At 36.3% G+C, this 288358-nt stretch overlaps 1 protein-coding gene, 1 non-coding gene and 2 pseudogenes across 3 annotated transcripts; 1 reads left to right on the top strand and 3 right to left on the bottom strand.

Moving 5' to 3' along the window:
- Nucleotides 1-39327: 39327 nt before the first annotated feature.
- Nucleotides 39328-39469, bottom strand: LOC122892769. The gene has a single exon (XR_006381459.1). It is a non-coding gene; the product is annotated as a U4 spliceosomal RNA (small nuclear RNA).
- Nucleotides 39470-105881: 66412 nt separating this feature from the next.
- On the top strand, nt 105882-106034 carry LOC122892724 (annotated as a pseudogene).
- Nucleotides 106035-137382: 31348 nt separating this feature from the next.
- Nucleotides 137383-214451, bottom strand: LOC122890876 (annotated as a pseudogene).
- Nucleotides 214452-221348: 6897 nt separating this feature from the next.
- Nucleotides 221349-266050, bottom strand: SLC6A15 (solute carrier family 6 member 15). Of its 2 annotated transcripts, XM_044227288.1 has the most exons (13): nt 265753-266050; nt 265084-265196; nt 246361-246833; nt 240938-241095; nt 240449-240575; nt 238924-239105; nt 237400-237510; nt 233499-233740; nt 233198-233390; nt 231801-231993; nt 228820-228979; nt 224497-224659; nt 221349-222715 (listed from the first exon to the last, which is right to left on the bottom strand). In XM_044227288.1, the coding sequence occupies exons 3-13, from the start codon at nt 246647-246649 to the stop codon at nt 222344-222346; spliced, it is 2190 nt and encodes a 729-aa protein (XP_044083223.1). In that variant the 5' UTR covers nt 246650-246833; nt 265084-265196; nt 265753-266050; the 3' UTR covers nt 221349-222343. The 2 variants fall into 2 exon arrangements, with proteins under 2 accessions (XP_044083223.1, XP_044083222.1); XM_044227287.1 differs by lacking the exon at nt 265084-265196.
- Nucleotides 266051-288358: the final 22308 nt, after the last annotated feature.

Here is a 288358-nt window from a genome sequence, read left to right as displayed (position 1 = left end):
TTTATAAGTTTTTTCAGCTCAATCATGTAAAGCATAATGAATAATGGAGTATTTCACAAACAGTTGTAAATGGTCAATTAAATGGTGCAAAAGTTGAACAAAACCAAAAGGAAATTACAGAAATTCATTTTGTTAATTAATTGAAGTGACTGATTTGACAATTAAATGATGCCAGCTAAAATAATCTACCCATTTCTGCTATTTTAGGGGTTTTTTGTTTGTTTTTTGGAAACAATGAACTTTTAAAAACTAATTTGTATAACTAAAAATATTATCTAAATGCATGGCAGGTAGAATTCGAAGATGACCCACAAGATCCACAGCCTGAGTACACATACCTCTTGCCAGTTACTCTGTCAAAAACTAAGATAAGTAGTCTGTGTAAATTAGGTCCCAAATTAGTTGACTGTAAAATAAGAAGATTATCCTGGGAGTCTGACTTAATCACCTAAAGTCAGATACAGAGGAAGTAAGAAATTAAAACTTGGAGGGATTCTCAGATGAGAAATTCTTTTTTGTCTTTGAAGATGGTGAGTTCATGGGTTAAGGAATGCAGATAGCAACTGAGAACTGAAATTGGCCCTTGGTGACAACTTTGAAAGAAGGACAGACTTAGTTCTACAACCGTAAACAACCAAGTTCTGCCAAAAACCTGAATGAAGTTGGAAGCAGATTCTTCCCCAGAACCTCTAGCCTAGAACTCAGTGCATCTGACAGTCTGATTTTAGCCTATGAGACCCCAAGTAGAGAACTTCGTCATGGCATGTATAGATTTCTGACCTATGTTGTCTTAATCTGTTAAACTTGAGGTGATTGTTATTCAGCAATGGAAAAGCTATACCAACGAACATTTTCAAAGTCTTAAATTTCTCATATTTGGGCATTTTTATTATTTAAAATTTTTAAGTTTGCTGATTTTCATTCACACCATGCCAGGTCAACAGAGGTTTAGAAAAATTGTCTGAACAAAGATCATACTAAATTTAAAATAGATGATCCTTAAGATTTCAGAGTTTCTCAGGCAGAGAAATGACAGACACATGTATGATTTCATAGCTCTTTATTAACTCCTCTATCTTTTCAATTTCACAGTAATGATAGTTAATAGGAAGTTTTCAAAATAAGTTCATAGGTAAAGTCAATCAAAATTCTTGCAACAAATATTTACCTTATTTTATGAGATTATGTTATGGTCAAGTGGTTTCATCCCTAAAAACACTATAACCTATCTGGAACATTTCTAATACTTTCAGTTTTGAATTTTTGCCCACAGAAGACTATGAGTCTCAGCTAGCTATCATGATATTTGTTTCAGACACAAAAAGAAAATAATTGTTGAGCCATTTTTACTGCCATGTGGACCTTATTCAATACTGCAGTATCATACTTTTGCTATAGATTCACAAATGTAACTTTTCCTGAAGGCAAACAAACATATTAGATAGGAGATTAAGGAACCACTGCAATGCCTTTTGAAAAATATTTGCCCCAAGTCATGTCTCCAGAGTTCCAAAAAATGTCTTGTCTATTACAGTCTATGGAATTAGAGAAACTGAATAACAGGAAAACAGTATGTGTCAGACATACTCTGTTAAATTTTCTGGAAATAATTTTTCTGCTATGTGCAGAGTATTTATCAGCATGATCTTTTTAATCTTTACAGCCAGACTGTAAAGTAAATCCCATTATTATCCCCATAGTACAGATGAGCAAACTGAAGTACAGTGGGGTTAAGCACCGTGTCTAAGACCACAAAGCCATCAAGAGGCTGAATCAGGACCTCAGTGAGGCATACTAGTCTCATCTGCTTAACCACTGCCCAATATTGCCTCCATACCTGAATATGAGCAACAAAATACTTCAAGTTAAATCTAGTTACTTCATAAATGCTTAACTTAAATAGTAAAAATATTTCAGAAAATTTTATATAGAACAAGATTAAATGTTCAATTTGATCTGGTGTCTATTTGACAATAAAAATACACTCCTTTAAATTACATGTGGCATAAGGACTGTCTTTAAAGGTTTTATTCATGTTTTTACTTATCTCTTACTTATTAGTAGCTGTATTTAACAATACATCAGAGGATGTATTGCAAATTGAAATTTGCAAACACGTGAGATTTGATGAGACTTGCTTACAATGTCAGTAAATGCAATACTTGCAGTGTACCATGATGCCCCATGAAGTGCTTCATGGAAAGCCTCTGTACTCTGTCACAGTTGGCTGCACTTATGCCTACAAATCATGTCCACTAGTTCATACTTGCTTACTGGGGGGTAAAAATTTGCTAATTGGGATGTCACACTCTTTGAATCTCAACTGGTTGTTTTCTGCTTGTTTTACTGGCTAATGGAGAGGATTATACTATGATTGTGGATTCATCTATTTTTCCTTCTAATTGTATTTATTTTGTTTGTTTGTTTCTCGGTGAAACTATGTAGTTGGTTGCTTGTAGATTTAGAATTCCTCGAGGATTATTTTATCATTATGAAACGTTCCTCTTTTCTTTTAAAAAAATATGTTAACTTACAGTCTACTTTGTCTGATAATCCAATAGCTATACCATGCTTCAGTGACTATATTGTTTTGGGTTTTTTTCCCCATCCTTGCACTGAACCTGTTGTTTGTTGATTTAAAAAGCTGCGTGTTAGAAATTCCATGTTTCTACTTTGCCTTGCATATGGTAGGAGCTCATAAATTATTTGTTGAATGAACAAGCGAATATATGTTTAGATGAATGAATGAATGAATGAATGGCTTTGAATCTAGGTTTTCTGACTTAGAGACTTTCTTTCAAATTACTTCCAAATGCATTGTCTTTACTTGGCTGCCATATAGTTTTACATATATTAACAACCACTTCCCTTCACTATATATTCCCCCAGGTATAATGATTTTATGAGGTACAGCTTATATGAAGTACCGATTGACATATAGTCCTGTCCCCAGAGCTTGCCGGAGAGTGCAAGTTATGGTGAACACAGTGAGCATGCTGTTGAGATCAAAGTTACTAAATTCTCCAAGGCCAAGTTTTTAGAAATCCTGCTGCTTGGTCTAATGTGCCTCTTCTGCCTCTGGATAGGATAAGGGATAAATGTTTTATAGATTTACCACAAAAAAAAAAAAAAAAATTTGAAGGAAATCAGAGTTGCTGTTCTTCAGTACTTAGTGGCTGAAGAAGCTTCACTGTTCTCCTTCCTCCTCCCCACCTACTGAAGGTAATAGCTGAGTTACAACCAAATATGAATACAAATTATGAAATCAGACTGAGATGGCATTAAGAAAGTCTATCATCTGGCAGGAAAAGGGAGAAACAACAGAGCAAAGTCAATAGCAGTTTCTGAAATACTAAATTTCACCATGTTTACAGTTGAACCCCCCAAGAGATTAATTTTATATATTTTATTTTTCTTATTAAGCTTTCTTGTTTGCATGAATTTTCCTGCATTATACTGAGCAACTGACCAATTCCATTGCCTTAAACTCGTCCCTCTTCTTTATTCAACCCAATTATCAGAATGGTTGAATAATTCTCCAAGCATAAATTTAACTATACTATAAGAATGTTGACGGGGGAAATAACGTATTAACCCCGTTGAAATTTTAGTGAAACTGCAAGTAGGTTCTCATGTGAAAAGATAAGGAGTCCTAGAAAACAATTCAAATCCTAAGTGTTGAGCTATAAGGATTTTTAAAATGTGTTAATTATTAAAAAATAATTAAATATGACTATTGATTATTTTCTAGCTCAGTTTTATCTTTCTATTTAAAAAAATATGTCTGTAGAGTTACATTTTTGTTTAACGAAACAAATCTTTATACTTATTGGTTTGTGTAGAGTTTGCACTGAATTAGCTAACCTTTTATTTTGCCTTACCCTCAAAAGTACTCAATCTAATTTTTATAAGAAGTCTTTGTCCTTAAAAAAAAAAAAGAAGAAGAAGAAGAAGTCTTTGTCTGAAAGTAATCATTTTCAACTAAATGCTTTGTGCCTTATATACCTTAGACGAAAGATACTAACATACAAAGGCTAGTACTGAAGAACAATGTCATTCTAACCTGTGTGATCCGCACCCCCAAGCAATTGTTAACAGATTAGGAATTTCAGACAAAAAGCCCAGATCAGTTTGTGTGATGGAATCCTATTGAGGAAAATTCATTAACACATCAATTTATAAACATAAACAGTGTATTTGAGATGTTTATGTCCTGTGAACATATTAAAAACTTAATTTAGCATCATATTAGAATGAAATAAATAGACTGACCCTATTCAGGAACGATTATGTTCACAAAATAGATTTCCATCCTCTGTATATTGGCAGCATGTCAGCTTTGAAACAAAACAACTAGAACATTACTGAAGTGTCTCCTACACGAAAGCATTTCACAAAAGCAAGAGGTTGCTCTAGCTGGTGGAATTAAATTATTAAATTTGTTGCTCTTAAATATGCTTTCTGTCCTAAGGTTACTGGGATTTGAGGAATTAGGAATGAGATGTGATGAAAAGCCAAAACCCTGATTCTAAGTTTACTCTTCAAAGAAGTAGAAACAAAAGCAGTAAACAAAGGTGATGGATACTAATTATAGGAAATTATAATTTACCGAAGTTAAATTTTTCTATTTCTCCAAGAGTAGTGTTTTCTTTACGCACCCTCAAGCAGCCAAACTGTCTAACTCTCAGGACTTTGGAAATTATTTTCTATGTGCAGTTTCCAATACATTACAGAATGATAGACAATTAAATGGCCTAATATCAAATCTGAAACATTACACCTTTAAAAGTAAAGCATCCCTTTGGGAGAAGACGGTGTTAGTCACGAGTTCAGGATTCTCCCAAATATTGGAAAACAAAAGCAAAGCAAAATTTCACAGCACAATGAGACAAATTATACCACCACCAATAACAAAAACACAAAAGCAATAACTAAAAACCTATATATGGCAAGAATTTATCCTTTCTAATATTACAGAAGAAATTGCACTGGTATAGCTGTGCACTGTGGTATAGCATTATAGTTATTCCAAGAGGAATATCCATATAGAATTGATTCCATGTATGATAACACATACACCTATCCACCCTAGCTTTGCCTTTCTAGAAAATGATGAGGGTGGGGATATAAGGAAAAAATTAAAAGACGCTTATCTTGGGAGATAGGAAAATGAAAATGAGGGAGCTAAGGACAAACTTCAGCAGCGTATCTTTGTCCATCTCCTTTACTGTCATGAATTTCCATCTTTCTGTCTTGGTTTCCATTTGACAAGTGCCTTCATTCTTTCCCCCAACCCCACTGGAGAGACCAATTCAAAAGTATACAGATTACATACCATCTGTTCCATTGTCAATTCAGTACTAACTATTGCTGATGGATAAATTTCACAGAAGTAGTTAATGTTTCTAAGATAAACCAATTAGGAAAAATAACAGACTTCAGAAAGAACAACTCAGGCAGCCATAAACAATTTATCTAGTTTTTTCAAAGCCACAGATTTCATACAAAACAATTCCCAATCAAGCTAATTTCATATTCCATATCAGGATATTTGATGACTTGAAGAGGGAATGCAAAGTCTTCTAATTAGCTATGAGTTCAAACTAGATAGGACATTGGACTTGTGATAGAACATAACAAAGCAATAAACAATGCAAGTAATGGGGCAATCTGTCACTCACTGGTAAGTTACTCACATTGAGATAAACCATATCATTCAGTAAGTAGAAGTTCTGTTCTTAAAGGATCTTCATTATTTTATTTTCCACAGAAGGTATGTATGCATCATAAAGAATTAGATTTACTTTGACAACTCACAATGACATTGTGAAAGTCAGAGTTCCCTCTGCCTGTTCACTATTGACCCAAATAAATGAAACCCAGCAAGTCATGTCCTCCTTTTCCAGCATATGAACAGATAAATAAACCTTTCACCCAATTGTTTATGTTCTACAAATGTGTGACAAGTCTTCCTCTCCCCCACTGTCATTCCTCATGAATTTGAGTCTCTTATTTATTTCAGGAAATGTCTTGAGCATCTAATTACACTTCAGTGTCATTAGTAGACAATCTCTCTACATTTGCTTGTATTATTGCTGACCCAGATTTATTCATTTACTTTCCAAGTAAATTTCAGTCAATGTACCTGACTCAGCTGGTTTCCTGACAGTGATGACCGCTCACATTTCACTTTGGATGTTGTATCTGCAGAGCAGTCCTTACCTGAATTAAGTAATCTAATAGCAGAAAACCTAATGTAAAAATATTAATATGAGCAGAAATTTTCCAGAGAAAGGATTTCTATAAGGAAGCTAAGGGTACAACAAAGCTAATACCTGTTGCAAAGGAAGTTGTATACAAATAGTGCATGTTACAGAGCCATTGTAGATGCTTCATAATTCCTGATTTTGAAGCGCATAATTAAAAATCATATCCACTTTGACCCATCAACCGTCTTTTATTATAAAATTAATTTATTTAACTTAGATTCTGATCTGACTTCTCATTCCTTGAAGAAATGGTTAAAGAAGCGACCTGCTCAATTTTTTTTCAGTCAAATACACTTAGAAAATAATACACTCACTTTATAAACTATATTCAGATGAGCTCTAACTTTATTAAAAAACAAACTTTTTGATCATTTCTGTAAGTAATCTTAATCAAATAATAGTGACCCCCAAAAAGCATAAATCTGCTTACATCAGAAAACAATGTTATATCTAGAATATTATTAGTGAAGTGTAATGGTGAAGGTACACATTGTGTGAAATTTTTCCATATCCAGAAATGAAAGTAAATGCAAACATTTTAAAATGTTTTATGAACGAATACTTTAGCATCAGAGGATATAAACTTTAAAAGTTATTGCTAAATATGTCACAGAATGCCTCAATGCAAAGTAGCTATTTTTGTAATGTTATGATAAAAATTTCACATTAATAACAACAAAAATAAGCAGTAACATTTATTGAATAGTTACAATTATCAGGCATTGTGTTCAGCTCACTTTACATGCATTATATTAATTGAATCTCATAATAACTCAATGGGACTGCTACTGATGCTCTCATCTTACAAATGAGAAAAATCATTCTTACTCATGGAAATGGTACACAGTATTTTGTTTAAGAAAATGTCAGGGGCACCTGGGTGGCTCAGTGGGTTAAACCTTTGCCTTCGGCTCAGGTCATGATCCCAGGGTCCTGGGATCGAGTCCCACATCGGGCTCTCTGCTCAGCGGGGAGCCTGCTTCCCCCTCTCTCTCTGCCTGCTTCTCTGCCTACTTGTGATCTCTGTCAAATAAATAAATAAAATCTTTTTAAAAAAAATAAAAAAGTTTCTAAGTCCATATTTAAAAATCTAATTTCTATTTTTGAGACCAATAAAATATACATCTATTGTGTAGCATGCTGTATACAGCTTGGGGTTTCAAAGGAAATAGTTTTTAATTACAGAATCCTAAAGCATTTAGGAATTCAAAGTTAATTTTTGTTGTATAAGTCACACCTCAAAGTTTTCCATATTTTCCAGAGGTGCTCCTTTTGTGTTCCAAGATGACTACTGATGCTTTTTCATTACCCACAAAAACTATTTTTTTAACTTTCTACAATTCTAAAACCTTCTGTAATCTGGAGCACGTAAGTTTTATATAGCCAGATATAGTAGAAAAATGGAATGCCTTGGATACACAAATATCTAGTTTATTTACATTTCTTGAGAACATTTATTCTATTTTTTAAACATGGTAACTGCAAAAATATGCAGGAAACATACATGTTCTAAGCCTCTGTAGAAGACAATAAAATGTAGATATATATATTTACTATAAAATAAGGTTTCAAAACAAGTTAATTTCTTTAGAAGGAGCATAGATTATTTTTCTTTTTAGTGAAGCAGTTTTGATCAGAGGCCAAAGGATCTTTTGTGTCTACAGTACAAGTATAAAAGGTAGATGCTTAGTGTTGAAGATGTACACTGTGATGGGCCACCCAGATGCCCTTAGGGAGTAAGGACTGGTGGCTTTAAGAACTTCCTCAGCTCAGGCGGCCTGGGTGCCTGGATAGCTCAGTCGCTAGGCTAAGCATCTGACCAGCTCAGGTCATCATCTCAGGGCCTTAGAATCAATCTCCTTGGGCTCCCTCCTCAGCAGGGAGTCCACTTGTCCTTCTTCCTCTTCCCTTGCAAGCCCCTCCACTCTGCTCCTGTGTTCTCTCTCAAATAAATAAATGAAATCTAGAAAGAAAGGAGAAAGGAAGAAAGAAAGAGAGAGAGAGAAAGAAGGAAGGAAGGAAGGAAGGAAGGAAGGACTGACTAACTTCTGGAATGCAACCATACATAAGGTCACACACCCCTACCAGTGCAAATGGCAAGCAATGCCTGTCCAGCGTGAGCTGTCCAAGCCAGGCCCCTCGACTCCACTGTGTAAAAAACTCTGAAGGACTTGCCCAGCTTTAGCTTCTTCTGAAACCTCCTCCAAGTTTATCTTCCTCCCTCTACCCACTGTTACTTTATCACTTCCTTTCACAAGGAAGAACTTGTTTGTAAACCTCTTGCATACTCATCTCTATCCCAGAACTGGCTTTCAGGTAACCCAGCCTGGAAAAATATTATTTGTTTTGTCTTTGGGTTTGCTTTGTTTTATTTGTTCCTCTGGAATCACTCCACCGAGAGAAGCATTCAGAGGACAGTAAAATAACAAACAGAAAGGAACAACGGAACTGATAACAAACTTCAGAATTAGGTGGTCAGCTTAGTACCTGTCTGATAGTGCAAGTCTCAAAAACAGTGCAGCTCTTTGAGGCTGGTTCTGAAGGAAGTAGATGTGATGATGCAGCCCGGAGATGGAGAGAGTTTTAAAGGCACATGTCCTGGCAAATGCTTGGTCAGTTTTGAAAATAGGTGTCTTTCTTGTTTGTTTTCCGGCTTGCTTGCTGTTTTTTCCTTCCTTCCTTCCTTCCTTCCTTCCTTCCTTCCTTCCTTCTTTCCTTCCTTTTTTCCTTCCTTCCTTTTTCCTTCCTTCCTTCCTTCCTTTCCTGACAATATTTGAATAATGAAAATAAGTATTGATAAATTTGGCATTTTCCAAAATGGAAATTGAAATATTCCTTACTGATATATGGAATTCTTTGGTTTAAAGGTGCTAGTGTATTTTTTTTTAAAATTTCTAATTCTGAAGACAAACTGCCAAAATCTTACAAACTATTTCAGTCACTGTAAATGGCACTAACCCCACATGACGTGAAAATAATCATTTGGGGTCTAAAAGGTGCGTATATACAATCATTGTGTCTCTGCCCCTTAAATTCAGAAGTTTAAAAAACTCTTTGAGAGTAATTTCTCGTGAATCTGAGGTGTCGGGGATTGTTTAGGTAAATGGATTTGAATTGAGAGCTTGTCTGTGCGAGATAGAAAGGGATTTAAGTATCTCCACCTAATTTAGCCCAGATTCAGGTGGCATGTTGGTAATTTAAGTAATAAATTTTTGTTGTAAATTAAGATCATAATCAGTCTCAAAAAAAAAAAAAAAGGCAATGAAAACCTGATTACTGTATTGAAAATGGCCAAACTCTCTCGCCTTATAGAATCAAAGTTTCTGAAGCATTGCTTAAGTAAAAGCACACATAAAATATATCACAAAGTAATTAAATTGAATTACTTTGGCTTCACTTTTTGCTAACAGAGCAAAATTTCTTACCCTGCCTTATCCTAATATGAATTGAAGGAAGAAAACACTTTATTACTATTCTCTACATTGTAAAATCAAAGATGGGTTGTTTTTAAAATCAAATCCATTTGAAATTCCTTATAGTTCTTATAACAGTTCCACAAAGGTCAGAGTTGATAAAAATTTCCTTAAGGAATGTACTCAAGCACTGGCTTTTTTGCTCTTATTTAATTCCAATGAATCTTTACCTTTTTTCATGCTCTGTTTCATCCAGCCATAAATCCTCTTCATGCAGGGTAATACACCAATAAATCAGTTTAAGGAGGTTGGCCCAATTTCCTGATGAGTCTTCAGGGTAAATTCTCTAGGTACTTATGAAATGGTATGTAATACTGAAGAATTATTGGAAAACAATTTTAAGGTAATCATACAGTTCATATGAGGGAAGAAAAACATTTTTTTAATAAATTTCGAGTGGAGAAATCTTTTAATTGGCTTCAGAAAAATATACTGCTTAATATTTTAGCTAATAAAATGTAACAATTGTAAACTTTTCTCAAAAATGGGTAAAACTAGTTAATAACAGACTGGTCTTTCTGAAAGTTTTTTGGTTTTTTTGTTTGTTTGTTTGGTTTGTTTGGTTTTTTTTAACCAAAGAGACATCATCTTCTCTTTTTTCAAAAATTCTATTTAGTGCCAAACATTTAGTGTAAGAAAAAAAAAAGGCCAGCCCTGGACATTATGACACAGGGAGGGTGAGCCCAAGAACCCAGAGGGTGTCAGCAAGACCAGCCAAGAGAGTGTCCTTGGTCTCACACAAGATAGACATCAAACTCGAGTCAAGAGAAAGAGAAAACAGAGTTCATTGAATAGCGTAAGTGACAGAGAGAGTAAAGCAGGTGGAATGTCTAGAAGACTCGGAAAGGAAAGGAGAGTGAGTCTCATCACGGTTTGGGGTTAAGGGTTTACAGTGGCAAGAGATCCAGGGTACGGTAGGATCAAAGGCAAGTGACAGGTGAATAATAGGTATTATTTCATGAATCATCAAAGGTAAGGGGTATTGATGCCAGTGTTGGTTGAGGTTTGTTCAAAGCTAACGTCCTGGAACGTGTTTGGATTCTGGTTCTTTGATGTTGTCGGGCGTTTGGAAGCCAAGGACAAAACTCAGAAGATGATTAACTTCCTTGCTCCCACCTTGGAGTAGAAGCATAGCTTTTTTGGTTTATCAGAATGCAAGGTGAAATATAGAACATGAGTAGATAGAGTCTACCAGGAAAACGACAGAGATGGAACCTGTCTAAGAGTGTAATCCCTTTGGTTTCCCTATCTGAATTGGACCTGGGACAAATATGACACTCGCAGCTAAGCCTCCATAGTTTTACACATTTATCTGATGCTTATTAAGATTAACCCATGTTGTGTTTCCATTGGCTATAATCTCAAAAAATATTTACTTTTAGACAGTCACTGAGCGACCCACAAAATATCTCTTACTGGGTGACTGCTCCTTCTTTACTTACTCGGTCTTCATCCTCACTCTAGTCGGTGTGCTCGATAGATAAGACTTATGGACTTCCCAATCACAAAATTGCCCCCACTTTCTAATAACACCCAACTGAGAGCACACCTCGACCACTGTTTTATTATTGCACCAATGACTCAAGCAGTACATGTTCTTTCTAACACCAGCCAGACGTGGGACTCGGACCTGAGCTGACGGCAGATGCTTAATTGATTGAGCCACCCACATGCCACAATCTTTTGTTTTTAAATATACTGTTTTATCAAATTTAGATAGAGTTACTTAGATACAGAGCAATCAAGTCATTTCATCATATATATATATATACAGACATATGTGTGTGTGTATATATATATGAATATATATGTGAATTCTCAATCCCTGCCTCTTTTGTTTCTACAGAATGCCTCCTGACCAAATTTTGTTGATTATACACTGAGATGCTTCAGCTATTCAAACTCTATACTTAAGATTCTTTGGCAAGAAGAGATAGCTAGTTATTGTATATGTTAAAGTGGTCTTAGAGTTTCCATCCAAAAAGCCCTGGACCACCTTTTAAGAGCAGATATCAGGGTACCCTGTTATTGACTTTATTGTCTCCCTGGCATATTTTGGAGTTCCATCACAACACTCACTCAATATAACACAACACAAATAAAACCCACCACTAGACTTCAAAAAGTTTAAGAAGCTTACAATTTCCACTTCTAATAGTCTTACATTAGAAAACAATCTGAAACTATCATACAATTTATGATGTACTATACAAAAATGGAGGGATTAAAAAGTCACTATAGGATAACAGTTAAGTAAAGACTACGTGTTAAGCAACTGTTAGGCGTGAAAAGTTACATATAAGATTTTCTACAATCATAAGTATATAAAGTAAAGAAAAAAGCATAGAAAAAATGGAAGAAAATGCAGAAACATTTGCAAGTGTTATATTTTTCTCATCAAGCAACGGTGTAACATTTTCTTAACAGTTTTCTATATTTTATAAAATATCTATAGCTCATACATTTTATTTACTATAATACAAGAAGAACCTAATTTTAAAACATAACAGTATAAAATGATTTTGTGTATTTAAATATGAATTAATTGGGGCGTCTGGGTAGCTCAGTGGGTTAAAGCCTCTGCCTTCGGCTCAGGTCATGATCCCAGGGTCCTGGGATCGAGCCCCACGTCAAGCTTTCTGCTCAGCGGGGAGCCTGCTTCCCCCCTCTCTCTGCCTGCGTCTCTGCCTACTTGTGATCTCTGTCTGTCAAATAATAAAAAACTTTTTAAAAAAAATAAATGAATATGAATTAATTGATAGTCTAAATTATTTTTTTTACTTTTTAAATAACTAGACAAAATAAAAGCATGGATATATAACCTAAAATATTTTTATTTCTTCATTTTTTTAAAAGATTGTATGTATGTATTTGTCAGAGAGAGAGAGGGCATAAGCAGGAGGAGTAGCAGGCAGAGGGAGAAGCAGACTCCCCACTGAGCAGGGAGCCTGACATGGGACTTGATCCCAAAACATTGGGATCATGACCTGAGCCAAAGGCAGACATTTAACCTGCTGAGCCACCCAGGCGTCCCTAACCTAAAATATTTTTAGTGCAATCCTAAATATGACCAATTCACAACCAAAGTATAATTCAACATCCAAGGTGAACCCTGTTAAACACATATATTCAATTAGGAATTACAATGTCTGGCTTCATTACTATTTCTATATAATCTAACTATATGTTAAATTTTGTAAATTATTTCCATTTTATTTATAAAGCATTGATATTGGAGCTAAAAAGGTTATATCTCACAGGGATCTTGTACAGAAGTAATAGAACCTCATTCTGCCTCAAGTGAGGAAAAAACTACTTCATTCAAAGGAATTTAGATATGAGAGAGAATCAGTAGGAAGCTTGTAGAAGAGGCTTGGGCAATAGCCAGCATCTATTTCGTTTAGGCAGCAGGGCATTCTGGCAGAAGCACAGGACAGAGGCAGTCCCGGGAGATGCCGGCCACTGACACTACTGGGTTTATTGTGAGGCCACAGTATAACTTTGATCACTCCTGACCTCTACCTTCCTGGCTTTCCCCTCAAAGGATCTGACAGAGACAAAAGGGAACCATGTTCCCTACCAAGGTGTGTGACATTTTATTTTTTGTATTATCAAAACAGCTACTGATCTTATGCCTTAGCTGAATGAACCAGCATCTTCATGGTCATTCGAAGTAAAAGGTTGGAATTCAGCCTTAATTATTTACTCTTTCATCCCACTTATTCACAGCATTGCCAGATCTTACCATTTTAATTGTCCTTCACCTTGGCATCCTATTTGTATTCTGAATATCTCTGTCTTAATATGCATCCTCTTTTTTTTTTAAGATTTTATTTATTTATTTGAGAGAGAGAGAGAGAGAGCACAAGCGGGGGCAAAGGCAGAAGGAGAGAGAAAAACAGAATAGGCTCCCCACTGAATGAGGAGCCCCATCCCAGTACCCTAGGATCATGACCTGAGCCGAAGGCTGATGCTTAACCACTAAGCTACCCAGGCACCAAATACCTGCTCTCTTTAAAATTTGCCAGGACTGTTGGAATAATAACCTTAGTTTCTTTATGAAGGAGGTATTAAAATTACATAACAACCTAAACCATTATTCAAATAACAATATAGTTTCTCTCTCTCTCTCTCTCTATATATATATATGAACTTTACCTATATGCATATATGAAAAAGCAATGGAAATAGAAGAAAAATACGGCAAAAACCAATGATTTATAGAATCAGTCTCAGAAATCGACAGATCAGATGAAAACAATGCATAATAATATTAAAAAGGTAAGTAATTGATTCGATAAAATGGATTTCATAAGTACTGTATTGTTTTTCTATTGCGGTTGTAACACACTGTGGCAAAGTTAGTGGCTTATTAAACAGCACAAATTTAGTATCTTCTAGTACTATCGATCAGAAGTTTGGCACAGTTCTCACCTAGCTAAAATCACACTGTGAGTGAGGCTACATTACCTTCTGGAGACTATAAAGAGAATCTGTTTTCTCGCCTTTTCTAATTTCCAGAGGCTGCTCATAATCCGTGGGTCATTGCTCCCTCCTGCCATCTTCATAGCCAGAAAAATCACATCTCTCAAATTTCAGTTGTCATATCTCTCCCTCTTTCTCTTTGACCACAGCCAAGAGAGTTTCTCTGCCTTTAAGGTCTCATATGTTTAGATTAGGCCCATCCACATAGTTTAGAATAATCTTCCCATTTCATGGTGTTTAGCCTTAATCACATTCCCTTTTCTATTGTAAAGTAACAGAGTGACAGATTATAGGGGTTAGGGTATGGACATCTTTTGAATGCCATTATTCTGCCTTGTACAGATATAGCTAAATTTTGAACAAGAGCAAGAATATACATTGTTTTCAAATCCATGTGGGAAGTCCATGAAAAATGACCATAAAGGCAATATTGACAAATATCAAGATGCAGAAATAATACAGACCATTTCATTAGAATAAAATTAGATACAATAACAAGAATAGCTAAAAATATTTATAGATCTGAAAATTCATAAATCCCATAATAAAACACTATCCAGAGGAATTAAAAAATATTTTGAAATGGAAATTACAACCAAATGATAAATGCATACCACTGAGAACACAGTGCCTCAAAAGCTTGGAGGTAGAGCTAAAGTGACACTCAAATGAACAGACATGCCTCATGTTCATGACCATCCAATAGGAAATTTTTAAATAAAAATAATTATCCTCCCCAAATCTAGAAAAAGGACAACTAAAAAATCACAAATAAAAATATATTAGTAAATGTACAACTTGAAGGGAAAACCAAAATAGAGCTAATCAAGACAATGATCCATAGAAAGATTTATGAAGTTGATAATGCTTTTATGTTCACAGTTGATCAAGATGGGGGGAGAGAGAAACAGAGGTAATCTGGCTTCTTGTTTCCTCCATGACTTAATTTCCCACTATGTCTCCCTCTAACTTAGTCCCCATTGCCACCCATAACACTATCCATTTGCCCCTGGAAAATTCCAGCTATGTTCTATCTTGAGACATTACATCTGCTTTTCCTTTGCTTAGAAATCTTTTTCATCACATATCCACATAAATGTCTTCAATATAGGTTTTTGTTACTTTTTTCCATGAAAATCTCTCTTGGTTACACTATTTAACATTTGAAACCAACCCTCCTTACACTCCCTATTTTTCCTCCTTTGTTTTATTTTTTCCTCCATAATTTTTACTGTCTTCACAGATACACTATCGTTTATTATTCACTGCCCTCCACTATTCTATAAAGTCAATGAAGCTAGTGATTTTATTTAGTTTCTTCATTGTACATACCCCAAGAATAGAAAAGTGATAATAAATACCTATAAATAGTTGTTTAATAAATATATGAATGAATAAAAGTAAAATGACTTTTAAAAATTAGTTATAAAACATGCAAAAGATAAAAAACTACCAAAAAATTACAACTTTGTAGAAATAGGAACTGAAATTTAGATGAAATTTGATTATCTTTGTGGAACTATAGGAATGGTATTTTCAGCAATTAGTACCTATAGACTATCATCACATAACATTACAGTGGATAGATTCAAAGAAAACAACTGATCTGAATATTTTAAGTAGAATACAAACTCATTCATGAAAAAAAAAATCACCTCTTTAACTGTATATTTTGGGAATGCGTGGGTGGCTCAGTGGGTTGAACATCCCTTGGCTTCAGCTCCGATCATGGTCTCAGGGCCATGGGATCAGGCCCCATACCAGGCTTTGCACTCTGTGTGAGTCTGCTTGTCTCTCTTTCTCCCTTTCTGCTCTTCCCTCCCTCCCCCATGCTCTCTCTCAAATAAATAAAATCTTTTTTAAATATTGCATTTTTTTAAATTGTTCTTTGCTTGAGGGTGTTGTTTGGAATTTAATTTGTGCCATAGGGACCTAAAAGGTACAAGTGAAGGAAAAATTGTTAAAAGGTGGTATAAAGGTGCCTGGATGACAGTCCTTGGTTTTTGCTCAGGTCATAATCTTGAAATCCTGGAAGGAGCCCTGCACACTCAGGGGAGTCTGCTTGAGGTTCTCTCTCTCCCTCTTCCTCTGCCCTGACCCTGCTTGTGGATATGTGTGCACATGCTCTCTCTCTAAAATAAATAATCTTTTTTTAAAAAGTCTGATGCCTTGACTTTCCTATACTACAAATAGTACAAGATAAGCATTACTTTTATGAGAATAAAGTATTTGTATAAGGCATCAAATCTGAATTTATAATGATTCAATCAATGAACTTACATATGGAGTCCCATTTTTTTTGGCGGGGGAGGTTTCTTCTTATACATGGACTTTTCTCTCTATATCCATTACATTTGTCACTCTATGGAGTAGTCACTGCTTTACTATGCGCCAGCCATCCCTTTTTTTCTAAAAGCATCCAGATTTTCCTTTAGGGAACTAGCCTTCTTCAGTTTTGTTTATCTTTGTGATTTTGGTAATATTTAACTCACACCAAGCTCCATTGTTTGGCCCTCAGTGGCATGATCCAATCAACATAATCTTGTCCTCTTGCTGAAGGTTTGGTTTAGGAATAGGTAATAGCTAAGAGCTAGCATTCTCTGGCCAAATTAAGGGGTTTAGGTGATGATGATCAAAGTTGTTACTCTCCCTCATCCTTATTGTGAACTGGAGAACGTGTAACCCTGGTTGGTAGTGTCAGCCATTCTCTGCCTGCGCTAAGAAAGCCTGGGGTATAAGCCAACCCAGGGAAGAGGGAATTGTTGAAGGAGTCACAGAAAAATGGAGCTGGAGTCCTGCTTGGGTCAGGTCTGTCCCAGACTTACCTCTGGGCTTTTCAGCTGTATAAACCAACTGATCTTTTCCATTTAAAAGCGTGATTGAGTTGTTCTTTATTTAGTAAGAGACAATTGTTGGTGCACAAGTGCGCATGTACATGTGTGTTTTATAGGTCAGATTTGGACTCTGGGAAAACAAAGCTTGTTCTCTATTTTGTTGTTTAACATTGAGAGATATTTTTGCCATACATAACTTTCTTCCTCCCCTCTAGTTCAGCCGAAAACTGCTATTCTTTACATAAAATTAAAATACTCAGCAGTTTCGCTTCTCCAACCTGTCATTTTGTTCTCTGACCATAAAATAAGTTAGATATGAATATGTAGACACTTATTCAGTGCATTATTACAGATTGAGATAATTTGGCTCTGTAATTACAATGTTTCTCTTTAGAAAAAAACGGAATCAGAGCACTAATACTGCAATTTGTACATTGATCCCTTTATATCATTCTGTCAGACTCCTGGCCTTCAAAGGTTTCCTGAGTCTATTATAAAATAGCATAATTCATCCATTTTGCTATCTGCACCATTTGCAAGAATTTTCTCATTAATTACTTTCAATTTCAACCATTATGCCCTAATCCGAAACCATGTCCTTTTCTTCAACACTTTGCCATGATGTTTTAAACTCTTTCTCAGGGAAAAAATAATAATCCCAGATCTTTGTGAAGACATGATGAACTATTTCCATGAAGGCTCATTTAGAAAAACAACAAAGTGCTCTTATTTGAAACAAGGGAATAATCAGTTCATATGAAAAAAGAAGTGACCTATGCCTACCCAAACTCAAATGAACCTTTCCTATGGTTCAAATTTTGGTTAGCTTATTTCTATTTGTTTTCTTTTTCATTTTCATGCTTCTATGCATTTCCAGCTGGACTGACTCTGGAAGGAGCAATATATTACAAGAAACTTTGTTCTCATATTTCCAATCTGATTTCAACCTCTATGAGAAAGGTTAGGATAATCACAAGAATGTTGAGTTTCTTATCTGGACCCCATCTTTAAACCTTGAAAGGCTTACCCATCACTAGTTCTTAATTTCCAGTGTTTCCTTCTGGGCTAGAATATTTGTTATGATTAATGTACCTCTGATCTTTCCCTCTGTCTCTGTCTCATTTTCTTTCTTCCTCTGTCTTCCAAAGATAAAATCTCTCCAGTTTTTCTCTCACATTGATTTGTTTATTTTCAGTTCTTTCATCTTTGAAAGGTTAACTTTGAAATCATGGCTAGAGAAACACTGGAAAGTCTACTAGGAAAATATATTAGAGATTTAGCTAATTTTCTGAAATTTCTCTTAAAAAAAGTACCAGTCCAACATTCAGTTATTTGTATAGATATCACAGTTAAGGTAGTATTGAACACCTATTTGTCACTATTGGGTAGTTAATAGTCATTGGCTTTATTGTACAGTAGGTATAATTAAAAAGTTTAAAACTAACTCTCATACAAATATTTTCTTACTTAAGAAATAACTAAAAACATTATTTTCAAAATATGGTATTTTATTAGAGCAAGAAATTGAAGCCATTATTGGCGTCATTTCAATTTCTCTGATCTGTGAACACAAAAATAAGAAAGAAGAAAGCCAGAGACATTCAAATGCTAGGAATTTAATTTACTATTTTACCGGACAATCTGAGATTTGGGGAAAAGGGCTACATGGGAAGGAGCAAAGAGGATATTAGATAAATAAAAGTAACTCCTAGTTACTCTCCATAATACTTTTACTCCCAATAGCCTTGTTTTCTAATGACAGTGATTATCAGCGTTTCATTGAATGAGTTCTAGTCTAGATCACTATTATTAGAGATATTTTAGAATGCATAACAAAACCTGGAAAACTATTATGTAGGCTTTTTATTTATCTAATCTCAATCTCAAAAGTAGTTCCTTTAAGGCACTATCGCAAGTGCAAGTTTGACAGCCTGGCCATAGAAGTGGTTCAGTTTATGGGGTAAGAATTAGAAATTCAAACAGATTCAAATCTCCAGCTCATCTTAGCCTTCTAGGTTTGGCAAATAAATCAACTCCTAAGCCTTTGTTTTCTGATCAGGGTAATGGGAAAAACAGTATCTACCTTATATAATTATTGTGAGAATTAAACTCTAATACAAGTAGAATTCTATTGAAAAGAATACCTAAAATAGGTATTATTCCTAAAATACTCAATAGGGGGCATCTGGCTAGTTCAGATGGTGGAGATGAGACTTGAACTTGGGGTTGTGAGTTCAAGCCCCACAGTGGGTATAGAGATTACTTTAAAAAAATTAAATCTTTAAAAACTAACAGTATTCAAAAAATATTAGCCAGTACTGGGAGTAGTATTATAAATTACCTGTTCATTTTCCTTTCCTTAAATTGAATATTAAGCTATTTCTGTGAAATTATTGATCTACAAAGTATATATTACCAAAAAAAAGTATTACAATCCTGAAGGTTATATTTATTAACTGTCATTGGCTTTCTAAGGAGAGGCATTTTATTTTATTTTTTTTCCTAATGAGAGGCATTTCAGAATGTTTTGTATTTAAATATGTATGTTCTCCTTCTCCCTACATATACACATTATTGCAGAGAAATATATATAATGAGAAATCATGAGAAAAACAATGAGACTCTAGTAGGTTGGACTTTGCAGTCAGAAACACCTGAATCCAGAATAGAACTTTTCTACTTTTAAACTGATGACTCGATGCAAATTCCAATTTCTTGTATCTCCAGTTTCCTCAACTGTAAAACAAAGATAATGATGCCTATGTCACTGAGCAGCTTTGAAAATTAAAGATGATGCTTAGCAGAACTCTTCAAAGAGAATAACAGTCACCGGGGCTAACAATAATAATTAGCATTACCACGTTATTAATAAGAACATGCTTTCTAAGTGTTTTTCAGTCAAAAGATTGATCCAGTAAGAAACTATAGCCCGCTGAAATTTGTGAAATTGACCTTTTAAAAATCTATAGGTCTCTATAGACTAAAGGATGCTGAGCTAACATTTTGTCATACCATCATATTGGAAAGCTTAAATGCACATTTTTCGTATGTATTAAATAATGGGAGAAACTAATTTTAAACACATGAACCACTTTGATGCAACGTCCCCCCCCATCCCCACCCAAACCAATTCCATGAGGACTTTTTAAACTCCCTTAAGGTTATTGTCAATATGATACTGTTTATTTCAACCTATGGAGCTGCTCTCCCTCCTTGTTCCTTCCCTGGCCACATTTAACCAGTTTTAACTGGTGTCAACTCTTTGTGACCTCTAGCGAGGCAAATGGCTGAAGCGTCTGGCAGGTTCATTTGCACAGTAATGAGTTCTGTCTACTAGTCTGCTAGAGACTGATGGGGAGAAGGAGATTACCTTCCACCACTGCCTATTAAATGTGATTGACATGCCTGTATGATATCTGTCTTCCTTAACAGCCCTCCCGTCCTCTAAAAACTGTTTGTGAGCAAAAAGAATAGTTACTTAAATGAGGTCTGAAGCATTGTTCTCCTGCCACTTGTTTTTGTTTCAATTGCTATGGTGTAAAATGAGAACATTTTTTTTTAATAAAGAAAAATCGTATGATATTGTGAATAACTGGTAAGAGAAGAAAACATTTCATTATTTTTTTTAATTGGGAAAAAATACTATAGCAAGTCTCCTACAGCACAAGGATTATAAAAAAAAGTAAAAAATATTTCCTCAACTCATTTTAAGCTTTTTTAATAGCATCTTTAATTGTGCCATTTCATTTGATATTTTCAAACACTGACATTTATTATAGCTTTTATATCTACATTTATTCTCTAATCTTCTGTTTTATTTTTTATTCAGTTCATATCCTGTTTTAATATAACTTTTGCTTTATGGTGTAATTGCTATAAACATCTTAAAAATGTCTCTTAATAGCTCAATAACACATAAAATTGCAACAACTCACATAATGACTCTAATTTTATACCTCAATAAGAATGCACTTAACAGAAAACATTCCAAAAACCTCAACATAAAAGGGATATTTTAATTCTTATAAAAATTATCTTTTCCTATTACACTTTACCTACAGCATTTTAGGCAATCAAATCATATACATTTTATTTTAAGGTCCTATTGCAAGAGTCATTTTTAAACAAAATGAAAGGCCAAATTCTATTTAATTGCAGGAAATCAGGGGCAAGTCATGTTGAAATTCTCTTCAATTGTGAAATGTGACAAGTATTTTCCATTGTTAGAGATTTAAATTTATTCCTGCTTATGTTTTATGATCTATATTTCATGTCAAATTTTAGCATGGTTTAATTTTTAAATATGCCTAATCACAACATTATTAATGCTAAGATCTGATGAATTAATAGCTTAAATACTTGCTCACCAACTTTGAACTACAAGCATTGGCTCTCTGTATAATCATGGTTCACTATAATGCAATCAGGATATAGCCATATGGTTATCATGAAGCTGTCTGTTGGTTCAAGTTGTGGATATAGCTCAGACTGAAGCTACTTGAGACCTGAAATCCATCTCACCATAACCTAGAAGTTCTGAATGTGTTGGTTTAAATTAAGTGCTTGACTAGAGCAATGTAGCCATGAAAGTGAGAATAGAGCAGAAATGTATTTACATTTGATCTACATTCACTTGCCTCAAAAAGGAGAGCAAGGGGCAGGCAGCTGCAGACGGAAAAAGCAAATACTGCTGTTTGGATTCACTAAACAACTGTGCCACATCAATAGTTTATAATATACTATTCTACAGTTTTGCTGTTGCAGAACTGTAAGCAGTAAAGTATAGTAGATGTCTTCTTCCATCAACTCTAGCAAAATATTTGTTCTTTATATTCTCTATATAAAACATAAAATCCTGCTTCTACCTTGATGATTGCCTTACTCTAAAGTATGGAGGAAGAACTATTGGGACCCTTCTGGTATTAGTATTATAATTTAATTTAACTCAGGGCACAGCAGGAAATTGATTAATAGCTACAAAATGCACACGTGACTTAAAAGCATGAAAAGCAATTACTTCACCAATTACAGAAAGTCCAAAACAATTGTGATTGACAGAGCACAAGAAATACATTAGAATTGAAAATGTTGATCTTGAAAAAAAAAGGAAACCCTATAATCTCTTGATTTTATTTATAAAAACACACATAAAAAGAGCCACATATACTTTTTTCTTTCTGTATAATAACCTATTAAAATGAAATAATAAAATCAAGATTCATAAGTATTTATAATTATTTAATTAATTTATTTATTTAAGGGAGAGTGAGAAACAGTATGAGAGGGGAGAGGGTCAGAGAGAGAAAGCAGGCTTTCCACTAAGCCAGGAACCTGATGCAGGACTCGATTTCAGGACTCTGGGATCATGACCTGAGCCAAAGGCAGTCACTTAATCAATTAAGCTACCCAGGTGCCCCAGAATTTATAATTCTGAAATAATTTTAGATTTGTGATGTTTTAGTCACACCAGAATGACCATATTAAGGTTGAAACACATCAATATTTTTAAAGTATTCTAAGTGTTCTAATAAGAAGCATTCAATGTACAACAGAGCAAACAATTACATGCTTTAAAAAAGCTAGAATTTTTCTTTAATACCAGAAATAAGGAAAAGAGAATTCACTTCTAGTTTTATATGTTCCAAAAGTTTCGGGTATTATTTAATTTGAAAAGTGGAAAAGCAACTATAGAATTTTATAGTAGAACATACAATATTATATAAATTTCATATTATTGAAATTATATATGTATATTCTATATTATATTGTAATAATATATTTTTATTCCAGATAGCTAATAGTAAAAACTAGATAGTCTTAAAGCTTACAAAGTTGTTTACTTACTTTTTCCAAATATCCATTATTTTGACACACTCATTTATTTAATAGCTCAAAAGGCCGTACATAAAACCAATTTTTTTCACTTCTTTATTTACTCAGTACATTTTTTGAGGGCCATATGTTTATCACTGAGCATTACATATAGTCACACTGAGTGTTCAGCAAATATATTTAGAAAGATTGAATACTGAACACCAGCATTGTCTTGAAGATGGTGTTAATCATTGGGCCTCAGTTATTTCTGATCTGCATGGTAATTTATTTGATATATAGATATTTGTCAAGAAATATAGTTAAATATTTCAGATATTTTGTCTTCCAATACAGACTTCACTTTTTGAAATGCAGATTAAATGGCATTTAAAATAAGCTTTTTTCAGTCTATATTGGCATTTAAAATAATAAGCTCTTTTCAGTCTATATTAAAACTTTCAGAATCTTTGAGTAACATACTATCCCTTATTCTGAGGCCTTACTCAGAAAAAAATCTAAAAATTAAGAAAAGAAATAAACTTCAGATTTCTCTGTAAATTTATCCATGTAGAAAAACTCTAGGTTTATTAATTTCTGAGATTTCTTGTCCCTGTGACAATGACTTCTGCACTTGATCTTAGCCAAAACGCCAGCGACAATGACTTCTGATCATGCATTAGCTTTCTTATGAGTTGAATATATTATATTCAATAATATGAAGAATAATAGTTGCATGTATACAAGATTTGAAAAAAAGTAAATGACTTCCTAACCACCTAGCCACTTAGACATATTTTTTTTAGCATGTACCCACTAATACTGTACTTAGTTTGCCCTCCAAAAAGTCCATGAATTGTTCTATAGAATGTTGATCTCATTAATCAAACACCCTTTAAACACCCTTTCAGAATCCATAGATAACATATTACCTAGGATACAAACAACAACAACAACAAAAAACAACTTTGTTTAAGGATAATATACTTAGTCATGTGAACTGGCTGATATAAATTAGTTATTGTAGATAATCACTAATTGTTAAGAAAAGAGATAAAGCAGATTTTAAAAAGAGCTTGATGAAACTGAAGAAATCTTTGAATATTAACCAAAACTGCTAAAATTAATGCCAAAATATTTAAAAAATAAAAACAGTGATTACCTGTGTCTTGTAAAAAAAAAAAAATTAATGCCAGATAGCTATAGGAATTCTTCAACTTTGAATGAATCAGAACAATAGTGGTAATGTTTGAAATTGTTTTCAAACTCTGACTTTCTAATAATCTTATTTAAGAGTTTCTGTAAGAATTTGTCATAAATCTCTAATATTATCTGACCAAAAAGTGAATGCCAGAATCAAAGTCAACCAGAGTAATAATTAAAATACACAATATTCATTCAAAAACGAGACAGATGCAGCATACGGATAACTAATGTTAAAATAAAAGGTTTCTTTCCAACCAGAAATAGGCTAAAACCAGTAGTCAATTCTTAAAATAGACTTTTATAAAGACAATCTTGATTCATAGATTATATCCACTTTTCCCTTTAGAAAAAAATTAAATATATACGTATGAAATCAGCATTTATATTTCATGTTTAATGTAAAATTTACCTAGCTTATCCTAAAGCCATTTATAACAAATTGCCTATACTTTATTCACTGTCTCCCTTAATGAAAAATTCATTTCCCTTTTTCTGATCTCTGGAAGTAACTTGAATGTTTAGGATTCACTTTGGCCTCTTATTATTCATTCAAATTCTGCTTCTTTTCTGGGGGTAAAAGATATATATTTATGAATCACTCAGTATGTCAACCACATGTGGATTCTACAATGCTATGAGCATATGTTATTTGTATCCTGCTTTCTGATTTTCTGATTGACAGCAGGAGTTTAAGGGTGACTAGGCTTATTTCCTGTGGTTTAAGATTGATAGAAGTTTAGCAAAGCATATTCACTGATATATAATATTGCTTCCCTGATGACAGTGGGAATGAAAATTGGCACACGAACTCTTTGAACTTCAGAAGGAGGAAAAAACTTTAGCAGATTGTGTGCTTATGCAAATAGTGACATAAATTAACTTTGAAAATGTTGAGAATACAACAGGAAGAAAGAAATTTGAAAGTGAGCCAATCATAATGTCAGGAAATTACAGAATCTTTTCAACTACTTTTCATTTACTGAATTGTAAATATGAGCAATATTCTTTTTTATAAGTTAAATCTTATAAGTTTTGTTAATTTGCATTCAGAAAAAGGAATCCAGTTATATGATGAAAATTAAATAAAATTCTATTGGAACTTCTTGAAAGAAATATATCACAATTTGGGTTCTTTGGTGGAAAGTTTGACACAGACAGAACAAAGAAAACTACTAAGAATATGTCATCACTGCTGAAACTGATATTGTCACAGAACTTTAAGAAGAGAATAGAATTCAAGTTTTGATTTATATTTAAAAGCAGTTAATATGGCTTTGAATTACTTGGCAAAATTGATCAATATAAGTTAATGACAACAAATGTTTTTCTATAGCTTTTTTGTTAGTCAAGATTTCACAATCGGAAGATGAAGTTCCTATTTTTTCAGTCTAGCTAATGTCTTTTTCAGTTCTCAAACTGACCATACTTCTCAAGTGCACTTAATCTTCCTGATGCCTGGAATTCTGCAAGTATTTCGGCCAGAATTTCTACTAATACTTTGTTTCTTGGTTTAGATATGACTTCCCCTGGGAAGAGATCCTCAGATACAGGTTAGACAGACCTCTCAAACGTTCCACAGACCCTTCCTTTTCTCTCTCTTGGATCTTATCATACACACGGTATTTGCCTGTTCACTTCTCTTTATTCTTTATAAAATGTCCATGAGGACAGGAAACACATCTACTAACATAATTTTGGTATCAGGTGTGTCATCAATAAATAGTGCATGAAATTTATGAGTTAAATATCATATCCTTAGATAGAGAATATGAACTTGTCTGTCTCCACATGCAATTATCTTTTTATGGACAAGAATAGTGTCTTATTAAACTTTTTATTTTCAATGCCTAATACAAAGCCAAGAATATAATATATATTCAATAAATATTTTATTAAGTAAATGCATATTCAAATAGATTTTGGAGAGACACAACTGAATGAAGCTAAAATCCTTACATTACACAACTGAAATTCTTACATTTACGAACACAAAGCTTGCTTTCATTAAAAAAGAATCCCTCCCTTTTTCAGAAAAAAGCATTTGTTCCTGATAAGAAAGAGCAGTCTCTTACTAAGCATTCTTTGTACTTACAATAAGCCCTTACATAGGCTAATGTAAGCCCTCCTTTTTGCTTCTTATCCTAGATAAAACCATTAGTGCATCCCTCCTTTTCCATTCAAATAAACAAAGTGGTTTTTGCTTAAAAAAAAGAAAGTCAAAGTACTGTGTATTTCCAAGATGAAAAGAGGCACGTGCTTAGAGTACAACATCCAAAAATAAAATGATTGTGTTAGTGGCTTTTCACAATGGATACAAAACATGGGTGGCATTCTCTGCACACTCATCTGTCAAGATGAGTTTCTCACATTAGGTTGTAGCAAGGTTGTTATTCCATGGTGACAAAAACATGAGCTGAAAAGTCAGAAAAACCTAGGTTTGTTTGAATTCTGTTTCTACAGTATATGGTGTGAAGCTTTGGGGAAATTATTTAAACATTTTAAATATCAATTTCTTCAATTTTTGGTGGAGAAAATAATATCTAATTCATAGGGCTTGTAAGGAGAAAGTGTGCAATCCTGTAAAGGTCTTCTCTTTAGCTGAAAGAATGTTCTAAGGAAAGCTCTATAATTTGTTTCCTGAAAGAGCTGAAGTTCTACAATATCAAAATATATATAAAAAATATAGAGTTTTTCCAAGACGCTCTGATTTCCTGAGCATTTCATGGCCTCCAGTAACACAGTCCATGATGCTTGGCAGTGATCACTGAAAACTGGATCATTCCTTTCCTAATCCAGGTCACTTTCACGGGTACCTCTACCAAAAGGGAGTCCACATTCAAATCCTCAGGAGTTCTTAGGTGTTCCTAAGATTCTAGTTCAAAATTCAAACCACAGTCAGGGGCTGGAAAAATCATCGCATTTCTCTCCAGTTAAGACAATTTATCTGATTTTTCCCTTATCTTGTTTTGTGGTAGTAATTAGATTCCACTCTAGATTCTTTAAAGTTCTTAGTCCCTTGAATCTCAACATATATTTTTCTCTCACAGAGCCCTAACTCCATAATTACAATCTTGGCTTTCAGGATTATTGCTTAGATTATGGGTTTTAGGAGAAGTTTGATTTGAAATACAAAACTGTGCAATGATGTCTTTGTTCTTGGATGTAATCCCCTCTCCCAAGGCAAATGGACCACTCTCACAGCGGCCTATTATTGCCAAAAAGTCAGAGGTTACCAGAAATCCCTAGAAGTTGAATTGCTAATGAATATCTAAAAACATTTCCTGCCAAGGGGCGCCTGGGTGGCTCAGTGGGATAAGCCTCTACCTTGGGCTCAGATCATGGTCTCACGGTTCTGGGATGGAGCCCCACATCAGGCTCTCTGCTCAGTGGGGACCCTGCTTCCCCCTCTCTCTCTGCCTGTCTCTCTGCCTACTTGTGATCTCTCTCTCTCTCTGTGTCAAATAAATAAATAAATAAATAAAACCTGGGAAAAAAAAAAAAAGAATTACCTGCCAAAAATACTAGCGGTATTCCAAATCAGGGTTATATTTGAAAGCCTCTATTAAATTTGACTACAAATATTGCCATATTCCATCATCTTCCAAAACTCCTTATTTCCCCTTAGATCACAGAATAGTTTTCTGTGAATAATAAAATTCATATTAAACATTTCACATCTATAAATTAGCAGATAGTAATTCTTAATAAATTGTAGCTAATATTTTAACTCAGTTATGGCCTTTTTTAGGAAAAAAAAGGCAGTATTTCCCCTCTTTCTATTTTACTGGCACCATCTGAATCACATATAAGTTTGTAAAAAGCCCTACTTTGAATTAAGCTTGGTCACAAGAATGTTTACCAATGATCACATGACCTTTCCTAAAGTCAGGCTATGTGTTCTAAGATGAGTTATTCCTTTTACAGCTGATACTATTTTCTACAGTTTCTTTGTATAAAATGAGTAAAGTATTAGTGAATTTATTTTGAGTGGATCTCTATGTCTTTCAACTATAAACTTTATGTCTTTAAGCTTTTATTTGCTTACTTCTAAATTTTTCTACCCGTGGACAGAAAGTTTACCTAAGAAGCTTCCTACATCATTTAAACTATTAGTTTGAATTCATTTATGGTCAGTTGCTAAAACACCATCTGGCAACCATTTCTTTGCCTGTTTGTTTGTTTTAATTATTATGTTTAATAAGGGAAGAGAAGCAAAATGTAATGTCCTCAAGTATGCCTTTTTGGCATAAGGATTACCTTGAGCTGATTATTTTTAAGGAAAAAGAGACACAGGAGAAGCTCTAAAAATTGCATAAAAATTACTCTTTTGTAGTAGATATTTATAAGAGAAATCTTCATTTTTAAGGGATTCTCCCTTTCTGTAGCAAGAAGAAAAGGATGGTTAAATCTCTAGAAATTTATCAGAATTTATGAATTTATGACTTAGAATTTATGACTTAAAATTGTGCAACAACCATATATTTGTTTACTGTGCTTTGATAATAACTTCCCATAACTGGCTCTCCTTAGCCCCAACATCTTCTTTTGTCTTCAGCAGGAGATAATATTTAAGGTGATAGCTTGAGCCATTTTGGGTGTTACTGAGTTTTCCTGCGTATCTCCCATTCATGCAGGAGGGATATGTGTTATTAAACTTCTGTATGTGTGTTGGTGGTGGGTTTTTTTTTCTGTTAATCTGTCTTTTATTACATGGTGGTCTCAGCCAAGAACCTTAAAGGGTAGAGCGAAAATTATTTTTTGTACCTTACATAAGTTTACAGTAAACCACACATTTTTGATAAAATATTAAATACTTGTGACTAATTAGAACTACAAGTACTTGAAATAATAGTTAATACAAGCTAATAATTATCCTAATCTCCATAAAGATGGAACTTCTAGTACTATAGAAGGGTATTGGGAGTAGGGAGAGAGATAGTTGACAAAACATTTTGCTATTCTTTGTTTTGATGCATGCAAACCAGGTGGAGGACCCAGAGTGGGTCTGGCAGGACCAGCCAAGAGGGTCCTGGGCTTCATGCAGGATGGAAATCAAATGCAAGCTAAGAGGAAATGAAAGCAGAATTTACTGAAGACATAGAGTATAGATACAGACAGAACGTCTGGGAGACTTGGAAAGGAACGGAGAATGAGTCTTGTCTTTACTTGGCTTGGGGTCTGGGTTTTTGTTGAGGATTGTGGTCTGGTGGGCATGCCTTCTCAGTATTGCAGAACTGGTTAAAACGAAGAGGAGTGTTTAGATTTCCTCCATTAGTCACGTATGATCTAGAGCCAGGTGTCTTGGTGAGTCAGTGGGCTCACTGACTTACATGATAACCCTGCCTGATCGCTCCTTAGATGTTACCTATTGTGTTGGAAGACTCCAAAGAAATAAATCATTAACTCTGACCATTACAAGAACATACATCATGGGACCCCAAGGCTATAAGGTAGGGTTGGAGGTCCTAACAAGAACAGAAGCAGCAGAAAAAGCAGTCTTTTATAGGGTCCCTTAAGTTCCCCTGTCTCAGTTTTACAGGTGAACTGAAGGAATATGTTGGACTGTTTCCAAGTGTGCAAACCTGGTTTTAGGCATTATGTAATGACCCTCACTGCTTCCTATACCTATAAGTAATAATATCAAAGTTCTGTAGGTATAGATCACAAATGGCTAAGACAACCTTGTGCTCTTTCCCTTTGTTAAAGCAATTTTTATTACTGCAACTTTTTTTTTCTTTTTCACCATTGTTATGTCTAGGCCACATCTCAAACTATTTTTCATTTCAAAGGAAGGTTAGAAAAGCCTTGACTGGTGGTAGGTAGCTAGGAATTCAGAGGAATCTGAAATAAGAGTCCATGTGCACTTCTGACATGGCTCAGCTAGGTAGTAAAACAGTTGTAAGATTTATAGGGATCTCAGCACAGAAGACAGTACACAGAGCTTGACTAAGCTCAACAAGCTACTCAAGTATACAGAAAAACCTTTGCTTTTTGCTTCTCTTTCTCTGCCAGAGCACATCCAAAGTAGGTAACTAATTGCCCCAGGCATTGTTGGAGCAAAAGACCTCACATCGTTATTGATCCTGTACTTTTGTCTTTTCCCCTGAGTTCAACCTTCCTTCAGGGTGTTTGTGGGTGTTTAGAATTAAAGACTAAAAGGAAGTTTGAAACACTGACTGTAAGGCTCTTTGGTGCAGCTGTATTAGTTCTAAGAAACTGAGTTTAAACTGGAAAAACTATGCCAGCCATATTTCCTAAACACTGTATAGAGAAGCAATAAATAGAAACCATCTGCATTTCCAGTTTATCTAATTTTTAAAGTATTTAATAACCCAGGTTATTTGATAATATATGTGATAAGACTTATGGCATTCATGGATTAAAACAAATGCACCTTAGCAGGTAGCATTACATAAACATGTGGTTGCAGGTAGAGAGTAGAAGTGGTCACCTAGAGGAAAAGTAGAGATCTGTCGACAAAAAAACAACAACACAAATTTCCACTATATTCTTTCCACAACAAAATTTTGTAGTCTGTTAAGCCCCAAAAACAATATCAAATCCTATAGAAAAAAATTATTCTGTATGTATATACACATGTATATATAAGTACATGCAAATGTATATTTAATGGTGCTCTTATTTCCCTTAGAATAAATAAAAGTATCATGGGGTAAAATTCCATAAGGAAGAACACCGACCCAATGTTTCTGTATCCTAAAATACTTAAATAAAACAATTAATGTAACTACACAAAAATGCATATTTAGGAATTTATAATTTGTTTCCACAGATGTAACTCACCTATATTTCTATATCTAACGTGTCCCTAGGCAGGAAGTTAGTTTCTCAGGGTTGCCCCCGCCATCTTCAAGAGGAGGAAATCTTTTGCAAAAGCAAGATTAGCTGATTTGAACTAAATAATTAACTAGTGGGTTTTTTTTTTATTATATTACTATTTTTCTTAATGCATCGGGTGGTTTCTATACCTCTACGACTTTACTTTTGGTTGAACAGATTAATAAAATTAATGTAACATTATACCTTCAAAAACTTAACAGTAATATGCAAAAACTTATTTCATGAAGTTGCATTTGTAATGCTTTTAGAATATAGCAAATACCATACAAAGAAGGGATTTCACAAACAAACCACAAAACAAGAAATATTTGCATTGACTACCTTTTGGCATAAAAGGACTTGGACAGTGGGTACAAATAGTGAAAGCTAATTTATTTGAGTTGTACTCTGGGAACTAATGAAGAGATCCTCTTTTTCCTTCAGGTAGCTGAATCAGAGCATAGGTAAATCCAAAAGTTGTTCTTGGCCATTATTTTGCTATCCAGGGCAACAAGTAGGAAAAGATGGTTGACAATTAGAGAAAATATTAAAGCAGATACACAGGGGGAAGTAAAAGAAAATGATCGAAGTGGGGGGGGTGGAAAAGGAAAACTCAAGAGGGAGAAAGGGGAGGAGGAGGAAGGGAGAAACAAAGAGAGAGAACTTTCTTGGTTTTCCTAGTATTCTGTTCACTCATTTCTGTTTCTGGCATGCATCTTCAACCTTGAATGTCCTGAGATATCATAGTGATGCTATCCTATCAGGCTGGGCCATAGGCTCCAGAGGGGTACCATAGGCCTAGTCAAGAGGGTCCTTGGCTTCATTTTCATCCTGAAGGAAGGAAATCAAATGCGAGCCAGCAGAAGGTAAAAACAGAGTTTATTGAAGTTGAGAGAGCGCTTGCTTTGGCAGCACTTATACTAAAATCCTGAAGTTGAGAGAGAGAGAAATATGGATTCAGTATTTGAGAGACTCAGAAAGGAAAAGAGCACGAGTCTTCTCTTAGCTTGGGGACTAGGGCATGTATCCTCTTAGGCATCCAGGAACTGGTCTGAAACAGGACAGAGTTCAGGTCTCCTTCATAAGTCATTCTTTTCCTGAAGTCAGGGGTCTTGGAGTCAAAGTGTTTGGAGTCATTGGTCTTAGAGAACAGTTATGAGGATCCTGCAGGGTCTCTCCTTAGATGTTATCTATTGTGCTGGAAGCCTCCCATCATTATCTCTTTGTCCTATATAAGGAGGACATAGGATATTTGCATTACAAGGCATCTGTAGAGCAGGGTGGGAGTGTAGGTCCTAGGAAGAAGAGAACCTGGGAAATGAACAAAAGGAAAAAAAAAAAAAAAAAAAAGGTTTTCTGTGGGGTCCCTTCAGTTTCCCTATCTCAGTAGCACCTGTCCAATGAACATTCTTTCTTAATTAATTAATTAATTAATTTTACTCTAACCAAAAAATGAAAAAATCCAACTCCTCATAGAAAATTTCAAGTCTAGAACCAGACTAAGTGAATGGTTGATTGGATAAAGTAGCATCTATTTCGGACCAGAAATCTGAAGCAAAATCATAGCCATAGCTAATTTTTCATGGGGATTTCTTATCTTTTCTTTTGTAAGGCTCTTTCTGCTCTAAAATCTAGTGCTTTTTTTCAACAAAAAAAATGTGAACCTTGTGTTTTAATCTGAATCCATCTCTTACATGTTCTAGTCAATGTTCTTTTGACAGTAAGGAACATAACTGGCTCAGGCCAGCTCATATAAAACTAGAAGGAATCATGAAAGGAAATAATCCATAGCTAGGTCTTCAGAATCTAGAATAAGGAACCAGGAAGCTACCAGTTTTAAAGAAGCTACTCGCTGTATTTCTTTACTTTTGAAGTTCCTGTGGTCAAGAATTCTCTATGCAAATTTACTAAATTTCTCTCTTTGAAAACTGTCATTCTTCAGTGAATCTAGATTTCTGCATATAATATAACGCGCTTGAACATGATTTGACCCATGCGCTAACTCTGATCCATCTTCTGTGTCAGCCTTCCACTGTAAATTTACTGACTTATCTTGTTGTCTTTTAGGGATAAAGAGAAGATAAGATAATGTATTTCGTTGCTAGCTGGCTAATTGCTGGTAGATTGGAACTGGCTGTTTCACACCATCGTTGCCAGGAGGTCATAGGATTAAGAATGGGGGCCCTTGACTTATCTGATAAAGGATTGTTACCAAAACATACAAAGAACTCTTAAAACTCAACAATAAGAAAACAAACATCCTTATTAAAAAAAAAAAAAAAAAAAATGAGCCAAACACCTTCACAGACACCACACCAAAGAAGACATACAGATGGCAAATAAGCATATGAAAAAATGCTCCACCTCATATATCATCAAGGAAATGTATGTTAAAACAACAAAATACCACCACATATCTATTAAAATTGCCAAAATCCAAAACTCTGACAATACCAAATGCTGTGAAGATATGGAGCAACAGGAACGCTCATACATTGCTGGCAGGAATGCAAAACAATATAATCACATTGGAAGACAGTTTGACGGTTTCTCATAAAGTTAAACGTACTCTTACTACATGACCCTGCAGTTGTGTTCCCTGCGTTTACCCCCCAAAATTGAAAGCTCATGTCTAAAAAAAAAGACCTGCACATGAATGCTTATAGAAGTTTGACCTACAATTTCTAAAACTTGGAAGCAACCAAGATGTCCTTCAGTAGGTGAAGGGATAAATAAACTGACATGCAGATGATGGAATATTACTCAGTGTTGAAAAGAAATGACTGTCAAGCCATGAAAAGACATGAAGAAAGTCTAAATGCGTATTACTAGGTGAAATAAGTCAATCTAAATAAGTTACATGCTGTACAATTATAACTAACATTCTGGAAAAGGCAAAACTATAGAGAGGCTAAAAAGATCAGTGGTTGCTAGAGTTTGGGGGTAGCGTGAAGGAGGAATAGGCAGAGCACAAAGGATTTTTAGGGCAGCTAAACTCCTCTATATGATGCTATAATGATGGATAGATGTCATTATACATTTGTCTGAACCCATAGAATATACAGCATCAAGAATGATCCCTAATGTAAACTATGGACTTTCAATGATTATGATGTGTTAGAGTAGGTTCAATTGTATCCAACGTTCCACTCTGGCAAGGGGTGTTGATAATGGGGAAGGCTGTGTATATGTTGGGGCAAGGAATATGTAGGAGAACTCTGTGCTTCACTCTCAATTTTGCCATGAACCTAAAACTGCTTATCAAAAATAAAGGGTGGAGGGTGCCTGGGTGGCTCAGTGGGTTAAAGCCTTTGCCTTTGCCTCAGGTCATAATCCCAGGGTCCTGGGATGGAGCCCCACATCAGGCTTTCTGCTCAGCAGGGAGCCTGATGCTCCCCTTTCTCTCTGCCTGTCTCTCTGCCTACTTGTGATCTCTGTCTGTCAAATAAATAAGTAAAATCTTTCAAAAAAAAAAAGATATATATGTATATCTTTTATTTATTTATTTTTTTAAGTGTCCCCTTTCAGGCCTTATGGTCAGGGCAATTTCTCACAATAGTCCACTGACAGGCAAGTTTGAAGCAAGAGATTTTAAGAAACAAGACAGGAAAACATTCATTTAAAAAATGCTTTTATAAATTAAATTGATTTTTGAATGAATGGGGAATTCACATTATTTTTGAATTCACATTCATTACCTTTGACCAAGGCAGGAGACTTTTATTTTAATTAATTAAATTAATTGATTGATAGCAGTTAATGAAATGATCTAATAGATTTTCCCAGTTTCAAATTGATTTTTAACTAACATACATACAAATATTAAAACAATCTTAAAGTATCAAAGATATACTAGAATTGTAAGTTAAGTGAGAAGAGCATTTGTCAAAATGATTCTTATTAGCCTTTATTGTTTATAAGCACTGTTATGTCTTTCCACTCTTTTTGGTCAGAGGAAAGAATATCCACCTTGTAAATCCCATTTCAAACACCATCTCCTTCACCCTCTAGGAGGCTCTCTTGGTTCACCAGTTTGAAGTATTTCCCCTAAAACTACTGCAGCAATAATTTTCAGTATTAGTTGTCTTTATGATACAATACCATTTATTGGGAGCTATATATTTGAACTATTACATTCTCTCCTAGCATACATATTCCATATTGGCAAAGATCATTTTATACTTCTCTATATTCCTCAAATGCATGCAACCAAAATTCATTCAAAGTAATGTTATAAATTTTGAACAGCCAAAAGGAAAAAAATCCCAGCAACTGTTTCTCTAAATCTAGTCAAATCTGCCTCAACCCATGCGTCAACCCAGATGCCTCTTAACAGATAGTTATAAAAACAATGACCAAAAAAAAAGGAAAGAAAGAAAGAGAGGAAGAAAGAAAGAAAGAAAGAAAGAGAAAAGGCAAGGCAAAAACAAACAAAAAACCCACAACTCTGTCGTTGACTCCCCCTTTCTTTACCAATTCCCTGAGAAGGTCTTGAACCTCCTTGCCATGTTAGTACAGATGGAACTAGGTCCCCTAATTTGATCAATGAATTATGTAAGTATATATGGTCCTCAGATGGTGGATATCTTCATTGTTTTCAGTGTCCATTTGGGAATCCTTGCCATGAGATGAAGCCTGTGTTATACAGCCAGACTTCCCAAGTTCACCATGGTCCATGGACCTGCTCCTTTCTGTGGTTTCACTAGCATTCTACAATGGCAGTGTTCTGCTGGTCTCAAGTCTTGCTATAAGGCATAAACCATCATCTCCTTAGCATTGGGAACAATTTCATTTTCCACAACCCCTACCAGAATTGGTAGCTTCCATTTCTCCCCTACATGTCCTTTCCTCCATATCTTCTCTCTTTGGTGATGGAAGTTTGAATCTCATCATTTCCTTTCAAAGAAACCTCAGAAATCCAATGTTGGTCTCTTTTCTTCCCATTGTTTGACAGCAGGTTAAAAGTGCTGAAATTCAAGTTGGTTTTTTTTGGTCTTTTATCTTACTTGGTCCCTTTATTACATAACATAGTGTACACGGTTCAATACTATCAATTTTTTTAATGATTTTATTTATTTATTTGAGAGAGAGAGAGAGAGACAATGAGTGAGAGAGAACATGGGAGGGGGCATTAAGGGGCAGAGGGAGAGGAAGAAGCAAACGCCCTGCTAAGCAGGGAGCCTGATGTGGGGCTGGATCCCAGAATCCTGGAATCATGACCTGAGCCAAAGGCAGACACTTAACCAACTGAACGACCCAGGTGCCCCTAGCAACACTTTTTTAAATAGGATATTTGACTTGTTAATATTTTCATTTGTAGAAATGTAAATAGAGAGATAGTCTTGGAACTTAGAAATTTTGCCAAGTCTCTACCTGAAACTACTATCTTACTGACTTACAGCAGACAGTATTATTAGTATACATTGCCCATTATTGGACATGAGCAAAGTTAAAAGAAATCTAATAAATTATCTTACTTCCCTTCTTGTTAAATTCCAAATTGGCCAATTTCCATATGAATAACATTTGCTCTAGATGAAAGGAAGTACTGTTCATTATTTATAATAAGTGTCTGACATCATGGATCAAATAATTAAATCATAGAATTGGCAGTGCTGACCTGACATTCAGGAATAATACAGAACATAGAAACTGATATTTAAAAATAATAGCCCTTTCCTGAGTTACTTGCATGGAAAATTCTCACTAAAATGAATTATGAAATAGAACAGAGTTATTTTTAAAGCTTAAAAATGTGTGCTGGGAATGATAAAAACAATATTTAGGGCACTCAAGCATCAACTTGAAATAAAATGGAAAATATTGATGAAAAAAATTAAATCATACATGCTTACAAAATCAATAAACTACAAATATCACTATTATAAGATGTCATGTGAAGATAAGCAAAATATCTGTAAGCTTTCATTCTCTGGAAACCACTAAATTAGTGAGAATAATGTAAAAAAAGAAAAAGCCATTCCTAAACTCCAGTTGTTACTGCCACAGATGAATTATGTTCGTTTTAAGAGTCCTCTAAAATGGGTAGACCAAACATTACATTTTAAGCTTGACAATTTACAGACTTTCACAAACCTGATTAAAGTCTGCCTAGATCAATTCCAAACAATGTGCAGGAAGTTATGTAAAATAAGATACTTGGCAAAAAGATGTTATACTGAGTGTCCCAACTTTTATAAAGACATTAAGCCATCAAGCTTTAAAATCAGTCAAAATTAGATGTTTTTTAACAGGAATAACGTGACATTCTTAAAGAAAATTAAAACAATGTATGCTTTTAAGTTTATAGTCCCTGGCAAGTATCCTCAGTCCTCTTCTCTACAGCTCCTGCCTATTCTCAGCCCATTCTATAAATATTTTTCCAATTTATTATATCAACTTACATATTCTTTATAGAGCCTATATTTCTTTATCTGTGCTACATATTAGCTTCCAAATTGTGTATAAACTTATTTCTGGGAAGAACTAATTCCAATAATGTTGGTTTTATAATTCTGATTTTGATTTTAAACTCACTACACCTAAAATATTTATTTTAGACTCACTATATCTAAAAGCCAGAATTTTTTTTTTAAGATTTTTATTTATGTATTTGACAGACAGAGATCACAAGTAGGCAGAGAGGCAGACAGAGAGAGAGGAAGGGAAGCAGGTTCCCAGCTGAGCAGGGAGCCCGACGAGGGGCTCGATCCCAGGACTCCAGGATCATGACCTGAGCCTAAGGCAGAGGCTTTAACCCACTGAGCCACCCAGGCATCCCACCAGAATGTTTACATTATGTTTATTTTATTTTAATCTACATGTTTGATGTAATACAGAAATTTTGGTAGACTAGCTTCTAAGATAGCACCAAAAGATTCCAAAGTCCTGTGTTCATGGCCTTTGTAGTCTCTTCTCCGGAGTAATTTGTTCTTATCAAGAGAATATGGGGGACACCTGGATGGCTCAGTTGGTTAAGCAGCTGCCTTCGGCTCAGGTCATGATCCCAGCGTCTTGGGATCGAGTCCCACATCGGGCTTCTTGCTCGGCGGGGAGCCTGCTTCTCCCTCTGTCTCTGCCTGCCATTCTGTCTGCCTGTGCTCGCTCTCTCTCCCTCTCTCTCTCTCTGACAAATAAATAAATAAAATCTTTAAAAAAAAAAAAAGAGAGAATATGGGAACACCAAGAGGGTGTCCTTCCATGATAAGTCTACAAGAGATTACAACCTTGTCACACTAGCAGAGCCTCTCTCTAATTGGCTTTGATGAAGCAAAATACCACGTGGAAAGTCCTCTGCTACAAGAAACTAAAGGAACACCACAGTCAATTCCAGGGAAGGAACTGAAGGCCTCAGTTTTGCAGACCAGGAAGAACTAAATGAATCCTGCTAACAACCACTGATGAATTTGGAAATAGATCTTTCTGCACTCAAGCCTTCACATAATTCCCCAACTCTGGTTGATATCTTGTTTCCAGCCTGTGAGAGACTCTCAACTAGAGGACTCAAAAAAACCATGCCTTGACTCTTGTCCAACAGGAACTATGAAGAAATATATATTCATAGTTTGAAATCACTGAATTCATAGTAATTTGTTAGGCCATAATGGATAACAAATCCATAAATAATACAGCAATGAAAATAAATCAAAAAAGCAAAATTTAAAATGTCATAAATTGCCAATATGAAGAGTTTCTCTGTCTCCAAAGGTATATTTATATCTTGTGAAATATTCTCTGTATTATTTGGGTGTGGACCTAGCATTAATAATAACAAAATACCACCATCTGCTCAATTGCTTACATCATGATTCTTTTATTTCTGGCCCCTACCATCTATTTAATCACTAAGCCCTCAAAAAAACACACACAAAAAAACAAAACAAAACAAAACAAAAACCCACTAAAAACAAAACAAAACAAAACAAAAAACTCTCTTATTTCACTTCTCTCCTTCTCTACTGCTTTTACCATTACCTGGTGTATGATCCCTGTGTTCAGGTTATAGGTCTCCATTCTCCCTCTGATCCATTTTATTGAAGTAATCAAGAGCGAATTTTTAAAATTCATGTCTGATCATATCCTTACCCTTTTTATGGCTTTTGTAGAATAAAGTCACAAATCTTTAATGGAATGCACCTGTGTAAATATAACGTGGCACCTGCTGACCTCTCTAGGTTTCATATGATGGATTGCCCTCTATACTTTAGATAGACTGACATTTTGTTTTCACTTCTTCAAATGGGCCATACTTTGTTCTTCTCATGCTTCTTCCTCTGCCTGGGGTACTCTTTTCTTCTATATCCACTCCCTTCTCAATCTTTAATTAGCTTAATCTTTTAGAACACTAATATCTCAGCTTACAACTGCTTCTTGAAGGGAATTTTTTCCCAACACCTGGTTTACCTTCAGTTCCTGTTGCATACTTCAATTTTACCCTATATTTCTTCATAGCAGTTATATGAGGTTACTAGTTTAATTATCTCTGTTTCCAATTAGCAATAATCGCGCCTCGGATAAACCTCATTGGCTACGATACTGTTTCCAACTAGATTTTAGGTGTTTTTGTTTTTGTTTTGTTTTTTTTTTAGATTTATTTATTTATTTATTTTTCAGACAGAGATCACAAGTAGGCAGAGAGGCAGGCAGAGAGAGAGGAGGAAGCAGGCTCCTTGCTGAGTGGAGAGCCCTATGTGGGGCTCAATCCCAGGACCATGACCTGAGACCATGACCTGAGCCCAAGGCAGAGGCTTAACCCACCGAGCCACACAGGCACCCAGATTTTAGGCTTTCGAGGGCACCAAGAAAGTCTCTTACTTATTTTATAAAATATGCAGGCTGCCGCAGAGATCATTTCATCAGTGGTTCTCAATTATGTCTGGGCGGGGAGGGGGTGGTAATTTTTCCCTTCCAGGGCACTCCTGGCAATGTTTGGAGATATTTGAATTTGTCACAAATGAGTAGGAGATGGGGAAAAAAGGAAGATACTGTTAATATCTAGTGGATTGAGATAAGGATACTGCTTTGTATCTTACAATTCACTGCACAGCACCCACGAGGAAAATGTTAATAGCGCTGAAACTGAGGAACTGCTTTATGAATTAATATTTACAGAATGAATAAGTTAAATAACTATTGAATAAGCTAATTTTGTATTATGAAACCATACAATCTTCAAGAATATGGATAAACAAAAGCTTTTGTTTCTATTAGTTTATTGTTTTCCTTTATAATTCTTTAAAATAAAGAGATTCATTTAGTCACTCAATTATTAAGTGTTTACTGACTTTAGACATTGAGCTTGGTGGTTGTGGGGGAGATTCTACAGTAAACCAGCATCCTGCCTCAAGGATTTGTATATCAAAGGAAGAAAAAGATAACAAACTGATAAATAAGTAGATTGTGATAAGTGCTAGCAAATAAACAGAATGGCATGATAGAAACTGGCATAAGAGATCAATGTTGGCAGCACTTTAATAAGGATATACAAGGGGCCAGTTGTATAAAGAACTATGGGGAGACTATTCCAGGTGTAGAAATAGTGGATGCAAACTCCACTAGACAGGAAAGACCTTGGTATATTCAGGAAACTTAAAGGATTCCAGTAGAGTTGGATCATTTTGAAATTATTTCAAAAGGCAAAGGAATTTATTGAATGGTTTGCAGTAGAAAAAATAACATGATTTGACTTATATTTTTAAAATACTATCGCTGCTGTGTAGAAAATGCATGGAAAAAGAAAGACATAGCTAGTAAAGTAAGACACTGCCTTGCAGCAGACCAGTGAAAAATAATAGTGATGTGCACATGAAAAGAAATGGATAGATATGAAGTCTATCTTGTAGAAACAGTTTACATGACTTGTTGAGAAATTGGATGTTGGTGATGAAAGATGTATAAAATGCAATGCTAAAAAATTCTTAAAAATACAATAGAATTTAATGTTTGAGTAAATGAAGTAAAGGTGATACCATTTATTGGTGAGTTTGTGAAAACTAAAGAAAAACATGTGACAGGAAAAATTTAGTTCTTTCTCAGATATGATATATTTGAAATACCCAGGAGTAATTTAATTGGAGATGTTATAGTCCAGGATCAGTTGATTATGGACCAGAGGACATATATATTCCACTGCTTGTTTTTATAAGTAAAGTATTAGAACAAAGGCCCTCCTATTCATTTACATATGGCCTCTGGCTTCTTATACTCTACAACAGCCGAATTACATAGGGGAGCATATAATCTGCAAAGCCTAAAAGATTTTCTGCCTGGCCCTTTACTGAAAAAGCTTACTGACCCTTTTATAGATAAACACTTTTTTCAGAGATATATTCCCAAGTACCAAAAAACGTGTCTGGGATCCTTATAGGAACATAATAAATATGTATTGTAAGAATAAATGTCAAGTGAGCACTCAGGCTTATAAACTTGGAGGTCAGAGAGCAAGTCTTACACTGAGATACACACTTTGAGAGAATCAGCATGGTCATCATTTGAAATCAGAAGATTAAATAAAAATGCCCCAAAGCATGATGTTAGTGAAAAAAAAAGAGAGGAAAGAATAGATGTAAAAGAAGAAAAGTAAAAAGGAGGTGAGGAAAAAGTGGATACAACTGAATCCCAGAAGCATGTTAAAATGTAGAGATGGGGGCACCTTGGTGGCTCAGTGGGTTAAGCCTCTGCTTTCAGCTCAGGTCATGATCTCAGGGTCCTAGGGTAGAGTCCCACATCGGGCTCTCTGCTCAGCGGGGAGCCTGCTCCCCACCCCCACTTCCGCCTGCCTCTCGGCCTACTTCGGATCTCTTTCTTTGTCAAATAAATAAATAATGCAGAGATGGGATAACAAAGTACTGTAACAGGGGGAAGCCTGTAAGGTAAGAGGAAGAAAAACATGTGCATAGTACTTTATGCTGAAATAGGAGGAAATGAGGAAACAGAGGAGAAGGATTTCAATTTGGAAAATGGTGCTTCTAAGAAAAAGTGGAAATGATGAAGCAAGACTGGAGAGTTCTGAAAAGAGAAGCGATTAGTAACAGCACAGACAAAACGTCCACTCTTTGCTAAGACACAGCAGAAGGGAGGCATTTGGGAGTTGATGGAAGGACAAAGTAAAGTTTTGTTTTAGGTGATTGGTCTTCAAAGTAGGAGATCCCGGAAGGCTTTAGTGACAGGAATTTTAGAAAGGGAAAAAAATATATAATGTTGTTACTTCGTGAGGGAATAATTGAAAAGCTTCGAGGACCCAGAGGCATTTGGGGGGTTTGTTTGATAGGAGGAGGAACATTTATTCCATTACGATAGAGGTTAAAATGGAGCAAACTGAAGCAGATAAAAGAAAATGTGAAGATAGGATGATTGGGATATACTAATTTCAATAGCACTTAACAGAAGCACATTTAATTCAATATGTTCATTTAAAAGAATGGAATTTATTATTTCACATAAGCTGAAAGTCCAGGAGATGAACCAGTTCAAAGAGTCTTTGAGTTAGTTATTCACAGACAGCATTCTACCTGGTTGGTCTGACATGGTCCTATCTCTACGTACAGTCTCGTGGCATTAAATCAGTTGGAGCAGCTTCACATCTTTTATCTTTGTGCCGCCTAATCTGAAATAAATTGCAAACTTCTTTTTCCCCGAAGCATCAAAAAGAAAGATCTTCCACTTCACTGTCTTTGGTTGATTACATACTGTTTGTTAGATCATCTGTATTTAAAGATAGAGTATAAACTGTTTTGTTTAAGCCCGTTATGCTCTTCCCTTCTATTGAGGTCCATTCTGCCCATTCACATTGCTGAGTCTTAAGATGACTGTTAGGAACTCCAGTGGAACTTAGGAGTACAAAAACCGAGAGAAAGGTGAATGATTGCTGAGGAGTAAAAGCCATATAAGGTGAACTTTTGTATGTATGAGTGATGTGAACAATGAAACAATAATTCTCACTTTGTGTGCCCATTCTTTTATTATACAAATCCTCGTTTTTAACCTGTCCAAAACTGGAGTGATTTCAAATCTCAGAGACCAGGTAAACTGAAAGATATGTACACATTTTGACATTGTGGAAGCACTTTGAGAAGAGAACAACAAAATCTATTCTAGTGTTTATGTGTTTCAGTACTTCTGTAGGGAAATTGTTTACTCTTATGCCATTATTTCTGTATCATTATATAATTTATTGTCTTATAACAATGCCATCTGAGCTCTCTTTAATCTATGAGCCTGGTGCTAAAAATGACCTTAATACCCAATAACGTTAGAGAGAAAATCAGATGCCATAAAAGCTAATGAAGAGGACAGGTGACATCATTATATAGATGATTATTTCAGGAAGCACACACTGCAGAATGTAAGAGAAGATGCTGCACAAATAAAAATCAGCATCAAATGGGAAAATGTGTTAACGCTTTTAGCTTTATTTATTCCAAGCACGAACACATGCACAGACGTGTATATGTTCATTCTTTGCTTTCGAATGACAACTTTAATCTGGAATATAAAACATGGATATAAGATGACTACATGGTATATCTACTACAAAAGCAAAAAGAATTTCCCTTTAAAAGAATTAGTTTCTTAAAGAAGAATGAAATATGGTCATGAAGAATGAGGACTAGAAACAATTATAAGAGAGTTTCCCTCAAAAGGAAGTCATTCAACACGACTGAATATTTTATATTGCTAAAATATAAATCACAGGTCAAAAAACCAATTGAGGGAGTTGCAAGAAGTCGCATCTCTTTATTTTCTCTTATTCAATTTAATTTCTGGCTAAAACTCCCTAGTCCAAGCTGGTGAGAAAGTTAAAGGTAGTTTCCTGGTATTTCTTTCTTTCAGTAAAGAAAGAGCTTCAAATGCAAGGGGGAAAGTTATTATCTATTAACGAAACACACTGTGAGAATGTAATACAGTTTTAAAACATTTTTGACTACTGAGCTGAGGTGTGTGGTGATTAGTCTAAAGTGATAAGAGTCAGCCCAGGTGGGTGGCTTCACCAAAAACTTTCAGCTGCTTGAGAGCAGATGCAAAAGTAGTGGATAGTTGGATGAAGGCAGGAAAAGTGTTACCAAATGAGTGCAAAGGAAGGAGTATGCCTCGAGGAAGCTGAGGATATTCACAAGGATGTAGTTAGACGCCACCATTATCAGGTATTTATTGTGGGTAATAGTGATGTTAAGACAAGGAAATTGTTTGTATGATAAGCAGTTAAACTTCTTTAAGCGCTAAACTTCTTTAGTGGCCTAATGTGTTGGGAGGAGAATGGGATCCAGTCTCCAACAGAATTGAATATTTAAACTTAAAGATATTAGCCTAAAAGCTTTCAAAGTCCATTTGCATATCTGCTAGCATATAAGTAGATAGCTTAAAGAAGGTGGGTTTAGACCAGGAATTGAATCTTGTTCTTATTTTAGAATTTAGTGGCTGTTTTTATCATGTGTTATATGTATATACATGTGCACATATATATAATATATATTATCTATAAGAGGTAAAATAGAGACTGCAATTAGAGATATATTTGCCACATATCCAAAACATATCCAGGTAACTTTGGCAATGATTATGATTTCAAATAAGAAAGTATATCATCTTTGGGAAATTATCTTCATATCACAACTATATGATTCTTCCTCAAATCTCTTGCTTACAGGTCAGTAAAGTCCACATTACAGTTTCATCTGTTTTGTGCAGCTAATGCAGGTAGACACACACAAGGCACACAACCCCCTCAAAGAAAGGACTGATTTAAAAAAAAAAAAATCCTATTGGAGTAGTTTGTTTCCAGTTCCAAATAAATCTTCTATAAAATGTGCTAGAGGGAACACAAAGATAAACTGCTTTTACTCCTGTCATTTCATTTAGCACTAAAGAAATATTGAATGCTGAAGGAACTCTCAGAATATGTTGATGGATGAGGCAAATATTGAGTGTCCAAATTCTGAAGTCAATATTTACCTTGAGCAACAATATATCTTAATACTTCCTCAAGCAAGAAACCAATATAACTTATCTGTGGCATCATATGTCAATGTATGTATGTCATAGGTTTGAGAACATTAACAAATTTTGGAAATTATTCTGCCAGTTTTTATCTGGAAATTTCCCTATTTATTCTCTTTCTTTAGACATATGTTATGAGCTTTATAGTCTTTTAATCTCCTACTAAATTGTGAAAATGAAGTTCCTACAATAATACTTCAAGGTTTTAAGCATTGCAGTGCTTTTCATATATAAAGTGAGTCAATATTAATGCATATTCACAGATGCAAATAAAACTTAGGATAGACACCTTAGAAAAATGTCAAGGTGTTCCATAGTTAATATGTATTAGTTTCCTAGGGCTATTGTAACAAATTACCAGACATTTGTTGGTTTAAAACAACAGAAATTTATCCTATCACAGTTCTGGAGGTTAGAAATCTGAAATCAAGGGTTCCACAAGGTTGGTTCCTTCTGGAGGTTCTGAGGGATAATCTATTCCACAGCTCTGTCCTAGCTTCTGGTTGCCTGAAATTCTTGGTGTTCCTTGGCTTTTAGATAGATCACTGTAATCTCTCCTTCTGCGTCTCATGGTATGCTTTCCGCATGGATCAATTGCTGTGTCTCCTCTCTTTCTAAAAACACATCGGTCAAACTGGATATAAAGGGCCCCCTTAATCTAGTATAACTCATTTTAACTTGATTATACTACAGATAATTTATTTTCAGGTAAGATCATAATCAAAAATTACAGATAGGCGTGAATTTTGGGGGGATACTATTCAACTCAACACAATATACAGTTAAGCTCATGAAATGTATGGTCTACAGATACTCATTATAGAGCTAGGCTTATTTACCTGTCCATATTAGAGATATAGAATTAGTGTAGGCACTTATGTTTTTAGAAATATGATAGACTAAATAGCTGAAGAAATCCATTCAAAACTGGAAAATTTTAAATGCTAATTATAATATTTATTAAAGCATGTTAAATTTATAACTGAGTTAGCAATAAAAGGAAGGAAATTCTCAGAGAAGCAAACTACAAGAAAATATGACCCTGGAGAGGTAATCAAGGTCTAAAGCGAACAGTTATCCTTAAGACACCTGCCATTCTTTGTCTACAGCTTTCTATTTTAAAAGGCTACATAAGTATGGGATGGAAAGTAATGTCTATGGCCTGTGTGAAAAGGAAAGTTGGATGGATGCCTTTACATAATTCCATGACCCAAAAGTAGATGTTATGGGTGAGTGTCTCAGTCTTGCTTCTGGATAAATGGAGGGACAAAAAAAATCTCCCCCTAAGATTTTCTAATCACAAACCAGAATTGAATTTAAAATAGTTCCAGATTGGTAGTGTCCCAGATGCCTGGCAGAAGGAAATATAACTCCTTTCTGGAAGAAATCACCTTCAGCCTGGAGCTCAATGGCTTACCATAGGTAAAGTCCCATGGAAATTGAGTCCACAGTTAAAGTCATAAAGTAAATAATGAAACAAGTCAGCATGAAAGTAAGAAATAATGACAAACAGAAACAGAGCCACAAAGATTACTGATTTTAGCATTATATAAGATAGAATATGAAGTAAGAATTATTGACCAGGTTTAAAATTTAAAAGAAGATATTTAAAATCTGACAAAGAAACAAGAGACTACTAAAAAAAACCACTAGATCTTCTAGAAATGGAAAAGGAGTAATAACAATTAAAATAAAGGATCACTTTGTGGACTAAATAGTGCATTGGAAACACCGAAATGAGAACATGTGAACTAGAAAATGCATCTGAAGATTTTTCCCATAGTGCAGAAAAAGATAACAAAGACTAAATATTAGAAAAATAAAATTGAGAAAAAGAAAATAGAGTATGAGAGAGAAATGAAATTCAAAGAGCTATTGGATGAGATGTCCAGAACCGATCAAATATGCAAAAAAATCAGATTTAGGGGTGGGAGCAAAGACATCTTACTACAATGAATAAAAATAAATTTGAACTAAGACACATTAGAATGAAACGTCATGTGATGCAAATAAAGAGAATATCTTAAGAGAAGCCAGGATCAAAAGGACAAACTAACCACCCCCAAGTTAAACACACAAAAAATTAAATTGGCAATGGCATTTTCAGCTGCCACAATAGAAATCAGAATTATATTCTGGAGAAACTGATAAAAAAAAATTGGTGATCTAAAATCATATACCTAGAGAAACTATTATGCAATGAGAATCTATTAAAAACATTTTTAGGAAAAGCAAAAACTGAGATGGTACAACTAATAGAACCTCACTAAAGGACGTTTTTTTTAAGATTATGCAGCAGGAATTACTAAAATGAACCCAGAAGATAAGTCTGAAATACAAAGCCTATGGTGAGTAAAGAAAATTCCAAATCCAAAAAGAGAAATCTAAAAGCTTTAACTGTACAAAATAATAGTAATGATATTTGTTTTGTGAGATTATAAAGCAATATATAATTAAAATATTGCACAACCTTATCACTTATATGGTTTCTAACTGGAATTAATATCTTCAAGTTTTCTTACATTGTTTAGGTAGAAGATATGAATGTATCTCCTAGTCGACAGAAAGGAGTACAGTATATGGGGCAGGGGGGTGTTGGTTACAGTACAGAGAATGAAAAAGTAGGACAAAGAGAAAACTCAAAATAAAATGGTAGAAATCAGTCCTATTTTAATAACTGCAACTGAACTCATGTGAGTTTTCTCCTTGGAGAGTCAAGATAGAAACTACATCAGGTGAAGTTGTCACACAAAGAAAACGTCATTTGCAGCAAATAAGACTATGAGAAGTAACTTCCAAAGCCAAGACTCCCTGAGCAAGGATAAATGGGTTTCTTTTATTTAGGATTAAGATTGAATATTTAGAAAGGAAAGCCCTGTTATCATACGTAGAGGCCGGCATAAGGTCGCACATGTGCCTTAAGGAAACCTGTCCATGCATACACTGCATGTTATGTAAATGAGGCTCCCCCTTGGGTGGAGATTTTAGTATTATAATGAGGTTAAAGTAACTGTCAGCCACTCCATTGTCCATCTGTGCAGGTGTGTGTTGGTGGTTAAGCTCAAACTGGTCTGGGTATTCTGGGACTCCAGAGCTCTTCCTCCAGGCAGTCATTATTGCTGAAGAGGTAGTTTTGGTCTCAGTCACAGGATGCTATGCCTGTGAGGTCTTTCATCTGAGTTAAGAGATAAACTGCAAAGAAGAGCTTAAGGAAAAGTGTGGGACAAAGGCTGTTGGGTAGAGTCAGAAGAGCAGTAAGGGTTGGGTCTTGGGTCTAGCTGATGAAATAACCACATATAAAAAACCCAAAAAAACAAAAAACAAAAATAAACCTACCTCAGCTATGTAGTGTTTATAAAGAGATACCAAACCTAAGAACAAATTTTAGAAGTAAAATCCTGGGAAAATATGCAGATGTATACAAATCAAAGGAAAGCTAGAGTAGCCACAGTATTATACCACCAAAAGATTTTTAGGCAGCAAGCATTACCAGCGAAACAGTGCTCTACATTATTTAAAAATAAGGTAAATAATTTAGAAATCAATCACAAAAACAAAACTGGACTAAGCCAGAGAGCTCAACTAGTGTTGTATAAACTTAGACATTCCAAATTTCTTTGAAGATGGATAGTTTTGTGACTTAGTTATCAGAAATAGCAGGTGGTTCTTCAGGTACCTGGTCGGCAAAGTGTTGCTAAGCACTGAAGTTGTCTTGAGATGCAACTTGTAGTTGAGTCATGGGTCCCAGACATTTTGGGATAGAGAAAAATGGACATAAAATGAGAATATTATTGACAGTGGGGGAAAGGGGGAGATTTACTAAAAGCTCTGGATTCCATTGCAAACAAAGTAAACAAAGAAAATAGAGTACTTACATTCAAGAACAAAGTAAACTATCTAACCAAAGGTGCTATGTGCTAGAATATTGGTTTAGGAATTGAAAAAGTAAGCTACATCATCATACAAGATGGTGGAGTGAATCGCTTTCTCCCCTGAACCCTGAAACTTACCACATTTGATCACAAGTAAGAATTATAACAAAAATTTTAAGGGATACTCCTTTTTGAATTTTGATTAAAAATCTCATTAGAAAGGATATCTTATAAATTAGTTTAAAAACTGGTTCATTTCTAGTAGATAGAATCTTTGTGACAAGTTTTTGTGATTATGGTTATTTATTTTATTTATTGTTAAATGTTGTGCTTTGTAAAATAGTTCAATGATTTTTGCAACTTAAGCTCTGATGGAAATCATGGGAAAGTTCTTTACATTTACATAACGATTATGCCATCCATTCTCATTACCTTACACTATTAGCATTCAGGATTTTCTAAGCTTAAATTGCTCAGAGAAATAATGTTGGTTTGCCTCAGAGTGGTGTCCTACTGTTTAAATAAAATGGATAGTGAATAACAGCATTCAAATCTATGAGAATGAATATACAAAGATGAAGTTAAAATTTTCCAAGTATGAACCCATGATTGGATCTTTTTTATTTTATTTATTTATTTATTTTTAGGTAATTTGATGTGTATTTCTCATTTTAGAGGAAATATCAGAGCTGCTTTAAAAAATGCGTGTTCTCGAGTCAGGATTACACAGAAACAGAAATGTCAGTGTTTTCCTCTCTTTGACTAGTAACCATGTAAATGTAATTAAAAGACATAGTGGGCTATTTCCTGTTCTTATAAGCAAAACTCATTCTTGGATCCTTTATAATGGTACTAATTTGCATCACATTATTTAACCAATCGGCTTTTTTTTTTTTTTTCTAAATAAGAAAATGGTGCTGGATAGAAAATTTTATATTTTTATTGTATAACTTTCACTAAAATGCCTTAGGTAGATTATCATTGTGAATGGTAAAACTAATCTTGAGAAATGTCTTTGAATTTTTGTTGCACATTTTTGTCTACAGAGATTTTTCCATTGGTTTCTTCAAGGAGTACACATCTGGTATGCCCTCACATATCTGGAGCACTGCTATTTCTCAAATTGAGTACATGTGTATCATGTCTACATATACTCATCTTGATAGTTATAAATCAAAGGAAGCGTTTCAAGAAATCATCTGATCCATCTTCACATCTTTAGGCATAATTGCCTTGGAAAGAAGCCAGGAAAAGAATGATCTGACTTACCATTAACAACATCAAAGAAAATGATTCCACACCCAAGTATGGTCATGTCCTCTCTAGCATTCCAAGCCGTAAAAGAGTACGTTTCTGTCCATTTTAACTCAAATACTTTTTTGCCATTTAAAAAACCCATTAATATTTGTTTCCTATGCTTGTGATCACTTACTGCACCTGTGTAGAAATTAGTACAATAATTTTTGCCTGCACTTTCTTCCCTAAGCCCTGCTTCTTTTCACTGATCTTTGGAAAACCAGTAAAACACTGTTCAAGATCTCATACATTTTTGTTGTACTACAGAGACACTAACATGTTTAAAATATGTACGAAAAAAATAGTGAGGACTGAGTGAAGCAGGACTCTGGGTGGGAGAATTTTGAACATTAGCAAGCAAGTCTAGGAGAAAAGGAAGATCGCAGTAGTCATTTTCTTTAGACTTCTTACCCAACACTGACACAATGTCACTTATTATTGTGACTTTACTAGAGCTCAACAGTGAGTGTATGAAATTATTTTACTTTCTTAAGCACTGAGAATGAGATCATACTTCTTTCAAGAAATAGTTATTGAGATAGATACATAGGTTGGTATGGTTGTTGAGCTATCAGAAGTCCTCTATATTGCCCACCACTCATCATTTATACAGAGAAAAATTTTGTAATAAAAATAATAGCATAAACAGTGAACTATGACAATGATTCATAAGTTCAAATAATCAGTGATAAAATGTAAATTATAATTGTTTTGGGTTTCTAATTTAATTTTTCAAAAACAAGTGGCTTTCTCTCAAACAAAACTTTGTTGTATATTTTCCCTTACCTGTACAAGCCACACATAAACCCTTCCTCTCTGGTTTATATTCCTCAATTTTCTCTATATTGATATATACTTACTAATCTTAGGACTGATCCATTGGATAGAATACACTAAAACATAAATTTATTCACTGTGTGGAAAGCACTGTTAGGAACCATTTGAATTCAAAATGAATATGCAAATACAGTATTTAAGAATGTATTCTCTGGTAGAAGAAATGTTTTTAAAGCTACCCATAAATGTTTTACCTCTTTCATTTATAAAAATACAGTGTCAGGACTCCAAACTGAATTGATCCAAGAAGGGGAATTTATTGGCTCAAATAACTGATATATCCAGTTGCTGCATAACACAATTGCAAGGGTCATCATTCACAAAAAACACAAATGTAAGGTGTTCTGCAATACATAATTTTTTTTTTAAGTTTTATTTATTTTTTAGTAATCTCAAGTACTACCGTGGGGCTGGAACTTGTGACACCTAGATCAAGAGTCTTATGCTCTTTGAAATGAGCCAACCAGGCACCCCAGCAATATAAAATTCCTAAATCTAGAGTCTCAAAAATTTTTTATTAGAATTTGGACTTTCTTCATCTTTCATTTTTCTCAATTCCATTTTAATCTGTGTTGACTTGATTCTCAGGCTTGGTCCTGTTCAAGACATTAGTTCTGTCACTAGAGTGACTCCCATAGAATAAAACACATCATTCTTTACAGTGAAAGAGAAGTTCAGGTATTGATACTTGATTGCTCTGCCCTGTTCACTTGGATCATGAGACAATTCACTATGGGCATGAGAATAGGGTCAATCTTACATGAAATCATGGTTTTGGTGTTTATCAAATTTAAATGAGGCTTCCATTAATAGAGGCATATTGAATGGATGCTGAACAGGCAATGTATATCAACTCAAGTAAAATAAAAATATGATAAAGAAAAAATTGTGTAAGTGTCATGAAGGGTGTTTGAAGACACTTCAGAAGGGTAGGTCTGCAGGTGGGGAAAATCAGAGTGAGTGTAAGTAGATAGTACTTAATATGACATGAATGATGCCTAGGATATTGAAATTGAGAAACTTTAAAAAAAAAGTGGTATTTCCAAATGAGCAAAATAAAAACACGAGAAAAGACATTGAGATGAGAAATAATGAATAAACACAGAAAACTGCCTGTCATATAACTATTAAAACTGTAATGAAACATAAGAACAAGAAAAATTGATTGGAAACAGGTAATGAATGGCTTTGAATGCCAGGATAAAACCTGGGGACTATAAACAGTGACTATTTAGTGATGGCTTTTGAGCAAGAGAGTCATATGTTCACATTTGAGATTTGAAAAGTTTATATTGCAGCTATGCATAAAAGGCATTGCACCAGGAAAAAGCTATTTAGAATGCTATGGCTGTAGCCCAGGTGAAATATGTGGCCCTCCTCCTGGTATGAAGACTGAAATTTGCATGTCTCTTTCATGTAGCTTTCTCTTGACCTCTGTACCTTCTCTTTATGACCTGGCATATGTGTATAAAAGATTGGACCACCTAATGAATAACCCAGAGAACTTTCCAAAGCCTCGTCTTCTTTGACTTTTTTTGTTATTAGTCACTGCGAACCAGTAATTCTTTTAAAAATTATTTTTCTCTAGGCCCTCATGTTACTACCCTACAGTAGAAAGATTGATCTGTATCTGCATCCTTCACTTCTATAAACACTGAGTCTTTGAATATCTCTCTCTCTCTGTCCCTTCCACTGTGTCCCAGTCCCCTTCTTTCTCTATTCTCCCCCCTGATCTCTCACTCAGATGATCTACTCTCAAGCTGCTTCTTCTACCATGTGGCTGGCTTTCTCCTCAGTTGAGGTCACTGGCCCCAGCCTTACTCTTCAGCTGCAGACCCACATTTGTAATAATCCACCTGACATTTCAGCAAAAATACTGTACCTTCTAAAGCTTAACTTGTACAAAACCCACATCTATCATCATTTTTTTATCATCACCTTTCTCCAATTTTCCCATTATTTTTCAATATTTTTATCATTCCAATAGGCCTAAGTCAAATACTTCTTTATCCTTGAAGACCTTTATGACATACCGGACTATGTAGGTGATTTCCTTTTCTAAGCTGTTTTTGTAGCTGCTGTATGCTTATCATGTTATATGCAGTAATAAATTCATTAATTTTTGTTAGTGTGACAAATAATTATTAAGCCTTATGTGTTCAGATTCTATCTACTAATTGAAAAATACAACACTGAACAAACCACCAAATATTATTTCCTGCTTTCATGGAACATTTATGTCCAAGTATAATGTCCTTGTGTGTAGACTAGAGTACAGGAATTGCCATATAGAGTTTTTGCAATAAATATTTGTTGGGTAAGTTAATTGATAAATGGATGAATCATCACAACTTTATCTTTTTCAATGTTGAAATATTTGGGGTATCAGTGCAAAAACATTCACAGTGTAAGATCCTAGAGACAGCGTTATGTCATATACTTTTTTATATAACCCATAATTTCCCACTCATCATATTTTATGTTTTTCCCTTTTGATCTTGTAACCATTTGAAATGTCTAAGGCTGACAATGTATATGTAACAGAATACATTGCAAATACATGAGTCATTCTTTGGTTTTCACATTTTCAAAATATAAATGATAGTATCGTTTATAAAATGATACTATCTAAAATAAGATCAAATAAATAAATAAAATGATACTATCTAAACTAAGATCATTTCATGAAAAACTGTAGGTGAATTTCTTATTATGTGAGTTCTCCTAGTCATTTTGGAAACATGAAAAAGGTCCATGAAGAGTGGGAATTTACATATCATTTACATGTTGTATCAAATATACATGAGTTAATGCCATGGAATTAAATTTATTTTCTAATCAGAAATGTCAAAACTTTTATCATGTACCAGGGCTCTCTGATAATATAGCTCAATAAAAATTGTTAAACCAAAAATTTGCACAGTTACTTGGTATAGGGAAGAGTTTCATAGGATAAGAGAATTATGAAAATACCTTTTTTTAACTGATTGAAAACTGATTAATTGCACAGCTCTTTTTTCTGCATAATTTTTTTCTAGAGTAGTTGCTATAAAACATTAAGTATATGGCATACTGTTATTGTTGATGTTTGAATACAAACACAAATAACAAAGTATTATTTTATTTGTTTCCTTTCATGCAAAACTACAGATTCTATAGAGCTACTCAATTAGCTTTAGTGACTGCCAATAACAAGATTACCTTTACCTTAGTCAGGGTAGTCAGGGTTTCTCAACCTAGATGCTCTTGATATTTTATGCCACATAATTTTTTGTTGTGGGGGCTGTCTTGTACATTATATACATAGACGTATGTCATCTACTTACTAGATGCAAATGATACCTCCAGAGGTGACAACTGATGTAGGAAAGACATTAGGGTTTGAAGCCAACAGCCAAGAAAGAATTCTTGAGATCTTTGGTGCGAAAGATCATTTTAGGGCAGCCGGGTGCTCAGTTGGTTAAGCATCTGCCTTCGGCTCAGATCATGATCCCAGAGTCCTGGGATCTAGTCCTGCATCGGGCTCCCTGCTCAGTGGGGAACTTGCTTCTCCCTCTCTCTTTCTGTCTCTCATGAATAAATAAATAAAATCTTAAAAAAAAAAAAAAAAGATGGTTTTATTAAAGCACTAGAACAGGACCCATGGGCAGAAAGAGCTGCACCAGGGTCATGAGGTTGCATACTTTCAAGTTGGGAAAGGGTTAGGGATAGTGTGAGTCGCTAAGGAATTTTGGAAGCAAGGTTTCCAGGACCTTGGGGCTAGCTATTGTTGGGAAGAGGTCATTTCTTACCATCTCGTTAAACATGAGTCATGAGACCCTTCAGACGTATATCGGTGGGCCGTATGCTTGGGGGATGATTGCCAACATGGATGTTTGGGGTAGAGATAAAGGAAGTTTCCAAAAGAATTTTTATATGTTAAAGTAGGCGTACAGGATCCTTAGCAGGGTAGTTGCGGGGACGTCAGTCAGGATTGCCTTTTCCCCTCAGCAAAGTGTCAACATTAAGGCAGTTGAGTCCCTCAAAGAATATCACTCTGCCTGTTTCAAGGACTCATCAGCAGGCTGTAGGTAGTAAGGAAATTTGATAAGTGTTCTTCTGCCTTTGCTTCCCACATCAACAATTATGAAATGTCTTTGGGATAAAGAAGTAAGGGGTGTGGAAACCCTTCTGCTTGGGAAACAATGGCCTTAGTGATGTTGAATTATCCCAAATCTGTTGGAACTGAAGAGTCACTTTTGAACATTTCCCTGAAACTGAAAAATGTATTTCAAATTGACTATTTTATCTGATTTGTGTGATGATCACACAATAAAAAAAATGCAATCTTCTCCTTTCATTCTCAGTAAAGATAAATCCTTCCTTGTTTTCCTTCTCTGGAGATATAAATTGTAGAAGACTGTCAGTCCCTGGCTCTCTTCAGTGGAACCTGAATGTAATTTCATACTTCTGATCAAATCCTTCTAATGAGCCCTGCCATATGAAAAATAAAATCCACCATATGTAATGTGAAAAATAAAAATACATTATGAAAAAAATCTGTTTTAATTTTTCCAAAATCATAATAAATTCCACAGCCAAAGAATTGTAACTATAACATGCTTATTCTTAACAAGTTAAGTTATACGAATGTTGTTTTGACTTTCTCTGAGATGACTAAAAGGATTTCTGAGAAAATTAAATTGATATAAGCATATTGTTACATAAAAATATCAAGTATAATCCAGGCATTTTTGAGCTTTCACTTAAATGAAGAAGCAAAAATATTTCCTATTAAGTTACTACTGTCTTGAGGGAGAAAAAACCCCACGGAATAAATGGAAACGTGGAGACTTATATTTATCTTGCAAATGCAGCTTCAAAGGTAACAATTTGGAATTTTTTCAATCACTTTTCTATGTCCACTTGCTTGTTTTCTCATTGTGGATTTAAAGAGCTTTCAAATAACAATTCCCTGAGCAGAGCAATTTTGCATGTGCAGTTATGTCTCCTGTAATGGAGAAAACAGAGCTAACAGATGATGTTCATATCATTTAAAGCCATTTTCTTTCACCTGAATAAAAAGAAATAAGGGAGGGGGGAATCTCATCTGTGAGGCAGAAAAAAAAAAAGAAATACAAAAAGTACAATGTGTTGAACAACTGTGATTATGACATATTGATCATTATATTTTCTACATTGAGGAACAAATGTAAAATAAATGGAATTCCAGGCAAGCCTGAATCATGACCAGTGGGGCACTTTTCCACTGTGTGTCTCCAAAGATTTCATTAAATGCTATTATATTGTTTGCATCTGGTTTGGACTCTGTAAGACAAGCAAGAGTTGGAAGTAGGGATGATGGCATATGTGTATTGTCCCCTAGAAGCTATAATTTCCTAAACTTACTAAAGTGTCTTCATTTAATCCAACAGGAACCATGTTCTCAAGGGCCATTTTAAACAGATGTTCAAACAGCTTTGGAATAATTTCCCAGTGAATCAATTTAGATTTTTGATACAACATTTTTTTCTTATTATTAATAATTGCCCTTGTTTCACACTCTGTTGGTTGGATTTTTAGAAATATTTAATTTTGACTAACCAGCAAGGCGGTTACAAATATACATATACAAGAGTATCTAAAATGTAGATAAATACAATATTGATTAAAAATAGCTGTCTCTATTTGTGATCTTATTCATATCCAGGGAATTCATTTAGCAGTCAAAACAACTTTGCTTGAATCTTTAAAGCATCTCTCCTTTCAGAAGAACAGTTACAGAATCTATTTTCCTTTCTGTCATTTAATGACCAAGAACAATGGCAGTAAGCTACTGTAAGGCAAAACATGCTTAAAAATATTTAAGAAATTGGGTGCCTGGGTAGCTCAGTCAGTTAACTGTCTGCCTTCGGTTCAGATCAGGTTGTAATCTCAGGGTCCTGGGATTCTGGGATCAAGCCCCATGTCTGACCCCATGCTCAGCAGAGGGTCTGTTTCTCCTCCATCTGCTCCCTTCCCTGCTTTGTGCAGGAGCTCTTTCTTTCTCTCTCAAATAAATAAATAAATGCATAAAATTTTTAAAAAGAGATCAATTTAACACCCTGCACTGTTACATAATTTCATACTCTGTTGAAGTTGAAGACAACAAAATAGTTCATTTTAACAGAAGTTTTAAAAATTCCATTATTATATATTTAGAATTTTAAAATGTCTTCCCATGTAATCTACCTTTTGTTAATTCATTATCTGTCTCCCCTACCTGAAATGTACATTTCATGAGATTCCAGAATTTCGTCTATGTTCATTGTTTGCATATGTTCATGTTCCTACCTAGGCCTTATAGGACATGCCTGTAATATATTTGACACACAAGTATTGGTTGAATGACTGAGTGTGTGAGTGAATAAAGTCTATTCAAATATGATTCCGGGGGAAAAAAAGATAGTTTTCTCTCACTTCTTTTCATTTTACAATAGAATGACTTAACAGTTCTATACATTACTCAGTGCTCAACAAGTTAAGTATATTCTTGATCCCCTTTATTCATTTCACCCATCCTCCCAACCCACCTCCCCCAGCAACTGCCAGTTTGTTCTCCGTATTTTGTTCTCTATTTTTCTCACTTGTCTCTTTTTTCTCTGTTTGTCCATTCGTTTGGTTTCTTAAATTCCATATATGAGTGAAATCATGTGGTATTTGTTTTAATCTGACTGACTTATTTAACTTAACATTATGCCTTCTAGGTCTACACATATCATTGCAAATGGCAGGATCTCATTCTGTTTTATGGCTGAATAATATTCCATTGTGTGTGTGTGTGTGTGTGTGTGTGTGTGTGTCTGTGTGTCTGTGTATTCTACACCTTTATCCATTTATCTATTGATGGACACGTGGGTTACTTCCATATCTTGGCTATTGTAAATCATTTGGCAATAAACACAGGGGTGTGTATTTCAAATTAGTGTTTTCATTTTCTTTGGATAAATACCCAGTAGTGGAATTACTGCATCATATAGTAATTTTATTCTTAACTTTTTGCTGGACCTCCATACTGTTTTGCACAGTGGCTGCACCAATTTGCATTCCCACTAACAATACATAAGCATTCTTTTTTTCTCATATCCTCACCAACACTTGTTATTTCTTCTCTTTTTCTTCCAGCTATTCCAACAGATAAAGGTGATATTTCATTGTGGTTTTGATTCACATTTTTCTAATGATTAATGATGTTGATCATTTTTCATGTGCCTGTTGGTCATCTCTATGCCTTCTTTAGAAAAATGTCCATTCATGTCCTCTGCCCATTTTTTTTTTATTTGTATTATTTGTTTGGAGAGGTTGAATTGTATAAGTTCTTTATATATTTTGAATATTAACCCCTTAACAGATATGCCATTGGCAAATATCTTCTCCCATTTAGTAGGTTGCCTTTGTGTGTTGGTGATGGTTTCCTTCACTGTACAAAAGCTTTCTATTTTGGTATAGTCCCAATAGTTTAATTTTGCTTTTGTTTCCCTCGCCTGAGCAGACATCTAGAAAAATGTTACTAAGGCCAATGTCAAAGAAATTACCACCTATTATTTTCTTCTAGGAGTTTCATGGATTCAGGTCACATTTAACTATTTAGTTAGTCCTCGTTTTTAAAAATTTAAATGCCAAGGTCTAACACAAAAACAATTTTGCTTATAAATCTAAACACTTAATAAATATAAGTTTTTATATCAGATTGTCCTGGGTATAAATTTTAGTTGTTGCCACAGACTTTCAATAACTTTAAGCAAGCAATTTAACTTCTCTGAGTTTTTATTTCCTGGTATATATAATATGGCATCTGCAAAAATACCTGGCAAAAAGTAGATGCTCAAATAAAAATTATTTTCATTCACTACCAGAAATATTGGTAAATCACTTAAAAGGGAACAAAATTACTAGTAAATGCCAAATGGAAACAGAATATTACTTTATGGGATGTCTTTTTAGTACTTAACACCACTGAAGTAGCTGAGAAGTTATGTATTTGCATACCCTGAGCAGAAAAAATAATCTATCATTCTCTTAAATCTACCTATTCCACATCATGTATGGCCTTGCAAATATAGGCCTGCTGTGTAGATGATACAGTTTCACTTTGGATTTTGTGCCTTGCATAATTATAGCAACAGTATCATTATACCTACTGTCAGAGTATATTAATCCTTTCTCTTTTTTTTTTTAAGATTTTATTTATTTATTTGACAGACAGAGATCACCAGTAGGCAGAGAGGCAGGCAGAGAGAGAGAGGGAAGCAGGCTCCCTGCTGAGCAGAGAGCCCGACGCGGGGCTCCATCCCAGGACGCTGGGCTCATGACCTGAGTTGAAGGCAGCAGCTTTAACCCACTGAGCCACCCAGGCGCCCTATTAATCCTTTCTTTTTTTTTTTTTTTTTTTTTTCATAGGACAACTTTTATTTTTAATTTGTTCCCACTATTAATCCTTTCTTATATGGGAGTAGGAAGAGTACTTTTGAACAGCTTTTCTTAAGGTGATATAAAATAAAGATCTATAATCATGTGATATACTTTCTACTTTCTCTTTTCCATTAGTGAAGCTATAAATTAAATTTGAGACAGGTAGGTAGAAAAGAAATTATACAGACAGAGGAATACAACTATGGTTATTTTTTTTAATGCCAAGATACAAGTACCGAAAGTGACAAGATAGTCATCCAGATAGATTTATCTAATCACTCACAAGTGATTATTTCTGATTAAGTTCAGTGTTCAGAAGCAGTTGCTTTGTAGGAATAAAGTCAGTGAAGTGAGTCAAACTGGGATCTAATCTAGACTTTACTACGTAATAGTTAGACAACATCAAACAAATTATTTAACCTCAAACTTCCCAAACTCATTATATTAACTTGCCATTGTCCTTTCAGCTTAATATATTTTGACTAATTAAATTTCTTTGAGATATTATATGTAAAGATTCAGTATCCAGTGATATTTGATATTTAATAAATTATAGTTACTATTATTGCCTACCCAAACCCATTCTTTCACATCTAGCATATAATAGAATTCTACAGCTCAAGCCAAGAATAACAAGGACATTTTAGCTAAGGACATTTTAGCATCTTGGAGGCAATTGCCAGTGACTCACTCTGTATCCAAGCTCCTTCTTAGTTTATTCTTTCATCAAATTTCTGGCCCTTCGATTATATTCTTTTTTGTTGTTGTTGTTGCCATATTGCCTATTTCACTCACCTCTGATTATTCTCTTACTGGCTTGATTCCTAACACTCACAAAAATTTATGGCTTAGAAATTCCTTTTTAAAATTCTGGTTAAAGATACCTTTTTCTTAACTCTCAGTATCAAATCTCTGCTTACCTAAAACCTTTTCAGTGTCAAAGGTTTTGCAAAACCCATCACAATGACTTACATTGGGTAAGAAATCTAATTCTGTTTTAGTTAGAATAGACACTCCCAAATGTATAATGGCTATAAACAATAGAAATTTATTTTTTATTAATTATAACATCTTTTTTTCTGATAATGATTTTAAAAAGTTTCCCCTCCCTGTAGTAATTCGGGAATGCAGTTTCTCTCCATCTTGTGGCTCCAACATTCTTTATATTTTATTGTCATTTGCATCAAGCCCTTCAAAAGTAAAGAGAATGGTGGGTTAGAAAGAACACACATCACTTCATCTTCATTTCCCTTCACTAGAATTCAATCATGTAGACCTCCTTACTGCAGGGGACACTGGGAAACATACTCTAGCTGTGTACCCATAAAGTAAAGGAGAACATGGATTTTAGTAAACAGAAACAATCTTTTTATTTTTTTTAATGATTTTATTTATTTATTTGACAGACAGAGATCACAAGTAGGCAGAGAGATGGGCAGCGAGAGAGGGGGAAGCAGGCTCCCCGCTGACCAGAGAACCCGATGCGGGGCTCGATCCCAGGACCCTGGGACCATGACCTGAGCTAAAAGCAGAGGCTTTAACCCACTGAGCCACCCAGGTGCCCCAACAGAAACAATCTTTACTACAATCATTAAATCTAGATTTCGATGGTCTATTTATCTCATCTATCAGTTTCCTTCTGCTCTAGACTTAGTATACTTTCTGCCTTAAGTATTTTTATGGCATTGAACTTGGAGCTTCCTCTTGCCTGAAATAGTCTACCTTTAGATTATTCATTCCTTTATATTTCTGATCCTTTAGTTCTCATTTCCAGGAAGCCATTTTTTTAAAAAAATTTCCATCCTAAATTCCAACCTACAGACATTTTTTTTCATATCACCTTGTTTAACTGCCCTGAGAACACTTAACCTTTCTTCAAGGACTTCTGAGGATGACTATGTGAAGCTGGGCCAAATTTCATAGGTTAAGGGCACAGTCCTTCACATAACTGCCATCACTTCAAACATCAGCCTCAAACTTGGGGGTTCCTAGGCCACCTGCAATTTCTGTCAAACTATCTACCAGTTTGGGAGTTCTCATTACACCTCAGTTTTGATAATTTACTAGGAAATAATAATTTATAGTTATATAAATATATAGTTAATATATAGTTAATATATGGATATAGTATAATATTATATATTATATATAATTAATATATAGTTAATATATAGTTAATATATTAATATATAGTTAATTTATAGATATTATAATATAGATAATTTATAGGACTCAGAAAAATGCTATACTTACAATTACAGTTTTATTATAGCAAAAAGCATACAAATAAATATCAGCCAGAAGAAGAGATACATGGGATGAGGTCTAGGAGGGTCCCAGATGTCCAGCCACTTGTTCCCTCACTCATGAAATCAGGATGAGTCACACTTCCCAACCCCTCTCATTAATGTGTATTACCAACTGCGGAAAGCACACCAAAGCTTTACTGGACAGTTTTTATTGGGGTTTTACTACATTTATAGGCAATTCATTGAGTCATTGGCCCCGTGGTTAAACTCAATCTCTAGCCTCTTAGAGTTTGACAGCTATTATTTGGCTCAAAACCCAATACTCTAATCACATGGCTAGTCTTTTTGGCATGGCAGCCCTTATTCTGAGTCTTCTCCTTAGTGTAGATTATCCATAAATCATTTTATTAGGATAAATTATCAGGATCCACCATGAATAAAAAAGACACTCCCATCACTTAGGAAATTCCAAGGATTTAGAGACTACCTCCTAGGCACTGAGGCAAAGGCCAGGCAAATTTTTTGTTATATAACACTTTCTCTGAAACGATTTTCTACATTTATTTTTCAGTCTCTACTCTTCCTAAATATAAGTTCCATGAGGCCAAAAATATTGTTTGCCTTATTGGTAAGTATAGAAAAGTGACTTGTAAATAGGTAAGTATTTATGAAATGAAAAACCGAACTGTCAATTCTGGCCTGGGCAGTTTAATAGAAAATTGTTGGCAACCAGTTAGTTCCTGAGGCAACTTTAAGCTATGATATATGGGTCTCCAAGTAATAGCTTAATAGAAGTTTTATTTATGTAGAGATATATGTTTTTACTCTTTGTTTTTTGGTATTAGCACTACTTATGCACTTCTATGTGCTTCATTTTAAAATTTGAATGCAGTGGTAATAACACTACCTCTTTGTGAGGGTCAAATGAGATGTCTGAAAAGTTGTTTGAAGGGTACCTAATATATTAAAATCTTTAGTAACCATCATTTATTATCGAGGATACCGTGATTTGATGTAGAAAGGTATTGTCATTGAAATGGGAGAGTCACTGAAGTGAATCAAGCATCATTATTAACCTTACAGAGCTTAGTACAGACCAGGCAAACTATTCATTAAATAATTTTTCTTTTCAAGAAGCAGCAGCCCTTGATTGACGTTATTTAACTTAATTTGAAATTCACTATATTAGATGTGCTGTGGGATGATCAGATAGACTATCTCTTAAAACTATACAAAATGTCTAGAAAAAGAATAAAGATTCATGTCAAAAAGATTATACCAGAATGTCCTTGAAGACAGAGAATGTATATTAAGATTTGTCTCTTTCCCAATGTCTTAACTGTCATCTTAAAGTAAGATCTAACTAAATGAAATAAATTTAGCAGATTAGATAAATTTACTTAATTTATTATAAATTTACTTTACTTATTAAGTAAATTTATATATATAATACTCTGTGTATGCATAAAGCATGTGTACTACATTTATTAGGTTATATACACTTATGAAATTATGCTATGAAAAGGTTCCCAGAGAAAAAGTTATCAGGGAATTCAGTGCTGGACATTTCCATTTAAATATTCAACTATTTGGGTGCTATGGGTGGCTCAGTCACTTAAGTTCTTGATTTCAGTTCAGGTCATGATCTAAGGGTCGTGAGATTGAGCCGTGCACTAGGCTCATGCTCAGAGGGGAATCTGCTTGAGATTCTCTCTCCCTCTCCCTCTACCACTCCCCCTGCTCATCTGTGTGTGCAACCATGCTCTCTCTTTCTTAACTAAATAAATAAGTCTCTTAAAAATAAATATTCAACTGTTGATTATGACTATATTAAAATTTAATGTATAAAATCAAAAGATGTGCTAATAAAAATGGTTTTTATTTTAGTAGTTTGAAATATATATATATTTTTAAAGATTTTATTTATTTATTTGACAGAGATCACAAGTAGGCAGAGAAGCAGGGACAGAGAGAGGAGGAAGCATGTTCCCTGTTGAGCAAAGAGCCCAATGCGGGGCTCAATCCCAGGACCCCAGGATCATGACCTGAGTGAAAGGCAGAGGCTTTAACCCACTGAGCCACCCAGGCGCCCCTGAAAAAGATATTTTTAAGTATAAAGCTATTACTTCTATAATTATAAAGATTAAAAAGTTAAAAACAATAGCGTATAGTTTTTAATAGCAGATGAAATTAAGTTAGAAATTTAATTTTATTTCTCATAAAATTAAAAATGTTTGACCACATTTAGGAAAATCATACGTTTTCCTTCCTATACCAAGAATTTTATGTTGGATTTCCTTTCAAAACCAAGAGGCATTTTGGATCCTCTAAAGGGCTTCTGAAGACTTCTTAATTCATGCAATTGATTATTTATGCCTCGTAAGTGCCAAGCCGTCTCCTAGATTCTAAGATATAATATCAATAATACAGAAAGAAATTCCAGTCCTCATGGAACTTTCATTCAGATCATGATACTGACTACTTTGGGGGAAGAAAAAGGTCTAAAATTTAACAAAACAAACAGAAAGCTAGATATCAATTTCACTTTATCATTCTATACTTAATATTCCTTCAGTATTTGGGCACATATTTATTTGGTGCCTCCTAAGTGTGAGCTATGTGCTTGATCCTGAGGATAAAGTATTGAATAAGAAATAGGTGGTTGGTGTCATAATGAAGCAAATAAAACACAAAACAGAATTTCAAGGATAACAGAATTTTTAAATGACTCTACAAATAATGGCTTGATTAAAATTTCTATGATGGTGATAAATACATTTTTATACTTTCTTAAATTTGTAAGGGCCTACCTAAAGGAAGACCTTCCTTCATTTAAAGAACTGAGTTTCTAAAAAAATTGCATTATTTACTCTAGTTAAAGACAGAAGCAAGGATAAAACACCTCTCCTGAGACCACAGCCAAAATTCTCTCTACCTTAGCACCTTCCTTTCAGTTCCTCATGAAAATAAGTTCCACAGTATATTTGGAAAGATTCACACCCTGAAATCTGAATGTCTGAAAAATGTTAACCAGATTATTTAGCCTACTTTTCATACTGACTTTTCCTTCCTTTTTTTTTTTTTTTCTTTTGCAAGTACATATTCTTTGGGACAAGAATGGAAGAAAAAGTAGCTCATGCCTTCCTTGCTCACTGAGGCTCGAATTTTAAGATTCCAGAAAGACAGCAGAACCAAAGCATTCTGGGCACCATTGTCAGCATCCATCTTCAGCTGAGTGGATTAGAACTCTAAATAAACCGGTAAGAAAATGTCGTCTCAGCCTCCCAATCACACCCTTTACATTTTCAGTAATCAGAGTGACAATTGGGGCTTTCTTGTTTTTGTCTTTTTGTTTTTTTTTAAAGATTTTATTTATTTGACAGACAGAGATCACAAGTAGGCAGAGAGGCAGGCTTGGGGGCGGGGGGGAGAAGGCTCCCTGCCAAGAAGAAAGCCCAATGCGGGGCTCCATCCCAGGACCCTGGGACCATGACCTGAGCCAAAGGCAGAGGCTTTAACCCATTGAGCCACCCAGGTGCCCCAAGGGGCTTTCTTGTTTTTTACTTCAAGTAATATTGCCAGATAAAATAGAGGAAGTACAGTTAAGTTTGAATTTCAGATAAAAATAGGGGCGCCTGGGTGGCTCAGTGGGTTAAGCCGCTGCCTTCGGCTCAGGTCATGATCTCAGGGTCCTGGGATCGAGCCCCACATCGGGCTCTCTGCTCAGTGGGGAGCCTGCTTCCTCCTCTCTCTGCCTCTCTGCCTACTTGTGATCTCTGTCTGTCAAATAAATAAATAAAATCTTTTAAAAAAAAAGAATATTTGAATTTCAGATAAAAATAATGTTTCACAGAAGTATGTCCTATGATATTTTTATTTGTTAAAATTGTCAACCCTACTTTGCAAAGAAAAAAATTGCAGTTGCTTTAGTCAGTGAAAGATATGGTTGAAAGAAAAATGTAAAACAGACAAAGAATTCTATAGCATTTTTCTGACACACTTGTACTGAGATATTTTTAAAGGTGCAATAAAAGTATTAAAGTATGCGAATAGTTAGTTGTTGTATGTCTGACTGAGGATTCCAGTACCAAAACATTCATTAAAGAGTGACTCGGCTTCAGTGAGATGTGCTACCCTTGAAGATTTCTTCCAATTTCCTTCAATGAGGTGTTGCTCTGCCTAGTATTGATTTTGTATCAGTATTTTAGGGTGAATCAAGAGGAGTTGTTCTTAGTTTTCTACACATTTGGCATTTATATTTCTATACTGACTGGGTCTGACAAACAAAAAAATAAATTCCCATCCTTACTGTCACTTTCTCCTCAGCCGAATTGTAATGGGATAGAATAGTGAATAGTTTTACAATGAATATTTTGTACAAAACCTTTGCTAAACCTTCTTGTTCTATAACCAATTTTGTCTATCGATGGCATAGTGACTTTTTTTAAGATTTTATTTATTTATTTATTTATTTGAGAGAGAGAGAGAGAGAAGGGGAGAGAGAGAGCACAAGCAAAGAGAGGTGTGGAGGGAGAGGGAGAAGCAGACTCCCAGCTGAGCAGGGAGCCTGACTTGATCCCAGGACCCTGGAATCATGACCTAACCCGAAGTCAGATGTTTAACCACTTAACTGACTGATCCACCACGTGCCCCAGCATAGTGATGATTTTATTACCACAGAGGAATATGCCCTATGGTATATTCATCCTACTAATTCAAAAATTAAAAGTAGGGCATGTCTGGGTGGCTCAGTAGGTTAAGCAACTGCCTTCTGCTCAGGTCATGATCCCAGGGCCTTAAGATTAACTCCTGCATAGGGCTCTTTGCTGAGAGGAAGGCCTGTTTCTCCCTTCCTCTGCCTGCCACTCCTGCTGTTTACACTCTCTCTCTCTAACAAATAAATAAATAAAATCTTAAAAATAAAAACCTAAAAGGAGAAAAGATGTAAAAATACAAACTAGAAATCATACATTCAGATGCATATGTTATCCAAAAGCATATACCTGAAGAGACCAAAAGAACAGTGATCTTGTTAATCAAAGCCTTATTGATTTTCACAGTAAATGAACCTATATTTTCAGTTATAAATAAATACTGATAGAAGGAGCTGCTTTTTTAATGACCATTTCCTGTAACATAATTCCAATTAATACCTAGTTTTCTCAAATTAAAATGCTCTAATTTTATTTACAAACTATAATAGTGAATGTTTTCCTGTGCTTTCTTTAAAAAATCAAAATTAAGCTACAATTCCACTAGAAAGTATAATTTTCAAGTTGTATCTTTATTTTAAAAAAACCCACATTGTTATAAAACTGAAAAGAATGCTTCTATGCTCAAAAAAGTAATGTATAAAACGTTACAAAACTAGAAGAATATAAATTTTTAGGAATCTCCTTTTAAATATCTTGACCATAGCTGCTATATATTGATACCTATCTTCATGAAGAAAAGAGCTGATTATAGAGGAGAATCCCATACACCTAACTTGACATCAAACAAAAAGATCAGAAATGGAAGGCACATAGAAGAATCATGAGAGAGATTGACTAAGTAATCAAAGATCAAGACTCTTGCCATTTTAAACAGTGGTTTTCAGTCTAAGAAAAAGGAAAACTGCAGACAGTAGGAATTATAATCTTAAATTCACTCATTGGCTGAATTAGATTAAGAATGTAGCATTTACACAATTGAAAATTTTCCAATTTCACTCTATATCAGTGGTGAAAATCTTGACACCTCTCTCTGAAGAGTATTCTAACTCATTATAAATTGTTGGCTGAACAGGTGTAAGTTGCCTGTCAAAGCATCTTAAGCAGTGCTTCTATCTTGGCTTAGATATCTCTAAAGGGAATAAATCTTTCAAGTTTATACCAGTATAACTCTTGAGCTGTTCTGTCTGGGAGAAAAGGAATACCTTGTAAAGTGAGTAAATAAAATACATCTAGAAGATGTAGGTCAAAAACAAATTTTATTTGTCTATCTAGTTGATAGGCATATAATTTATACAAAATTCAATATAGAATTTACAGAAGTATTTTACCTTTCAGAAGTATTCAACTGAATGAAGAGCCAATGGGCAGTCAGAGAGGAAGCAGAGATGAAACAAGGTATTATTTATTGAAATTGTGCTCCATTTGATTGGAGAGAGATCAGATATTGTTTCTTACAGAGAATAATGTGCATGACAAGGAAATGGTAAGTTTTGGCATATAGTAATAGAAATAGCCCTGAAATGAATGGATATTTTAATTTCATTTTGACAAAATTTTCTGAATTGGTTAGATATTAAACACTGTATTCAGAACCACAACAACTAAAAACAGGATAATTCATGGAAACTATTCATAGAAAAATTTTAGTAGTACATATATAAAATAATGTGCAGTTTCTATAATGCACTAGAAAACCTGCTCTAGGGCATTCACAGAAAAACATTCATCTGGGCAACCATTTCTTTCTCCACAGTGCCTAGTATGTTTCTGTTTCCTGGAATGTTTCCTGAAACATAATATGTTTCCTGGAAAATTCAATAAATAATTGCCTAATGAATGCATAAATGAGTTGTGAAATATCAGAACAGAGAGTAATTAATTCTGCATGGGGAAGCCTGGAAAGGTTTCAAAGAGAAGCTAACATTTGAATTGGGTCTTGAAAGATAAATGAAATATTAACAAGCAGTTAGAAAGCAGAGCATCCAAGCCAGAAGCAACAATATGCAGAATCAGTACAGTTTCCTGTTATATTCAGAAAAAGTATTTAGTCTGGTTTTCTTAAGCTGTAGGTTGTAAATAGAATTTAAGAGGTCCATGGTTGAAAATGGTGTGAAAATGTAATATTCTATGTTTTCTATGTAATTTTTCTATGTTGAAACTAGAGCAAAGTATAGAAATAGAGAAAGGAGTTATGTGTAATTATAATCATGGTAGGACATGATGGTGGCTTGATCTCATTTTATATGATTTACAGAGGTAGAATCAGTGGGATTTGTAGAAAAATTGAACATGAAGAATGAGAAAAATTGGAACTTCAAGAGATGCATTTGATACAGTACATCAAATATGATCTAAGCAAATGGAAAGATAGAGTTGACAAACACTCAGGAATGAGCATCTTTGCGAGGGAAAGAGCAGAAGTTCAGTATCATATACATTAACATTGGGGATATCTAGGAGTATATTCAAGCAAACAATGTTAAATAGGCAGTTGGAATATTAAATATGGAGTTTAGGAGAGTGGACAAAGCTGTAAATGTGAATTTGAAGCAGTAAGTCCTTGGGTGGCATTTAAATATACATCCTGGGTAAGGTCAAAACAGATTGCAGATAAAAAAGAAAAGTACAAGGATTGAACAAAATGATATTGCAGTATTTAGAATCTGGGAAATGAGGGAGAAAATTGCAAAGAAAAAATAACTAGTAAAGTAGGAGCATCAAGTGAGATTGATACTCTGTATTCAAATGATAGAAGAATTCCAAGTAGTTGTGTGGTTAGCAATGGCAGAGTCCGCTTAGTGGTCAAACAAGATGTGAGATAAGAGTTGACCCTTGGTTTTCCACAATGTAGAGATCACTTGTCACCTTGGTCAGAGTGCTTTCAGTGGAATGATGGTGACAAAAAAAAATATATTGAAGTGGGTAATATGAATGGGAGAAGATGAAATCGAGCCATTGAAACTCTCTAGAGAAGTTTAGAGAATTGTGATGTTAGATAAAGGGAGTGTGGAGTTGGGGAAGAAGTATTTTAAGAAGAGAGCTAATACATTTGTGTTCTGATGGAAGAGATAGCAGAGAGGGAAAATTGACGACACCAAAGAGAAAGTGAAGAAAATCAGAAGTGATACTCTCAAGGAGATGACAGGAGATAAGATGGAGGAGTCAGCCTGAGTGCAAGAATGGTTCATCCATTGTAAATAAAGGGAAGGAAAAATGTGTAGGTACAGACTCGGGTAGAATGATCTATTTAATGCTAGGAATTTTAGAAATTCTCTTCTAATTGCATCTATTTATCTCAGTTATTGAGAAGCAAAATTATCAGCTAAGAGTGTGGAAAGAGTTGTGGACTAGTCATGAAAAAAGTAAGAGTAAATTGACTAGAGAAATATGATAAAATTGCCTGGGAGTGCTAAGGGCCCACTGGAGATTCCCAGTCATGAATTTAAAGTGAGATCAGCTAGCATGGTTTTCTGTTTTTCTGTAGATATAGTGAGCTGCTGTCATGGAGTTGAGTAGGTGGCCAAATGAATTAAAGAAATATTGCAGTTGTTATAACAGTTGCTGAGGTTGCTACAGTACTCTAGTAACCAAACATATATAAAAGAACTTTGAAAGCTATAAAGTACCATGGAGGTATAGTTTATCATTGAAGCCCAATACTCTAAGTTCCCATGTAGTCTAAGTTTTGTTTTATGAATGAAAGTCAGACTGCCAATTATTGGTGCCAGTCCTTAAAGTAGTTCAAAGATGCCTAGTAGCCTCACAAGTCTTGAAGCCTGTACCTGACAGATCATAAAGTAAATTAAATTTCACTTTGCAGCATAAAAAGAATTAAAAGGACCTGGCCAAGAACATACATATATAACTGAGCCAAGGACTGTAGCATTTTCTTTTTTCAGGATGCTTGCAAACTCCCTTGAAGCCAGTATTATTGTGAGATTCTAATAGACAAATTTTGCTTTAGGATTTAAAACGTCCATGCTTTCTCTTATATGTCACGTTAATAAGTTTCCTTCCATGAAAAAAAAGGATGCTTTTGCCAGTTATTTCCCTGAAGATTCCTCTGTGAAACAAGTGTTCCACTCCAAGAAATTCTTTTCATATTGCAAGATTAGATCAATTTCATTCATTACCATCACCCTTGGCAATCCCTGTAGGACGTTTTCGGAATAATTGAGTAATTCAACAAATTCAACAATGGCTTCAGCTTTCCCATAACTGAAGAATGGTTCTTTAGAATCTCCATTTTCCATTCAAAGTTTTGGAAAAGGAATTGCAATTTTAAAGGCAAGAAAAAATATACATTAGACCAAATGGATTTCCAATATTTGACTTGAAAATAAGGTCTTTCCAAGCAAGGTAACATTTTCTCATTCCTTTTCAATCAATTTAATTTTGAACTTCCTACACTTCCTCTTAGTTTCATATGTAACTTTATATTCAGACACACATTCTTTCTCAGATAATTATGTTCATTTATTTTATGATATATTAAAATTGGTATTTAGTTGCTAAAATATTTTTATAATATTTGATTATTAAATTGTTACTATTGGGATTGATAAAAATATCAATATGATGAAAATGGTCATGATCAAGAAAAGTCTTAAAATTGCTTTAACTAAAATGCACCATTATTTACCAATGTAACTATTGTATAGTTCACTCAAACATAAATTTCTAAGATCCTTATAGCAGGAACAGAACAATTAGTCAAACATGTCATGATTCCAAACTTATCATTGTAAGTTATAATAAATACCTGAGAAAATAATTTATTTTAGCTCAAATTTCAATAATTATGGATGTAATTCTGATTATTTAAGTGTGTATAATTAGATTTTTGATGGAAATATTGTATTGTAATTTTATAATCCACCAGGGAAAAATATGATAAAACTGCATTCAAATGGGACCTGGGTGGCTCAGTGGGTTAAGCCGCTGCCTTCGGCTCGGGTCATGATCTCGGGATCCTGGGATCGAGTCCCACATCGGGCTCTCTGCTCGGCGGGGAGCCTGCTTCCTCCTCTCTCTCTTCTCTGCCTTCTCTCTTCTCTGCCTACTTGTGATCTCTCTCTGTCAAATAAATAAATAAAAAAAAATTAAATGGAAATAAGGATTTTTCTTTATATCAAATATATATTAAATATATTTGATATAAAAAATCTTAGGGGCACCTGGTTGCTGCAGTCAGTTGAGTGCTGACTTTTGGTTTCAACTCAGGTCCTGATCTCAAGGTCATGGGATGGAGGTGCTTTAGCCTCTGGGCTCATGATGGAATCTGGTTGAGATTCTCTCTCCCTCTCTCTCTACCCCTTCCACTCATGTGCTCTCTCTCTCAAATAAATAAACAGACCTTTGAAAAATATCTTAAATTGTTAAGGAGTAAGAGCATAGCATCATAATAGTATATTGAAAATGCTACAAGGGGTTACAAACCTAGAAAGAGCTCATACAGTTCTCCCCCCTTTATATGGAAATGACAGAATTCTAGTCCAGAAAAGTTTCCTACCTAAGTTACAAAACTCTACCAAGTCCTTCAAATCTATACTCTCCATATTTAATAAGTAATCATACATTTTAAAAATTAAAACAATAGAAAATATAGGCATATTGACGGTTGAGGCAAGATGACAGGTACAAATCTTCTGAGGATGGAAGAGAATCAGAGGGATATATATTGGACAATACTCACATTGGCAAAAGCATCTTTCCTAAATATCATGGAGGCAGGGAGGGGGAATAAGGACATTCTCAAATGAAGGGGAAAAAAAAAAAGATCTGTTGTTTAGCAAACCTACCCTTAAAAAATGGCTAATGGGGATTCTCAAACTAGAAAGGAAACAAGAGCAAGGAAAGACCTGGGACATCAAAAAGGGAAGAAAGGAATTGGAATTTTTAAAAAGTAAAAAGAAAAAAATACTTCTCATGAGTCTCTTAAATTATATTTGATGATTGAAGCAGTTACTATATCAACTCATGCAGTGCTAAAGATATGCAGAAGAAATTCTTAAGACAAGTATATCCCCAAGATGGGGAAGGTACTGGGACCTAAATGGAAGTAAGTTTTCTACATTTCACTTCAAGGCCATATTAAACATCAGTATCAGTCAACTCTGATAAGTTATGTATGTAACCATTATAGAAAGCACTAAGAAAACTGTGCAAAGTGATATACTTGAACACACTACAAATAAAAGAAAATCTGAGAAGGTAAGAAAAGATCTGAGGATGCTGTTATGAATATCATAAAAAATATACAGCCCTAGAAAACATGGTTAATACAGATCTTCCTGATAGACACTGTGAAGAAGACATTTCTGTGTCCTGGGTAAAATATATCCCTTTGAAACAAGCTAGACATATTACACTGCTCACTCCAAATGGAACTTGCTGGTTTTGTAGCCATGAAATATTTCTCAGATTATTATGCATAAGATTTGTTTTGACACCTTACAAGTAATTTCAGGACCCACAAGAGTTCATGAGAAATGGGAGGAAAAAATGCTAAAAAATGCTAGTTAGAGTATAGACTGGCCCCCAAACCTTATTTTCTCTATACTAGAGGCGAGGAAGTAATTTTATGAGTTAATGAATATGTTCTTGTGAGGAGTAAATGACACGCAACTGTATTTTGGACCACACCTTTTTCAGAAGTTCAGTATTCTCTAGATAAATACAAGCTTACATCAATTTTTTTTTTCAAGTTCAGTAGCCTCCTTCTTTTCTAAATGAGTGTTGGGGTGCCTGGGTGGCTCAGTGGGTTAAAGCATCAGCCTTCAGCTCAAGTCATGATCCCAGGGTCCTTGGGATCAAGCCCCACATTGGGCTCTCTGCTCAGCAGGGAGCCTGCTTCCCTTTCTTGCTCTGCCTGCCTCTTTGACTACTTGTGATCTCTGTCTGTCAAATTAAAAAAAAAAAAAAAAAATGAATGTTGTCTGATATCTCCCATATTTAGGAAACTAAATATATCACCACTGATAAAGCATGAGATTAGCAAACTTTTTATATAAATGATCAGTTAAGAAATAATTTAGACTTTGTGGGCTACCTGGTCTCTGGAAAATACTTAATTCTGCTGTGTAATATGAAAGCAGTCATGGGTAGTATGTAAACCAATGGGCATAGTGAGATTTCAAGAAAACTTTATTTACAAGAACAGGAGGTGGGACAAATTGCCTCACAAGTCATAGGTTACCAACTCTGAGAAGGGTTAAAATTGAAACTTAAAATGGAAACTTTGACAACAGGATCTAGAAACTTTATCAGAAGTGTTCTGCCTATTCTATTGTTTTGATTAATAACCATTGCTTGGAAAAATGAAAAATTTTATTAAGCATGCATAAAGTGATGCCAGTATCTCAGTCAGTCTTTCCTATGAAGTGAATGCCTTTGTTTCCGTTATGCCTAATTTAAAATCTTCTCTTATAGTGAGAGCTATGAAATATTTATTATTGATTTAATAAATACAATCTAGTGACAAAAGAATGTATGCATTGTTCATACTCCTAATAAATCATTTTAGTCTCACTTGTTTAATGTTTTTTAAGGGAAAACAATGTATTATAAACTCTAAATAAGTCCTATCTTTATAAAAAATGAAAGTAAAACAGAGAGAGATTAGGCAATTTACATATTAAACTGGTAAGTTTGTGTCACAGATAAGAAATAGCACCGAGAATCATGAGAGACTATGGACTCTGAAAAACAATCTGAGGGGTTTGAAGTGGCTGGGGGGTGGGAGGTTGGGGTACCAGGTGGTGGGTGCAGATTGCATGGAGCACTGGGTGTGGTGAAAAAATAATGAATACTGTATGCTGAAAATAAATAAATTAAAAAAAAAAAAAAGAAATAGCACCAAGGTCTGGCCAAAAGACCTATCTTATTTTGTTATTTTGAAGTTCAAAAAAAGTATATTCATGTCCAGTAATTTTCAACTGAGTTACAAAAGCAATTCCAAGAAGAAAAGGCAACCTTTTCAATAAAAGTTACTAGAGCAATTGGATATCCAAAGGCAAACAAAACAAAACAAAATAAAAAACCACCTCAGTCTAAACTTTATATTTCATATAAAAATTAATTCAAACTGGATCACTGACTAAAGTGTAAGCCCACAAAACTTTTAAGGGTAAAAGGAAAACAAAAAACAAAAAACAGAAGAAAATCTTTCTCATCTAGGACTTGGGCAGAACATTCTTATTCTTGACCAAAAGGAAAATCCATAAAAGAGAAAATTGAAAACTGGACTTTATGAAAATTTACAGCTTTTGTTTCATGAAATGCCTTGTGAAAAGGATGAGAAAACAAGCAACATACAGTGAGAAAATATTTGCAAACCACATTCCCAATAAAGGACTAATATCTAGAAAATATAGAAGAACCCTCAGAGGTCAACAGCAAAAAAAGCAAAAAATTCAACTGGAAAATGAGCAAAAGACAGAGATATTTCAACAAACACTATACACAGCGAGCAAGTAAGCACATAAAAAGTGTTCCACATTGTTAGGCACTAAGGAAATGCAAATTAAAAAAAGACTATATCACTACATATGTTGGAATGGTTAAAATTTGAAGAAAAATTATAATGATGACACAAAATGCTAGTGAGACCATAGACTGTGAAAGGGTAAATGTTTTTCACTCTGGCCAACAGCCTTAAAGTTTCTTGTAAAACTAAACATATAATTACTATTAAGACCCGCAGTTATTGTCTTAGACATTCATTCCAGAGAAACGAAAACTTATATTCACAAAACACTTCTGTTCATCTGTACACGAGTCTTCAGAGCAGCTTTCTTTTAATGGCCACAAACTGGAAACAACCCAGATGTTCTCCAACTGGTGAATGTTTAAGCAAACTGTGGTACATTCTTAGCATTTAAGCGCTAAAAAGGAAGGAACTATGGTACATGCTACAATTTAGATGAATTCCAGGGAATTCTGCCTCCTGAAGAAAGCTAATACCAAAAGGTTACATACTATATGATTCCATTTATATAACGTTCTTGAAATTAAAAAATTGTAGAAATGAAGAACAGATTATTAGGTGTCAATAGGATTATGGTAGGAGTTTGAGGGGTGAGAGGCTGGATAGGAAGCAGGACAACATGAGGTACCCATGATGTAATGGAATTATTCTATATCTTGAATGTGGTAGTGGATACACCAATAGATTCATTAAAAAATTTGTGTACTCCAAAATACACACACACACACACACACACACACACATACACAGATCAGTATATGAAAACCTAGGAAAATTGAAATAAGATAGTCGCTGTACCAGTATCAACTTCTTGGTTGGGATATTATATTGTGGTTTTGAGAGATGGTATAATGTAAAACTGGATCAAGAGTACATAGGATCTGTATATATTATTTCTGACAAGTGCATGTGAATCTATAATTATCCAAAAGAAAATTAAGAGTAAAATATGTGAGTTTTGTGTATTATGTATATATATTATATTTTATTTATTTCAAAATTAATTTTCCCACTTAAAGGTCTCTGAAATGAAGATTTCTTTTTAAAACAATGACTGTATGTTTTTATTCGGTGCTGTTTTTTCTTTTTTAATTGCACATAAAGATGCAATCACTATTTATGGTGTCTTAGATTCAATAAAATACACAAATATTCTTTTAGAATATAATCTTAAAATCATATCTATTCAGCACTAAGTAGAAAAATGCCATCAATCACTCCTTCCTCACCAGGGACATGTATTTGTCCATACACATATTTTCAGATTCTCAATTAAAATTTTGAATTAATAATATATTTCTGAAAGATATTCACATCCGATCTACTGAATTTAAAGTAGACCTAGACAATTGGTAACGTGAGTTTACTCAATGCATTTCAATAAGTTCTACATTTTCACATAACCTCAGGGAAAACCAAAGGAGCACTTGATTAATAAAAACCCCCTTCTCCCATGTCAGGTAGCCTTTCCAGCTCTGAAACTGACAAGAAATAATGATTTGAGCATAAGGACTCCTGAGGATTTTATCTATGAAGGCTGTGCCTCAGTTTTTAAAAGGTCAGGAAAGGACATCATTGTGTTCAGCCTGGTATTCCCAATCTCCATCACAATGCCTTTTGAAAGAATGAATAAATAAATGTCTCAATACAGTTGGAATATTGAATATAAATCTCCAAATTATAATACTCATTTCAGAGCATTCACTCCCAAAGCTTTTCTGTGTATTTTGTTTCAAGAAATATTCCACAAAAAGGACCAAGTATTGTATAAAGATTTTCTAAGGGATAGTAGATTTTATTATACCTTAATCTTTTACCACTGTTTTTGGTAACAGAGTTGTTCAGAAGCAATTACAATTCTCTATAAATTCCAGAGTGGAGAATCTAATCATCTGGAGATAATCTTTTTGGAAAAATCTTTTGTATTGGTCTGAAAAAATGGGCAATTTTTCTGTGAACTAAGGTTTGACTAGGCTAGAGACAAACCCCAGGGTAAATTAAAGCTGTAATTCTTTTCTCTACAAATTCAATCACATCATCCACTCATTGTTTCCCCTGGTTTGGATTTTGCTACACACATTATTTAGAAAGAAACTATATTAGTAAGTTTTTATAAAACCTTACTTTAATTTTATAAAAACTTACTTTAACTCAGACTGAGGCCATATTTTCTAGCAAATGATCTTTGTATTGAAGGGGGCATTTGGGGTTCCTGGGTGGCTCAGTTGGTTAAGCATCTGCCTTTGGCTGGGGTCATGATCTCAGGGTCCTGGGATTGAACCCCGCATTGTGTTCCCTACTCAGCAGGGAGTCTGTTTCTCTCTCTCTCCACTCATGTTCTCTCTCCTTCTCTGTCTCTCTCAAATAAATAAATAAAATCTACAAGGAAGAAAGAAAGAGAGAGAGAGAGAGAGAGAGAGAGAGAGAAAGTAATAGAGAAAAAGGAAGGAAAAAAGAGAGAGAGGAAGGGGCATGTATTATTTCCTTGTTCTATCATGGCATATAACATTTAATCTAATTTTAATATTAATCTCTGACATTTATGAATTCAATAAACTGATTTTTTGTATTCTCATTTTTACATTTTAAAAATGAGGTGCATGCTAAGGATTTTTTGAGAAAATGTGCAAGAAATAACATACTTTAGATATAATATATTCTAAAGAGTGTTAAATAGGGATAATTAAGATGTAGTTACAAATGCTTGTTCTTTCTTCAGAATACAGACCATGTGTAACACTTATCATTGTGTGAGTTCCAAAATTCTTATTCTAACCACCACGATCTATTACCCATTATTCTGATCTCTCTCATTCTCCCACTCCCTCTTTATTATACTTAAAATATTTGTTCTCTTATTTTTCCTTATTTTACTTCTGAACTTTCTTCTGAACTTTTTTTTTTTTTTTTTGGTCTTATTTAATGTGGAGCCAACCACTGATCATGTCAACCATGACTTTTCAGTGCCCTAAATGTTTCTATCTATTATAACCAATTTGGAACGAAATCCCTTTTCCCCACTATAGTCTGAGACTAATTTTTTTTTTTTTTTTTTTTTTTTTTAGTTTATTTGACAGACAGAGATCACAAGTAGGCAGAGAGGCAGGCAGAGAGAGAGAGAAGAGGAAGCAGGCTCCCTGCTGAGCAGAGAGGCAGATGCGGGACTCGATCCCAGGACCCTGAGATCATGACCCGAGCCGAAGGCAGCGGCCTAACCCACTGAGCCACCCAGGCGCCCTGAGACTAATTTTATAGCTACAAAAACAGAGCTTTGTCTTAAATGATAAGGTCTTACAGAAAGAATATAGACTTTCCCATTGTCTACAAACCTATAGGAAAAGAAGTCGGAAGATTCTTCGCAAAGGGGTAAGGAAGAATTATTGCTTTCATAAATAGCAGAATAAATTGACAGTAATAGTCGAAAAGGATAGTTCCTGTAGATTGTGGGAGGTCTCTAGAGGACTTAGGTCTCCTAATCCATTAAAAGGAAATGAGATAGATTTTTATTATTGTATTCAATATAGTCAAAAGGTACTTTTCAAATGAATTGTGGGTGTGTATATTTGTACAAAACATGAAAAAAAAATCTCAAAGTTGTACCACCAAAGGTGCCAATAGCATAGGTGAAGATGTAAAAAAAAAAAAAAAAAAAATTTTAGAATTCCAAATATTGACAAAGATGCACAATGAAAATGCTACTCAACTTTCAGGAATAGTGTATTTCTCAATGTTCTTTTCAGAGATGGCCAAAGAGAGTCCTTGCTATGGTCTGAATACTTTTGTCCCCTTAAAATTTATACGTTGGAATTCTAAATCCCTATGAGACGATTTTAGGAGTTAAGGCCTTTAGAAGATGCTTAAGTTGTGAGGGCCTAGCCCTCCTACATGGGATTAGTGTTCTTATTTAAAAAAAAAAAAAAAGAAAGAAAGGATTCAGAGAGGTCCCTGGCCTTTGTATCATGTGACAATTTAGCAGAAAAGCTCTGGCTATGAGGAGGAACAAAGCCTTCACCAAAAGCAACGATTCTGTCACCTTGATCTTCAACTTCTCAGCCCCCAGAACTATGAGCAATAAATTTCCATCATTTATAAGCTACCTAGTTTGAGGTAATTTACTATAGCAGACGGAAAGAAACAAGACAATCCTTACAGATGGAGAATCCTAAAACCATGGAGGAATGACTCCCAAGGAATAGAATTGAGGTCTAATTTGTGAACATTCCCTTATCATCACGTAAGGAGCTCTCACAATACTTGACCAGAGAATTTCAGAATTACTATCAATAAGCAACTGCTTTGTGCCTCCCATGCTTCGCCTTAATACACTAGACACTGGAGTATGCATTGCAGTTACTGTGTAACTTTTTCCCACTATGTATTATGTAAGAGGGAGAAAGATAATTTTTAATTTATTTTTTTAAATTTAATTGAGTGATGCCTGATGGAAGAGAAGCCACATCTAATTTGATATAAAGAGTATCATGAGATCCAAGGTTTGGAGCCTAATGCCATGATTGGATAAGACTCAGGGGTGTTTTCCTTAGGAAAAAGTGAATTCTGCATGCAGAAAGTAAGTAAATATTTGTGTAGAACAGAGGGGATTACCATGGTTTCTATTATTATTTCTAGCTGTTTGTTCTCTCTTCCTGTAAGAGGATTAGATATCCTTGCCAATTGCTATGCGTCCAGCAGTAACTTTTTTGTGGCAAGAGTATACTTTCCCAGCCCATAGATATTGGGTTTAGCCATCTGACTTCCTTTGTCTGTGGCATACAAAATAACTTTTTGTGTGCCAAATCCAAGCCTATCATTACAAACATCTCATTTGAGACAAATTCAAACTACCCATTAAAATTAAATTACTTCAGTCTGCTTTTTATTTAAAGTCTTCAAGCTTCAATTTAAAGGACATTATGGAGAAAAATTCATTTTACATGTAGTAATTTCTTGGGGGATTTTGAAGTCTCTTTTGATAATAGCCCTAATAGATCATAACAAACTTACTATCTTTTTTCCCCGTTAAAATTTATTTCATGTGCTCAGTCCTAGGCTTTTGATAGTATCTAAAGAAAGCAAAATATGCCTAATTAACTCCATTGCAAAGTATGGTCATCTAATCTTAATTTGACAGAAAATATTGCTTAGCAATATTTTTTAATTTCTTATTCATTTGGCATTACAGTGTTTACCAAATTTTATACTGCAGAATATTATTACCATGTGATAGTCCAGGAATGAAGAAATGCATGGTCTAATCAATTAGACAACTGTTATATAATATATTTATCTTTATTGAAATATAGAATGCATAATGATATATTTCAAACACAGAGAGAAGTCTAGAGAACAGAATGATGAACAACCATACACAGCTATAGAACTCTATCATATCCAAGTGTTTTGCCACACTTCATTTCATTTTATAGCTGAAACAATGTAGATATAACCAAAAGCTCTCTGCATAACCCTCTAAATAGGAGGGAATATTAATATCTCTATTTTACTGATTGAAATAAATTGAGGGGTAATCTTCTCCAAACTAGAAGGGAAATTACCTGATGCCTAAACTGGTTCTGGCTCATAATCCAGCTCCTTCTTAAAAATAAATCATAAGCATAATGCAGGTTTATTAACAAAGAAAGAAGGGGAGAAAAGAGAAAGAAACAAAAAAATGAAGGAAGAAAATTAAATATGCATATGCTATAATATCTCTTATCTGCTAAGATTTTGAAATTAAATATCAAATCTGAATTTTGTATAGGTGATAGTCTGTAAATATGGAACAATCTGTGTATAAACCTACATAAAACTACCTCTTGAGAGATAATCGTATATTTTAATCCAGTTATTTGTCTATTTTTCCCCCTTCACTTTACACTTCCTTTGACAAGACACCATCTCTTTATCAAGGGACTTGGCGCACATATTATATGGTCATTAAATGCTCAATGAATGTAACTGAATTTACAATAAATAAAATAGCATATAAAAGGCAGCATAAAATTAAAACATTCTTAAAAATATAAAGTCCTTAAAATATTGTGGACACAAAATTATTTTTTAAAAAAATCCTAAAATGAACATTTCATTTTGTAGAAGAAGCAAACAGACACACTGAAACTTCACCTATTTGTTTTTTACTCTATTTTCTATTTTTAGTGAGAAGAAAAGCTTCATATCACATACCTTTTTACACATAACGATGTCAAACCCTACCAAAAGAAGGCCTTGTGCAGTGATTATTCTCAAAATACTCTTTTACTATATTCATTGTCAGCATCAACACCTCCAGGGGCACCTGGGTGGCTCAGTTTGTTAAGCATCTGCCTTTGGCTCAGGTCATGATCTCAGGGTCCTGGGTTTGAGCCCCTTGTCAGGCTCTCTGCTCAAAAGGAATCTGCTTCTCTCTCTCCCTCTATGTGCTCACTCTCTCTCTCTCTCTCCCCCCCACCCTTCCTCTCTCTCAGATAAATAAGTATATATATATATAAATAAAATCTAAAAACAAAAACAATTATGACCCACAAAAAAGAAACATCAACAACTGCATTCTGATTTATCTGTACTTGACTATTTCACACTGGCAGCTAGTTTAGAAGCATAAAACTATTTTGAAGTAAAACATCTAAACCCTCAATTTTTTTCATTGATCAGGGAATTAAGAAAACAACTGAAATAAAAAGAAAAAAATCATTCCATGTCATAGGGTGATAGAATTATATATGTATAAAAAGGCTGTTTCTAGTTGTTTTAATGACAATATAGTTTGTTAAAGATTATAGAATTTGAGGGGTGCCAGGGTGGCTCAGTGGGTTAAGCCTCTGGCTTCAGCTCAGGTCATGGTCTCAGGGTCCTGGGATTGAGCCCCCTCATGGGGCTCTCTGCTCAGCAAGGAGCCTGCTTCCCCCCCAACCCCTGCACCTCACCCCCTGCCTCTCTGCCTACTTGTGAACTCTGTCAAATAAATAAATAAAATCTTTTTTAAAAATTATAGAATTTGAAAAATTACTTAAAGTAAGAAGGATTATGATGTCCCCCCAGGCAGGTAAAAGGATGGGAAAATTTGTCCATTCTCTGCTCCAGTAGCACCCTCTGGAAGTCTTAAAAACAAAATCTATGTTTCTGTTTCCTAGTCTTACAGTAAACATGTGTGTATTTGAAAATAAAATTATAACTAAACAATAGCTAAGTCTCTTGATCCTTACATTAGAATGATATTTAAGATTTTTAAAAATAAACTTATCTGGTTTTCTCCTCTATCTTAAATTTTTGTATCACATTTTTTAAGAACTGTAACTTGATATTTTCCTAATGATTAAGTTAGTCATAATAATACCTTATACCTTAAGCAAAAAGTATAAAGTTTTGAATTCAGTTGTAATTTTGTAACATTGTATTGTAGGGGATTAGGGTCCCTGGCTGGGACTAAAATTTAAACTGACAAAGACAAATTAGGAGGAGATCATACAAATTTATTTAATATAAGTTTTACATGAAATGGCGACACTAACAGGAGAAAAACATAATTTTATTTATTTATTTAGTGTAGTCTGTGAACCTTGGTGGGTCCTAAAATGCTTTTCAGAGGTCATCAAGGCCAGGATTATTAAGATTTTTTTTTTTTTTGCCTTTGCCTTTTCCTGCTTTACCCCTAGTGGATGGATAAAATTGCTGTTGCCCAAGCATGAAACACAGCAATGGCACCAAACTGTAATAGTCATTCTAATTTTTGCTCTGCACCATGCACATAGTAAATATATGATTAACTTAAAAAACCACTGATGAAGCCATAAAAAGTAGTAATTTATATTAAACATTAACCTATCTTCTAGAATTGTGATTATTCAACTGCTAGCCATCTGTATTGCCACTGCCAGAGGAGCCCTCCTAAAGACTGATCACATCACTTTTGAAAGTCACCAAAGGTCAGTGATTCTCTGCCTCACGGCTTAGCTACATCATCTTCCTGCCTTATATTTTTACCTATGCCAGTAATGTCATTTCCCTACAGTTCTGCCTTTCAAATACTTTTCATGCTGCAAGATCCAGTGCAAACACTTTTTCAAAACTTCTTGGATCATCTGCACCCTTCCACAGGAAGTCAACTTTCTCTGCCCTTACATTCACTAGAAAGTTCTTTAAATTGTTCTCATGCTTGCAGTATTTTTTTTTAAAGATTTTATTTATTTATTTGACAGAGAGAGATTACAAGTAGGCAGAGAGGCAGGCAGAGAGAGAGGAGGAAGCAGGCTCCCCGCTGAGCAGAGAGCCCGATGCGGGACTCGATCCCAGGACCCCGAGATCACGACCCGAGCGGAAGGCAGCGGCTTAACCCACTGAGCCACCCAGGCAGTATTATACATATTAGCATGCCTATTGTTGTCTTTCTACTCCTATTATTTTTGAGATTCTTGAAAGCAGAGCCATGCCTTTCATAGGACCTTATTGATGTTTTTAATCCATTCATTCTTTTATTTATTTATTTATTTAGCTAAGATTAGTGATGACTTACCATGTGCTGGGGCATAAACGATTGTTTAGATACAGAACTCTGCATCATGCCTGTTAGTATTAGTTACAGAAAAGATTTGGTCTTGTTTTATATAAAATTCTTCCCAAATAACAGCATTAAATCTCTACTCTGTCTATAGCCATTCAGCTAATTAATTCCCAATGCTTTGTAGGTTACATTTACATAGAATGACTCATTTCATGAAACATAAACTATATCAAATTTGTTTTTATAAGAATTTATAGAATAATAAAGGTTCATAGAGTAATAAATCAGTTAAGATACAGTCTAAATGCATTTTACACAAAGTATAAGTATATCCTTGTGCCATAGCCATAGTTCTCAAGATGTTACTCTAGACAATTTTAATGAAATGTGTTTAAACCTCTCTGAGTTAATATGATCAGTATAATTATTTTAGAAGGTTGTGTCCTACTTTCTCTTTCATAACATCTTATATAGCTGTAATTTCACTTTGTTGTATGGTTGATTAATATTTGATCATTCCACTGGACTCTGAACTTATAAGGGCAAGGACATCAATATTCCTCACTGTTGCATTCTCGAAACCTAGCACTGTACCTGAAATATAGTTGACTTACATATTTTTCAATAAATAAGTGCAAAGAAATAAATGCTCCAAGGTACCGATAATCTCTGCTTCCGGTATGATTTCCATAATCTTAACTGTGAACCATTTCTATGTATGGCAGTGTTCTGTTTCCAATGTAACCAAACTTTTGTTATTATAATAGCAGAGAATAGGAAGTACTATATTTAGGATAGCTGTGTCTATAAAAACAATAGCTCTAGACAATATGCAAAATATTAGATACATAAGCCAGAGCTGTTTGTTAAGCACCATAACACGATTAATAATATTATGTATTTGGCAATAATACTTGTGTTCAGAATATGAGGTAATAGTCAAAATGTCTGTGGGTTGGCCTTTCAGAGAACGTTAAATATTTACTTTGGTTACATTGTTATTTGGCTTGTCCTTCTCAGCAAGGAAGAAGGCTATGGCAATAGCTCCGACTCTGGACCGTCAGCCTGCAGTTCACCTCTATCCTCTCTACTTGTCATATCATTCTTATTTGTCCTGCCACCAAAATTCTGCCTCTAAAGCCTAAATTTCATCATATAACCCTGCTACCTGGAACACTTTCATGATTACGAAACTCAGTGGTTCTCAAGTGGGAAGCAGTTTCTCCCTTCCAAGGAACATTGGGCAGTGACTGGAGATATTTGGGGTTGCCAAGCTGGGGAAGCAGGGAGTGTTCCTTGACTCTAATGGGTAAAGGCCAAGGAGGCTGCAGAACATTTGACAATGCATGAGAGAGCCCTCGAGGGTATAGAATAATCAGGACGAAAAAGTCAGTGGTGCTGAGGCTGGGAAACTCTGACCAAAGGATAAAGTTGAAATCTGTACACAACCCAAATGAACTCTTACTGCTCCTTCTACCTCTTTCACATAGGATTCCAACTTGTAGCTTAAGGGACACATCTGGCAAACACATGTGTTTCGGTTGATTGTCTGCCCCTTTTGGATGCTTCAGATGCTTTCCAGTTTGCCACATCCTCCACCACTTGTTATCATCTCCATCCAGCTGTCTTCACTTATTCATGTCTCCCACCTTCCCTAAAGCATCCAGTCTTGGCAAACCCCACTCCACATCCACACAAGAACCATGCTAATCTGCCTGTGTTCCTCAATATACCCTTTCATGTGTCCATACCTTTGCATAAGCTACAAGGTCTAACTGGCATTTCCTACAACTGTGCTTCTCAAGTCCCATTTGCCTGATGAATTAATCCATGTTTTTCTAGGTTCATTCAGAGTTTGCACAGAGTAACATGTTGGTATTTATGCCTTTTTTTCCCTTTGAGGTTCTTCAAAACTAGGACCATGCAGTAATCAATATGCATTCTTCACAGCACCTAAGAGAGTGCCTAGGCATACATACAATAAATGTTGATTGAACTCCTGTTATTAAATCAACTTCTAGTGTGCTTTTAACTTTGTAGATCACAACTGCTATATATCTAATCATTTTGGAATCCAAATAAAGAATGTTTTACAGTAATATTTGTCCTCAAAGTTACAGGCAGCAAAATTAACGTTTTATTTTGAAAATATAGGCATTAGACTATTAAAAAAGAAAATATTATGACAAAAGTCTAAGGAACAGTTAACATATTTAACAGGGAAAAATAATTTTCAAAGTTAACAAATACGTAGTAATTTGGAATTGGGGATAATTATAGGTCTCTCTTTGTATGTATTGGTATATTTTAAGTTCTCTAAAGCACCCACATGCTGCTTTTAAAATTAGAAAATAAGATAATAAGGAAGAGCATATTTATATTCACATTTTAAAGAACAATGATTTCTTTAGATTAAGATTGAGTTTCTATATATATTTTTTTAAGATTTATTTATTTGACAGAGAGAGAGATCACAAGTAAGCAGAGAGGCAGGCAGAGAGATGAAGGGAAGCAGGCTCCCCACCGAGCAGAGAGCCCATGTGGGGCTCAATCCCAGGACCCTGACACCATGACCCAAGCCGAAGGCAGAGGCTTTAACCCACTGAGCCACCCAGGCACCCCAAGTTTCTACATTTTGACATCAAAATAGGGAATCACTGATTTGGTACCCATCCTTGCTGTGAAAAACAAAAAAAAGAAAAACAAAAAAAAGAAAAAACCCTCATGGTTAGTACAACCATTATGAAAACAGCATGGAGTACCCTCAAAAAATTTAGAAGAACTACCTATGATCCAGCAGTCTTACTTCTGGGTATATATCCGAAGGAAGTGAAATCAGAATCTCAAAGAGATATCTGCATTCCCGTGTTTATTTCAGCATTATTTGCAATACCCAAGGTATGTAAACAAACTAAATGTCCATGGATAGACTGATAAAGAATATATGATGTGATATTTCAAATAAATACAAATAATGCCTAGTATGTAGGTTGTAAATTAAGGCACTTCAATATTAGACAACTGTCCATAGTGTATAACAAATAGTAAAATTCACTGGCAGACACACACATGCATACACACACACACATAGATTTTACTGAAATAGACTTAAATAAAGTATAAATAATATGAAACCACAGCTAATTTAATTTTATGCATACCTTAAAAATAACAAATTAAATTTCATTAATAGAAATGTAAATAATTAAAACTCTACTAAGGAAATAATGGCTAGTATTTATTGAGAACACAGCTAGTATTTTTTTTTTTTTCTAAATAGGCTCCAGGTCCAGGATGGACCCCAACATGGGGCTCAAATTCATGACCCTCAGATCACGACCTGAGCTGAAATCAAGAGTCAGACTCTCAACCAACTGAGCCACAGAGGCACCCCAATAATGGCTAGTGTTTACTTGGAAATTCTCTTGGCTCATTATAGGTACTGAATCAATGTTAGTAATGAACGAATTAATTGTAATGAATGAATAAATTCATCGGTAAATGAATGAATGGGCACTAAGCACTCTTGAAAGTACTTTACAAGACGTATCTTATTAATTCCTCTCAATAACTCTATGAAGTGTTATTTCACAAATGCATTTTCTGAGGCTGAGATATTAAGAATTACAATGTGATGGCATCAGCCTTGTAATCTGGATATCCTTGTTTATTTTCTTCTTTTTCACTCATATGCATATGCATTTTCAGCACATGAATTGGATATAGGTGTCCAGGGAATGTAGACACATGGCTGGGGGCTTGCACACACCAAGCCACACACCAATGGAATAGCATTTATTGGAGAAAGCTCAGGAAAAAAAGCAAAATCATGTGTTCAGGTCCCTAGTAAGCACTGTGGTCCAGCAAAATCAGAAGTCAGATTCTGGGAGAGAGACCTCAAATTTGGGCTATGTGATTTCTAAGCCAGATGTTGGAAAAGAAACAGTTTTGTTTTTTGTTTGTTTGTTTGTTTTGTTTTTTTTTTTCTGGGGTATGGGATGAAAAGGGAGTGCTGTTATCTATGTCCTGTAGTAATCCAAAATTGATTACTTTAAGCATCGGGCCACTGCTGCTCTCCATGGAGCTTGGGAAGAGCTCAATTCTTTCCTGGGAGGCCAGTCTGTAAGAGATTTGCCCTGGAAAAATTAACCCTTAACTTTTAAAGTTAAATCTTAATAACAATTCCTATTATTTGTTGAGCACTTCCTTCACCAACACTAAATGCCTACAACAATTGTCTGAGCCAGCCTCTAAACTCTATAATGATTCCAAGGCATTCCATATATAAAAATAAACCTGGTGTAGAAACTCTAAAGCAAAAGTCTTGTTTTCCTATCAATAAATAAAATCCACAGAACTGAGCAAGATTGGCGATAAAGATACAGCTTCTCTTTGACTGCTTCCTTAGTCTGAGTAGGAGCAGGTTACTCACAAAAATAGCCATCTGGCTAACAACTTTGTGTTTAAGAAGACAATAAATAATCTTCCACTGAAAAGCTTAACATAATTATTACATTAGATTCAAATTCAGGTTTAAAAATCAAAAGGTTTTACCCACATGTGAAACCTTCATTAAAAAACAAACCCAAAGAGTAATTTAAATGGGATTTGCAAATCTCCAGGTTATACGTTTCTCCTGAAATCCAATTAAGTCAAATAAATACCAAATCCTGAGGAAATGTTAAGAATTTAGACCATTCTCTTTAGTTGAATAATACCAAATTTATTAAAGAAGTTTTCCACTTTGGGGGAGCCTAGTGGCTCAATGGGTTGAGCCTCTGCCTTCGGCTCAAGTCATGATCCCAGGGTCCTGGGATAGAGCCCCATGTCAGGCTCTCTGCTTGGCAGGGATCCTGCTTTCCCCTCTCTCTCTGCCTGCTTCTCTGCCTACTTGTGATGTCTCTCTGTGTCAAATAAATAAATAAAATCTTAAAAAAAAAGCGGGGGGGGGGAGTTTTGTACTTTTTTTTTTTTTTAACCAAGTATTTCTTAAAGGAATTTGGAAACCTGTATTTCCTCATAGATATTTAGCATAGACTATTTTATAAATCTAAATACTAGCAAAGGTAGTCATTGCTGCATATGGTAAATACTGACTTTTTGAAATAAATTAGTTGCAATACTTTAAAAAGTGAATTCAATAGATCCTAAATACCATGGGTATTTTATTCCAATGATTACACATTTTTAAAATGCATGAAAAAGCTATTTCTAACATTTTTAACTTTTGCATCATTTTCTCTTGAACTCATATTTCCAGTATACTTCTCCAATAGAATATTATCCTAAAATGTGTTTTGATGCCTGAAAATATTTTATTGATTATCTGTCATTCTTCTCTGATGCAAAATTATAAGTCAACATTTGACATTTTTCAGTGATGGAGAAATGCTCAGGTTTTCTTCTGATTTAAGTTATTATTACAAAACTCACCCATACACTATTGATTGAAACAGTTTCGTAAATGCAACACACATGTTTGAGAATTTTAAAATTCCCTTTAAATGTGATGATAGTAGTTGTTATGTATATTTGGATGACTGTAACTTATTTACTAGATTGAGACTGGGTCCAACATTAGTTCTATTTCTATTTTTTAAAATAGATGTCCACACTGATGACCACCATCTCATGGGTCATCTGTTCCTCAGTATATTTCATCTGTGTGGAAAATACTTTAATTCACAGATACTTGCTTATCCATACAGAGCTAATGACATCAGGGCAAAAGCAGCTGTTGTCACCAGCAAATCTCTGTGATTCTGCTCTGTCTGGAACACCGACCTCTTCAGTCCCAGTTCTTCTGTACCTTTGTGATATTTTTAACAGATCATTCGATAAGTTAGTTTTCTCTAGTTATTGTCCTTAGGGGCATTTAAGAGAATTATTCAGCTCTACTGTTTGTTTTTAATCTGTCTGGTGACAAAGTAAAGAAATTTTGGTGCCCTCATGCAACTGAATACTGAGCAGTGATTTAAAAGAATGAAGCAGGTTTACAAGCCCCCCAAGAGAAACATCACCAAGTTATATTGTTAAGAAACTAGCCTTACTTTATTGTACACCTTTTGAAAAATACATTCATACATTAAAAATACAGTTTTTTAATTTTTTTAAAGATTTTATTTATTTGAGAGAAAGAGAGCAAGTGTGATCTGGGTGAGGGAGGGGCAGAGGGAGAAGCAGGCTCTCCACTGAGCTGGGAGCCCTATGCAGGGCTCGATCGTGGAACTCCGGGATCACGACCTGAGCTGAAGGCAGACGCTCAACTGACTGAACCACCCAAGCCCAGGTGGCCATCTGCCACATTCTTTTTGCGGGAGACATGGAACCAAGATTGAAAGGGTTGTTTCAAGTTTTTTAAATTAAAAATATCCTGCCAGTGGAATTCTTTCAGTGACATTACAAATTCAAGAATTGAGCTTTTTGTTTCAGAATTGAAAATGAAGGAAACACATATTTACCTTCTAAAATTCTGTCCGTATGGAAAGTGCATTAATAGGCAAGCTTTGATGAGAAAATACCGTACTGAAAAACCTGGACGTTACAAGATTTATCTTCCAGTCTGTTTCCGTTAGCTGAGTGATATCGGAAAGTCTCTGACTTCTCAATGTCTCAAGTTTCTATTTGTAAGATGACGACACTGAATAATATAATTCATTTCTAGAATTCTAGTACCCATTGACAGAAGTGTTATCCTATATGCAACAACTTGACAAATGAAATAAATGGGTAAGTCTTGTACAATCAATAGATCCTCCGGTGAGGAATATATTTATACGTATATTTAGTTGTACATTATATGTTTGTTATATATAGTTTAATTTAGTTAATAATTGCCAAAAAGGGTTTTTTAAAAGATTTTATTTATTTATTTTAGAAAGAGAATGAGAGAGCATGTGAGCAGGGTGAGGAGCAGAGGGTTTGGAAGGTGAAGGAGGGGGAAAGAATCTCAAGCAGAATCCACGAGCAGGGCGCCCAGTGTGGAGCTCCATCTCACAACCGTCAGATCATGACCTGAGCTGAAACCAGGAGCTGGACGCTCCAATTGAGCCGCACAGGTACCCCATAATTGGAAATAAAGTATAAAGATGAAGCAAATAGCCTTAGGTTAACTTGTTTTTATGTGTGTGTGGATGCGTGTGTTTCATGTAGGTACAAAGTATATTTCTAAGTTACTACGTTTATTTGATGAATACAAAAGAGCAGTTTGGTTCTCAATAGCCTTTCCTTTTTGGGGGGATATTCTATTACTAAAGCTTTTTGGTAGTTCTCTCATAACCTTGGCTATACAGATCATTTACATTTTAAACGGCATTTATTAGAACACTTTTTTTTTTTTAAGTCTTAGGATTTAAACTTGCAAAAGCAATCTTCCAACTGTAGAGTTTCAATTATCCAAAACTGATACAAATATTCCCCTTATGAAGTGTCAAATTTAAATTGACATATGAGCCAGTTTATTATTAAAAACATAAAAGCTAAATAATAATGTCTAAATCTTATAGCTATTTAATTGAAATAATTTCAAATGTAATAATTACTTTTGTGTTCTAAAATGCCTCTAAGAAAACTGGTAGCCTTATTTAGACTGGATTCAATATGTATTAAAAATACACATGGCAACTAGAGGGTATTATGCTTAGCGAAATAAGTCAATTGGAGAAAGACAACTATAATATGATCTCCCTGATATGAAGAAGTGGAGGTGCAACGTGAGGGGCTTGGGGAGTAGGAAAAGAATAAATGAAACCAGATGGGATCAGGAGGAAGATAAACCGTAAGAGACTCTTAATGTCACAAAACAAACTGAGGGGGGTTGGGGGGAGGGGGCACAGGAGAGGGTGGTGGGGTTATGGACATTGGGGAGGGTATATGCTATGGTGAGTGCTGTGAAGTGTGTAAACCTGGCAATTCACAGACCTGTACCCCTGGGGCTAATAATACATTATATGTTTATTAAAAAAAATTTTTTAAAATACACATGGCTATTATATTGAACACTATAATAGTTTAAGTAACAGCCACAATATTTTATAATTCAGTTACGAAGACACTATAGCAGACACCGTGGATGCCCTGCCCAGATCCCCTGACTCTCTCTAACTGATTCTGTGGGGCCGTCCCCCAGCTTCTGTCGATTATTCATATTCGCAACTCTCTTTGGAGGATTTCTTTTGTCTGCTGGGGCAGCTTTGCCTACCAACATATGCAAACAAATGGGACTGTTTGGAAGTTTCACCAAGCACTCCTTGCCTTCCAGTTATGGTACTCTGAGCCGATATTGACTAGTGTAGAAGCGTGCAAGTTCAAGTCCTGTGCTTTAAGACATGACGAACTCTGAGACATCACTTACACTCCCGAGATGCCCTGTAGGATCAGGCCCAGGATGAGGCTTTCCCTGAAAGCACGCCATGTTTTTAAAACTTATTTTCTTTCTCTGTCCTGCTTCTCCCACTCTTTCACTGGGTTATACTATAAGCATCCCTTTAAATAAATCCCTTGTACCAAAACCTTATCTATGTCTACATCTGAGGAATTAACATTAGAAAGGCAACTTGTAGTGAAGCAGCAATTTAGCAGATGCTAAAGAAAAAAGATAAGGCATTTTCACCCTCGTCTTCATCCTAACCCCTGCGTCCAAAGAAGTTATCACTTTTTGAAGGACTGAGCAACAGGACAATTCTCTTGCCCTGTAGCTCTGCTACTGAAGGCCTACCAAAGGCAAAATGATTGTCCTCATCCAGAGCAAACAGAAACTCTGTCCAAGGTGCATTCATTCTTTCTCAGCATGAACATGGGGCATGCAGAGATCCATGCAGATAATGTTGCTCTTATTGGAATTTTTCCAATAAATGAAAACAGCATCTGACTGTTCCTACATACCAAATGAATAATGGCTTCATGTATGCTTTAAGGTTTATTCTAATTAAGTACTTTAAAAGATATTTGTAACCACCATTTCAAACCTAGTAGTGAAATATTCTTATATTGAAACAAGTTAGTTTTTGTTTTCAGAATTTAAATGCCACAGCAGATGGTAGTATATTTGAAGCATTTCCAAATAATTTCACCTAAATGTAATTACATTATAGTCCTATTACAAAAAAAAAGAAGGGGGCATAGAGGCCATGTTTAAATTAAAGAATTACATTCACACCAAATTGTCAGATGTAATGCGACAACTAGAACAGATGGCAAAGGTGATATCATACTTTGAAATCAAAATAAGTTATTTTTTAAGTATAGATGAATATACTTGAAACCTGAAAAATTGCAATTAAAATAATAAATTTTGACCTTATTTGTTATTGCTCTGTAATTACAAAAATCTTTTTACTAAAACAAAAAAGTCTTTTTCTTTTTTAAGATTTACTTATTTATTTGAGAGAGAGAGATAGAGCATGGGGAGGAGGGGTTGACAGAGGGAAAAAATCTTTCAAGCAGACTCCCCACTGAGCAAGAAGCCAGATGCAGGGCTGGATCCCAGGAAGCATAAGACGAATGACCTGAGCTGAAACCAAGAGTCGGATGCCTGCCCGACTGAGCCACCCCGGTGCTCCCAAAAAGGCTTTATTTTTTTTTTTAAGGTTTTATTTATTTATTTATTTGACAGACAAAGATCACAGGTAGGCAGAGAAGCAGGCAGAGAGAGGAGGAAGCAGGCTCCCCGCTGAGAAGAGAGCCCAATGCGAGCTCCATCCCAGGACTCTGGGACCAAGACCTGAGTCGAAGGCAGAGGCTTTAACCCACTGAGTCACCCAGGTGCCCCAAGGCTTTATTTAAATGCAACATACACTTATACTCTCAGTTCCCTTCCAGATGGATTAAGGTTGTTAATTTACCTACTTCACTTTAAAAAGAGTCCTGGGGCGCCTGGGTGGCTCAGTGGGTTAAGCCGCTGCCTTCGGCTCAGGTCATGATCCCGGGGTCCTGGGATCGAGTCCCACATGGGGCTCTCTGCTCAGCGGGGGCCCTGCTTCCCTCTCTCTCTCTGCCTGCCTCTCTGTCTACTTGTGATCTCTGTCTGTCAAATAAACAAAATCTTTTTAAAAAAAAATAGTCCTCAAATTAATTAGGTCGTATTTCCATATGTATTTCCATTAGAAAGACACCCATGGAGCAGTTTCATCTTTTCATTTCATAAAATTACTATTTCTAGCAATGGGATTGTTGGTTTTACACCTGTTTTCATTGCCTGGCCCGGATAAATATGGTCTTACAGAGGACAAAAAGTGTCAGATGCTCTACATCAGGGCTTCTCAAACTTGAGCATGCACAAGATTCACGTGGTTGTTAAAACTGAAGTTCTTCTCTGACATCCCAGAGATTCTGATTCAGTAGATCAGGGTTTGGATCAGAGAATCCGTTTTTTAAACAATATAACAGTGTTCATGCTGTCCTTATCAGGGACCACATTTTTAACAGCACCCTCTAAGTAAAATTATTATTTTGTTTTCTAGTAAAAGATTAAATTGATAGTGGGCATCTGATCAAATGTATTTTTTTGATCTTTCTCTCTATATATAATAATACAGAATGCAAGATTTTTGGGTTTTTTTATTTGCTTTGACTTCTGAAATTACATTTTTAGATTATTTTGCAATAAATAAATAAATATATTTTGCAATAAAAAATAAATATAAATTTGGGATTAATCAAAAAGGCAGAAGACAGGTTTCATAAAAACATGTATCTTGAAGAAAATATCCAGCTGTTTACATGCTATTTGGAGCATCATGTCTGGGAAATTAGATAAATCTCCTCAAAGGAAGCAACTTTTGAAAAGTAGTGTCAACTGCTTTCTGCCTCTGAACTATCACTCATGCTCTCACTTGCCAACACCTATCTTTCAAAGGATGCTTGACGGGTCCTTGATTGCTTAATAGCTTTCTGTCATTTTACATCACGTTGGGAAAAAGAAGTAAAAAATAAGAAGCACCATAGCGTTTCCATCTTGAAAAAAAAAAGTTACTCCATGTGCCTTTGAGTTAACTAAGCCTGGGATTGAATTCTGGTGCAGCTCCGGGACTTGATCACAAGGTCTTCAACCTCCAGGAATCTTGATCTACAACCTTCAAACCTCAGAGGACCTTTATAACATATTTTATCAAAGAGCTAAGTGGGCTCAATTTGAATATTTTATCACAAACATTTTAGAAGTTTCAGCAAGCCTTTTGTTGTGGTTGTTAAATATTTTGGATTAACTTTCATATTCCTCAGTGGGCCAGTTACTGGGCTGAAATCCTGGACACGCCCCCTCTGTAACTATCTGTTTTATAAGCTCTTGTACAAGACACTTCTCTCAGCCTCTCTCTCTTCTCCTCTGAAATATAAAATAGACCAGATGATCTATATCCACCTTCTCTTTCAGCTCAAAAGTCTTACCATTCCAGCAAACAGTTCCTTATACTACATTTCTTAAGCAATTTTCTTTTGGAGGTGGTGAATATACATACTGCTTATCCCTGAGAAAGAAGAAAGGCAGAGGACAAATTAAGTTTGCACATATTTTCATGAAGAAAACTAAATGACAATTATTTAAGGATTTTAACTACTTCCCCAGACCAATTTCTTAATCCCAGATGTAATCGTTAGGTTCTCTATAAACCTGTATTCCTTAATTACATCTACCCTTTGAGAAATCATACTGCCATACACTGCAATTTAATTAACACTGGAGAGTGATGTTACTTGATAGGCTTAAAATATTATCAAACTCCAGATTTCTTTAATAAGCATAGCTTTCCGAATTCCTAAATGCATTTTTAGAGAGGTATCATAAATATATATTATGTAAATTAAACGCTGCTTTATAGCCTATACATATACAAAGATAAAGTTTGAAACAAGATCTAAAAGAACTAGTCTCAATTTATACCACTCCTAATTTTAATAACAGTTTGTCAAAAACTTGGCTCTTATTATGCTTCCGTAGAAAATCTTTAACTTTCAAAGGAGCTGGACCCTTACCACCCAGGGCCCCAGGCCAGCCATTTACAGCTTTGGTCTCTGCTGTTCTGCCTCCAAGCTTGTCACTTCATCAGAGCTAAAGCATCTCTTTAAAAATCTGGAGAACAGCTTTCTGGGCAGAGCTGGAATAGAACTCTTCAGCCTCCTCAGGATTTCCCTCTGGATCCTCAAAGAAGGACTTCCACATGGCGGCCTTTTGCTTCGGAGAGGATTATCAAATCAGTCAAGGCCTCACTTGTCTTGGAGGTTCCCCATCTCTCCACAGTCTGTTCTCACTCACTAGAGCTGCAAGTGCTCTCTGGCTAACTTCTCCTTCCCTTGAGATCCGAACTCACCCTTCTCACAGCTGGTAGCTTTTAGCAGCTTCACAGTCTCACCCAGTCCAAGACAAGTGGAGATATTTGAAAGGACCACCTTTATCTTATGAATATCATAAAATATTTTTAAACCAATGTACTTAAACTATTATTCCTACGAACCAGCAGTGCTTTAATAATCCAAACTTCTAATTTTAAGAACCAATAAAAAAAAAGTATGGAATTTTCAGATGGAAAAAAAGCCAGGAAGAAAAGAAAATAGCATAGATTATGGATTCAAGACTTTATTATGCAGAATCACTTTGTTGAAATTTAATAAAAATTTTAGCACAACCATAAAGTTGATAAACTTCAAAACTAGTTATGTAGGCAGCATGATTGAGATAAAGCAGTGTAAATGAAAAATATACTTATTTAGCTTATATAAGCTAATATGTGCTAACATATAAGCTTAATATGTGCTAACAGTCTGAAGAAAATATATATATCAATAAATTGTATTCTGTAGGCTTCAGAGAGCTTTGTCTAATTTTGAACCTCCTCTCAAAAGAAAGTATTTTGAAAAGACATCCAGAGTAATTAAAAAAAAAAAAAAGTAATGTAGCATAATAAATATGGTTGAAGGAACTCAGTGCTAACAAGACCATATGGCCAGTAGTGGGTTGGAGATATAAATACATGATTGTTGCATAAAGGATGGGGGTATGTTGGGGAGCCAGGGTGGTCCAGTTGGTTAAGTAGCCAACTCTCGATTTCAGCTCAGGTCATATTCTCAGGGTCCTGGCTCTGAGCCCCTTGGGGGGCTCTGGGCTCAGCAGAGAGTCTGATTGAGGATTTTCCCTGTCCCTTTTCCTCTGACCTCCTCCTCACTCTGTCACTCACTCTCTCTCTCTTCATAAAAAAGAGAGAGAGAGAGAAATTTACAAATTTACAAATTTACAAATTTACAAATAGATTATTCTGTGCTGTTTCTGAAACACAGGGTAAATATAACTGAAACAATTTGAGCTCCAATAAAAATCAACTTCCAAGAAATTATCAAAGGTAGCAGAGAAGTAAACTTCCCCACCGAATGCAGAACTGGTCACTAAAAGAAGATAGTAGTAATCATGTAACTAATTTTTACAGTGACATCTACCTTAGATTTAAATTGGAAAATAGAACCTCTATTCGGGCCGAAAAACATCTGTGATTCTTTACTTTGAATGTGAATTTCTTTTTTTTATTATTATTATGTTATGTTAGTCACCATATAGTATATCATTAGTTTTTGATGCAGTTTCCATGATTCATTGTTTTGAATGTGAGTTTCTTAGGGACAGGGTCTTGCTTTCTTTCATACTTCTCAAATTGGAAGGCTGTCTTAAAAATGGTGTCATGAATCACACACTGTTTCTTTTATCCTAATACAAATGTATAATTACCTAATGAGAATAATAAGCATTATAACGGAGGAGGGTGAAAAGGACTAGGACTGAAAATAGAGAAAATAAATGATTTTTTAAAAATGGGTTGTTTCTTCCTCCTCCCAAACTATATTTTAGAGGGTCTTTATTTAAGCCTTATGGATCATAATTTCTTTAACAACTGATAACTAGAATCATCATTATTTTTTATTGCAATCTGAGAAGTATCATAAAAAATTCTTCTGCCAACATAGCTTTCTACTTTGCTTTTTCCAACAGTCCAGATTTCCAGTGAAGGGATGTTTTCTTACAAATTTCATGGATTAGGAAATGTATGGAACAAATAGTATACATAAGACCCCTTCAGATTCATAAATGGAAGTTTTTATTTTCTTATTTATAGAGCATTTTAAATGTGAAGAAATTCTGAGGGAAACCTAGAAAAAAAATTTAAAAATATTATTACTTAAAAGTAAGCTTCGGATTACATTTTAAAGTCAGCTTCCAACACTACGCTTTTGCTAGATTTCCACCTCAAAACTCTTTTTGTTTGGATGATCTTTATGTAGTGTTTCATATTTCTGCCTTCAAGAAAATGATCTTTGATGGATATTGACATATAACCTCTATGCAATACTATTAGAATTGTGCTTAAAGAAAAAGAAGAAAACAACTCTAGCAGGTTAATGTACTAGCATTTTAATGTTAGAGAGGCTCAAATTTCAAACTGTTGAATGATTTGATGCTAGGAGGTCATTTATCCACTTCACAAAGATAGTATAAAATTGGTAGCTTCATAGTAAGAGAACAAGACTACTGAATATGAAGGAGACATACATATTCTTCATAATAAATCCTTTTTATGGGTCTTTTCAAATGGTGCTGTACTGTCATTTATATAAGGGTGAATTTTCTGAAATTCTTCAAACCATTTTGACAAGGATATAATTTCAAGTTTTCCTGAAGATGTTCCTATGTATTTTGAAAGCTTATTTTAAAAATTTACATAATTGGGATAAATAATTTTCCCTCCATGTTTCTAATAGTTACATTTAAACATAGTGTATATTACTCTTTTCCAACATTGCAACCTTGATGCAAGCTAAGTTCTTTCCCTGGAGAGCTTCCAACACTTTTTATTTTTATGAATTATGGCATTCTGATATATTCTGATTACTTCAGGTTGAATAATTTTGCTATAAGTTCCATTAGTATTAAATAGGGAAATATAAGATGGAACAAAAAGAAACTGTGGAAGATATCCTACAGAGAAGAATAAATTAAAGTGAATATTAGATTTTCTAAATGTTAAATTTTAGCTTGAGATGATAATCATACAACTTTTTTTCTGTGAATCTTGAATTCCCAAAGTAAATTTTAAGCCCTAAATACATCGCTTGGCAGAAGACAACAAACTTTAGGAGTTAAATGTGCCAAGTATGTGCAAGGAAGTCTGCAGAGACTGACAGCAATGAAAGGAATCTTAGAGTTAAGTTTCAGAGCATAAAGCATTTTTTTTAGCTAAAAAATTAAGACACAAGAGAAGATGGAGGGTATTTTCCCTACTACAATGAGAAATATGCTGAAGAAAAGTGATAAAGAGTTGATTATGTGTCAAAGTGGCAGAAGTCACTATCAAAAGATATGAGGACTCCAAAAATGTGGACACAAAAATATTTGGTGATTCTCCCAGTTGGAGAATTAGACATCCAAAGCTATTAAATTCAAGCATGGCCATATAACTAGCTTTGGCAAGGAAATGTGAGTCAAGGTGACCTGTTCCACATCCAGTCTGAAGGTTTAAATGTGGTTTACCACATTTGCTTTCCAGTGCCTGCCATTCTGGAATCATATGCTACAATAGAGACTTCATCACCTTGCATCTTTAGATCACTATAACAAGCATAATTTTCTTGCTTTCCCACAACACACATGTGGCATGTATAAGAAATTAACTTTGTTGTTTTAAGTAATGAAAGTTTCTGTTTGTTTTTATTGTCCATAACTTATGCCATTCTGACTAATACATTAGGGCCACGTGGCCCATGAGTCCATCACCAGAAATGACAGGAGAGAAAGATGCTCCCCCTAGTGGCCTAGAGGATTCTCAGATAGTCTATCAATTTCATACACATTTATAGATAGATAGATAGATAGATAGATAGATGATAGATAGACTGGATTTCTATAATTCCAGGGTGGATATCTATCATGCAATATCATTCAGGAGGGTCGCAGGCACACATCACTTACATGCAGATGTAACAGATTCCATGGGGGGAAAACTTACAAGCAGAAAAGGAGTAGAATACACATAGGCCAAAGTTCCACATAAAACGTTAGGGTCTTGAGGGAGCCCAAAAATCATACCTTGCTTCTCTACCTACATACTAGTAGCATTGACTAAAGGAAATATTAGGAAGTGGAGGCTTAAGCTCATTAGAAATCCTTAGTGTATTAGGACAGTCGAACAGTATAACCATTTCCCTAATCACCAATCTTGGCCTTAGCACAAATGAAGAGACATTTCCTGTGATATACTCTTATTCGTCTGAATGAGGATAAAGGGAGTTTGAGAGATAACAAATTCCCTTCATACAGTGACTTTCAATTTTTCCATACTCGATCAAGAAAGTTCAACCCTGGGATTCTTGAGTGACTCAGTTGATTAAGTGGTTAAGCAGCTGCTTTTAGCTCAGGTCATAGCCTGGGACCCTGGGTTGGAGGCGGCTGTTGGGCTCCCTGCTCCAAAGGGATTCTGCTTGTTCCTCACCCTCTGCTCCTCCCCCTCTATTTGTGTGTTCTTTCTCAAACAAATAAACACAATCTTAAAAAAAGAAAGAAAGAAATAGAAATTAATTTCAACCCTGGTGTTAATTTACTCATTTTTCTTCTGTGAAGAAGAATAAGAAGTCATCTCACCATCTTTATTTTTCTCATTTTGTCCTGTACACCTACTAATTTTATTCATTTTTAAAAAGAAGAGTAAAAAGTAAGAAAAGAAGGCAAGAGTATTTAGGGAAACCTCTCTATATAGAAGTTAGTAGTGAGGGAAAAGTCATTTCTCCCTAAGATCATTTTGCTGTCTTAATCATTTGAGCTTAACCATGAAGTCAATGGTATACCAGAAGTATGGTCCAACATTCTAGAAGGATATCAGTGATTTCTCAGAACACTGATCCAGCCTTCTGGAAGCAATTCCCAAATGTTAGCCACTGTGGGTGGCATACATTTAGGTCTCAAAAATTTCTGAGATGAATAAAAATAGCGAATGGAAAACGATCATCCCAAGGCCACTTTTTACTCAAGACTAAAAATAAATTCCCTATTGCATTTCCCTTCCGAAATATGGCTGGTTATTTTGCCCACTATAGCCAATGAGACTATGAAATCAGAGTGACAACATTAAGATAAAACTCATGAAGACATCCCCATGGTAAAATACTGATGCTTTGCCTTACCAAATTCACAAGGAGAAATTAAATATCAAAAATAGCATTGATTGTAATTTTAAAGTGAAAAGGAATTAAAGTCAAATATTAAATTATTTTACCCTATGAATTTAGAGAGCTTGACGGCCAAATTCTACCCACCCCTATTTTGTATTTTGCTTAGTCTCAGCTATAGTGTTTCTCAAAACCAAATAGAGTTGTGGTTTTTCCCAGAAGCTGCAGTCTGTGTTCTCTCCCTTCAATTGTTTGTGGTTCTTTGACGTGAGTTTAGTGCCAAGTCTTTCATGGGCCAAACATTTGAAGACTCTAAAAACATTAATCAGTCTCAAAAGATTATCACTGCACTGCTCAACATCCACCAAATTTAGAAAATAATCCAATGTGTACCTCCTACAAGAAATCACCCCAGAAAACAAAATATTATTCCTAGAATACTATTAGGGTTGCCACAGACTCATTGCTATGTTGGTGACAGACGGTAGGCAGAGATAGAAGGCTGTCTTTAGCCTCAGCAGGATCTCAGTTCATCTACAGTTGACTGGAATCCACCAATTTGAAGCCATCAATTGAAAGAAATGTCCCAGAACTAGTTCATTTTTTTACTCTGCCTGTATCATACTTTTGAAGAGGAACAACAGTCTTACCTTCCTTCAGAAAAAGACATTTAAATCCCCTCTGCTTTTACAACTAATTGAGACCTTTGGGGGCATGGGAACCCAGTTGTTCTAATTTGAGGTGCTGTTCTCCAGGCTGTATTCAGATTTTAATTTGTTTCCCCTTTTAGCTCTCTGTTTTTGGCATTTCAGTGTTGAATTAAAGGTGAATTCTTTTTGTGTGCTTGTGTCTATTAAATAACTTGTAACTAATAGAACTGCTTGGTAGGGAAGAGACTACATCATCCTCATTTTTTTTTTCTTAAATCTGAAAAATCACCTTCAGCTTCTTAAATGAAGCCACTGTTAAAAGTTGTGAATCTGATCCGCTAGAGGAGCAGTTCAGGTCAATGCCTCAGCCAGGTAGTCCTCATGTTATCTTTTCCTCAGTGTTTTAATGTTTCCATCTCTGAGGGGGTTTCCTCTACAGTAGAGGGAGAAAACTCGAGTGTGTGACTTCCTGTTACTATTCCTATCCTTGCTTCAGGAAGGCACAGCCAAGTTTGTACAGTTAAACCCATGTAATACTGCCTCTTTCTTTACCTAATGTATCCAGGTAAGGTTTCCTGGACCAGGGAGCCTCTTTTTGGTTTTTGTTCCAGATGTTTTTATCAACATTTTCCAGCAGAATCCTGTCTTTTCGATTCCCAACAGTGAGAGATTTGAAATTATCAGTTCTGGGACTGCCAAAAATCATCAACCGTTGTAACCTCAGGAGATATTCTCCCATCGTTCATTGTTTTCAACCACAACTTGGACTCCTGCAATCATTGTCTTCCCTGATTGTCTTTGTGTCATTATTCCTGTACCTTTCCTTGGAGTCTAAATTCCACATACTTTTAAAGTATATTTTCTCAAGACCCAAACATTACCTGGGTCCTTTGCTACACTAGGACTTTTTGAATCTCAAAAATATTTCTTTGATTTTATTTTACTGACATTCATGGTCTTTTCTCAAATATGTTTAGATTCTTATTTCATATAGGTGCCTCAGTCATGCAAAGATGTGTCCCAATTTCTCTGACTATGGATGTTAATACCACTTAAAAGTCAGTTTCTGTATGTTTTTTGGGTTCTTCTGCTTTGTTTACTGATGTGTCAAGTGTCTAGAACAATTCATGGTACATGGTTGTTGCTCAATGAATATTCACTAAATAAATTACTGTGATTATTTTTCAGCATTATTTCAAGATTGGTCTGTCCATAGTTTTAGTCTAGAAGGAGTCAAACTAAATGCAACCAATCTACTGCCATTCTTCTAGGCCTGGAATTAGTATCTTCCACTGACATCACGGAAACACAAGATACAATGCAGCAAGAAATTGTCTGCCTCCTTAGGGCTTTAAAATTGTGACTGTAAAAAGTTTCTCTTTTCCCTAAAATCTTTACTTTAGCCAAGCCTACACTCTTGATGCCTGTTAAAGCTCTAAGTATTGTTTAAGGCTGGAGGTGGGGGGGGGGGGGCTTTAATAGATTTGGATATTCATCTTTATTTAAAAAATTTAAAAAGCACATACCTCATCTATGAGTATAGTGACCCAACCAGTCTTTCTTCAGAAAGTGGCATTTAAGACCGCTTTTTAATTCAAACTATGAAAACAACAATTGACCATTCTAATTTGAGGTGTTGTCTTTCCTTTATATACAAATGTTAATTTTTATTTCTATTTTGAGCTCCTTGCTTTAGCTATCCAGAGCCAGTACAACTGAAATCCAAATAAAGCATCACCAAAATTTAGAGCCATTGGCAAATCAGAATCCATGAACTCTCTATGTCAATTTTGCCCATAAACTTATTCCCCTTTGTTTATTCCCAATGGTTGTCCCCTTGCAACCACAAAACACACTTAATAATTATGTATTACCTTAACCAAACAGAGGTTAAACATTGTTTAACTACTCTGAGAAGAGGAGGATAGAGGGTGCAAATAAGAAGCCAGTAATGCTTAGGGAAAGTTCTTAATGGAAAACAGGTCTAGGCAAGTGAACCCATATAGGATAATCCTCTTTGATATGTGAGTATCTTGTCTGAGCTCCAAAATCCATCATTTGCCTACTTGTCTCCATTTTTTTAAGATAAGGAACCTGAGCTTTAAAACAAAATGCTTGCAAAATCATACAGCTTGTCATTGGCCATAATTTCCAAATATGTCTCTTATTCTCTTCATTATTGAAAAACTATCTGTCTCTGTAAGTATATGCAAGACATTAACATCCCCAAAAATAATTCCTCAAAGCTTTTTTTAAGATTTTATTTATTTGACAGAGACCACAAGTAGAGAGAGGCAGGCAGAGAGAGAGGTGGGGGAAGTAGGCTCCCTGCTGAGCAGAGAACCCAATGCAGGGCTTGATCCCAGGACCCTGAGATCATGACCTGAGCCAAAAGCATAGGCTTAACCCACTGAGCCACCGAGGCACCCCAGTCCTCAAAGCTTTTGAAATTCTTTTTATATCATCTCACCAGTCTAAAATATTCCAGTAGGTACTTTGCCTACTGCAAAGCAAGACTAGTACCTCAAGAAAGAAGAGCGAGTGTGTTCCTTATCCTGTTCTTTAAGTGCTGTTTCCAAATAAACTTAGATTTGTGTTAAAGATGTGGTTTTTATTTTGTGCTATAATATTAAACTATGAACTGCTCTGAACTATCATATGTAAAGGAAGGAAAGAAAAGGTGGAAAAGAAACTAGAAATATCTAGAAGAAAAAAATCTGTGGCATTAAAATACCAGGAAATAAAAAATTGAAAAAAAAAATAGAATAAGTCATAGGTTTGGAGAAGATCCCTGAGATACCAGGATTTGTTCCCTTTGTGCTCACTCTTTCCCCATTTTAATTCTTTCTCCTTTATCGTTATATTCCTTCTTTGCCCTGCCATGGCAAGCCCCATAGTACAGAAGATAAGTGTCAGAAACACAGAAAAGTCCTGGAAGACATAGAAAAGTCCTAGAAGAGTTTTAAAGGTATTCTTTTTAGACAAAATGATGGATGTAGTTATAGATATTAGGTAGGATTTTTAAATATTATACAAGCTTTAGCAAAAATACCAGAGCTCACATATGAAAGTGAGTGTTATTTACTTAAAACCTTTGATGACTATGCAAAGACTACTCCTAGAAAATGCAAACCATTAGAATTGTCTTCAGAGCATGAGACTTAATGTTTAGAATGTACTTCTTTGTGACTCTCACGGCACAATTTGTTTTCAGGTAATCATTTGGGCTCCCACATACCCTACGAGAAGGAAACCGATGTTTCCTTCTTCTTTCTAACTGTCAAAGAACCTATGGGATAGTGTCTAAAAATAATTTTGTTCTGACTTCCAGACCCAAGACAAAGACTGTTAGTTTGGTATGATTCTCCTTTGATTTGTTTCCTCCACACTCAAGTGAAACAGGCAGTTAGTACTACAGGTCCCTATATAGGTCATGCAGTTCTTTGACAGGAAATCACCTTATTCCTCAGTCTCAACTCAGCCAAGGATGCTTTTTCATGCTAGTGTTCCCATGTTTTCAGTTCTTATTACTGACTCCTTTCAAGTCCATACACCTCAAAAAATCCAGAATCACTATGATCACTTCTTTTGGAGGTCCCACATGACGCCTGCCAGCTTTTAAGAAAAATATAGGAAAAAAAAAAATAGTGCTACTCTCACACTGACAGCTTTTAAGAAAAATATAGTGCTACACTTACCTCGACCTATTCATGCACCTACCGAGGCCTACAATAAGGAGGTAAATAAGAAATAAATAAAATTAAAACAACTTATTAGCTAAGCTTCTGCAATATGTGAATAGATCTCTTCTTTGCAGCCTAGTAATGGAAATGATAAACATACACCCACTTCAGTGAGAAATTTGTTTGAGGAAAGTAGAATGATGGATGGCAAATGTCAAGGTTAAAAGTTAGGAAGGACTTCAGCAACGTGGGAATCAGCTATACAAGGAAATTCAGTAAAGACTCAGAGTAGAAGCCAAAGAACCATAAAGCCGTTAATGGAAATGATGGAAGAAAAGAATGTCACTAATGACAGAGATTCCTTCCCATGCCCATCTGAGGGAGCTAACTTCTAGAATTCCTTTTTTTTTTTTTTTTCTTTTTGGTAAGTTAAAGAAAAACAAAACTAGGAATTTACTCCCAGATGAGGCTTCTTGTTACATTTGAAACTGGCTTTAATTTTTGGTAATACCAAAACTCACAACTGAGTATATTAAATGAGAGTGTTATGCATTTCTGTAATACTGATCTGGGCCTAAAATGAGCTGTATCTCTATTCTGAAAATGGGTGGTTGTACAATTGAATGTATTTCCTACCACTGAACTGTACAGTTAACAATTGTTATGACAGTAACCTTTATGTAAATGATCTGTAACTCAAAATGAAAATGATCAGTAACCTTTACGTTATGTGCCTTTACCACAATAAAAATAAAAATGATCTGTAACTCAAAATAAAAATGATCTGTAACTCAAAATAAAAATGATCTGTAACTCAAAATGAAAATGATCTGTAACTCAAAAACTAGGTGGCTAACAAACTGGTTCTGATGGTATTTTTGTGTCTATAGTCCTGGTACATTTGCTTTTATAAAGATTTTTACTTTATCGTTGTGGCTCATAAAAACAGATGATTATATCAAAAAATAGAACGCTTAACACTCCAAGAGCTAGAAAAACTCATTCAATGGGTAAATTTGGGGGAAAATCTTTTAAATAATAAAAAGATGTTGAGGAACATTCTTGAAAAGTTGAAGCATGCCTTCCACATAAATTTTAAATATCTGTCAAGCTTTGCGCAGTGGCAGTATCGTAGCCAATGAGGTTTATCTGAGGCGCGATTATTGCTAATTGAAATATCTGTCAAAAACTCTACTTAGTTTTAAAATTCAGATTGTAACCAGTAAGATGATAAGACTAATTAAAAGGGGAGCACCTGGGTGGCTCAGTGGTTAGGCGTCTGCCTTCGGCTCGTGTCAGGATCTCAGGGTCCTGGGATCCAGTCCCACATCGGGCTCCCTGCTCGGCAGAGAGCCTGCTATTCTCTTTGCCTTTCTCTCAGCTTGTGCTCTCTCAGATAAATAAATAAAAATCTTTAAAAATAAAAAAAAAAGACTAATTAAAGGAGAATTTGAGAACCAAGGATTTATATAGTTAGTTAACAGAATGCTAAATTAAAATTGCTACCTGACACAAAACTAGCTTATGTCCTCTGACTGAAAACTGGTTATTTTTTCTACCAAACCAAAATAAAAAATTCACCTGTTACAGTTAACAGTCTCTAAGACTCAAATAAGATATTAAATAATAAGTCAAACATAAGTACCTTTTCTTCTATAATTAAAAAATTGGGGGTGAAACTGTTAAAAACGACTTGAAAATATATGCAAGATTTGGAAGGAGTAAAGACCATCCACCTGTTATGTTTCAAATTTAGGTAATTTTTCTTAACAAAGAAAAAGCAAAACACAGAGTGCTATAGAGAAGTAACATTAGGTTAATAGCTTAATTTGAGATTTTCTCCTTAAAACTGAACTGAGCTGCTTAAAGAGAACAAGGATATTTATTATAGGTAAGGGCCTATCCTACCATTGTTGCTGAATGAAAGCACAGGTTTAAAGACATAAACTGAAATGCAAGTAGTATTCAATTTAGAATAGCGCATATTCTGTTCAAGCCCTGGAAATAAAAGTAGGTTAAAATTAGAAGAATATGGATAACTTTACTTTTTAAAAATTGGTTGTTTCTCAGAAAATCTTTCTTCTTGAATTGTGAAACCTTCCCTTAGAGTTTTGCCCTGTACGGAAAATCATTCAGTATCAACGTGGCATGTCAGGATATAAGATTCAGCATGCAAAGAGCAAAAATCCATGACTCTAATTTGGTAGTTCCATGTCAGGAAATAGTTTTTCCTTCCTATATTCTTGTTCTCTTCCCACTGAAGACCCATTTTAAATAATTACAATTCCAGTCTCAGCATGAGAGGAGGACCAGCTAGCCAGTCATGAACATATACGTGGGCATGCGAGGCAGCCATTCCTTCAAGCATACCATCCCTTATTTAAAAGAGTACTGTGGGGCGCCTGGTTGGCTCAGTGGGTTAAGCCGCTGCCTTCAGCTCAGGTCATGATCTCGGGGTCCTGGGATCGAGTCCCACATCAGGCTCTCTGCTCATCAGGGAGCCTGCTTCCTCCTCTCTCTCTGCCTGCCTCTCTGCCTACTTGTAATCTCTGTCTGTCAAATAAATAAATAAAAAATCTTTAAAAAAAAATAAATAAAAGAGTACTGTGGGGGCGCCTGGTGGCTCAGTGGGTTAAGCTGCCTTCGGCTCAGGTCATGATCTCAGGGTCCTGGGATCGAGTCCCACATCGGGCTCTCTGCTCAGCAGGGAGCCTGCTTCCCTCTCTCTCTCTGCCTGCCTCTCTGCCTACTTGTGATCTCTCTCTGTCAAATAAATAAATAAATAAAATCTTTAAAAAAAAATAAAATAAAATAAAAAATGAAAGAGTACTGTGGCTTCCTCAATGGGTTTTAGAAAATATTTTCAATACTTTTGCCCTAGGGCAAAGCATCCCTTTATCCACAGGATCCTCCGAATATTTACTTGCCCACAGAAATGTCAGTGCATTTAAAAATTTTAAAAAGATCATGGGACGCCTGGGTGGCTCAGTTGGTTAAGTGACTGCCTTCGGCTCAGGTCATGATTCCGGCATCCTGGGATCGAGTCCCACATCGGGCTCCTTGCTCGGCAGGGAGCCTGCTTCTCCCTCTGACTCTGTCTGCCTGTGCTCTCTCTCTCTGACAAATAAATTTAAAAAAAAATTTTTTTAAATAAATATTTTTAAAAGATCAGTGCATTTATTTAATAAATACAAGTTTTCTCAGCAACATTTGATTTGTAATAAAAATATTGCTAGACTCTTAGCTATCGATATAGAAAATGCATGGTACAAATTTCACCTCATATCTCGTCAATTATTATGAAGAATCATACAAAGTATTTGAACTAAAATTTTAACTGTCTATAATAGTTTACTCATATTGTCCCCTAATCTAACAATTCATGTAATTAAATAATAAATACAAAATAAGTACTATCATACATTATCATATCCTACCTTCTCCACTTACTAACTATACTGTTTCACCTTAAGCAAATTATTTATCCTCCTTAGGCTTCCCTTCCCTCATCTGTGCAGTGACATGATAGTAATAGTACTTCCTAACGGCTTTGCTATGAATTTAAAAGAGCTAATAATAAATATGAACCACTTAGAAAACAGCCCAGTATGCTATAAAAATACTGGGTGCTTACATTACAATTGTAATTATTATTAATAGTAGTAGTATAGTGAGATTTAACTTAATAGTCCACTTTTCTTGATGGGTTTACAGAAATCCAAAGCCAATGACAATACAGAGTCAGAAGTGATTTTGATTGATTTATTTAAATTAGATTATACATTTCCAGAAGAGATGTGTATGTGTATGTGCATAAACCAAAGCACATATTATATATTCTAAATTTTATCACAAATTATATATTCTAAACTTGCTTTACTTTTTTTGTTTTTCAATTATTAGCTGAGAACACTTTATTTCAGATCTCAACTAGTATACTACTCCAAAGTATACACCCTATGTACTTAAACCACTAAGTTGGGTGCTCTGGAATTCTGTGAGGCCTGTATCTGCCCTAGAACATTTTGTCATTCATTCAAATAAGAACGGACATATGCAAATTAAAGTATGCACTCTCTAACTTAAATTGTTAGTATATTTAACACGTCTTGCTAGAAATATTTTGTTACAGAGTATGTTTATATAAAACCACCCAACTGGCATTTGTTTTATTTTACTTCTAACTATAAATATTACCATTATATTTTAATAAGAATAATTGTCACAATTGATTTCGTGTCTCTCTTGCAAAAAAAAAAAAAAAAAACTCCCGAATCCTACATACTTTCTAATATCATACCCATTTTACAAATGAGAAAAGGGTGATTTAGAGAGGTGTAAGACTTGCCAAAATCTACATGAAAATAAAAGATAGCGCAAAGAATTCAAGTCATGTCAGAATGTATCCAAAGCCTAAAGGTTGTCTACACTATATAACACAATCTCAACTATAAAAATTATTTTAATGCTTTGGAAGGAAATGTGCTAAAATTTCAAAAGTTTGTACCTGAAATTGCAACGATCCTTTTCTGTTGTTTTTTTTTTTTTAATTTTCACATTTTCACAAAGTATAACAAGTAATTGTTACTTATATGATCAGAATAAAAGTTAAATGTTATGCCCCCCTCAAAAAAAAAGGACTCATCTGGGACAGGAGGAGATATTTATTCTATGAAAGAAAAAAATTGACAAAGCATAGTTAAGTCTACTGTATAGTGATATATGGTTTATTTTCAAAATTTTTTCTTAAGATGTATGAAGTTCCTGTATGAGAATGTAATATTTAAAATATTTTTATTGCAAATTTATTTTCAGGCATTACATTTCAGGCATTACATTTTACTCAATTTAAAAAAAATGAGTACAGTATGAAGTTATAAAAGTCTATGTTATTTATTAGTTAAGTTATTTCTTTTAATATTATAGTTCAGAGAGTCTCAGAGACTATGAATATTTTTTTATCATATGTAACATCAAAGCTACCCAGCATCTGGAAAAACCTTGCCTATAAAATAATGTATACAACCACATGGTAAATACATCTGCCACTAAGGTTTTTTTTTTCCTTTAATGCTGAATCACAGCTGGAAACAACTTTAAAAACATTACCACTAATATTAAACTTCCTTATTAAACATTTTGGATATATCGGTCTATATGCTAAAAATAGAGTAGGTTGTTATGATGATAAAAAAAAAAATCAAGACAAAGACCTAATAACAAATATCCAGATATCTTTGGGTCAACTAAGTTTAATTTTTATGTTTGATTTATCCAATGATATACCTTCACTGTGGTTCTCCAATAGAAAATAAATAATTATGCATGGACTTAATACAGTTCTAGAATTTTAGTTGGCCACATCGAAACTTTGAATCTGTATAATATATAAATGAATGTTTCTGGAAAATATCACAATATGTGGTTGAAAGACTGAAAAAATTCAGTCTATCCCCATGTTGTATCTACATTGTATTTCTCCCTAGTGTTCCATTGCTGCTCTAACAAATTGTCACATATTTGATGATTTAAAATTACAGAAACTTATTATCTCACAGTTCTGCAGATAGGAAGTCCAACACAGGTCTCACTGGACTAAAATCAAGGTGTTGACAGAACTGCATTCCATTCTATAGTCACTAGGGGAGACTCTGTTTCCTTGCATTTTCCAGCTTCCAAAGGCTGACCACATTTCCTGGCTAGGAGCCCCTTCCTCCATCTTGAAAGCCAGCAACACTGCCTCTCCAGCAACATTCTTCCATACATACATCACCATCTGATCCTCCTGTGTTGTGTGTCCCTCTTCCTCTTATAAGAACCCTTGAGATTACACTTAGGAGACCACCAGGATAACCCAGCCTAGTCTCTTTATTTTAAGATCAACGGATTCACAGCCTAAATTCTACCTGCCGTCTTCATTTCCCTTTGCAACATAACCTAATGTAGTCAGGGGTTCCAAGAATTAGGACATGACTATTTCCCTGATGATGAACCCTCCCCCCGATTGTTTTTCCTGCATTCCTTTTAAAATCATTGGCTAAACTGTTTTAGGGACATAGTTAAATCCTCAAAGAAACGTTTGTGAAGAAGGTACTATTCACTGGCTTGCCAAATGAAGATCCCAAAACCCCATTTTCCTCACAGGTTCCATTGTGGAGACTGACACTGTTTACAATTTGCCATCCTAGCCAGAATCCTGATGAAGAATAGTTATTTGACATAGTTTTGGCTAATGAATCTGCTGTGGCTTCTGTAAAATAGTTTCCCTTTGCTCTTAAAAGTTAGGTCAGACCTAACTACTCTCATGTATCTTTTCTTATTTTTTTTTTAAGATTTTATGTATTTATTTGACAGATCACAAGCAGGCAGAGAGTCAGGCAGAGAGAAAGGGGGAAGCAGGCTCCCTGCTGAGCAGAGAGCCCGATGTGGGGCTCGATCCCAGGACCCTGAGATCATGACCTGAGCCGAAAGCAGCGACTTAAACCACTGAGCCACCCAGGCGCTCCTCTTTTCTTATTTTTGTTTTGGTTGCAGATACAGTTCCTGAAGATGACATACTCATGTGGCATGCATGAGGAAAAGGCTGGGAACATCACAGATACAGCAACCTCGAAATGTCTGACCCACCAAATCAATGCCTGATGCTACTTACCCCAAGACTTTGTCTCATGTGAGAAAAATCAACAGTTATTTGTTTATGGGACTGTTAGTAGTCTATTCTGTTACTTGCCACCAAACTTGAGTATTCTGCAATTAGTAGGCAAAGTTACTCATATTTAATTTATCTTGAATCTAGAAGCATTCAAGACTTTCTCTGGAAAAACCATCCAAGTGTTCTTAATTACTGCTGATTGTTCTTACTTTTTACAAGAAAACCATTTTTGGGGACCAAGTCCTAGTCCTAGTGTCTATAGAAGATCATGAATATAAACAAAGAACAACAAAAGCACATAATTAATTTTCTTTTAGATATTCATGTCAGTTATCAACTTAAGGACTCTCATCTTGAAATTTACCTTCTTTGCCTACTCTGTAAAACTGCATATGGCACTCTAAATATATTTTTCCTTTGCCCGCTGGCCATGAGCTATGTCAATAGCTGGTGCTGGTCAAGCTTTGCAGAAGGGGCTTTTCCTTCCTGTTTCAGGTGTGCTCACTTGGCAGGCTTATGCAGCATATTTGGCTTCTCCAGCACTGAGGAGTTGTGGCATGGATGGCTTCTCAGCTTCCCCAGTGCCCAATTCCTATCAAGCATGGCATCCAGCAGGACTTAACAGCCAGCAGCTTTCCCAAGAACCTCCTCAGGTGGTTCTAAGCCAGGTTTCCATGAAACACCTTTTTTTCCCCCACCTTGAGAGAGAGAGAAAGAGAGAGGGAAAGAGAACATGCACACAGAAGAGCGAGAGAAATGGGGAGGGGCCAAGGAAGAAGGGAGAGAGACTCTTCAGCAGGCTCTATGTCCAGCATAGAGCGAGAGGTGAGGCTCATTCTCACAACCCTGAGATCATGACCTGAGCTGAAATCAAGAGTCAGAACCTTAATCCACTGAGCCACCCAGACATCCCTTTGAGACACCTTTCTTTTTTTTTTTTTTTTTTGGATTTTTATTTACTTATTTGACAGAGAGAGAGAGGGAGATCACAAGTAGGCAAAGAGAGAGGGAAAGCAGGCTCCCTGCTGAGCAAAGAGCCTGATGTGGGACTCGATCCCAGGACCCTGAGATCATGACCTGAGCTGAAGGCAGCGACTTAACCCACTGAGCCACCCAGGTGCCCCGAGACATCTTTCTTTAAACAGCTTTCTTCCTTGGGGCACCTGGGTGGCTCAGTGGGTTAAATAGCTTTCTTCCACACCCTATGGCATTAATTTCTACCAAATTCCAGAGGAAAGATTTCTGGCAAGTTCCACCAGTGCCTCATCGCAGAGACCTCTCTGCTATTCAGCGAGTAGTCATTTACTCTCCAACAGGTTCTAGCTTTCAGTCCTGGCAGAGGGGAGGATAGGGGCTCTCCCATGGCGTAGAGGTCGTGGCTGACTCCTGTATCAGCTATGGGAATATTCTTTACAATTCTCTTTACATTTTTACCAGCCTATCTGTCATTAATCTAATCCCCACCATTGTTAAATACTCTTTATATTAATTTTTTTCATTTACATACTGTATGATTCTCTCTTCTGATCAGACCCTGACTCCATTTGCCTCTATTCACATTTTTGAAGTACTGTTTATGAAGTTACAGTGATTTTTAAGAAGTAATTATAGAATTTGCCTTAAAGCAGCTTCTCTCAAAAATGTTTCTCAGAATTTGTCACATGATGTGCTCCAAGAAAAATGAGTTCTGTGGGCCAAGAGCTTAAAGAATTCTCTTTCAATTAGAGATTCATAGTGTATATGAGCATCTCAAATTCTCCCAGAGGTTCTGCAGTAAATATAATCTAGTTAATCTTGTTTAAGCTAGCATTTCCTAAACCTCTCTGGCCTTGAAAATAGTTGGTTAAACAAAAACAACCATACTAACTTGTGAAACATCAGACTTGGAAACAAATCTTAGAAAATGTTTTCCCAAAGATATAAGCATAATACCCTACTCTGTCAACAACAAAAAAGGTTTGAAGAGCATGAAAAATGTATCCTCATGACATCATGTGCCCTTTTTAAGACCCTTTTTTTTTTTTTTTTTTTTGCAGATGCCATGAAAAAAATTGACTGGAAGAAAGTTTTCCCACTTTCTCATAAATGCACTGCTCTTCACGTTGAATATAATCTGATGCAATTTAAAAGTGTATCTTTAAACTGTGAATAGTGGGGGGTAAAAAAGAGAGCTTTGAGTTCATGTTATCTCATACTAATGCTCACCATGTGTGATACTGGTCACTCTATTTATTATGACTTGTTCTTGATCAAAAATAAATTCCTAACTGAAGTCTGGTTAACCTCTCCCTCATCCAAAGAGGATTTAAATAGAAAAGTTGCTCTGTAACACTCCATATCTGTGGCTAGCCACTGCTGAGTGAGCTTGGCTGAAAAAATCGATGCTAACTGCTATAATAAGGGAAAGTGACACTGTGTAATGACGATGTGATCATTATTTGTTTAGACTAAAACTGCAAAGACTGCTATTCCTTTCCAAATCATAACCAAATATCTAGTCTCACTTTCCATTATATATCCATATGATGATAGATTAGATTAAAGAACTAAAATTGATTCTTCAGAAAACAAATATTTTTACAGTTTTACTGATTAAAAAGATGCAGCCAAACTGTTTCAAGTTTTTCCCTTCTGAGTGCTCAAGATGTTTCTATCAAAGAATCTGATATCACATTGATTATTGTGTTCTTTGGCATATGATAGTAATTACTATAAGACTTCTATTGGAATATTTACATGGTATCTTGAAATGGTGACACTTCTTACAAAGTTCATGAGAGCGGCATTAAGCCTTACATTTCTTTAGGAGCTCTGTGTACATAAGTAGATTCATACATATAGTGAGTCTCTGACAAATGATGAAGTCAGAAGTGACCACATGTAATAAAGTGCCTAAGACCTACAATCAAATGTTCAAAATAGCATTAATGAATACTCTTTACGACAGTTCTGTCTGAATTATTCCACACTCATAGTTTGCCAGCATTCCTACTTCTTAACTGCACTTCAGGCAGTAGTTCAGACACTACTGTGTGGTAGAAGTTCTTAGTGCTTCACCTAGATCCCCTTTACCAGCTCACTATCAGTCATCCTCTAGCTGTTATGAATCCTGAAGCCAAGGGCTTATAATTGTGACCTTCTCAAAAGAATTGTCCTTGGCTGAAAGGAACCAACTCGCTTGGAGACACCTGAGTAGTTAAACAAACCCCTTGCCATTTACTGCCTAATAAAAAGATTTTAAAAATCCTGTCTCTTAACCTCAAGGAGATACAACTCCATAGTGTAATTTACTTTCAGAAATATCGCCCATTCCCTCTGTGTATCACACCAAGGTTGGTTTACATCCTTGCTCAGATTGTTCCCCTCCCCTCCCCTGCTTCCCTTACTCCCTTGTAGGATTTTCCTGAATGGCACTCACTCAATAAATCACAAACACCTGAATTTCTGTCTCACTCTCTGCTTCTAGGGAAGTGACCTAAGGAGTGATCCCTAGGAAGCCAACTCTAGGATGGGATTCTGGAGCTGAACATCCGGTGATCAGCTGGTAGGAGGACCCCATCTCAAACAGAAGGTGGAAAATTGATAGTCACCGGTATTCTGTAAAACTGCAGTTGTGAAGACATTCACCTCCAGTGAATGTGGCTAAATTACAGTTGGAAAGGGTGCAGTGGCATCTGACAGTTGGTATAACATCTCTTGCCTTTGAGAAGTACAACTATTAGAGTAGTGATATCAATTGAGAAGTTAAGTATAGGGGAGCAACACTGATACTGTGAAAACAGAAAATAGCAGACACTTGTTGGTCAAATATTAATTCCAATAATTCAAATAAAAATTTGGGTAAGAAGATATTTAAACACCATAAAAAATGGGAGGGCTGATCATGTTGAGAAACGGGCATAGAGGTTTATTTAAGAATAGCAAAATTTGGAAGAAGGTTGATTACTCATCTTGGCAAATATTCTTCATGAAATTTGGATTCCAGTTATAAAAGGATTGGGATCCTAAGACTTGGGGGCGGTAACATAAGGTAGATTAATGAAAAAAACCTCAAGGGCCCAGATTCTCCTGAAATTTCTAGGCTGAGAAAAGTAGCACGAAGCTCATGCTAAAGGATAACATACCCCTCCTTGCTTTAGGACTATGTGGAATCCTCAAATGAGGCAGATGTCTTCAAAAGCCTATTTGCCTTCTTTAGGATCTGTTCCCATGATCCTTCCTGCTTAACAAATCAAATCACAACATAACTAACTGAGGAATAGGGGAGTCCTGCCAAAGGAGAAATGTTATTTTTCAAGGAACTGCCATATTGCCTAGAATGTAGCAGCAAGGACTAGGAGAATGACTAAAACCAGATCTGAGGGAACTGAATTAAGGGGGTCAGAATATTTTCACAGAATAAAGTGAAGAAGAAAGAGTATGCTATATGAGGAAACTCTCTTTTGAGAGAGTTTACACCCTGGCTTAGGTGTCTGCCACCAATTCTAATATGTTGTTGCTGAGATAGCTTTTGGACACTTGGAAAAAGATTGTCTATGTTAAATGAAGAAGACGCTAGAACTTCCAGGGCAGATCATGGAGAAAAGTAGTCATGTCTGAAGTGAGCATGCTAGAATGGATATATTATGAAAGCCAACAAATTCTACCAGTTGTCTATTCCTCAAGAAGACTGATATATCACTGAGGGACAAAAAGGAATGTACTGTGAGCAGGCAGCAGCATGGGTAAAATGTTCAGTTACCATTTTCCTTTTTGTAGACTGAAATAGTTGTTAGGCTGTTACAGGACTGAAATCCTTAGTAACAATGGAGATGATTAAATCTCTGAATAGCAGAGACCACATGCAAGCACATTGAGTATAATTACTATAATGGGACAGCAAAATTGAAATGGTAGCCTGTGACGTGTGACTAAGCATGACTATACATGGGCATACATATGGAGAAGACTAAAAGAACATGGTGGTTTAGAGCCTGGAGACATATGCGGAAGACAAGGAAAAAATATGTATATACACACACACATATGCATAATATTTAGCATCTACAGTATATATTAGTATTAACATAATAATATGTTATTTCCAAAAAATGTCAAGAGAGTTATCAGTTATATTGGTTTTAAAAACAACAGATACAACAATAAAATTAAGTCTAGATAAATTAAAATTAAATAAATAAAAATTAAAATAATAAATAATAAATAAAAAATAAATAAATTTTAATAAATTAAAATTAAATAAATTAAAATTAAGTCTAGATTAGATTATCACAGTCCAGTAGAACTTTATACAAGGATAGAAATCTTTTATATCTCTATTGTCCAACACAGTATCCCCTAACTACATGTGTCACTTACAAGCAGCCACTGGAACTGAGGAACTAAATTTTCAATTTTATGTAATTCAATCAACAGAACTATAAACTTAAAGGTCATGTGACTAGTTCCAATGATAAAACACAGATTTTTACATGCCTAACACAAGAAGAAAGAGATAAAAGTTTTAAAAGTTTTTATGAATAAAAAAATCTATAAACGAAGTCAATGTAAAAATAATAGATTTGGAAAAAAAAACTTTTGATGAAGCATAAAGATAGTGGGTAATATCTAAAATATACAAGGAGATTTTACAAATTGGCCAGAAGGAAATAAACAACCATGGAGAAGAGAAGGGACAGGAAGGGAAGGGAAGGGAGAGAAAGAGGGAGAGAGAAAAAGAAGAAAGAAAGAAAGAAAGAAAGAAAGAAAGAAAGAAAGAAAGGATGGATTCACAAAGAGTAAATACATAAAAGCCAACTGTGTTTATCAGAAGTCTAAGATGGCCCCCTGATTTCCTCATATCCATCGGTCTCTTTGGGTTGAAGTGAATCCTGTGACTTTTTTTTTAACAAATAGAATATGGTAAAGTTAAAAGAAAGGTTTTTAAATCGTTGACTGTGAGTTAATGGAAAAAAAAAAAATTATCCTCACAGGAACTGACCAAATCACATAAGCTTAAGAGAGTCTAGACCTTCTCTGAAGTTAGAGACTAACTCTCTCCATTGCTGGTTTTGAAGAAAAGAGCTGACACAAATTATACAGCCATAAGGAAATGAATTCTGCCAATAACAAGGATGCTTGAAAACAGCTCCTTCCTTAGTCAAGCCCCCAGATGAGATTGCAACCCAGCCAAAACTTTGATTTCAGCCTTCTGAGACCCAAAGCAGAGAATCTCTCAAAGCCATGCCTGAACTTCTGACCTGCATGATATATAAGATGGCTGTTGTTTTCAGCTGTGAACTTTGCAGTAATTTGCTGTGGTAATTTGTTATGCTGCAATAGAAAACAAAAAGATGCTCAAAATAAGGAAGGAGGAGAATGAAAGTTAAGGAAACAATACATTCTTTCTATTGTGATGGTTTTAAAACAACTGTGAACAACTTTGAATTTCCTCCCGACCGAAGGTGGAGTCTAGTTCTTCATGAATATAAACCGGCCTTAGTGACTGACTTCTAATGATTATAATGAGGTAGAAGTGATGCTAAATGAGTCTCCTGGAGGCTGAGGTTTCTCTCCTGGAATGTTTGCCCTTGGAATGGAGCCACCACACTCTGAGGAAGCCAAACGGCCCTTGAAAAAGCCACACGTATGTGTTCTGGCCACTGCCCCAGCTCACATCTCAGCCAACAACCACCATCAACTTGCCAGATTGTGACTGAGGGAAGCTTTGGATGATTTCAGTCCACAGCCTTTGAGCAAGCCCAACTGAAGTGGAATGTGGCAGAGATGAGCAACCCCTGTCAAGTCCTAACCACATTGCTTTCTCCTCAGCGAGCACTCTCATTATTTTAAGCTGCTGACCTTTAGGGGGTAGTTGGTTACATAGCAAAAGATAATGGAACATATGTGTACTCATCTGACAGGCAAAAGTTTCAAAGAACAGAAACACCTACGGCTGGCTGGGATGTTGTGAAAAAACGAACTGTGAGCAACTAGCACAAATGTTCAAAAGAGGATTCTGGGAGCCCATTCTGATGTACAGTGAAACAGGGCCGGCCCTCAGCCCTGCTTCTCATGGTGCTTCTAGCTACCTTCAAACACTGGCAAAAGAAACCTCGGATGGCTTCAAGTTCTCCAGGTTCTGGGCAGCTGGTTTTCCCAAGCAAGTGTAAACATCTCACACTGAAAACCTACCTGGAAAGAACCACTGTTTTTACTAATCCACCCCAAGATTGCAACAGTGAATTGGATCCCTCTCTTGGAACATTTAGACCCTAGAAGCATGTTCAGCAAGTTGTTCTAGCGCTGGTAGGAATCTCCCTGGGAAATAATGAGGATCCAAGATCTGCGGACATCCCCTCCGGTTGAACTCTGGTTTAAACGTTTTCTTAAGTGTTCTTGTGTGATATTACAGAAAATGTCCTCACATCTAGAGCAAGACTGGGACCAAACATAAAGGGACCCACCTTGTGTGATTGGTAGTGACAAGAAGAGAGCTCCCCAGCACAGTATTTATGCAAACATTGCTGGTGATCGCTCAAAACAGCCTGTTCAATAGTAAATAGACAAACATGAACAAAATGAAGGAAAAAAGCAAACAAAACAAAAAAAAAAAAAAAAGAAAGGGATTAAAATAATTTGAATATCTATTGACAAGGGAATAATTGAATATATTATTGTATTTAATATCATATCATATCGATAACATGGAAAATAGGAACTCCCATGTATAGGCATGTGTATAAATTAATTATATATGTGTATACACACACACACACACACATGATTTTGATGAAAGTGAGAAATATGAAGGAATTTATACTGAGTTATTCATATGGAGAGGATTGGTGTGAAGAACAGAAAAATAAAAGTTGATTATTTCTTAAAAAATAAAAATAAAATGAATTAGAGTCACTGTGTACCAAACTAAGTAGGTATCACGTATATTAGAAAGCCAGACTTTATTACTTCAAAGTCACCTTATGGGATATTTCAACCTTTCCTTCGCTACTTCATTATGATAAAAATAATCATGGTTTACTCACTCCATCTTTTTTATTTTTGACAAATTTTTATTTCCATTTTTGGTACTCAAACCAATCCATAGAATAAAAGACCGAGTTATGGTATATTTCCCGTGAAGTGCAGGATCCGTATTATTCTGTAATTGATGCTACTTCAGAAAAGTGATGTCCTGATCGAATGATTGTCTGACTATTTCCAAGTTGCAAGACCCTGGGGAAATTGCTGGAAAGACAGAGGAATTTGTTTTATCGGAATCTTTGCAACTTTTTTCACATCCTAAGTGCATTTGAATAAGGAAATCCAGTAATTGGCCAGTGAGAAAACAGAACAAATGTTGGAATAGCTGTGGGTTGAGAGTGGGGCCCTAGCTCAGCTCAGCGGCTGGTTTCCCAACTCTGTTCTACCTTTTACGAGCTATGTAAATTTAGACCATTCTTTGTAAAATACAGATAATAATGGTCTCTATTTCATAATATTGTAATGAGGATTAAAGGCATTAATACCTTTAATGTTCTTAGAAATAAAACTGGTATGCAGTTAGGAGCTCAAAAGGTGTCAACTGATATTATTATAATTATTATTCTTATCAACCTGAGCAGTCAGGTTCCAGAAGCAATAAATAATTAGTTACTGTTATATTCTAAATGGCTAAGGTGCTTTATTTCACCAATAATGACATGTTAGCTTCAGATGTCCACCTACATCCCCTGGACCTTCCTACTTCCAAGTACCCCAGCACTCTCCTCATAGTTTATTCCGTGGCAGATGCGAAACACTAGACAACTAACAACTTCCCACCCCACCCCCACACACCAAATAGCTGCTCTCAACAAAAGAATGAACAGAAGTTCGTGTCTAAATACCGTGGATCCCTGGCCCCTCAGGGACATAACTTTGAGATGTGTGTTTTGCAGCTTTACTAGAGCTTCTCTGCTGAGATTAAGGTACAGTCAAGAGTGGTCCGTTGGGTTTTGTCCCTTCAACTGTGTCATGGTCCCACCGCCCTACCTGGAGGACTTTAGTCCTTATTTCAGGGTTGGCTTCTGGAGGAGCCTGTAGTTCAGAAACAGTTCAGAAAGAGTTTAGTAACATATGCTGGACTTCTGAAATATTGAAGAATATATTCAGAAATCCCTCAATTGATATATAACATCACCTTTGTCTTATGAAGTGCTATAAAATAGAGCTGAAAAAATTAAATGAATAATGGTTAAGTACACAGACTCCAGAGTCAGACTGTTGCAACTCTCCCTCTACCTTGGCAATGCCACTAAACTCTCTTTACCTAAATGTCCTCGTGTGTAAAATGAATATTGCAATCTTACCCACCACATGGAGCTATTATGGAGAGGAATTTACATAATATTCAGAGCATTTAGAACATGATCACTGTTGTTATTAATAAAACTGAATTGAAATGTGGAAGCTAGATTGCCACATTATAAAGTAAATTCCTGACCTAATTCTCTTTCTGCTTCCACCTCTCAATCTAATGCGTCCAACGCCATCCTGCTCCCTGGAACAGAGCTGACCTCTCTCCTGACCTCCCTGTCCCGCAGCCCCATGCCCCCACTATTCTGGCCTGCCCCAGCCCCTCACAACTAAAAGCAATTCAGCCTCTTCTCTTGACCCAGAATCCCCTTCATAATCATTCTCCCAGTCAGCAAACCCCACACTAACATGTGGCTCAAAATTGGGCTTGGGTAAGTTTCCAAGTTGCTGCTCATCTGAGTTGCTGCTCATCAGAGATTCTGTGTGCAAAATAATGAATGCTTAAATCCCAAATACTGAGGATCTGTTGTATGTCTTCACGGTCATTAAGTTTCTAATCAAATTATTCTATCCTATATGGAATTTTCTGGTTGTTTGAACTTGAGAAGGCATCTAATGTTAGTAATGGCAGGCTTTCCCTTAAAATTAGGGTGAATGACTAAGTCACATTTGCCTGTCCTACAGGAGCTATCTTCTGCAGATGCTTCTGGGGAGGCTGGGGAGCCTCTGGACTGACTCTTTCTGCTATGGTCTTTGCAGTCCTTGTATTTAGGTTTCAGTTCCAACCCAGATCTCCTCAGAGCCTTCTGTTGATACCTGACTTCCCTCTATCCTAGGTCAGATATGATCTTTCATCATCGTACATTCTTCCAAATTCCTGTCCTCTGTCCTGAATTCTTGCTACCTCTCCAAAGGTCTAGACTTTTGAAATTTAATTGCCTTTTTCTTGCTTTCCTATAGTAGTGGCCTTCATCTTAAGGAACAGATACCAAATGCCTGGCTATTGCCCGATTTTTGGGAGAAACGTCTTGGGTCACAGGAAGTGGAGTGGGGTGGATGCTGTCCATTTGTAACTGAAAAGATATATCCCATCAAAGTTATTTAAGGACTGTATGCAGAGAAATTGTGTGACAGTTGGTGTTGTTAAATATTATAAACTGCTCAGGGTTAGAAGTCACCTCTCAATCATCTTTGGATAGTAATCCCTAGCAAATTGCCTGGTACATTAAAAGAGCTCCATATATGTTGTCTCTTTGTTGGTGGCTGAACACATTTATGAGATGCCAAAATGGGAAGACACAGAGAGATGCACGCTAGGTGGGTGATATTTGAAATTTGATCATGGATCTAGGATGGACCACATCCATTTTTATTCAGAGGAAATTCCATTTTGGCTGGATAACATGAATAGGAAACAAAAAGCAACTATTTAGACCATAGTAGAGTAGAGAGCTGTTTTACCCAAAAGGGAAAGATAATGACCTTTCCTATGCCAATACACACATACCTAGAAAAAAAATCCCAGTGAGAATAAACTTTGATTTAAAAGGAGGGAAAAATAAGGCACTAGTTGAAATACGTTATAATAAGGCAGTTTGTTAAGAGCTTAATTATCCACACCCCCAGAGGAAGGTATGATGTTATAGCAGAGGAAGAAATCATAAAACTTAGCAGCAGGGGTTCATCTTCTCAGGTATTAAATAGGTAATTAATCTTAACTGCAAGAGGCAATTAAACCTCACTCAGTAAGGTGAGGATTTTTAGGTTCACAGTCAGAAGAAAACGTCAAGCCAAAGCGAAAATGAAATAAGCAGGAGAGCAAAATAAATGACACATATGAGTACTTTTCTTTTGAAAAATGCATTAATCCTCATATTGTTTCTGCATTAATCTGTATTGTTTTGGAGAATGCTTGTATTTGAAATAAAATTTTATTTTATTTTTTTACTTAAAAATGGTCTCTGGATTTTCCCTTATTTTGCGGATTTCTGTATTTCTGCAGTTATTACAGGCATATAACATAGATGCCAAAAGTGTGCATTTGAACATTCTTCATGTTATAGAAATGTAACTTCATAACAAATCTACAGAAAGCCAGGCTAGGGGAAGAAGCAGGAGTAGTAGGATCCCTTATAAGTACCTAAGAAAAAGGACATAGGTCTTAAAAGAAGGTTTTTATTAAGATAAAAAATAATTAATTTTCATCCTACATATAATATTAAATAAATAAAATTTGAAAAAAAAATATTTTACCTGATTTTAAAAGTTTAGGAGTAAGAAAAGATAATATATACTATATTAGTTTTTAGGTTTCTCTTAAAAATAATGCAGCCCTATTTAAACTTATTTAAATCACAGACTGGGTGGTATAAACAGTAGAAATTTGTTTTCCCACAGTTCTAGAGGGTGGAAGTCCAAGATCAAGTGTCAGCAGGTTTCATTTCTCCCAAAGCCTCTTCTTGCCTGGCAGATGGCCATTCTCTTGCTGTTGTGCTCACGGCCTTTACTCGGTGCACACACACCCTTGGTGCTTCTCTGTAAATCCTTATCCTCACTTTTTAAAAAAGGTAGAGTTAGATTAGATCAGGACCCATCCTAAAGGCTTCATTTTAACTTAATCACCTCTTGCATGGCCCTGTCTCCAAAGAAGTAATACTGACAGAGTTTTAATGCATCACTTTTTGCAGAACGTAATTCAGCCCATAATATAAACACACCACCAAAAAAAGAAGAACAAAAAGCATAAATCTTTGAGTTGAAGAAAGCTGTATCAACATTTCAGTTCTACTTTCTTCTTCCTGGATTTTTTTTTTTTCTTTTCAGCGTAACAGTATGGATTTTTTTTTTTAAGATTTTATTTATTTATTTGACAGACAGAGATTACAAGTAGACAGAGAGGCAGGCAGAGGGAGACTGGGAACCAGGCTCCCTTGCAGAGCAGAGAGCCCGATGTGGGGCTCGATCCCAGAACCCTGGGATCATGACCTGAGCCAAAGGCAGAGGCTTTAACCCACTGAGCCACCCAGGCACCCCTTGTTTCCTGATTTGAAGCTAACTATTTAAATGCCCTGAGGCTTAGGTTCTTATTTTTATGTGATTGGATACAAGCTATGAATACAGAAATTCTCTCCAGCGTCCACCTGCCTCGCAATAGCATCCTGTACTGGGCAAATTTCAGGTCTCTTCCTACTGCGATACATGTACTAACCTATTGACCCAGGTGAGACTGTCTTTGCCAGACCAGCTTTCTTATCTATAAATAAGAACTTGATAATACTTACTTTATAGGTTTGTTATGAAAATAAATAACAATGCAGGAAAAGCCCATACAACGATGCCTGGCAAAGAGAAAGAACTGCATATAAAAGACAGGAATTACTATCACGGCGATTAAATACTAGAGATCAAATAAAGTAAGTACCTGTGCGAGAGCTTGGCGCATAGTACACTTACATGTCAAAAGTTACTTTTCTTACTATGTTTAGTCCAAATGGCAGATACTGTTAGCTTTCTCTAAAGCTGTTCTTTCCATCTTCCTTACTTGTAGAACTAGCTGCTTTTTAGCTGGATGTGTAGCTGTCTTGAATGAAGACTACATTTTCCTACTGGAAGGAAAGCAGGCTAAGTTCTGAACAATGCAACGCGGAAGTAGTGGGTGTCATATCCAGGACCTGGGCTCCTGAGAATTCATCTTTAATATGGATGAGTGAGAATAGAGCTATATCTTTTAAAAAACACTGGTAAACAGTTGAATGTACACGTCTAGAACGCCAGGTTTTCAGGGTAAGACCTATGAATTTAAGAATCATTTGCTTAGGGGCGCCTGGGTGGCTCAGTCAGTTAAGCATCTGCTTTCTGTTCAGGTCATGATCCCAACACACTGGGATTGAGCCAGCAACCCCCCAAGCCACCACCCACCCACCCACCCCAGGCTTCCTGCTCAGCAGGGACTCTGCTTCTTTCTCTCCCTCTGCTTCTCCCCCTGCCTGTGTTCTCTTTCTCTCTCTCTGTCTCTGTGTCAAATAAAGAAAATCTTAAAACAAAAAAAGAATCATTTGCTTAAAGAGAAGAGCTAAACCTTACAACTGATTAGAACCACCTAGAAAGAAACTGTCAGAGAAGTGGCCCACAGACCAAGCCTGGGGCGTGAGAGTTAGGGAAAAGGGGAAGCTTTATCAAAAGTAGGCTCAAATGGAGCAGAAGTCAGACTGTTATCTTAAAAACCCAAGGGATGAGACTTCAAAGAAGGCAGGAGTGGAGAAGTAATAGGTTACTCAGTGAGGACAAAGGAAAGACCAGTAGATTTGCAGCATCAAGGTTAGTGACCTGGATGGGGACAATGTCAGTGGTACGGTATGGACAGAAGTCCAATTTAAAATGCTGAAGAGAGTCTAAGAGGATTAAAAATAAAGAAAGACCACAGGCCACATATCTCAGTTTTTAAGGTTGGTGTTTTTGTTTTATTTTCTTTAGGTTTTGTTTTGTTTTCTTTTCTTTTCTTTTCTTTTCTTTTCTTTTCTTTTCTTTTCTTTTCTTTTCTTTCCCCCACTCCTAACAGAGAGAAGTAAAGATATGCAAAAGCAGGAGGAAGAAAGAAGGGGAATCAAAGGAAAGGGATTTTATTTTGTTTTGTTTTGTTCCATGACAAATAAAAGATGTATTGACACTTTAAAACACCCCATGCAGGGACTTTCTTGTAGGCTTTTTCTCATATCTCTCTGTCTGGAATAAATAATTGCACTCACACTTTGCTCAGGACTTCTCCTTTTGGCTACTAAATCTTACACAAAAGATCTCAGCTCCTACTGCCTTCAACGTCCGGCATTGGCATTCTATAGTTACTAGCCTGTAAGTTCCACTCACTGCCAACCCTGTGAGGGCACGGTGTGGGACCATCTTATTTTATTCTGAGCTTCACTGTCTAGCAGGTGTCTATGGTGTGTAAGGAGGCAATACAGTGGGAATAGCAATCACTTCTTGTAAAAGACCCTGTGAGAGCTGGTAAGCTAAATCATGAGAAGCATGTGGAACATTGGAGGGGTTCCGTTTATCTGCACTCATCGCCCTTTGTGCTAAATTGAAGTCTACCATGGGCAGTTTTTGTTTTGTTTTTTTCTTAATCATCAGGGCATCATGGTTTTTTGTCTTTTTTGGGTTTTTTTTTTTTTTTGGACAGGATTATATTATTGTTTTTTTTGTGAATGAGAGCTCTACCCCCGACCTAGAATTTATGTGTCACCATTATGTGTCACCAAACCTAGAATTTACCTTTAATTCATGGTCTCAGTTTAAGCATTTCATTTTTCGAGCGGGGAGACATCTTTTCCCTTCTTCCTTTCTAGGTTCCTTGGACTAATCTAATAATGACATTGACATAAGACAAATTAACAGGAGAAAAACAGATCTTAATTTTGTAATATGGAAAACCCCAAAATATGAACCTCCTGGCAGTTGAGATTTCTGTGCCATCATGAGCTAAGAAGAACTGGGGTAGGGGTCGGGGGATTAAAAGGGCAAGGAGATAATTCACAGGAAGATGGGAAGAGCGAATGTTTGGTAAACAAATGTTTTGTCAGGTTGTGCAGAGACAATGGGACACAGAGAGGAATCTGAACAAACAGGCATTACCAAGCTCTTTCCAGCCTACCAGCATACCACACTCAGCTCATAGTTTTTGTAGTTACCTTTCTTCCTGGACTAGGGTAGAAGCAAAAACCTCCACCTGAGTTCCTTTGGCCCTGGGCTGTCTTCAGCTCAAAGCAACGTTCACATCAACGTGGCACACTCTGCAGCAGCCTGCTTCAAACCCCACCAATCTAATTGCACTTACCTCTGACATGCTCAGTGGATGAGAGCCATTTACCTTTCTGATATTTACTTTGGTAATTCATTAGCGTCACTCTTGCAATTTTGGTGTTTTTTATCTTTCTGCTGAGTTTGACCAAAATTCATGAAAAATTATTTTTAAAAAAACTATCTCTGTGCAATATGTCTGGCCAAGGCAAAAAAAAAAAAAAAAAAAACCACCTGAAATTTAGCTGTTGTTTCTATCATTAAGTATCTATATACCTTTATGGAAGGCAGAATACCAACCCTGTCACAGGCACTTGCCAGTAGCAGGTTGAAATAAATTTTGGTCTCTAATGTTCAGATTTTATGTGAAAGACTGGCTTCTCACTATTTTCTCTGATCTTACACCTTGACCAACGGAATATTTCTATCCACTTCTCTAGTTTCCTTGTCCCCTACATCAACACCTGAGTTATGTATCATACCATGTAGTCTTCTGTTAAAGTATATTAGTTAGAAATAGACAATTCAGCTATAACATTTATTTTTTGTTAGCATAAAAAATGGGAAGGCAAAAGAATAAACATTAATTAATAAGCAGTATATGTCATGGCATACTTCTCAAGTTAGGTAGACTACCTTAATACTGCATTATAACATATTTTAGTAAAAAAATATCCCTTTAGTTTCTAGCAGAAGGAAATATTGACAAATCTCTTAATATAACCATGCCTGAAATTTACCTGGTCTTTTTTTTTTTTCTAAACAGACTATAAATCTTCAAAGCAATTCAGTCCTTTAGAAATTGATAAACATTTCCTTTCTATCAGAAAGTTAGATGCCATCACTTGTAAAATGGGTATATATCTGTTGTTCAATTATTATGACATCCATCAGTCACCAATAAATTGAGTGCTCTGGGGTGAATATTTCTTTTTTCAGTGCAGTATTATTTAATTGATATGTTTCTTTTCAGTTTCCAGTGTGAAATGCAGCATCTAGGGACCGAATCACACCATGCTAGAACAGTAGTCTAACAGGAAGTCTCTTAATTTCACCTGCCAAAGGAAACACCAGAATTTTCACTGAAACTTTCAGTGGGGACTCAACAGTCTAAATATCAGAGTACACTCACTCCTGGGGTTTTCAGAATTTTATGTTTTAAAAAAAGATATATTTAGTTGATAATTGTTGAACTCATATTATAGAATGAGAACTACCTATACGTTATTAAACAGTGAAGCATAATCACCAGGGAAATCCGTAAGAAAAACTCTCACTATCACTTTACATTCTCTTTCTCATTAAAAAAAAAAAAAGAAAGAAAGAAAGAAAGAAAGAAAAGTGAAACATCGCCTGGGGAGAAAGAACTCTTTTCTTCCAGAAAGGCAGGATTTTATTGTAGAAAAAGAAAAACATGAGGGTTTATTTCAAAAGAGGGTATATTTAAGAAATATAAATTATTTCATATTGAAGTAATTGCTTAACCATTCTCTCATTTCCTCATCAACCCAAAAGTAGTGTATATATATATTTTTTCTAATTTTTCAAAGTCTGTTATAAAACATCAGTGAGATAATATATAAATGGCTTTGCATCAACCAGTCATGTAGTTGTCCATTAAAAAAAGTACTTTCCGGGGCGCCTGGGTGGCTCAGTGGGTTAAGCCGCTGCCTTCGGCTCAGGTCATGATCTCAGGGTCCTGGGATCGAGTCCCGCATTGGGCTCTCTGCTCGGCAGGGAGCCTGCTTCCTCCTCTCTCTCTCTGCCTGCCTCTCTGCCTACTTGTAATCTTTCTCTGTCAAATAAATAAATAAATAATCTTTAAAAAAAAAAAAAGTACTTTCCATTGCAGCTCTGGGTCCTTCTTTTCTTCCTCACCCAATTTGTACAGATTCTTTTCTGTGTTTCATTTTTGTCCACTGTTAAACTGAGCTATAATATCACCTTTTTTCAGTAGTTTTAATTTCAAGGAACAGAGACATTCTTATGCCTTCAACGTAAAATATATACACATATGTATACGTATATATTACATACATGTATTTATTGTTGTTTCATTTGTTTGTTTCGAAGAAATATGTTCAAGTAAGACAAAAGACGGGTACCTCATTGGAGTGAGAAAAATCTATCCTACCAGACATCATGGAAGAAATAGCAACAAGTATATTCTGGTTTCAGGAGACTGGAGTGTAGTCAGGAAATGGCTCACTCAGGACTGACATGGTTCTGGGGGTTCTGGGGACTGGGTTCTATCTTTGGCCCTCAGCAGACACTGTTTGTTAATCTGTACACTAGTTTCTCACCATATTGTTGACTTAGATTCAACCAATTCCTGTTTCTATTTCGCCTATCGCTGCAAATCAACCATATCCCCTCTATGATAATAGTCTTTCAAAAGTCACTCACACCTTCTGCTTACTCACGGCTGTTTCTGCCTCTTGGTATCTGCAGATTAGCATTGCTGTTTATGCTTCTACCTCAATTACTAACTAATTGAGTCTCTCTGCATCTCAAATACAAATTACTGAGTTAGATCCAGTTAATCACAATTAGCGTTATTGAAAATGTCATCTTATTTTATGATTATCCGTGGGACACCCACCACCTAGACTATAAATAGAGTGCTTTGGAGTCAAATATCTCGTTTTATGCAATGAGCTCCTTCCATGAATGTGGGCCATGTGACAAAAGTCATGACCAAATATGTTTAAAACCAGACCACTTCCTTCCACAGAGGCTGTGAATTTGGTAGTTTCTCTCAGAATCTATAGCTATTCTGAAGTTTAGTTTAGTCATTTGAAATACAGAAAAATTTCAGTGTATATATTTATATTTCCTTAAAGTTCCATTTAACTATTTATTAAAAATATTATAAATAATCTGAAAGATACCACTTGCTAGCTACTTAATATGAAGTATGACATATTTCCGTTGACATGTGCCCACAGGTCTTTCCAAACTATGTCTAGGGTAAAATTTATCATATAACTTTAGAAGCTATTTGTTTTTGTGTCTCATGTGACCTCATTAGTCTCTAAGTACTTCTTTTTTTTTTTTTTTTTTAATTTATTTGAGAGAGAGAGACAGTGAGACAGAGCATGAGCGAGGAGAAGGTCAGAGAGCGAAGCAGACTCCCCATGGAGCTGGGAGCCTGATGTGGGACTCGATCCCGGGACTCCAGGATCACGCCCTGAGCCGAAGGCAGTCGTCCAACCAACTGCGCCACCCAGGCGTCCCGTCTCTAAGTACTTCTAAGTAAGGGCTATTTCTTACTCATCCAAATGTCCTTAAGAAAATTCAATAAGTGTTCTCTGTTTTCTGTTTCTTAATATGTGTCTATGATTCACTCTTCTCTGCCACACAAACTTATGATAAAATTTAAGTTCTATATTTTTTGTTAGAAGTGTAACATCTGTATTGACTGTAAACTTTGTGTTAGTCTCCTACAAGCAAGTATCAACTCCACAGAGCTGAGTTGTAATCCCTAATATCCCTGTTTCCGATACTTAGAACAAGGCTTGACATATATTAGGTCTCCATTAAGTATCATTGGAATAAAGGGAGATACATACACACATCACCTCTTTAGGGCAAGTAAACATCTTCTCAGTCTCTAATTGCTCATAATATGAGTTTCCAGTCATTGTATATCCATCATCTTAAAGATTAAACCTGCATATCGCGAGACATTAATGAGTCTAGCTAAGCAAGTACATAATAATTCGATCAGCTTTATAAATTTGTTAATCATGTAACATATGTATGCAAAACTTTTAAGTACTAACCACTCTGCTTCTTTAGAAGCTACGATATCTAATTATTTGTTAATTCTTCTGATGTTCTTTACCTGGTGGTACTTTTTTGGAGAAGTTCAATACAGACCATAATATTTGACCCTAACTATAGCAGAAATAGAGTCTTATGGAACATCAGCAAAAATATACCTAGTCGTATATATACCAACACCTCTAATGCAAAACAAAGCAAACATAAAAGAGGGAACTGAAATGTATTTCAGAAAGAAAAAGAGGTAAAAACTTTGACTATTGCACATTACCGTATGTCACTCAATGGTAAAATGTCTATGTTTCCAAATTTCTTAAAACCGTATACCAACCATATATTTTATCTTAAGTGCAGCAGCAAACCTTTCCATCTGGGTACCTCCTCTAGGGTAAGAGCATAGAAAAATGACTGCAAAGATAGATTCTGGAGGCAGGGGGCTTTGTAGGAGGCCCAAATCCAACTCTTTCAAGCTGAGTGATTAATCGTCCTGATCCCCAAAATGGACTCACCTCTTTCCCTACATCCTGCTTCAGAGTTGTAATAGAAATCATAAAGTTAAAACTACCTACCATACCTCACCTTTGGGGGTCCCATAAGTATTTCATTTCTCCTTCTAAACACCCTACATTTTAAGTACTACTGAACAAAAGCAATTACTTGAATGTTTTTTAGGCCAAAGATCAGGCAGAGGAAAAAAAATCAAGCAGAAACCCCTATCTTTATAGGATACTGATTAATTAACAGGTTGGCATCTGTATTTTTGTTTTAAGGCAACAAGTCATAAGTTCAGAATAACATGAGACAGATATCATTCAGAAATTTTTGTTTGGTTGTTTTTAATGTTCCTTTATTCTCTATTCAGGATACAGAATAGCAGATGATCAGATATAACTTATGGACATTGTTTTCTCAACTAATGATAGACCTTTCATATTTCTGAGAAGTGAGGCCACCCACTATTTTATGATGGTAGACAGAAAGAGGCTTACCCAGAGAGAACTCCATAGTCATAAAGTAGTCATTGTGTTTTACCTTGAGAAGGTGGCATTCCTCCCCTCTTATATACCTAAGATGACTAAGGATATAATAATATTAAATTATACCAGTTTCTTTCATAGAGATATGAAAACTAACCAAAATATAATATTTCTCATGAATACAGCACAAGATACAAGTACGATGTTATATATCACGTTTTCTGATTCTTCCACTTGGAAATTTTATAAATTGTTGGTTGGGAGTGGTCTCAACCTATCTGGTTGCAATTTATTTATTTCCTGTATTCCTATAAGAAGGAAGCATTGCACTACTACAAGTGACCAAGGTCTTGACCAGCAAGAATGTCTGGGCTCCTCAAATCAAAGTTTTGATTGTTACTTTGTGATGTTGCACAGGCTACTGGCTCTTCCTGATCCCATTCTTCATCTGGTTAATTCTACATCTCTTTCTTGATATTTAGCAGCATGAACTGCACTTTATAAGCCCTTGAGGAAAGACATAAATCTCAGTAAGGGCTTGTCACATGCTAGATACCCAAATATTTGACTGAGTGAATAAATCGATGGTATTTTACTTTATCATTTGGCAGACACATGACAAAATAGAATGTGATCAGTGATGAAGAGAAGGGATTGAACCAATGATAGCACTGTGTAGAAAATTATATTTAGGGGCACCTGGGTGGCTCAGTGGGTTAAGCCTCTGCCTTTGGCTCAGGTCATAGTATCAGGGTCCTGGAATCCAGCCCCGCATCGGACTCTCTGCTCAGCGGGGAGCCTGCTTCCCCGCCCCCTCTGCCTGCCTCTCTGCCTACTTATGATATCTCTCTCTCTCTCTGTGTCAAATAAATAAATATAATCTTTTAAAAAAGAAAATAATATCTAGTGACAAAATTCGCTACTTGAATGAAAATAGATATGGATTACCCCTTCTTTCAGCAGCCATGGCGACTCTAATTTTCCTGGAGGAGAAAACAACTTGGGGTGAAGGTAATAGGATAAGCTAAAGAAGGTTCTCTTTCCTGTGGCTCATTGAGCCCATTACAAATAAAGTGTTAAGCTGAGATGTACAGAGATTATAGTCCCTTTCTTCCCAAGTAATCGGTTGATTTTCTCCATAAAAGAGGGACATGATTCCTTAGAATGATACTGAAAGTTTTACTCCCACAGGCCCAAAGATTCAGGCCTTATATTATTTTTATAGACAGGCATCTTCTAAAGGAAAATCTTAGAAAAATAAATCGAATATAAATGTACAGGTTTCTCCCACTATCCAAAACTGACCTTTCCTAAGAAACTTTTCATAAGCTGAAATTTCATAAGCAAAGTAAAGAGAAGTGATTGCTATTAATTAATATGGAAAATTTTTTAGCATTCCCAGACTCCGAAAGTAACCTCTCCTGTGCTTTTCTGATACCTGAGGACACAGTTTCCTAATGAATGTATTAAATGAATTGAGACAAAGCACCCATGCTCATACACATTCTTCAGAGTTGTTGGGCCCTGATGCTGAGTTGGTGAATGGGGTGCTCCTTCCCGGGGAAGGAGCTTGGCGGGGCCAGTCCTGTCGCTCCCTCTAACACGTCACTACAAAACGAACTCGGACACCATTCTCACCGTTTTGTTTTGTTTTGCTTCTTTGTAAAAGCTGAAATCCTCTTTGAATTTCTTTCAGTTAGTGAAAACAGGTACCCATGTAAGTCTTTAGTGAAATCAAAGTGGAGTAAGGTGAATCTTCAAAAACCCAGGGGATATCTGTACACTTTTCAGGATCTTTTACTACAGCCTTTTAATGGAAAAACCAAGTTGGAAAGAAACCTTCCCCTTCTTCTTTTTCTGCTTTGCTGTCATAGCTGAAAGTATCAATGGTAAGATCAAAGTATCAAAAGTTTGATTGAATTTCTCCAAAGGCAATAGTACAGTAGAGGTAAAGGAATTCCTGGTTATTATACTAATCACTTAGCATATTTATTGCATGAACAAATAAATGAATTAATATAGCTTTATACTTCTGTAGTACATAGCTTGGGGATTTTAATTGTAAATACAAATTAGCACTATGATCTAAAAATACAAAAGTATATCAACAGTTAAACTTTGGAAAAATATTCTTTTTGATGTCAGGCTTTCTTACCAAGATACCACATCCTTTACATTTCAAATGATGTTACATCAAACAAAATACTGTATTTGCTGCCCTTTTAGTTTCTTAGAATCACAAGTTTGGCTTAAATTTTCGTTAAGTCTTTTTTGTTTCCAAGCTCTTCCTTTTTGCTGAAATATTAATTTTGGATCTATTAGGTTTCTATTGTGCAAAGACAGAATATGGTACACTTTCTTTGATCTCCCTTGCAAAAATGTCACTGAGGCTAAATTCTCTAAATATCATTGGATTTAGTAAATGAACAAGACAAATTAAAGATTCATAATGACAACTCTTAAAAGTTTTCCAAATTTCTCTGTATAGAAATATCCCTGATAAAAAATTAAGAAGTAATGATAGAATTGGAATGTCACCAGTTTACAACCTCTAATTAAATAGTGGATATAGGAAATTAATATATTAATGCCTGCTAATATAAAAAAGGGATGTCATCAGCAGAATCTTTGTCTCCTGACAGAAAAACACAGTATCGCTTATGAACTACTCTTTTATTTTTTTTATTTTTTATTTATTTATTTATTTTTTTTTTAAAGATTTTATTTATTTATTTGACAGAGAGAGCTCACAGTAGACAGAGAGGCAGGCAGAGAGAGAGAGGGAAGTAGGCTCCCTGCTGAGCAGAGAGCCCGATGCGGGACTCGATCCCATGACCCTGAGATCATGACCTGAGCCGAAGGCAGCGGCTTAACCCACTGAGCCACCCAGGCGCCCCATGAACTACTCTTGACAAAAATATCAAAGCTATGGTGAACCATGAGAGACTATGGACTCTGAAAAACAATCTGAGGGGTTTGAAGTGGCGGGGGTGGGTGGGAGGTTGGGATGCCAGGTGGTGGGTATTATAGAGGGCACAGCTTGCATGGAGCACTGGGTGTGGTGAAAAAATAATGAATACTGTTTTTCTGAAAATAAATAAATTGGAAAAAAATCAAAGCTATATCTCATGAAGTCCCTGTATCTAACCTTCAATTAATAGGAAATGGAACAGAATATACATTGGACAACACCACATATATACAATTAGCAAAATCTAGCATGTGGCAAATTCAAAGGAAAAGTAACCCTGTATCTTCAAAAAATAGTAAAAGAAAAAAATACAGAAAAAAGGAGGATGTGAGAGTTGGGACATAAAACCAATTTTACACTATTAAAAGGTCAAATTATGAAACTGTTGGGAAAATGTGAACATTAACTGGTTATTCAATAATTTTGAGAATTTATTATCATTTTTGTGGCATAATAATGGTGTTACAGCAAATTTTTTAAAGCCATTACATTTTAGAAGTCACTGAAATATTTATGAATTAAAATATATTATGATTGAAATTTGATTCATAAGGATCCAGGAGGAGGAAGGAATGGAAAGTTTGTGGTGATATGGAGAAAACAGGATTGGTCACTGATAGATAATTATCAAAGCTGAATGATAGGTACAGGGAGACCATTCAACTCTCTATAGTTGATCATTCAACTATCTAAAGATCTTCAACTCTCTATATTTTATGTATGTTTGATATTTCCCATAGCAAAAATGTTATTTAAAGACTTTTTAAATTAAAACTCTGGCCACCTCACAATAGGAAATGTCTTGTCACCTCGCTTTGTGAATGGGCTTCAACTATTTGTCCTCTTGCTCTCAGCCGTCTTGCCTTGGTGCTCTCCCTCTCCCTTCCTTCCAGGTCTGTCCCATTGACCAGTTCTGCTACGTGTGCACACACTTCATTCTCTCCCTCACTTAGAGAAGAAATCTGGCTCTCCATCTCCCATAACTAAGTGTAGTCCTGCCTTTGCAGGTCTAAAGACTCACTGATGTGTTCTATGAAACCACAGGCCATCTACAACAGGGGCCAGCCCTTACCATTCCACTGTCTAAGACATTAAAATGTCAGACCTATCCCTTCTGACATTTAGGCTCCATGATAGGAAGAGAGCAGTGAACATATTTTTTATTTATTTCCCTGATCTGAATTATGCAGCCACTACATACCTCTGTTGCCTCTTTAAAAGGCAGAAATGGCTAAGATCAAGTTCAGTTTTACATGACCTTTTTTTTTCATGACAATTACTTTTTATGTGAGATGTATGTATTATGAAAGACATAATATTTTGGGATAAGATTGGAGGCAAGAAAATTCTCTCAGCATTTAGATTGAAACAATTACTATGTAAAGTGCATGCTTTTGAATGTATCAGCAACTTTTCTAGTGAGGCAATTTTGCATTTTAATTATATACTTTTATCTTAATTGAAAGAAGAGGTAAGTGTATCATTCATAAAAAAAAGTCCCTTTAAGTCATTAATGGAAATTTTCTCTAAATTAAAACTGCATATTTTAATTCTATTCCTGACTAAAGTTCATATATCATCCACTTATTGCCTGACAGAAAATCATTCTCCTCTTTCTTGACTGGTTGGCAGACCATTAGAATTTTATGTTTACTGAGAGTCCAGGATAAAAAGGTAGTGAAAGTTAGTGAATTTCAGTGATTTAGTGAGTTTCTTTGGAGTTTTTCTAATATAAGATCAATGCAATTTCATCTATAGGATGTTCTTCAAGAGAAAACTACATAATATTGTCAGAATCCAATGTGGTTAGTTAGGTCAAAATGTGTTTTTGCTCTCAGTCACTGCAGACCATCTTCCCCTAAACTCCATCCCACCAATTATATCAGCTCCCCTACATTTAACAGTGGGAGGGTCTGGAAAGCATTCTGTTTCAAAAGATGAGAAAGTATTAAACATAAATACTAATTTCCCATGGGGAAAGAGCCCTAACTATATGCCACGCATATTTTTTCTGTCAAGTCTGAAAGCTTGCTTTAGTAGGACCAACTCCTCCATAAGTAAAAAGTAGTTATTGATTAAAGGGCTATAACATAGCCTCTTTATGGACTCCCCGCACATAAACATGGTTCTAAATATTTCCGGTCATTAAGTGATTACCCCATTCACTGTACTTCCCATAATCCTCTGTTTTCTCAAACATATTTCCAATATCATCTTGGTTTCTCCTGCTTACAATTATTTCTCCCACTTTTTGACAAAAGAAACAGTGAGACTCTTTTTAGGGTGGTGGTTGATAGCAGTTGCATTGGTGTCCTAATGGCTTCAATTTAAGTCATATCTCTGAGATTTACTGAGTCTGTGGTCTTGAACATGTAACTTACCTTTAGTAAATCTGAATCCCCTCATCACCAAAAATGGATATATTTCTTATAGAGTTATTTAAATGAGATAATGTTCATAGGATATGAATCAGAATGTCATATATTATGAGCAATTGAACTTGGCAGCTGATTGTTATCAAGAGAATTTAAACAGCATAGTTTGCTAAAGGTCCACAATTAATCAGTGGCATCTAAACCCAGGGCTGTAGACCTGGGCAGCACATTGAAGCCTCCTCCTTCAAGAACAGCCCAAGTTAACCCCTGTTAGTAAACTGGCTGCCAGTCCAAATCACACAGCAGATTACTTATTCCACTCATTCATAGTCACTAAGCAACTATTTGGTGACCAGGAATATTTAAATCTGGATCTTCTGACCCCTGGACCACTACCCAGGCTCTTTCTTGATCAAATAAATGGCCTTAACCACTAGCTTCTCCTGCAAAGCCTTGAAAAGAGCAATGCTGAAGTCTACACATTAAAATAGAATATTTGAAACAAAACAAACAAAAAAAAAAGAGCAATAACTCTAGCTTTCTCTGTTCTCAGGAGAAAATATTTAGTGCCCAGGTGTTTCTGTTAATTCGTGTTGTAAGCTTATCAGGGAAGACCATCTCTTCAACAAGAAGACCTATAACTTAGGGAAAGATATTAATTCAGGGATATATATTAGGGAGTATGATTTTTAGCCCTATATTGAACACTTTCTTCCAATCAGGCCCCTTTGTTTTATCATGTATTTTATAAAAAAAAAAAAAAAAAAAAGCTCTGGCTTATTTTATTAAGGAAAAAATATGTATGATTTACTTCTCACATGCTTCTAATGGTATCAGAATCACCTGGACCAATGATAGCCAGTGTGCATACTCTGTACTATTTCCCACAGTCTATGCCCAATTCAGTATTACCACCACTGTAGTATGGGCACCAATTTTGTCCAACATGCTGTAATATTGTATTTCAGATTTCCACAGGGCTGCGCAGTTGTTGGCAAGGATGACCAGTTTCATTTTGCCGTGTCTGATCACTTTCAGAGTATTCTTGTACCCCAGCAGATTCATTGCACCTTTCATAAGAGTTGGAGCCTAGAGTGGATCAACTCCAGTGACTCTTTTGTCTTCTTTGCACCACCAATTTCCTGCCTTAGGTACCGGATGACCCCATCCAAGAACAGCTACCAAAATGGTGAGGTGAGAAAAAGGTCCTTTGTTTTATTCCTTACTTGTTGAATTACAAATACTAACATACACCAATAGACAACACATGTGGAGAGTAAACTGGATATACAATATGGCTGTATTTTTCAAACCAGTGTACAGCTCTCTTGTTTTCTTCCTTCTGCTGTGGCAATTGGTAAGGCCCAGATAATGGGGGTTGCTTCCCCTTGTGTCCCAGAGGGAATATATCATGGATGATGATCCCATGGTGGTTGTCTCATGCATGGGTGGCCAGCTGGCATATGTGGTCAACTATCTATCTATCTATCTATCTATAATATTTAGAATAAGGAGAGGATGTTAGATTTTATGTTATATATTAGTATATTAAGAGAATTTTATTAGAAAAAAAGTCAGATAATTTTACACATTTGTTTAACATTCTCTACACGCTTTTACTTAGAATTTAGAACAAAGTTAAAACTTCTTAAAACAATGTGTGTTCACTATTTTGAAGTTTTTAAAAATGTTTTTCGCCAAGTGTTTTCAGTTTTTCCTCTTCCTGCCACATAATGGATTTGCATTTCCCTGACCTCTTTGTAAGATATACCCACCTATGTGACTTGCTTTTGCAAATGAAATGTAAGCAGAAATAAATGCCTCACTTTGGAAGAAAACTTCTAGTCGTGTTTGGTTCACTATATTCCTTTCCTATTGTACGGTAACTGTCATAAAGCATGAAAAGAAAAGAAACTTCTCTCAGCCTGAGTCCTTAAGTGACTATAATGACAGAGACCCCTTTAGCCTACATTGAGCAAGAAATTAAATAAATAAATAAATAAATAAATAAAATAAAGTTGTATGCATGTGTTTGTGTGTGCATGTGTGTGTGTTTGTGTATGTGTGTGTATGTAGCTACCAATATTTGGGGGTTCCTTTCCTACAGCTTAACCTAACTCATTTTGATTAGTCTAGAAATTAGTATTAAGAAGTTCAGTGCTACAGAACAAAAGCTTAGAATCCAAATAGAGTTAGTAGTCACTTGGTCACAGGAAACTTATCAAAGACTGGGAAGATAGTGTTCTATGTCCTTTAGAGGCAAAGCATTTGGTAAACTCTGATACCTGAGGGAGCTTAGAAGCAGATATTATGTTTCACCTCTAAGGGAAGAGATTGGAAAATAGAAAGCTTTTACTATATTGGTTTCTTCCCCCCCCCCCAAAAAAAAAGAGATGAGCACAAAGAAAATGGCTAGTTTTAGGAGAATTGAAAGAATCTATGAATTGAGGGAATATAGGATTTGAAGAAGAAACCTCTCTCCTGTTGATAAGAATAAACAATGTATATGCATGAAAAAACAAAACTACTGCCAAAGGCAGAGAAAGAGAGGAAAGCTAGAGAAAGACAGACCAAGAAAGTGGTGATGTTGGAGTAAATTTGTTTTAAAATAAATAAGCTATATTCAGTGGGAACCTGAGATCAAATTGTTTAATATTGCAGAAACTTGTTCTTATTTTATACCAAATCTCTATATCCTCTTCTCTCTTTAACCTCACATCATTTGGGAGGGAAAAATCAATGATGTAGTTGCTGCTTTCTGAAATTATATGTCTTCGACACATGCATTCTTTGGGTCATTGCTTTTCTTCACTAATGGAAAATATAATGAAAACTGCATAATGGAAAGAACAATTCCAATGAGAGCAGGTTAAAGTGGTGCAGAATTTTAAACTCAAAATGTGAGCTATGGAGTCAGTATCTAGTATAAGCTGTCATCTCTGTAAAAATAAACATTTCTTCATATGAATACCATTGGCTTTAATTGTTTTTTGGAGTTTAGAATCTTCTTTCTTAATATCAAAAGATTTATTTTACTCTTCAGGGAAGAGAGCATCCCTAATGACTCTAAAACTAGAGCACAGAAATTAAAAAGACCTGATGTCGACAAGCTCCAGTCCTAAAATGTGCACCCATGAGGAATTACCAATTAAGCATTGTTTATATGCATTAATTCCTGAAGGAAACTGAGAAATTAGTAAGCATATTAGTCAAAGTTTTAGTTAGACTATATGTACATGGAAATGGCATAAATATTAAACATAACATTATTTAAAAGTAACTCTTCATGGCATGTTTAAGAACATAAATACAGGAAGTGTGCGATGTCCCTGTTTCTTCCAAATGAAGAAAATCACTAGTACTTCCAGTTCCACTCGGGAATTTCTTCTGTAACTCCTCACTCACCCCATAAAACAACAACAAATGTAACAAAACAAAACAAAACAAAAACCTTGAGTAATTCATTAATCACATTAACACATATAAAACAGTGTTACTGAGGTAAATTCAGAGGCAGCTTAGCCAGACAACATAGTACTCAGAAAATAGACACAAAAAGTTGAAGGGTCTTGAGTCCAGAGAGAGAAGTCTTCCCAAAGCAGTAAGAAGCTTGAGGAGGCATTTTTCAATTATAGCTATGAAGCCTGAGAATGTCCTACAAATTTTAAATGCGTTCTGGAAGTAGAGATACAGATTCCCAACACATTTAAAATTAGGGAAAACTATTCTAAGATATTGGAGAGGTTAACAACGTGTGTTAAGTTATATATTGCTGCACAAAAAAAATTACCCTAAATCCAGCAGTAAAGCAACATTTATTATTGCATTTCTGTGGGTCAGGGTTTGAGATGTGGCTTAACTGCATAGTTCAGACTCAGGGTCTCCTATGAGACTGCAGTCAAGGTTAGGACTGTGTAGAGACCAAGTGCAGGCTGCGGCAAGATGTGCCACTTCAGCATGCAGGTTATTTCTAGCTGAAATCAATCAAGGCCCAGCTGACTCAGGAAGAAACTTTGACTTCCCTTTTATTGCCTAAAAGGATCTAGAGAGAGGACCAGCTCCAGGAAAAGGGCTATCTCTATAGATAGATAGATTTCCATCCTTTCTGTGTGGCCCAGCAAACATTTGTTTACCAAACATTTACTTTGTCATCTTTCTATAAATTGCTTCCCCTTCTTTAAAATCCCAGACTTCTATCTTCTTCTCATTAGTTCAGGATGACATATATGCCTCATTTTGCCCAACTCTTGGGAAGTTCATGTCTATGAGGATTCCCCATACCTACATAAGTGAATTCATTTTCTCTTGGTAATCTGTTTCATGTCAATTTAATTCTTAGACTAGCTAGAAGAATCTTACAGGGTGAAGAAAAAATTTTCCTCTCCAACAACTGTTATCACCACAAGACTTGAATGGAGCTAAAAAAAAAAATCTGTCTTGAAGATGACTCACTCACAGGACTTTTGGCTTAAAGCCTCAGTTCTTTGATGGTTGTGAGAAAAAGGCCACAGCTGCTCAACATATAGAGTTCATAAGGCTGTTTGAATGTTTATATGACATGGCATCTGGCATGTGACAGAAGCTACACCATCTTGTATAGACCAGTCTCTGAAATCACATATAATGACTTCTGTTGTTGTTTTTTGTTTTGTTTTGTTTTTGGTTTTGGCCAAACAGACCAATCCTAATACAATGTTACAATGTAAGAAGGAACTACACTAAGACATGAATAGCCCGAGACACAGATCGTTGGAGTTATCTTGAAATCTAGTTATCGCATGGAGAGCTGATAATTCACTTTCACCTCCCTAAGGGAAACCTGAGGTGGCGTTGTCATAAACCAGAGCCCTTTTTAAATGTGGTAATGATACTTTACTACCTGGGAGATATGTGGGTGCGTTCTCATCTAAGAGTACTTTAGCCGGCTGTGTCTGTCTAGATCGATTGTTGAAAATAAGTCTGAAAAAAGGGGGGAGGGTGCCTGGATGCTCAGTCAGTTAATGTTGCTACTCTTCATTTAGGCTCAGGTCATGATCTCAGGTTGTGATATCGAGTCCCATATCAGGCTCAGTGCTGGGCTTGGAGTCTGCTTAAGAATCTTTCTCTCTCCCGCTCCCTCTGCCCTTACTCATCCCCTACCCTCTCTTAAAGGAAAGAAAACAAAACAAAACAATTCTGGAATTTATCAATTGCTATGTATCTGGCTAGAAAATTGAAGGTAACACACAGGTTTCCCTAGTTCTTCATGACTCATTAAACATAAAAACTCAAAAGCTCCAAACGTAAACATCCTCTTCTGAATTTAGATATACTATAGGGTTTGATAACATTCATCTATTACTCTGAAATTAAACCATGACCTACTGTGGTAAAAGACATTATTAAAAAGTTACATCTGGGGCGCCTGGGTAGCTCAGTCGTTAAGTGTCTGCCTTTGGCTCAGGTCATGATCCCAGGGTCCTGGGATGGAGCCCCATATCAGGCTCTCTGCTCAGCGGGAAGCCTACTTCTCCCTCTGTCTCTCTGCTTGTGTTCCCTTTCTCACTGTGTCTCTCTCTGTCAAATAAATAAATAAAATCTTAAAAAAAAAAAAAGTTATGTTAATGAGTTTGGAGATCCCTCCAGAAAGAATGCTGAAGATTTGCTCAGTTTCTGTTTGTATCATTTGATATATATTACAGGTTGCATTGTGTCCACCAGAAAGATATGTTGGAATCCTAACATGCAGTAATACAGAATGTGAACATATTTGGAAATAGAAACATCACAAAAGTAAATACTTAAGATGACATCACACTGGAAGAGGATGGGCCCCTAATACAATGACAGGTGTCTATAAGGTGATGATGTAAGGATCCAGGGGAAGAATGCCATGTGATGATGGAAGCAGTGATTGACATTATTCAGCTGCAAGCCGAGGGACATCGAACATCACTGACAACACCAGAAGCTACGAGAAAGGTGTGGAACAAATCCTTCCCTAGAGCCTTTTGGGGGAGCATGGCCCTGTAGGTAGTGATTTCAAACATCTAGCCTCCAGCACTGTGAGAGACTAAATTTCTGTTGTTTTAAGCAACCCCGGTTGTGGTGATTTATTAAGGTAGCCTTAGGAAACTTAGCAATAAGCACTAGTCAATTTTGGTGTGAGAGATCTATTATGTGTGTATCTGCTTTGACAATTCAACATTCTGTGTAATGCAGATTAGTGGCAGTAATGGGATTGTCATTCAGACTACAAATTATAGTGGCTAAAGGATTGTGGGGTAAGGAAAAATGAGGGGGAAGAAAAGCCTGACAAGAATTTGATAATAGGATGTCTCCACATATCTTTTGTATGACGAGATGAATGCCTTGCAGGAGATTACACCAGAGAGTGTTACTAATGAAATACAGAACACATACACTGACACCCAAGGGAGCTGGCTAAGAAGATAGACAGAGAAGACCAAAACAGAGGGAAAGTCAACTAAAAATTCTACTTCTTAGTGTCACAGCAACACTGATAAAAATTAAACCTCTAAAGGAGGAAACTAGGATAGGAAAGTTATTTTCTCCACTCAAATATATTGTTAAGAAGGAATTAAAAATTAATATCAAAACCTTGCATTTGTCATTGGCTCAATCTTGTATATATGCTCATTAACTGAATAACTGCTTTCCAGTTTCTAATAGGACTTCAGTCATCGTCAAATATTTATTTGTGGTTTTTATAAAATACAAGAGTAAAGAATCCCTCAGAGTATTAGTATGGATAGATAAGTGGAAAATCTACATCCTAAATGGCCATTTCTTTTTACTCTGTCCCTTTGGGTGGGGGATGCTTGCTGTTTTAAAGGTTTATGATTTTAAAAAGTAAAAGCTAAATAGATACAGGGTGAGCTATTACTAATGTGACCATTCATTAACCAAATCCTATAACTGTAAGCAGATTATGATGCAAAGTAAAGAAGATTCAATGAAATGAAACATCAGAAGAATTAACAGATCACATTAAAGAGAAACAGTTTTATGTTAGAAGAATTTCCTGCTGTTATGTTTTACTTTTACTAATTAACAGATCCTTTAGGTCCCAATAATATTATAAGTTGCATGAGATGGATGGGATGGTTCTTTTTAAGATTTTAATAGTAAAAGGAATATTATTTGATCATCCTGTCAGAGACAGTTATGAAATTAGACTTGGAATATGTTACACAGTATTCTTTGTATTGGACAATTACTAAATAACTGAGTTTATGCACAATGGATATCACACTTATACTAAATATAAAGAGAAATGTAACATTAGATGAATTATGAACAATGTATCTTATCACTGCATGCCCAGTGCCCTCCATAAGACTTCATTTATAGATTTTGTTAACAATAATGATGATGATCTTTTATGAAGGGAAAAAGGAAATGTGTCTATTAGCCAGTCAGGTGAGTAAGGCTTTTGTAAACAAATGGAGTACAAAATTAATGCCTTAATCCTATCATTTTTAATCTCCAGAATAAGAACTTTTCAAATAACTCATCTTTCAAAAGATAAAAGGAGTTAATTCAAGATTCTATTCAAAGATGAAGTTTGTCAATGGGTTATTTTTTTTTTCATTTAACAAGGATTCCATTTAATCAACAAAGCATTTGTGAATAATGCTTGAAAATCAATGTATTTAATTCCCAGCAATTCCTTAAATACTTTAGTGTATAAATTTTTAAAAAGAAAGAAATTTAAGCAATGGAATATTCTGACAGAAAATATTTTATACTTGCCTTTGGGATAAGATTTTTAAGATTATGTTTATTTATTTGAGAGAGAGAGCATTAGAGAGAGAGCATGAGCAGGGTGAGGGGCTGATGGAAAAGCAGGTCCCCTGCTTTATAGGGAGCCTAGATGTGGGGCTCAATCCTGGGATCTCAGGACCCCAGTATCATGACCTGAGCTGAAGGCAGACACTTAACAGACTGAGCTACCCAGGTACCCTGTGATAAGTAATTTTTTTAAAAAAAGATTTTATTAATTTATTGACAGAGAGAGAGAGCAGCAGCAGAGGGAGAGGGAGAAGTAGAGGGAGAGGGAGAAGCAGACTCCCTGCTGAGCAGAGAGCCAAAGTGGGGCTCCAGGACCTGGGATCATGACCTGAGCCCAAGGCAGGTCAGCCACCCAGGCACCCTGGGATAAGTAATTTTTAATGACTGTTGATTCAGGAGGCTCTCAGACTAATTCTCAGCATCTATAATGCATTATTATAATATATATATATCATTATAAAATGGAGTAAAAATATTTTATATTTTAAGTATAAGACTCAATCACTGTACTATAAAAAGATCTGGTAAAAATATATCTTTATATGAGAAGGAAAAGTAGAGCTACAAATAATAAGAGAAAATTCTTGATTTAAAGATACCCAGCAAAATTAGAATAGTTACTAAGAAACAATTCCATTTAATTATAATACTTCATGATTAAGGTGCCATTGTTCACTCAATAAATCCATACTCTGGCCTCCGTCAATTCTGTCTTCATTATAGTCAACATAAGTAACATTTTTATGTCAGTCTTGCAACTATTTTTTTTTCTGTCCATAACTTTAAAATTCAAAATCACTAGCTTTTATTTCCAAAGTATTTCTCACATCTGTGCAGTTAAGATTTCCTAACGAAATAACAAAAGTCAAAATAGTTTTGACTTACATGAGCACCAACTCTATCTCAATAAAAGCAGCAATTCCCAGGAGAACTGGGTTGACCATAGGCTTTTGAGCTGACTTAGCTGCATTGCTAAAAGACCTGGCTTTGCAACAGGATTAAGGGATTCAGTACTGAAGAGTCAGTTCCCACAGCTCTTTCAGCATTACCACTAGCAAATGTTACCCAAATCAGAAAGCTATACAGAGAGCCATGAGAGCCATAAGCCCATCAAAATCGTGAATACATTTATCTTCTGCAGGACTTTATTCTTGAATGCAAGAGTTGAAATGTAAATTTTAGTGTGAATAGATATATTTATATGTGTATAAATATACATGCTTTCCTAAATTCATTGTTTTGTTCAGTTTACCGTTGTAATCATCATAATTGTTGCAAAGCTGGTGTGTAATTTACCAAAAATGCCAAAAGAACTTCCTGAAGATAAGTCTCATTGGAATTCCGGCAGAATGTATAAAGCATCTTTTAGGGAGTTTAACATCCCTAATATACTTTGGAAAGGCGCCCCTCATTAAGCCTGGAATTGAATAACTGTGTCAGGGTCTGGATATACACTCTGCTGATACGTGGAGGTAAAAGGATGGTCCTAACCCCTAAGTCTAGTGCCTAACTGTACAAGTATAAGCCACCATTTACAATATTAAGTGATAAATCTTATGTGGTGGAGGAGAATATGGACAAGATACACTGGCAACATTGACAATTTAGTAGAATAGAAAATGTACAGGAGGTAATATCTGAGCTCACTTTTGATAAATGAATGGAAATTTGCTAAAATAATGAGAAAGACATCCCTAGCAGGAAGAACTGTAGGAGCAGTGATAAAAAGACGGGGGTTGGGGCACCTGGGTGGCTCAGTGGGTTAAGCCTCTGCCTTCGGCTCAGGTCATGATCTCAGGCAGGGAACCTGCTTCCCTTCCTCTCTCTCTCTGCCTGCCTCTCTGCCTACTTGTAATCTCTGTCTGTCAAATAAGTAAATAAAATCCAAAAAAAAAAAAAAAAAAAGACCAGAGTCTGTATAGCATGTTTAAGGGGCAAAAACAACTTAGCATTTCTTTTTTCCTTTTTTTTTTTTTAAAGATTTTATTTATTTATTTGACAGATCACAGGTAGGCAGAGAGGCAGGCAGGAAGAGAGAGGAAGAAGCAGGCTCTCCGCAGAGCAGAGTCCGATGCAGGGCTCGATCCCAGGACCCTGGGATCATGACCCGAGTCGAAGGCAGAGGCCTTAACCCACTGAGCCACCCAGGCGCCCCCAACTTAGTATTTCTGAAGTGTAAACAGAAAACTTGTAAAATCAAGATATAAAACAGGATAAGAAAGGAGGTCCTTAATTTTAAATGGCCTTGGATGCTGTACCAAGGAATTTCAATTTGATTTTGTAGATAACGGGGAGTCATTGAGGAATTTTGAAGAGGACGGCACTAGAGGTAGAAGAAACATCCATTCCAAGTTAACGAAAGTCCAGGAAAGAGGAGCTTAAGGCAGACAAGCTAGGTATCAGAAGAGGTTGAAGAAAATAAAGATGTCATTTATGATTTAAACATTTGCATGAAAAGAATTGCAAGGACAGAAGAGTTTGTGATGATTTCAAGCTTCTAGCTTATAACATAAGGTGAATTGTGTGCTGCTGATTCACACTGAAAATGATAGATTTGAAGAAAGGTAGTGTGTTTAGTTCTGGATATGTTACATCTGAGGTAACTGATGGACCTATGAAATCAGAAATTTAGATATATAGGGTTGGTTCTGGGGACAGAAGATGGAGATACTGATTGGAGATAAAGAAGCTAGTTTTTGGTATATATATAGTAATTAACATCACAAGGTTAAACTCCTAATAATTTGATTCATCAGCAAATGTTCTTATATATCACAAAACTATTAACATTATACATTATAATGTAAATATATATACATATATTATGTATAACAAATGTGAAAATAAAAACTAAACCATCACCAATATGCAATCTCTATTCATTTATTATGCATCTAATCCATAAAATCTCATACTGTACATTTCTTACAAATGTAAAGTCAGAAATATTTAATACATTACTTAAGCACTTTCCAGATTTACAATAATTCATATAGTCACATATACATAGAACATACCTGTCTAACTATACTCAAGGAAATATGACTCTTTCCAGAAGCCATGAAGGGACAGTTATTAGTCCGAACATTGGCCAGGAATCTATTTCAATGTTTCTAACTAATGGCATGATGATCTTATAGTAATGTAGTCACACGGATATTGAAAAGGGAGCTCAGACTAAAAGCATTTCTGTAGTTAAGAAAGGACTTTAGGGGGGACAAGATGGCGGGGTACTAGGAAGAGGCGTCTTTTCAGCTGGTACCCCAAAGTGAGCTGATTACCTACCAAAGAACTCTGATCACCCATGAAATCAGCCTGAGATCAGAATTATACACGTCTGGATCTCTACAGGGGCAGAAGACGCCAGTGAGCAGGTAAAGCGGAATGGGAACAGCGGACTGATATCGGAAGATAAACAAAAGGGGGAGGGAGCCACCAGAGGCGACCGGTGCGAAAGTAATACCCCGATACGAGCGAGAGTGCCCTGCGTCTGGGGACCAGCATTAACTCGGAGACTGGTTGAAAGCACTCCAAAAGAGCAAAGGATCGCGGGGGCAAATTGTGGGAATCGGGGCGGCTAGGGACAGGGGCTTGAGTCCCCAGTCCCAGACGGCCTCCCCGGCGCGGAGGCAGAGAGAGTGCGGCGGAGAAACCGGCTCCTGGTCCCTAAGCCGCCAGCGCGCCCCAGAGCGCGGGGGTTCCGGCTCCTGTGAGGGGATGGGAGCCGGTCTGCAGAACGCGCGCTAGCCCTACCACAAAGCTTGAGATGCGCGTGCACGTCGCTCCAGCTCTCCTGGGTTTCTAAGGCCCTGGGGCGCTTCTTGACCCGGGCCATTGTTTCAAAGTCTAAGCCGCGCGCGCACGAAACTCTTCCCCGGACAGAGGCGCGCAAAAGCCCAGCCTGCGGCTTACGGACCAGCGCCCCGTTCTCAGTGCCCCAGACGCGCGCCCGACCCACAGCCGCCTCTGAAAAGAGGTGCGCGCAAGCCGGGCACTCCCAGCCCCGGCCGGTGGCAAAATCTCAGTGTGCGATCGCTGCTTGGAACCTCTCTGGTGGTCAGGAGCTCCCAGACAGCCGCCACTGCCTTGGCTTTGGGGACGAGCAAAAGATCCTGCGCCCCCAGGGTCTTTAACTTGGAACCTGCGCTGCCAGCGTCCAAGGGGGAATTTATTCAGCTTCTGCACCCAGACAGAGGCTTCTGAGACGGAGATCAGGAAGTGTTCCAGGGTGCACCTTGACTGCACCAGAGTTGATACATCCAGCTACATCTGTTCAGTCTTCTCCCACCAAAATGACTAGGAGGAGGAATGCCCAACAGAAGAAAAATACAGAGGATGGACCTTCCGCAACAGAGCTAACGGCTATCAACATAGACAATATGTCGGAAAGAGAATTCAGGCTAACAATTATCCAGGCAATAGCTAGGTTGGAGAAAGCCATGGATGACCAAACAGAATTGATTAGAGCCGAACTGAAAGCGACCAGACAGGATGTTCACAATGTTAGGGAGGAGCTTAAAGCTACCAGGGAGGAGGTCCACAATGCTCTCAATGAGTTCCAATCCAATCTAAACTCTCTCAAAGCTAGGGTAACTGAGACAGAAGATAGAATTAGTGATCTGGAAGACAAACAGATAGAGAGAAAGGATCAGGAGGAAGCCTGGAACAAACAGCTTAGATCCCACGAAAGCAGAATTAGGGAAATAAGTGATGCCATGAAGCGTTCCAACGTCAGAATTATTGGAATTCCTGAAGGGGAGGAGAAAGAAAGAAGTCTAGAAGATGTCGTGGAACAAGTCCTTCATGAAAACTTTCCGAATCTCGCGAATGAAACCAGCGTCCATGTACTAGAGGCTGAACGGTCTCCACCCAAGATTATACACTCCAAAAAAACATCACGACACCTGATAGTCAAATTGAGGAATTATAATTGTAGGTATAATCTCTTGAAAGCTGCCAGGGCAAAGAGGCTCCTTACTTACAGAGGGAAGCCCATCAGAATAACGTCAGACCTGTCCACAGAGACCTGGCAAGCCAGAAGAGGCTGGCAAGATATATTCAGGGCACTAAATGAGAAGAACATGCAGCCAAGAATACTTTATCCAGCAAGACTGACATTCAAAATGGATGGAGAGATAAAGAGTTTCCAAGACCGGCAAGACTTAAAAGACTATGCAACCACCAAGCCGATACTGCAGGAAATATTAAGGGGGGTGCTATAAAAGAGGAAAAATCCCAAGAATAGCATTGAACAGAAATATAGAGACAGTCTACAGAAAGAAAGACTTCAAAGGTAACTCGATGTCAATAAAAACGTATCTATCAATAATCACTCTCAATGTGAATGGCCTAAATGCACCCATAAAACGGCACAGGGTTGCAGATTGGATAAAACGACAGGACCCATCCATATGCTGTCTACAAGAGACCCATTTTGAACCTAAAGATACACGCAGACTGAAAGTGAAGGGGTGGAGAAGCATCTTTCATGCCAATGGGACTCAAAAGAAGGCTGGGGTAGCGATTCTCATATCAGATAAATTAGACTTCAAACTAAAGACTGTAGTCAGAGATACAGAAGGACACTACATAATCCTTAAAGGGACTATCCACCAAGATGATCTAACAATTGTAAATATCTATGCTCCCAGTATGGGAGCAGCCAATTACTTAAGAAAACTGTTAATCAAGATAAAGAGTCATATTGATATGAATACACTAATCGTAGGTGATCTTAACACGCCTCTTTCAGAATTAGACAGATCATCGAAGCAGAAAATCAATAAAGAAACAAGAGCATTGAACGACACATTGGACCAGATGGACCTCATAGATATATACAGAACATTCCACCCTAAAACAGCAGAATACTCATTCTTCTCAAGTGCACACGGAACCTTCTCCAGAATAGACCACATACTGGGTCACAAATCAGGACTCAGCCGATACCAAAAGACTGAGATTATTCCCTGCATATTCTCAGATCACAATGCTTTGAAACTGGAGCTCAATCACAAGGAAAAGTTCCGAAGGAACTCAAACACCTGGAAGCTAAAGACCACCTTGCTTAAGAATGCTTGGATCAACCAGGAGATCAAAGAAGAACTGAAACAATTCATGGAAACCAATGAGAATGAAGACACTTCGGTCCAAAACCTATGGGATACAGCAAAGGCGGTCCTAAGGGGAAAATATATAGCCATCCAAGCCTTGCTCAAAAAAATTGAAAAATCCAGAACACACCAGCTGTCTCTACACCTTAAAGAACTGGAGGATCAACAACAAATCAAACCAACTCCACACATAAGAAGGGAAATCATCAAGATTAGAGCTGAGATCAATGAGGGAGAAACCAGAGATACAGTAGAACGTAACAATGAAACTAGAAGCTGGTTTTTTGAAAGAATCAATAAGATCGATAAGCCACTGGCTACACTAATCCAAAAGAAAAGAGAGAAATCCCAAATTCATAAAATTATGAATGAAAAGGGAGAGATCACAACTAACACCAAGGAAGTAGAAACAATCATCAGAAGTTACTACGAACAGTTATATGCCAATAAGCTTAGCAACCTAGATGAAATGGATGCATTCCTGGAAAAATATAAACTACCAAAATTGAACCAGGAAGAAATCGACAACCTGAATAGACCAATATCTAATAACGAGATTGAAGCAGTGATCAAAAATCTCCCAAAAAACAAGAGCCCAGGACCTGACGGATTCCCTGGGGAATTCTACCAAACCTTCCAAGAAGAAATAACCCCTATTCTCCTGAAGCTGTTTCAAAAAATTGAAGCAGAAGGAAAACTTCCAGACTCTTTCTATGAAGCCAGCATTACCCTGATCCCCAAACCAGGCAAGGACCATACCAAAAAGGAGAATTTCAGACCAATATCACTGATGAATATGGATGCTAAGATTCTCAACAAGATCCTAGCCAACAGGATCCAACAACACATTAAAAAGATTATCCACCATGATCAGGTGGGATTCATCCCTGGGCTACAAGGATGGTTCAACATTCGTAAATCAATCAATGTGATACAACAAATTAATAGGAGAAGAGAGAAGAACCACATGGTCCTCTCAATTGATGCAGAAAAAGCATTTGACAAAATCCAACATCCGTTCCTGATTAAAACGCTTCAAAGTATAGGGATAGAGGGAACATTCCTGAACCTCATCAAATCTATCTATGAAAGACCCACAGCAAATATCATCCTCAATGGGAAAAAGCTTGCAGCCTTCCCGTTGAGATCAGGAACAAGACAAGGATGCCCACTTTCACCACTCTTGTTCAACATAGTATTAGAAGTCCTAGCAACAGCAATCAGACAACAGAGAGAAATAAAAGGTATCCAAATTGGTAATGAAGAAGTCAAACTCTCTCTCTTCGCAGATGACATGATTCTTTATATGGAAAACCCAAAAGACTCCACCCCCAAACTACTAGAACTCATACAGCAATTCAGCAGCGTGGCAGGATACAAAGTCAATGTGCAGAAATCAGTGGCTTTCTTATACACTAACAATGAAAATACAGAAAGGGAAATTAGAGAATCGATTCCATTTACTATAGCACCAAGAACCATAAGATACCTGGGAATAAACCTAACTAAAGAGGTAAAGGATCTATACTTGAGGAACTATAGAACACTCATGAAAGAAATTGAAGAAGACACAAAAAGATGGAAGACCATTCCATGCTCTTGGATCGGAAGAATAAACATCGTTAAAATGTCTATACTGCCTAGAGCAATCTATACTTTTAATGCCATTCCGATCAAAATTCCACCGGCATTCTTCAAAGAGCTGGAGCAAATAATCCTAAAATTTGTATGGAATCAGAAGAGACCCCGAATCGCTAAGGAAACGTTGAAAAACAAAAATAAAGCTGGCGGCATCACCTTACCTGATTTCAAGCTTTATTACAAAGCTGTGATCACCAAGACAGCATGGTACTGGCATAAAAACAGACACATAGACCAGTGGAACAGAGTAGAGAGCCCTGATATGGACCCTCAACTCTATGGTCAATTAATCTTCGACAAAACAGGAAAAAATATACAGTGGAAAAAAGACAGTCTCTTCAATAAATGGTGCTGGGAAAACTGGACAGCTATATGTAGAAGAATGAAACTCGACCATTCTCTTACACCGTACACAAAGATCAACTCAAAATGGATAAAAGACCTCAATGTGAGACAGGAATCTATCAGAATCTTAGAGGAGAATATAGGCAGTAATCTCTTCGATATCGGCCACAGCAACTTCTTTCAAGATACGTCTCCAAAGGCAAAGGAAACAAAAGCGAAAATAAACTTCTGGGACTTCATCAAAATCAAAAGCTTCTGCACAGCAAAGGAAACAGTCAAAAAAACAAAGAGGCAACCCACGGAATGGGAGAAGATATTTGCAAATGACAGTACAGACAAAAGGTTGATATCCAGGATCTATAATGAACTCCTCAAACTCAACCCACACGAAACAGACAAACACATCAAAAAATGGGCAGAAGATATGAACAGACACTTCTCCAATCAAGAAATACAAATGGCTATCAGACACATGAAAAAATGCTCATCATCATTAGCCCTCAGGGAGATTCAAATTAAAACCACATTGAGATATCACCTTACACCAGTTAGAATGGCCAAAATTAACAAAACAGGAAACAACATGTGTTGGAGAGGATGTGGAGAAAGGGGAACCCTCTTACACTGTTGGTGGGAATGCAAGTTGGTGCAGCCTCTTTGGAGAACAGTGTGGAGATTCCTCAAGAAATTAAAAATAGAGCTTCCCTACGACCCTGCAATTGCACTCCTGGGTATTTACCCCAAAGATACAGATGTCGTGAAAAGAAGGGCCATCTGTACCCCAATGTTTATAGCAGCAATGGCCACAGTCGCCAAACTATGGAAAGAACCAAGATGCCCTTCAACGGATGAATGGATAAGGAAGATGTGGTCCATATACACTATGGAGTATTATGCCTCCATCAGAAAGGACGAATATCCAACTTTTGTAGCAACATGGACGGGACTGGAAGAGATTATGCTGAGTGAAATCAGTCAAGCAGAGAGAGTCAATTATCATATGGTTTCACTCATTTGTGGAGCATAACCAATAGCATGGAGGACAAGGGGCGTTAGAGAGGAGTAGGGAATTTGGGTAAATTGGAAGGGGAGGTGAACCATGAGAGACTATGGACTCTGAAAAACAGTCTGAGGGGTTTGAAGTGGCGGGGGGGTGGGAGGTTGGGGTACCAGGTGGTGGGTATTATAGAGGGCACAGCTTGCATGGAGCACTGGGTGTGGTGAAAAAATAATGAATACTGTTTTTCTGAAAATAAATAAATTGGGAAAAAAAAAAAAAAGAAAGGACTTTAAAGTCAAATGAATAGAAGTCAATAAGTAAGTTTTATTTAGTACCTGCGAGTCATCATTCTAAGCACTTTACATGTGTTGACTCATTTAACCCTCACTACAACTTTATGAGGTAAATACCATCATGCCTTCGTTTTATATATGAGAAAACTGAAGTAAAAGCAAGGAATCAAATTTAGAGCAGAATTTATACACTAGTAAACACCTAAACAGTGGCAGTCTGAGTTCAGATCCACATATAATCCTCTATGGTAGATCTGTGCCATTACTGAATTTGATATACTCCACTGTGTTCCGTGAAGTAGTATCATACATATTTGTGGTAACAGCTTTATCACAAATGAAAAAAATTAATTCAATGATGAATCCAAATTGATAAACCCACACAGAAATGTTCCAGAAGTCAATATTTTTTATTCTGTTATGTGAAAGTAAACTTGATAAAGATAGGCAGCGATTCATGCCTTCTATGTGACAGCTGTATCCACCATGCCTAAAATTAAATCACTTAGTAAGTGCTTGAAAGTATTTTTAAATTAACACATAATTAAACAAATTAATGAAGCATTAATGATCCAAAATATGGAAGTGCAGTCTCCTTTAATCAAATAACTCATATTGGCAAATACAAAATTTCCCCTGTAATAGTTTACTTATGTAGAAAATGTGTTGGGCGCCTGGGTGGCTCAGTGGGTTAAAGCCTCTGCTTTCGGCTCAGGTCATGATCCCAGGGTCCTGGGATAGAGGCCCGCATCGGGCTCTCTGCTCTGCGGGGAGCCTGCTTCCTCCTCTCTCTCTGCCTGCCTCTCTGCCTACTTGTGATCTCTCTCTGTCAAATAAATAAATAAAAATCTTTAAAAAAAAAAAAAAAGAAAAAAGAAAATTTGTTAACATTAACAAGTGGCTAGAGAAAAAAATAATGCGATTTATTTTTTAAGTGCCTAGATACTAAAGACACCAATTCATCATTTCAATATCTGGACCTGACTTCCAACTACTCTTTAAAAAATAACATTTTTTGATTTATTATAAAGATACTGTTTTCTGAAGAAAATATATATAATAAAAGAAGGTAGAAATACAAAATTGAAGAAGAGCTTCCAATGCATTGTCCAGGCGTAATCACTCTTAAACATTCAATATCTGTACATCCAGCATCCATTGTATGAATGTAATTAAATTTCAATAAATAGGGGTGCCTGGGTGACTCAGTCATTAAGTGTCTGTCTTCGGCTCAGGTCATGATCCTGGGGTCCTGGGATTGAGCCCCACATGGGGCTCCCTGCTCAGCGGGAAGCCTGCTTCTCCCTCTCCCACTCTCCCTGCTTGTCTTCCGTCTTTTGCTGTGTCTGTCTCTGTCAAATAAATAAATAACATCTTTAAAATTTTTTTTCAATAAATACATTGGGCTTATAGCATTGTATTGCTTTACTGTAGTCTTTCTTCTCATAATAGTGTACCATTAGAATTTCCACATGCCATTAAATATTACTTGAAAACTGGGTTTTGAGATATATAACATTCCATTCTAAGAATATATGACAATAAATCTGACTTTTGTAATTCCTACTATTTCTTTTATTGATTTTTGTAAATAACAATGTATATATATTCTTATTTGTAAATATGTGAGCATGTATCTAATTATATTTAAGAATCAATTTCTACATTTGGAATCTATTATTATTATTAAACTGAATGACTACCAACTCACTAATCATTAAATGTAGATTTCAAAGTCATAGAGAACTGTCTATTTAACTTTCCTTTAATCAGTAAAACAATCCCGGTATATTGGCAAAACTTAGAGGTATAGGCATTAATACTTAATAAAAACTAAATAAATGGGATTTAATGGTTATGATCAAATGTTATTGTTTTGTGAAGAGTAACAAACCTCTGTTCAGAGGTTTTATTCTCTTCATAACTATCTGTCCACGTTTATTGTAATTATTTATTGTTAAACTATTTTAGACCTGACTTTTGACCCAAAATCAAATTTTACAACTCTAAAATCTTGCAAAATCAAGAGTTCTTAAATTCCAAATCTATGAAAAGCCTGATAGCTTCCCAGATAGATGGCAAAGATGACAATTTTAAAGAGAACCTTCAAGAATAAACCCATTTTTAAATTCTTGTTGTAACATTCAACCAGATAGTAATATCTTAAAGTTCTTTTTAAAAAAGTTCTTTAAACTTAAAAGTAGTGCTTTTAGTCACATTTTTTTTACCCTAGAAATTATTATAAAATGAAGCAAGATTTCATCTCAGGAAATACTGTATTCACTAAAGGTACATTAGCTTTTATATATTATATATATATGACCACAAAATGGTCATCTTTTGCATGGCAAGAAAATTAAAGTTTGCACTGTAACCCTCAACTGATAGCTAAAGTATTATTTTCTATTCCATTTGCTTGGTTTCTTATCTCTTCAGTTGTGTGAAGCATTTTGAGAATGTCTTATATGTATAATTTAATATTGACCCATAAGTCATCTATTGAACACTTTAACCAGATATGTCCATGACTTAGTGTGAATGATTAATCCTCATGTATGTCTGGCATAAAATGGCCTTTTAAAATTTTTTGTATTAAACCTTTGAGAATTGAAGGCATTTGTAACAAAAAAAAAGGGGAGACATAAATACTTGAAGAAAATGTGTATAATAAACCTGATGAAGTTCAGTTAAATTATTTTTACTAATTAAATTAATTTTAATTAAATTAATTTTTAATTTAATTTATTTAATCATTTAAAAGCAAGTGGAAACACCAAAAAATCACCACTTTATATTGTCTGGTAAACTATCTTTTCAATGTTATAATAGTTCTTTGAATTCTATAGAAGTTTCCAAAGTTTGCTCTATAGACTATTAGAGCAGAAAAGTAACCTTTTACTATTTTAAAGCGAAACAAAACAAAAACAAGGAAGGATTGTTGAAGTTCTCTAGCCAACAATTTTGAGGAAAGTTGACTAAGAAGAATTATGTTTGAGACAGGGAAACTGAAAGAGTCTATAAAAATCTCTCTTGCTCCTTTCCTGCTTCTATTCTTTTTTTTTTTTTTTTAAGATTTTATTTATTTATTTGGCAGAGACACAGCGAGAGAGGGAACACAGCCAAGGGAGTAAGAGAGGGAGAAGCAGGCCTCCCGTGAAGCAGGGAGCCCGATGTGGGGCTTGATCCCATGACCACGGGGTCATGACCTGAGCCAAAGGCAGACGCTTAATGACTGAGCCACCCAGAGACCTCACTTGCTTCCATTCTTGCTAGGACCTACACCCCAACCCCACTCTACACATGCATCAGAATGCAAATAGCATATGTCCTCCTTGGAAAGGACAATGAGTTAATGGTCTCTCCAGAAAAGATAGTATGTAAGGAAGGACCAGGTGAAACTAACACATGTGTATTCTATACTGGGACTAGACATCTCAATGCCAAGGCCCCCTGGCTCCAATTACACCTGAGCCCTCATCTTTGTTCTTACCAGTTCCTGGATGTCTGAGGGATCATGCATAGGAGACCACCATCCTCAACAAAAACTCGCAGATTTTCTCCTTTCCTTTCTGTGTCTGCAGGACATTCTGTCTGTTCTCTACTCTCTCTAGATCTCCAATAAACTGCTTTCACTTCCTGCTGGTTTGTGTTTGATCTCCACTCTATGCACAGCTAGGGACCCTCTTAGCTGATTCTGCAGGACCCCATCTGGATCCTCAGACCTAGCCTGCTGGCATCATGATCTTTTAACTGTTGTTTTCAGTCTCTAATTTCTTTTCTTATAGTTAGTATTATGTTTATGGCTGTCGTAAATTCTTAGGATATTTATAACAATTATTTATCGATGTCAGCAAACCAACCCAAAACTTTGAATCTATGGATTTTTGAACAGTTCTGCTCATCTGGATCAGGCTCTACTGATCTCTGGGCTCACCATGCTTCCCATCAGCAGCATGTTGTCGAGAGACTAGATAGTCTAGTATTCTCAGCTGCGACTTAACTCTGCTTCCTGTCTTTCATCCTCCAGCAAGCAGGCCTGAGCTTGCTGTGCTAACAGAGGTAGATTCCGAAAAAGAGAAAGAAAGAAGACTAAGCCTTTATGGCCTACACGTAAAAATGACAAATAATCACTTCCACCATATTCTATTGGCCAAAGTAAATCACAAGTGCAGCAAAGATTCAAGAGATAGAGGAATAGATTCCACTTCTCAATAAAAACATTTCTTGATAAAAGTTATATCACAAAGGATGTATATACAGAGAATGGATTATGGGAAAAAATACTATAACCAATTTACTATAGAATTTGACTGGAAACCCTTTTTTTCATGTCTTCCAAGATCAAAGTTGCAACTCACATTTTAGAAATGCTAATGTATAATGATTTTATACATTCGATTTATCCAATAAATATGAATTGAGCACTGTTTGAGTCAAGTTAACAGCTAAACTTTTGGTACATTAGGTGAATTGATGTGTTCTTTATCTTCAAGATGTGGGTCTTTCTAAATTAACAGGTAATGGGACACCTGGGTGGCTCAGTGGGTTAAGTCTCTGCCTTCTGCTCAGGTCATGATCTCAGGGTCCTGGGATGGAGCCCTGCATCAGGCTCTCTGCTCAGCAGGGAGCCTACTTCCCCTCTCTCTCTCTGCCTGCTGTTCTCTCTACTTGTGATCTCTCTGTCAAATAAATAAAATCTTTTTTAAAAATGAATTAATTAACAGGTGAAATTACAGTTCAATGCAGCTTTAGGTGATTGCTCAGGTAGGTACAGTGAACTGTTACATTGGTGATTTCCAATAAACCTCACTTAATGTTGTTTATACTCTTGTTTCTCATCGGTGGTGATTCTAAGGTTGGTCGTGTGGTTTGCATAACAATGGGACATTTATAAGGTGATGCAAGCAGAGGCTTGGTAAGTGCTTGTACAGGATTTGTCCTCTTGAAATTTACCTTTTGGATATCTGAGACCACTATCTATGAGAAAAATCAAGCTAGCCACAGGGAAGAGCCAATAAAGAGGAACCAGGGAATCAAATGGACTACCAGACTTCAGAACCCAGAAGCCAGTTTTCTTTTGAAAGTCAATCCTTTTAATCAGCTCCAGTCATTCAAGCCCTAATGGGTTAGATAGTCTAGTATTCTCAGCTGCATCATAAAGCAGATACTGTATCTCCTGTTCCTTCCCTCAAATTCTGATTCACAGAATCATTATCTTTACTTAAATTATTTCTTGCTTTGATATACTAAGCTTTGGGTTGGTATGGTATATGACAATAGATAACTTTAAGAGAAATGGATGCCAGAAGTGTGGTGCTATTATAACAAAAACCTAAAACATGGGGCGCTTGGGTGGCTCAGTGGGTTAAAGCCTCTGCCTTCAGCTCAGGTCATGATCCCAGGGTTTTGGGATCAAGCCCCGCATCGGGCTCTCTACTCAGCAGGCAACCTGCTTCTCTCTCTCTCTCTCTGCCTGCCTCTTTGCCTACTTGTGATCATTGTCTGTCAAATAAATAAATAAAATCTTTAAAAAAAACAAACAACAACAACAAAAAAAAACCCAAAACATGGATTGGCCTTGGGTCTGGGAAGCAGGCAGACTTTTATATGTATATCATTTCAAATGCAAAACAAAGACAGATTCGAAGCAATGGAAAAAACCCAGAGAGAACCACCCCATTGAGTAGAACCAGTCTCTAGTCAAGGACAATTTTCTACCTCGTAAATAATATCCATCTGACAATATGGAACAAGATGAATTCGGAAATATTGTGGACCGGTGACTACTATGTTTTTCATGTTCCCTCACTTTTTTTTTTTTAACTAGGAACGTCTTCTACCATTTTCTTATTACTATTTCAGCATTAAATATGGGGTCTGGGGGGCACCTCGGTGGCTCAGTGGGTTAAGCCTCTGCCTTCGGCTCAGGTCATGATCTCAGGGTCCTGGGATCGAGCCCCACATTGGTCTCTCTGCTCAGTAGGGAGTCTGCTTCCCCCTCTCTCTCTGCCTGCCTATCTGCCCACTTGTGATCTCTGTCTGTCAAATAAATAAATATAATCTTAAAAAAAAGAATATGGGGTGTGTGGAGGCAGAAAACTTCCTTTTTTTAGGCTTTTTAAAAAATTTTAGATAGCTTCCCTGCTCAGTCACAGTTGTCTGGATTGAGAAGAGTCACACGTGAGCAGCTGCCCCCAGGAACAACATCTGAGGATCTTCATTTTTACCTGAACCTAATTCAGATGATGGGAGCCTAAGCCTGATAACCATAAGCAAGTATGATATTCATACCACATGAAAATATGATGTCAAGGGTCTTGGGATGGGAGAATGTATTTTGCATATGGAAGGGCTGTGTATTATTAGACTTCGAAGGATGGACTGAGGTGCATGGTTAAATCGGTTGCTGCCACAAACCCATGCCCTCCAGTTTTCACACCCTTATAAAGTCTCTTCCCATTGACTCTGGAGTCAACTATGTAATTTTCTTTGGCCAGTGGGACATTAGAGAGTATGACACCAGCAGAAACTTGATAAGCACATATATACTGGGTTTAGTCCTCATGTAATGCCCTCTCCTGAGACTGTAAGACCGACCACCCTTCTACAAGAAGGTACAAGCTAGCTAGCTACATATAGGAGAGCTGAAGAACCCAGGTATTTTACTAAAACTAAATCCTTAAATATCTGGGCTCAACTAAGCTATAGCAGCCAGCCTCTACCTATTCAAGGCAGCCCACCTGAGATCTCCAATATCATGGAGTAGATTAGTTACTCCGGTCCTTCCCTGCCCACATTTCTGACTATAAAATTTTGGATCAAGTAAAGTGGTTGCTATTTTAAGTCACCACAGTTTGGGACTGTTTATAAATAACCTAAATAAATAAATAAATAACAGAAAGAGAAATAAATAACCAAAACAACAGTATAATGCAGGCTGGTGAAGGACTGGAAATCACTGAGAAATCTGGGAAATCATCAAGTATCTGCAGAGGCAAAAGCAACAACAAGTAATGAAGAGTAAAATCCAACTGATGCAGATCTGGAATATGGGTGAGGTTCAGGGGGGTGTGGTCCGGAGCTGAGGACCAAGAAAGAATTCTTGAGATGTCTTTGGTGCTGTATTAAAGCATGGGGACAGGACCTGTGGGAAGAAAGAGCTGCTTCCCCAGGGTTGTGAGGGGTGGCTGATAACATTCTATAGCGTTGAGGGAAGTAAGGAAAAGGGAGGTTTCAAAAGGACTTTCATACATTAAAGAGACGCACAGGATGCCAGAGGCCTTGCCTTTATTTTTCCCTCTAGCAAGGAATTAACAAGAAAATTGTCGGGGGAGCTTCCTGGAGGAACATTACATTCTAACCCATTCCAGTATCTGTCCACGGGCTACAGGTTATAAGGACATTTAATTGCATCTACATTTCCTTCTGGGAGCTAGGCCATTAATAGAAATGCTTCATTCTTGTAGCTTGCTAAAACATTTATAAACTGAGGGAGACTCAAGTCTTGCAGAATTGTGATCTCAACAAGTTAACTATTTGTTTTTCCTTTAGGGCAGCCTGGAGTGCCTGAGGAATGTCACATATATTCCATGCAGGGGAGGGTTTGTGGGGTGTCAGCTCCTGCTTTGTCCTCAGCTTGCCTTCTGTTCCCTCATCACTATGACCTTAGGCTGCACCAGAGAGGACTGAGAGAGAGAGAGAGAGAGCGCACAAGAGAAATACTAGTCTATTCTTTTTATCGGTAATTGGATAACTGAAACATAGCTCCATGACTTTGAGGTTAAACTCTCAAAGCACACATAGCCTACCAAGTCCTTTCACATTATACTGTAAAATCCAATTACATTCCTTCTTATTTAGTATAGTCTTTATAAAATCCAGACAGCCATATTATAAACAACTTATATAAGCATATATATATATATATATATGCAAGTTATATAAGCATATATATATACCCACATATTTATTTATGAGGTTAAAGTAATTTAACTCAAAGGAGTAGACACAAAGAGGGATTATACAAGAAAGAGAATTTTTCTGAAGAACTCATACTATTAAGAGTACCTGTAATATATAAGGCACTGTTTTATATTTGGTTATTCTAAATTGCTTCTAACCCCATCCTGATCTGAGACCATTTTAATATGAAATGTTACATATCAAACAAAATGGAAATTTTTAAAAGTTCCAATGAGTGCTAAGTAGTTTTCTTTTTTTTTTTGAGTGCTAAATAGTTTTCTATAATTTTATATGTCTTAAAAAACAATTTAATGTTAAATTTTAATTATTTATCTTTATAAATGATTAATAAGCTATATCTACTTGTTAAATGATACACCTGTAATAAGTGGGAGGAAAAATGCTAAACACATTGTCACTGAATACAAATTAGACATACCCATATATAAAAATATTAACAGGAAGTTCATCAGTTTTATCACATTTCCATGATCCATATTTATTAAAGAGAGGTTTTTTAGATTTGTTTGTTTGTTTGTTTGTTTGAAAGACTAGTATGACCTACTAGTTCAGAACAAGAATTCTGGAGTTCAATCAATTAAGGTTCAAATTCTGGGTCTATCACTTCATCGTATGACCTGTGTCTGATTCCAGAATGTCAAAATGGAGACAATATTAGCAGCTTCTTCAGAGCTTGGTAGGAGAATTATAGGAGGTAATACACTTAAGGCCGCCAGAGCTCTATCAGAAACAATCTCATATGCACTACCTAGGCATAAGCTATTGTTGTTTTTAGCAGACCGGTTGCTAAATTTCTTGTCAGTTTAGCTAAATTATCCATCCAGTGCTCTGTATTCCTTTTGAAATTATTAATAATTTCTTTAAAAGGAGAAGAAAACTTACACTTTTTGACCACCAGGCAATCTTTCAACAGCTTTACTTTTAGAAGTAATGTATTGACTGATTTAATCATTACGACCACCTCTATGAGGCAGAAACCATTATCATCCTCACTTCAGAGATACAAGAATGGAGCTTCAACTGGGTTGAACAATCTGCCCACAATATACCCCTAGTAAATGGTTTAAACAGGATTCAAGGCAGGTATGGGAGCTCTAGAATTTTCAGTCTTAATTCCTGTATTATGTGGCCTCTAGACTGTTCTGGATGATATGACTTCCATGTTTTTTTCCATGTTTTTTTGGTTTTTTTGTTTTTGTTTTTTTTCTGTCTGAATTACACCCTCTGAAAAGTATTGCCTCTGACAGTCTATTCCTTCCACATCTTTATCTTTGCAGAGGAGAGAGAAAGCAACCGAGCATGAAAGAATCGAAGGAAATGTTCAGATGGGCAAGAGAGGCAGGAGAAAGAAACAGAGGGATGTATAAATCACAGCAGTGGGCACTTAGGCTGTTTTAAGAACTGCCCATATGGGAGCAGGCAAGGGAACTGAGAAGTCTGCCTCTGTGCAGTTTGCAGTGATTCCAGAGGAATCACACAAAGGAATGATGACAAAAATAAAGAATCGATACATGTTAAATGAGTAATAAGTAGATAAACCAGATGAAAGGAATCAGAATATGCCACCCCAAAATACGCCGCTTTGGTATATTGATCCTTTTGAGCTGAAGGCAACTGAGAAACAGCAGCTCCAGGAAAACCTCTCTGTCATCGCCCTATCTGCCTAAAGGCAGGTCATATATCTCCTGTTAGAAAGGTGCCCTCCCTGGACCAAGAGAAGCAAGCACTCAATCACCAAAGACAAAGAGTAGATGCCAAGATGAGTCTGCAGAAACAGACCTTACTAAAATAACCTGTATCTGCCATTATTAGTTCCCGTCATATGTCTCCTAGTCACTTTCCCACAATGTGCTGGCCTCAGAAGCCCAAACTTCCTTTCCTTTGCCTAGCCCCTTCTCTATAAAGGTAGGGCTTTCTGTGAAAATGATGTATAAGTCTTAAGTCTGCCCACTTCTCTGGATTTTTTTACTTCTTTTCTACGAAGTCCCTGTGAAGATAAAACAAAAAATCATTCTAAAATTGTGCGCTTTTTTTTCCCCCTCTTGTTAACTTGATTTTGTCAATTTAATTTGCAGGTCCCAGAGAGTCAATTTCAAAAGGTGGAGGAAGTGGGTTTTGGGGGTTTTTTGTTTGTTTATTTTTGTTTTTTCCTCTACTACAGGGTAATAACACAGAGAGGTCAGGGACATGTTATTTTGGAGACTCTCTGAGTAGACACAGAGGGTTGGGTTACAGGTAGGGGGAGAAGCACTTCAGCCATGGCCTGAAGTGAAAGAAATGTTGTGATCTATTCAAGACCTAAAAACAAAGAGACGAGTGTGGACAGAGCACAGTGAGCAAGGTGCAGAGATGAAGGATGTGAGGTTCTAGAAGGAGACAAAGCGGGTTCATGGAGGAATTTGTATACCAGGCTAAAAAACTTAGAGTTTATTCTAATTGTAATAGAAAGCCACTGAACATATTCAAACAGGGGTTGACTCTACTTGATTTATGTATTTAAAAGAATGCTTTGCAGCGCCCCTGGGTGGCTCAGTTGGTTAAGCACCTGCCTTTGGCTCAGGTCATGATCCCAGGGTCTTGGGATTGAGCCCTGCATCGGGCTCTCTGCTCAGCAGAGAGCCTGCTTCTTCCTCTCCCTCTGCCTGTTCTTGTGCTTGCTTTCTTTCTTGCTCACTCTTTCTCTCAAATAGATAAATAGAATCTTTAAAAAAATAATAAAAGAATATTTGTGTCACTCATTTGTGGAAGTCACTGTGAATATCTATCTCTGACAGAAATGCAGGCCAGTATGTACAATCGTGTTTGTTAACTATTTTGTTGGGTGGGAGAAAGGAGCCTCTCACTTGAGCAGACCTAAGTGCCCACCAACATAATTTGGAACACATCTTGCACATAGAATCAGACCTTCAATTTCCCATTCAAATTTAATGTCAATGAACCTTGAATATATTTTCTTCTTGTACTGTTTTTTTTAAGATTTTATTTATTTATTTATTTGACAGAGAGAGACACAGCGAGAGAGGAAACACAAGCAGGGGGAGTGGGAGAGGGAGAAGCAGGGCTCCCGGCTGAGGGGCTTCATTCTAGGACCCAAGGATTATGACCCGAGCCCAAGGCAGATGTCTAATGACTGAGCTACCAGGTACCCTTTCTTGTACTGTTTTTGTTTGTTTGTTTGTTTGTTTGTTTAAAACCCCAAACATGATTTAGCCTTAACGATTTCAAAATGTAATAAATATAGTAAGGGTGCAAACTATCCTTGAGGTATTTTTTTACTAGAAAACAGCAAGTATTTATATCATAATACAGTAGCTTTTTATTAAAGATTTGATTCTTTAGGTTAAATTCATAACAGATTAAAGTAATGAGAATAAAGATAAAATTTTTAAACTCCTAAGAATTTTACTGAATCTCTACAGCTCTAAGTATATTTTAGATTGGGGGGTGTTGTTTTGTTTTGCTTTGCTTGTGTTTTTTGTTTGGTTTGGTTTTGAGGTTTTTGGTTAGTCAGCACACAGTGGGGGCACAAAATGAATATTTCAGAATTAAACCAGAGTTGTTTTCAGTTAATTTTCTTGTAAAATCTTGCCTGAGGGGGTAGTTAGAAGTGTGCCATAGTGTTTGATTTTAATGCTAAAGAGAAGTGAAATAATCTGCCCATGGTCATCAATTGTCACTACAAGAACTGAGAAAAAAATTCCAGCTTCATCTTTCACTACATCAATGATATATGTCATTTGTTCGTGAAGCTGTGAAAAGTGTAATAAACCTTTCTGATAGGTATCTGAATTTCTCATTTTTTTTAAGCATCGGGACATAGTTGACATTCAATAGTATGTAAGTTTTAGGTGTACAGCCTAATGATTCGGAATCTGTATATAAATTGCAAAATGATCACCACGATGAGTTTAGTTAATAACCATCGCCATACATAATCACAGAATTGAGTTTTTCACTTTTTACGTGACTATTCCTATGCAGATTTGGCATATGCTACCTGACGGGAGGACAAAAGACAAGCTGAGGGCGAAACAGCCGCTGACAGACACCACGCAATGACCCTCCCCCACCCTCCCATTCCCACCCACTACCTCCCACCCCCAGTTTAAGGGGGGGGATACATATCATAAGTCGGGATAAAAACAAAGTCTGGGGAAAGACAAATGATCAACTGATAAAGACCACAGTCATGAAACTCCACTATAGTTTGTAACTGTCTTAATGATTTCCAAGAAAAACGTAATCTTAGTCTTAGTCAGACTTCCAGGAACCCATAGACTCAATTTCCTGGAGCTCTAATGCCACCTTCCCCTCCAGAGGATAGAAAACCCTACATAATCAGTCACCCCTCACACTCTCAATGAAGCTCTTTCCGCCCAGGGGTTTCTCCCCATGCTGCGATAAATATACCTTTTTGCATTGAAAAATGTCTCAAGAATTCTTTCTCAACGGTTAGGCTCAATGTTCCCAAATCACCACCTAATGTACTGTACTGGAAAGATCACAAGAAGTTGCGACAAGTAATCAGAAGAATTTGGTTATAGCCTCAGCTACCTTTACTAGCTTTCCCACTTAGTGTTGCGACAGAACCTATGTCAATATTTAGTGACTTAAAACAACAGCTGTCATTGGGGCGCCTGGGTGGCTCAGTGGTTTAAAGCCTCTGCTTTTGGCTAAGGTCATAATCTCAGGGTCCTAGAATCAAGCCCCGCATAGGGTTCTCTGCTCAGCAGGGAGCCTGCTTCCCCCTCTCTCTGCCTGCCTCTCTGCTTACTTGTGATCTCTCTCTCTCTCTCTGTCAAATAAATAAATAAATAAAATTTAAAAAAAGAAAAACAAAAACAGCCATCATTGATCACTATTGCTCCCAGTTCTCATGGTGGATTGGGCTCTCATTTGGGATTTCTCATACGTTCACTGTCAGGTGGTAGATGAGGATGAAGTAGTCTCAAGCGTGTCTTCCTTCATGCATCTGTTGATTGATGCTAGCTATTGGTTGTAACACCTGCAGGAGACATTTTAATAAGGCTTAAGCTTCCTCACATCATGATAGGTGAATTCCAAGGATCAGACAGAAAGGTGATTACCTTTTAAAACCTAACCTCAGAAGCCGTATAGCTTCAATTCCACTATAGCCAAGTGTCTGCCCAGAGTCAAGAGGAGTGAATATAGACACTTGAAGTTCTCAATGTCATTGTGTAAGGAGAGGATGTGGAATGGAACGCCTCGTTACAGTCATCTTAGAAAACACAATCCACCATACTGGCTATGTTATCTTGATCAAGTTTCTGAATCCCTTGGTGCTTTCATTCTCCCACCTGTAAAATGGAAATGTTAACTGCCTGATTAATTTCACACTGGAGTTACAAAAACAACTATTTAGATTTATAAGAGAAAAGGTAATAAATATTCCTTTTTTTTTTTAAAGATTTCATTTATTTATTTGACAGAGAGAGAGAGAGAGCATAAGCATAAGCAGGGGGAGCAGCAGGCAGAGGGAGAGGGACTGGCAGACTTCCCACTGAACAGAGAGCCTGACCTGAGACTTGATCCGAGGACCCTGGGATGATGACCTGAGCGGAGGGCAGATGCTTAACAAAGCCACTCAGATGCCCCAAGAGTAATAAATTTTCAAACATAGTATAAATGAAAGTTGTTATTAGGATATAAATGTTTTCTAAATGATGTGACAAGGGAGAAAGAGAAATGGATTGAGAGCATAGATTCCAACTACTTGTCTGGAGTTATTACTTTCTACTTTGGCAATGAATTGTCCATATGGGACATACAATGAAATTATCCCAATATTAAAACTGAAAGAATCAAGCCCTATCAAGTTGATTCTGCAAAATACTTTAAATGTGCATATTTGAAAACAAACTGTCAGAAGAATGAAAATGTTTTATTTATGCTAAGAAAATGACTCCGTATACGATGCAACTGTCAAAATATGGAGAGCTTTCAATTTTAATTTTTCTAATGAAATACTTGGTGCTTTGACATATGCCTTTTTATGCTTCAGTTATTTTCATAGTAGAATTAAAATACTAATACTTTGTTACAGATATTATGTTAAATAATCAATTAGATTACATTTAGAATGACATCAACAGCAATGGTAAATACATTCTGTCATAGAGATACAGCTGGAGTTTGATTCTGAGGTAGGCCTGACAGTGCCACGTGGAAGCATGAAATAGTGATCAGATTTCCCCCCAGAGTATCTTATTCCTTTGAGCATATCAGGAGTCTTAGATTTGTCTTTTTCTTGGTCTATGAGTTCTGATGATAGCCCTATTTAATTCTGGCTTTCACTAAAGATGATTTCTAGTGATTCATATTCTAGAAAAATGTGACAAATGCTATTTAACTGAGAAACTCAGAGAGTAGGATCCTGGATCAGTATGGGTGCCTGCTTAAAATAAACAGGAGACTATATTTTCTTACTGCATTGCCATTAGCTTAGTGAAAAATGATAGGAAGAAAAGCATTAATAATGTTCAAAATAAAATTCAATTATGCTTTAAAAATAATTTTGGCTGAGCTATAAAGCAAATTTTTTTTAAAAAAATTGTGTCTAAATAAGTAAGTGCAAATCATTCTAAAATAAGGACATGGGTTGACTATATATCCCATTTCTTTTTTAGCTGGAATTTATACAAGCAAGACTAACTTTAAAGATTTTAGAGACTAAATGTGGTGGAGTGAATTGTGATTAAAGGCAGCAACTTTCAGTGTCAACTCAAAATATCACCTCGCACCAACAATGATTCATTTAAGAAATATTTGCTGGGCAACATGGTTTCCATGTGTGTGACATTTTTCTTGGATCTAAGAAAACAAAAAATAGAAATGACACAAGCACAGTTCTCAAAGACTTTATGCTCTAGTGTGGAAAGCAAACATTCAAACAAAGCAACCTGATTAATGTCTATAAAGAAAGAGCATGTAATGTGGTTCAATTGTATAATTATATATTAGATGTTTGTCTTTTTTTTTTTTTTTTAGATTTTATTTATTTATTTGACAGAGAGATCACAAGCAGCAGAGAGACAGGCAGAGAGAGAGAGAGGGAAGCAGGCTTCCCGCGGAGCAGAGAGCCGGATGCGGGACTCGATCCCAGGACCCCAGGATCATGACCTGAGCTGAAGGCAGCAGCTTAACCCACTGAGCCACCCAGGCACCCTAGATGTTTGTCTTACAATGGCAGAGACTTATTTTCTGTTTATCAAACCAGTTTTGTACTCCTGTTGGGCTCACAGCTACCCCTCATTTCCCTGACCCATTTGCAGGGGAATGTGGTCACGTGCCTGAGATTAAGCCAGCGGAATAATAGCGAAACTGATTCATGACACTTTCAGAACTAGACCATGAAACTTCCTGTGGGCATCCTTTGTGGTCTTTCCTCATGCACCATTTTGATACAGAAAAACAATGAAAGTTTCAAAGATATGCATAGATAATACAAAGTCCCTTTAAGGTTTCCTTCTGCATGACAAACTTTGGAGAGTTTGTTTCCTGACTATAACCCCTTGAATTCCCTTTCCTTGGAACATTTGCTTTAGAATATTTGTAATTATAAATCCTTCTTCTATCTCTTTCAGATATAAATCCATTCCAACTCAAGAATGTGTTTGTCAGGAACCTGTGAGCCATCCCTTTGAAATGTAATAATCGAGAAAGATGGGGACTCTACATCCCATTCTCTGTAGGAGACTAAAAGCCTAATTTTTTTTTTTAAATTTTAGAGAGAGAGCATGTGCACTTGTGGGGGGGGCAGTGGAAGGGAGAGAGAGAGAGAGTCTTAAGCAGGCTCCATGCCAAACACAGAGCCCAAGGCAGGGCTCCATCTCATGACCCTGAGATTATGACCTGAGCCAAAATCAAGAGACAGATGCTTAACCTACTGAACCATCTAGAGTCCCAGAAGCCTAACTTTTATAAGCACCAATTAGCAAACAAAGATGGCCTAACAGCATTGATCACATAGACTAATTTCCTCCAATACTCCTCCACTAGCTCACTGTTGTACTTTAAAACTTTCTGGTCCTTTTTTCTTTTTATTTAAGGAGGTCAGGTGAGTCTTGTAATAGTCTTGACACCTATTTCATACTCTTAAATAGGCATCCTTGCCAATTTAACTTTTCTGATGCAATCTTTTTTTTTTTTTTTTTTGACATAGGAAACTTGGGTCTCTATATTACCTCATGGATTCTAGACACAATCTATACAGTAACACCTGTTTGGGACTTGCCATAAATGAAAAATCAATTATCTTGTATGTTATAAAATTTGTGATGTGTTGCTTGGAACAATGAGCTTCCCCTTAATATAGTCTCCAAATTATGCAAGCTCCTGGGAAGAGCAATTATTTTGAGGAGTGAAAAACAGATCATTTAGGATAAGGTAAATTATGAAATCCTTATGCAGTACCCAGATGGAGATCCAAATTTCAGACAAATTAAAAAGATAAAGGATGCGTCCTGCCAAGAGTTGAGGTGTTTGAAATTTGTTGACTGTGAAACTAGGATGATGGAGCACACACCCAATTATAAAAGAGGTAATCAGTTGCAAATGAATTAGTGATAGAGCAAAGGCAAAACCTTTGAACTTTAGAACATGGAAGAGGACTGATGACTAGAAGTGCTTGGCAGGGTCCACGGAAATTTATTTTAGATATGAATAAATCACCCACTCCACAGGCTGGGGAGCAATGACACCTACTTGAAGTTTAGCCCCTGTCATGACTGGTAGAGTGAGGACAACAGTCTTCAGATGCTTCCCATTTCACTGCCTGAAATTATTCTTAATGAAGTTATACTTTGAATTAGCCCAAGTTGTAAATAAATATGATATTGATAGAAGAACTCACTAGATTACCTGTTTGAGTCCTGAAATCATCAGCAAGACAGTTTTGAGGGGATAAGACAAAAAAATGGTAATTTTTTAATTGACCAGGAATTTAAGGGCAATTGGCATTGAAGCATCAACTTATTTAAGTCACAAAAAGTTCACCAGTGATCAATACAAAATTTATTTTCCATACTTGAAATCGTAGTAGCAATTGGTATCTGGTAATTACCAAACAATGAGCTCTCTATAAATTTTATCTGCTTTCTTTCACTAGATCCATTATAGTCTTCTAATTAAAGATACTTTTCCCTTTTTCCATTATTAGAAAAGCAATTAACATCTTGAGATTGAGAATTGTATGTTAACTGTAAGATTCTCAAATGTTACATCTTATGATAATAGAACATTTATTGGCTCCTACAGAGTCACATACAACTTGTTTGAAGCTTCTTGCTGGAAAAATGGTTGAGACTGTTTTGAAGCCCCAGTCACCACAGCACCTTGTCAATAGACAACTTAAAACAAAACAAAACAAACTGTTCATTGTTTTTCATTCAGCTGAAAAGTTGAAAAGCAGAGCAAAATACAAAGCATATGAACTGCAAAACTATCATTTCTTTTGACACTATAGTGCAATGCATTGTAAAGCAGTGTTAATTTTAGACTAGGTTACGGTATAATGAGCTCTGGCAATATTACATGTCATTCTATTAAGAAACACTTCACTTACACAGTAGCTAATTTATTTTTAAATACAGCTGTGCTAAGGTATCAAATAAAACTTAATAGGCAACAAGATGTTTAGAGCTTAAAGACAAGCAGACTGGCTTCAAATTATTTACTGCCACTTACTAGCTAGCATATGACTTTGGTCAGGCTATTAAACTCCTCAAGCCTCAGTTTTTTCCATTTTTAAAATTAGTATATAATAATACCTATCACATTTTTGTACGGGCTTTATTAAATAATGTATGTAAAGTGCTAGTAAAGTGCATATTACCTTTCAATAAATAATTACAGCTTTTATTGGAACATGGATGTAACAAGGTAGAGGTGAGGCATAGGGGCACAATTAAAGTATTATGGACAGCATTTTATACATCACACAAAATTGTTTCCTTTCTCCTAAAAAATATGGCCTAATTTATAACAGTTTTCTATTAACTGACTCATGACCAGAAAATTTTGTTATTAATTTTGAAGATCTGCTCAGATTGCCTCTTTGAGTAACACTCTCTTCTGCATGCTGTGTTTTCTGACACATTTTCCCCTAATTCACAGATAGCAAGCCTCCCCTTCATTGTACTTTCTTAATGTGTAGCTAATGAATTCTAAGAAAAGAAGTATTTTCAGCAATATAATATTAAGGTGATATTTTTCATCAAAGAAACAGTGTTATTTTGACAGCAGTTCCCCTGGTATCTGATCGTTTATCATCCCTAGTGACACTAGAAATGCAATGTCATCAGCAGCCACAAGTTAATTGGAAAGATTAGTAGAGCACTAGTTGGACAAATAGATTGACTTCAGAAAGATACAGCTGAGTCCTTATTTGATTTTGCACTTTCTCCATGAATTGTAGCCTTATTGGTTCAAGAAGCTATATTGATTAAATAAAAATAAACACAATTTCTCCTACTTCCATATTAGCAGTCAAAGAAAATTCTATTTGAAACATGCAAGAATCTTGAGTTTATCCAGATGCAAAGTATTAATGAAGTTTTAGGGGTAAGGTGTCAATAATAAATGTGGGGAAATGGAGTGAGGATGGGAGGGTATTGAGTCTGATCAATCACCAAGTGCTAGAAGTAAAAGAAAAGTCTTAATAAAGCAATGATCTTCTGTTGCTCAGCCTTTTTGATTTCTAAAACTAGCTATAGAGAATAAAATGAGAAAGTCCAGGACTGAGGTTTAGAGTTTGTGCCATAACAAATGAGGCAAAGAACAGGGTAAAAGAGTGTTAGAGGCTAAATGTGTCCCCCACCTTCATATGTTGAAGTCCTAACCCCTAGTACCCCAAACTCAATAATATTCAGAGATAAAGTCTTTATAGAATGAATTAAGTTAGAATGAGGTCTTTAGGGAAGGTCCTAATCCAGCATGACTGTTATTTTTCTAAGAAGAAATTTGGACACAGACATGCACACCCAAAGAGGAAAGACCATATGAAGACAAAGAGAGAAGACGGCCATCTTTTGCAAGTTAAGGAGAAAGGCTTCAAAAGAAATCAACCTTGCAGACACAGAAATCTTGACAGACTTCTAACCTCCAGATCTATGAGAAAATAAATGTTTTGTTTTTTAAGCTTTATTTACTGAAGTAATCTCCACACCCCACTTGGGGCTCAAACTCATGACTTTGAGATCAAGCCTCGTGCGCTCTTCTGACTAAGCCAGCCAGGCGCCCCAAGAAAATAAATGTTTAATTCACTCAAACTGAGGTACTTTGCTATGGCAGCCTTATTAAACTAATATGGAGAGATAAAGAAGGAGCAGGAGAGAGAAGAAATGGATGTCTCACTTCCTCCAAGGTTATCCTGTGCCACTGTTACCTCCTTCTTGACAAGAGGACCCTTATCTGGTCTCCAAGAGGGTCTTCAAAAGGGTATTTGTGGCATAAATTGTTCCTGATCTTTTGAGGGTCCTTATTTGAAATTCTTTCTGTGTTATTTTGGAACCAATCATTAACTATTCTTGTTTCTTGGGGAATTTTTCTATAATATTCCTCATCCTAAGGTAGAAATATTTAACTATTGAGTGTTGGAACAAGAACTCATGGGGGTTACTCACATTTTTATTTTTTAAAAAGATTTATTTGTTTATTTGAGAGTGAGAGTGTGTGGGGGGGGTGGGGAGGGGGGAGACCAGAGGGAGAGAGAAAATAGCAGACTCCCTGCTGAGCAGGGAGCTCAAGAGGGGACTTGATCTCACAACACTGAGATCATGACCTGAGCCTAAATCTAGAATTGGACCCTTAACCAACTGAACCACCCAGGCACCCCTAGCTTGACCTTATTAAATCAATATATAGGTTAACCTTTTCAGATATAATAAAATTTCACATCAAAAGTAATTATTCAATTATATATGTCAGAAAAATTTCCTATTTAAATTAGTTGGTTGGCACCCCAGTAAAATGAATGAAGGTATCTTACTAAAACAGCAGTGTCTTCTGTTCTTCCATTTCTTGTTTTGTTGCTGTATCACCTTTACTGCCTTCCATCAAAGTAGATAACCAAAGTTTAAAAGTCTAGAGATTTTTGATGCATAGAAATTCTCAGAAGTAAAGTGATATCACAGATACTTTTTATCTTTTGAATGAAAAACTTTCGTTGCGTTTCTGAAAATCTGAGGGCTGAAACTGGCCAATGGGAGTGTTGACATAGTTAAAAATACGAAGTCCACAACAACTTCACCATTCCCTAATATATTCAGTCTGATTCCAGGAGATAAGCCAGCTCAAAATTTCTGGGCCCTAAGCCAATAAAAAAGATGATGTTAGATGATAGTGCAGGGGTTGGAAGAAAAAGTGTCTTTAAGAATCAAGGAGGCAGAGAAAATGGATTATGGAATGGAAGAGAAGATTTTAAGTCACAGGTAATGGTTATCCAAGGACTGCTCCAAGCTGGACCAGGGGAGGTGACTTAATCTTTACAGAATAGTTTATGACATACCTAGGGAGGTGCTATTTCTGTTATAGAAAGACAGATCCAAATCTTGAACAAAAAGATAATCTATCCACTTACATGATGGAAAAGTTTAGGTATCACTTGATCAGTAGATGAAATAATATCCCTGGATTCAGTTACCTATTCTCTTTCAGTTCTGTGCACCATAACTTCAGTACTGTTCTCCAGCAAGCCCTCCCCTCTTGGTTTTAAAGCTTAATTAGCTTCAAATTGCACAGGCTCTGAACTTCATATTTTAAAGGAAAGAGTGAGAGTCTCTTAAATAATAAGGCTTTTCATGAATTTTATTAACATTGAATGTGTCCCATGTTCATCTATGAACCAATCACTGTAAACCAAAGAAATGTGCTCTGCTGATTGGCCAGACTACAGTAATAGGTATATTTATGGGTCTGGAGGATAAACTCAGCTTCACCAAAACACATAGAGTAAGATTGAAAGAAGCAATAGTTTTTAAAGCAAAAATAGTTTCCAGAAAGAATAAATAGATTCTGGGTGCAAAGATTTCTATATCCCATATCTAGCATGAAAACATAGCACGGCTGGACATCAAAAGAACACTGCAGACTTAGACAAAAAAAGATGCTAATGGCAAATAGTCAACAGGAGCTTACAAGTCATTATCTCATTTTTGGAGGTAGTGTCTAGATCTCCTGATTTCTGAGTATAAGTCGAAGAAGTTACCCTTAAAATGACTGGGATGAAATTCCCATCCAGCATAGGAGAAGTACAACTCTGAGATAAATCTAAATTGATTTAATGGTATATACAAAGTAATATTTCTTTCACACTTCACTTGTGGAATAAGATTAATGTCCTTTCATGACTATCTCAGACTTGCTTAGTAAATGCTATCCCAGGGTAATTTCTGAACTTGTGAGTTTAAATGCTATCACTGGAATCATGGAAAGTCACTGCAGAAATGCCAAAATTTGATGACTATATATGGCCTAGGATATATTTCATTGTGACATATTCATAAATTAATGAATATCAAAGCTATAGCCATCTAATAATATAGCCATTTACTGAAACCTAGCTTACAAACTGTACTCTTGCCTCTACAGACTCATCACATTTGTTTGAGAGCTATTTAGAGAGGATGGAGGGGGATGTTTTACTTAAAGACACAGCCTTTTTAAAGGAAAAAAATGAAAGAAGAAAACAAAATCTTGGATCATATATCACATGTCCTCTTGGTACCTCTCTGAGTTAACTTCTTTTTCTGGAAATATTAAAAATATACATCTGTACTTCAGAGAAAAGAAACTCTTTTGTTACTAGCATTAAGGTTGTGTTTTAATGTAAAAACAATGAAAAACTATAAATATGGTCCCAACCATAAATATATATGGAACATTTTAGGTCCTAAAACATACATTTTTGCCTACACATTCCAGCAGAATAAATAATGAAACCAGATGACCTCCGGTGGTGACAGATGGGCTCCGCTTTTGACAACATGATTTTTACATTTGCTCTAAGCTAGAACGTCTTTAAACTTGATGAGGAATCAAATGAGAATTTTATTGCACAATATGATATAAGACTCAGTCATAGAAATTGAGCATAAACCTAGAGCATTAATTTGCAATAACTTGAGCTACATATAATTATACAAACAATTGTTCTAAGTCAGTAAAGCAGAAGCAATTTTACAAAATAGTAGTTCAGTTTCTTAGGACGGTACAGAACTGATGGTTAGTTTGTTCCTCTAGTTCACAAGAATTTTTGAAAATTAATTTTCTTTCTTTTGGTAATTTGGTTAACTTAGTGGTATATTTCTCCAGGAGATATCATCCATGCCAGAAGTTAATACCTTCGAAAGTCTAAGAAAGTATCTTCATCTGATTTGCTCTATGTCTGCAGTTTAGAAATCAACTGCTCCCTACAGAAGGTTTATTTCATTAATCACTAAGTTTTATAGCTTTCTTTTTCCCTGCTGGTACCTAAGGCATTTATTTATTTTTTTCTTTTTATTTATAATGTTCTGAGTCAATAAATGAGGAAAAGTCTAAAGAAATGAAAAGTTAGAGATTTTACATGTAGTTTTCATTACCCTTCAATATACTGAGATAGACTGCCAAACATTTATGTATTTATTCCATGGCAAGATACCCAATTTTCCTTTTTTTCCCCAAGTTATTATAGTTAGCTAGAAATTTTTTCATTTTAGTTTTAAATTGAATCATTGGAGGGCAAGTGTGTGTGTGTGTGTGTGTGTGTGTGTGTGCGTGTGCGTGTGTGATGGAATGATTTTCTACTACAATTTCCCTATGGGAACACTCTGCTATCAGACAAGTGCTTAGCTGCTTTCTATCAGATCATCTGTACCCAGTTATGGAATGCATAACCTACTTTGAATCCTGGTTGATTTTTTTTATTAGGTTGGGATGTAGAGATGAATGAATATCTTGAGTGCATTAAAAAAAGTATGGATAAATCAAGTAATTAGAAGGCTTCTTTTCTGTCTCACTTGAATATATTTACATATACAACAAATTTTTGTTTGATTAATTGAAAATTTTAAGCTAATTCAACAAATCGACTTTCTTAATTCTTCTTTATCTCTTAGTCTTTACCTGTGCAGGGGAAGCTGTATCTAGTGGTGAATGAGAATACAGGTTCTTTAGGCAGGTCGCCTGGGTCTTAATGCTTATTTTGTACTGCATAGTTGTGTAAATCAGAGCTGGCATGACACAAATGACAAAACCCAACCTAGTATTGTACAGAGAAAGAACATTCATTGACTTCTATAACTGAAAGAGGCAGAGTGTATCCAGGGACACGAAGTCACCAGAACTCTGTCATGCTCCATGCCCCAGCTTTTCATCCTTCTATACAGCTTTTATTTTCAGACAGTTCCACTCCTCATGCTATCAAAGATGGCCACTGGTCTCTTCAAGCCTGCACTATTCCTATAACTCAGGGAAAAACATTTCTTGTGAATGACTCTGAATGGCTTGGAACTTTCTATATATTCCTCTTTGAAGTGAATCACCATAGTTGGATGACAAGAAAGGTGTGTAACATACATCCAGATACCAGAATGACAACTCCAGCTGGTTAAGGGGGCAGTTCCCAAAAGGGAAATATCATAGACAATTAAAAAGGCATAGCTAACTTTGCATAATAACCTTGAGCAAGTTAGTTAACCACCATGAGAGTGACTCCCTCTTCTGCATATGTATAGAGACTGTTACTTCTATCATAGTAAAGAGAAAGGAAGAGATTATTCATGGAACTGGGAGATTTCTCTTTTTTTAATTCTGGGAAAGAAAAGCAAAAAGGATCTTATTAACAATTTAATAGAGTGAATGAAGGCACAAAGAAAGTACAGAGTCTTTAGAAAAAAACAAGAGTGAATCGGTCACCCTGAAAGAACTCTGAGCTTGCAATCATTGGAGAAGTAAAAAAAGAAATAAAAAAAATTAAGAGGGTGGGCGCCTGGGTGGCTCAGTGGGTTAAGCCCCTGCCTTCGGCTCAGGTCATGATCTCAGAGTCCTGGGATCGAGTCCCGCATCGGGCTCTCTGCTCAGCAGGGAGCCTGCTTCCCTCTCTCTCTCTCTCTGCCTGCCTCTCTGTCTACTTGTGATTTCTCTCTGTCAAATAAATAAATAAAATCTTTAAAAAAAAAAAATTAAGAGGGTGAATAAAGAGCATGTGTAAAAGGCAAGTGGTGTTTCTACTTCTTCCTCTTCCCTAGTCCATCTATTCTACCACCTTGTTTCCTAAGTAGCTAAGTTTTTGCTCTCAGTCAAAAAGAACAAAGTATTCTCTGGAAGAAGGGGACAAACCACTGGGGAAAAATCAGATCAGGGTTTTATTCATGGTCAGGGCAAAGCCTTTCCAATCTGGTTTGGGTCTGTGGTTCACTGAAGACCAGCTCTGCATTGCATAACCTAGAGTGAAGCCCAGAAGTAGATCAGCACATGATATTCAGCTATTTTCCCAGGCAGTTCCAATCTTCTGGAGGAAAGAACTCCAGAGAAAATTAGAGTACCATATACATACCCACAAAGGAAACCTATGCCAGTCACCAAGAATAATTAGCTTAAGATCTTTTAAAACATGATGAAAGTATTAAAAATCACTAGACATATGAAGAAAATCAGAATTATGAGAAGACCAAAATAATATAGCAATTCACACTACACAATACAGACAATTCAGGGAACAAAACAACTTTTTTAAAAAAAAATCAAGCATTCTCAGGGATACTCAGGCCAGAATATTTTGTTCTCATAAAACAGCAACAGGATATTACTTTAAAGCAACAATTTGGGAATAATAAATTCTAACAAGAAAGAATGGATACAATAGGGAAAACTATCAAAAATAATTGAAGAAAATATCCCAGACTTAAGAATATTGCAAGTTTAAAGAGTTTAACGGTCCATACAGTGCCAAGAAGGGTGAATGTTTAAAAGATACATCATAGTGAAATTTCAGTATATAAAGAAAACATAGAGAATCCTATAAGCTATCAAAAAGAGAAAAAAGAAAATGCTGACTATAAAGGAATGATGGTTCCAATACCAGATGGTTGAGGACATCAGAACAAAGGGAAAATGAGTTTTGAACCAGATAGTCTATTCAGTGTAACTATCAAGTTAGGACATGAAAATAAATTTTTTTCCTGACAAATAATGTACTTAATCTCATTTTCAGATAAAATAATGCACCAAAACAAGAAATTAAACATCAGTGGTTATCTACCCCCCAACCAAAAAATAAACAAAATCCATTTAAGGAAAAAACATTAAAATTCCAAGATGACAGTTTTGTAGTCCAAATTAGACCAGATATTGGGTGGGATCACAGAATAGCATCTTCATAAAAATAATGGAATAGGTCAAGCCATCAATAGTGTCAAAAGATATTGTTTTTGAAATATAAATTTCACTACCATATAAATTAAAATATGTTAAATATTTCCTTTTTTCATTAGCTAATGAAGTAAGTAAGATGTTATACCCAGTTCAAAGAATACATAATATTAAAAAAAAGAATACATAATATATAGGCAACCAAGAATGCTAAGTAAATTTTTCAGAATGCAGAACTTCAATATCCATAGGGCAATAGTCGATTTCATCCAGCTGACAGAATCCATTTGTATTCTTATGGACAAAAATGATTTACTTTTTAATCAATTTTCTATAACTTGAAGCAGTAAAAGTCATCAAAGACAACGGAAGTCATAGTTAACCCAGCAAGGTGCTTAGGCAGAAATCCAAGCCTGTCTCTGTTATAAAATTGTTATAAATTGTTATAAAAGCATCTTGCCCCATCAATGTGCCCAGCACAATGGGATGCTCTGCCTGGCCTGGTCTTATCTGCATGTCGATTCTGGACCTAGAATTTAAGACAAAGCAAATAAATCATCACAAACTGATCTTGGACGTAGGTTTATTACCTACAGAAAACTTGGGATGCTAGAGTGAAAACATAATAGTCAGTAAAAAGGAGATGTCCAACAGGCAGATAGATACAGTTTTTCTTCTGTCTGTAGGAATGACAACTCTATGCTTGTATGTATGCCTGTGTCCTGGGAAACACAGAGGGCTGACAATAATCAAATGATACTTTTATATACAGAAGAATATGGGATTTTTGCTCTCAGAAACACTGCATTATTGTAATTTCAATGTATAAATGGCAAAGTGAGTAACTCTCAAAGACTTCACTGATTACTTGCAGGAAATTATTGCTTATACCTAAAAATAAAGGGCAATGGGATAATGTATCATTTGAATGTAGGAACTAAATAAGAAAACAGTTTCTCTTTCTCTCTCTCTCTCTCTTTCATTCTCTCTCTCTCTCTCTTTTTTTTTTTTTAGTTAGTCTTCATGCCTAACACCTCACAACCCTAAGATCAAGACCTGAACTGAGATCAAGAGTCAGATGTTTAACTGACTGAGCCACCCAGGGGTCCTGAGAATAGTCTTAATTCCATCAGCTCCTCACCATGATGCTGATACTCCAACTCCATAGTTAGCAACATTTGTCCTATAATAATAATATACTTACCATGACATAGGACATATTGCAAAAAGGCTAATCTAACTTCCCTTCCTGGTACACTACTTCCCACAACTCTCAGGCTCTCACATATGAAAGATTTCATCACCTTTAAAAAATTCTGTTCCTGGGACACCTGGATGGCTCAGTCAGTTAAGCATCTGCCTTCAGCTCAGGTCATGACCCCAGAGTCCCGGGGTTGAATCCTACATCAGGCTCCTTGCTCACTGGGCAGTCTGCTTCTCCCTCTGCCTGCTGCTCCCCCTACATGTGTGCACTCTCTATGACAAATAAATCAAATCTTTAAACAAAATAAAAATAAAAATAAGAACTCTGTTCTTCGTGCCTTTATGTTCTTATGCTTTCATTTGTTTACACAGCTCTTTCCTGTCTTCCAGCCTTCTTTTTTTTTTTTCTAATCAGGCAAATTGATAATCACCCTTCTTAACTAAGTATATGCTACTTCTTCTTGGGAATTTTCCCAGATAAGACTAGGTAAGTTTAGATTCCTACAGAGTGGATTCACAAGGCACAATTAGTATTAACTGTATTATTTTATTTTATATATTGTATATTGTATTGTATTGTATTATTGATTGTACCTGGTATAGTTCCTCCCCTAAATTTGCACTTTTCAATGGCAGGGATTGTGTTTTATTCATAGCATGATATATAGAACATAGTAGTAACTCATAAATACCGTATTTCATTAACTCTAAAATGTCATCTGACATTAGATGTACCATTATATTACATATCACTAAGAAAGAAAATAATAACCCTAGCAATTAGAATTCTTATTTTATACTTCTTTATAGTCTTTATCACATATTCCTGAAACATCTTTGAATCAAGTCTGACTTTTCAGAATCATTTCTCAACTTAGATAGATTGGTATCTATTTTTTCCATACAATATCAGCCTCTATGCCATGACCAACATCCATGATGCACCATTTTTTTAAAGGGTTCACAACAACTATTCAGAATTTTCTTTCAAACTGTGGACATGCATTCTGCATGTTTTTCTACTGGGGTTTCTTAATCTTAATAGATCAAGGACTTTCATGCCACCTTCAAACAGTATTTAAATGTTTTTTTTTTAAGGTTTTATCTATTTATTTGACAGAGTGATAGACGCAGCAAGAGAGGGAACACAAGCAGGAGGGAACACAATAGCACATTCATTAGGCTTAAGTATGTTCAAAATGATTAAGTAAAATAAAACTTACATTCTAGATTCATTTCTTTTTTCTGACATATTACAATAAAAACTATTTAACCTACAGAAAAGTTGAAAGATGTTGAAAAACAGAAAAGTGAAAGATGGGTATAAGTATACCCATATACCTAGTACCAGGTAATATTTTATTATACTTCCTTCATCACATACCCGCCCAATTCATCTCTCTATCTGTCAGCCTATGTTATTTTTGATGGACTACAAAGTTAGTAACAGACATCAGTACACTTTCTTTTAAGACTTCAGGGTGAATGTAATTACCTAGACTTTGAGCTTTGTTTCTTTCGAGATAAAATTTATAAGCAATGAAATACATAAATATTTAGTGTACCATTCAATGAGTTCTCACAAATGCGTATACTTGTATGATTCAATCAAGATATGAAATATTACCGCACCCCAGAAAGTCCTCTCATGTCTCTGCACAGTAAATCAATACTGCACCAACTCTCCAGAGACAAACAGTATTTTGAATTTTTTTTTTAATTTACTTATTCTAGTCTCTCTTATAAGTGTAATCATGCAGGGGCACCTGGGCGGCACAGTCAGTTAAGTGTCGGACTTGGTTTAGGCTCAGTTCATGATCTCAAGGTCGTGGGACCCAGCCCTGTGTCAGGCTCCCTGCTCAGGGGGGTGTCTCCTTGGGATTCTGTCCCTGTCCCTCTGCTCTTCCCTCTACTCATGTATGCACGCTCTCTTTCTCTCTCTCTCAAATAAATAAATAATCTAAGGCAAATAAGTAAATAAATGTAATCATGTAGCATTTATTCTTCTGTGCAACTTCTCTTTCAATGTTTTTGAGATTCATCCATGTTATTACACGTACCGATAGTTTATTCTTTTTATTGCTGAGTAACATACAATTTATAAATAAATCACAATTTGTTTATTTATTCTCTTACTAATAGATAGCTGAAATATTTCCAGAAAATTTAGGCCGTTATAAATATAAAGGGTTTACATATTCTTATAGGTGCTCTATTGTTGCTGTAGTCAGTAAATGATGCTTTTAATTCTGTAGGACAGATATCTGGGATTGGAATTTCTGGGTAAATATATGTTTGGTTTTACAATAAACACATATTTTCCAAAATAATTATAACATTTTAAACTCCCACCACCAATACAAGAGTTCCAGTTTCTCCACAATCTTGCCAATAGTCAGTGTTGCAGTCTTTCTCATTTTAGCCATTCAGGTCATATGCAGACGTTTCTCACGGTAGTGTTAGTCTGATTTTTCATGAAGACTAAGTATATTGCACACTTTTGCATATGCTTATTGCTCATTCTTACATGTTTTATTTTTGAAGCCTCTATTAAAATGTTTTGCTAATTTATATTGTTGTTCATCTTTTTATTTTTGAGCAGTTGAAGACCTCCAGGTTCCTGGGAGGCTCAGTCAGTGAAGCCTCTGCCTTCGGCTTAGGTCATGATCTCAGCGTCCTGGGATAGAGCCCCCAGTCAAGCTCCCTGCTCAGCAGGGACTCAGCTTCTCTCTTTCCCTCTGCCTGCGGCTCCCCCTGCTTATGCTCCCTCTTTCTGTGTCAAGTAAATAAATAAAATCTTTTTAAAAAATTCATATTTTCTGGATACCAGTCCTTTGTCAGGTATAAATTTGCAAATATTTCAATTTTTTTTTCATACATATGGCTTACATATTTCTTTAATGATATATTTTTAATAAACAGAAGTTTTATTTGATGAGGTCTAATTTGTCATCTTACTCTTTTATGGTAATTGTTTTTTAATATCCTGACAAAGCTAGCCTACAAGTCTCCCTCCCCATGTTTCTGTGATTCATTATATGGTAAGTATTTTCAGACTATCTTGGACATTACAAATGATACATTGTAGAAGTTTTACCTTCTATATTCCTCCAAAAAAATTTTTTTTTAAGATTTTATTTATTTATTTGACAGAGAGAGACACAGTGAGAAAGAGAACACAAGCAAGGGGAGTAGGAGAGGGAGAAGCAGGCCTCCTGCCCACCAGGGAGCCCAATGCAGGGCTCCATCCCAGGACTCTGGGACCATGACCCAAGTGGAAAGCAGATGCCTAAGGATTCCAGGTGCCCCTCCTCCAAAGTGTTTAATGTTTTGTTTTGTTTTGTTGTTTTTGGTTTTTGGTTTTTGGTTTTGGTTTTGGTTTTGGTTTTGGTTTTGGTTTTTAGCCAGGGACTTGACTCAACTTGACCATTAAAATTGAAAATTCTTGTTTCCCTTTTAGCAGAAGATAGATTAAATCTTGGATCAATTCATTCGGCCTTTCCTGGGCTGCTTGGAGTCTTTCCCACGCAGACATGCCTGGGGGTCAGTGGACATATTGGCAGTGTTTGTACCCAGAACTTCGGTTCCTCTCTCCGACTTTCCTTTTACCTAAGATTTCACCTCTAGCTTTCAAGTAAGTTTGGCCCAAACCCTGTCCCTTTCTTCAACACAGCAAGACAGAGGGTTTTCCATTAAAGTTTTAACGGACCGCATGTGTAGTCTGCGACCCACCCTTCAGGTAAAAGCTATAAAAATAAAAAATTCAGCTAGCGTCATTCTCTTTTTCCAAGTATCATGTGTTTTTCAGATTCTACCTACTTTGGTTCACTCTCCCCCTGCAGGTTGTTATTTTATATATTTTTTACCAGGGTTTGTTGTTATTATCTATGGTATTCCAACAGAAGCTGTGCAATCATAGCTGAACTGGAACTCATACATTCGTTTCTTACATACACTTCTATGTAATTAACTTCTTTCACCAATAAAATACATTGTGATACACCCTGATTTTTCAATAGGATTGGTAATAATTTTCCTGTTTTCATAAATCTAATAGAAAAGATGAGGTTAACAGAATATGAACCAGTAGTGGAAAGATTGAAGTATTTTTAGAAAGAAAAGATGTTGTGTTGTTTTGTTTCGTTTGATAAGTTTTTGCCAAATGTGTGAAAAATCCAAAAAACAAGACATTCTTTGTCCTTTTCTTTCTTGGAACTGTACATATTTCCCATGCCTAATAGGTTTTATGTACTTTAAAAATTTCTGTTATCTGAGAGATAACCACTTTGTTTAAGGCCAATGCCTTAAGAAAAAGATACCAAATGTGTCAAAAAATTATGACTGAAAAACGTTTTTGCTTCTCGAATACTTCTAAATACAAAATGGTTCCTTTAAGTCCTTTCATATGTAAATCTGTAACTTTCTATAAACTTAACAGGGGAACAGTAGAATATTATTACAATAAAATAAATATTACAAAAGCCAACGAATCTGCCATAATAAGTTATTTTTTATTTAAGTATAGCTGACATACAATATGATATTAGTTTCAGGTGTACAACATAGAGATCTGATATGTATACACATTACGAAAGTATTGATCTGTTCTCTTAGCAATTTTGAAGTCTTTCATACAGAGTAGTTCCCGTAATCACTATCCTGTCCATTACACCTCAGAACTTCCTCATCTCTTTGCAAGTGTGTGCTCTTTAACATCTTTCAATTCCCCCACCGTTATTGCTTTTATATACCTAATGCCAAAACATCTGAACAAGAGTGAACCTATCAAATGTATACATGTGTATAAATTTTACCAAAAATTAACCAAATAAGAAGTATCTAAATGTTTTAACATATTATGTAAAAGTTGTTTTGGATTAGTCTTTACAGCAATTCCACCAAGCAGTCAATTTTTTCGAGTACCCAGCTATGCAGGCAAGAATTTATACAGAGAAGGGTTACTAAAAGTTTTTAAAAGTAAAGAATGATAGACACGGAGATACGGAAAAAGAGAGCACAACCATAAGAAAGAAAACCACAAGTGCCCTTTTTTTTTTTTTTTTTTTTTTTTTAAGATTAAGACTGGCATTTGGAAAGAATTAGAAAACAGGAAAGAATGTTATGAGATTAAAAAGTTTAAAAGGTAAAAAATAATGAAATGCAAATAAATGAAAACCAAATAAGAACCAGCTTTGCCACAATGAAATCAAATACAATTTATGAGGGGAAAAGAACATTACAGAACTCACTTATAAAGAAGTAAAGGCCCATCACAGGGCACTCGAATGTAATGTCCAGTTGATACAAGTGCTTCGTTAAACAGATAGCTAACTGCAGTTAAAATTGGAAAAAATAATTAGGACTAAATTGGTTAGAATATAATTTTAAAAGATATGCACCAAATGAAAACAGAGGTAAATGGTCTATAACAAGATGAAATAAATGGTGCTTGAAATACAACCCTTCCAAAAAATACAGCTTGGAAGTTGACAGTGTAAAGATTTGCTCTCACTAGAGAGAGGAAAGAATACCATTTGACATTCATTGCTTTCCAAACTTCAATTTTATTATAACATATTTACTTCCCTGGCCTCATATATGTAACTTAAATAAAAACCAGACTCTTGTTTGTTCCTTTCTTCTATAAGAACTTGTTGTTTAGATAGATTTGGAATGAAGTTATGATAGAATGTAATTTTTTTAAGCCTATGATGTTAAAGAAGTCTTCATTCCGAATCCTAAGAGAATTGAAGAATGGAATTTTCTATCTTAAATGTATAAAAATGAATAACCCTAATCAAATAACAAAAACATAAAAAATAATTTTAAAAAAGTGTTCCATTTTGAAAGACCTATAGAGAGATTTGGTTCACACACACACACACACACACACACACATACAATCTTGGCATTTACATGCTCCTAAAATTTCCAACCAACTACTGTCTACATTTGATTTATGGACCTGCCCTAGATTCCATTACCTAAGGTAGTTAAACTAGGTAATAAATGATTTTAGCTTCATTCTTCAGTATTTTTAGATAAGGACAATAGAGCAAAGAAAAATGATAGGGTAAAAACTTTCAAAAACAAAAATGAAGGTAACTGTATTTTTTCTAAATATTTGTTCTCTCTTTTATAGTAACTGGAATGTTATCACTGTTATTGCAAATCAGAAAAAGTCTCTGTGCTGTAAACTAGACTAATAGATATATGGCATGGGCAGTGTATCTATGTAATATACTGTGCTGCTAAAGATGGCAAGTTCTGAGGCCAGACATCCTGAGTTCAAATTCTGTCTCCAAATGCTTCTGCAAATCATTTAACTTCCTTATGTCACAGCTTTTTATCTATGCGGTGGGGATAATGTTATCTCAGAGGTTTATCGTGAAGTTCATGTGTGTGAAGTGCTTATTACAGCAGTGCTTCCTGTATTATTACTGCTACAATTATTTGTATATAACACACAAACAAGTGGAATTGAAATCTAAAATTGTGAATATTATAAATTATTGAGTATTTACTTATCAACCTTTTCTGGTCTTATCAGTATGTGATCTTTGAAACCAAGACAGAGAAGGATAAGGCATGTGGAGAAATGCCAGAATCAAGGGGGGTTTTGTTTTATTTTGTTTTGTTTTCAAAATACACCTGCCTAGAAGTCATATAAAACCTGCTTGATTAAAATTTCAGGACAGAGGGGAAGTTGAGAGGAGAGGTAAGTTCTGTGTGTCACCTTTTCATTCCCAGCCTTTGAGATCCATTTTTCTAGAATATAGATTCCAGAATGACTCACCACAGAGACTGTCTGATACTAATCATTGCAACCTTCCTTTCCTATTTCTTAACAGGTAGTCCAGAAGAACAAGATTTTGCAACTTTCCTGTTACTCTCTCCTCTAGAGAGGCAAGTAGAAGAGGAATTTAATAGCTCATGCCCTTCTCTGTGTCTTTTGTTTCATCAGAGTTTCATTTACATTATAATATTTCAGAACCCTGTGACTCTTCATCATTGACAAAAACAGTAAGCATTTTTCCTTTACATTCCATTCTAGATCAAAGTAGACACTTGAGTTGCTAGCTTTATATATATGTGCAGTCCATTGAGCAAACAACTCTTGGCTTCAGCTCAGCTCTTGATCTCAGGCTCCTGGGATCAGCCTGAGTCAAGCCCTGCATCAGTCTCCATGCTTAGCATGAAATTTGTTTGAGATCCTCTCTCCTTCTGCCGCTCCCACTCATGCTCTTCCTCACTTTAAAATAAATACATATATCTTTTTTAAAAAATCAAAAAAGATTAGTCAGTACTTAATGATTATTGGTATGATATTTTGTGCTTGCTCTAAGAAAAAGAAAACAAAAGTTTTTAGCAGCAAAAAAGTTGAAAACTTGAAAATCTGTGACTAAAGATATGATTAAGAGTGGGTACATAACCATGTCATGGCAAATAGTAAGATTTCATTTTTGACGGCTGAATAATAATCCATATGTGTGTGTGTGTGTGTGTGTGTGTGTGTGTGTGTATCTTCTTTATACATTCATCTGTCATTGGACATCTGGGCTCTTTCCATAATTTGGCTATTGTGGACAATACTGTTATAAACTTTGGGCTGCAGATGTCCCTTCAGGTCGCCAGTTTGTTTCTTTGGGGTAAATACCTAGTAGTGCAATTGCTGGGTTGCAGTGAAGCTTTATTTTTAATTTTTTGAGGAGCCTCCATACTGTTTCCCACAGTGGCTGTACCAGCTAGCATTCCCACCAGCAGTAAGAGGGTTCCACATCGTCACCAACATTTGTTGTTCCCTGACTTATTAATTTTAGCCATTCTGGCTGGTGTGAGGAGGTATCTCATTGTGGTTTTGACGTGAATGGAACTAGAAGGTATTATGCTAAGCAAAATAAGTCAGAGAAAGCCAATGATCATATGATTTCACTCATATGTGGAATTTAAGAAAAAAAATAGAGGATCACAAGGGAAGAGAGGGAAAAATAAAATAAGATAAAAACAGAGGAAGACAAACCATAAGAGACTCTTAACTATAGGAAACAAACTGAAGGCTGCTAGAAGGGAGGTGGGTGGGGGATGGGGTAATTGGGTGAGGGACATTAAGGAGGGCATGTGATGTAATGAGCACTGGGCATTAGATAAGACTGATGAATCACTGAACTCTACCTCTGAAACTAATAGTATACTATATGTTGATTAATTGCATTTAAATAAAATAAAATTTAAAAAAGAGTGGGTACATATGCTCTCTTCTTAAAAATGCTATTAATAATATTCAAACATGGTTTTCTGTTCTAAAAATAATTCACAATAAATTTGGGTCATCCTTCTTATAAGTAACTTGTGCAACTGTCAGTGTACATTGAGTATTATAGCAGGTCATCTTTTCTATGTATTTAGAAGCCTCGTTAAATGGAATCTTTAACCTTGATCAGGGATTCAGAAATTCTATTTAATATCTACTCCATGCACTAATAGATATTACTAAGTAAAAATCCTGTGTGTTTAGATGCAAGTTATGATTTTCCCAACCTGTAGCAAGTGTATTATTGCCTGGAACTAACCATAACTAAAGTAGTGTTAGCCTCCCCTAATGTATGTAATGGCTGCCAAAATGTTAATTCCATTTGGTTATCTGTCTATTTGGGGTCTTATTTATGTGATTATGTATGGGTCCTTCATCAAAATAATTTGTGAGCCTATTATGTACTTGGCAAAACTAAGAAGAACAAAGTACAGTTCCTGTCCTCTGACTCACTGAGGAGAAAGCCTGAAAATCACTGGGAAGAATGTCTAAGCTCTATATTATTAAAAATAATAGAAGGCAACTTTCAAAATAGGCTTGCTTGAGGGTAGGGTTTAATTAGGAACTAAGACCTAAATGTGGAGAGGCTTCTTTGAGCCAACATTGTGAGATAATCTTCTCCCCTGGGTTCTAGGGGACTTTAGAAGCAACAGTCATGGGAATCTCAACAGAGTGAAGAAGGAGAGAAGTAAATGTTTCTTTTGAATAGATTGAAGAGGCACTTGGAAAGAATTTGGGTGTTAGTAAAGGAAATTTACTGAGGAAAATCCATAGATTTCATTTAACCAGTCATTTAACAAATGGTTTTGAGTGCTTGTAAAGTTTGTGAAACTACACTAACCCTTAGGAAATGGAACAAGAGTCTGTGTTCCAAGAATTTATAGTTTAGAAGAGGAGTCAGACAAAGTGTATTTATACATTGTGATAAGTTCTGTGATAGAAAGGGAAAATAAAGAAAACTAGTAGTTCTTCAGTCTCTACCTTGTTTTTGTTGTTATTTGTGCTCAGATACAATAGTAAGTGAAGCAGGTTGGCTCCCTGCCTTCCCAGCTGAGGAAGAGACACCAATCAAACACACAAGTATGCAAACTGACACAGGCCACCAAGGAAAAGTACCGTGGCTCATGTGAGAGTCTGTAAGGGGTTAATTGAACAAGGTTGGGCATTTAGGGAAGATATTCCTGAATAAATGATTACTGAGCTGGAAAGCAAACCATCATCAAGAATTAACTAGTAAAGAGAGATGGCAAGTGGGGGTAGGAGAAGCAGGACCAGCCCAAGAAAACTCTTTTAGCTCCAAGGAAGATAAGCTCCAATGGTCTGATCTAACACCTGCTAGAGCCTGAGTTCTAATCCACCATGATGGACCCGAAATTTATGGTCATTCTCCTTCATCTTGAAAATGAAATGTTGAAAGAGACTATAGAAAACCAACAGTGATTTATCTGGGGAGAAACCATTCCTTGCGGATTTCTATATGGAAACTTGTTTTTTTTTCCCCCCTGAGCCTATAAACCTGGTGCCAAAAATAAAAGGAAAAGCATGGAGCCTGACAGATTTTAGGAGACCAGGTGGTCAAAAAGTAAAGTGTATTACATGGCAGATGTAGAGTGAAGAGGGAGGCAATTACAGTCAAGCAAAAGCAATGCAATGTTCACAGTGAAGAGGCCAAGCACCCACAAAGCAGCAGCAGTAACACAAGACTCAGGGATGGGCGGGGAGGGATTTCGGGAATTGATTTAGCAGGCCCTTGGACTGCGGCAACCTGATGCTAAAGAAATTGTGTTGAAATATGAAAACACGGCAATATATAAGCTCCAGCATTAACTGGATTAATGTTTTTATTAAGCAGTTTACAAATATTGGTTGAGTTCCACTCTCTTCCAGGCACTATTCTAGATATTAGGGATACAACAGTGAACAAAAATATAGTCTTCCTTCTATTGGAGAAGATTTATAAAAGCAAATAAATCATAGGTATGACAGATGAAGGGTAAGTGCTCTAGAGAAAAGTGGGGGCCACAAAATTCTGGGAGTGAGCAGTTAAGCATGCTCTATTGACACTGTGGCATTTAAACAGGGGCCCCAAAGAGGGGTGTGAGAAGGGGCAAGGGTTCTTAGAGAAGTATGTTCCAAGCAGAGGAAAGAAACATTCAACATCCTGACTCCTGAGCTTTTGTCTTGAGTCTGGAGACTATGTAGATGAGTAACACGAAAGAATAATCATAATGATGATTCAGTTAGTACTGACTAAGTGCTAGGCACTGTTCTTAGAGAGAATTACAGAAATACACTCAAGTAACTCACTGCATCTTCACCCCAACCCTATAAGGTGTGTCGCGTCTGCACTGAGCAGGGAGCCTGACATGGAGCTTGACCCCAGGACCCTGAGATCATGACCTGAGTCCAAGGCAGACCCTTAACCAACTGAGCCACCCAGGTGCCCCATCATCATCTCTATTTCTTAGAGGAGAAAAGGAAGAAAAGAGAAGTTTAGCAACTTGTCCAAAGTCCCACAGTCACTGTGGGGGTATTTCTTGGATTTAAATCCAAATGTTTTGAATTCGTGTTAGTCTCCAGTCTTTCTCACATCACATCTCATCTGACCTGGGCCCTAACCACAGGTTCTAATTCGGTCTTCTCTGCCTTCCTTTTCCAGTTTTAAGGGCCTTTGTGATTAACCTGGGCCCACCTGGAAAACTCAGGATAATCTCCCTATTTTAAAGCCCGTTGATTAGCACCCTGAATTCCATCTGCAAACTTATTTCCCCTTCGCCATGTAACATCTTCACAAGTTCTGGGGTTTAGGACATCAACATTTTTGCAGGGGGCATATTTCTGCCTCCCACAGGCTCCAAATCTGTACTTTCACCACTAATGACTCAACCCTTATAAATGCGGCCAGAACATAGATGGTTTCTGTTTGGGTCAGCCAGACTGTCTCATAGCCTCTACATAGTCCAGACCAGGATGATTGAAGCCAGACGAACTTGGGTTTCAGAAATATGTTTTGAGTCTAGTCATAAATTCAATAGGTACTGAGTTGAAATATAGTGGCCAGGATGCTACTCATTCCCTTGGTCTGGAATTTGAATCATATGCAATTATTTAAAACACAGCTTTTTTACTTCTGTATTTCCAAAATATGCAAATATTCTTAATTTTTTAAAAATCTGATAGTGGGTTCATTTTCTACTTCTTTCGTCTTACAGGCTTTGGTGTAACTTGTTTCTAGCAGCCTTTTCTCAATCTTTTTCTGTGCATTCATTTATTTCTTTTCTACATGAGAAACTCCAAATATTATTCCTGTCTGTGTTCTTCAAGAAATATAACAGTAAAAAAAATTGAGTGTTTATCTACCAAGATAATTTCCCCCCAAAATTGGGACCATTTACCTCTTCCTAAATATGTCCTATACTTTGTCTTATGTGTGACATTTCCTCACAGTTCTCTCATTTTCTCCAAAGCTCTGCTGGTTAATTCTACTCCCCTGTCAAAGCCTGCTTCTCCTTCTCTTACCAGCTTTTTTTTTCTTCTTTATGAAGCCACATGTTGTATTTTGTCATAATTTATTGCTACCTGTATACATTTTTATGTATTCTTTACCAGATTTTATATGTAGCAGGATGTGGATTTTGAAATAATTTCAATTAAAAATAAATGTAACTTTTAAAAATATTTTTGTTGACTCTGTATTATAGTTTTCAAGTTTTTCAGATATGTAAAAATTTCTTGTTATAACTTTCTAATACCCCATTACTTTCCTGAAATTAAATTCATAGATAAATAACCACTTACCTATAAAAATAATATAATGTGTGTATTTTGGCATTTGCAAAATAAAAATAAAATAATTTAAAATAAAAGTTTATACCAAAACACTGCTTTCTTTCCTTATGTTAATGCTACACAGGATGGCAGTCTACATTAAATGATATGTATATGAAATGGTAAAAGAGTTGAGTCTATATGTAGAATAACAGTGGACTCATAACCACAGATGTTGACCTATACTGTATATATTATCTTAAATATTATTATTTGACTCATTATTATTTATTTTATGGCCCACAGTAAGAAATACTCTCGATAAACTCCAAAACAGAATAGTATGTGCTTTTTCCTTGATTTTTACAATAGTTCCATTTCCACAAAATTCAGTGTAAGTTAAAATAACGAAAAAAAAATCTTTTGTGTTTATATGTAACGTATAGGGGCGGTTCTAGTCTCGAGTAATTATAAATGAGTTTTTCATCTGCAAAATTGACTATGTACTTGTTTAGAAGTCATAAGGACATAGTGAAATTATGTTTTGCATGAAACTCTCCCCACCATTCCAGGACTTCTAGCTCTCTGATGGAAGGCCCTGAATGCTAACAGAGAAAATTAATAGGGACAACCAGAAACGCAATAGCCCTAATTCCTGTTTGGTTCTCAGAAGCTAATCTGATTTTCCGAAGACCTTATATTAAGATTAATTTTACTCTGGGAGAAACACCCCAACAACACCATCACCATTCAGAATGTATGTATGTATGTATGTATTTGACAGGGGGGTGTGGAGAGAAGCAGGGGGAGTGGGAAAGGGAAAAGCAGGCTTCCGGCTGAGCAGGGAGTCCAATGCAGGGCTCTGTGTGGGGCTCAATCCCAGGATCCTGGCATGATGACCTGAACCAAAGGCAGATGCTTAATGACTGAGCCACCCAAGCGCCCCTGCAAGTATTTCTTAGTAACCAGAAAGTGCTTGAAGACTGGCCCCTTCCTTCTCTAGGAGCTAATTACTTAGACAATTGTTTAATGGACCAGTAAGGTCTGTTTCCAAAGTATTCTTATGGAGGAGTAAAAAGAATGTGGGACAGAACCCAAGCTCAGTGTTCCAAATTACGATTCAGTACAGAAGGGAAAGACATGGAATCTCACTGCTGGGGATGTGCTGACTGAATGAAACATTCATTCATTTGTTCACTTAAAATTTAGAGGTTAAGGTTTTTCTGTCCAAAGGACCCGAGATATAAGACACCTGATTTTCTTCAGCCAGGCTGACCACCAAAGCTCAACTACTCTTCTAAACCACTATCTCACTTGCCAACTGCCCCAGTGAAGCAGGTGTGCCTGGAGATTTTACTGTGATGTCTGTCTGGCTACCCCTGAGTACCGATTTCCTTAATATATCAGAACGCATGTCTGCCTAAAAAGGGCTCCTTGATATCTAGCCATTTGATTCCAGTGGGGATGGGGGGGCAATTCCCATATCTGCCTCTGGGAGGAGAGTGAAAAGCTGAATACATTGAGCCCCTGGATGTGGGATATAACTAAGTCCTCTCTTCATAAGGATTATGAATTCTTTGAAAACCAGATGATAATTTATCCTTGTAATCCCACTGCTACCACCACAACCGCCACAAAATCCTAACACACTCTGGCCAAGAGTAGATGCCAAATACATTTGTTTTTGAAACTGATTCTATCCTTTTCTCTTGCTCTCTCTCTTTTCATCATTTATTCTCCTTTGCAAAGAAATGATGCTATAGAGTGTGACTTTATAGCATTGTTTCTCCCTAAAATTCTGGGTTTTTTCTCCAACCAAACTGTTGATAGCTTTTAAACTCATGTGCATGCATCAAACCAGCTAATAACAATTCGTGTATATGTCCAAGTGTTACATTTTGAGCACAAATAGATACCTTAATAAATATTTCTTGAACTGAATTTTAATTCATTACAATCATTGCCTCCATGGTTTTTTCTTCCTTCTGCATTTTTTTTCATATTTTGCATAACTAGACTGTTGAAAATTTGTCCCTAAGTGCCTTGCACAACACTGTATACATTGCAGGATTCAGTACTAACTCTTGAGTGAAATAACAGATGAATGACTGAATAAAGTAACTTCTACATGTTAAGCAAGAGACTTAGCAAGAGACCCAAAATGACCTACATTTGTCTCTTGTCTTGTCAACTTTGAAATGACTGCTTTGATTTAATCATTACTATAATTTTAGAACATAATACGATCAGGTTTTGAAGTTGAAATTGGAGCCTCTTTTTCTTTCGTATACCTAACTTGTTTTTGTAGCTGAATCAACAGAAACAAGTGCACATCTATCTTTGGATCTTCTGAGCATGGTCCCCTGTGCCACAGACTATGGAAATCAATCAACACAACCAGATGACCTAGGTCAGGAAACAGCACACCGACACCAGCTTCAAGTCTGTTTAGCAAATCTTTGCATCAATGATCATCCGGCCATGGCAGTGTGGGCAATCTCGTCAGCTCTCGCCAGTTGCTGAAATGCTATATAAAGGAAAATATAAACCTCGTTGGATCAAAAGTAAGCAACTGTGAAATAGTGAGCTCTTGATAGACCGCAAGTATATTTAAGTACAAAAACAGCATCCCACTATGTGATTACTTGAGCCAGCTGTGTGAATTTGCCTTGAGCTGAGCTAGAATTCCACAGTGCTAATTTCTCATAAGCAGAGCTCTAGGTACACATCTTTTGGAGTGAGGAAAAAGAAAGAAAGAAAAAGAAGGAAAGAAAGGAAGGAAGGAAGGAAGGGAAACTTGGAGGCAGGAGAGGAGGAATCTCAAAACCTGGGTGTTTTTTAACAAGCAAACCAGTTGGACACAATCATACTCTAAATATACTTGGTGAAAAGATCATCATATAAATGTAGGGAATAAATGTCTAACTGATTTGTTTGCCCTTGCTCACTTGGTTAAAAGAACACTCAATCAGCCATAAACACTGGACAATGTTTTTTCTATCCAGAGAAATGTAAAATGGAAATTATTTGTTACAGTATAGCAATGCAGAAAAGCTAAAATATCTTTAAACTCCCCCCACCTCTATTTTTTTTAAGGGTCAGAAAATATTTATTACCCATCTAGTCTGTACTAGGAATGTTATGTTTGTTTAGTATGTACCTCTGAAAAACTACCACTATCCTTAAAGAATTTATATTCTGATAATAAACTCAAAAACAAAGAAAAATTATGTATGTGTATGTGTGGGAGCAGGGAAAAAGAGAGATTGATGAAGAGAGAGGGAGGGAATAAGGGATATAAAATAAAGAAATGTAATAGGCTATTATAATAAAGAGTGGTGAGGACAGAAGTTTGGAGTGAGTGCTTCTTTTATTGGAACAGTTACAGACCTCTCTGAAGTGATACCTGAATTTATATGCATTCATTCATTTATAAAACCCATGCCATGGGATAGGAATTTTTCCAACAGCTTGGCAATGTTTATGATTTCTGCCATTACTATCTTCTACTGATGGTGGAGAAGAAGGGTGAGAACCAAAAAATGACCAGTAAACATAATAAATAAGTAATATGATAGAATGTGATGTATGCTATAGAGAAGTAATATAAATAAGGGGCATCAGAAGAGCTGGTAGAAAGTTGTCATTTGGATAGGAAGGTCAGGAAGCCTTATAGAGGGGACAATCTTTGACCAAGCACTTGAAAAAGAGAAAAGATCTGCTGTGGGATATTTGGAAGAAGAATATTCCAGGTTGAGGAAACAGTGCAAAATTTGGGGGGTGGTTTGTTGAGGGAGGGGAAAGGCAAGAAATAGCAAGGAAGCCAGGATGACCAGAGCAGATTTGGAGAAGATCAGAGAATTAGGGGATGATTCCTTCTGAATAAGGAGGCTGTAACTATGTACCAAATTGATTTTGCCTCAAAAGTGGTTTTCTGGGAGGAAAGAAGCTCTGAAAGCAAGAGGTGCGCCTGCTCAGAGTGAAATTCGCTTTCTTTCTCTTGACTTCTTAAAAACTTTCATTCCAGATCCCCATCTAGACACCTCCCAAAACACACCTATATCTATGCGCACTCTTGGCAGAGAAAACCATTCATATAAGTTGGTGGTTTACCTCCCTAGCTGAGACTCACAATCTTACTAACTGCCCACATGTCGAAGACTCACTTGGGTGACACGGGATTCACATCCGGGGTAGGGCCCTGGCCTCTCTAGGCTGAAAACCTCCCCAAAGCACCTTCAACAGGCAGTCAGGTATAGGATCAACTGCTTTAAATCCTGGCTACTCAGACTATAGTTTAAGCAATAAGAGCATTATCTGGGAACCTGTTAGACGAGCAGAATCTCTGACTTCATCAGATAACTATGGAATCAAAAGCTCTATTTTAACGAGTTCCTCAGATGATTTGTATGCACATTCAAATTCAAGATATATTTCTCCAAATCATTCCCTCAATTCTTGATTTTTTTTTTTTAACTTAGTCTGAGAAGATTTGCCGAAGTACTTTGGACCTGTTTCTTAGATGGAAGCAAATGTTAACCAATAGAATAAAAGTATCTCCCCAACAGAAACTCTTCATGGAACTTCTTATGTAAATCTGTTCTGGTTCTCATAGTATTTTCATAATCTGGAAACAATTTGTTAAATAGTTTATGTGAAAAAAAAATAGTTATGTGGCCAGAAATCTATCACACTAATTCTATGTAATTTGATATCATGATTATATAATTATTTGTTAATTCACTGGAGAAACATTTTTAAAAAGTTTCTCTGAAACATTCTTGAATTTTATTTTTTTTCTTCTAGCTTGGAAATATGAGTGGGCTCTTTTGCATGTTTGAAATTAGAAAATGATCAAATTCATATAGGAAAAAATTTAGGGAATATATTTCTTAGGGTCTGGCAAACAATGTAACTTCTTTTCAATTTGTCCTTTTTCTCTCTTCATATTTAATCAGTAGACATGAGTAGTAAACTTACACGTTCAGAATCTTTATCCACATAGGTTTTAAGAATAAATAACAGCCTATAATTGAAATAAAATATTTTAAATTAAATAAATTGAAGGAAAAGTACTTAGGATTTCTTCATTATAAACATATGTATATATGCGTATTATTCTTACATATATCGTTCATATATATATATACCATGTTAAATGCAGTGATATGTTCAACAAAAATAATAAACTTCAAAACAGTATATAATTATACCCACTAATTTCCACAGCTGTCAGAGTGATAGCTCACAAACCTCAAAACCATGACCAAGGAACAAAAATATATATAAATCAGAAAATATCTTTCTCTTAGGGTCATGGCAAAAGGGACTTATAATCCTGATTGAAACATCACATCTGGAAGTAAAAATATTACAGAAGTAGCAACCTGTGGTTGACGATGAATTGAAGCCATTCCCAATGACTCACATTTGTTTCTGCATGGTCAGCCAGTTGAAAAGCTGATTAGTCTATTTAATATTCAATTTTGAAGCTGAAGGTGTTTCTTCATCATTAGGAGTCCATGGTTTATGACAGGGGAGAAATTTCAGTTGAAAAAGGACAAGGCTGGATTGTTAAATGATACTTCGCCCAATTCTATATGGTACACTAAAAGCTATCGCATGTTGGTAGGGTCACCTCTAATGATGAAAGATTGTTAATTGAACCACAAATCAGTCAAATAAGTAACTGATTCAGGAGAGCAAAAAGTACATAAATTGTTTTGCGAGAAACTCAGAATGCTGTTACAAGTTTTTAAAACTGGCCTGCATCTTCTAAAGGCAAACTTGATTTAAAACATTGTGAGGTAAAATATACCGCATGTAGAAAGTGTTCCTTAAAAATGAGTAAATTTTTCTGTCTTTTTAGAGAAGTTTTATATGCAATATTTCATTTTAGCCACACTATAATTCTGTGAATTTAGGACAAAACCTTAGTTAGGAGTGCCTCAGGGGGGAAAAAAAATCCTCTTTAACAATTTATTAACCCATCTTCTATCTGAATGTGCACATCCTGAATTAATTCTTGTCCAGTCGCTTCCACATCTTCCAAAGATCCAGTGGTATAAGGGAATGGAAAAATAAAAAGATGCATGCTATCTGTAATTTGATCTATTGGCATAGATTCAAAAGGAAATGCCACTAATTCTTCCATGTTTAAGGCTACAGAAATTGTTTATTATACTTAAATTAAACTGTCCTTATTTTAACTAAAACCACCAGAAAGGCTAATATACAGTCATAATAGCAGAAATAAGAATAAAATGAGAGGTTTTCACATGATATTAAAGTAGTTTGAATAATTCAGGCAATTTTTTTTAAAACTGAATTACCTTGGTAGAACAAAAGCATGGGTTGTATCTCTTTTCTTGAGTTGCAAAGAAATTAAAAGATAAGGAACTAACTAATCAATGACTATCTATTTTTAGCAATCCTAAACTATCAAAATTTCTTCAAAATAAAGTCATTGCAAGACCAGAAATACAAATTTGATTGAGTCACAATCAAGAGGGTGTCATCTTGGGGAAAAAGATTCTGGAAGAAAGTTCAAATATATTGAAGACAATTTTTAAAGGAAAACAACTTTTTAGTGACACCCACATCTTTTGCCCTATTTTAGTAGTTCTTGAGCTTGGGTTGGCTGCACACTGGAGTTGCACATGTTATTTAATAAAAATGTAGAATTCAAAAGTTAATCCCTGGAGATTCTGATTCAGTGGAGTTCCTAGAATTGGAAAAATGTTTTAAAACTCCTCAACAGACTCAGATGGGACTGGTCTACATATAAAGATATAGGATCTATGCCAAAATATGAAAATCGACAGAATCATGTAAAAGAGAAAGGAAACTACCACCACCACCACCACCACCAACAACAACAACAACAACAACAACAAACAGGTAATATATAACCACTGCCTAAAAATCTATCAGTATTGTATCTGAGTGCAGTTCCTACTTGAAAACTTAGATAAATTACACTTTTTCTTCCTATAAGCTATTTAACCTGCTTTAGGCCATTTATTATCTCAGAGATCAACCATATTAACCACTAAGTGCAACTGGGCACTCGCGCCAGTGTCCTGTGGTAGAAGGAATGATTTCAGGCAAGAAGAGAACCTCAAGTAAATATCTCTGCAATTATTATTTTCCACACTCCATTATGCCATATTTATTTTTACTAGTTTTTCCTATGAGATTGCTTCATCTATGATTATTTCAAGATTCTACTTAGGTAAGAAAGAAATACAGTGTTTGGTATAGAGATTTTAGGGCTGTTTATAAAAAGCTTATTAAAATTTTTTCTAGATTATTTTCTGGTTGCTGGAATTATGGGTGATAGACTCTTCTGTATTTTCCAAATTTCTATATAATGTATTTGATTTACTTCCATAATTAGAAAAAAATTATGCATTAAATGGGAATTGTGAATGGTATGAACAATGTTATAATCATCAAAAATATCAATACCAGTAGATTAACTCAGGTGACAAGATAAATTAGTGATTCAATAGTTTGTGCATTTTTATTCTTGATAACTCCCCTTTATCACGTCATAATTTTGGGCTCCTTTGCCTCAGAAGCAAAGCAAAAATTGCTTGCAGCCTGCCTACTCTACTTTTCTCTCATGCAAAAATTTTAGTTTATTGAGACTTTAAAGACCTAAGACTGGGGGAGCCTGGGTGGCTCAATCTGTTTGTTAAGCATCCCTCTGACTCTTGGTTTTGGCTCAAGTCTGGATCTCAGGTTGGGGAAGGCAGGGAGGGAGCCCTGAGCCTGTGGGGAGCTCAGAGTCGGCTTTTCCTCTAGGTTCCCCTCTGCCCTTCCCCCTGCTTTATAAGTAAGTAAATAAATGAATAAAAATTCAAAAAAAATATTTTAAAGACTAATGATTTGAGGGAGAACAGAAGAAAATGGGTCTTTGTGGGGGGAGAGAATGAGCCAAAGACTGTATGGAAGCAAGATCCTTTGTAACTTCCCGTGTTTCACAGTATGCTGGAGCTAAGAACTGGAGGGAAAGTGAAATAATTAGCACATCTGAGTTAGCGATACACGATATACACTGACTACACTGTTTTCTTCTCTCAATTACTGAAGTTTATTTTATGTGTTTCCCATATTTTATATTATAAAGTTTATTTTATATGTTTCCCATATTTTATATGAATCCCTGTCCTGAAGGATGAAAGGTTACTCCAAATTTTGCTGTGAAATAGAGAGAAGGGGAGTCAACACTCAGAGAGGAAGACCCTTTGCTCTTTGATCCTGCTTTTTATTGGTCCTTTAAGATAATTACACCTCTTGAGCACTGTTTCTCAAGCACGTGACCTGACGTGTGACAGGGGTCTTATTGGAACGAGGAGATCTGTTTACCGGAAAGATAGGATATGCTAATCAGCGTGTTCGGTGAGTTCTGCGATACATAGCCTAAGTGACAATGCAGAAGTCTCTTAGGTCACAGGGTGGCGTTTTGGGCTAGGAACGCTTCAGGGAAGGGAACTCCAAGGGCATTCCAAGGGCAGAGTGGTCACACAGGCCTCACGTCGGCATTCCAAAGGCCTAGCACCTCTCAGAAACCTTCCCTGCCCTCAGTGGCCTCCTTGTTACATTTGAGCAAGTCGGGTATTACGGCTGATGTCATGCTCCACATTAACCCCAACATGTTGATACTCTGTGACAAAATATTTCTCACAGTGAATGAAGATCATTTGTGTCCAGATCCCTGAAGATAGTGGTTAAAAATTATGCTGATCACTGAGTACCTCTCAGACTTCTTGACAGAATTTCTGAGAACCAGAAGCTATAATTTAAAAACAGGCTTCCTAAATAGTTTTAATCACAGTTATTTGAAAACTATTATTATAAAGGCAAAACTAATATGTATTAAAGACTTCAATGTTTATAAATTAACATCATATCATCACACATATAATTTTAATACTGAGAGCAAATCTTTCATACTTCTGTCAGTCTAAGAGGAAGTCTTTTCTGGCCCACAGTAAGATGGGAAAATAGGGATAATGCAATGACCGTGAGTGTAACTGAGCGCACACCCTCTCCTTTTCCTTATTCTTGACTCACTGGGGGACTAATTACTATGGACAGGAGGATAATAAATCCTTATGCTACTCCCATTCATATACATCAATTTGCTTCTGTCTAAACTATGGTAAATGTCTTTTTTCTTCCTAAAAGAGTTTTTGTAGAAGAAGGTATCCACAAGGGACAGAGGCTTCAACATTGTACAGCAATAAGCACTATTTCTCATTGGCCCATTGCCCTCTGTAGTTGGGAGAAGGGTCATAGGTGTGAGAGATAACATGTTAGCATCTGCGTGATAGGTGAAATACCCTGGAAAGAATATCATGTATTTAATATGAATCTGGATCATAATGATCCTGAACTTACCCTCAGGTATGGGTTTATGATCACGTAAACATTTTACATGAATTACCCACTAACAACCACACATCAGACTACGGTAATGGAGGGGAAGAACTGATTTTAGAATGAGATTTGATTCTGCAATTATGGATGGAGTTTTCTACCATGGATGTCTCTCAGGAGATGGAGAAACAGGCAGGCTTTGAAATAGTGGGGCATGACTAGGTTCTGAAAGTCAGTCTACAAGGGACTAGATTCGTCTGCAAATCACTTGGTTAAATAGTTTATAATAGCATGGTGGATTTCCTACCCCTCATCATAAAAGAAAAACACTTTTTCCTATCCTCACAGAGTTTAGCAGGGATAGGACTTTTGATTGTTGACAATTTACCTTAATATCTGCATAAACTTTTGCAGAGGAAGGTACATTAACCATAATACAAGCAACATGTATTGATTCCTTGCTATTTTATGTTGTTTTTAGAGAATAGAAAGGGGCCACCTGTTCATTAACCCTATCTGAAATGAGGTGATAGCTTTTTATCATGACCTATTGTTTTTGCCTAAGAGGAAGTATAAAAGTGGCCAAAATCTATCTCTACTTTGTAACCAACTGTCACTTGGTTGTAAGCAAAAACCATTATGGGAAGCCTTGAACTGCTCAGAGTTTTAGAAAACGAGGAGGAAGAGAAGGAGTCATTTTCATTAAGACTAAAGGCCAAAATATATGGGAATGGAACTTGAATGTGTTTAATAAACTGTGTGTTTGTGTGTGTCTGTATAGTGTGGGGGAGGGGAGCAGGGGGGTGGTGATGAGAGGGGAGGGTAAATAATAAAGAAGCACAGCGGATTGGTCTCTGCCTCTGTCTAAAGTTTCACTTAGAAATAAAATTAAAATTATATGATGTCTGAAATTGGCTTTAAAATACTCCCAAAAAAGGATCCCTGGGTAGCTCAGTCAGCTAATCATCCAACTGGAGATTTCAGCTCAGATTGTGATCTGAGAGTCCTGGAATCAGCCCTGCATTGGGTTGCATGCTCAGCAGGGAGTCTGCTCAAGATTCTCTCTTTCTGCCCCTCCTCTCCCTGCTCTCTCTTTTTGCAAACTAATTAATTAATTAATTAAGTACTTTGGGGGGAAATAGTTGTAGAATAGAATAAACAAAATAAGCCAATCCTTTAAAAATTTTTAATTTGTGTGGAAGAAATTCATGCACACATTATTTTATTTTATTCTATTTTATTTTATTCTATTATATTCCTTGCATATATTTGAAAATTATATAATTAAAATTTCATTGTGTTTTATCTTAGGAAATGACACCATCTTTGATATTAGCCAGCTCTAAAACAATGATCTTATTAAAGTACTTTTTTTCCACATTGCAGTATAGAAGAAGCCATATTTACTGTGCAGTTTCGTATTTTTTCTTCTATGCTTAAATTGTCTATGTATCTCCAGGTTTTCAGTAATGTCTTACAAATATATAGCCTTTAATGGGGAGCACAAAGATACAGCACAATAAAGGTTGACCTTTTGCATATCAGTACATCTTTTTTTTTCCAATTTATTTATTTTCAGAAAAACATTATTCATTATTTTTTCACCACACCCAGTACATCTTATAGGCAATTGTAGCATCATTCTAGGGAGGCAATGATCCAGAAATTTTCAACCATAATCAGCAAAGAAGTTGCAGTAAGTGGGAGATGTTAGAAGTGGGAGAATTGAGAAGGAACACTAAAGAAACCTGCCTTAAACTAATCTAGCTAGCCAAACATACAACTCCTTTTGTTCCTGAATATAGTTGAGGAAAATAATCCTTGAGAAGTGTCCGTGGTATGTCTGCCTGTGTCTATGTTGAGTGGTAAGGTACTGTCCTTTCTGTGAAGGACTGACTTTGATTTTGATAGTATTTTTTCCCACCATTTCTATTAAAATGTTTTTCTTTGTGAAGTGATGGGGCTAACATATGGTAGCATGACAATTTTTTTTAATGTTGATTTTATATTGGCCTTCATAATAACTTTAGAATTATTCTCCAAAATTAAAATCTAGGAAGAGAAGATCTAGGAAGAATCTAGTAAGAGATTTGGAGGTCTCAAAAGATTTATTTTTAAAAAGACATTCAAAAGGACACATGCACCCCAATGTTTAGTGCTTTCAACCAGTCTCCAAGTTAATGCTGGTCCCCAGATGCAGGGCACTCTCAGATTGGGGTATTACTTTCCAACCGGTCGCCTCTGGTGGCTCCCTCCCCCTTTTGTTTATCTTCTGATATCAGTCCACTGTTCCCACTCTGCTTTACCTGCCCACTGGCGTCTTCTGCCCCTGTAGAGATCCAGACGTGTATAATTCTGATCTCAGGCTGATTTCATGGGTGATCGGAGTTCTTTGGTAGGTAATCAGCTCACTTTAGGGTACAGGTTGAAAAGGCGCCTCCTCCTACTTCCCCGCCATCTTGCCCCCCCCCGCACCCCAATGTTTATAGTAGCACTGTCAACAATAGCCAAATTATAGAAAGAGCCCAGACGTCCACTAACTGATGAATGGATAAAGAAGATGTGTCATATACATATGTGTGTGGGGTGTGTGTGTGTGTGTGTGTGTGTGTAGTGGCATATTATTTGGTGACCCAAAATAACAAAATCTTACCATTTGCAACAACATGGATAGAAATAGAGTATATAATGCTAAGCAAAATAAGTCAGTCAGAGAAAGACAAATATCATATGGCTTCACTCATATATGGAATTTAAGAAATAAATACACATGAACATAGGGCAATGGAAAGTAAAGTAAAATAAGATAAAAACATAGAGGGAGACAGACCATAAGAGACTCTTAACTATAGAGAACAAACAGGTTTGCCGGAGAAGGGGTGGGTGGGGAGTTGGGGTAATTTGGTGTTGGATATTAAGGAAGGCACTTATTGGGATAAACACTAGGTATTACATGTAAGTGATGAGTTACTAAATTCTACTCCTGAAACAAATTCTACCCTGTATGTTAACTAACTTGAAGTTAAAAAATAATCTAAAAATAAATAAAAATTTTAAAAGGTAGCACAAAGATAGTACACAGAGAAAAGAGCTACCATTAGTAGGTAGGGGGGAGGGGAAGAGGTTGAAAGGATTAGAACGCAGAAGCTTGGAGAAGAATTTCTGTAGAGCTTTTAGGAGGGTCTCAGCAGTTCTAAGACTCATGCCTTGGAATAGAAGATACTGCCTATCGAATGCTTGGTACCTCAGGATCTCAGAGCCAGGGTTTTTGCAAAGAGGGAGCCCAGATTTCTAAGGGAAGAGTTCTACTCAGCTGGAACTTGTACTTCTGAGGGGACATAATGAGACTGTTTGGGGAAATGTGTTTAAAAAAAAAAAAAAAAAAAGGAAAGAAAGAAAAGAAAAGGCTAGAAACTTGAATTAAGTGCTGCTCCCAAACTGAGAAGCTATTGCTGGGGAAACACTATCAGGAGCAACCTGCCATCACAGAACATGGGATGGAAGGATGGGTTTGAAGATGAGAGAAAATAGATTAATTACCAGCATGGTGAATCCCTTCAGCTACACACCACCTCTATTCACTCTTACCATATGCTAGAAAACAATATAACAAAAATAACAATGTTATGCTTTCACCTAAAAGTATTCAATTATCTTTTATACAATAAAGATCTTTTCATCTACTCCCTAAAAAGGGTGACACAAAATCCTATTGGTCATAGATTCCACCGCTAGATATCGTAATTACTCCCCATATTCTGTTCCTACCTCTATATTGCATAATCTAAGACCATATCATAAAGTTAACCATGCACAATGATCCTTAATAAAATAAGAAAGGTAAGAATAATAATGGGAGACAAAGTAATTAGTATACACAAACAGAGTATGCCAAGGAAAACAGGTATAGCTGCTGCAGTATTTTGCTTCATAATAGGTCCTGAAATAATGAGCTGTACAGGTACTGCCTTATAGCATTTGCTGATTACTGTGGTGTAAATATTTCCAAAGGCTGATTTCAAGCTTCCAATGATGTGTCACTGAAGACAGAATGAGAAATGACACACACCATCAGTTCTTGGGGGTCCATATCCACCTGCTCCTGTGCACTCCAGCTTTCATAGTCCTGGAAGTTGATACCTGGCCATGTTGCACTCCTCATGCCATTCAAGCAAGAGGCAAAGGGAGTAGTATACTGGTCACATGATGGATTGGAAATAAACAGGATAAACTGTGGTTGCTGTTACATAGTGGAGGAAAGAAAACTTTCTCTGGAATCTCTGGCCTTCTCGAGGGTTACTTTTCATTGCTTCCATTCCAATCAGTAAAGATAATTACAAAACAAACAAATAAACAATCAAGCAAGCGAAAAACCAAACCAAACCAAACAACAGACAGATGAGGCAGGTCCACTCATGATTCAGATCCTTCAGAAAACAAACATTAAGGTCACTATCACAGAGAGAACTTCAACCAGTTGAGATCCCGACATTAAGTAAAGGGCTTTGGGAATGTGTAATAGATGAAGATCATGGCCTATTAAATTTTGTGTCCCCCAAACCTAATAGAGTTTCAGATGCATTTAAGTGCTTAATAAATATTTGACAACTGAATAAAATTTATCTACCAAGTTAATTATCTAAATTGTCATTAAACCAAGTGCTCTTTTCAGAACTAAATTATCAGATTCATTACTGACTTCAGGTTTGAAATTCCATTGTTTGTTTCCCATAAGTGTGTGTCAAGTGTAACAAAAAAAAATGACTAAATTAACTTTACCGTCCTGATAAAGATCTGAGTTATCCTGATTAGGATGCTTCTCACTTTGCTTTTTCATTATATTGATATAAGGATTCTGGAGAACTACAGACAAAACGTTCACTTTCAACTGACTTTAATAGCAGGTGTGGAGAAATAAAAACCCATTAATTTGAATATTGAGCTCCAAGAAAGAGTAATATCAGTCCACCTGTAATTGATATCATTTGCTGATTCTCAGTACTATCCTTGTCCTTCAAAGCTCCCCCAAAGGCTGCAGGGCAAGAACGCCAAAAGCCATACTTCCCAGACTTCTTCATGAGCTGGGAGATGGAGGTGAGAAAAAGGGAGTATTCTGTGGTAGCTGCAAACAGGTGTGTGGGCATCAGCAGGCAGGCAGAGATGAGGATTTTCAGCAGGCATCCGAATTTTACCTATTACCAAATTCAGTGTTCTGTGCCTTTGAGGTCATTCATGGGAGCTTCCAGAAGCTTCCTGGAGTCCTCCTGAAAATAACCCACACAGGTACTGCAGGCAGCTGAGGTCACTGGTGATGATCTTCAAATTCTCCCATTATTTCCCTGTTTCTTAGAAGGGCCTTTTCTGCCCTCCACATCTAGAAAAGCCTCTAGTTAACCCATTTAAAAGTCTTTTCTGTATCACATTAATCTAGAATGACCTCTGAATGACATACCATTCTATCTTTTTTCCTCACTTTTTTCCTCATAAGGGATGTAACAGAGATGGGTGAAGCACAAAGAGGCAAAAAAGAAGGTAGCAGAGAGCAATATTTGCTGATTAGTCTTTGAAATTCATGCAGATTTCCTAGTACCAGGATCCTTAGAGAAGGATCAGATGAACATTGGTCAGAAAATACTGAAATACAGTATTGTTTTATTAGTCACTTTCAAAATTACTTTTAATGCTACCATATTGTAATTCTAGGAACCAACAAATAGCAACTAAAGAGTGGGCGTTCCGAACCATTATGGAATGATTATTAAATGATACAAAATGTCATAGAATAATAGAGGCAATCATATCGATAGCTTACATTAGCACGTTAAAATTTTTCAGGGTAAAAAGCCTCCATAATTTTTTCATAAAACATTCACTATAGAGACATTATTCTATAATTACATCTACCCTTACAATTATTTTCAAATGATATAAAATTATCAGTAAGCAGATATAAAACACACTGGAATATTTCATATATGCAAGACTGTATGCTATGAATATACTTTGGGACATAACAAAGAGTAATTTACATGTTCCATATTTCACAGAGAGCCTCAGGGTCATTCTTAATCCCTCCGTTCAGTAGCTGTAGTTTCTAACTCCAAAATATACGTAAAATCTACTCCTTTTCATCTACCTTACAGTCACACTGGGTAAGCAATCATCATCTCCCCCACACCTGCCTTACTCCTGTTTCTACACTTCTCCCCACCCCACCATCAACAACTCAATCCACACTCAGCACAGAGTATGGTTTTAAAACATAAATCAGATCATGACAATTTACCTGTCATACAACTTTCGGGGCTTCTTCCTTTCATGATAAAACCCAAATACCTCTGTCCAGCATAGTCTTCTTGCAAGATAGAGCTTCTGCCTAATTCCCAAGCCTTATCTGGTTCATACTATATGCTTTCCCTCCCGGTGCTCAGCAATCCTGCCCTCCTGGCTCTACCTCCCTTCTCTGCTCTAGCTTCTTGCATTTGCTGTTCTGTCTCCCTGGTAAACTACTTTCCTACTGCTTTTTGTTGTTGTTGTTTTCCTTTTTCTTTTGAAGAATTCCATTTTATTTTATTTTATTTTATTTTATTTTATTTTATTTTATTTGACAGAGAGAGAGAGATCACAAGTAGGCAAAGAGGCAGGCAGAGAGAGAAGGGAAAGCAAGTTTCCTGCTGAGCAGAGATTCCCAATGTGGGGCTTGATCCCAGGACCCTGGGACCATGACCTGAACTGAAGGCAGAGGCTTAACCCACTGAGCCACCCAGGTACCCCCCTTTTGAAGTCTTTCAAATTTATATAAAAGTTGCCAGATAGTATTAAGAGCTCCCATATATCCTTTTCTCACATTAGGACACTTGCTTTCATAAGCACAGTAAAATCATCACAATCAGGAAATTACCATTGATTAAAACTGCTTAAATATTACCATCTAATTCACAAACCCCATTTGAATTTCAATGATTGTCCTAATAATATGCTTTAAAGGACTAAGATCCAATCCAGAATTTATGATATACTTATTGGACATGTCTCATCAGACTTTCAAATCTGGAACAGTTCCTCAGGCTCTCCTTATATTTCATATCTTTGACAGGTTTAATGAATACAGGCCAGTTACTATGTAGGATGTTTTATATTGATTTGTGTTCTCCTTAATACATTGTATTAGGAAGTACACCATGGTTAATTGTATTCCTGATGACGCTAACTTTTACCATTTGGTTAAGATAGTGCCAGATTTCTCCACTACAGAGTTCATTACTTAATGTATTTGTTAATAACTTTGAAGTATTTTATAGAAAAATACCTTGAGATTCTATAAACATTGTGTCCCTCATTAATGTTTGCATCTATTTATGATTCTTATATGAACTATTTGTATGATGGTTTTCAAATGCTGATGTTCCAATTCCAGTGTTGCTTTTACATATATTAGTTATCGTTCTACTTAAAGAACTTGCTGTTTCTGTAATTTAATACATAATTATTTTTGTATAGATAGAATTTGAACTTCTGTTTTACTCAAAATGTTGACAATTGTTACTATTGTTATTTGTTTTTTTTTTCTTTTTTTTCCAATTTATTTATTTTCAGAAAAACAGTATTCATTATTTTTTCACCACACAGTGCTCCATGCAAGCTGTGCCCTCTATAATACCCACCACCTGGTACCCCAACCTCCCACCCCCCCGCCACTTCAAACCCCTCAGACTGTTTTTCAGAGTCCATAGTCTCTCATGGTTCACCTCCCCTTCAGATAGAGGAGAATTTGAGTATTTGTTTTGATACTCAAATTCTCCTCTATCTGGTCACTGGAAGCGTCTGCAGAGGGGTTGCTGTATCTTTTTTTTTTTTTTTAAGATTTTATTTATTTATTTGACAGAGAGAAATCACAAGTAGATGGAGAGGCAGGCAGAGAGAGAGGGAAGCAGGCTCCCTGCTGAGCAGAGAGCCCGATGTGGGACTCCATCCCAGGACCCTGAGATCATGACCTGAGCCGAAGGCAGCGGCTTAACCCACTGAGCCACCCAGGCGCCCCGAGGGGTTGCTGTATCTTTTCGACTGATCTATGTCATTCTTAGAGCACTTCCTCGTTCCTAGCCCAAGGAGTTGACCTGAGCTCATCTTGCTTCTTCCCTACACAATCCGGGAGTCAGCCACTTCTTCAAGATCCCTTCAATCATTTTAGTGGAGAATAGTATTTAAATATAAATAGTATAAATAATTCACACACACACACCACACACACACACACACACATATAGTATAAATAGTATTTATAAACCAAGGTCTGGGTGCTAGTTGTGGTCCTTTCAAATGGGACATCAGTATTCATTGGCTGGTCAGTGGAGAGAATTGGGAAATACATATGTGTATATACATACACACGCACACATATATGTGAGCATATATTTCTACACCTACTTCTCTACAATTCATTTTTTTTAAAAGCATAATTTCACATTACAATTCTATCCTCCCCTTTCTATGCTGGTAACTCCATTTTTTTTAAACAGTGTGGATCTTTATTCCCATTATCCTTGATTTAGTTGCTCATTTCTCCTCCCCACTGTATTCTATCTACCTGTCTTCCAGCAGTGCTGGCTAAAGCTCAATGCCTACAAGGGAGAAAAAAGGAGGGTGGGGGGAAGAAAGAAAGAGGAAACCTCACCATGTCTTTTAACCATTTCGGTATCATTCTTAGGTCTTAGTACAAATCCAGCCACCCTTTACAATGGTCCTTTCCACGCAGGGGCACACTGGTCACAAGTAAAAATACAGAAAGATGGCCTATCTAGTTTTTGTAAACTCTTATTTTTTTTTTAAGTGTGTCCACTTTTTCATGCTTTATTCTAGCCAACTGGCTAGAGTCTCAGGTTCTTGAGACCTGATCTGCCACTTACTAGCATTGTGAACTTGGGCAACCGGTTTTAATCCTTAAGTATAAAAAGGTGATCATAGTATTAGGATGGCTAACACAAACAGATATCATGAAGAATAAATGAGACCAGAACTGTAAAATTCTGCTGTCAGCTCTACTTGGCATGTAGCAAGCACTTCATCAAAAAACGCTGTTTATTGTTGCTGAAATATATTTGGGTAAGATTGTTATTGATATTAACTTCACTTTATCTTAATACCAGCATTAACACTCCAGATTTATGTTCTTCAAGAACATAAACATTTGTGTCCCCCAAATCATATCTTACACAGCCACCATTGAAGTATCTATACATTTTTAAAGAAACATTATAAATGTATATCAACATTACATACCTATCAACACATTATACAAAATAATGAGAATAGGTTTATTTTCTAGACTATCTATTACAAAAAGGTACTATCTATTTTCAAAGATGTTTCATGGCATTCTACACACTAACACACACACATACACACACGAGTAAATATGCAAACAAGGATGGAAATTGTCTAGTATATTTTAACTACTTATATTTTGATTTTTTAAAAAAAAGTGTTTTCAAAATAAATATCCAGAATTGTTATTGGAATATCAATACATTATGTCAGTTTTCTTGAGAGTTTGCTTTCATTGAGGGAAACAAGATTTTTTAATGATTGTTTATTTGTATTTTGTTTTTAAGAATCAATTATGTTCATCTTTTCGTATTTTTAAAAAAGGTTTTATTTCTACATAGAAATAATAAAATTTTTTTTCTTTAAGTTTACAAGGCAATAGAGGTGTAAAACATAAAGCTTCAAGCCATAAAAAACAAGATTTTTACATAAACATACACCTTCCAAAGCACCAATTATTACTGTCAATTTACTGGGACATAATGTGAATAAAAATATTTCAAACCTATTGATACAGAAATGTACTACTGCCCTCTTATGGAATATCCTTGAATGACAGTAAGTGATTTTACACCTCTCTTGAAGTAGAAATAAAAAATATTTTAAAAATATGATTCAATTCATTATATTCCATTCTACTCATGTCATGTTTTGTTAGTTTCCTGACCACAACACATTTCAAAAACTTTATTTGTATGATTTTCTTTTCCCCTAATCAATGCAGAATTTCTACAAATCTCCTTCTCACATAGTATCCTTTTGAGTTTGTATCAGAATTAGGCTAGTATATTTAATGGAAAACTGAAATATAATACTTGACCATCTAATTTTGAGGGTGGCTGAAAATACTCATTTTAATGTTTAAATCCTAGCTGGTCAAGATGGCTAGTTAATCCAGATGGAAAAACTGGCACAGTTTTTGTTGAAAATAATAATTATCACTATATAACACGTACTGTTTGATATGTATTGTTCTAGGTACAAAGCGTTCTAAATGTATTAACTCACTGCATTCTCACATCAACCTTGTGAGTTAGTGCTATTATCATTCATAATTTACAGGTGAAAAAAAGGATGCAAGGAGATGTGAATTATTCAAGGTCACTTGGGGACTAAGTATCAGGGCTGGCATCTAAACCCTGGCAACTTGCTTCCCTGTGTTGAATGTCAAAACTCTACTGGTTCTCTGTGATCAAGATAATTTATATGAAGATCTGATACATTTATCAATGATCCCTGAAATCACCCAGAAATCGTCAGCTCATCTCTGTTTAGAACATTTTAATGAGCTTGAACAAATTGAGTGGGTCAATGAGATGATCGTGTTTAATAAGCGTGTGGACATTCAGATATGTGTTTATTCTCCTCTAATGCTTCTTCCTCTTTCAATTTCTCCTCCTCTCCTATTCCTCTTTCCTTTAAAAAGGGGAAAAAAAAAATAATGTGCATGTCGTTTCTGTGCCAAGCACTGTGTAGCTCCAGGAAATATAATTCTAAATAAAACAAACGTCTAACCTCTGGGAATTTGTTAGCTAATGTGGGAAACAGAGAATTTGAATATAATATCATGAGCGCTGTTCCAAGGGTAAGGAGAGCACGCAAACAGGGCAAACAAATCCACAAAGGAAAATGCTTTTTACACGGGGAACTGAAAGATGTGTCAACGCTAGCCAAAGACAAAGGGAGAATGGGGAGGAGTAGAGAGCAATCTGGATACACAGAACAATATGTGCAAAGAAATGGGTTCAAAGGGATTTAGAACACTCAAAGAAGCACAACTAGAGTGATTGTACATGACCACAGGGTAGAACGTGCTAGGGAAGAGATGAGCCGGGGTAAGGCAGAAACTTATTATGGAAAATCAGGTCTACCATCTTAAGCAGTTTGTAAATTATCCCACGTATCTTAAGTACAGAGCCTTAGAAGGACTTTTAAGAGAGTCATCAGACCAGAATCACACATTAAATGTTCTCGTTATCTGCATTTTTCCCCGAAATTTGAAGGAATATGGTGAGACCTATATTTTAGTATTACTCACAGCCATGTTAGACTTACATTTCACCTGGGAGCCTGAACCTAAATGAACACCGTTCCACCTTCTCTGCTGTGGCTTGAACTGTGTCTCCCCAAAAGGTATGTTGATGTACTAACCCGTGGTACCCATAAATGAGACCTTATTTGGAAATGGGGTTTTCGAAGATCAAATCAACTTAAGATGAGGTGTTACTGAATCAGGGTGGGCCTGAATCCAATAGGACTGGTGTCTTTACAAGAAGAGAAGATACACAGACACATGAAGACAGAATGTCCTGTGATGGAGAAGAAGGCAGAGATCTCAGTGATGCATCTTTGTCCAGGAACACCGAGCATTGCCCAACACTGCCAGGAAAAGTGTGGGACGGACTCTCCTCTAGAACCGTCAGACTTGGAGCTTCCAGAACTATAAGAGAATACAATTCTGTTGTTTTAAGCCACCCAGTCTGTGGTACTTTGTTTTGGCAGCTCTGGAAAATGAACATACTCTCCTTCCTAGTTCTGCCTGTATACTGACTTCATTCCAGGAGCACACAGAGCCCTACAGAATTCACCAAGGGATAGGCAGTTGTCTTAGGAGAAAGGACCCTCATTGTATCTTGCAAGGCATTTTTACATAGTATTTCCCCCTCTCTGAATTTTCTATACAGTTCTCTATTTAGGTAAATGCAATGATCCAAGCAGTCATGTTTCATAAGTCTTGTGTCTTCTCATTCAAGCAGTCATGTTTCAGAAGTCTTGTGTCTTCTCATTTGCCTGCGAAGATAATAATAGTGTACGAAGAAGTATTCCCTGGTCATACGATTCTCAAGAGTTTGGAAGGACACAGATGAGATATTGTGGATGGGTGAGGTTGCACACTGGCAGCCTGGTGCAGAATCTGGCGCCCAGACACGTTATTCCATTAACACGTGTGAATCTTATTTTTCTTTTAAACAATCATTTGGAATGAATTTAGACAAGTAGTCCAGTCCCTAGCATTTCCTCCTACTCTCTAGGTTATAAAATTTGCTTAATTTGAAGTTTCTGAGTTTGTCACCATCTACCTTGCTTTCCATGGATGTATCTGTCATCTGGCTATGCTTACGCTAAGAGATGGCAGAGAGGGTTGGCATTGATCTGGTTTTAAGCCATTGCAAAGATGCCATTGTTTCTTCCATACGAAGGAGATTTGGTATCCCCGTTCACAAAGTTTTGATCCCTCAGACCTCATTGTCTCCTTTAAGTCTTAGCTCCCGTTTCTTCCCTGGGTCTCTGACTTCTATTCGACTTGGAGGCCACATCTCCTATACCCAGCGCTTCATTCATTGGTTGGATCTTATAACTTATTCTGTACCTATAATTTGGCGGTAATTTACACACGGCAGAGGCTTGGAAAATGTATTTGGAATGGAAGAGAAGTATGTAATGCGTTGGCCATCTCTAAATAAAAAGGAGTAATTTGTTTTGGCATCTCAAGTCTAGTATTACACATAAGAAAAATAGGGGAAAACGTAATATATGGCTTGATTCTTAGGGATTCTCAAAAGCTTCAAGTTTATAAGGATCATCTTCAGCCTTTGAAGAATGCCTGAGTTCTAAGGCTCGTTGCATCTGGGCCAGCAGCGGTCCTGAACATTGCATCTCATTATCTTTTTTCATTTTCATAATAGCCATTCGTGGTGGATATTGTTACCAATCCCACTTTACAGATAAGGGAACTTATCAAGAACGGCTTGATAAGTTGTTCAGAGTTATGTAACAATGAGTGATAGAGCTTATAGTAAGAAAAAAATCTGACTCCAGGACCAAAGTGTTCTTATTGTGTGTGTGTGTGTGTGTGTGTGTGTGTATCCATCTATCTATCTATATCTATATAAATATCTATTATCTATATTATATAGAGAGAGAATTTGCATATAACCTCTTGTAAACTCGGAATTCATATTTTTTAATAAAATGTTACCCAACCTAAAAACAGAAAAAAAAGTGGAGCTGCTTTAATTGAATAGAAGAGGGGGATGGGATTGAGTAGAAGCTCTATCTACTCCCTCCCTAGGTACTAGGGGCTCCATAGATTAAAAGTGGAACTGATTTAAGACTGTACTCACCAGAGGGAGCACCTGAGTGGCTCAGTTGGCTAAGTGCCACACCCTTGGTCTCAGTTCAGGTCTTGATCTCAAAGTCATGAGTTCAGCCCTGTGTTGTGCTTCATTCTGGGCATGGCACCTACTGAAAGAAAGAAAGAAAGAAAGAGAGGGAGAGAGGGAAGGAAAGGAAAGGAAAGGAAAGGAAAGGAAAGGAAAGAAAGAAGGAAAGAAAGAAAGAAAGAAAAAGAAAGGAAGGAAGGAAGAAAGGAAGAGCAGGCTGTATTTTCTAGCAGCCGCCCCTGGGAGTGGAGCTAAAACCTAAAACTTTCTAATTATTTATTCACTGACTGATGATAAGAGTTAAGGAAAAGAGGACAGAAAAGTGCAGGAGTTCACTACGGCCTCAAAGTGGACAAAGTAAGAGGAAAGACCCTGGGAAGACTTGGTCGGCTTTAAACCTCAGTTAAAACTATACAGATCGTCCCAGAATTATGATGGTTTGACTTATGAGGGTTCAGTTTATGATGGTTCGACTTTATGATGTTGCAAAAGCCATACGCAGTCAGTAGAAACCACACCTCTACTTCTGAGCTTTCTCCAAGCTCGTGATACATAGTGTGATACTGTCTTTTGTGATGCTAGGACGTCACTGTCCACCACGGCTCCCGGTCAGCCACGTGATCCCGAGGGTAAACAGCTGACACATGACCACGCTATACCCCTACAACAGTGTTGTTTTTCACTGTCAGTACGGTATTCAATAAACTACATCAGATATTCAATAGCTTATTGTAAAATAGACTGTGTTAGAAGATTTTGCCCAACTGTAGGTAACTGTAAGTTTAAGTTAGGCTAGGCTTAGCCATGATGTTCAGTAGGTTAGATGTATTCAATGCATTTTTGTCATGATATTTTCAACTTACAATGGGTTTATCAGGATGTAACCCCTTCATAAGTCCATTCATAAATATCTGTAAATACCCAGCTTAAATGGTGTTCATAGAGATTAGGATGCAATAGGTAAGTTCTCTCTACCTAGCTGCCCAGGTCTCTCTATATCAGAGCTCTTACCTGGAACGTTCACACTTCACTGTTCCAAAAGCCTAACTATAATTTTCAGTAGCTAAGTCTCTAGACTTTCAAATCCCTATTACCTAAAATATACTGTGCTTCATAAAACATGAGTAATGGGTGCGAGCTACTTTTCCAGAATTCCATAGGTTCTGCTAAGCACTAACCCTGCTCTCAATTAGTTCCCATGTGGTTTTTAAGACGAAGCTGCTGTTAGGGCTACACTCTAATGTGACAGCTCCTAGTTTTCCTTTGTGTGAAACCAGCTGGACAGATCTGAAACCTGGACAGCACAAGGCTCCAACTCAGCCTTGAGAGTTAATCAATAAGAGCAGACAAGGCTGCCATGCCTGGCTGATCAGCGAAGGGCATCACAGCATGGGAAAGGGAAGCAAAGTCCCACAGTCTGTTCATCCATCTAGTGCACACCAGGAAGCTCTTCTGCCAGAAACATTTCCCTCTTTTCTCTGAAACGATCAGAGCTGACTGACTCGTCTTTCTCTAATGATATCACATAGGAAATGGTTTTTTTTTTTTTTCTATTAAAAGACAAAGACTCATTCGCAGATAAATTACTGTTCGCTCTGATGACCGGAACAGCGATATAAAGACAGATTCAGAATTTTCAGACTATTGTTAGATAATGATCAGCATTATTTTTATTCAGAAATAGGACCGTTTAATGCCAAAAAATATTTCCTCCCCATTACAAGAACTTCCTTTGTGCCCTTGACGTCAAGTCCCTGAAATTACGTAATTATAGTAATGAAATATTTGTGTCTTAATCATATACAGCTATTGAATTCCCGTGAGACAAACTACTTGTGAAATTCCAAGTACTTTTTCATCTAAATAGTGGCAAAATCTCTCAACTAGAGCTTGTCAGCACTATATGCATTACAAAGTTTACTTCTGTGATAAGAATAATAAAAAAAAAGTGATGCTTCTATCACTCCCATTCTGGAGGTGTTTTGTTTACTCTGCCTAAAAATAGAGAAACAGTCTTAAAAGTCTTATCTGGAAAAGTTACAAATGCAAAAACTTAAAAAGCTTCAAAAAATTCAAGTTTAGGATGTGGACTACTGTATTTTCTAAAACAATACAGAAGGTAAATTAACCACAAAGTGATGGCAAAAAGTGTGTGCTGTTTTGCTATTGTAATTCATCTGTAAAACTCAAGAGGAAGGCAGCTCCATCTACTTGTTTTGGTTGGGGTTTGTTTGAATATAAATATTTTATGAAGAGGTGGGAAACAATGAAAAGTGGAAGAGTTTTGGATGAGAAAGTGCTATTTTTAATGGATGTGAGTTACAAGCTAAAAAGTAAAAATAAAATAGATAATACATTCCATATCACGATAAAGTGTGCATTATGTAAATAATTAGATTTATTCTATTAAATCTAAGTCTCAGATTCCGTTTATCAGTGACCTCACTTGGCTAAAGTAATGGGGAATAGACTGTCTTATCTGGAATGGCTGGTTGGTGAGCTGTTTGGTTGTCCTCATTGATACAGCACTACTTCATACAGTAACCCGGAAAAAAGGATTGAGGCAATTCAATCTCATATGATTATAAAAGGCTGAACTGAATGGCTGATTCTACCTAACACTGTATTTAAAAACTATGTAATGGATAAACTTTGATTTGATTAGTTAATCCAAGAGATTGGGCCATCCAGGTTCCCTCTTGCTCAGAGAGGGCATCTTCTTTGTTCAGTTCTGTCAGACATTGACTTAACTGACCCTAAGTGATCTCAGATTGATCCTTTTAATATTTATTCAAATTAAAGCAGAGTTTTAAAATGAAGGGGTGGGGAGACGACATAATCCTGACAAGAAAGAGATACCCCCGCTCTAGGGAAAATAAATCTAGACCAGGCATCTGCCCGCATGAATTCTGTTGACCTGGTCTGTGAGGTGGGTGGAAGCCAGAAATGAGCAGATCAGGTAAACACATGGCCGCCATGCTTGAAAATGCTTTACTCAATCTTTACAAATTGGTGTACACTAGAGTATTGTGTTCTGCCTTTTTGCTTTTCATAAGCGTCCCCTTAAAGAACAGTAAAATGACATATTTTTGCAACTCTTTGAAAGGCTTTTTCTAAAGAAAATTGTATTCTCAGAAACATAAATGCCACTCTCTTCTAAAATCTTTATCTTCCTTACTTCGTGACGTAGGCCACGGGGCGGGGTAGGGGCGAGGAGAGGAGGGAGAGCAGCTGGGCTACCACCACTAATCTCCAGGGCCTGGTTCCTTATACTTACATGGCACCACAGTCCTCATTGCATGGGTCCTACAGGGCATGGTTTTTGCTGTTCATGGTGTTTTTATTTTTGTTGCTATTGGTGGTTGTGGTGGTGGTCTGGGTGTGTATCTGAAGATGGCTCTGGGAATGACAGGGGTATTAAAGCAAGAGCAGAACCCAGAGGCCATTGACCTTAGGACAAGATAACACCCCAGTTTTATTACCTCCACATGATCGGCATTCCACAGGCAATGTTTTAGGTGGGAACATATGTCTGAATAAGCAGACAATCAGCCAATTTTGAAGTCAGTCATTTGATGAAAAACAACATATGAAACAATTTGCTTCAGTGCTAGTTATGAAAGTAATATGTTATACTCAGTAATGACTAGCTTATGGAAAGTATTATCGTAAATATTTCCAGTAGTTTTCTAGAGTTTTATGGGGGGTTTTTTTGTCAAAATTTTACAGCTTAAAAAATTTGCAACTAAAATTTATGGGAAAACCCATATAATTGGTATTATTTTATTCATATTTAATCGACACAGATATGGGTCTTTTGGGGGGAGTGTTCAGGAAGCAGTGACCTGAATAGTCTCAAAAGGAGAAAGATATTTCACTCTTCAAAGCATTTTTTAAATTATGATGTCCAACTTCTATCCACCTAAATTATTTTTCTCCCCGGTTATCACAATTGCAGCATCTTCATTTTCATTCTGCTTGATTGAAGACAATTAGAGTTCATATTTACTTGTCCTTCTTTTCATCTCCTTCATACCCACGGTTCCTAACCAATAATGCACATTAGAATAAGTTAAAAAAAAAAAAAAAAGTCACGTCCTGCATCCAATCCCAAAAGAATTCACATTTACTAGGTTGGAAATATGTCTCTAAAAAGGTCACAAGAAACTCTAAAGCATAATTATAGTTAAGAAACACTGCATTTTAATCTAAAACGTTCTGGATCACTTGTCCATCTGAAGATGCATAATGAAAGCAACTCTTTCCTTTAAAAAATGCACATACACATAAACACATGGAAATGAAAAAATGCTTTCATAAAATCATATCCTAAGACTTGCCTGAAACTAAGTTGCCCGAAACTACTAGACTCCCACCTTATGATTCAAATACCTAACAGTGAGTACTTCTTCTCCCCTTACTTTTTTACCCACTGTGAAGACTCTGTTAGCCCTATTGTCACACTCCCCAGCCGCCTTTCCATTTGAAGGTAGACAACATTTGACTACATTACATCCAGGTACAATTTAGGCCAGAGTTTACAAAAGTAGTGGAAAGTAACACAAAAACAGGGATAGCTCATGTGCACTACTGTTTATTGATTAAATACTACACTGCTTGGGAAAGGGAAGAGGGGTCTCCCTAACAAAGAGGAGAACAATAAGGTAAAAATGAATGGTTCACACTAATTACAATAGTGCCTTGGCTTAGTACTAAGAATAGGGTAAATTCTTGGTGGAGAGATGCTCAAAGAAAAGGGAACAAACGAGTAAATTAAGGAAGAGCTGAAGAACTAAGTAAGCAGAAAGGAGAGAAGACCTTATTCTTTTCACTGTCTCATCTCATTGGCCTTGTAAGGGCATTAGAAACAATTTGGCTTCTCTTCCATCACACAGGATTCCTGCATGCTTCACATTACTGTGTGAACAGAAGGAAGGAGGTCCATTTGCCAGTGGAAGGCAGGTATCCAATCTGTAGATTAATAGCCCATGGTGAGAAGGAGCCCAGAGAGATAGTGCTATTTGACAGTCTTTAGACATGATTAGCTAAAGGCCAGCAGGTAAAGTAAGTATTTGCTACAGACTTTTTAATATTGGGAAAACTTATAAAAAATAGTGCTTCAACACAAAAATAATATTCTTTCAACTTCTGAAATAATGAGGCAGACCTATGTGCCTTCACATGAAGCAATGTCCAGGATACAGAGATAAGTTAGATCCAGAAGACAGAACACAGAATGCCGTTATTTGTGTGATGCGTATACACAGAACATTGCCAAAAGGATACATAAGATACTGGTAATGGTGGTTGCCTTTAAGGATGGAATTGGGTGGCTAGGAGAAAGGCTGGGAGGGAAATTCACTCTACACCAAACTGTTATAATTTCTGAGCTTTATGAAATGTACACACATTGCCTATCAATGAATATTTTTTAATCTTAAATGATACAAAATATAATATTAATATGTAAAAACAAAACCAAAAGTTTTAGTCACCAGTGGAATTATATTTAAAATGCTGTGATGTTGTCTGATAACATAGGTCTCTGGCAGACCAAACGTATTTGGCCAAAAATACATTAATGGATATGGTGTGTGTACTACCTTCCCTATTTTGCTGTTGTCTTCATTGTGATTTTTTAAATGTGACGAATATAGCAGTAGGACAGTTATAAATCAAAGCCTTTTACTGAGATGGGAGTCAGTTGGAGTTCTGCTTCATCCACTTTCATGGATGCCAACAGTTTCATAAAAAAGAAATCATCATAATTTCTTACACTTCAGACATAATACTGACTCCACAAGCAGTCAACTGTACACATGGTCTCCTAGGAGACTACTTTTTCAAGAACTATGAGACTACGTTAGAACACCATTCAATCATAGTACTTTACTTCCCTTTTGTCTCTGAAGTAGTGGTAACTCTATTAATCAATCTATTAATCCCTCTTGGAATGCAATGATTAATTATTACACAATGCCTAAGTGCTGGCTGAAATGCAAGATAATCCAACTCAGGTGATACAAGAAAAATCAATGTGGAAAACAAACATCATTTTTAAGTTCATTTATTTGTAGCTTAAAATGTAATGCCATACAATCTTAACAATCACTTAAAAAAGGATTTATATTTGCATAAAACAGAAGCAAAACAGAAAGATTTGAAATAAAATGCCATCTTGCTTCAAGTTTTCAAATCAGTACTTAGAGTACTAATATACATCTATATACATTGCAAGTATATATAAATATACTATGAGTAATCTTGAAACCACAATAAATATCAAGTAGGTTTTTAGGCACATGGCATAGGAAAATGCAGAATCTGCATAATTCTTGAGAGTGCTGAGTGACTCATTCTTAGATCATTTTCACACATATATTTTACACAAAATATACAACCATCGCACACATGATCCCCAGTCACCTTCAAATCTAAACTGTCATCCAGCATTAGTGCCTTCTTATTCTTTGATACTATTGCTCTATACAGCTATTACATAAGAAAATATTTTGCAGTTTTCTTCAGTTAATTGCCTAAGAAGGTCTCAATGCTACCAAAATAAGTACAGCCTATCTACACAATATATTCACGGAAGTGTGCTTAGAGGCACCAACTTACAGAACTGTTCATTGTAATACTGGGAGTTACCCTCAAGGCAAACGTAAATTTTAAATTATGCCATTTTTGAATTGCCAATATTATTAAACCAGAAATTATTAGAAACTGAGGTAACGCCTGTGTTTTTTTTTTTTCTTTTGAGATAGAAATGCTTGAAAAAACACCAGAAGTATTTTTAAAAATTCTGACAAGTCTGGACCTCAGTCACTACAAGCTCTGTCTGCAACTCTCTTTCTGCGCAAATGTAAACCGAAGAATCCGAAGGAATGCTCTAGTTGAATGTACATGTACTTAGGATTAAAGATCACAGCCAAGGAACACCTGAGATCGCCCTCTGGTAAGTGAAGCCTAATGCTTCTCTTAGTAGAGCCAATGTTCATTGATAAAAATGAACCAAATAGAGCCCACTGATATTTTCCTCCCAGCTACAAGTCAGATTCTGGCATATCCGGCATATCTGCCATCAAGTACCCTATTCCATATCGTCCATTGGGAGCAGTATCCAGAGTAGGTGATCCACTCTGTTTTCGGTAAATATTTTTACCAAAATTTGGAGATGACATCTCGCTGGGTATCTTCCCATGAATGAGGCTTGCATCATCTCCCTCTAAGTTTACAGGCTCTTTCAGGACCCTTCCTCTCTTATAGGTCACAGATGCTAAATTACCAGAACTATTGTCTATTAGGTTGCAGTGACGAATGACAAAGACGGCTGGGACAGGGAGAATGGCCAGGACCATCAGCAAGATACAGACAACTAGTCCCCATGTTGGATAGCTCAGAAATTCTTCAGATGCCTGTCAAAGCCAAAAAAAAAAAAAAAAAAAATCATTATTGACGATCTTGCTCTGTAAGTACATGAAAAAAAAATTATATTTGTCTCAGGTCTATAAGCAAAGAGTCTTGTGATATGCTCTGACCAACAGAACGCTGCAGATCAACTTTAAAGGTGAGGCTTTACAGGCCTTGTGAGTTCTGCCTCTGTTCTGTGGGAAGTTGCCCTGAGTCCATGATGCTAGGAAGAAGCCAAGAATAAAAGATTACATAGAGAGTGACTGGCCCTCTAAGTTCAGTCAACGGTAGGAGTTAGCTCAGGTAAAGCCTAGAAAAGAATGACCCAGTTCACCTGCGGAACGCTGAGAAAAATAAATGAGCACTGCTGTCAGTCATTAAATTACATGGACCACACTGTCTAAAATCTGAAAATCTAACTCTGGAAGCACACCTCATCCCAAGGGCTATAGGAAGGGTTAACAGACTTGTTAATGCCCCAGTCGTGAATTTAGTTGTTATATAGAGTTATTGACCATAGAACAGTTCAAGGTCAGAGATCTCTCTGAAAAATAAGCATTCTGGAGGAATGGGGTGGCTGGGTGATGGACATTGGGGAGGGTATGTGCAATGGTGAATGCTGTGAATTGTGTGAGACTGGTGAATCATAGAGCTGTACCCTGAAACAAATAATACACGGTATGTTAATAAAAATAAGCAATTTTTTAAAAATATAAGCATTCTAATTTTATAACAATATGTATCTTTATTATGAGGTAGCTAATGCATCTTGAAAACAGAAATTGAAATTGTCATTGCTAATATATTTCCTTCAATATTTATTTCAGTTATGCCTTCATGGCTAATGCCCATGTTCTTGTTAGTTCTTGTTACATAGTATCTAGGATATGATTTCATAAGTTGGTTTTTTTTTTTTTTTGGTATGACATGGCTTTTTTTTATTATTATTAATTTATTTATTTTCAGCATAACAGTATTCATTATTTTTTCACCACACCCAGTGCTCCATGCAATCCATGCCCTCTATAATACCCACCACCTGGCTCCCCCAACCTCCCACCCCCCCACCACTTCAAACCCCTCAGATTGTTTTGCAGAGTCCATAGTCTCTCATGGTTCACCTCCCCTTCCAATTTACCCAAATTCCCTACTCCTCTCTAACACTCCTTGTCCTCCATATTTGTTATGTTCCACAAATAAGTGAAACCATATGATAATTGACTCTCTCTGCTTGACTGACTTCATAATTTTATATAGGAAAAATATTCCTGGTGTTTTGTGCAATATATTTTCTAGGGTCAAAGGCCCCATAATTATTGGTTCATCTATGGTGACATAAACACAGTTACTTTGGTGAGAACCAAGTCCATGTTTCTCACGTGTTAAAAAAAATCTTCAGGATGCCTGGGTGGCGCAGTTGGTTAAACGACTGCCTCCGGCTCAGGGCGTGATCCTGGAGTCCCGGGATCGAGTCCCACATCGGGCTCCCAGCTCCATGGGGAGTCTGCTTCTCCCTCTGACCTTCTCCTCGCTCATGCTCTCTCTCACTGTCTCTCTCTCTCAAATAAATAAAATAAAATCTTAAAAAAAAAAAAAAAATCTTCAACCTGTAACAAATCATGCATGTCTGGGGCCAAACAAAATATAAATCTCAAAATCCTTGCATTAAAAACAACACCATTCATTAAGCAGCAAAATATAGTGTGAAGAAAGCAAAAGACAAAAAAACCCTAAAATAATATTTTACATATATTTTTTCATCTAACTTCCTTATTTTCTATTTTACCTTATCTTCAATCCATGCATTATAGCCTGGAGGACTTAATCCCATATTCACAATGCTGGCTATTAGCAGTGATAATAGCATCAGAGGAGAAATATATTTCCACATATAGTAGTAATATCTATTGGGAGCAAAGCCCAGCATATCTTTCAGGTCTTCCACAAATCTAAATAAAAAGAAAGCACTTAATTATGCCTCGAGTCAATTTTTCTATACCTTAAAAATGTGCATTATATCAACAGTTTGACAAGGGTTTAGCTAAGATACCCTAAGACATTGTATACAGAATCAAAAAATCATATTGGGACATGGCTTATAAATTAAGAACACTTAATAAGTAAAATGTAAACAGTTAAGTACTATGAATTTTGTTTGGTGAAAGCCCTCTTAAACCAACTGCTGAAGGGTGTCTTGGGTGGCTCAGTGGTTTAAGCTCCTGCTTTCAGCTCAGGTCATGATCCCAGAGTCCCAGGATTGAGTCCTGCATCGGGCTCCCTGATCAGCAAGGGGTCTTGCTTCTCCCTCTGCCCCTTTTTCCACCTCTCTGCACCTATGCTCTCTCTCACACAAAAAATAAAATCTTTAAACCAATTTCTGAAAAGCCTCCCACTGATCACTTTCTACTCTATAAATACAATATTCACAATACATTAAAAATTCCTTATGTCGGGGCGCCTGGGTGGCTCAGTCATTGGGCGTTTGCCTTGGGATCAGGACATGATCCCAGGGTCCCAGAATCAAGCCCTGCGTCGGGCTCCCTGCTTGGTGGGAAGCCCGCTTCTCCGTCTCCCACTCCCCTTGCTTGTGTTGCCCCTCTTGCTGTGTCTCTCTCTGTCAAATAAATAAATAAAATCTTTTTAAAAAATTCCTTGTGTCTTTTTTTTTACTTAGCAATAATTACTTCAAGTCATTTAGTATCCAATCAGTGCTTACATAATGTAAACTTTCACTCCTTGTCATCGTCTGTTTGAACTGAAAGAAGGTCCACACACTGCTACTGACTGATGTATTTCTCAAACTCCTTGTTCATCTCTACGTTCCTGTCACATGTCTTTTTTGTTTCTTCCAATTTTTTTGCTCAGTCAGCTGGAAACTTTATACTATAGGAATCCCACAGTCTGGATTTTGCTATTACATCCATACAGTGTTGCTTCACAAGCGCATCTGATCCTCCCACTTCCTGTAGATTAGTACTTAGACTAGTAACCGTTAGGCTTATGTTGCTGTTTTAAGTAAGGTTATTACGGTGTTATTTACATGAAATAAAGTTCACCCTTTCAGGTATATTACGTTAACGCTGGCAAGGCGTAGTCATTACATAGTGGTCTATATCGCTCATTGTTTGTCTAGAGATAATCACTGCCCATCCACCAGTGCTTGCCCCAGTGTTCCAGTAGATTATTTGGTTGTGTAGAGACAGTTCTCTAGCAGAGACTTCAAGAAGAGCTCATAGTAACTATATTTCCTAATTTCTTGTATGTTCATAATTGTCTGTCTGTGGCCACTATACTTGAACGTGAGAGTTGCTGGTTGAAAAGCCTGTGGCTTATGTTTCTTTCCTTGAGAGTTGTAAATATTTCTAACTACCCTAATATTGTTAACACAAAGTTTGTTGACTATCAGAGTGTTCTTTCATAAATAATTTTGTTTTGTTAGTTAGCGTTTTTGCTTGGATGGCCTTTTTTCTTTTCTTTTTTTTTTTTTTTTTTTGTCTTGAGTAAGAGCCTAGACTACGTCCTGGTGTTGGCTTATGTTCTATTTTTCAAAGTGTATCATGTGCCCTTTCATCATTCAGGTTGTCACTTATTTCAGGCAAGTTTTTCAATTACAGCATTTAGTATTGCTCTGGCCACGGTTTTTAGAGAACTTCATTGTTGTACACACGTGGAGTCATTTTTTTTTTTAATAGATTTTTTTTTTTTATTTATTTGACAGAGAGAGATCACAAGTAGGCAGAGAGGCAGGCAGAGAGAGAGGAAGGGAAGCAGGCTCCCTGCTGAGCTGAGAGCCCGATGCGGGACTCGATCCCAGGACCCCGAGATCATGACCTGAGCCGAAGGCAGCGGCTTAACACACTGAGCCACCCAGGCGCCCCACGTGGAGTCATCTTTAACTCCTGTTCCTATTCCTTTTCTTAGCTCCTTTGTTATTTCTCCTCCCTTTGTAACATATTATGAGAGAGAGAGATAGTGAGAGAGTGTGAGCAAGGGGGAGTGGGAGAAGCAGATTCCCTGCTGAGCAGGAAGCCTGAGGTGGGACTTGATCCCAGGACTCTGGGCTCACAACCTGAGTCTAAGGCAGACGCCCAACAACTGAGCCACCCAGATGCCCCTAGTATTTCTTCTCGATTAAAAAAAGTATTTTTTGATTAAAAAAAGTATTCCTCCTTTCTAGCTTCTAATTCTTGTGGAACTAGCCATTGTGCTTATTGTTGTTGTGTTTTTAATCTGATCATCATTTCTGAATATTATTATTCACATTCTTATTCACATTTCCTGAGTTCTATCACCTGTTTTCAAATCTTCCTTTTCTCTAATTCTCATATTTCTTGATTTTTAAACAACTGATATATGCTATTCTTTTTCTTCTTGAAAAATGTATTTCAACTCATTTTTTGAAATATGGTTAGTTTTCCATCTATTTTGCTTGTGTGCTTTTGTTGTCTGCAGGGATCTATTCTGCTCCTTTCCTTTTTTCAAAAAATTTTTTTCTTAAGATTTGACCACATTCAAGGAAAATAAATTTTCTTGTATTTTTAGACACTAAGATATACACTAAAAAATGGCAGAGCACTTTTTTGGCATTTTCAAAAAAGAGATTTCTATCATGGAAGGTTATTGTTAGGCTCGTAGGCAATGTATGCAGAGTACATTACCTCACATACAGTAGGAATTTAATAAGTGCACAGATAGTAGGAATTTAATAGATATCAATTTAATAACTACTATTAGTAGTAGTATCACTTCTGCTGTTGTTAACTGTTATTATTTAGGGACATTAACTATTAAAAAGAGATAATTTGTACTATGCCTATTGTAAATTACAAACTATGTAAATGGAAATCTAAATTATAACCTTATTGATCCACAGATCAGTCCAGTAATAATATCAAATTCCAACACAGTGCAAGTTAGGGGCTAGGGATATCTTGGTAGAGTATAGAGATACCTAATTTTGAAATTAAGGTCTAAATTACAATCCTAACTCTTTAACTAATACACTTGTTCTCCTGTACAACCAAAGCCAATTTTCCACCTATAATATGGATGATATTAGTTACCACAGGGTATTTTTATGAGGATTCAGATTTAATGCACATCAAACAGCTATTACTTCTATTGCCATATAGTACATGATTATTAAAAGTTAAGTCTCCCTCCCCTTCCTTGCCTGGAGCTTTTGACACTAATAAAAACATTCATCAATCTTGTCACGAAGCTCATTCAATACCAGTAACATTCTCTATGTTGTTTAAGAGAACTCTGATCTCCATGCAACACATTCCTGCTTCACACAGACCTCTAATAAGCTTGCCAATCTTATTGCCTTAGTCCATATATGTTAACTAAAGACAACAATTTTTTAAAATATTGTACAAAATCTCCAGTAAAATTTTTCTTCTGAGATGACTCTAACGCCTCATTTCACTCCAAGTATATATACTTTTCAACATTAGAGGTTTAGGCATCTAATTGTTCAAGTAATGACTCCACGTGAACATGAAGTTTGTGTATACTAACTGCCATACGTGCCTCAGAGCAGGATAGGTCATTTCCCAAAACTGACCTGCTACATAGGATGTTATATAGCATAATAAAATAAGTCATTATGTATCATAATAAAATAAAATTCCTCCCATAAAAGAGACTAGCAGAGTACTTAGGAAGGCAGGCTTTAAAGTTAAGCAGAGACAGCTATGAATCCCAGGTGTGCCTCTGCCCAGGGGATGAGCAAGTCACATGGGGTGTCGCATAAGCCTGAGAAATGTGAAATATGGACAATAATAATAACACAATTTAACAAGGTTCTTGGAGCATAGCTATTACTCACTGATCCTGTAAGTTACTATTTGATAACTAGAATTAAATAAAACTTCACAATCCTAGATTATATTGCCATCTGCACAAATCTATCTAATCCACCTAATAGGGGAATATACTTTATTAAAAAGGATTGAACAAAGAAGAGCATACAAAAGATTTGATTTTGTTGCAAAGATTTTTTCCCTCAAGTCATTTACCTCCTCTTCTAAATGAAGAAGATATTGACAATCGGTCTTCCCAATATAGAGATGAAAAATGAATGCCTAAAAGCAAATATACTTACTTATCTATGCCATAAACAAAGGATACAGCAATATTCTCCAAAATAACTACAATTAGCAGAGGCAGTGTAGCAGAATAATCATCAAACATTGTAACGAAGTAATTTCCAGAGCGTTGCACAAATATCAGGCCGATACAAAATGCCAGAAGACAACAAATAACTGTACAAAAGAAATAGATGAAAAAATTAAGTTTTTATTCAGTCCAGTCTTTTAAATTTAATTATGAGTTACTACATGCAATCATTGTGGTCTTCACTTTTATAACTTGTCAATGTTAAAAACAGGCAACACCTTTCCTGATACTATGCAATATAATACATTGGGAGTTTCCCGGATTTAGCCTCGTATTTAATATGAATCCATTGTAAGAGAGTGACCTTTGACCAGCTACTATTACTGTAGGAGCTTAAAGAGATTTCTGGGATCCATATAATATTCCCATATTTATGTCCGACTCTGTTCTCTCACATACTTTAGTAGAGAAGCTTTCAAAAATAAAAGATGAGGGGTGTCTGGGTGGCTTAGTTGTTGGGCGTCTGCCTTCAGCTCAGGTCATGATCCCAGGGTTCTGGGATTGAGCCCCATATCGGGCTCCTTGCTTAGCGGGAAGCCTGCTTTGTCCTCCCCCACTCCCCCTGCTTGTGTTCCCTCTCTCACGGTGTCTCTCTCTGTCAAATAAATAAGTAAATTTTTAAAAATAAATAAATAAATAATACAAAATGACTGTGTTCTATTTCTCAGCCACCTTTAAGCAGAGATGTAAAAGTAGCAGAGCAGGTACTGGCTGTTTGGGAGGGGAGAAAGCAGACATCCTTGGGTTCAAGCACATGACAGTTCCCTAATGGTCTCCACAGCATAGGTTCAGTGAAGTTATCACCTCCAACGCTTAAGCACAATGCTAGTAGCATGAGTCGCATCATACATAAATGGATGTTACACATAAATATACAACGCAGAGAAGGAAAAGTAACAGTTACTTGGAGTCTGTCACATGTGGAAATATTTAAATGCTTGTCCCAGTACATTGCACGCGAAGTCTCAGGATAGAAGCAGCAGGGCTTGAACCACAGGCCTGTGTCACATTCACTCTTGCCTACTTACACTGTGGTACATGGCGAACATGAAGAAAGCATATTCTAGGTGGTACAGATAGTAAGAAATTGGCTGGAGATTTGAAAGTAAAGGTTGTTAAGTAAGTTACTTATCTAAGTCCTACTGTACTATCAGAGAAGACAAAAGCACATCTGGCCAAGGTGATGGAGGAACGTTTCATCACAGCGAAGTATGACTTTTTAATAGGTGTGATCCCAGAAGACAGGTAATGGGAAAAGAGAGGACATTCCCCTTTGCTCTGACCAAACAGGATCTCCAGTGGGGTTCACCAAATACTACCTTGTGTGTTTTTTCCCACTATGCTGTTGCTCTTCCCTTATTTTTGCAAGCTCTCTTATTATAAGAGGGTTTAGATATGGGGCACAGACGAGGAAAGCAGCAAAGATGTTATGTAGTACGCACATCAGGTGGGATACTGGTAGCCTTGAATTCAATAGGAACTTCAGAAGTGGAGACTGCCTTTTTGGGGAGAAGATAAGGAATTTTCTCACTTATGTCCAGCTGAGTAGAGGATATTAAGACATAAGTATTCAACAAACTGCTGAAATTGTTTTACACATTCATGCACAAACTTAGCAGAGCGGTAATTAAAAAAGATACGTATTTTGAAGGTTATTTATACAGAAGTAATTTATTACTAAATCTTTCAGAGCTAAAAACAGAGCATTGAGGAACTATATACTACTGCCCAGCATTCAATATCATAAAGATATAGATACAGTATAGAAATATTTCCCAATTTTTTTTTTTTTTTTTGCATCATTACCAACACTATGCCTGCACTCTGGTCTGGCTGGCTTCCTTAACTGTTCCCTTTATCTCTGCTTATATATGTTAAACTAAAGCTATTACTAAAGCTCTCCTCTGACCTCTGCAAGACTCTTCCCCTTTCCAATTCAACTGCCATCCCGTTCACTGAGAGTTTCATCACATATTCAGATGACCCTCAGAGCGCCTTAATTCCTGTAACATGTTAAATCGCTACTATGTCATCCATCAGTATAGTACATGGTGTAAGTCTTATGTACCACATTTGGTTTTGTTATCAGTACTATTATTTTTGGAGACAAGGCTCTCCTATATCTCTCTCTCTTTTATAATTTCTCTTATATCCTTCAAATGCAAGAGTGGTGCAGTACGAAATGGGAACTTCATTTTTTTTTTAAAGGTTTTATTTATTTGACAGTGAGACAGAGAGAGAGAGAGAGAGAGAGCACAAGCAGGGGGAGCAGAAGGCTATGGGAGAGGGAGAAGTAGGCTCCCCTGCAGAGCAGGGAGCCCAAAGTGGGGCTTAATCCCAGAACCCTGGGATCATGGCCAAAGCTAAAGGCAGTCACCCAACCAACTGAGCCACGCAGGAGCCCCCAAAACTGGTACTTTAATAATTGCTTCCAGATTGGACTTACAATAACTGTCAATATGGATTATTTTATTTTATGTCCTACTTAGAGATACTAACTACTAGTAGGCTACAAGAGCTATTTTATATGAGAACTCAACTTGGGTTTATCAATTTCAATGATGCACTTTTTGGAAAAGGAATATTGGATCTGAACTTTTAAAAATAATTACTTGTTTCATTTACAAAATTAGATATGAACATTCTGTGACTTCATTCTATTCATAATAGATTCATGATAGTGACATTACTATTAATAAAAAGTAATATAATAATCACCAAAAAATAATACAGTCTACATTGAATCTATCACTTGCATTGTATGTAACATACAAATAAAATAAATAATAGTAATACCTATTAATAACTGGGGATTAACAAAACACTTTCCATTTCCATCTGTGACCTCTCACCAAGAGAAAATGGCCTGTATCAGTTCAATGAGAAGTCAAATCCCTAAAAACTCACCAGTAAGAATTTCTTTCCTCACTTTGAAAGTGTCCACAACAGGCGTGATGATCCCTTCAATGGTTCCAAACATGCTGCCAAGCCCTAAATTTACCAGCATGAGGAAGAACATCACTGACCAGAAGGGGGAAGCAGGGAAATGCGTCATGGCTTCCGTAAAGGCAATGAAAGCTAAACCAGTTCCTTGAACAGCCTGTAAATTATACAAAACAGCAACATTAGTACTAAGCAATATTAAGGGATGGCCATATATATCAGTCACAGAGGGGAGGGAATACTCAGAACAATGCTTGGGAGTTACTGGAAATAGATAGGCTGATATCATGCTGTCTCCTGAGAAACTGCCTCTAAAGAAAGGTTGATTGTGTTATTTCATAAAAACAACAGATAGACCAGAACTTAAAAAGGAAGAAAAGCAAAAACTTTAAAGGTTAAGTTAGTAAGTAAATTTTTCTTTGCTGACTCAAAATTTTTATGATAGCTCCATCCATAACTTCCTGCATGTGAATCTTTATGTTTTGTCTTATGTATGGTGTACGTTATCTTACTGCAAGGGATCAATGGACGATTTCTCCATTATATTTCCCTTTTTGGCAATAGAGCAGAAGGGTAACAACCAATACAGTAACACTTATTAATGTTCACCTGTTTCATCGTTATTAAAATAAATTAAATTAAAATAAAATTTTTTTGGCTAAACAAAAGGAGTTAATCGTGACTCATCAAACAAATATTAAAATGGCTAAATATCAGTTATGTGTCCAGATAGTTGTGCAATATATAAATGATAGTCATGATCTAAATTTTGTATTAAAGATCAGATTAGGGACGCCTGGGTGGCTTAGTCGGTTAAGCAGCTACCTTGGCTCAGGTAATGATCCCAGCATCCTGGGATCGAGCACCATACCAGAGGCTTTTCCCTCTGCCTCTGCTTGCCATTCTGCCACTAGCTCGCTCGCTCTCTTTCTCTCTCTCTGACAAATAAATAAATAGATAAATCTTTAAAAAAAAAAAAATCAGACCAGAAAAAGTATCAGACTAATTTCATTTTCTATGACAAAAATCAATTTATATTCATATTTTACATTTTTGCAGCTGAATCAGGAAGAAGGCTTTTTAAAGTAAAGCAAATATTTATAATTTAAGTACATTCTTTTGATTTCTCTCATTTTTTCCTCTTTACTTGTTTGTTTTGTTCCTTAAATTCACCACGTTAACTAACTGGAATTAAAATAAAAACTTTAAAAGTATGTTCTTTGAAATAAAAAATGTGAATTTTAAAACAGCATAATCTTCCGCCAGCATTTGAAAGGTCATTTTCCTAAAAGAAGTCTTCTGGATAATGCATATTTTACCCGAGTGATAATTACTGTATTGCTTAAACAGAGGCTACTCACTTTATTTAACTCATCCTCGATTTGACAGGAATTGAGATGAAGAGCAGGAAATTCTTCTTCTTTCACTTTTTGAATGATGTCATAAACTAAATGATAATCTTCTGCAGTAACGGATGAAAGGTTGATATGATGAGGAATAATATCCTTACTAATATTGCCCATTTTCAAAAATTTTACGATCATTTTGGAATTTCTAAAAAATAGAACAACATAATGAATGAACATCAACAGGTCCGGGGAGGGGGGTAATACTTTTTATATAATTATACCATCAAAAGCTAGAGGAAATTAATATCCATACTCTGCTATGCATTTCTCATTTATGACATTTGCTTTAAAGCCCAGAACTGCAAACACCACCAATGTTGCCAGGACGGATGTAAAAAAATTAATGAAGGACACCAGAACAGCATCAAAGTGGCAGTTGTTGTCTCTTTTGTTGTAGCTTGAAAAGGCGATGACACCACCAAATCCCAGACCTAAGGCAAAGAACACCTGAGTAGCAGCTTCTCTCCAGACCTTGGGTTCCAGCATCATTTCAAGCTGTTTAAAATTAAACATAATAGAAGTCAGCTGCAAAATAGTACTTCAGAAAAATCTACACGGAATTAGTTCTACTATCTAAATATATCATAATGATATTTATGCATCCAAAGTTTATTTAAACTGGGGGAATAATCTGTTCTTAGCAAAAATAACAAAGTTTTCACTAGTAGTGAGACAAGAAGTATGAGTAAGAAAAACTAAAGACAATCATGTAGATGGAGATTTTACTCAAATGGAAACTTTCTACTTCTATAGGAATTTTTAAGTTATCTTTAAAACAAATCAAAAGGACTATTTTGAAATTAACTATCTTCAAATCACTTCCTATTTAAGTGTTTGTTTTCTTTCCAAAGCAAAATAAGTTAATTATCAATAAAATCTCATTATTTACCTAACATCCTATGTTTTGTGTTTTCTGGGGGTAGTCTAATAGTCAAGGCAGCTAATAAGCAGATTATAAGCTTGGGAGAGTTAACTATGTACTTCTCATATTCATGTATGTATTAGGCATCCCTTTCAGTAGTTTTCTGAAAGCTTTTTCTTTGAAAATTGAAGCACTGCCACTACATCATCTCTAAGACCCTTTTGGAGTCAAATGTTACAGTTCTGAACCTATGCTGAACATATATTTCAAGGAACTCTGCTTTACTTCTTGGACAATTATCACTGTACATAATCCAACTTTTTAAATGGAACAATTAATATTAGCCATATCTGACCCAGATGTCAATAAACAGGTTTGATTTGAGTAACTAAAGTGTTTAAATTGGTATTTTCTCTCTTTTTACTATTGCAACGAGATTGCCCTCACGGGGGGCAATGTCAAATGTGGCTTAGAAGATGAGTTCCACAGTTTCAGATCCTGAGTCTGCCATTTAATGCCTGTAAATGGTGTAATCTCGAATAAGGGGCAGCTCTCCCGGAGTTTCAGCTTCTTCAACTGAAGATGGGCACTCCCAAGCCATATGGCACCCTATCGCATTCTCTACCACACTCTTAAGTGTTCAATAATTGTTGTTGTATATGGACTGTACTGGTAGGAACACTGATAACCACTTTGTATGGATTATTTCATTTAATATTCAAAACAATCAATGAAATTTGTTGCTACCATTATCTGAATCTTAAAAAGGTTAAGTAACCTGCTTAAAGTTCCATAACAGTTCTGGGGTAGAGAGGAAATATGAACCAAAGTGGACTCCAAAATACACATTTTCTCAAATGTTAGGATTTTTTTTGTTCAAATTTAGTTACTAGGATTTAATTATTTCTGTTACTAGTTACTAGGATATATTGCCCAATTTCAGTTCAATTTATCTGTTTTAGTGACTATTACTGAAATTGAATATAATACAATATTATATAATATTATAATATTGTTATTATTGGCAGACATCAAACATAATCACACCTGTATTTATAATTTCTTAAAATTTAACTGAAATATGCATACTGTTTGTTGATCTCTTTGCTACATTACCATTCTATCGTTAATACTGATCTCAAACACACTCAACTATCTATCTCTACTTTAACCACTAGATGGCAGGCAACACCCATTTACTAAAGACATTACTCTGCTTCCTTCCAATTTGGGAACTAAATCTCCATTCGCTGTTTTGGGGATAGTTTGTGTGCTTTACTTCCCCCCTTGGACAAACAATGTAAATTAAAAAGTAATTGATAATTTATCGTTATTATGACCTAACACAGAATTTTATCTATAGTTCATGAAAAGTGAGCTGAGGAACGAATTAACTTTAATAATGATTCCTTGTCCCAGGTTAAAATGTCAATAATGCCATAATTTTAAATATGGGGCCATGTAAAAGTGTCATATCAAAGTAGCTGAATCCTAAGATAACTATTTAAATCAAATATTTAGAATTATGTCACAAGCAATTGCCAACTTTTTTTTTTTTTTTTTTTTTTAATTTATTTGACAGGGAGAGAGAGCTCACAAGTAGGCAGAGAGGCAGGCAGAGAAAGAGAGGGAGAAGCAGGCTCTTTGCTGAGCAGAGAGCCCGATGCAGTGCTCGATCCCAGGGTCCTGGGATCATGACCTGAGCCAAAGGCAGAGGCTTTAACCCACTGAGCCACCCATGCACCCCAGCAATTGCCAACTTACATAAGGTGATATTCCAGAAGTTCATATCAAAGCTGGTTGTTTTAAAATCAGCAATCTTTTAGATATTACAATATAAATATTTTCCAACCATAAATATGGCCCATATGAAGCCAATTTAAATTCTAATGCAAGCTATATAGTCTATATATCTTAACTAGCTATTCACAGAGGAGTTGCAACAACTCTAAATGCTAACCAGGACTTTTGAATTAGTCAAGAAAATCAGATACCAGTGGCAGCATTTTTGCTACTAGAGAATGAACACTCAGCTGAAACCTGATACCCAAACACAGCCTCTTTTACATAGTATCCAGGCAGCTGCCAGGAGTGACAGAGAATTCCAGGAAAGCTAATTTCTGCCCAAATCCCACAGCAGGATGCTGGCTGCACATTCACCCTTCAGGTAACTTCCAGTTTCTGAACTAATTTTTGAAACTTGATCTTTATAACTCCATGTCTGCCTATAATAGTGTTAGTGAACTAATGAGGTGTTAACTTCATGTCAGGGAGTAACTAAATGTATCTATACCTCAAAACTTGTTGTTGTTTCCTGCCAAATCACTATACCAAGGCCAGGAGGACTGATTAATAATCAGGTTCACGGTGCCCAGCATGGAGTTCAGCTCTAAGAAGGATGAAAGAACATAAACTCTGAACCTTTTGTGGAGCCTAATGAGAACTCTTCTGAAATGTATATGCATTTACAAAGATTACAAAACTTCCCAAACTCGCCACTGTAATTATTATTCTAGGAGGCACAAAACCTCAAAACAAGAACATGGATATTCTCTGAGACAGGATTTAGAGTACAGAAGCCTGGGTTCATGGCTCTTAGGCCTTCTGTCAACCTTCTAAGACATTAAACAAATTAATACGTTCATTATGTTTCTCTGGTAAGATCTTATTATCGTTTTTTTCAAAGGGGTCAATTACTAAAAGTTAAGAGCCACTGACATTGAGAAGGAAGCGGAGGAAAGATGGAAAAGTCCTGGGGTGCCTGGGTGGCTCAGTCAGTTAAGTGTCCAACTCTTGATTTGGGCTCAGGTCATGATCTCAGGGTTGTGGGACTAAGCATCACCGCAGACTCCCTGCTCAGCACTGAGTAGGCTTGTCCCTCACCCTCTGTTACCCCCACCCCCGGCTCATGTTCTCTCACTCCCTCTCAAATAAATTAAATAAACAAATAAATAAATAAATAAATCTTTTTTAAAAAGATGGTAAAGTCCTAAAATTTATCAATGTAAAAAAATCAGAAGTTAATTTACTATAAAAGGAATTTTTAAAGTTCACATAGTGACTGTCTCACTCTAGAACTAAAACGGGGACATTTAAAATTGGAAATGGATGGATATAATTATGGATATTTAAAAGCCCTGATTTTTCTAGGCTGGTTAACATAACAGCTATAATTTAAGAGGCCAGTATACATATGTTAGAACGATTATGCTTTAAATCTAACTGTGGGAACATGTGAACAGTAAACAATGCTTTTATGATCATAAGCCTTAAACAGAAATGCAGTACATACCTTAGGGGTAAACATGTGGCGGATGCCATCAACTGAACCATTTAAAAGGAGTGCTCTGATTAGGAAGCATATAAGTACCACATATGGGAACAGAGAACTAAAGTACATGATCTACAAAGAAAAAAAAAAGTAAATATCAGTGAGATACACTAACGACTGTATTCCTTTCGGTAGTTAAGATTATATTTTATTCTATATTTTGACAGTCTGTTTTCATAGCATGACTAATAGTACTATTAATACGTTGTATGGCCATCATATTAGAGTGGCTTATTCGTCTCAATGGAATGTGACTTATTTAAGATCCTATTTAAGATATAATGAGAAATAGGGAACCTCTATTACTTACACTGCTTTAAAATAGTCCACAGGTATGATGTAACTTGAATAGTGTCCTTCTCTTATAGTTCACAAGACAAGCAAAATTTAAGAGAAATAATGGCTACTTTCTCCCTAATTCGTACTTTTGTTTTAGGTAACAGCAACAGCAAAAAAAAAAAAAAAGAGTCCTTTTTTTTTTCATTAATCAAAATTCCATTGTAATTCTGTAAAGCTTCTGGAGTAGAGATCGGGCCCCTGTTAAGACTCCTAAGACTCTGAATAATTAACAATGTCAAGGTTTAACTTCCTGCTTCACAAGTGTTCACACTCAAAGTTACGCGAACGTTTATCATAGAAAAGCAGGTGTCCTGACCAGATATTTACTGCTTCCTTGACATCTCAGCGTGGAAGCCTAACAGGTCTCTACAACTTTTCAGGTCCAGAAAAAGAACTTCTGACTTTCCCCCAAAGATGTCCCCACCCGTCTCCGTCTCAGCAAATGGGGTGACCATCCATCAAGGTGCTAAAGGCAAACATCCAGACGTAGTCCTGCCCTACTGGTAATACTCTCCAAGTTTCCAGGCTACCACTCAGGTTATCTTATTCCTGAGTCATGCACTCCGGGGATCTTTAACACAATTGCAATAAAATGCGAATTCCTCTCTCTTAAGCTGCAAAGCCTCTCATTAGAGTGCCTCCCCTTCCGCCCCACCGCCCCTTCCCCCAACTGAGCTCTGCCCCCAGGGCCTTGCCAGTGGCCTCAGACCCAGCTCTGCCACTTCAGGACCCAGCAGGGCTGCACCCTAGGTCTGAGGCTCTCATCTCCTGGTCTGTAGCACTTGCTCTCCTGCTCTTTGTGTCTCACCTTCATCACCAGTGAACTGAAACACGGGGGTCAACGGAATGAACAGCAAAAATACAGGTCTTTTAGGTACAGACATAAAATTTCAAAAAATTTCTTTGATGAAATAAGGAAAGATTATGAGTGACTTCAGCTTTCACTATAAAACACGTCTTTATGTTCTTTCTTTTAATTTAAACACATTTTTTAAAGCACCCCTTCTCACCGATTATTATTTAACTCCCTAGAATGACATGGTCCTTGTAGCTTGTCCACAGACATTTCTAGGGGAGCCTGAGGCAGGCACCATACACCGAGTGGTGATTAGCAGAAGCAGGAGGGGCTCTATCTAGCATACTAACTTTGCCAGAAGACTGAATGCCTCTGATCATAGCCAAGCAAACCACAACCCAGGCAGCCAGCAAGCAGGTGGTCATCTTCCAGTTTAAGCCTCCACTTTCAGAAATGGAACTGGAAATATTCAGGGCTTCCCTGTACCAGTAATAGGTGGTGGCAGAACTTTTTTCACATTCCGGCTCGACAACTGTAGAAAGAAAGATATTACAATCATTTCAGAGGAGGAAGAGTAATGGCATTTTTCTTCTCCCCAGTAAGCCTGTAAATCAGTCCTTAACATTTCCTAGGAAAGTACTATTATTCTAGAGACGCATTTAAATTCACAGTGAAAACTCAATTGAGCAAAGTTGTGAAAAATCCACAGACATGTATTCTTGCTGGTGGTTTTTATTACACATTTCTGAAATAGGAATGTGTAAGCTTTTTTTTTAATCAAAGTAAGTGAAGCATATCAGGTTTATAGCCCCTTCCATGCCCAGAATTATTTGACTGACTTCCTGTGACAGAGCTATCAAGTATGTAGCTGCTGGTCATTACGTGACTCATGAAGTGAAGCTAGTCTAAAGTGGTATGTGCTGTAAATACAAACTGCGAAGAAAATTTCAGAGACTTAGTCCAAGAAAAATAATGTAAATGAGTACATCGATAATTTTTATATTAACTGTTTGTTGAAATGTTAATATTTTAAGAAAAACATTTCCCCTACTTCTTACTTGTTCCAATGTGGCTACTAGTAAATTTTAGACTATATATGTGAGTTGCATTCCAAATTTACCGGACATCACTACTATAGGGAATTGTCATTTATTTAAAATGATTTTTAAGGATTAAAAATAAATGATGGGAAAACTATGAGACAATGGAACTAAAGGCATAAAAACGATTACTTCAATCCAAATTCTTTTTGTCCTATTTTTTACGTTATTTTTATTTATTTATCTCCTCTATGATTACTTGCAGGTCTTTTAAAAAAAAAAAAAGAAAAAATGTGTTACTGAAATATAGTTGACATAGAATGTTATATTCATTTCAGGTGTACAATATAGTGATTCCACAGTTCTGTATGTAACGTTATACTCGCCACAATAAGTATAGTTACAACCTGTCACCATACAATTATTGCAGTATTACTATCTTCCTTATGCTGTACTTTGCATCTCCATGACTTACTTATTTTATAACTGAAAGTTATATTTATTTTAACCAAAATTTAAGGCATCAAGAAAGATGTACAAAATAAAACTGTCAAAATTAGCAACTGAAGGGTTATGATATTTGACCTAATGTCACACGGCATGATAAAATAACTTAGGAAGAGCTAGTAAAATTAGATGGTGGCATCAGTCTTCACTCTAAGTATGCCAATCCTAAAAGTGAGAAAAGCTTGTTATGACAATTTTGGAAAGATTTTTCGACCTTATTTTTTTTTTCCCACCTTATTTTTAAAAAAGAAAAAAAAAAAAACCTCAAAATCTCATCAGCAACTTTATGATCATTCTATACCAAAACACTACAAGATACATGTCTTACAAGTGAGTGAAGCATTTTTCACCAAAGGACATTGATCCCAAGGAAGAGGTTGCTGAAAAGACTGAGAAAAATAAAACAGACTCCAGCCAATGATGACATTGTAGTAGAGAGCGACAAAAAAGCACACCTGCAAAACAAAATAGTGAGATGACATTACACCTCCCATGCCCCTTCCTTTGAAACAAGAATGAAATGCATAAAACCCCATTTAACCTATTAAAAATCCTCCTGATTTCATTTTTATTTGGGACACCTTATTTTTTCTAAATAGATGTCCATGTTAGATCTTAAGAACATGCATTATCAAGATGAACTGTATTAGTATTTACAGTTTGGTTAGTGTATTAGCACAAACTCCAAAGGTGTTTTTTAAAAACCTGATTAAAGAGTTGAATGGAAATATACACTCAAAGGTGTCATTTAAATGCAAACTACACAATTACAAACCCTGTAAAAGTTATATGGCATGTACCATACTAGGAAACTTACTACACAACTTGCAAATCCAATGCCACCCAGTTTAGGGCTTATGTAATTCCACACACCAATGCTTCCTCGCCGAATTCTTTGACCCACAGAGAGTTCCAGGAAAAAAAGGGGAATACCTATTACCAGTAGCAGTATTAAATATGGCAAAAGATATGCACCTACAGAGACAAGAACAAATAAAATAGATGACATTTTCAACAGTTACAGTAGAGAATACACTAATTTTGAATATTTCATAAAATATTTGAACTTCTATATAGTATAATTACAAAAGACTCTAAAGAAAATGCAACTTCACCGTTTTAACCTTTCTAGTATTTGAAACCTGAATGCGACTGCTACATAGAGTTTCTTTTAATAAATAACTATAATAAAAATGAAAATATAGGGGAGCCTGGGTGGTTCAGTGGGTTAAAGCCTCTGCTTTCAGCTCAGGTCATGATCCCAAGGTCCTAGGATCGAGCCCCACATGAGACCCTCTGCTCAGTGGAGAGCCTCGTTCTCTTCCTCTCTCTCTGCCTGCCTCTCTGCCTACTTGTGATCTCTGTCAAATTAATAAATAAATATTTTCTTTTAAAGTGAAAATATAAAGTTTTAATTTCATTTTATTGAAAGGGTAAAACAACTTCATATTCCATTTTAAAAAAACTGATTCCTTAAAGTTAATTATTTTCTCAAGTACGTTCCACAAATTCCTGGAATTCTTACTCACACAATGCTCATGAAGTCATTTATTAAATATTATTCAAACTCAACTAAACATGCATTCCAAACTAGATAAATTAGAATGAATGAGATTTTATAGTATTAAAGTTTACTTTTTCCCCTAAATAACAATAGGGAAGAAAAAAATGGCTGCCTAGATTGAAAAAGAAAAAAAAAAAAAAGGAAAAGAAAAAGAATTTCTACTTCAGACAAATGTAATTTTTTTCCTATATATACTTCATTTAAAAAATAAGTTTCAGGGGCACCTGGGTGGCTCAGTGGGTTAAAGCCTCTGCCTTCGGCTCAGGTTATGATCCCAGGGTCCTAGGATCAAGACCCGCATCGGGCTTTCCGCTCAGCGAGGAGTCTGCTTCCTCCTCTCTCTGTCTCTGCCTGCCTCTCTGCCTACTTGTCTGTCAAATAAATAAATAAAATCTAAAAAAATAATAATAATAAGTTCCAGAAATTTTTTTTTTTTTTTTTTTTTGAGAGAGAGACAGAGAGCATGTTTGCATTCTGAGGGATGCTGAGGGGTGCTGAGGGGTTGGGAGGGCAGAGGGAGAAGAGAGTCTTAAGCAGAATCCATGCCCAGTGTGGAGCCTGTCACATGGCTGGATCTCACAACCCTGAGATCATGACCTGCGCCAAAATCAAGAGTCAGAAGCTTAACAGACCAAGCTACCCAGGCACCCCAAAAGGAATTTTTTTAATTTTTGAAAATTCTGTGAAGGGGCAGTGAGGCTGAGTGAGACACTAAATATTTAATAACTATTGTAAAATACATGTGCAAATATATATATATCCATGTAGTAAGGTTTCCATACTTAAGAAAATTATCTTATAGCCAAATCTCAAATTAAGATATATGACTAATGATTTTAAAGTGGTTTGACAATGTTAATATTAGGCTCTCTTAACTGATAAAGTTAAATGTGAAATGTATCAATTCCTACATAAGAATACATATGCAAATTGTTCATTAAGTAACTACTAAAATGGACTTCCTACATTCAGATTTCTTATCTGGAGCTTTGTCCAACCAGGGACTGTCAAGTCAGTCATGCAACTGATGGTGTCAATGCCCTTTTCAAATAAGAGGCCATTATTGTATTTTCCCATTTTATTTTATTTTATTTTATTTTTTAAAGATTTTATTTATTTATTTGACAGAGAGAAATCACAAGTAGATGGAGAGGCAGGCAGAGAGAGAGAGAGGGAAGCAGGCTCCCTGCTGAGCAGAGAGCCCGATGCGGGACTCGATCCCAGGACCCTGAGATCATGACCTGAGCCGAAGGCAGCGGCTTAACCCACTGAGCCACCCAGGTGCCCCTATTTTATTTTATTTTTTAAAGATTTTATTTATTTATTTGACGAAGAAAACCATAGCAAGAGAAGGAACACAAGCAGGGCGAGTGAGAGAGGGAGAAACAAAACTTCCCGCTGAGCAGAGAGCCTGAAGTGGGGCTCCATCCCAGGATCTCAGGATTATGACCTGAGCTGAAGGCAGATGTCCAATGACTGAGCCACCCGGGTGCCCCTATTTTTCCATTTTAAAAAAATGTTTAATGGTATTGAATAGATTTTGGAAGCTGTTCAAATTTTTCTGGTAGTTATTATGTTAAAGAAGTAAACTTTTCTTTTTTCAAGGTATTTATCTCGGTTTCTCTATATAGCTCTGAAATAATGACCACATAACAAGAATTTCCCTAATATAGTGGTCCACAGGAAATCTCTACTTTCTTATGACTGTTTTGCAGTCCTTTGGACTTGAGTTGATTCTACAGATGGATATGTAATGTAAAGCATGGATGCATGAACTCATAAAACATAATGATAAAATACCTAACTCTAAAAAGATTAGGAACGTTGGTGCTAATGATCTGAAAATGTTTCCCAAAGGACTGAAAGTGCATACATGCACCTAATCCTAGAATGTGAATGAATTTACGTATGTGTGAATGACTAGAGACAGAATGAATTAAGACGGGATTCACTGGGAATCTTTCCTCAGTTATATGTGCATGGCATGCTGTTAGATGCTTAGCTTTCTCTTCTAACTCAAATTACTGTTAGCCCCCATATTAAAAATAGTCATAATTAAATAATTAAACTAACTAAATCAAAACATCATAACTGAGATATAACTGAGCATTTACTATTTGCCACTCATATTTCTAAGGATGTTACATGTATTTACAAGAATCCAGTAGGGTAAGTACCATTATCATCACTTTACAGGTGTGGGAACTAAACAGGAAGAAGTAAGTTAACTTGTAAAAGGTCACATAGCTAGTGTTGGGAAGAGCCAGGCTTCAAGGCCAAATTGAATTCAAAACTTGGGCTGGTGGCTTCTATATTACACTACTTATTAAGTTTAACCATTATACTTTTAAGTTTAATATCTTCGGACAAATCAACTCATAATTGGTCTATCACTTCTTTTTTTTTTTTTTTTTTTACTTTATTTAAGAAAGAGAGAGAGAGTGTGTGTGAGCCGGGGGAGGGGTAGAAGGAGATACAGACCATGCTGAGGAGGGATCCCAATGTGGGACTCCATTCTAGGACCCTGGGATCATGACCTGAGCTGAAGGCAGACACCCAACTGACTGAACCACCCAGGCACCTGGGTCTACCACTTTTTAGTTGTATTACTCATGAAGTGCCTCAAGTGACAAATGAGATTCAAGTTAGTCTGAGGCTATTTGACTAAACAGCCAGAAAACACTACTCAAAATACCTGGAAGGCTCAATGCTAAACTGCATGTTGGGTACAGACTTTTGTTCCCTGACGCCATTTTGAAACAATAAATTCCACCGGCATCTTATAACATCACTGTCTAGTATTTGTGATTAAAAGGGAGGAAACAATAATAGGAAGAACATTTTGACTCTACATATGAAAATGAGGAGGAGCAATTTTTGTTAAAGACTAATTCCTAAATATGAAATCCTTTGAGTTCTCCCTAGACAAAAATGGTATTAAATGGAAGGCAAGGTGACTTCACCAAGACAGCCTTCTTCCTTAACAGTCTGGCCAGTAAGGCTCATGAGGTAAAAGGCTTAAAAATCAGAATTCATCTTCTGCTAGTCTTGGCAAATGGGCTGGCCCCTGAGAAACAAAAAGCAGGATAGTATGTAGCTGCTTATAGATGATTTGATAAATAATTCATATGTAGTGTTAATGACTAGCAAGGAGCTTCCAGCGTAGGTGGAGGGATGCGTAGTGTATCACAGACTTCCTGTATTGATTTTTACCTCTCAGACTGATTCATCAAACAGGCAACTTTTTCCAAACCTGCTGTTTTGTGCCTAACTGAATAAACTAAATAAGATCTTTAACATATTTTGTCATCAGAAGACCTCAACTTTTTATCTCATACTCTAAAAGGAATTTTCACGTATGATTATACTTATTTCATTTGATTTGTACATCAGATATAAAACCATATCTTTGGCCAATCAACAAAACTATCACAAACTGGAATCAAATACCAAAATATTCTTTCTACCCTTTGTGTGCTGAAATGCAGTTAATATAATACTTAATTTATTACCACATTTATTTTAATAGTTTCCAATAAAACGATTATTTTAAGAGTTTCCATTTAATAGTTTCCTATATATAGGTAACAAAGTTCAACCCAAATGTTAGTTAACATTACTTGACTTTGGTGTACTATAGAGCCTGTGTCCTACCTGAACAATCCATTCCTTTGTAGATGCTTTTTTTTCTGATATTTAAGATAACTTTTGCTAAATAACCGTTACTGGTTATATGCAAAAATCCAAAAAACTAGAATGTTATGTTAATGGGAAATATTTTTGTTTAAAATTAAGGGTGGGGGTGCCTGGGTGGCTCAGTGGGTCAAGCATCTGCCTTTGACACAGGTCGTAATCCCAGTCCTGGGATGGAGCCTCCGCATGGATTTGGGCTCCCTGCTCTGTGGGGAGTCTGTGTCTCCCTCTCTCTCAGCCCCACCCTCTCGTTCTCTCCTGCTTTTTCTCTCTCCCTCAAATAAATAAAATATTTAAAACAAATGAAATTAAGGATGCTAACTTCTTTGAAGTTTTCTTTGAAACTAAGCATTGTCCCCAAATACTGCAGCATTAGAAATAAAATATATATTATATCTAAGGATGAAGAATGTCTGACATTACATTAGTTATCTGGTTAAATCCCTTCTCCTGAGATCTACAAAGTTCTGGTCAGCACTTCAACACCACAATTATTCTAAATTATATGGAATTTTTGTTTTTGAAAAGTGAAATAATTTAAAATTCAGAGTTAATAAATTGTGGAGAGAACACTCTTTCTGACTTATTTCACCAGTACTGTCTTATACCGGAAACTTTGGTTTTTTTGCCAAAGAGAATAACTGACGGGCACAAGGGATGCCTCTAACATTTTTGTTAGAAAGGTCAGTAATTTAGCAATGTTTAATAGCATCCACAGAAAGAATCTGAGAATGTATTACCCTCAAGCAATCTTTGAGTATTCATAACAAGCCATCTGCTCCTACGGAAACCTAATCTGAAAACAGAATTGAGCTCACTTCCAACAAAGGAATCTCCCTGGCTTTACAGTGGAATCCGTGGCTTCTGAAATAATGAGACTACAGAAACAACACGAGCTATTCAAGACAGTCAATTGCAATTTATTCAGCAATGTATCACTCTTAACAACAGAAACAAAAAACAAAAACAACCCCAAAACTTACCACCTCCATTCTTCTGACATAGGTATGGGAATCGCCACACATTTCCTAAACCTACAGAAAATCCAACTTGGGCCAAGATGTACTGTAGCTTACTGTTCCAAGCTGGCCTTTCATCCTCGACTTCGGACTCTTCTTCAGCATCTATATCTTTCTCTTCTTGAACATCAACAATTAGTTCACTCTTCTTAAAAGCATCATCAGCTGAGTCTTCATTGGAAAGAAGGTCTTTAACAGACTCAATAACTTCATCATCTAATTCTCTTTTTACCACCTTGCTATTCTTCGGCATTGGAAAGTGTGGGTAGAACAATTTTTGTTTTAAATTTCCTGACGGTAAATGTGTTAATTCTTTTTTGGAATATGTTAATTGATATGAATAAAAGATGGAGAGGAGTATCAAATAAATCCTTGGCTCAAGGTGACAGAGTCTTAATGGATCCTGGATCCCTTTATGTCCAATATCTTATGGGTACCTGTAAAATTTTAAATTGAAAAACAATAATATTTAATGAGGAAAAACACTTAAAATACTGAAAACTCTTTATTATTAATTTTTATGACAAAAACTCTTTCTATAGAGTATAACAACATCTGATCATCCTTTGCCCTTCAGAGCTTGATATGACCAGAAGTGTAAACAGTATGAAGTACACATGTGCTTCAGACACACTTTCTTTTAACTATGTCTTCCTTCTTGCACAAGTCTAATTTGATCTCAGGTATATTCTAATGCCTAATAGATGCTATTTGTTAGTAATTAAAATTTTCTGACTTTTTTTTTCTTAATGCTTCCTTTTTACCTCTGACTACAACATATCCCGCATTTTATTCCTTCTAGAATTTTATATACAATTGCATGCCATCCTGTAAATCTGTCTTACACAGAATCTCTTCTGTCCACATATTCATCATTCACTCACTTGATATTATTTGTAATATGGATAAAATTCAGAGATATAAACAGTAATGCATCATATGTGATCAGCTTTAAAGGAGCTTATCTCTACTGGAGAGAAAGGCACTCCCCAAATAACTATACCACATTACATAATTTATATGACCCAACATCATTAGAATGCGAGAGATCAGGAAGGGTGGATAAAAGCGGCATTACTGTTGGGCAGGGATGGAGTGGGCCCCACCAAACATAAATACCATAAACAGAAGCAGGACCGTTATTATTTGTGTAAGCATTCTCTCACATGACCCTGAAAAACCCACTGCCACCACTTTGGCATTTTTCCCTTTCTTTATATCTTTGTATGTTATATCTCATATCCTTTTCTCTGTTCAAATACAGACCAAGTAAGGGTATGTATAGGGTATGTCTACAAACCAGTGACATTGTCTATTTTAAAAAGTGTTAAAGCATATGAATTTTTCTCTTCAAATCTGGCTTGGGAGCTTTAGAAATAATATCCTAAGAATTCTGTCACTTATTGCTAGAAAAAAATAGAATTCTTTGAGAGAACTGTGTTAGATTTATATTCAAACTCAGAGAAATAGCCCATCATACTTTAATTCACAATCTTAATGAACAAGACAGGGTGCTGATTAACTCAATGCAAAAGAAAAAAGGAATTCGTTAACTTGACCATGTAGCTTATTTGCTGCTTTTAGGCTTGGAGGTGTTTAGTTGTTTCCAAATTAAAATACATACCCTAAGAGCAAACCTTCATTTTGGATTTGGTGAAGATTAAGAGGTAGGCTGTAAAGGAAATTCTGAAAAAGCAGCACTGCAAAATTTTTAAATTAATAGACCCATCTCTAGAATAATGTAACAACTTCTCACAGTGACTACTGTGAAGAGATCACCAAGTTTTTGATGTGGAAATAGTTTCAAGAGGTTAGGGATTATGTCTGTTTAATTTGCTTTCTTTTCCCTGAGAGCTCAGTAAATATTAGTTGAGTAAGTGAATAAATACAACCATTGAAAGACTGAAATAAGCTAACTTTCCAAATAATTTTTACTGTAAGAAAACAATCTGGCATATAGGAAACTGTAATTTGTGAGACATGAATTATGTAAAGATCCACACTTATTCAATTATCTAAAGATAAGCTGTTGGCACAGTAATTTAACTGATACATAGATAAGAGCATTGGCTTTAATCTGAAAAACTTGGAGCTGTGTCCTAGTTCTTCTATTTATCAGTTGCATAACTTCTGGTAGTTATATCATTCTAAACCTTAGTTTCCTCAATAAGCTAAGGTTATTAGCTCTTCCTTTTGCTTTTTCCATACAAATAGAAAAGTAAGGAATTTATCAAAGTTTAGAAATGCTTTTACAGTAAAAATACCCACCATTTCATAGAGAAAATAATTAAAAGACAGGGTTACTCATGAGCCTCCCCCAAATCATCTCATAAACTACAGTATTTCTTCTATACGTTCTTCTATACATGTCTAGTCTTTGCAGAAAAAAAAAAAAAAACACCCAAACAAAAAAAAAATTGAAATGAAAAATAACAACTGTGGACACTGCAGAATGTTTTATTACATTTTTAATAAATAATCATACAATTGTACGTATAATATCTTTTGGCAAAGTTTACATTTAAAAGTTCCTTTATTAAAAAAAAAAAAATTCCTTTCTATCAGACTGGGGTGCCTGGATAGCACAGCTGATTAAGTGTCCAACTCTTGGTTTCAGCTCAGGTCATGATCTCAGGGTCATAAGATCAAGCCCCATGTGGGGCTCTGAGCTCTAGGCACAGAGTCTGCTTAAAACTCCCTCTAGCCCTTCCCACCCTGCACTCATGCTCTCTCTCTCTCAAATCAATAAATAAATCAAAAAAAAAAAAAAACCACCCACAACTTTGTACCAAATTATCCAGATTTTGTATTTTCCACAAAAAGTGCCAAATGTAAACAGAATTTAAATACAATGGCACAAATGCCTGAAATATACCTAGTATATAAAACATATCTATATATACATATTATATAATGTAATAACCCTAGGTAACATTTATAAAATGAAACATATTTAAAAAGATGGCTAAATATCTTGTTGCATTTATTTAGAGCTGTCTTCTTAACTAGGCCATAAACTCTGCCTGGAAAAGGACATTATTTCACTCATTTCACATTTTTAAGGTTTAAAGTTGTTGTCATATGAATGAACCCCAAAAGTAGGACAGAATAATATTGTATGATATCTACAAGTATTCTGCACTATTACGTGTTTGGTTGTTTGGGGATTTTTTTTTTTTTTATTCTAGGTCCTTATAATTTACTGAGTCAGAGACCTTCTTTTCATAAAGCCAAAAGTAAAGTAACTTGTAAAAAGTTAGTATATAAGACAACAGTTTGGAAACCCAATTAATTTCACATCTTCAAGACCCAACTTTTCTAAAAGATAACATTTTTTTATGATGCCAAAAGCTTTCTTGAAGGACTTAGTTCATAAAAGTAGACTATACGATAAAAAGCAAGGTTGACCACTACCAAAAATATATTAATGATTGCTACATTTGAGAAAAGAAGAAATGAAGCAGAAATGTCCAGAAAACAAGGGAGGTGGAAGGTCATATAACATCAGTACTCTACAGGTCACAGGCAGTAGGATAATCAGTTTCAAGTTAACTGCATAGCCAAGTTAGCACCCACCATCCCTGCAACAGAAGTAAGCTATCATCCACTGCACTTCATCTGCACCTAGGAGTTGCATCAGCAGTCGACATCATGACCTGGAAAGGGCCTCCTTTCTCCTGTCTACCCCTGAGCAACAGACAGTCAAGATCAAGGGTCAAAAAAATATTACCCATGGGTTAAATACAACCTATTATGTGATTTTATAAATAAAATTCCATTGGAACATAGCCATGCCCACACATTTACATATTTCTATAGCTAATTTTGTGCTGCAACAGCAGAGTCACTTTGTACAGACTGCAAAGCCTAAAATATTTACTGACTGTATTGAAAAAAATTTGACAACCACTGTTCCAGAGAATATATCTGAACAGAAGATGTGGAGTCCCTCAGATCACTTCATCTAGGCTCCATTTTCATGGCACTAATTTCTTTATCAAACAGTATGACAAGATAAAATTCTGCCCATTTAATGATAATTACTAAGAATGACAAGGTTCTAGAGAACCAGGGATATGGAGTGGTCGTAGTTTAAAGGGGAAGAAACAGAAGCAAAAGACAAATGTAGAAAATAGCTTTAGAGTTTCAAACAGGTTACTTATTTAAGAAAACACAGATACAGGTGCCTGGGTGGCTCAGTGGGTTAAAGCCTCTGCCTTCGGCTCAGGTCATGATCCCAGAGTCCTGGGATTGAGCCCCACATCAGGCTATCTGCTCAGCAGGGAGTCTGCTTCCCTTCCTCTGTCTCTGCCTGCCTCTCTGTCTACTTGTGATCTCGGTCTGTCAAATAAATAAATAAAATCTTAAAAAAAAAAAAAAGAAAAAGAAAACTCAGATACAATAAAATCAAGATTTTTTTTTAAAAGTGCCCCTTTAAAAAAAAAAACTCAAAGAAAAGATATAAAAGATGATTGGGAAGAAAAAAGTTAGGTGGATGTATACAGAATACAGATAAGAAATGGGAAAATTCAGTATAGGAATAAAAGGCACATTAGAAACAAAGTTTGCTACAAGTACATCCATAGACATAGAGAACAGACTTCAGGAAACTTCTCAAAAAGAATGAAAAGAGTCAAATATCTAAAAGGAATTCTGAGTAAAAGCTAAAGAAAATAGAAGTCAGATAAAGGTGATCCAACAAACTTAGAATTGGATTTTACAAATCCATTGAGAAACTAAATTTATATCTATACTTTTGGCTTTATGCAGCCTCTGAAAGGAAAGCAAGAAAATAGAATTAATATGACACAAAATTCTGAAAGATAAATTAACAGAAGTTTTGCCTAGATTCATATTTTCAAATAATAATAATACAGAATACTGAAAAATACTGGGCTAAATATTCTTAGGGATTTCAAGCAGAAGTAGAAAGGGGAAATAAAAGGACTTCTCAGGATGTTTAATAACCTCCAAAAAAAACTAGAAGGAAAAAATACTCGATCTCCAATTTTTTTTTAAATTTTACTTACATATTTGACAGAGAGAGACACAGCAAGAGCAAGAACACAAGCAGGGGGAGTGGAAGAGGAAGAATCAGGCTTCCCACTGAGCTGGGATCCTGATGTGAGGCTCTATTCCAGGGTCATAGGATCATGGTCTGAGCTGAAGGCAGATGTTTAATGACTGAGCCACCCAGGTGCCCCCTCACTCTCCAATTTTTATACTCACTTATTTTGTATTCCACAGGCAAATAATCTTGTCTGTGAGAAATCTGACGATCCCTTTGAGGAGGGAGAGGAACAGGTTACATGATTGTGAATTGTGGCTAACCAAGAGAGAAAACAAAGTACAGACTTCAGTAAGAGAGAAGTCATGTTAAAGGATAAAAGTGAGCATTAATTTATACAGGAAATAAGCTTTAAAATCTAAATGAATTATGTTTAAGGGAAAAATATAAGTCAAAAAAGGAAATAACTAACAAAATCAGGAATTGAAATGGGAGAAGATAGAAATAAAAGTATGAGAATATCCTCATCTTTCATATGAGGAAGCAATTTAGGATACTGTCTAAATATAAAACTCATAGTCAAAAAGGGGATAATGACCCCAATCTCTTCACGTTTTCGTATAATCTTTCTTACTAACTTTTTATGAGATCTTGTAGAAATTTATATTTATTGCTGGGAAGAGACATGTATTGATGCCACACACTCTATCTAGTTTCTAGAAACAGACTGAGTTTGAATCCTAGCTTGCTCTATCACTTATGGTTTTATGACCTTGGCTAAGTTACTTTGTTATCTAATAATAAAGTGCTTAGATAAATGCCAAAACATTGACAGAACTCAATATATGCCTTCTTTTGTTATTTATAATTATTATCACTCTTATAGTTGTACACTATTACAACTGGTTTATTGCAAATTATTAAGGATAATGTAGGTCTAGAGCCTATGCTATATGTTTAAATTGTTTTAACCTCACTTTTTTTCCTAATGCTAATTTTCTTTTGCTGCATAACAAGTTACCTCAAAACTTAGTGGCTTAACAAACACATGTTTTATTTGCTTATGATTCTGTGGGTTTGCAATTTGAACTAGGCTTAGGCGATCAGTTGTTTTGCTGGTCTTGACTCAAGTCCCTTCTTCCCTCCAGTCATCTGTCAACTCAGCTGGGTAAGGATGGGCTAGGATGGTCTTACTCACATTCTGGCAGGAGGAAGCCTACCAGCCAGAGCACTTTTATTCTCCCATACGTAGTCTCTGCAAATGCTAGCTTCAACTTGTTGACATTATAAGCTCAAGAGTTCCAACCCTACCCAAAGGAAGTAAGCCCAAGATGCAAATGCTAGTAAAGCCTCAGTGGAACATTTGCTAATGTTTCAGTGGCCAAAGCAAGTCACAGCTAAGTCCAGACTGATTTGAGTGGGTAAACTCTACCTTTTGATGGTAGAAGCAGCAAAGTCAAATTGCAAAAGGTGTACATAGAGAGAAAAGAAAAATACTGCCAATATTTTGAAATTTTGAAAATATTTTTTGAAAATAATCTTCTACACTTGTCCAGTTAGAATTCCCCTCTCTGGATTCTGAATCCTGGGGACAGGAACAAAGAGATCAAAAGGTTGGCATCTCACTCAATTCCAAAGGCATTATGCCCAAGCTGTAACTACTACTGTAGTCATGGATTCTGGTTCTTAGTTTTAAGAACTGTTTTCATTCTTGCCCTTTCCATCTCATTGCCAAGCACCCCATTGTTCTTTTGAGCCTCTGAGCCTTGCCAATATTTCTTCTTTTTTTTTATTTTATCTTATTTTTTATTTTATTTTATTTTTCCTCTCAGCCAGCATCAGTTTCTACAGCTTTCAAACAAAGCACCCTAAATTATACAGCTATTATAAATTTACAACAATTGGTGTTCTTACACTCATTTACTGTGTAAGGACTTATGTAAAAATGTTGGGAACATTACCTTACTTAATTTAGACTTATATTTACATTTTTCTCATTCTCCCATTTTTGTATTGCTTTAATTATCTTCATATGCAACTTTTCAGAAAAAAATCTGTTTTAAAGCACTTGAAACTAGATTCAAAACATTTTTAAATCAACATAATAAATTTCTAACTCAGTGTTTCTCAATCCTAACCATTTTTAGTGGTTTTTTCTTTTTTGAGACTTTTTTCCTTGCCTTTCCACATAAATTTTGTTGTCAGCTTAATTTCTTTTTTTAATTCTTAATTTTTAAAATTTTATTTATTTGCAAGAGAGAGAGAGAGTGCAAGCATGAACAGGGGGAGGGGCAGAGGGAGAAGCAGACTGCCCACTGAATGGGTAGCCCCATGTGAGGCTTGATCCCAGGATCCCAGGATCATGACTTAAGCTGAAGACAGATGCTTAACCAACGATGCCCCTAGTTTGTTAATTTCTACCCCAAAAAACCCAGGCCTGTTAGAATTTTAACTGAGATTACACTGGTTCTATAACCCCATTTGGGGAACACTGACATCTTCAAACTTTGAGCTTTCCATTCTGTGAACTTGGTATCTTCTTTAAACTGTCTGTGGGAAAAGCTGATTTTTAATACAAGCTTCCCATCCTGCAATAGTGCTAATTCAAGTTGATGTTGTTTTAGGACACACAGTATGTCAAAGGTAAATAAAGATAGTTTAAGATTTCTCTAATTGTTTATCTTTAATTTCTTTTTCTTGACTTACCACACTGGCTTGGACATCCACTAAAATTTTGAAGAGAAGTGTTAATTAAGAACAGACATCTTAATCTATGCTGCAGTGCTAATGGGAAAGTATTCTATATTTTACTGAGGACAATGTTAATTATGGGGTTTTTTTCATAGATGCCTTTTGTCGGTTTAGGAAAGTTTCCTTTTATTCCTAGTTCAGTGAGGGTCTTTTCTTTTTTTTTTTTTTCAATCCTGATTAACTGTTGAATTTTGACACATGATTTCCTACCGCCTACCTTTATTAAGATAATCATGTAGCTTCTTTTTTTTTTTTAAGATTTTATTTATTTATTTGACAGATTAAGAGAGAGAGCACAAGCAGGGGGAGCAGCAGAGGGAGAGGGAAAAGCTGGTTCCCTGCTGAGCAAGGAGCCCGATGCAGGACTCGATCCCAGGACTCTGGGATCAAAACCTGAGCTGAAAGCAGTGGCTTAACCATCTGAGCCACCCAGGTGCCCCGTTAATCATGTAACTTCTTAATCTATAACATACAACATAACATCAACTGGTTTTGTATCTTAGACCAATCTTTAATTATGAGATAAACATCACTGGTCAAGATGTATTACCTTTCTAATATATTACTAAAATCAATTTGCTAGTGTTTTGGTAAGGATTTTTTCAACTATATTCATAGGAATATGGGCATATAATTTTTTTCTTGTATTTCACTTCTCTGGTTGTGGTAGACTCATAAATATAATTTTTAAATGGTCTCTCATTTATTTTCTGAGAAAATACATGTAGAATTAGTTTTATTTCTTCCTTAAATGTTTGGCAGCACTCACCAATAAAGCCATCTGGGCCTGGAGTTTTCTTTCAGAGAGTACGTTTAATTAAAAATTCAATTTATTACAAACATTCAATTTGTTTCATTGATATATAGCTACTGAGACTTCCTCTTTCTTATGTTAGTTTTGGTAAGCTGTTTTTTTCAAGGAATTTATCCATTTCATTTAAATTGTCAAATTTGTAGAAAGTGATTAGTAATATTCTGTAGGGCTTTTTTTTTAATCGTGCTAGGATTTGTAGTCATACAACATTTTTTATTCCTGATACTGACAATAGGTGTTTTCTCTGCCTTTGTCTTTGTCTTGCTGATATTTTCACTATGTAACTAACTCAAAATATTATGCAATTTTTACTCTTTCAAGACGTTTTAGCTCTTAAACTATTGTTACAACCTCTTTTGAAACTGTATTAAATTCTAATTAACATTTCCAGTGAAAATATGCAAATACCTAAAATAACAGTAGGCACTTGCATCTCAGAGACATGTCTGCACTGGCTAATTACTGGCACTTGCCAAAAGTTTAATATTTTATAATAAAGAACTAGAACAGGAAATTACCTCCTTAACCCAGACAATTACAAATTTTACTGATAAAATTTTCTTTAAATATTAACTAATTATGAACAGTGAATCTGAACTTCATTGTGGATTCAAATGAAATACATTTTTCTAATTCTTATATCTAGGGTAAAAAGTAAAGGCTATCTGAATAACAACAAAATGTTAAACCATATTGCAACACCCAAGAAAAAAATGACATATCTTGAGAAGTTTTTAGTTATGGAATAATTCCAAGAGGAAAAAGATAAGAGATTCTATAACACACTGCAATAATGATCTTGACAAATAGCACAAAAAATCCCAACAATATAGAGTTCAACCTAAACATTTCTTCTGCAAATTATATCCCCTTTACATAAAATGTTTGCACTGTGAGAAAAAAATAACAAAAATCACAGAGCCAATCAAAAGGAGAGAAACGTTTTTGGGGATGCCTGGGTGGCTCAGTGGGTTATAAAGCCTCTGCCTTTGGCTCAGGTCATGATCCCAGGGTCCTGGGATCGAGCCCCACATTGGGCTCACTGCTCAGCGGGAAACCTGCTTCCTCCTCTCTCTCTCTCTGCCTGCCTGTCTGCCTACTTATGATCTCTGTCTGTCAAATAAATAAATAAAAATCTTAAAAAAAAATTTTTTTAAAAAAAGGAGAGAAACATTTTTTTAACAAATGACAACAAAGTCACAACTTATACTTTTATGTATTTTGCCCAAAAAGGTGGACTACAACATACTTATGAGGATGGCTAAAACTAAAAACAAACTTTAAAAAGTAAAGACACCAAAAGTTGGTGAGGATGCAAAGACACTAGATCAATCATATATTGCTGATAGAAATATCCAGGACAGCCAGTCTAAAAAAACAGCTGGCAGTTCCTTTTAGCACTAATAATCGAGTTAGCACATAGACCACAAATTTGCACTCTTAGATATATACCCCGGAAAAATAAAGACTTATTTTCAAGCTGGAACTTGCACATAAATGTTCACATCAATTTTACTTACAATAGCCCCCAACTAAATGTCCTTCAGTGGGTGAATGATGAAACAACTAGTGGTAGTTTATATCTATACTGTTACTTATCAGCACTAGAAAAGAATTACTGACACATGCAATAACTTGGATGAACCTCAAGGAAATGATGCTGCATGGGGAAAAAAGCCAATTTCAAAAGGATACACATTGCATAATTCCATTTATATAACATTCGTGAAATAAAAAAATGATGGAGATGAACCACAGAACAATGGTTGCTAGGAGCGAGGATAGGGAAAGGCAGGTGGGTGTGCTAAAAAGGACAAGGGAATCTTGTGAGATGGTACAGGTTAGTGTCTTTATTATGGTGAAGGGTTACAGGAAGCTACACATTTGATAAAACTATAAAAAACTACACACATACACACACACACAGGGAGAGAAAACGGCTGCATAATCTGAAAAAAACTATGGATTACACCAATAGCAATAAGCTGGTATTGATATTGTATTGATACTCGACGCAAAATTGTAAAATGAGAGAAGCTAGGTGAAGGCTGCACAGGACCTCCCTTTGTACCTTCCTAAGAGGAAGGTACAAAGAAAAAAAAAAGAGCCTGTAATTATCTGAACATCATAAAGTAATTTCCATAAAGTGAAATGTATCTTTTGCTGACTTCTATGAACCACGGACGGATTTTAAGTCTTAATAAAGCATTTCAATAAGTCTTTTAAACATTTTAAAAACAGACAAAAATTATTTTAAATACTTAAAATTCTGTTAATACATTGAGAACACTTCAGATTTAGATGCTGTATTCATTTCCTAAGAATTCTGTAACAAATGGCCTCAAATTTAGTAGCTTCAAGTAGCGTAAATGAATTCTTTCAAGGCTCTGGAAACCAGAAATACAAAAGATACAAAATAACTTTTAATAAACCCAAATCAAGGTGTGGGCAGGTCCCTCCCTCAGGAGGACCAAGGGGACAGTTTGTTCCTTGCTTTTTCTAGCTTCTGGAGGCCGCCAGCATTCCCTTCCTAATAGCCACATCCTTCCCCTCTACACCTCCACACTCACACTGCTGCCCCCTCCTCTCTGGGTGTCTGATCTTCCTTTGACTCTTTCATATAAGGACACTGTGATGGCATATAGGTACCATCTGAATATACCAGGATAATCTCTTCATTAGAGGATTATGTCTACCAAGACTCTTTTTCCAAACAAGATAACATTTACAAGTACCAAGAACTAGTAGGTAGAAACATTTTAGGAGCTACTTTAGCAGACTAGAGGCATATAATATTATATTGCATTTGTTTATATATTTGTATTATCACGTCAGGAAAAATGAAATTCGAAGCAATTAACATGTTTAACAATTCCACCCAATGCAGTACATGTCTGCTACTCCTCCCATTAGGAAGTGGAATCTATTTCCTCTTCTCTTAATTCTGGGCTGTACTTGAGCTTGAATTTGAATTATGGGAGTATGGGACACTGCCTTGACCAGTAAATGACAGAAGTGACACGTGCAAGTTCCAAGGTTAGGCCTCGAGAAGCCTGGCAGTTCCTGCTTTCACTCTTCTGGAATCCAGACACTATACATAAAAGTCCATCTGCCCTGCTAGAAAGAGAGAGAGCACCTTATTGACTGAAGCCCTAGGCACAAGAACAAAGGCACTGACATTCTAGTCCCAGTGCAGCTGCTAACACATACTAACTGGAACAGATGAGGTATCTAGCTGAGCCCAGCCAACATGAAGAATAATAAGAAATAATAATTTATTATTGTTTTAAATTATTACAATATCAGAAAGGCAACAGAGGGTAAAGGGGCTCAATAAACCATTGTTTTGAACCTACTGAAAAAAACACAGTGGCAGGGAGGATTTGGTACACAGCAATAGATAACTGAAACATTTGCCAAAAGGGATACAAATTGAATATTCATTGAATTTAACTGTAAGTCTCTACTGAAATTTAAAGTATCATCCAAGGAATTGTGCATAATGAGGCTAGACCTGTGTAAAAATCGTGTAGTTTAGATTTTTAAATCCATGCAGTGATTCTTCTTCTAGCCATAAGGTAAATACTAACTTTGAGAGACACATTTAGTTATTCTTTTTTAAAGTTCCATGTGGTCAGTCTTATATTTAAGGCATTTGTATATCAGAAACGCAACAGGGACTATCACAACAAAACCTACAGACATCAAAATGATCAAACAGACAAACAGCAAAACATTCTACACACATAAATTACCAACTTAAATAAAATGGACAAGTTCCTCGAAAACACAAACTACCTCAACTTACCCCAAATCAGATCATGTAATAGCTCTATATCTGTTAAATAAGTTAAATGCATATTATTTAAAATTCTCACAAAAGAAATCTCTAGGCCTAGCCAGTTTCACTAGGGAATCCTATTAAACATTTAAAGAAGAATTAACACCAGCTCTGCATAACCTCTTCTAGGCAATAGAAGATAATGTGGCTCTGCACATTCATTTTCTTAAGCTAGTATTACTCTGATACTCTGAAGCAGTACTAGGAAGAAAAACAATACAAAAAATTATAAACCCATATTCCTCATAAATACAGACACAAAATTCCTCAAAACAGTATCAGAAAAGAGAACTCAGCAAAATATAATAAGAATTATATACCATGACCAAATGGGCTTTATTCTAGGTATACAAAGCTAGTTCAGCACTCAAAATCAATAATGTAATATACCATAACAGGCTAAGGGAAAAAAAATCATGACTATATTTATTGTTATAGAAAAGACATTTTGACAAAATTCAATATCCATTTGTAATTTAAATATGTTCCAAAAAAACCCAACTAGGAATAAAAGGAAACTTTCTCAATTTTACAAAAATCATCTGCAAAAAACATACAGTTGGTATACTTACCCATGAAAGACTGAAGACTGTTATCTTTGCAGAAGGGTAGATACACAGATCAATGAAACAGAAGAGAGTACTCATAAATAGACCCACAAAAATACACCCAACTGATTTTTGACAAAGGTGCAAATGTAATTTCAATGGAGAAAGAAGGACAGCCCTTTCGACAAATGGTTCTGGAATAACTGGTTATTTCTAGGCAAAAATATAACCTCAACCTAAATCTCACATCTTATACAACAGTTAACTCAAACTGGATCATGGACTTACACGTAAGGCATAAAACTCTAAAACTTCCAAAAATAAACCATTGGAGACAATATTTGAGATCCAGAGCAAGTTCTTAGCTACAACATCAAAGCAAAATTTAGTAAACTGAACTTCAAAATTAAAAACTTTTGCTTTGTGAAAGAACCTATTAAGAGGATGAAAGAATAAGCTAAAGACTGGAAGAAAAACATTTGTAGACCACGAATCTGGGGAAGGGCAGGTATTTAGGATCTATAAAAACTCATAAAACTCAACAATTAAAAATAATTTTAAGATGGCTAAAAAATAAACAGGGACATTTCACTGAATATGATGTCTGGATGGTCAATAAGCACATGAAATAAAGTTCAACATTATTAGCCATTAAGGAAATGCTAATTAAAACTACAATGAGACGTCACTGCATACCTCTCAAAGTGGTTAAAACATGGTGACAACAAAATTCTGGCAAGGACAGAGAGAAACCTGATTATTCACACATTGCTGGTGATAATGCAAAAAGGTACAATAGTCTGGAAAACTAAACATCCATCTAACATATAACCCAACAATTATACTCCTGGGCATTTATCCTGGAGAAATGAGAATTTATGTTCCATAAAACCTGAAAATGAGTATCCATAGCAGCTTTAGTCATAATAACCCTAAACTGGAAATGACCCAGGTGTCATTCAGTGGGTGAATAGTTAAACCAACTTTGGTAAATCCATACCATGAAGTAGTACTCAAAAATAAAAATAAACATAAACATACTACTGATATACCAACTAACTTGGATGAATTTGTAGACAATTATGCTGAGTGGAAAAAGCCAATTACAAAACGTTGCATACTATAAGATTCCATTTTGGTAACATTCTTGAAATGCAAAATAAGTATGAAGAGCAGAGTGACATGGTTATGGTTCTAAAGGGCAAGACAGGGATCCTTACAGTGACACAGGAACTCTTCTGTAACTTGACTTTATCAATGTCAATACTCTGATTATGAAGCTGTCATACAGTTTTGCAAGATGTTACATTATCAGGAAACCGTATGACGAGCACACAGAAGCTCCCTGTGTTATTTCTTAACGACTACATGTGAATCTATAGCCATCCCAAAATAGATTTTTTTTTTTAAACCCCAGTCAACTCACTAAAAAATTTATTGTAGTTTTATGCTGGTGAAACTGGCTAAATTTAGTGAATCCAGTAAATCTCATCTGCTGCACTAATATAATTTTATTACTAAGATTGTTGAAAGCAGAGGCTTTCTTGTAAATTCAGGAACAATGGAAATCTTGGAGCCAAAATACCCATTGACTTTTATACCTTATTCATTGTACAGCATCTGATGCCTGGATACTCCCAAGGATATTTGCTTCCCAAGGATATTGTCTTCACTTTAGAATATATTTTAATATACTTTGAATAAATAGTACAGTAATAGAGTATTAAAAGGCATAGAGTGAAAAGTATCTTTCCACTCTACCCCTCAGCATATCAGTCCCACCCCTACTTCCCTGTAAGTCACCAAAGTCCTCCACTGGAATTGGTGTGTGTAAATTCAAGCTATTATGTGTTTTCTCCCCACCGTGCTGTGTGTTTTTGCCCCACCCACCCAACCTGTTTCTTTTTACACAACTGTCACTACATGCATAATTCCGCTTCTTGGTTTTTCACTTCAAAGCCTTCAAAAGCTTTTGCTCTCAATATAATTGTTTGATTTTTGTTTTGTTTTTTGTTTGTTCTGTTTTGTCTTAATTATATGACAGACCATGGTATGAGTATATATTTAGGTCATTTCTGATAATCTGCCTCAATTAGTCCAAGCAACTTGACTCTGTATATCTGGCATTTGCAGATCTGTAGAATAAATTCCTAGAAGTGTAACTACCTGATCAAAGGTTATATGCTTCTAGAATTTTGGTAAATACTGCCAAGTGGACCTTTATAAACGTTGTCCCAACTTGTACTACAAGCCATATATGAGAGTGCCTGTTTCCCTCTGTCCTCTTCAATATAGTGAGTAATGTTATGATCTTTGCCAATCTGATAGGTGAAAAGGATCCCAGTATAAGCATTTGATTTAAAGATAACAATCAATGAATCCTTTGTGAAAGGATACCTTAGTGCATTAATCACAAGGAAATAAAGCGACCTTCAAGACTGAAAACAGTCTTCTATATCAAGCGACATTGTGTATTTAAAACTGTCTTGTAGGGCGCCTGGGTGGTTCAGTGGGTTAAGCCACTGCCTTCTGCTCAGGTCATGATCTCAGGGTCCTGGGATTGAGTCCCGCATTGGGCTCTCTGCTCAGCAGGGAGTCTGCTTCCCTTCCTCTCTCTCTGCCTGCCTCTCTGTCTACTTGTGACCTCTCTCTGTCAAATAAATAAATAAAATCTTTAAAAAAAATAAAATAAAAATAAAACTGTCTTGTAGCCCAGTGTCTAGGGCTTATTGACAGAGAAATATGAGAAAATCATAATTGGTCAAAGTAAATATTTAAGTAGATAAATTCATAAAAATTTTACTTAATACATTCAGAAGAGTAGTTAGGGCTTATTTTAAGTTATAAGGGAAATTGGAAAAAAATATAAAGATTCGTCCTACCCTGTAACTTTAAATGTTTTTGTGCATCAGACTATGCCCATGGAATTTTGTTCAGAAACTATTTTTTTTTTAATATTTTATTTATTTATTTGACAGAGAGAGGGAGAGAGAGAACACAAGTAGGCAGAGAGGCAGGCAGAAAGGGGGGTGGAGGGAGGCAGGCTCCCTGCAGAGCACAGAGCCCGATGCGGGGCTCGATCCCAGGACCCTGCGATCATGACCTGAGCCGAAGGCAGCGGCTTAACCCACTGAGCCACCCAGGTGCCCCGTTCAGAAACTACTTTAATATTACTCTGCATAGGGGCACCTGGGTGGCTCAGTTATTTAAAGTTCTGCCCTCAACTCAGGTCATGACCTTGGGGTCCTGATATCCAGTCCCTGCTCAGCAGGGAGCCTGCTTCTCCCTCTCCCCACCCTCCACTCATTTTATCTCTATCTCTCAAATAAATAAAATCTTAAAAAAAATTACTCTGCATAGAATATATAAACATATCCTATCATGCCTATGTATGTAATAACAGTAAAATTTTCAGAGCTTTTAATAACCAGCAAGGTCTCTTTCAGGTCTATCATTCTAAGTCAATGATATTTTTACTACCTAAGTAATAACCCCAGAGTTCAAAAGAATGCAAATTTCTTACCTATTCATACACCAGCTTTATTTTTTGACAGGACAGCATATTTTCTAACATGCACACAGCAAAATCTGAACTCTGATCACTGAGTAAATTAATGATTATAAACATAAAGTGGAATTCCTGGGTGGCTCAGTGGGTTAAAGCCTCTGCCTTCGGCTCAAGGCATGATTTCAGGGTCCTGGGATTGAGCCCCACATCGGGCTCTCTGCTCAGTGGAAAGCCTGCTTCCTCCTCTCTCCCTGCCTGCCTCTCTGACTACTTGTAATCTCCATCAAATAAATAAATAAAATCTTAAAAAAAAATAACCAAAGTTTAGGTTTTAGAAGTTATTCTAACTTATTTTTTTTTAAAGATTTTATTTATTTATTTGACAGAGAGAGATCACAAGTAGACAGAGAGGCAGGCAGAGAGAGAGATAGAGGGAAGCAGGCTCCCCGCTGAGCAGAAAGCCCGACGCGGGACTCGATCCCAGGACCCTGAGATCATGACCCGAGCCGAAGGCAGCAGCCTAACCCACTGAGCCACCCAGGTGCCCCAACTTATTTTACTTATTAAGTTAATAACTGACAAGTAAGGCATTTCATTTGATTATTGGTATCTCAAATAGCTATTAGCCAATTAAATTTTTCTACTATTTGCTATGGCTTGAATGTTTGTGACCTCCACTCCAAGTTCGTATGTTAAAATTCAAACCCTAAGATGGTATTAGGAGAGGGGGCCTTCTGGAGTAATAACAGTAACCCCAGAAGCTAACTAGCCCCTTCCAATATGTGAGGACACAGTGAAAGGCACCACCTAACATCTAAGAATCAGGAAGCAGGCTTTCACCAGACAACAAATCTTCTTGTATGCTGCATTTCTCAGCCTCCAAAATACTGAGAAATAAATTTTCTTTTGTTTATAAAGCACCCAATTTATGGTATTTTGCTACAGCAGCTTGAACAGAACAAGAAAGTACTTCTTATTTACGTTATTATTTGGATGACAGAGCAATTACTTTCTAGAAACATGTACAAATATCTTTCTTGATGCAATTAAAATATTATATCTTGAGTTAGCATATATTGGGAGTATAAAATAATTCTTGAATCAAGAATACCGCATGCAATCAGAAAAAAAAAAAACAGCTTGTCAACAAACAGAGATGATCGTCCTTTCAAAATAGTATTAATTCCTGCTTTCCTGTAAAAAAGAACGCATTAAAGTGTTTTGCTTGGCAGAAAATGGTCAATGAATTCAGTAATATATTTTACTCTCATAAATCAACGTGGATCATTGATCATGTGGATACAGAGGGTACGCACACAAAAATAAAAATATGACTCTCATCATCGAATACTCTGAATTTAATCAGATTAAAAACTCTTCAAGGACAATTCAGTCCGTCATCAAGTACTTATTAAGAACCTATTACACAAGTCAAACCTAGGCGCCAAAGAAGTAAGGAGGTTTGTATCTCAGCCTCGTTCTTGGGGACATGAAGCTGGGTGGGGTAAGATGCTCTATGAGGTTGCTTAGTCAGAGAATACTTCAATACTAGCAAACACATTGCTCTCGGTATCCCGGGAAAGCCACCAGGCCATGACAGGTATAAAACAGCTTTAAAAACTAGGTGATGAGGCGCTTAAACCCAGTGCATATTCTTCAGTCCTCCCGTGTTTCTGGGTAGTGAACCACACAAATGGTGCAGCCCAAGTAAGGCTGCGTCTACCTTTAAGACCTGGAAGAGCACGGCCAGGCGGGGAGAAACGGACGCAGCCTCATTTGCATAAGCACCCAAACACTGCTGACGTCGCCGCGCCCGAGTGCGGACCCCGCCCCGTCTTACTCCAAGCCTTTCCCTTGGAAGGAAGATGGAAAGAGGGGAGAGAGCGAGACACGAGAGAGCGCGAGCCTAGGGGCGTCCCTCTCCAACGCGCGGCCAACGCCGCTCCTGGTCTTAACCGAAAAGAATTCCCGCTCCCGCGGCCTCTGCGACTGGGTGGGTCACACCTGTCCCCGGGAAGTCTCAGCCGGGCGTTTCGATTCGTTCGTATTTATAAGGCTGGGATGCCTGCGTGTTATGATGTGAAAGCCTCTCCCTTGATTCCGAATCATCCTCTGCCCAGGCCACGCACAGACAAGCCGAGTGAATGGTGCAGAAAACGATCGGAGTTTCCAATGCCTCCCATCCTCTCCTTAAAATCCCCAGCATCAGCATCTCACCGGCACACTCTCATATTCCTGGATGCGCAGGAACACACAGGTTGTGCTTTCCTCCGTAGCCACGTGCCTCGTGCGCGGAAAGGCCCACTTACGGACCTCTGATCGCAGGGTTCCTCGGGCAAAAGGGAACGGGGGTCACGTGAAAACACACAGCCTCCGGTAGTCGCCCTCGGCAGTGGCAAAAGCGACAAGAAGCGAATGAGGAATGAGACTGGCTCCTCTCCCCGCCCCACCGCCCACCCGCGCGGGGGATCGGCTTCCAACTCACCTAGAACCTCGGAAGCGCCTCGCTCCGTCCCGACCCTACCAACTTTCCTCTCGGACTCGCCCCAGTCGGACCCCACCCGTCCAGCCAGCCCTGACTTGACTTGGAAATGACTGGTCTCTCGGGGATGCTGTAGGCGAGTTCCACGACGAGAAGGAAGGATGGCGGCACGTTTCGACCCATGTGCTTCCCCCTACCCGCCACCTACCCCCCATTGTGCACAGGTGCAGGACCCAGCCTGGAGGGTCGCCCGCCCGGCCCAAGTTCACCCTCAGAAGCTTCGGAGCTGCCCCCCTCCCCTCATCCCAGGACCCAGCCTGAGTCCTTCCCGGGATGCATCCATCAAGTCCGCTCGCGTTCCCGTCCCCCGGCTCCAGGGTGGCTAACGGTGAGCCCCGCCCTACCTAAAACCGTGCCCTTAGCAGCAGGAGCGTGTCAGTAGCGTTCGCGAGTCTCCACCGGGCACCTCTTGGTTCTTCCACGTCCCAACAGGAGCAGCAGTGGCCAAAGGTGGCTGCGACGGAGGCCGCGGAGGAGCTGTTCAGAGAGAAGCAGCTGCTTGCCAAGGGCGGGCCCTGGGGCTGGGCAGAGGGGTTCGCTGCCCTGCGGGCTGCCTGCGAGGGACTCCTGAGCGCCTGTGTGTCGGCCAGGGAAAGAGCACGAGATCCAGGCGCGCGGGTGCGTGCGCGCGGGTGTGTGTGAGGGTGTGAGCGAGGGTGTGACGGAGGCGCCCACGTGCCCGGCCCGCCCGCGCTGCGGCCGCCGACCGGCTGCGGGGGAGAGGGGGAGGCTGCGGGCGCCGCGGGGGAAGGGAGCCAGGTCGCCCGGCTGGGCGCCGCACCTCCCCGCCCCACCGCTCCTTGACGCAGAGGCCGCTGCGGCTGCCCAGCCGCGTCCTCCCTGCGCTCCGGGATGGGCCCGCCGGGGCGGTGTGAAACTGGCAAGTCCGCTCCGAAGCAAAAACCAAACGGCTACCCCTGACATCCCAGCCTCCTTGAACCCACCCAACGCAGAGGACGGGCACCAGTTGCCCGCCCGGCTCCTTTGTCTCGGCGAGGATAACAAAACGGTCCTGCCTCGCACCCCCTAATATTCTCCGAGAGTCCGTGACGGGACAAGAAGTGGGTGGGTGACCCAAAGAACCCTTTTCCCTAGCTGTCTCTCAAGCCGGCCATTTACATCTCTTGCAAAAGAAAAGCCATGTGGGCATTTGCTTCTCTGCCGAACGTTGGCCTGATAGCGTTCAGGGATTCCGGCCGGGTTAAGAAAGGCTGCTTTAGGAAGCTGGTCCTCACCCTATGCGGGTCCCTTAGCGTCGGACTCCTCCCCAAGGGGTCTCAGTACAACACAAATTCTTGTAGCAATCAAGACATGCCCATAATTAAGCCACGTGGAGAATCCCTAACATCTACATCACTGAACACAAAGCTAAGCCTTCTTTTGAGAAAATGGCTGAATCTTCCCCTAAACAGGGCATGTGCTCTGGAGATTAGATTTTATGTCCTTGAAACTTTCTTTTCGAAATTCAAAAGAAATACAAAATAAGCCTAAAACACAGTATAGCGGAAAGGTTCAGGGATTTGATGAAGGGCATTTTTCACTTCCAGACGATTAATGTTAAATACCTCGGTGCACTTTTCGTCCCTCCAACAATCCCTCAGATTTTGACGGTTTGTATCCAATTAAGATTGAATTAAATAACAAGGCCATTGCAGACAGGTTTTTCATGCAGTGAAAAATCTCTTGGAAAGAAATCACAAGACCTAAATTTCAGGTTAGAACATTGCAACTAATCCTTAGCTTTTAACGCAGTCAAGAGAGTTTTTCTCAGTCTCTTCCAATCTCACCTTTAAATATATATATATATATATATATTTAAATTAAATGAGATTTGATTCCCTGGATGCCCCTCCCCTGCCATGAGTAAATAAATACTCTGACAGATGGGGGCGGGGGGGAGGGGGAGGAACAGTTCCAATAAACCTCTTACAGAACATTGTGTATAATTTGGTTTTTTACTTCACATACTGTTGATAGGCAAATATTTATGTTCAAATATATCATTTTTATGTACTGAAAGTGATATACAGAAGAAATAATACCAATAACAACTGAGAAGAATTTAAGAAAATAAAACTATGTCTTCCATAATCAGGATTAGGTTTATCTGTGGGAAACAAAGTTTTCTGTATGCACACAAGAATGGTTTATAGCAGTACGAAGAAGGCCTACTTGTCTAGAAGTATTCCCTCCTCACACTCGTTCACTGACATTTGACACCTACCTCAAATACATGTACAAAGCTACAAATCACAGAATATTTATGGAGTGATACCCTCAAAAATGACTAATACTAATTCATGTCTTGAAGCCAATGAGAAGAAATAAGAAAAATCGGCTGAGTTTCCCACTAAGTACCTAGAGCTTTAAAATAGCTCATTTAATCTCAATTAATTAATGAAGTGATTTTAGAGATTAGATATAGGTGATACTCAAAAAACTTTGCAAAAAGCTGCATAGCTGGTTCATGACAGAATGGAGATTTTAACCCAGATCTGCCTCACTTCAGAGTTCATGTTTTTTATTTTTGTATTTTGAAGATTTCATTTATTTGAGAGAGAAAGAGCACACAGATGGAGAAGCAGACTCCCTACTGAGGTGAGATTCCTGATGCAGGGCTCCATCCCAGGGCCCCAGGATCATGACCTGAGTCCAAAGAAGATGCTTAACTGGCTGAGCCACCCAGGTGCCCCAGAATTCATGTTTTTTAATGTTATCTTGTAAATCTTTAGTGAATAAATTTTAACAGGAAGAAAATGTAGAACTAACACAAGGGCTAGTCACCTTTGGAAATAAGAAGGGGAGCTGGGGAGTGGGGCACGTGGAAAGATCCAAAAAGGAGAACCTAGAAACTCTAGTCATAGAGGTAAAAAAGTATCTATTTTTAATTTTAACAATAAAGACCTTTCAATCTAATGTCCCATTGCTAATATCTTTTAACCCAACAATTATTAAGTGCTTTCTTTGTCACACAGGGAAAATGATCACATGGTGCTGGTGTAGCAGAAGGGAAAGTGTAGGACTAAGACGATTTCAACCTACAAGTAAAGGAAGGCTCGTCTTTTTGGCCACACAATTTAATATTAGCAAGTATTGATTCAAAGTTAGGTATGTGCCTTGGCAATGTGTAGAATAATTTAAATGCCTTATTTTCCCTAGTTCTAATACCAACTCTATACAATAATTACAGTTATTAGCCACACATTGCAGAAAAAGTTGAAACTGTAGTTGTGTTTATAGTAAGGAGGCATGTTAGATACTGTAAATAAATAGCTACCTCTATCTAAATCACTTTCTGAATTTGATATGTACTTTTAAGCACCTAATCCTTCAAAATGACAACATTATGCAAAAATTCCCAAAAAAATAGCACCAGAGTTCAGAAAAGCAATGCAAAAATACACCAAAAAAAAAAAAAGATTTAAAAGTCACAGTACTAAAGGAAAATGTTTAAATCAATTCACACCATGAGATTATGTTAATTCATTCTCCTATTTGTTAGACATGTAGTATATTGTAGAAAATCTTTTTTTTCCGATAAATATTTTATTATATTATTCTCCATACTAAAGGTTATTTGATATACAGTTTCAAAATTTTTATGACACCAAGTGATTATACCTAGTGATTATCATATTCAACCTACATCTTCTTGATTTTTCAAGGGGTGAGAGGTAGAAGCAAGGCAAATAACTTTATTATTTGATCTCTCTATAGGTAGAGAATGGGTTAACTGAATTCACAAATGTCAAAGCAATCAAATCAATTGGTATGGTTTAAATTCATAATGTTGTTTCAACAGTTTCAACTATTATTTGAGGAAAACAGGACAAATTCAAGGTTCTTTTTCTTTGATTTTTGTGAAAATAAAATGCTTACAGGTTTTCTCCGACATCTGTAGTAACTATACATCTTCATTTATTTTTCTCTTTCTAAAGGTTAATGGCTTTGGGGCTCTGTCCTTGGTCCTTAGGTTGTTTGTTTGTTTGTTTGTTTGTTTTCCCTCTTCATACTCTCTTAGGTGATTTCATTCTATGTTTTCTTTCATGTTTGATTTAAGTAATGGTGATGTTAAAAATATTCTATTTTCTCTAACTAATAACTGTAATTGTACTGACCAAAGGAAATTGAGCATCCTAGGAAGGGAGCCAGAGTGAATAAAGTAGCAGAAAGGAGACACTTGGGGACTAAGGCACAGCTATTTTTCCAGCAGTACAAAAATATTTCAATATTGCATCCACTGGTTTAGCTGAACAATGTGTGGTAACTAAAAACTGTTCTTCATATTAAAGTGTGTTTTTGGTATATGCTATTTCTGATACTAAAAAAAATTCATTACTAATTTACTGAGTTTTTAAATCATGAACTCTTTCATTTAACAAATATTAATTGGGTACTTATTGTATAACAAGCACAGTCCTCGGTGCCTTGAAATATATCAGCAAACAAAATAGACAAATATTCCTACCCTTGTTGAATTTATAAGCCAGTGGAGTGGGAAAGGGAAGACAAAAATTTATAGTAAACGTAAGTAAATCATACAATATGTTTAAAAGAGCTAAGTGCTATAAAATTTTTAAAAAAGATAAAGTAGGCTAAGGGGGTTAGAAGATTCAGGGGAAGGAAGGTACACTTCAATTTTTAAATTGAATTGTCAGGATAAGCCTCTGAGATTTTATTGGAACAGTGACTTAAAGCACTTTGAGAAGTTAGACTTGCAGATGTTCCAAGTAGAGAAGTCAGTAAAAGACCCAAACAGGAGTTTACAGGACATGTCTGAGGAAGAGAGGAGACCCAGATACAGGAAATTCTTGCCTTACACTTGCCTTACACTTGCCTTACACTATAAAGGCAAGCTTAAAAACTTTAATTTCTTTTATAAAATTTACAGTCATCATTTTTTTGGTGTTCACACCTGCTTTTTTATTCCTGGAATAAATACCACTTGACTATGATATACTATTATTTTTTATTTAAATTGATGGATCCAACTTTTCCATATTTCATTTAAAGTTTTTTTCTATATACAAAAATGAAATTATTTGGTTTTTGTTTATGTTCCCCTTATGATTTTTTTTTAAATCAGGGCTATTCTAGCATTGTAAAGTGAGATCCAAAGTTCACACTCTCTCAAATACTCTTTTTTTTTTTTAAAGATTTTATTTATTTATTTATTTATTTGACAGATCGAGAGAGAGAAATCACAAGTAGGCAGAGAGGCAGGTAGAAAGAGAGAGAAGCAGGCTCCCCAGCCGAACAAGGAGCCTAATGAAGGGCTTGATCCCAGGACCCTGAGATCATGACTTGAGCCGAAGACAGAGTCCTAACCCACTGGGCCACCCACCCTCTCTCAAGTACTCTTACATAAGATAAAAATTGTTCATTACTTGCCTGGGAAACTGAAGAAAGTAGGAAGAAGATGTTACATAGAGATACTTTATTAATAATTGAATCTATTATTATTTTACTTATTAATTTTTTATTATGAATTGAATTTTTTATTGGTCTATTTAATTATTTTTAATTAAGTAAATTTTGATAATCCTTTTTTTAAAAATTGTTCATTTCATCTATTTTTTTAGAGTGTTGCAATATATTTGTTAGTACTTTCTTACTTTAAATCCTAGACTACGCTTGTAGAAACATGCACTTGTAGATAATGCTGCTTATTTTGACCTCATCTCTCTCTTTTCTATCAGTCTTGCTAAATATTTGTCTATTAGTCTGTCCAAAGGATCAACTTTTGATATTGTTAGTAATGTATTTTTGCTTTTTTGTGAGTTTCTTTTCTCATGTTATTTATACATTTCTTCTAGTTATCTTTTCTACCTTTTGGATTTGAACAACTGTTATTATATTCCTTCAACATTATAATTTTCTCCCTGAGTACAACATTAGTTGTAAACTATAAATTAATTAAGTGATCCTTTTAAATAATTTCAATTCTTAGTTACATAATTTATAAGCACATTTTTTCACTTTATTTTTACTGTTGATCTTTTATGTTGACCTTGTAGTGAGGTAACTTGATCTTTGTAATATGAGTTCCTTTGGAAGTTTTGAGATCTTTCGTGGTCCAGTATTTGTTCATTTTTTTAAAAATAATTTATGTTGAACTCATAAGAGTATATATGTTTTATTTATTAAATAAAGCTCATTAATTATGAATTTTAAATCTTCCAATATGTAGCATAAACTTTGATGTCCACATGGTTATATAATCCTACTCCAACCAGATTTTTTTTAATTTTTTTTTTTTTTTTTAAATTTACTTGACAGAGATCACAAGTAGGCAGAGAAGCCGGGCGGGGGAAGGGGGGTGGTCAGAGGCAGGCTCCCTGCTGAGCAGAGAGCCCGATGTGAGCTCAATCCCAGGACCCTTGGATCATGGCCTGAGCTGAAGGCAGAGGCTTTAACCCACTGAGCCACCCAGGTGCCCCTCCAACTAGATTTTTTAAAAAACTGTGTGTTTTGTTTGTTTTTGTTTGGCTATTCTGGGTCACGTTTTTATATATGAACCAAGTAACATAGCTCAGGAAATGAGATTCATAGTTTCATAATAATCACATTGAGTAGAAGAAACTTCTCCCAATGAAAGAAGACACTATTAACAGAAAAGGGGCATGAATGAAAAAAACATTATAAGTAGCTAAAAATATGGGCCAGTGGAAGAACCCCTACAAAGCATCATATGAATATACCTTCTACAGGCAGTATAAGTACATTGGATTTTAGAAACTGGATGTTGGAAGAGGTCATCAAGAGGATGTGCCTGCTGATAGATAATCAGAGACTCCTTATTCCCAACCCTTTCCTTGGAATGCATGTTCTTCCTACTGCTTCCATAACTGGAAACATTTCAAGAAAGCAACCTTGAGAGAGTATGTGTTGTTGAGACCATTTGGACCATAAATGTGACTGAACCCCATTAAGACTCTATAGAAACTTGTAAGATTCTGGTGAGCAAGAGCAGAGATTTACTCATCTTCAAGCAGCCTAAAACAAACCTCGTAGGTATATTTCCTTGCTTTTTACACTTTCCACCTACCAATCTGGAATGGTCTGTCTCTTTCTTGAGTCTCTCCTTGCTCTCTGTGTATGGGGCCTAGTTTCAGATTTCACCTGGGGAGCTCCTCAGGTTTCAAAACAACAATTGGTGAGCCAGCCAGGGTCTGACATATGGGCTACCCACCCTCCACCACCACAGAGAGGTCGATGGGTAACCCCAGACTTCCCCCACAATACCTCTTTCCCAAGTTGCAGGAAGGGTAAGTAAGTACAGTTGCATTGTAACAGTCTTCTAGAAAGAATTGTCTGAGACTTCCAATGGCAACTTTTTAAAGATAATAAAATGATTATGACAATCTCTGTTGTATGAGGAATTCCAAAACAAACACAGGCAAAATTACTCACTAGAAGAGAATGTGAGATAAAGGGGGAAAGCTTCTAGTGAGAAAAGGGATGCATCATTCATGGGCAACTAAGTAAGGAGGAAAAACAATTGAAATCTAGATCAAACCAAATATTTTAAATGTGTAACCCCTACAGCTTGAGTTCCTACTTCTTACAGTTCTCAGACTCAGTTTTATCACAGTTCTCTAGTCTCTTTCCTAGTGTTAGAGAGACCATCAGAAGCTCTTTTACCAGTTGCAAGGGTTTCATGGAGCCTTTCTATTTTTTATTTATTTTTTTTTTCAAAAGATTTTTATTTATTTATTTGACAGACACGGATCACAGTAGGCAGAGAGGCAGACAGAGAGAGAGAGAGGGAAGGAGCAGGCTCCCTGCAGAGCAGAGAGCCCAACTCGGGGCTCAATCCCAGGACCCTGAGACCATGACCTGAGCCGAAGGCAGAAGCTTTAACCCACTGAGCCAGCCAGGTGCCCCTCATGGAGGCTTTTTAAACGTGAACTAATTCCAGACTTCCTTCCTTAAGGTTCTGTTCCCTTAGATCCACTCTGGAATGAACATTTTTATTAGTCTTGTTTTGGTCAGCAGAGCAGAGCTGTTTTGAATGTACAAGAATAAGAATTTAATACAGGAAATGGAAGTTTAAAAATGTGGAAGGAGGGGCACCTGTGTGGCTCAGTTGGTTGAGCAACTGCCTTCGGCTCAGGTCATGATCCTGGACTTCCAGGATCGAGTCCCACATCGGGCTCCCAGCTCCTTGGGGAGTCTGCTTCTCCCTCTGACCTCCTCCTTTCTCATGCTCTCTCTCACTCATTCTCCCTCAAATAAATAAATAAAATCTTTAAAAATAAATAAATAAATTTAAAAAATAAATGTGGAAGGAATTGGGGCAGGGCAGTGAAGGTCTAGATCACTATAGCCAGAGAATCAGAGGAACGTTCACCAACAATTCAGCCTGAAGCTATGTAGCCGGAGATATCCAAGATCACAAGGAATTCCAAGAGGCCACTGTGTCTGGCCCCATGACCTTGTGAGAGTGGTGACTTCCACTTTACTTCTGTTTTCCAAATTACCCATGTGTTCCTTTTATTGGCAAACCCTCAGAGTCTTCGAAGAAGGGGATTCTTAGAAACGCAGTGCCCCCCCTTAGAGGGAAGAAATGAAAGTGTCAGACTGACAACAGGCAATCTCCCATCTAACCCTTCTGCCATGAGCAAGGTGTGTGTGTGTGTGAGAGAGAGAGAGAGAGAGATCTTCAGTGTTATTGTGGCTGTGCTGGCTTTACAAAATGAAATGAGAAGATTTTGTTTTACTAAACTGTTGAATAGTGTGTATATATCTTCTTGGAAGTATCTCTTCTTTAAAGATTGAAATGAATTAGCTTGTAAAACCATCTGGGCCTAGTAATCTTGCAGAGGTAATTCATGTTTTTTCCAAAAGCTTCTAAAAAATCTGCCTATTTCTTCTTCCTTTTTAGTCATTTTGGAAAAAAAAAAACAATTTTTTTTTCAGAGCCTATTCTTTATCTCAACCAAATGTCAAACCTAGAATTGGGCACAATATCATATTAAACATTAAAAATATGTTTCCTAGCTATGCGTGTATTAGTCAACCTTGCTGTACAACTAACTACCCAAGAACTACAGCTGCTACAATGAGCATGTATTTTTTACTCATATGACATTCAACAACTACAGTTAGCTCAGTTTTCACTTCTCTAGAGCTTCATATAAATGAAGTCATACAGTAGTCTATCTTAAGTCTTCCTTCATTCAGAATAATACTTTAAAATTCATCCATTTTATGGAAGTACTTCATTCCTTTTTATTACTGAATATTATTCTTTTGTATGAATATAAATACACAATATTTATCGATACTCTTACTGATGGGTACCTGGGCTATTTCCAGTTTGGGCTATTATGGCTACAATGCTATAAATATTCTTTAATATTTCTTTTCATTGGTATATATTCTCATTTTTCTTGGGTAAATTCCTAGGAATAAACTTTCTGTGCATTGTAGCAGATATATGTTTAGTTTTATAGAAAACTGAATAATATTTTCCAAAGGAATTTGACTTCCAAGTATGTATTCTTAATTATGTAATAGAGTTGAAATGAAACTTGCAAGAAAAAATGAGACTTTTCCAGATAGGAAATTTAGGGGGAAATACTTCAGATTAAGAGAATAGTATTAGCGGGGTGCCTGGGTGGCTCAGTGGGTTAAAGCCTCTGCCTTTGGCTCAGGTCATGATCCCTGGGTCCTGGGATCGAGCCCCACATCAGGCTCTCTGCTCAGCAGGGAGCCTGCTTCCTCCTCTCTCTCTGCCTGCTTCTCTGCCTACTTGTGATCTCTGTCTGTCAATTAAATAAATAAAATCTTAAAAAAATAAAAAGAGAATAGTATTAGCAAAAGCACATGGTTGTGAGAATGGAGTTTATTCATGGGAGGGAAATGAAATACAGGTCTGCTACAGTTAAGAGATAAGACTGCAAAGGTAATAGGGGCGCCCAGTTGGCTCAGTGGGTTAAGCTGCTGCCTTCGGCTCAGGTCATGATCTCAGGGTCCTGGGATCGAGTCCTGCATCGGGCTCTCTGCTCAGCAGGGAGCCTGCTTCCTCCTCTCTCTCTCTCTCTCTGCCTGCCTCTCTGCCTACTTGTGATCTCTGTCTGTCAAATAAAATAAAAAGTAAAAAAAATAAAAAATATAAAAAGACTGCAAAGGTAATTAAGTCATGTCTTGGTGATCTGCTTGATCATAGTGCTAAAGATTTGTGGCTTAAGGACAGAAAGAAATGGGAAATCATGAGGTTTTTGTGGAAAGCATAATTATTTTCATTCATTCATTCTCTACAGTAAACATTTTCTGAATGCTAAGCATATTCAAGCATCACAATGATGGTCACGGTGTTTTTTGTTTTGTTCTTTAAAGATTTTATTTATTTATTGGACAGAGAGAGACACAGTGAGAGAGGGAACACAAGCAGGGGGAGTAGGAGAGGGAAAAGCAGGCTTCCTGCCCAGCAAGGAGCCCAATGCAGGGCTCCATCCCAGGGTTCTGGGATGACCTGAGCCAAAGGCAGATGCTTAATGACTGAGCTACCCAGGTGCCTCATGTTTGCAGCGTTTTAAGAAGTGCTCAAGTCGGAGATAGCGCAATGTCAGGACAGGGAAGAACATCTCTGAGAAATACTGAAAAGAACAATTCCAAAGGTTTCTGTGGTTAGATAGATACAGTTTCCTGAATGGGGAGTAAGGGCTTCCTATGGCCACAACTTGAATAATCAGTAAATTGATATTGAGCTTCACCACAATAGAGCATTTAAAAGACAATCGAGTTAAAGCTAAGAAGCTGAAAGCAGAATGTTTTTTGAATACATAGCTTCCATGAAACACAGTAGTTCTACTACAGTACTAAGTATCTTATAATAAAAAGTTCTAACTTTAACAGAGCTTAAATACTCTAGGTTTTTACATTAAAAAAAAAAACCTGCAAACTACTCTGTAATAAACAGAGGGTAATTTTAATTCTAAGTTGGTATGCTATAGTCCAATTACATTTATAAGTTCTGTCAAATAATTTCTTAGAATATTTTCCTTTGTTGTAGGAAATAAAGCCAAGGAGATCATATTTCCTTTGAAAATAACAATATCCAGGGATTAAAAAATTGATTTCAGGGCTTTTTAAATTAAATAATGTATAAGTATTGGTGTTCTTTTGGACTCAAGCCAAACTAATTTGCAGAACTTAAAAGTGAAGGGAGATATAATAGCATATCTTTCAAGAAACAGCAGTGTGCAATCATATTTAATAATAGGTTTGTCTAATGTTATGCCTATAAGGATTTGGGGATATGTGTAAAACATGAGTGAGTCAGAAGAGAATCTATAGTCTAATAAAAACTCTAAGCAATTTTTTCTCTTCTATTATTTCCACACACCCTTACCCTCATGTTGTAATCTCTTAGTTATTTGCCCATACTTCTCTTGTGAGTAATACTTGAAAATTATATTTCCAACCCGCCAGGTAGATTCTTAAACTAAATTCTTCTCTCCACCCCCCCGCATCTTTAGATTCTCTCTGCATTTGATAATGCCAGGGACCACCAGTTGACAATCCCTCCCCACCTATCTGCACAGATCTGTCAATTTCTGATTATGAAAGGAAGGAAAATAGTCATAATTCAAAATAATGGCATATGTATGTAACAGAAGTAAGTGAGAGGGCCAATTCAATGGAAAGATAGTACTAATTCAAAAATAAGTGAGGAGTACTGAATAAGTCACTTATTGCTGCAATAATGCTGCAAAAACAAGTCATTCTCAAACTCAGCGGCTTAAAAATACAATTATTAACCTCATCACACATCTGTGGGGTAGTTGGAAATAGCCTTATGTAGACTGACTTGGATCTATTGGTTCTAAACTATTTTTTTAAGGTTTTATTTATTTATTGGAGAGAGAATGAGAGCATGAGAGGGGAGAAGGCCCGATGGAGATGCAGACTTCCCAGGGAGCCAGGATCCCAAGATGGGACTTGATCTCTGGACTCTAGGACTAAGACCTGAGCCAAAGGGAGTCACCTAACCAACTGAGCCACCCAAGCACTGGGTTCTAAGCTTCATTCAAGACTTCTTCACATGTCTCTCACACATCTCAGACCATTAATTTCCAAGGCATGTTTTTCTAATGGCAAAAGCCAGGAGTGCCAAAAAGGTCCAATAAAAACTTGATGCCTCATAGAGCCAGAATTAGAACTGGCACACTATCAAAACTTCCCACTTTCTAACAGCCAAAGCAAGTCACTTGGTCAAGCTCCATTTAATGGGACAGGGAAGTCTATTTCTCCCATAAGGTGAAGGAAAGGACTGAATATTATCAACAATACTCTAATACAACCCAAGCATGTAAGTAATCTAAGCTATCTTCTGTAGCTAGATTTCTCTCTTTTGTTCCACAACTATATATTTCCCTATCCAGGTGTCCCGTAGGTAGCTCAACTTTGCAGTCCCTGAAGATCCCAATCTTGCCCAATGGCATGTTTTAAAGACCTTCCATTTGTAGGTGCAGTCTCACCCAGCTCTTGAGTCAGCATAATGAAGAAAACAGTTGGTTAGCATTCCATTCCTATTCAGTCTTGCTGGAGAAAGTCTATATCATTGTGCCTGGATGAAGACCTACAGGCTTACTGAGCATTGACCTCTTTTTCTCTAAAAAAGGTTTGCAGGTGTGCAGTAAAACTATGTAGGTGACTGATGTCAGCCTTCTGTGACCATCTCAAGTGACCTCAAGGAGATATTGAAAACAGGAAGAGCCGGAAAATCAGTTCAGTGGAGGCATGCAAGCAATGCTTTTGAACGATCAGATATGATGAAACATAACGTATTAAGATGACCCTTGGGTCTCTCACATGTCTATGTGGAAATCAGTAAACTTTAATTTTTACAACTGAACGAATTGTTCCTTGTGACACCCAAATCTTTGGGGAACTTCTTTGCAAGTACATACACTTCTTTTCCCTTTTTATGTCCACAATCCCTGACAGCTAACAAGTTTTAGAGCAGTTCTTCAGAGCCATGTCAGACTGTCTCTGGACTATACTCCTTAGTAAAACAACAAGTGAAGCATTTATTAACCGACTTTGAGGTTGGCTTTCTATTAGTTGACGCAGGGAGGTGGGTGGCTTTTAAACTTAGACTCTGTATCAATTTTCTTAAGCACCAAGAAGGAGGTAACAACAGTTTGTCCTAAAGAATGTATTGTGTGGGGGCGCCTGGGCACGTGGGTGCCTGGGTGGCTCAGTGGGTTAAAGCCTCTGCTTTCGGCCCAAGTCGTGATCCCAGACCTGGGATTGAGCCCCACATCAGGCTCTCTGCTCAGCAGGGAGCCTGCTTCCCCTCCTCTCTCTGCCTGCCTCTCTACCTACCTGTGATCTCTGTCTGTCAAATAAATAAATAAAAATCTAAAAAAAAAGAATGTATTGTGTGGTATTGACAATTTAACTATATTAATTCCAATTCCAATCCATGATCATGGAATAACTTTTCATTTATTTATTCTTCTTAATTTCTTTCATCAATAGTTTTCAATTGTACAGATTGTCCAATTCCTTGGTTAAATTTACTCTTAAGTTTTTGTCTTGTTTTATTTTGTTTGATGATGTTGTAAATGGGATTGTTTTCTTAATTACTTTTTTGGAATATTTGTTCTTAGAGTATATAAACACAACTAATTTTTGTATGTTAATTTTATATCCCACAACTTTACTGAATTCATTTATTAATTTTATTAATTTCAATACTCTTTTTGGAGGAATCTTCAGGATTTTCTTTATATAAGATCATTTCATTTAAAAATAGAGACTACTTCTTCCTTTCCTATTTGGATGCATTTTCTTTCTTTCTTTTTTTTTTTTTTTTTTTGGTCTAATTGCTCGGACCTGAATTTCCAGTACTCTGTTGACCGGAAGTGCTAACACAAAGGATCTTTATCTTGTTCCTGATCTTAGAGGAAAAGCCTTCAGCTTCTTACCAGTGAGTATGATGGTAGCTATTTGTCTGCCTTACATGGCCTTTATTATGTTGGGATACATTCCTTCTATACTTAATTTGTTGAGAGTTTTTGCCATGAATTTTCATCAAGTGCTTTTTGTGCATCTATTGAGATAATGATATGATATTTTTATCCTTCATTTTCTTAATGTAGTTTATCGCCTCTATTGATTTGCATTTGCTGAAACCTTTTTGCATCCCAAGGATAAATCACTGTTGATTATGGTATATGATCCTTTTAATGTGCTATTGGATTCAGTTTGCTAGTATTTTGTTGAGGCTTTTTGCATTTATGTTCATCGGGCAAACTGATATCAATACAGCTGAAAAAAAGATAAAAATACACTTTTCTATACACCAAAATGACATATACAAACCTGAAAATTGTTAATACAATGACAATGAAACACACCTTTTTCATTCATTTAATGGTTAAAAATAAAGAATCTAGCTTGTTCCAGGCAGTCTTCTAAATTCTAGATTTCAGAGGCTGAGAAACTAGCATTGGACAGAATTTGGATCTTCAAAATGAGAACATGTGGAAAAACAAATGATAGTGTCATTCAGAAAATACTTACTTGTTTTGGTTTTGAACTCTAACACACTTTGATCTGTAGCAAGCTATGTATTATTCCATACCCAAATTTACCAAGTCAAGGTGCAGATTTTAAAAAATAATACCTACCAAAAATACCAGTCAAATCCATGCTCTTTTTTAAAAACTCACCTTTGAATATTAAGAATTCATTTAATTATTTAAATTGATGAAATGGTAATGAATTGATAAAATAATAAAAACTGAGAATTTAGAATATTGGTGTTTCACATTATGCTCAGTACATTTTTGAAGGGCCTATGATACTGAATCCTAGATCATTTTTTAATTTTTTTTAAGATTTTATTTAACCAGAGAGAGAGCAAGAAAGAGAGACTGCATAAAATCAGGGAGAGCAGCAGGCAGAGAGAGAAGCAGACTCTCTGCAGAGCAAGGAGCCCAATGCGGTATAGGAACCCAGGATCCTGGGAATCACACCTGAGCCAAAGGCAGACACTTGACCAACTGAGCCACCCAGGTGTCCCAAACCTTCGATAAATCTGTATCCTTGAATTTTTAGAGTCAAAAGTTATCTCTGATTACTTTAGAAATAACTGAATTCAAAGGTACAACCAGTTGTGTTTTAAAGAAACATGTATACTGTTTAGATAAAATATAAATAGAACAAATTATACATGTATAAAATATAAATAGAACAATGAACTTTATTCCCTGTTCTGTGGAAAAGTTTCAGTACATTTTCCCCCTCATGTCTGAGGACACTACTATGCCCAGGGTCTTAAACTGGGAAAGTAGGTCCATGTGCACAAAAATACAGTCAGAGAACAAAAAGTCCACAAGTTGTATTACTCTTTATTCTCAAAAGAATGGTCATTTCATGGGATAATAATAAAGAAACTTGTACTTTGTTAATAACTGGATACATTTAATAGTTGCTTAGTTTGTGGTTTGAAAAATGTTGGCACATGCAATTAATAAGAATAATTAGCTGCAGGTTCAGAAGTAGCATGTTTATTTTGTAGTACTTTGCCTTTCTAAAGAAATGATTGAAATAAATATACTGCTTTTAAAGTGGTAGTGCAATCTAGTCATAAAGAAATGGGGCCATCCATTATCTCCATGGAGTACACTCTGGTTTTTAAAAGTGCGATTGGGGACACTTGAGCCTCTGCCTTCCAATCCAGTCCCACATTGGGTTCCCCGCTCAGCAGGGAGCCTCCTTCTCCCTCTGCCTGCCCATCCTCCTGCTTTACTCTCCCTGAAGTAAGTCTTCTCCCATTTGCCAGTAGTTAGGATATTGTTAAAGCTGGACCTCAAACAAAAAGGGCTTCTTGATGGTTTCATCCCTCATAGTCTTTTATCCTAGAAGCCACCTCTACTGACAATACAATTGCAAACAAAGGTTTTCACCAAGCATACAACAGCTTTCCTGGTAAAAACAGCCTCAAAGCTCACTATGGGACTTCCAGGACTTATGACAGGACGCTGTTATAAAATAAGCAAAACAGTATGCTTGCTCAGCAGGAATCTAAATGATACGTCCTAGGCACTGGATGCATTCAGCCAAGAACTAAATGAAGTCAGAGAAGAACTTCCCGAAAACTGCGCCACTATAAACTCTCTACTATTGCTACCCCATGTGGGGCATGAGCAATTTCCTCACATGTATTGTTTTAACATTACAGTTAACTCCTGCAAGGTGTCCCAATTCATAGGGTACATTTGTGACCAATCAAAGAAGATCAAGGGATCCACTGATCTATTTGTCAAAATTGATAATTGGGGATCTTATCTAAGGGATGTGATCATAATTTGGGGCCTAATATTTGTTTTATGTTCATGCTTTTGCATGTGCTGATGCATGTACCGTTTGCTGCCCATCATGACCCTCCAGAGTCATACCACAAGCCCCTGGACCAACCCCTGCCTAGATTCTAACTGCCATACAGCCCACCACCCCATGTCAGCAGGAAGCAGCCAGAGCTGTCATTGCTCCATTCCCTCTTGGCAGTTAGGATTACTGTTCCAGGGGGAGGAATGAGGTAGGGCTAGGTAGGGAAGATAGGTAAGGGCGGTTGATCAGGCTCACAGACATCCCCAAAATGTGGAGGTGTGGGGAAAACCAGAGCTAAGGGGACAAATCAGACCACCTTAACCTTGGCAGGTGGGTGGGTCATGTGGGGTGGGTGTCTTTATGATAATCACCTGTGACCAACAAAGAATAATCAGACCCTAAAAAGGAAGTAAGCCATTGAAGGTGTTATCAGTAGAGATGTTAAAAGGATTTAAGTTCCTTGGGGACTTTCTATGAAAGACCAACCCTAAAGGCCCTCCTTGGCAACTCTACCGTGACGCCTCTCACACTTGAGAGCTCTTTCTGTACCTTCTCTTAACAAACTTCTTTCACTTTGAAAGACTCCGCATATAGACACCCCCCCCCCCAGCCATTGATTAACTAACTGCTTCTTGGCTTTTCTGTAATCGTTTGGCTTCGCCCTTCCCCTGTTAGACCCTTCCCCCAGTTAATTGTTTAACCGCTCTCTTGCCTTTCTGTAACCGCTTGGCTTTTAGGGGGTGATACTGGTCTCCTGTTTAAACAGGATACCTTATTGCATAGTCACGTAGGCAAGGGGGGGTCGCCTAGGTACGTGGGCCTAGTCACGGAGGCAAGATGTTTCTCTGCTGAGTAATAAGGTCCAACTCCCCCTCCTCACTCCCCCTCCCCGCCTTTTTCTTCGCGCGCGGGGGTCCTCCAAAGCCAATCCGCAAACACCGAGTATGCCTTTACATTCAAACCAGCCAATGAGAACCTTGTAACTATGCTTCTGCTTCTGTACGTATGCTTTCGCTTCCCCAAACCCCATAAAAAGGCCCTGAACAAAGGGCTGGCGCGCGAGTCCTCCTAAGACTTGACCGCCCGCAGGTACCTGTGACTACTCAATAAACCTCGTGCTGTTTACATCTGATCTGTGGCCTCGGCTTCGTTTTTGGGTCCCGGGGTCTCCTCCTGAGGAGAGGTCCATTCCGGGGTGCTTAAAACCCGGGGGGATCTTTCAACTTTACTCACAGAAAAATAAGTAGATAGATAAATAAATACATAAAGAAAGTGGTAATGCAAGACTATGCTAACCTCACTACCTTTAATTAATAAAAATGTATTATTTCATAATAATTTAAGTTAAAAGAAAAGGTAAAATGTACCTTTAATATATCACACCTTTAAAACCTAGAGTTCTGGCAGAAAAAATTTTTTCCCTTTCATAGAAATGTTTATTAAAATTAGAGACTGAATGAAAAGCAAGCTAAATAAATAGATTTGGTGAAGTGTTTTACCATTAAAAAATTTACTCAAAATTTTTAAAATTTTAATTTTGTATTTAAAAATTGATTAGGAAGATTACTAATTTACATAAAAACTGGCTCATTATCATACCAGCTGCTGAAAAATTTGTGAAACAAGTTTCATATTGCCAAGCAGAACTGCAGGCTGTCTTAGATATAAAAATATCTGCAGGCATGAAAGATGTTCTAAGCAATTAGAGTAGAAGTACAGATCCAAATTTCTGACGATTTCTTTTATGGATAGTTTTCATTCTCAGTGAAAATGAGAAGTTATAAGGAAAGGTTACCTGAAAAATGTGCACATCCTGCAACTAAATTTACCTGTTCTTAAATGAAAGTATTATTATAGACAAAGGATCATATAAACGTAATATAAAAATCATATAAGCTTTATGAATTGGCTTGCTACCAGGTGTAAATGTGCATTAAATCCTTTTCAGGATAAACTGGAATCAATGGGTGTTTATATTTTATTTTCAAGTCTTTATATGCCTTATTTCTGAGGGAATTAAGAATTTTGAAACATCTCCATGTGGCTCCACTTGAATTATTTCCCCACTAGAGAGTAAAATAGTAAAAAAGGAAAGCATCTTTATCCACATAACTACATAATAATTTTTTTTTTGCTTTCAAATCTTCACACACACACACACACACACACACCCCTACCACATAAAAATGCTACTAAAATAAATTTGTGATTTGCATAATGTTTTATCCATTCTGTGAAGGCTACTAAAGGTGACTTTTTAGAAGAAAAAAATTACAAAATTATCCAATGAACTCAGATTTTGAAAGAGCAGATGCTTCAAGAGTATTTTTAAGCTGAACTACTTGTGTTACATGAAGTTCTACAAAAACTTGTCATTAATCACTTTGTCCCGTGCCCTAAATATCTCCAATCTATCATTTATAGTTACTGATATGTTTTTTTTAACAAGAAAAACTCTGATTTCAATCACATTGAAATTTAAACATGAATGTAAAAGTATATGTAGGTGGAGCTTATATAGGTAAAGTCTTATCACAACAATGCAAGCAAGATGCTTTGCTTCCCTATTAGACATATTATGTCAAATGTATTTTCTGTATAAGTCCTTGTATTCTTCAAATTCCTAGATTTGTTACCTTCACTAATTTTATGACCAAAATAACAAAAAATAACAAAATAACAAAAAGAAAAATGAGGTTTACACAATTAAATTAATTTTCATCTTATAAATCCAAATTATACTTTGTGTTGAACTTTTTTTCTTTTAGGACAACATGTATTCTCCTAGACCAGGTTAAAATGTATATTGCCCTATAAAAACAGGTTACATATTTTCAATGTGTTGTCAGTTTTGAAAACAATATTATATTATTTGTCTTATTATGTAGCTTACATTATAGAGGTTATTGGACATTTCCTCTTCATTTTGTACTAAAGAGTAACATAACTTTAAAAATAATAAATGCCAAAGATAATTACATTTATTGCACTAATTTTCATATCTTTGTGAAAAGAGCTATTTCCAAGCATATTGTATTAACTTTTACCAGGAATATCTCATTAACATAAATATACATGTCTTTAATGGGGAAATTTTGACTTAATCTAGTATTTTACTCTTTCCTTCTTTTTTTCATGCTTCCCTTTCACTGGTAGTGTATTTCTCTTGTTTGCATATTTGTGTCAAGAATACAAAGAATTTTGGGGCACCTGGGTGGCTCAGCGGGTTAAAGCCTCTGCCTTTAGCTCAGGTCATGATCCCAGTGTCCTGTGATCGAGCTGCGCATCGGGCTCTCTGCTCTACAGAGAGCCTGCTTCCTCCTCTCTCTGTCTGCCTCCTTGTCTGCTTGTGATCTCTCTCTCTCTATCAAATAAATAAATACAAACTTAAAAAAAAAAAAAGGAATACAAAGAATTTTTTTTAAAAGATTGTATTTATTTATTTGACAGAGAGAGATCACAGGTAGGCTGAGAGGTAGGCAGAGAGTAAGAGAGAGAGGGAAGCAGGCTCCCTGCTGAGCAGAAAGCCCGATGCGGGACTCAATCCCTGGACCCTGAGATCATGACCTGAGCTGAAGGCAGTGGCTTAACCCACTGAACCACCTAGGCACCCAAAGAATTTTTTTTAAAGACTTTATTCATTTATTTGACAGACAGAGATCACAAGTAGGCAGAGAGGCAGGGGGGGGTGGGGGTGGGGGTGGGGGGGTGGGGAGCAGGCTCCCTGCTGAGCAGAGAGCCGGATGTGGGGCTCGATCCTAGGACTCTGGGATCATGACCTGAGCCGAAGGCAGAAGCTTTAACCCACTGAGCCACCCAGGTGCCCCAAGAATACAAGAATTTTAGATTCTGTCACCAGAAGAATATTATAATTGATGAAAAGATTAAGTGAATTAACCATTGTAATCACAATATTTTATTAAAATAATGAATATCTATTGCCATAAAACATATCCTTAGATCTCACATAATCATTTGTAATCACAGAAGACTTGATCAGCAAGAGAACTATACAAAACTGGAAATTTTCAGAAAGCTTTCTCAAAGCTTCATTTAAGAAACCTAATGCAAGAATATCTACTGAGTACTTTGTATAGTTAAGGCAGAGTGATACTTAAAATTTATATCATCCACTCATCAACTCACCATCTGCATGTGAGATAGTGCAAATACACTTGAAAGAAACAGTAAATGAACAACATTTTGAAGGAATATTTTAGCATTACATGACCATTTTAGACTTTGATCTATTGCCAAGTTTATACAAGAAAAAATTAAACAAATTAAATCAAGTTAAAATAGTAATAAAGCTTTGAAATATTTCCAGAATCTGGCTACTTCTATCTTCTAGCCTTCCATCTTCCTGATGTGAACCACCATCTATCTCTCACCTATACAACTCCAATATCCTTCCAATTGATTGACCTACTCTTGCCCTGTCCCTCTACACTTCATTTCTAATAGCAGCCAAAATAATACCTTGAAATATAAGTCCTAGCCTGTCACTCCCATTCTTAACAATCTGCAGTGGCTCCCCATTTCATTCAGTGTAGAGTCAAATTCCGATAAAATGGAATTTTGGTCTTCCATGATCTGCTCTCCATTCTGAACACACTGCATGAGCTTATGAGCAATTCTCTTGTTCACTCCCTTTGCTTACTCAGGATCTGCCACATTGGCTTTCTTCCTGTTCTCATACACCCTAGGCATGCTGCATTCTTAGCAGGGACTTTTTTATTTTTTAATTTATTTTTTATTTATTTTCAGCATAACAGTATTCATTATTTTTGCACCACACCCAGTGCTCCATGCAATCCATAATACCCACCACCTGGTACCCCAACCACTTCAAACCCCTCAGATTGTTTTTCAGAGTCCATAGTCTCTCATGGTTCACCTCCCCTTCCAATTTTCCCCAACTCCCTTCTCCTTTCTAACTCCCCATGTCCTCCATGCTATCTGCTATGCTCCACAAATAAGTGAAACCATATGATAATTGACTCTCTCTGCTTGACTTATTTACCTCAGCATAATCTCCTCCAGTCCCTTCCATGTTGCTACAAAAGTTGGGTATTCATCCTTTCTGATGGAGGCATAATACTCCATAGTGTATATGGACCACATCTTCCTTACCCATTCGTCCGCTGAAGGGCATCTTGGTTCTTTCCACAGTTTGGTGACCATGGCCATTGCTTCTATAAACATTGGGGTATAGATGGCCCTTCTTTTCACTACATCTGTATTTCTGGGGTAAATACCCAGGAATGCAATGGCAGGGTCATAGTTCTATTTTTAATTTCTTGAGGAAACTCCACACTGTTTTCCAAAGAGACTGCACCAACTTGCATTCCCACCAACAGTGTAAGAGGGTTCCCCTTTCTCCACATCCTCTCCAACACATGTTGTCTCCTGTCTTGCTAATTTTGGCCATTCTAACTGGTGTAAGGTGATATCTCAAATATGGTTTTAATTTGAATCTCCCTGAGGGCTAGTGATGATGAACCATACACAAAGATAAACTCAAAATAGATAAAAGACCTCAACGTGAGACAGGAATCCATCAGAATCCTAGAGGAGAACATAGGCAGTAATCTCTTCGATATCAGCCACAGCAACTTCATTCAAGATATGTCTCCAAAGGTAAAGGAAACAAAAGTGAAAATAACCTTTTGGGACTTCATCAAAATCAAAAGCTTCTGCACAGCAAAGGAAACAGTCAAGAAAACAAAGAGGCAACCCACGGAATGGGAGAAGATATTTGCAAATGACAGTACAGACAAAAGGTTGATAGCTAGGATCTATAAAGAACTCTTCAAACTCAACACACACAAAAGAGACAATCATATCAAAAAATGGGCAGAAGATATGAACAGACACTTCTCCAATGAAGACATACAAATGGCTTAGCAGGGACTTTGCAGTGGCTGTTCCCTCTACTTGGAACACTTTCACTCCAAATATTTGCAAGCCAATGTTCTCATCTCCAGCTCTGTTCCAATATCTTAAACCATCCTCTTTTAGATTTCATCCTACCACTCAGCCGTAGCACTCTCAAATCTCTCTACTCTGTTTTAATTATTTTTTTTCCATAGCATTTATTGTGTTCTAGTTAACAACAATTATTTCTTTGTTATGTTTATTGTGTTTTTCTATAAGCTCATGAAGGTAAGATTCTTTATATTTGCAGCCAATAGATCTCAAGCACATAGAGCAATTAGGATTCACAGTGGGCACATAATAAAAATGTGTGATGTAAATAATCAAAGACTACATAAACAGGAAGTGCTAGGGTTTTTTTTCCCCTATAAATGTCAATTTCTATTAAAATGGAAGCTACCTGTATTGTGTTTGTTTTATTTTTTTAATTATTCTTTCATTTCCAATTATAAATTTCTTCTAGAAAGATTAAAACACTTTCACCAATGCATGTAAAAGAGCAAGAGATAATAGAAAAATTATTAATGAACTTCTCTTCATTATTATTGATCAAATATAGAAGTTCAAAGTTATAGTCTATTTTGCTATTTACTATTCAAAAAGAAATAGCTCTTGTGATGCTACATTAGATAAATTATTAGTTTGATTTTTCAACAGACA

This window comes from Neovison vison, chromosome 12 (genome assembly GCF_020171115.1).
Source record: "Neovison vison isolate M4711 chromosome 12, ASM_NN_V1, whole genome shotgun sequence".
In the NCBI taxonomy this organism is placed as follows: domain Eukaryota; kingdom Metazoa; phylum Chordata; class Mammalia; order Carnivora; family Mustelidae; genus Neogale; species Neogale vison.
This window is presented reverse-complemented; position numbering and strand designations above follow the sequence as displayed.

Bases quoted from the DNA above. Each gene is read 5' to 3' on its own strand.
- SLC6A15 (XM_044227288.1), bottom strand. From the start codon at position 246,649: ATGCCGAAGAATAGCAAGGTGGTAAAAAGAGAATTAGATGATGAAGTT. The intron at 239,106-240,448 runs GTAAGACATGTA...TTCTTTCTACAG, and splicing joins GAAAAATGCTTCACTCACTT to TTGTCGAGCCGGAATGTGAA. The intron at 233,391-233,498 runs GTATGGATATTA...TCTATTTTTTAG, and splicing joins AATGAGAAATGCATAGCAGA to AAATTCCAAAATGATCGTAA.